This window comes from Lepidochelys kempii, chromosome 4 (assembly GCF_965140285.1).
Source record: "Lepidochelys kempii isolate rLepKem1 chromosome 4, rLepKem1.hap1, whole genome shotgun sequence".
NCBI lineage: Eukaryota > Metazoa > Chordata > Testudines > Cheloniidae > Lepidochelys > Lepidochelys kempii.
Window position 1 is genome coordinate 29701300 of NC_136383.1, and position 237387 is coordinate 29938686.

Genomic DNA, 237387 nt, shown 5'->3' on the forward strand with positions numbered 1-237387 from the left:
TAATTTCTATAAAAAAAAACAAACTGGATATAACTGGCCACTAGAGAGGTGATTCAATGTCTCCCTCCCACCTCTTCCTTGAAGGGTCAAACATTTTCATACAGGATGATGCTATGTTTTGACAAAATGCCTGGCCAACTTCATCAGTTTCAAGGACGGGGAGAAAAGAACAGGAAACAAAGGAACAAACAAACAAAAATAAAAAAATCCCTACTAAATATAGAATGAAGGCACAAAACTGGGGTGAGAAGTCAGAGTTTGTCAGAAGTTGGAGCCCCTAGGCAGACTAGGCTAAGGAAGAAATAGCGTCTTTCTTTTAATTGGAAGTAAAATATTAGACAGTAACTCCCCCCTTAACGTCCTCTCGCTTAACATTGTTTCAATAGTATGTCCCTGCTCAGTTACAGAACAGGCTCCATTTAAAGATGTGCAATGCTGCGCTATAATGTCCTTTGGCTGCCTGCTTTGTCCACAGCTGGCAGCCCCCCCATCAGCTCTTATGCTCCCTCCCGCCCCCGGCAGACCCCGCAGATCAGCGCCTTCCCCCTCCTCCCCTCGCCAATTAGCTGGCTTGCAGCATTCAGGACGGATGGGGGAGAAGCAAGGACTCCGCGTGCAGGCTCCCACTCTCTACCCTGCCTCCTGCCTGCGACAACCTGATGGTTTCCTAGACTCTTTGCTTTCTGCTCTATGTTGTGGTTCATACCTTAAAAGCAACAGGCCCTGTCTGTTCTATATGGACACTAAAGATTCCATGGTACTTTTTGTAAGAATAAGGATTTTCCCAATGGCCATGTCCAATATTTCCTACTGTTACGCAGTAGTATGCTAATTAGCTGCTACCCTACACCTGGCAGTATTTTAGTAGTGTCTTATTTACCATTTGTAGTATGCAAAAACTTCTTGGAATTTTTCCTGGCAAAAAGGGCTATGCAGAAATAAAATATTGTATTTCTCTGTGATTTTTCGTGATCATTTGCTAAGTATATTACAACAGAGTCTTCACAATAACATGGAGGCTGTATTGCAGACCAAGGGACATTCATCTCCATCTCCATAAAAGCTGCTAAATCATACCCTGTATTTCATAGCAGGCCAGCAACATGAGTTGCAAGGAGTTGGCATCTTTCTTCACTGAGATCAGCAGACCTCCTCTTTTCAGTCACAGCTCAGCTATAACTTTCTGAAACGTTTACATTTGAGGACTGAAACTCTCCATGTGTAGTCTCTACTTGGAGCTCATTTATTTTTAAAGTTTAGGAAAAAAACATTTCTACAGTTTTTCAAATATGAAGAGAGTGAAAAAATATAGACTTCTCCCATTGTAAAAAGTCTTGTAAACTTTCTTTGATTAGGCCTACAGCTGAAGTTGAACGCTAACATGTCATGGAAATAACTCTCACTAGGAAGTTCTTTCACTTGCAAAGGACGCTGGATTATATTTGACCAGTTTAGGAGCCTTTGAAAGTCACTTACTGAGCACAGGCAGTTTTTTGCTAAACTTGTAAAGTTGACTGCTAAGGGAGGATCTCAGGACATATCATTCTGCTTGCCTAACTTAGCTATGTAGTGAAATACAAAGCTGTGAATTGTTACCAATGCCTGGGGCTGGAGGAAGGGCCTTGTAAGATGCATAAATAAGGGTGGGTTTTTGTGCACTTTGTAAGGTAAGCATGGTGTTATCTAGGGACTCATCTTGTAATGTGCAGTCAGCTGCAAGCTTACAACAAAATGTAGAGGGGTTCCAGGTTGTGCATAGTACCCTGCCTACATTGTCAGGGTAGGCAGGGACAAGACTATTTTATGTTCTCTTATGTACCTAGCACACTTTAGGTGCTATACAAATAATAATAAAGCTCCCAATAGACTTCCTATACATATATGTTAGTATTGTTAAAGTTATACACAAGATTCCTAAAGTCATATTTAGGTAAGAAACCGCCTCATTATTAGAATGAAGTTTCCAGCTGTTCTATGAGATTTTGTATCCTTAATGCAAAAGGGAGTGTCGGTTCTGCACTATATACTAAGCAAATGCTTTGGATGTATTGAAGTACTTAAAAAAAGTAATTTCTTCTGAAATAACTTTCACCTAATTTTTATGCACACAATTTTTCTTAGGAGGGAATGTCTACACCTGGAGCTCGAAGTGTAATTTTTAGCTCAAGGAATTTCCTGGGAGGGTACTAAAAATAGAGTGGTTTCAAAGTAGCAGCTGTGTTAGTCTGTATCCACAAAAAGAACAGGAGTACTTGTGGCACCTTAGAGACTAACAAATTTATTTGAGCATAAGCTTTCGTGGGCTACAGCCCACTTCATCGGATGCATGCAGTTTTTTGTTGTAATATTGCGACTTTTAGGTCTGTAATCAAGTGACCAGAGAGATTGAAGTGTTCTCCGACTAGTTTTTGAATATTATAATTCTTGAAGTCTGATTTGTGTCCATTTATTCTTTTACGTAGAGACTATCGCAATATTACAACAAAAAAACTTCAAAACCAGACTCCAATGAGAGACTGATGAATTGGAATTAATTTGCAAACTGGACACCATTAAATTAGGCTTGAATAAAGACTGGGAGTAGATGTGTCATTACACAAAGTAAAACTATTTCCCCATGTTTATTTTTCCCCCCTACTGTTCCTCACAGGTTCTTGTCAACTGCTGGAAATGGCCCGTCTTGATCATCACTACAAAAGGTTTTTTTTTCTCTCCCGCTGGTAATAGCTCACCTTAACTGATCACTCTCCTTACAGTGTGTATGGTAACATCCATTGTTTCATGTTCTCTGTGTATATAAAATCATTCCACTGTATTTTCCACTGAATGCATCCGATGAAGGGAGCTGTAGCCCACAAAAGCTTATGCTCAAATAAATTTGTTAGTCTCTAAGGTGCCACAAATCCTCCTGTTCTTTTTAAAAATAGAGTGTAGCTGCAGCAGTGGGCGGGGTTAGCGGTCCCAAGTATGTACCTAGTGTCATGGACAGGTATGTACAGTACTTGGGGTAGCTAGCCCCTCCTACTGCTGCACCAACACTAGTTTTAGGGCGCTTGATTAGAGCTATCATAGGTATGTCTCTCCTCAAGCTGGAATTTTTATCTCCAGCTTGAAGTGCAGACATATCCAAAATCTTAAAGGCTTTGCTTCATAGGTGCGGGAACTACAGGGGCGGAGGGTGCTGCAGCACTCCCCAACTTGAAGTGGTTTCCATTATATACAGGATTTACAGTTTAGTTCAATGGCTGCCAGTACCTCCACTATAAAAATTGTTCCAGCACCCCTGCATTGCTCTGATTACTGCAGGTTAAAATCACTCTGTACAGGGGTCCAGCACAAGGCCTATTCAGCACTTAAGCCCTATTTACAGAGCTCAAGCTGACTCCTACTGAAATTACTGAAAGTGTTGCCATTTATCTCAAAGGGAGCAGAATCCAGTCCACAAGACTTACAGGGACTTACGTGGTTCAGAAGGCTTTATGCTTGTCCTAAGCACAGACGGGTGAATTTTACTCTTTCAGAAAGTCACTGGAGCAAAGCAAAACTTCTCCAGCTTTATAATCACCTAACTCTGAAGGACGTCTTTGCTTTGAGTTTATATACTGCAGTCATGTTTTTTCTTTTGTATTTTACAACAATACTATCAATACATTTTCCCCATGAACGTTTTTTATCAGCTATCATGGCAATCAATTTCAATACTGAAAAAACATTTTGAAACATTTTATCACTAAAAAATCCCAAACACCACTCAGTGTCCCATTTTACCTTCCTTCTGGAGAAAATCATTGTTTTTATCTTTTCAGCTAATAAAAGCATTTCATTAATATGTTACGTGCTCGTCCAGTGCTTTTGCTCTCAACTTGCAATCACACTGTCATCAAGATTCAGTGTAATGCTACTTCCATCTACAAGGCTGACAAGACCATTAACTATTACAGACCAGATTCAGCCATTCTTGCACTTCCTGAGTGAAACTCACCCCTGTGTGGAAAGGGGCTGGCACAAGACCCGAGCATCACTTTGTCCCGTTCAAACTAGGGTTTAAATTTCACCTATTGATTTGTGATACTACCTTGTAGCAATAAGAAATTCTGTCATTAATTAAAGGGGGCAAAGTCTACAGCAAGTAGAGTTGAGTTTATTTTATTATGTTCTTTTAGGGGCTCTAATTCTAATAGTTCAATACCTGCAATATTTGGAAACTTGTTTAATTTAAATAGATAATAGATACGATTTTGTTTATTTATATTGCAGCAGTGCCTTGAGGTCCCATTTTCTTCTCTTGATTTGTGAAGTTTTCAGACATGAAAACCTCACATCATTTTAATACAAACTTTCTATGCCTTTGGTGAAATTTTACACCTTTATTTTATTTATTTTTTAATTCGGGATTTGTCCCCCTGTATCTTTCCCTGGCTCATTTTCTTGCTTCCCCTGGTTAGCTTTGATGTCACAGTCCCAGCCACTTGATCAATCAAGTCAGAATATTTTCTTGGGAGAATAGTGCTGCTACTACTTCTATGACCCGCTAACAAAGAAAAAGCCAGATTAGCCCTTGCTTAGTAAATTTACCTTTCCTCCGCACTAAAGAGAAAAAAAGTATAGAGATCAAAGTGAGCAAAATGCAAATTTGGATCATGATTTCTCCCAACAGGAACAACGAGGGATTAGCATTTTATTTTTAATTTGAGAATTAATTTTTAATTAAGATAATAAAAATAGAAGGAAGCTAGTAAGAATGGTGAAAGTAGAGACTGGACAAGTCATTCTGCCTTTATAAATTACAGCACTGAAACCCTGGATTCCATACTTTCCAGCTTGTCCCAATGCAGATTGGGCAGTGTCCCAGTCCATAATTATCACTAGCTTTTAATCATCATTCTTCACTCCCAGTCCCTGGTCAGTGGCTGAGATAACATCTGGGCCCGTATGTGGGCAGTCTGACCTAATGGTCAGAACCTAGAGTAGCGTCAGGGGCCACAGCCAGAGTTAGAAGCCACACCAACGATCAAACCAGTGTCACACCAAGGCTCAATCCAGAGTCAACAACTAGAGTTAGGGCAAGGGAGCAGGGGCAAGACAAGGCAACAGGAACAAGGAGCGGGAACCAAAGGAGGAGGCAGGAAGACTCTGGCTGGCAGGAGGCCTAGCAACATGGGGTGTGGAAGCTTTATGCTAAGAAGTGACCAAGCAGCAGTCTGCTGGTCTCACTGAGTCAGGGGTGTAGCCCCTGTTTGTGTGGTATCAACTGCTCTCACTTGGTAACCTCTGGGTTTGAGACTTGCACTGCATGGCAGGTCAATGCAGCAGTGGGAAATGGTCTACGAACTTTACCACAAGGAATTAGAAACACAGGTCCTGTGATGAAGTGGAAATATTCTTAATGCTTTCTCCGAATACTGTGTGGGTGCCTCAGTTTCCCCTATGTCTTTCTGAAGTATGTAGGTGGTGGGATAAGGGTGTGTGATTGTTGCAGAGCCCTAGGGGGCCAGTGTGATGCGGTTTGCACAGAGAATGGCCAACACCCTGTCTCCTGATGACCTGGGCCCCTCCCCTGCAAAGGTGCCAACTGAGGGTGTTGGAGAACAAAGATCAGGTGGACTCCTGGCCCGGGAAAGAGATAAAGGCCAGAGGAGTGGCTGGAGGGAGTCTCAGTTTAGAGCTGGCTGGGGTCTGGGCTCCCTACCCCCAAGATGCACCTGACTGAGGGGTCCTGGTCTCGGTACCTACAAACTCTGTTTTAGACCATGTTCCTGTCGTCTAATAAATCTTCTATTTTACTAGCTGGCTGAGAGTCACGTCTGACTGCTGCGTTGGAGTACAGGGTCCTCTGGCTTTCCCAGGAGTCCCGCCTGTGCGGACTCGCTGTGGGAAGTGCACAGTGTGAGAAAGGGATGCTAAATGCTCCGAGGTCAGATGCAGGAAGGTCAAAGCTGTGTAAGCTTCTTGCCCTAGAGACAGTATGCTCAGAGAGAGGAGGCATGCTCCCTCAGAGTCCTGACTGGCTTCATATGGAGTAGTTCCAGAGCATCACCCGGTGGCTCCGTGACAGGTCCTTTTGCCACACCAATACCAGAAAGCCCACATACCCTGACCTGTATTTTTCTTTCTTCAGGCAGACAAGGCCCTAAATGGGCTGGGTCACAGACCAGGACAAATGTGGAGAATACTGAGGTGAGCCTTGGCAAGAATCGAAAGTGGTTTAAAGTTTTGCCCTTTTGGCTTTGACAATCCTGTCATTACCATTCAAGGAGATTGCTGCAACAGATTCTGCTGCATCATCCTCTCCAGTCTGTGTCCACTCTCACTGATGCAGCGCTTCCTGATGGCCCTCCTGTAACCGTCCACCCTGCCCTTCTCCCGGTGTTTCCTTTTGAATATCTTGTCCGCCTCTACAATACATAACATTTCTGTATGTGTATACTCAGGCAGTCTTTATTCAAGGATGAAAGATAGGCAGTGCTGCTTCCCTGGTTGCACAGCCTGCTAACTTGAGCTCTCAGCTCTGAAAAATCCCACAGTCCCCCTGGCTCCTTCAAGGGAAAATAGCTTCATTAATCTCACATAAACATCTGCAATAGAAGTAGCTAAAAAGCAAGCAATCCACCACTGGTCACTTACTTTTAAAGACTTATTTTCTCTACTGAAAGCTCCCCTCTGGCAAGATCAACAGTGGGAGGCAAGGGGACACTCATATGCCAAACACTTCATGGGTTTGGGTTCTTATTACTTTTGCAGTTCATTTGGGAGCTCTTTCAGTGTATGTGTCAAGGTAACTCAGCTTTGAATCATTCATCATGAAAAAAAATCAAGAAGCAGACTCCTACTTCCACACATTTTCACCACTTTAATCCCAGATCTATCATATTCTTATCTTATGGTTTAGCTGAGGACATATACTGTATATATACTACCAACTTTTAATGAATAGGTTCCAGTGCTCAAAGTCCTCTGACATGCAGTCATGTGGTAGATCTTATCACTATTTACATCTCAACTTTACTCTCCCACGTGTGTTTTAGTACACCTAACATTTTGCATGCCATCAGAGTGATAGCTGATAGAAAAAAAGATTACATGTATAGCAATATCTACTTTTACAGAGGCCAGGGGCTAAGAGAGACATCTGAACTCTTTATTTTCTCTACTTATGTAGCTGGCAGACAAGAAAGTAGTTCTTGGGGACGTCATCATTGTAGGTTCTGATTCTCCACCTTCTGCCTTGTGTAGTCATTTACACCTGTGTGAACTGAGGGCAAAGAAATTTCAAACAGCAAGTGCAGGGAGTGGCTCTTCATACAGCGTACTGTTTCTCTGTTTCAGACAAGTAGGCCCATGGAGAGAAAAGCAAATGAAGCACTTTCGGAGACAGTTGTGACTACAATCCCATCTAAGATTATGCTGAGTGCAAGTGAGCCCTGTGCAGAGGGCTAGTTCAAACCTATGCCCCTCTAAGGATACATCGACACTTTGAGCTGGAGGTATGATTCCCAGCTTGAGGAGACATACCCATGCTAAATCTCATTGAGCTAGTGTATTAAAAAATAGTGCATAGCTGCTGTGGCGGAAGCTGCAGAACAGGCTAGCCACCCCAAGGCTGTCCCCTTTGGAGATCCTAGGCCTACTCAGGGCAGAGCCTGTCATGCAGCTCATACCATGGCAGTTACCCTGTTTTTTAGGGCAGTAGCTCAGTAGTTCTCAAACTTTTGTACTAGTGACCCCTTTCACATGACAAGCCTCTGAGTGTGACCCCCCCCTTATAAATTAAAAACACTTATATTTTTAACACCATTATGAATGCTGGATACAAAGCAGGGTTTGGGGTGGAGGCTGACAGCTCATGACCCCTCCTGTAATACTTGCAACCCCCTGAGGGGTCCCAACCCCCAGTTTGAGAACCCCTGCGACTAGCTCAACCAGAGATAGCAAGGGTAGGTCTTCTGAAGCTGGGAATCACACCTCCAGCTCGAAGTGTAGGCATAAAATTAAACTCCATTTTTAGTGCATATGCTTTGTGCTAACCTGGGCACAGGGGTGAATTTCACCCTTACAGAACTGTATGTTGAAATCCTGGCTTCACTGAAATTAGTGGCAAAAATTCCATTGACATTGAAGAGATCAAAATGGCCCTTAAACGCTATTTACATTTCAATAATTAAAAACTAATCAGACAAATTCTGGTCTTAGGCCTTGTCTAACAGGAAAGTTTTTCTGTGTATGTTTTCCCCATTATAAATTCACCAAAAGTGAATCCATACCATTTTGCATATGCTGGCTTATGCTACTTCCCTGATGAATCATTGTGTGGCCATGTAACTCTATGCTTTTATTAAATTACTTCACAGCAATCTGGCAGCTATCCAATGGTGCAATTGTAACCTGCCCCGTTACACAATGTTCCACCATGATTTTTCTCGCAGCACATTGTAGGACACTTGCCATATGCTACTGGAATTCTTGGGGTTAGGGTCAAATTATCAGGAAGGAATCATGCGATTTTGTTATTCCATAATTTACATGGTTTTAGTGAGGTAGTACCATTTTCAAACTGCTGTCAAATAGCCTGGAGGAAACACAGAGTGGCATGACTGACAATCATTGATAAAAACAAGGTGCTCCAGATGTATTGGCAGTCACACAGCCAGATGGCTTTCCATGAATTGAGGCCCACCCCCAAAAGAACTGCTGTGATGCTGTTTGGTTCCTGAAAGAGGAAAAGGAGGAAATCAAGCTGTTACTTCTGCATGACATTTTCCTAGAGTGGTTTCACTTGCTGGAGTGCTGCTTCTGGGCTTGCCAAGCTAACACTAACTGGTGGGACAAGATATAGTGCTGCAGAATTGAGATGGCCAACAGAGGCAGCAAGAACTTCAGGATGTGGAAGTGTAGCAAAGCCACGACTCACTGGCAAGGCACCTCCTGCTGGTCATCTTGGGAATTAGCTCTTTCCAGCCTTCAGAGCACGCTCTGCCTGCAGGTGTCTGACCTGCCTCAGGCCCCATATCCCTGCCAAACCCCAGTAACCCTTTACCTCAGGGTTCTGCCCCCAGCAGTACCCCCATACTCTGGGTTTCCCCTCCCAGGGGAACCCCCAACCCTGTAAACCCACCTTGCCTCAGTGGCTACTGCTAGTTGTCATCTAGCCTCCACTCACTGGGGCAGACTGCAGTCTGTCATGGCTGCTCATCATTGGCAAAGGGTTAGGACCTTCTGCCTTTGCCTATTCCCAGGCTGCCCCTCTGCAGCCCCAGTACCTTTTTGGGCCTTTAACAAGGCCTGCAGCCTGGGGGTTTACCAGGCTGGAGCTCCCCAGCTACTCTTGCCTTCCCCAGCACTGCTCTACTTCAGGTACCTTCCTCTCAAGCAGCTAGCCCTTCCCACTCTAGGGCTAGAGTGAAACTCCTCAGCACCTCTGGCCTTGCAGCTCTTTTATAGGGCCCAGCCTGGCCCTGATTGGCTGCCTCCCAGTCTTTTCCTATTGGCTCCCCAAGCAGCCCTTTCCCAGGGCTGTTTTAACCCCTTCAGCGCTGGAGCGGGGTGACTTGTATCATAGTGCCTAAGAGTCCCAGGAGCAGACTAGGACTCTGTTGTGCTAGGCATTGTGCAAACACAGAACAAAAAGGCAGCCCCTGCTCCAAAGAATTTACAGTTTAAGTATCTGTGCAGAGCTCACCCTGAAGCTGCAATGTCAGAATACCAAAATGGGAGTTCTTCTCAGTGTGGAGGAGCATTTGGCTGTTGCTATATGGAAGGTTACCACCCCCAATTGTTACCAGTCCCTATCTTACCAGTTTGGTGCGCACATCATAGAATCATAGAATATCAGGGTTGGAAGGGACCTCAGGAGGTCGTCTAGTCCAACCACCTGCTCAAAGCAGGACCAATCCCCAACTAAATCATCCCAGCCAGGGCTTGGTCAAGCCTGACCTTGGAAACCTCTAAGGAAGGAGATTCCACCACCTCCCTAGGTAATCCATTCCAGTGCTTCACCACCCTCCTAGTGAAAAAGTTTTTCCTAACATCCAACCTAAACCTCCCTCACTGCAACTTGAGACCTTTACTCCTTGTTCTGTCATCTGGTACCACTAAGAACAGTCTAGATCCATCCTCTTTGGAACTCTGCTTCAGGTACTTGAAAGTAGCTATCAAATCCCCCCTCATTCTTCTCTTCTGCAGACTAAACAATCCCAGTTCCCTCAGCCTCTCCTCATAAGTCATGTGCTCCAGTCCCCTAATCATTTTTGTTGCCCTCCGCTGGACTCTTTCCAATTTTTCCACATCCTTCTTGTAGTGTGGGGCCCAAAACTGGACACAGTACTCCAGATGCGGCCTCACCAGTGATGAATAGAGGGGAATGATCACATCCCTCGATCTGCTGGCAATGCCCCTACTTAAACAGCCCAAAATGCCGTTAGCCTTCTTAGCAACTACGGCACACTGTTGACTCATATCCAGCTTCTCATCCACTGTAACCCCTAGGTCCTTTTCTGCAGAACTGCTGCCAAGCCCTTCGGTCCCTAGCCATTCAGTGCCCCCATCTATCAAGAGGTGCTGCTGCCCTCGGTCATACATCTTAGCAATGCCAAGTGGGTTACTGATGGATTTGCATGGTTGGGGCTACCAAATAGTATTGGGACTACTGATGGAACCAACATGCCTATTATTTGCCTTTCCAACCTAGGCATTTGAGTTCAACAGAAAGGGGTATTTCACCATGGTGATCCCGGACAAATTAAGTCATTGTAACTGCAGTAACAGTAGTGGAGTTGTCCTGGTGTAATGTAACAGAGTTTGTCCCTTAGCCCTGATTAGATTAAAATAGTCCATGGTTTAGATGGTCCAGTTTCAATAATAAAATTGAAAATGGTTCACCACTGCATTACTACAGCTTTAAACAGGTATAAATTCATTGAAATTAAAAATGGTAGTTAACCAAGCCCATTATTTTATATAAATGCACAGAAGTCCAAATACATTATTTTCAGTAGTTTATAAAGAAATATTATGTAACAGCTGTGAGGAGTCACAAAAACAAATAACCGTTTGCTTACTTACTGGCTATCAGAGTCTTGATGGTGCTTCTGGTTCATTTATGTCTCTGGATCCAGATAAAGATTATCATTGACCACACAACAATAACCTAATACTGTTGCTTGGGAACACAATGCCAATATTTTCCATGTTGAGATCAGCACCTGTTCTGTCTCTTAAATAGCACAATTTATAAATAACTCATATGAATGCAAACATCAACTAGATTCCAATTTTCTAAGAATTACATGAAGACAAGGTGTGGGGGGATTAGGCAGATTTCACCTTAATTTAAAAAAACACATGTAATTTGTTTAAACTTTAATATAATCCATTCATTAATTGGTCTTAAGGTTGGAATGGAACAGGAATAATTTCTAGAGTTTGAGTTATTTCTTTAGTTCTATCATGCATTGTGTTTAGCAGCTAAATTGAAGCAGTTCACAGAGAGTTCTGGTAATGTTTTGTGTAAGTTTTATTGCAAGCCAGATAAAATATTGTAGAATGAAGGAGAATAAATAGTTTACAAGGGTGTCTAGTTAAAACCTGGTGTCTTGTTGTTACATACCCCAAACCTCCATCCTCTAATCTGGGCTATCACACAGGACTTTTGTTTTTACCAAACATTGGTTGTACCAGTTGTGGAAGCCCCTGTGATGAAGTCCTTTGGCTCATGGCTGGCTGAACCAGGACAATCTACAATGGTTTGTCTGCAGTGTGGACAGGAAGTCACAATCCCTAATTTCAACCCACAGTGCAATGCCTTTGAGTTGAGAAATTACCTAAAAGTTCCTATTTTCAATAACAGTGCTGGAAAGAATGCAGCAGGTACTTCAGGAGTCCCAGAAAGCTGTCTTGTATGTGGATACTTCAGAAGGGTTCCATCAAAAGTAATGGTGTTGTGTAGATCCTTAAACCATTTCAAGGACAAATAATGCAGCAAACAGCATAATGCAACCAAGGTCCCTGAAACAGCATCCTTGCAAAGGGAAGACACTTTTATTCTGGAGAATGATTTTTGGGAAGGGGGAGAATATATTTGCTTCTGGGTAGGTAGCTGTAACAGTAAACAGCTGACTAAACTTTATTAAACGTGAAACTTGGTCATAACCCTTGGTAAGTTGGGCAGAGCCCCCAATGAAGCCCAGGACTGAATAACGTTTGTTCCATAGTTTACTACCACATCTACCTGCCTACGTGGAAAGTAGTCTCTTCCCCCAAAATTCGTTACTTATAAATATAATAAAACCACATGAAAATGGTGGAAGTCATGGACCCTGACAGCCATGATCAGGGAGAGTTCATAAAGCATCAAATGAAAAGAATGGGCCAGTGAGCTCCCCCACCTTAATCTATTGTTCACTGTTGAGATCCTTAAGGCTCTGCAATTTATCACAGTGCTAGCTAGCACCTTCATACTTTTCTTACCAGTGCATCCAGAGCAGTTGTCACCTTTAAGAAACTTGTATTATTTAACATATTGACAGAGGTATTTAGGGCAATTTAAAATGTAAGAGCGATCTCTTATATGTATGCTCTTGGTATACACAAAGTCTTCACAGTAAACCTTTAACTGCTTTATTCTTCTGTTAGGTGTTAGGGGTGGGCATTTCACGCAGCACCAACAAACTGCTGCATTTAGCATGCTAATTCATTTAATAGTTTTGTAATCCTTTAGTTTCATCACTTGGAAGAAACTAGGAGCTTTAATTAAGAGGTAATGTCAATGAAATAAGAACAATTATCACAGGACAATGGACTCCTGCTGCTTCACAGCCTGAGGCATTTGAGGAAAAATAAATGTTGAAATGAGGCACAAGAACTGCGGCACTGCATCTTTTCTTTTTGCTGTTTCCCTGCAGTCCTTCACAATGTCAGCTGCAGTGATCAAACTATAGGCATGCTATAGTTTATAGTATGGCAGTAGTCATATTACTTATGGACTGCAGGAAGGTGCTCAGATACTACAGTGTTAAATGCAGTATAAGAACCTATGCAGACAGTATAAGATGGGTGCTATAACCCCCATCTCTTTGTGAGGATGAGGCCTTAGGCCAGAGTATCAGTGCAGCTACATCCATTGTTTGCCACCAATGGTGGAGTTGGGTCCCTAGTGTAGGCAAGGTCCTAATGCAGATGATTTACCAGCTGCCGGTGTTTTTAACTCTGTTGATTAGACCCTCTCAGACAGGTTACATGTCAGTGTTCAAAATGCCAGGCACAATGGAAAATAACACTATAGTCGCTTACAGGGCCTGACACAATAGCCACTGAAGTCAGTGCAGGTGGGAGTCTGCCCATATGTATTGAAGCAAGTTTATATAATGCTTTTCATCCAGAGATCTCAAAGTCGGACACCAGGAGGAAATCATTAGGAGTACAGTCCTTTGTGTATATCTTTCCCCTAGTTCCACTATCCCTTCTTCTCTCCCTTCGTGGCACTTATATTTTTCTTGGTCCTTCGTCATGTTCTGTCTTACTTTTGTCTTGGCTGCCTTAGGGCTTATGTAGGTCAGGGATATCTGCAGTGGTGTAATAGTCCTCCCAGTACAATCCCCCACACATAGTCACAGGGTACCAGTCCGAAACCCGCCAGTTTCCCTAATCTAGGCAAGCCCTCAGGTGGATTCAGTGTCCCACCTCAGACAACTTTTTCATTACCCATTTCACACACCCACACCCACAGTTTCCTTTCTAGTTCTAGACCAGTGGTTTTCAGCCTGTTTACATTTGCGGACCCCTAAAATATTTCAGATGGAGGTGTCGACCCCATTGAAAACCTTAGACATATTCTGCGGACCACAGGTTGGAAACCACTGCACGAGAGAGTGTCTCCCCTCTCGTCCCTGGGAGGGAGAAGGGGTTGGGTGGGAGAGGAATGAGGTCTCCTGTGCTGAGTTGTCTGTTCGCACTGACAATGGAGAAAGGAAAAGCCATGGAGCAAGTTCCTGGTGCACTAAGTTACTGTCGCATGAACACAGAGAAGGGGAAAGCCTTCAGGGCAGCCATTGTAAACGGATTCACCCCAGCTGTGGTTTGCTCGGCTCCCAAGGGATGGGGAGCAGAGCGCGAGCCTGCTGTGTGTGATCGCTGCCTGCCCAGCGGAACAGCGTGCACGGGCTTCCCCAGCGCAAAGCCCCAGGAGACGGCGGGGAGGGTTTCAGAGACTCTTTCCTGTCACTACCCAAACAGCGATTTTTAAAGCCTCCTTTGTCCCTGGGGCATACCTCTGTGTTCAGAAGGGGCCCACTGCCCCCAGACATCGGGGTCACCCCGAGCGCGGCTTGCTAGCGCAGCCCTTCCCTTTGCCCGAGCCCGGGCTGCTGGCCTCTCAGGTAGCAGGTGGCAGGTTGCCCAGTCAGGCTCCAAGGGCAGCAGAGGATGACTTCATAGGGGTGGAGCCTTGTAGTCGAGGTGGCAGGCAACCTGAGCCAGGGAACAAGTGAACTTGTGGAGTCAAAGACAGGTGAGCGGAGCTGATAGGCAGCTTTTGCACTCGCCTGGGAAACAAGCACTCAACTCAGCTCCCTAAGAATCGACAGTCTCCCAAGGAAGAGGGTTGTCACTGCTGAAAATGGAAACCAAAGAAGCCCCTGGGAAAGAAGGCATGGGAGCCAAGAGGAAGAATTTGACCTTCTTGAAGCACAGGCTGTACATGCTGGAGAGAAGGAAGACGGACACCGTTGTTGAGAACAGTGTTTCTGGGGACCAGGGTAACTCTGGCACTTTGAGGAGGAGCCAGTCTGACAGGACGGAATACAGCCAGAAGTTACAAGGTAACGGGAAGAAAATGACTTATTTATTATTTGTATTGCAGCCCTATCACAAACCAGGACCCCAGGACCCCATTGTGCTAGGCGCCCTAGAAATAGGGAACAAGCCAGAAGTCCCTCTCTCAAAAAGCTTAAAATCTAAGTGACCATCCCTCCCCCCCTCCCAGCCCCCCACTGTGGTAACCATTCCTGGCTGGTTTTATATTTATAAATAATGCCACTTGCATAGGATTCCAAATGGGATTCATATGTCGCCCAGCTTTTTAAAGCCTATGTACAAAATATACATGGAACTGAAATCCTACTCTACATGTTAGCCATATTATCTACCAGTTCTTCAGTATTTTGAAAATATGTCTCCGCATGAGCTGATAGTATTTTGTGGAATGGGATATACACTGTCAAACTAATAGAGGTGGCAAGGGATATTTTTGTTTAAATTAAATCTTGATTCAATTGAAAAGAAAAATTGTGTGTTCATCTCTTATCTAGATTGCATATGTCTGAATTTCAAGTATATCCAACTACATGCCTTTAATGAAAAGGAGGACTTGTGGCACCTTAGAGACTAACCAATTTATTTGAGCATGAGCTTTCGTGAGCTGTAGCTCACGAAAGCTCATGCTCAAATAAATTGGTTAGTCTCTAAGGTGCCACAAGTCCTCCTTTTCTTTTTGCGAATACAGACTAACACGGCTGTTCCTCTGAAACATGCCTTTAATGGTGACTCTGATTCAAATTATAAACCTACAATGACTTTTCAAATCCATGAATTATCTGACTCCAAAATTTTGTCAATCTCTGAATTGGTTGGAAATTCAGCCCAGTTCTTCAAATTATGCAGAAACCTGTAAAATTACATAAATGTTTTATATAAACCCATGGGGACAGGAATTGTCTTATTTCTGTGTTTGTTCAATTCCTAGTTGGGGCTTTTGGGTACTACTAAAACAGTACTAATCATAGAATCATAGAATATCAGGGTTGGAAGGGACCTCAGGAGGTCATCTAGTCCAACCCCTGCTCAAAGCAGGACCTATCCCCAATTTTTGACCCAGATCCCTAAATGGCCCCCTCAAGGATTGAACCCCCAACCCTGAGTTTAGCAGGCCAATGCTCAAACCACTAATAGATGAACTATGACATCAGAATACCATTCATGGCAATATTCTTGTATCAGGGAATAAAACAGTAATGTGTTTTACTACAATATGTATGGTTTTGGTGCGTTTAATAAAGGAATAGCATTCCCTCAAACAGAAAATATAATGTACATAGCTACTGATCTGTTGAAATGCAGTTAACAGATTTGGTGATATTCCCTTTCAGTGACTAAAATGCAACCTATTCAGATGTAGTAAGAAGTATGAAGAGCTTTAGGTTAATTTCTTAGGTTAATTTTTCCTCTCCGCAATACTGACTTTAAGGAAGAATTCACTATTAGTTAATTTGCTGCTGCTTTGTGAAAAACAAATCATGCTTTGGAATTTGAGTTACTTACAGCTTAATATTTTGAAAAAACAGTATTACTAATATAACTGTATTAGTAAAGTGGGAAAAATCTAACTTAATTGTTCTGTCCAGAGAGAAAAGGAACTTAAGTATTAGTATATACCAGGATACATGATAGGTGATCTTTGTTGAAGTTGCTGCTCCTTCTTTTCTCACACATTAGGCTTGAGTCTCTTCTGACTTATACTACTGTAAATCAGGAGTGAGGAAGTCACAGAAGTCTATGGAGTTACAGCAGTGCAAAACTAACAAAGTGAGAGAAGATCAGGGCTACTGGGTTTCAGAACTATACTCCTCTTCTAGTGAATTGTCATTCTTGATAGCAAAATGAACTGTAACCAGTTTGGAAAGGGCCATGCAAGTTTACACTTAGCAGATCTTTAGCAGAGATAATTCAGGGTTTATTTGTGGGGAAGGAAATCTGCAGGGCTGGTCAAACTTGTTAATAAAAATAAGATCTACAGATTTCAGAGTAACAGCCGTGTTAGTCTGTATTCGCAAAAAGAAAAGGAGTACTTGTGGCACCTTAGAGACTAACCAATTTATTAGAGCATAAGCTTTCGTGAGCTACAGCTCACTTCATCAGATGCATATCGTGGAAACTGCAGCAGACTTTATATATACACAGAGAATATGAAACAATACCTCCTCCCACCCCACTGTCCTGCTGGTAATAGCTTATCTAAAGTGATCATCAGGTGGGCCATTTCCAGCACAAATCCAGGTTTTCTCACCCTCCACCCCCCCACACAAATTCACTCTCCTGCTGGTGATAGCCCATCCAAAGTGACAACTCTTTACACAATGTGCATGACAATCAAGTTGGGCTATTTCCTGCACAAATCCAGGTTTTCTCACATCCCCCCCACCCCCATACACACACAAACTCACTCTCCTGCTGGTAATAGCTCATCCAAACTGACCACTCTTCAAGTTTAAATCCAAGTTAAACCAGAACATCTGGGGGGGGGGTAGGAAAAAACAAGAGGAAACAGGTTTCAGAGGAACAGCCGTGTTAGTCTGTATTCGCAAAAAGAAAAGGAGTACTTGTGGCACCTTAGAGACTAACCAATTTATTTGAGCATGAGCTTTCGTGAGCTAACAGGCTACCTTGCATAATGACTTAGCCACTCCCAGTCTCTATTTAAGCCTAAATTAATAGTATCCAATTTGCAAATGAATTCCAATTCAGCAGTTTCTCGCTGGAGTCTGGATTTGAAGTTTTTTTGTTTTAAGATAGCGACCTTCATGTCTGTGATTGCGTGACCAGAGAGATAGAAGTGTTCTCCGACTGGTTTATGAATGTTATAATTCTTGACATCTGATTTGTGTCCATTTATTCTTTTATGTAGAGACTGTCCAGTTTGACCAATGTACATGGCAGAGGGGCGTTGCTGGCACATGATGGCATATATCACATTGGTGGATGTGCAGGTGAATGAGCCTCTGATAGTGTGGCTGATGTTATTAGGCCCTGTGATGGTGTCCCCTGAATAGATATGTGGGCACAATTGGCAACGGGCTTTGTTGCAAGGATAAGTTCCTGGGTTAGTGGTTCTGTTGTGTGGTATGTGGTTGTTGGTGAGTATTTGCTTCAGGTTGCGGGGCTGTCTGTAGGCAAGGACTGGCCTGTCTCCCAAGATTTGTGAGAGTGTTGGGTCATCCTTTAGGATAGGTTGTAGATCCTTAATAATGCGTTGGAGGGGTTTTAGTTGGGGGCTGAAGGTGACGGCTAGTGGCGTTCTGTTATTTTCTTTGTTAGGCCTGTCCTGTAGTAGGTAACTTCTGGGAACTCTTCTGGATCTATCAATCTGTTTCTTTACTTCTGCAGGTGGGTACTGTAGTTGTAAGAAAGCTTGACAGAGATCTTGTAGGTGTTTGTCTCTGTCTGAGGGGTTGGAGCAAATGCGGTTGTATCGCAGAGCTTGGCTGTAGACGATGGATCGTGTGGTGTGGTCAGGGTGAAAGCTGGAGGCATGCAGGTCGGAATAGCGGTCAGTAGGTTTCCGGTATAGGGTGGTGTTTATGTGACCATTGTTTATTAGCACTGTAGTGTCCAGGAAGTGGATCTCTTGTGTGGACTGGACCAGGCTGAGGTTGGTGGTGGGATGGAAATTGTTGAAATCATGGTGGAATTCCTCAAGGGCTTCTTTTCCATGGGTCCAGATGATGAAGATGTCATCAATATAGCGCAAGTAGAGTAGGGGCTTTAGGGGACGAGAGCTGAGGAAGCGTTATTCTAAATCAGCCATAAAAATGTTGGCATACTGTGGGGCCATGCGGGTACCCATAGCAGTGCCGCTGATCTGAAGGTATACATTGTCCCCAAATGTGAAGTAGTTATGGGTAAGGACAAAGTCATAAAGTTCAGCCACCAGGTTAGCCGTGACATTATCGGGGATAGTGTTCTTGATGGCTTGTAGTCCATCTTTGTGTGGAATGTTGGTGTAGAGGGCTTCTACATCCATAGTGGCCAGGATGGTGTTATCAGGAAGATCACCGATGGATTGAAGTTTCCTCAGGAAGTCAGTGGTGTCTCGAAGGTAGCTGGGAGTGCTGGTAGCGTAGGGCCTGAGGAGGGAGTCTACATAGCCAGACAATCCTGCTGTCAGGGTGCCAATGCCTGAGATGATGGGGCGCCCAGGATTTCCAGGTTTATGGATCTTGGGTAGTAGATAGAATATCCCAGGTCGGGGTTCCAGGGGTGTGTCTGTGCGGATTTGATCTTGTGCTTTTTCAGGAAGTTTCTTGAGCAAATGCTGTAGTTGCTTTTGGTAACTCTCAGTGGCATCAGAGGGTAATGGCTTGTAGAAGATCTACAGAAGCACTGATCTGACAGTTAACAGTGTCTTATCAAACATTCTCTGATAGTGTTTTTTTGGGGGGGGGCAGAGGCAGGGTTTAAGAAATTTTAGTTTAAGTGAAAAATGATAGCTTGACAGATCTGGGCACTCAGTCCTGTTGAAAAGGCCTCACACATAAAAGATCTTGTCTACAAGTGAAGAACTTGTATTTAAGTGAAGCCTGTTTATATTAGGAAAATTTGTGAGAGTTTTGACTGTGCAACACCAGTTGAAACCCCTAAGGTAGGTGCACTGTACTGGTGCAAAATAGGGCTCTCTAAAAACACCACCTCCATGAGGGGCCTAGCTACCCAGCGCTGATGCACTGTCTATACTGGCACGTTACAGCGCTTAAACTTGCAGCGCTCAGGGGGTGTTTTTTCACACCCCTGAGCAAGAAAGTTGCTGCGCTGTAAAGTGCCAGTGTAGACAAGCCCTTAGACTGACCTAGCTATGTCACTATATAACCCCATAGTGTAGACGCAGCCTATGTCAATGGAAGGGGTTTTTCCGTTGCTGAACGGACACCATCTCTGAGTGATAGTAGCCACATCAATCGAAGCAGAATATTCACTAGGGTGTGGCCACAGTTAAAAGTGATATCATCCTATGTTCTGAGAATCAGGTTGACCTACCCCCAGTGTAGACATGGCTAGATTGACCCAAGAGTTCTCTCCACTTCTCAAAGAGGTGGATTAACTACAATTGATGTAGAAACTCCTTCTATCAATGTAGGAAGCGTCTACACTAAGGTGCTACAGCAGCTGCACCCTTGCTGTGCTTCCGTAGCATAGACATGGCCTAGAAGATGATGAGAGCAGCTATAACCCATGCTATGACTGTGCTGTTGTCATTCCAGCCCTTTCACAGGCACTAGAATGTACTTTTAAAAGGTTGTTAGGACCAAAGAAAAGTGCGTGCAATTTGTATGAGTAGAATTACAGACATGAAAAATCCATAATTCTTAAGGATTTAGGGCCTCCCCATGGATTTCCATTAGATTTTGCCATTTTCTACAGAATCTAAACTTTTATCTAAAAAGAGTTACTCGATCTCTGGTTGCAAAGATAACCAGGGGCACTCAGTTAGCTTTGTGAATCGAGATATTGAAACAAAAGGATTACAAGAGGTGTGAACTTCTCATTGTAAAGGCTTTTCACTTTAAAACTTAATCACTTAATTAGCAGCATAGCTATGGAAATGTTAACTAATGATTATACCAGAAACATCCAGTTAATGCACTTATCTAGTATGAGTGGTCATTCAACATCTTGATGTTTCATTCATTTAAAAAATTCCTTTTGAGAAAGGCTGCACATTTTGCACTTCAATAGCATCATTTCATTCTTAAATTTCACAGTTAAGTCTCTCAGTATCTTCTGTAAGGTACTATTAGCCCCATTTTACATATGGGTAAACCTAGGCACCTACTGATTGATGTCACAGAGCACCTCAGTCAGTGGCAGAACCAAAATAAAAAGGAACTTGGTTGGAATTCAGGAGATCTGAGTTTGGTTCCTGGATCTGCCACAGATTCCTTGGCTAAGTCATTTCTCTATACCACAGTTCTCTCCCTGGTAAAGCTGGGGGGTAATATGTTACTACAGTACATGGATGTCATGAAGATAATTAATTAATGCTTGTGATTTATTTAGAAACATTGGTGGGGTTCTTATATGTGCTTAGATGCATCTTAGGACTTCTGACTCCCAGTCCCCTGCAAATAATGTCATTTGCTTTTGACTGAATAAGTGAGGAAATTACTACTGTCCTTAACAATCATATAAAATGGTTAGTTTGTCAGTTTTTAAAACAAATTGTTGGTCTCCCTTCTAGTAAGATATGGTCTTTCCTATAAAACTTGGACCAACAGCAGTGAAAATCATTGTTATCTATGTAAACATTTATGTATTGCATCATAGCTGGGCTTGGACTACTCTGAGGCCTCCATCCTGCAAACACTTTTGTACCTGAGTGACTCGAGTTCAGTGAGTGTAGTTACTCACATGCATAAGTGTCTGCAGGATCCGGGCTTAAGCGAAGCCAAGTCTACACTTAGGGCATGGCTACACTTGCAGATGTAGAGCGCTTTGAGTTAAACCAGCCTTCGGAGAGCGCAGTAGGGAAAGCGCTGCAGTCTGTCCACACTGACAGCTACAAGCGCACTGGCGTGGCCACATTTGCCACACTTGCAGCGGCATTGGGACCAGTGCATTATGGGCAGCTATCCCACAGAGCACCTCTTCCCCATTCTGGCGCTGTGGCTTGTGGGAAGGGGGCGGAGGGTGTGGGGCATTCTGGGTCCTGTCCCAATGCCCCGTGATGCATCAGTTCACATCCCAGCAATCCCTGTGCTTCCGTCCACGTTTGGCACCATCTTTCAACATTTTTTGTACTGCGTGCTCTGTCTTTCCTTTCCGTCTGCGGGAATGGAGCCTGAACTGCTAAGGAGTATGCTGACGAGTCTTGCCAGCACGTCATGTTTGGAAGCCGAGTTACTCCTTAAGCTCCAAACTGACAGTGAGGACTCAGACGATGATATCGACTCAAGTAATACATACGACACAAGTTTGCTTGTGGCATTCATGGACATGCTCACCACCGTGGAACGCCACTTTTGGGCTCGGGAAACAAGCACTGAGTGGTGGGATCACATCGTCATGCACATCTGGGATGACGAGCAGCGGCTGCAGAACTTTGGGGTGAGAAAAGCCACTTCCATGGGACTGTGTGCAGAGCTTGCCCCCACCCTGCGGCGCAAGGACACAAAATTGAAAGCTGCCCTGACAGTGGAGAAGTGGGTGGCTATTGCAATCTGGAAGCTGTCAACTCCAGACAGCTACCGATCGGTCGCTAACCAGTTTGGAGTGGGAAAATTAACCGGTGGAATCGTGTTGATGCAAGTTTGCAGGACTATTAATCGCATCCTGCTCAGAAGAATTGTGACTCTGGGTAACGTGCATGACATTGTGGCCGGCTTTGCACAAATGGGTTTCCCTAACTGCGGAGGGGCGATCATGGCACGCATATTCCAATTCTGGCACCAGCCCACCTAGCCTCCGAATACATTAATCGGAAGGGGTATTTCTCTATGGTTCTCCAGGTGCTTGTGGATCACCATGGGTGTTTCATTGACATTAATGCAGGCTGGCCCAGAAAGGTGCATGACACACGCATCTTTCGGAACACTGGCCTGTTCAGGAAGCTGCAAGCCGGGACTTTTTCCCCAGACCAGAAGATCACCATAGGGGAAGTCGAAATGCCCATTGTGATCCTTGGAGACCCCACTTACCCTTTAATGCCATGGCTCATGAAACCCTACACAGGGAGCCTTGACAGCAGCAAGGAGTGGTTCAACAACAGGCTGAGCCAGTGCAGAATGACTGTGGAGTGTGCTTTTGGCCATTTAAAGGGCCGCTGGCAGTCTCTGTATGGGAAGCTGGACCTGGCCGATGACAACATCCCCTCAGTTATATCCATGTGCTGTACCCTCCATAACATTTGTGAAAGGAAGGGTGAAAGATTCCCTCAGGCATGGAACCCGGAGGCTAAATATGAACAGCCAAAGAGCAGGGCTATTAGAGGGGCCCAGCGCGGGGCTGCAAGGATTAGGGATGCCTTGAAGGAGCAATTTGAGGCTGAGAGCCATCAGTAATGTCTGGTGCCCTGCAGAGGCGTGAAGTGCAGTGACTCCAATGTTTGTAGGAACCGGTGTTTGCTACGCTGACTTGCAGTGCCTGTTGCTTTCCTGGGCTAAGGTATCCTTTACTTTATGCAATAATAAAGAATGTTTTCAAAGCCAAAAAATCCATTTATTGAAAAGAAAATTCATTTATTGAAAAGAAACACAACTGCTTGGGAAACAGAAAGGGCAAGGGGATGGGGTGGGGAACGGTACAATCACAGATTTGCATATGCCCTGTTCTCATACTCAGCCTTCCTGTCTGGAGTGGTGTGCAACGAGTGCTGCACTTCAGGATGGCTCTACTGCATGGTGATGGGCATTGAGTGCACTGGGTAAGGGTCATAGTTTTCAGGGCTGGGTGGTGAAGCTACAGGTGCTGGAGGCAGCTGGTGGGATAAGAACCCAGATGCTGGAGAAAGTGGGTTGGAGGTGACATTGGGGCACAAGGGAAAGAGGTTTTTGGACAAGGGGTCTAGGGTGAGGCGGGCACAGTAGTGCTCCGCCTGCATGGCTACGAGCACCTGGATTGAGTCCGTTTGGCGCTCCGTTATGCTTATCAGCTGATCCGTGCTTTGCTGCTAGAGCACCGTGCTTTTGTGCCGGCGCTCCTCAGTCTGCTGGTGGATCCTCCTTTCACTGTCCCGCCATTCCTGCACTTTTAGATTCTCATTAAGGGACTGCTGCATGACTTCATGCAGCATGTCTTCTTTGCTTTTACATGGCCTCTTCCTAATTCGTTAAAGTCTTTCAGCTGGTGATAACACGGACGGCTGAGATCTCAAGGTTGCATCTGTAAAGGCAAAATGCAACACTTAACAGAGGCAACATTGTTCACACCAGACAGAGCAATGATTCCCCCGTACTTAAGGGCAAGCACAGTCTACACAATAGCATAATTTGCCCATCCCAAAGCTAGCGCACATAACCCACGGGAGCCCCAAAATGGTGAGTAAGCACAGGGTCAAGGGGGACTGATTGTTTCACAGCTGTACTGTCCTCTAGGTTTCTGTGCCTTGGGGAGAGCCAACAGCTGCAGCAGGCCCCTATACTGAACACTCTCCCCACATTTTCCACAGGAGTTCGTCCTGGAAGATATCTCGCTGCTGAGGGTGACCTGGGAAGCAAGGGAGGGTCTTCTACTACAGTACGGCTTCTGCCCTGGCCCATATGCAGCTTGCCTGTGTGCAGCAATTGTCCCCCCGCCCCTCATGGCACAGTTAGCCTGACTAGGGCAAGGACCACAGTGGCTCTCCCAAGAAACCTGCTCAAGCACATTGCCCAACTTCTGGATGAGACCTTTGAAGAAATCACTGAGGCCGATTACTGCGATGTGAGAGAGCACATCAACGCCCTACTCCGCATCTAAGCATGCATGGAGCCCTAACCCTCCTCGCCCCAAGAGCCCACACCGAATAACTTCCTTCCCAAAATAAAAGCTGCTTACCGGGAACCTCCTCTGGTGTTTGTCCTTCCCCAAGCACTGGCTGCCGCGACTGGCTACCTTCCTCCTGGCTTGACAGCAGCTCCTGGCTGCATACGTCTAGGGATGGGGGGGTGTCTTCCTCCACCTCAGCACCCTTGCTCCTGCTTTCCTCCTCCTCCTCCTGCCTTGTTGAACTGGGCTCTGAAGTGTCCATGGTGGTACTTGGAATGGAGGTGGGGTTGCCTCCGAGTATCGCATCGAACTCTTTGTAGAAACCACAGGTCGCAGGGGCAGCACCGGAGCGGCTGTTTGCCTCGTGGGCTTTGCGGTAGGCATTCCGCAGCTCCTTCACTTTAACCCGGCACTGCAGTGTGTCCCGGTCATGGCCCCTTTCCATCATGTCACCTTGATATCTGCTCGAAGGTATCGTAATTCCTACGGCTGGAGTGCAGCTGGGACTAGACAGCTTCCTCCCCCCAAACACTGATGAGGTCCAGCACCTCGCCATTGCTCCATTCAGGGGATTGCCTGGCTCATGGAGGCATGGTCACCTGGAAAGATGCGCTGAGAGCACTCCACGCCTAGCTGAGCAAACAGGAAGGGGATTTTCAAAATTCCCAGAGAATTTAAAGGGCAGGTCTGATGGTTGGTCACCTGAGGACAGGGCAGTAGAGTTCAAACTGATGACCAGAGTGGCTAGAACAGGCATTGTGGGACACTTCTGGAGGCTGATCAGAGCGCATTAACAGGCCAGAAAGTCCACACTGGCACCATGGTACTCCGGTGGGGGTACCCAAAATGTTATTCCACTCGCTGAGGTGGAGTACCAGGAGCGCTCTAGCCGCGGAGTCAGTGCGCTCTACGTGCCTTGCTAGTGTGGACTCGTCGTGAGGTAGGGTGCCCGGGGCTGCTTTAATGTGCTCTAACTTGCACGTGTAGCCATGCCCTTAGAAATTAGATTGACCTAGCTATGTTGCTCAGGGCTGTGAAAATTTTTGCACCCTGTTCAACACAGTTAGGTTGACCTAACTTCCTGTATAGATGCAGCTAGGTCAACAGAAAAATTCTTCCATTGGCCTTACCCCCTTTAAGAAAGATGGATTACCTCCATCAGCTACAGTACTGTAGTTGAGCTGCAGTCGTGTAAACGTAGGAGGAACACACAAAATATTGGAAGAGATTACTTATGTTACGTTTGTTTCTTTTAAAACTAGCTAGATAAGAGCTTGGCATAAGGGGATGAATTATTGTTTGAGGGATTATGGAAAAGGTGGGTTTCCAGAAAGTATCTGATGTAGGGATTTGCAGTATTTCACCTGAAGGTAATAAATATTTTTGAAAAATCTTCATGTTGGAAGTCTATCTAGTATTAATACCCTTGGTTTTGACTTGTCATTTTAGTGCTGTACTGATCAGCTGTAATATCAGATTGTTTGCAGTATTTTTGGAGGGTAGCAGCACTACCCTTTGATGTTATAAGAAGTCAGAGAACAACCCCTCCCCCAGCCTTTTTCTTTCTTCTAACCCTCACTGAACTGTACGCCTCTTCTTCCTGTCAGCTGACAGCTTTTCCAACCCCCTGCTACTGCATCTCCTCACTGAAAGCCCACATATTTCTCCCCAATTCCCTTATATGCTTTGGACTATATTTAGATTTTAAATATACATAGAGCTAATTTCTTATTGCACTGCAAAATTTGTTGCTCTTTGAAACAGCTGGTTTCTTAAAAAGAAAAGGAGGACTTGTGGCACCATAGAGACTAACAAATTTATTTGAGCATAAGCTTTCGTGAGCTACAGCTCACTTCATCGGATGCATTCAGTGGAAAATACAGTGGGGAGATTTATATACACAGAGAACATGAAACAATGGGTGTTATCATACACACTGTTTTCTTGATTGAATTAAAGTCCAATTAGGGCTAAAAATTTACATAGATTACACTAGTGCAGTAAATATACCCATTGTCTTGAGATCATATCAGACAACAAGTCCACTTGTCCTTCCATGCTCAAATTTCTATTCAGTGGGCGTAAGTCTCCTTTACTTGCCCCAGTGTAAATCCGGAGCAACTCTGTTGAACTCTTTGGAGTTTCACTGAGGTAACCTCTTTGGGGAACCATTTTTGTGTTCTATGTTTGTACAGCACCTAGCACAATGGGGACCATGACTGAGGCTCCAAAGGGCTACTGAAATAGACATACTCTAAGGGAGTGAAGACTAAGACCCAATGTTTTTAAAGTGTATAGGATATCTATCTCCATACACACGGTCAGACCCACGAATAAACATTTTATTAATCAAAATTGTTAGATCCTGGGTCAGAGACACCTGACAATCCTTTCAGACTATCCATGCCAAAGCTTGACATGTGCATATCATTGGATGTAGCCCTTCCTCAGGTCTTCCATTACCAACATTAACCAAGTAGCATAAGACTGATATAAATACACCAGTCCATGACATATTGGAAAGGTTTATTTGCAGGTAATAGCACTAACAGTCAAGGCATTCTTCTGTCACACAGCAATAAGCTTTCTCTTCCTGCACATTCCCATGGGGATATCTCTATTCTCCTGTCAGCACACACAGAATTAACAGTCTAATGTCAAGGAACTGAAGAAAGGAATTTCATATAATATGTGGATTTTTTTCTATACCTGATGCAAAACAAATAATGACTGAGGGTTGAATTACCTAATTACAAACTATCTCTGGTCCTGATGTTCTGAGAAATTTCATTGCCCTGGCAACTCATGCAAACTCACATATACTATAATATTCCTCTTCTTGTGTTCTAAATACTGTATTTTTTTTTCTTCTTACGCACTGGTTATTTTCATAGCTTCTCTCTGTCATTACTTGGGTGAAATGCCCCTGACTGCAGAGTGTCAGCATAAGGCTTATGTACTGACCTTCTGCAGAGGGGGCAATTTCATCCTGTAGGACCACTAGTTTTGTTTTACAACATTATACTCACTGACATGTAACACACCATCAACTCAATTGTCCGACTCTCCTTCAATGAGAATATTGGGTATGTACACAGGAAGTAAGGACAGGGCCCTTGGAGCACATCTAGCATCCAACTTGACTACCTTATCTGGGAAATTAGGAAGACTCCTACTCCCAGGGCTGCCCGTTCTATGAAGTAGAAGGACTGGAGGATGGTGGATCTTCTGGTTCTGGCTTCTCCCGAAGCAGGCCTCAACACCTCCTGCAAGTTGCTGTTCTGTGAGGGAGCTATTGCAGAGGAGGGATCTACTGTGTATTGCACACAAGGCATATAGTTCCACAAATCCTACCCAGACCCTCCTATTGCCAGGAGACCCTCTGTACCCGTGGAGGTAAGTGCAGGGATTTGCTTCTTTGTGATTATCTTTGAGGGATGTTTTTAGACTGTATATTCACAAAAGGAACAAGTAAAACACAGGTAGCTGCTTTGACAGTATCATTACTTGGAGAATGTTATGCTCTTATAACCTAACATCTCTAAGGACAAAGAGACTCTGGCCCTATGTTTTTAGCAATGGCACTGCGCCTAAGCAATGCTTCTTCTTTCTCCTCCCCCAGCCCTCACCAGACTTATACCACTGTTGATGCAGGTGCCTGATAGAAAAGAAAGTCTGCCTGTATTTGAAGTATGTGTTTGCTGTAGCTGCATTCCTCAAGCTTTCCCTCTTTCCCTTCTGACCATAGAATCCTATTAATATCCTCAAAGGGCTCAAAAGCAATCAGCTGAACATAAAACCACAAGTTCTGCTGTAATCATTGATTCAGTAGCTCCCTTTTGCATTGTATAGAGACAGGCATATCCAAAGTGAAAAAGTAAATATATTTAGCAAAAATGTAAAGTTATATTACAAAAATACAAAGAAAACAAGATATACTGAAATTTCTCCTAGCTATTTCTTAGTGTTGAGGTTGAGTATAGTTATTTCCTGGTACCTATATTATGTACCATATATTAAGACTAATAAGTGAGTACTGACAATACAAGGATTGAATTTGATCAAGCAATTTGAATGACAAACGAAAAGAACAACTCAAGGGTTACATCTTGAAGCCCAAAATGGAATGCAATAGTTTATTTTGTTCATTAGAAAAAAAATTATAGTGTAAGGTTAGAATGTTTCTCTTCAATAAGTCTGTTTACATTCACATTTCCAATAATGTCCTATTAGTCCTGATAGCCAGGCAGAGTGATACTAGTGGGATTTTCCATGTTGTCCGGTGCTTTATGCGCATTTTCAGAAACTAAATTATTTTCACATGCCACCTCAGTGGAAATGTTGATTTTTGCACAGAGATCACTACACATAGAACTTAAATGGATTCAATTCTGCAGTATTTTCAGTGGTTCACTCTGAAGTTTTAAGTATAGTCACAAATCAAGATTTCTATTTAAAAAATGAGTGCACTATTGCATAGAGGAAGCAGACGGAAAGCTCTGGCCCTATGTTTTTAGCTGGGAAATGAGAAGTAATTGGAAGGAGGCCATGAAAAGGTACAAATGATCCCTTTGTTCTCCTCTTTACCGGTGTGGGCCAATTGCTGGGTATAGCAACAGCCTGTTCATTTATTCCACTTTGCAGCATTCATGATGAATGGGTATTACAAGTGGATGCTGCTTCACTGAAGTCAGTAAAATTGCACCTGCTCACGTCAGGGCTGAATTTGATCTAAAAATCTGGATCAATTAGGCCTGGAGAGGATAAACATCCTTTGCCTAGTTTGCCATTTTGATGGCAACGTTTCAACCTGAAGAAGAAAATATTCACCCCTCCTGATCACCCCTCTTCTATTTTCACACCAAGGCTGAGAAGCTCAATGGTGGAAATAATGATTGCCCAAGAGAATAAAAAAAAATCTAAGCAGAAAAGTCCCTAACTGGATAGGGCTACACATTTATTCAGGCTCATCCTTTGTGTTTGAAAATATCAAAATTGAGGCAAAGAAATGCTCTGATTAAAAAAACCCATGGCCACACAGGCTTACTAGTAAGTGTGTCATATAATGAGGGTAAGATTAGCAACACAACTGCCCTTTCAGAATATCCAGGGTCAGCACTCAGCATAATTATAGAAGATGATGATGACATGTCGGATCAATAACAATTTATGACCCATGATGATGAACAACTCAGAATATTCCATCTTGCAAGCTTGTTGGTTCTCTCATAAACATTATCACAAGTATCAGAGACCTAGTCCTTCATTGTCTTATGCAGGCATTGCTGGATGTTTATGACTCTTCTCCTGCTAAGCAGTTCATTCATAAACTACAGAAGATTCAATATTGGTTATCACCTTGCAAAAATGAAAGATACATCTTGTTACTGGCTTGTTAGGCAATAGGGTGTATACAAAATGTAGACACAAATAGCATAAGAGTCTGGGTCTCAACAGAGGGTGCCACTGCATTGCCACTCAGCTGTAAGTCTCTCTGCTGTCAAACTGTTATAGGAGTATTGCACTGACACTCAGTAACGGTATGTCCATTTTTTGGTGGTTCTATACACCATCTTGTGGCTAGCAGTATCTTAAACACCCTCCAAAGTCTCTCTTCCTATCAAGTGTTTTTTCCTGGTGAAAAAGAGGTAGATCTGTGCCTACAGATAAAATACACAACCTGTCTACGCAGCTCACACATAGTGTATCTGCCAGTTTGGCAAACCGAATGCCTTATGAACCTATGAAAGGAAGGAACCTCATTACAGACTTACATGCTCTGTGAAACATGCAAATTTCCTTCTTCTCTACCTGTAACACATATATGTGACTCACCAATATCAAAGGAACATTTCCGAATGTCTGGGATAAAATAGGTATTTTGGGTTTATTATCAGGAAAATTAGCCATGAGTGGCTGCATCCCCGTGTCTCCTGCCCTTGGGATCCTTTGTTACTGGATCTCACAGCTGACCTAATTCTCCTAGAATTTCTCAGCAATGGGCAACGGAACCTAATCAGATAGAATTACAGACTTCATCATCATCATGGACAGATGAATTTGTAGCACAACTTCCTGTATCCCTGAGCCACACATTCATCTCTTTCAACAGGGCAAAGGTTATTCCAGTGAGGCTCAGTTAAACGCAATCTTCACCTTACATAGGAAGTGAAATTTTTCCTGCCCCAAAGAGTTAATCTAGGGCCAAGATTTTATTTCTAAAGGAGTCAAATGCACAAATCCTAATAATTTTAAATGGGAGATATGCATCTAAGTCCTTCAGCTCTTTCAAAAGTCCCAGCCTAAATTTAAGATAGTAACCTGCCCCAGATGACCACAGCCTTATCCCATAACTGCCGGTTGCAGGGTTTCTTCCACCAAAGCAATTGCTACTGGGCACTCAGAGACAGGTTAATTGGGCTACATGGACCACTGGCCTGATCCTGTATAGCAATTCCTATGTAGCTACTCTGCTGAATATACTTTTCCCCTCATTGCCCATGTGGCTAGGGGAGTCTTCAGTGGACACTAGCATTGTTTCTGACTCCATATTCTCCCCCTGCACTAACACAGAGCAAACCCTGGAAGGAGCTATGCTGCTCGGTGCACAGGATTCCGACAGTGAAGCTCCCCATTCCAGGGCAATGAAACCACGAGTCTGCTGCTTGTTTGGCTTTCCTTGCTTTGGCCAATGAGGCAGGGTTTATCCTTGTCTGAGATACACCAAGCATCTTCCATGACTCTGAATAGACTAAACATATATCAGTGACTTGAACCGGAGTAGGTATGACAGTGGGAATAAAGGTTCTTACACTACAGTTCTCATAAGTTTTCTGTGCTAAATTTTAACAGAAAAGATGGCCCCACAAGCTGGGTCCTTGTCACCCGTCACTTCACTGCAGGAGAATGAAGAGCAGCTGACCAGGCGAATGATGGCCAAGAGGGTAAAAATCATTGCAGAACTGGTGCAGACAGAGAAAGACTACCTCAGTGACCTGGAGCTGTGCATCAGGGAAGTGGTTCAGCCCTTGAGAAACAAGCAGGTAATAAAGTGTTGGGTTTATTTGTTTTGTGTTTCGGAGGAAAGGCTGATTTGACAGAGATCTGCATTCACCACTGCTCTGTCTGCAATCAACAATAAACACAAATGTCTGCTAAGGGATATGCAGGAATGGTGAAAAAGTGAATAGAAAAGTGAATAGAAAAGGTACAATTCTAGGCCTGACTTTTTGGAGGGGGTAGGTCTTTCTGCAGGGAGGGCAAGCAGGAATACTTTAAATGCTAAAGGCTTTCAGGGTGAAGCTCATTTCACCTGCATAAAGCTGGAATAAATGGGGCAGAAACAGGACTGCAGCACAGACCTCCTCACCCTGAACCCCATGGCCATTATTCCAGGCTGTGAAATAGAATAGCAGCCTCAGCTCTTCCATGCTGCTTGGGCAGCCTCCTGTGTAATCACAGATTACACGTCCCCTCCCCTGACTTTGTCCCATCATTATGGAAGCTCCACTACACCAACTTCCCTAGTAAGGGGCTTGAATGTTATTCACACCATGGTGAATTTCACCCTTGAAGACCGCTTTTATTCAAACAAACTCATCCTGGTTGCTTGAACAGCTGTTGTGGGAAAATGCTAGGCAAGGCAACCCAGTGAGTCCTGAGGTATTTGCATTTTAGATAGTGAAGCTACATGTAAGCAGGATGGATCAGATTACATCTTTCCTGCGGGTCTTACAGCTCAGTTTATACCCATTCTGCTTTTCCACAGAAACTTCAAACTTGCTTGGCTGCTATTCAGAGAGAGCACATTTTTCCCCAAAAACCTTTGCAGTTTTGGGCAAACTGTGTGCTGGAGTACCAGCATTCCCTGCAGGTGGGAGCACTCACATGCTGGTTATGCAACAGGTTCTGGCAGACAAATTTAAGTTGTCCTCCTACCTCACAGTCTACCAGGCCAGGCAGCTGCTATATGCTACTAGCACAGCTCAGAATCCACACTGGGTCTTTAGCCAGTTATCTGAACTGTGTATGTATGGTTCCATATGAAACAATTTGCCTGCTTAAGTTGTGCCAAACTATTTTTCAACTGCCTTGACTCCATCTCTCCTGGAATCCTATCTATTTTAGGCATGGCAAAGTGCAGTAGAGGGTTGTGATTTGTGAACCACTCTAACATGTTGCTCAATTACAGCCTGATGTAGACCCTGCTGGTGTGCTCTGTAAGGTATTTAGTTCATTTTAACCTGCGCCCGTAGGGCCTGTAGCACAACACATTAGAGGGGTGTGATCTGTAAAGTGCTCTTATGTGCTTTGCTGGCACCATGTAGACAAGCCCGTAGAAACCCTGGCACCTGCTGGTGTTACTGAGAGGACAACATTGCTCCTTGTCTCTCTTCCTCTCCTCTCTAGCTGCACTCACCAATTACAGTCTTGCCAATGTTGATGTGAGAGCTTTCTTCTCTGCAGCTCCTGGCATTTGGAACCACCTTATGTATCCATTTGCTGCTCTTCATACTGAAGACACTTTTTCCATTGTTTGCTACTTTTATCAGTTAGGCACATATACCAGTTTGCACCTTTGTCATTATGTGCCCATGTATTTCTGAATACCACGTGCACATTGCAGTAGGTAAGGTATCAGAGATCCACTGATAAAAGACAAAATCTTATAAAAACAAGATCACAACCCTACATTTTTAATTTAACATAATCTCAATTTTTTAAAAGAAGGCTTTAAGAATGTCATACGCTTTTAAGATTATTTTTGAGGTGAATAACCACATTTGAAAGCTTGTTTTTTATTTATTTGAGGGCAGACTGCTTCAACAGGAAAAAAAATTGTGTCTAGAAGATTGAGCTAGAGATGAATATTTCACATTTCCTAATGGAGCAAAAATGTTGTTAATCTCTATAATCAGAAATTAACTACACAAGCAATTAAAACATGATGTTGATTCTGTTACGGTAACATGCAATTTGATTCTCCTGGACTCCTTCTGTAAGCTGCTATGTAAACACACAGTTCTATTACTAATGGTTAGGCATGTTCAGAAGGACTAGCATATCTGCCAAAATCAACACTGCCTTTAGTTTTCTGCCTTTCCACATACTGGGTAACTCTAATTGTTCCATAACCTTAATGACTGTCCTTCTGTCCATGGAAGCAAGTTGCCAGTGTGAAGAGTATATTTTCAAAAAAATTTTTTTTTTTGCCTATTTCAAAATAAGCAGTGAGATAATTTTGCCCTATGTATTAAGATTTCCTGTTAGTGTAAATTGGTTTAGCTTCATTGAAGTCAATGAAGTTGTGCCAGTTTGCATCAGCAGAGGGTTTGGCACACAGATTATATTAATGACTAATCATAAATCTACATATGCAGTGTTGTTGTAGCTGTGTTGGTCCCAGGATATTAGAGACAAGGTGGGTGAGGTAATTTTTTATTGGACCAACTTGGTTAGAGAGACAAGCTTTCAGGCTAGGAAGAGCTCTCAGGCCAGAAGTTGGTCCAATAAAAGGTATTACCTCACCCACTTTGTCTCTGTAATAACCATAAATCTGTTTATTTTAGCCAAAATACACTGCCTTGATTTTACTCCTATCTCCTCACATAAAATGGCCTCTTCTAGTACAGAAAGGTTATTTGCCTGATATGTGGCACCTATGTAAACAAACAATCAGGGCTCAATTTATGCAGTCTCTATGGGTAACACCATAAAGGGATCAGATTCTCTCATAATTGTCACTTTCAGTTTTACTGTCTTTTTTCTTTGTGAGGAAGTAAGTAAACATTTTAGCCAGCTACAGCTCTTCCTTTAGCTAGCTAATAATATTTACCTCTCTCCAAGACACACATATTCCTTTAGGAATTGTTCAAAATAAGTTTAAATACACTTGATAAAGTGCCCCTTGTTAACTGCTTTAGCCCAGTTGTATTAATTAAAACACTGCACATGTGTCCTTGAAATTGCAGCAAGGATGTTTACATAGGCTTTTGCAAAAAGTGGCATGTCCTGGAGTTTTGAACACTTGAGGCTAAGCAGGAAAAAGCCTGCACTATTCAGTGTCCCTCCTTATGCTTCTATTAGTTGCTCAATATTTGTTTTCCATCAGATTGTTAGGTTTGACGTGGCTGGCTTGTTTAGCAACATTGAAACAGTCCATCAAATATCAGCCAAACTGCTGTCATTGTTGGAAGAAGCCACAGCAGACGTGGAACCACCCATGCAAGTAATTGGTATGTTTATTGTCTTTTTGAATCCTACAAAATGGTATGAAGGATAATATAAGAACATTCGTCCACCCCATACCCTCACCAGCCTTTGTTCTAATCTAGTGCCACTTCCATTGGGAGCAGGCCCTTACTAAATTCCCATGATAATACATAAAAATAAAAAATGTACAGCCTATCTAGTGATGTATTACATTCACATTAAAGGCTGGATCCTGTAGCCCTTACTCCATCTTTACTTGATTTCAGTGGGGGAGTAAAAACTGTGAAAGGGAGTCCTGACTACAATGCCACAGGTACTAACCACAGGGCCCACTCCCCCCATTTGGTATTTCCTACTAAGATAATTAGGCAAACTTTCATATAGTACTGTGATAGTAAAGAATTAAAAAATGATTGGAAAAATAAAAATATCAAAACATCGTCGTACTGATGTTTACCTGCAATATATTATTCAGCCAAGAATTATTCAGATGTGAGCATGGTGAATAGAGCAGTGGTTCTCAAACTTTTTTTTTTTTTGTGGACCACTTGAAAATTGCTGAGGGTCTTGGTGGACCATTTAATGATCTTTCCAAATGTTGTTTGTACCGTTAGCTAACTATTGTAAAGCGCTTTGGATAAAAGTTGTATATAAAAAACCATAATAATAATTAACATTTTTTTGTTCTTCAAATAAAAGCACACAACTCATTTTAATATCAGTAGTCTTACCTTTCTGATGCAATGCATGTGCCTTCTCTCCCCCACCATGGCAGCCCCCAAGCTGGGAAGGGGGGGGCAGGGTCTCTCCCTCTCTCACCTGCTGCGGCAGCCCCCAAGCTGAGGCTGGGAAGGAGGGCCGTCACTCCTCAGCAGCCGCAGCCCTGGTGCTGGTGAAAGTCGCCTCTTTCTCTGGCCGCCACAGCCCTGCACGTCCCAAATTCCCCCCACTCCCTCTTCTCACCCCACTGCCTCCCCACCTACCTCATACTTCCCCCACCTCACCCCACTTCCCCCTCCCATCTACCCCCTATTCCCCCAAAGGCCACCACCTCACTTTACATGTGCATCTTCTCCAAGGTCCAGGCACCTCATGAGTGAAACCACGCCTGCGCGGCTCCACTAATTAGGTGGGTGGCCCTTCATTCTCTTGTGTGCGGCCACCCAGGCACACACCCTAGAGGGAACTATCTGTAGACCGCCTCAGTGGAGCTTGCCGACCACAGTTTGAGAACTTCTGGAATAGAGTTCCAAACAGGGTGTGGCTCATGGTCAACAAGGGAAGGTAAAGCAGAAGACAAGCTGTGCATTTATGCCTGTAGTTTGCAGTTGTTTTAATCAGATGGACTGATTACATACATCATGACAGTCACACGTTCAAGAGTTCTTGTGTGGTTTTAAGGATGTGATAAATCCGCTCTTTAGGTTATTAGACATTACAGGCCCATTATGCCGATGCAAGCCGCTGGAACCCTGGAGTATGGGAAGCACCTACTGTGCTCCCATACTGGGAGAGGAAGGTGTTTTGCCTCCATAAGGCACAAAATCTCCAAGGGCACTAGGGTATGTGTGCTCAGCTGTGGCACTTGCTACACTTCTAAAAGCATGGAGGCAGCACTCCCATCAGTGAAAACCTGCTAGTGCTTACTGGTGCATAGGAAGGACAATTCCACCCCCTCACCCCGTCTTGGCCAAAAAGTGCTTCCTAAAGCACTGGAGCAGACTCCTACTGCTTGCATTCCTAAGCACAACCCACCACATTATGGCTGTCTCCTGCATAGGTGCACTGGGAGGGACAGAGGGTTTCCTTGTGCTGTCTTCCCTTCACAGCCAGCCATAATTTACCCCTAAATATATATGCAACAGTTTTATTGGATAAGAAATCCAATTTTGGATAATAAAAATTCTATAAAAAATTTCATATACTTGAAGAGAGATTTCACTTTTAAGTCCCATTTATTTTCTACATCACTTCCTCGCAAATCTGTGAGGGCTTGCTCAGCATTGGACCCCTCTTTGTGGCAACATCTGAGGATTAGCACCAGTCAGGTCTGATGCCCCCTGCTAATACTTGTTCAAGCCACATTCCTCCTCGCTCTTCTCCTCCTCATGGAGCTCCCTCTTCATGACTCAGCCCTCTAGCCAAGTCACTGTCTAGTCCTCCCTTTCCAGGGTATCAAAGGCCCACTGTATCAGCTGTTCATATGCTGTTTCAGACAGTCTTCTGCTCCATGGCCAGGTCCCATGCCACTTCCCCAGTGGCCAGTAGCCACTCTATGTCTAGCAACTCTTGTTTGCTTGCTCCAAAACCCTGTTGCTGTTCTCCTAGATTCTTTCCTACTTCCCTCTTTGACTACTTGCCAAACTCTGTAGCCTCAAACACACCTCCCTTCTCCCAGGGAGTGACTGCAAACTATTTCCTCTGCAGCACCCTTCTACTTCTCATCCTGGTGGCTTTATACAAGTTCAGCCTGCCCCTGCCCCTGCCCCTGCCCAGCTGGGCTTCACAATCAATTAGTGCTTGTTTTTCAAGCTTAAATCTCCTTCCAGGTGTAGTGGACCAACCTATAAAAAATAGGAGTTAGCAGAAGAGAAAAGCTTGATTAGTATTAAAACACAGAAAAAGAAGTAACATTTATTATTCTGTAGTTTCAGCTTCCAAAATCTGTTAGTGCTTTCCAAAAGTCAAGAGAATGAAACCTGAGCAGCAGAGATGGGAAAGAATTCTTAGCCAGACTATTTAACCATCTTTGTATTTTGTCAACAGCTACTTAATTTCAATGACTAATAAACATTTTGGGGGAAATAAGTTTTTGTTAAATATGCAACACCATTGCCCAAGGTATATGATAATACTTTATGTAGGCTCTGAGTCAGCCAGAAGATCCTCCAACAAAACCAGAGAAGATCAAATTTGGCATTCGTTGGGTTTTCGATTAAGACAGAGGAGATCCTTCTTCTCCTGTCTCAGAATTGCCCCCAGTAGGCAGCACGAGCTCTTTTTAAATTGCCTTCTGGGCGTGGCTCTTCTAGCTTCTGGAAGACCAATTCTCATTGGTTCTGCTAGCAGCTGATCCTGCATGGTCTCTCTAGGCAGCTCCTGAAGGTCTAAACTGACTGCTGTTTTCTCCCAAAAGGTACCTCTTTTGGGTACGGGGTGTCAAGGTGAGAGAGCCTCTAGCAGGGAGGCATCAAATGCCTGGTACATCCCTTCATACCAAGCTTAATTCAGAAACCTTTTGCAGACCCACTTTAATGAAAGCTGTGCACGTTGCTTAGCAAATGTGCTCACCTCCCATACTCAGAACTCAACCAAGCCATTACGCACAAAGAGTAGTCAAAGGGTAGTTTGGGGTTTTTTGTTTTTTGTTTTGTTTTTTCCAAATTAGTCATAAGCCTGAGGCAACATGCTATAGAGAAGCCCCATGTTCTTGCAAGAGAATTGAAAAGAAACTATAATTTGCCACAGATTTTAACGCAGATGATGCTTGGCCAAAGTACTGATTTTAGTAAGTCTGTATCCTGTTTGCCAAGGCACCCAGCTCAATGTAATTTGATGAGACTGTGCTGTTTGATGGTATTTCAATAACTGTGCGTCATGGTGATTCACACACCTAATAAAAAATGTTGCATTGTATCAGGCAGTTGTTTCCTACGCAGCAAAGGGAGTCAGTGTTTTGAGTTCCTACCGTGTCTGGGAGAAAAGACAAACAATGTCATCAATTTATTAGGTATTTAGCTATTTCAATTTAGCTATGGAAGCAGTATGGACATAAGAGTTAGTTATGAAAATATATGTGGGTCTGGTTCAGATGGATGGCTAAACCATATTGTGTCAATGACTAGAGTGGGCAGGATAGAGCTGAGAAAAGGTGAAAGAGTGATTCCTTCTTGTGACATTAGTTTCTGAAAAGAGGTAGTAATATCATTAGAGAGCCTTTGCCATCTCAAAGGGATAACATGTGAAGATAGCTTTGTTTGTGGGGTTCTAATATTCACTGTACGGGGTGTAAAAACAAGCCCCTGAAAAAACAATTGTCTTGAGGAAAGGGAACAAAAGAGGATCCCAAAAATAATTTCTGACTCTTTAACCCATTCTCCAGTGGCTAGGGGCTAAAAATATATATATTTAATGTAGACATTTTCCCAATGTACAATCTTTCTCTTGAATCTAACCAGTCAGTGTGAGGTTGGGCTGCAGTGCTAATTCACCAGTCTGACACCAGAAATGAGATAGGTCCTGTCTATATTTGAGAAATTTTCACTCGTGTAATAACATCAATGTAGTTAGTTACACCAGGGTAAATCCCTAACATGGACACACTTACCCAAGTAAATTGTACCAGCATAAACTCTACCTTATATCAGTGCAGTGTGCTCACTAGGGGTTTGGCCTGGTAAAACTACATTAAAGTTGCCTATTTCTCTATTGTAGAAAGGACCATAATGTAGTTGGTTTCCATTTTAATGTCCCCTGGTTCTTGTATTAAGAGAAAAGGCAAATAGGAGCACCTCACTTTACCTTCTCTAATGATATTCCTTATTTTGTGTACCTCCATCATGTCCCCTCTTATTCATCTCCTCTAAACTAACCAGCCCTAGTCCTTGTCTACACTTAAAACACTGTAGCGGAGCAGCTACACCAACCTATGCCAACTGGAGGGCTTCTCCTGTCAGTGCAAGTATTACACCTCCCTCAGGAAGAATTGTCTCATCAATCTACGCTGGGGGTTAGCTCGGCTTAACTGTGTCATTCAGGGGTGTAGTAGTTATATTTACCGAATTTCCTAGTGTAAACCATGCCCTAGTCTTCTTAGGGCTTGTCTACACTTATCGGGGGATTGACGAGCGGCGTTCGATCCATCAGCAGTCAATTTAGTGGGTCTAGTGAAGGCCCGCTAAATCGACCGCAGATCACTCTCCCTTCTACTCCTGTACTCCACCAGATTGAGAAGAGTAGGGGGAGTCAACGGGAAAGCGTCTCCTGTTGACATCGTGTAGTGTGGACCCCGCGGTAAGTAGATTTAAGCTATGTCGATTTGAGTAATGCTGTTCACGTAACTCAAATTGCTAGCTTAGATCGAATTTCCCCTGTGGTGCAGGCAAGGCCTTATTCTCTCTCCATGCCTCAGTCTCTTCATGCCTTTAATTATTACTGGTATCTGTCTCTGGACCCTCTTCTTTTCGTGTATCTTTTTTTAGACTGGGTGACTAGAACTAAACACAGTATTCCAAGTGGGGAGGTACCATTGATCTACATAATGACCTTATATTATTTTCTGTCACATTCCACACATCATAAAATATTATTCACCCTTTTGAATATATTGAGCAGAGATAATACACATTTTCCAGTTCTCCTCCTCCTGTATATTTTTTTTCTCTCCCCATTCACATAGGAATATGAAGTTTTAGAAATTTCAGCAAGGCTTCAATTTACCATTTGACCCCTTCCCTTTGTTGTAGACACAGGAAGCACCCCTGAAAGCTCTGGGGAAAGGTTGTTTCCCTCATTCAAGCCTTTCTGGGGTTTCATCTCCAAGACCAATTTACCAGAGCACTCTAGAATGCAGTACAGGAGAGCAGTCAGCTTTGGAGTCCCCAGATTACTCAGAAGACTGAGACTGGAAGTAATACCAGTCCTCAAAGACAACCCAATAGTTTGGACTATATAGAGCAGGGGCGGGCAAACTTTTTGGCCTGAGGGCCTCATCGGGTTTCCGAAATTGTAGGGAGGGCTGGATAGGGGAGGCTGAGCCTTCCCAAACAGCCAGGCGTGGCCTGGCCCCCGCCCCTTATCCAACACCCCTGTTTCTCACCCCCTGACAGCCCCCTCCCCAGGACTCCTGCCCCATCCAACCCCCCCTGTTCCCTGATGGCCCTCCCTGGACTCGTGCCCCATCCACCCCCCTACCCTCACTCCCTGTCCCCTGACTGCCCCCGGAACCCCTGCCCCTGACTGCCCCCTGCTGCCCCATCCAACCCCCCCTTCCTGACTTCCCCCCCGACCCCTGCCCCCATTCAACCCCCTGTTCCCCGCCCCCTGACCGCCCTGACCCCTATCCACAGCCCCGCCCCCTGACCACATCCCCGAACTTCCCTGCCCTCTATCCAATGCCCCTTGCTCCCTGCCCCTTTACCACGCTGCCTGGTGGCTGGCGATGCTACAGCCGCATCGCCCAGACTGCCAGGACAGGCAGCTGCGGCTCTGCAGCCCTGCCACCCAGAGCATTGTGCCGGCAGCGCAGTGAGCTGAGGCTGCGGGGAGGGGCCAGGGACTAGCCTCCTGGGCCAGGAGCTCAGGGGCAGGGCAGGAGGGTCCCGTGGGCCAGTTGTGGCCCGTGGGCCATAGTTTGCCCAACTCTGATATAGAGTATACTGGAAGCTGCCATAATAATTTACCTATGTCTGTGTTGGTTGCTTCAGTTCATATGGTCTGGGACAGAGAAGAACTTTAGACTTAGGAAATACATCTATCATTTGAGTCAAATCAGTACATAATCTCTTGTTTAGCAACAACATAAACTCCAATGAATTAATCTGACATAGTGGCACACTGTACTAATGCACAGATTTTGTGGAGCTCATTTATTTTGTGGAAGTGAGTAACACTTTTGGTCGTATTTGGGAATTTGCTGAGATGAACTGTGAGCCTGTATTTGGCATTTGTGGTGCAGACAACAAAACTGTTGCTCTTATCAGAGGCTAATACACTAAAGGTTGTGCTGAACACTCGCAGCTCCTATTGAAGTCAGTGGAAATTGAATAGTCAGCATCTCAAGGCTTGTCTGCAAGTGTTCAGCACGTGAATAACATAGCTGAAGTTACGAAACTTAGATCGATTTCCCCCCCATAGTATAGACCAGCCCAAATCAGAACTAAGGGAACAGGACCCAGTGAATGTTTATATGGTTTTCCTTGCACTGCTGGATAATAATGGTCTATACAGGGTTAATAGGAAAGTCAGTCTTCAATGAATGTTGCTAGCTGTTGGTATTATCATTTATCACAGAGGATACAGAACAGAGATGATGTAAGTACCTTTGCCTACAGCAGTGGTTCCCAAACTTATTCTGCCGCTTGTGCAGGGAAAGCCCCTGCCGGGCCGGGCCGGTTTGTTTACCTGCCGCGTCCGCAGGTTCGGCCAATCGCAGCTCCCACTGGCTGCGGTTCACTGCTCCAGGCCAATGGGAGCTGCTGGAAGCAGTTTGGGCCGAGGGATGTACTGGCCCCCTCTTCCAGCAGCCCCTATTGGCCTGGAGCAGCGAACTGCAACCAGTGGGAGCCGCGATCAGCCGAACCTGCGGATGTGGCAGGTAAACAAACCGGCCTGGCTCGGCAGGGGCTTTCCCTGCACAAGCGGCGGAACAAGTTTGGGAACCACTGGCCTACAGGATTCTGGTAGATTTCTGATTTGTGGTCCTACACTAAGTGAAATGAACTTTGGTGGTCTTATCTCAGTCATTGTTCTTTCCCTATTCACACCTTAAAACCAACACATATTAGACAGCCCAGTTAACCTTCTCTGATATGAGGAAAAAAACAGAGTTGTTGTTACTGTGGAAACGGAATCACTTTCACTTCAAGACAGAGTGGTTCATACAATGAATTATGAGATGGAATGCAGTGGTCAGGCTGAAAGGCAGCACATACACTGCACTTGACAGCACTGTGCTTGACCTGTGAATGGGGCGATGGATTCCAATTAATGTATCATTCTGCTTTTAACTTTAGTCATTATTACTATAACTCCAATGGAGCCTTCTTGTTTATAAAAGGAGAAGAATCTGACTGGTTGCCACACAGGTGTAATTTTTCTATAAATGCCCTATACAGTAGTTCACATTATAATTATTATTTATTATGTGCATTATAAGGTACATCTTGCTGTTGATCCTGGCACCATTACTTAGGGTTAGAATTACAAACAATAAAGCCACTCAGGAAAACAGATGTACTCAGCTTACTGTCTCTTTCTAACAAGGAAACCAAGCTAGGAGGTTTATGGTGGGGGTGCAGGCTGAGGGAGTTAGGCACACAAATCCAATTTATATTCAATAGGAGATGGAAGCACATTTGAAAATCCCAAATATAATTCTTAATGGTAGAATAGTGTAGGGTGTGGAGTGTGCAGGGAAGGGTATGTAAGCGTGTTCCTTTATCCTTTTCCATTTTGGTTGCATGTAAACCTAAATGGTATATAATAATGACTCCAGTCCACAGTATTTCTTTGGTTCTCAGTGATGTGAAGAAAAACTCTATCCTGGGCCTCAACTGTTGTTACTTCAGTATTCTGCAGAACAAATCAAAAGAGACAAACAAATAGACTAACAGGAGGCTGGAGTCATTATTCCTGTTATGACCCATTTAGGTTTATATGCAGCTGAAAAAGCATCAAAAAGAAAATTAGCATGCTTACGTTCCTTCCCCCTGATGCCCACACACACCACCATTCTTCTTTTAAGAGCTAAACCACCCAGTCTGGTTTACTTGTAAACTGATGGGGATTGGGCACGTTGGGGGAAGTGGGGGAAGCGGGGGAGGAAGAGAGCATTTCATACCTTTCCCTGAGGGAATTTTTGTTCTTTCAAACTGTTATAATGCTGCCCAGCTATGACAAAGATGAGCAACTGAGAAAGGCATATGATAAATAATGCACATACACACACAAGGTAGCTTCTAAGGAGAGTAAAGTGGAAACCAGCATTTTTAGCTCATGACTAATGTTGTGGAAAACGCCTTCTGAGATGCTGCTGTCTGGCTTGACATGCTTTATTTTTCTCTTTAACAGGGGAAGTGTTCTTGCAGATTAAAGGCCCACTAGAAGACACATATAAAATCTACTGCTACCACCATGACGATGCGCACGCCATGCTTGAATTCTATGAAAAGGATGAAGAACTGAAACAGCATTTAAAACACTGTGTACAGTCCTTAAAGTAAGATCTTTTCAAATGATGATTTCCGTCCATAGTCAGCTGTCTAGCAGGGAACATTTTAAATGGATGTAGATGAAAGGTCCCCTGTAAATCTGGAGTTTTATGAGGCTTGCTGGGAGCTCTGGCTTAAGCTGCTTTCATGAAAAGATGACAAGCCAGGGGCCATGATTAGATTTCTTTCTCTCTAGGATGGCCAAAAAATAGCACAAGGAAGGTTTCTCTTCCCTTAGGAGAAATGCAGTATCATAAACGGTGTTGAGAGAACCTTGCCCAAGACCCCCAAAGACCTGTCACACACTCCCCCATCTGCTGTAATTCTGTCAAATGTGCGTGCACAGAATAACGTCAGTGGAATTAAAATGTCACGTGATTGTAGCTATTTGCTTTCTCGGACAACATACTCGTGCTTCTGTCTCCCTACAGCTTTCTCAGGCTACAGGGATTAGAAGTGACTGCACTATTAGCTACTTTGTGTTGTGGGTGTTAGAATTCACAGTTAAGACATGCTGTGACCGCCTGAATGGCAAGTGAATTTGCTCAGTTCCACAGCTTCAATTTCCAGTTCTTTAGAGAAGTTCTATTCAGAGTTGGCATGGAACAGGATAATGTGACTTAATCCTAAACCTAGCCATATGAATCTGTGTCATCTCTTGATGTAGAGCACCTCAATCCCAATCCCCAAATTCACTTTCCGTCTCTATTGTGCCATCTAGTCCAATGGCCTATCTCTGATCCTGGCCATTGCAGGATGCTTCTGTGGGAGGAAACCACCATAATGCATTTAGTTACTGGATTCCCCAATTCAGAGCTTTGCTAAGCTTTTCATAGCTGGAAGTGGCTCTAAACTATATCACTATGATGTCTTTTTCCCCCACTTTGTTCTTTCCTGCTTAACCCTTAATCTTTTTTCAGGAACTAATAGAAAAAAAATCACTATGTGTATTGCATTGTGGGTTTTGCTTTTTCTCTTCCTTGGTTTTGTTTACAGTGACTAAAGGTAGCAAGCAGAACATTTATATCCACTTCAGCAAGTGTCAGAAATGTTAGTAAAAAAAAAAGAGTTGAAAGAACACAATCAAAATGTATAGCTGTATTCATCTGAATCTGTAACTATCCTGTAGAGAGTATGGCTCAGAAGGAGGAATTAACTAGAGTTCCTACTAAATAAGGCTTAGACTCCTTTCCTCCATGCAGCATAACACATTCAGGTGCCCACAACTGTTATTCTTGCAAAATTTCACTTCTTAAAAACAAAGACATTTTTGTTTGAGCAAAGAATTGCTAAATTTAAAAAAAATACTGAAACTGGATCCAAATGATTAAGGGGCGGAGCTGCTGCTTCTCAGCTGAGCTGTATTGTACAGTATTAAAAGACTTCCATATTAGGACTGTTGTGAGGTTTGTACTCTGCACACCTGTGCAGGCACACTGTATTTAATTACCCTTGTCCAGTCTCTTACACCGCATGCTGATTGCAGAGGAGTTCCAACATGCCAGAAATTCCATCCAAATTGTAGGTCATGCTTTGGAGACATCAGCATTAGTAAATTCTGTAGAATCTTATAATCCAGTAGTGATATTGTGCATTAGCTTAGCCTATGAAATTAATTTTGTATACATTAAATGTTGCTGGTGATCACCTGCTTTACTTTTAGTCAGAAGCATCTTGGTTACCAAAGAGAGCTCTCCCAAAGCTGTCACTGCAGGAACACTGCAGCACTACTATATCAGCTTCCTGATGCTCAGTTAGTCAGCTGCAGTTGAGGGGGCTTTGTGGTGGACAGCCAAACCGCAGTGGGTGATGATATTGGGAGGGAATATTGCTCAGCTCTGGGCAACAGAGAAGTCAGGTATTAAGAGATGCTGAATTTCTGATTCTAATGTGTTGTTTCACTACACATACCATCCTGTCCAATGGCCAAACTTCTTCTGTATGTTAAATCATACCTTTAATAAAATATCCCATGTTAATGTATCTATGTGTGTTTGTTTCCAAAACATTAGCACATATCCCTGCATATTTTTGGTGTATAAATTCATAGTATATACACATCTGTTGACTGCTTTTGAAAGTTAATCTACAAAAAGAGTCTTTCAGGAAGTAAATCTTTAATTGAAAAAAAAAAAGGGAATCCTAATAAAAATACAAGGAAACGTATATTCAAAAAGACTAAAATACACCGTCCATCTTTCATTCTTTAAAATTTTATTTCTATTTAAAAAGAATAGAGTGGACATATATAGAGCCCAAGAATTTACACTCTTTCTTTTATTGATTAGTGATTTTGTAGCTAGGACTTAAGCATTAATTACTGCTCGCACAGTACAGCAACTCCCTTATATAAACTATCTATGAGATGGTTGAGTTTTATCACCAAATCCTGGTTTATTAAAGTCCTTACCCATTAAGGGCTGTATTTTCAAGAAGATGTAGGGCCAGATTCACTGGTATCCACTGGCTGCTTTGTGAAGTACCTAGCTCAACTGGCCAATTACAGTTGCTTTGTGTCACTGAACACATTAGTGAATTTCGCCCATAGTCTGTATATATTTTTCTTAGGGGGAAGCTAATACTTGTTTTGTTTTTCTCCTTTTGCAGAAAGATATATGAGGAAGAGTAAGTATCATGCCAACTTTTTTGTTGTTTTTTAGAAAACAAAAAATGTTTAAAAATGCTTAAAATTGCATGTATGGAAATGTTCAGAACAAGAGCATCATTTTAGTACCAGGTAATCCTGTGCAGCAACAGAAATTAGATTTCTCCTAGACATTGGTGAAAAAGTCTTAGATTAGGAAAAATTAAAAGTCAATCTGGTTTTCTAATTACTACTGTACCTGCTTTGCAGTATTTTTCAAAACTGGTTTATGAAGCTACTTAATCTGGTTCCCAATCCTGCCAGAGTCCTTAATTTTATCGCCTCCCTTCAGAACAGATGTATTTCTGTGATTCTAAAGCATGCTTCTCAAATAAACCAACAACAGTGCTGTCCTTTGAAATCCTACACTAGCACAACAATGATCCAGGTGATAGAGATTTGAGCTCTGGATTCAAAACCCCTCTAGACTCTTCTCAGAATAAAATTCTTTCTGAGCTACTGACTGTCTCTCCTGCCTTAAATAAGGACATAAAGAAGGGTACATTCCTAGACTGTAGTTTTGGGAGACCCACAAACCCAGGGCCATCAAAATGGGACAATTCTGAAGATATCTTGGGAGAGGAGTGGGAGAAGAAAGTGCTTGAACTGAAAACAAAATTTACAATCTTAGGCAAAAATACTAATTCTGATAGAGAAGAGGTAAAGTTATATTGCTCTGCTAAAATTGCTGTTTTAAAGACCTTATCGGGGTGGAGAAGGAACACTTGAAAGCCAGGAAATTCTAAGTTAAGGCTACAGTTATGAAATAAAAAAAGCAAATAGTTGAAAGTGTGAGTGTGTGAGTTTATAGTGTGAACTGGCCACACTGACTTGCACTGCACTATCATAAATTAACATGCTCTTATATCCCTCAAAGAATGTCCCGTAGAAACACTAAATTGTGAGTTTCTCACTGAGTTTAAATTGATCAAGGATTCATAAGCAGTTACCTCTGAGTTGCCAAACTGTGCCTGGTGCTCATGTGGTTGTGCTTGTGACAGGTGCAAGGAGCCATTCTCCTGCGTAAGGACCAGACATAACCATAGTCCAGGTGCTTAGGAATGCTAAGGAATATTGTAGTATGTGCAGGGAGCACAGCAAATACCTTCTCCTGGGGTGTTACAGTGTCATGCCATCCCTTCCTCAGGACTGTGGTTACCCACTGAGCCCTTACCTTGTAGCAATTTGAAGGAGGTTCTGTGGCCTGCAATGTGAAGGAGATCAGACTAGATGATCCCTTCTGGTCTTAAAGTCTGGGAGCCTATAAAAAGAAGGATTGTCTCAATGGGATCCATTGCTTCTTCTTCCATTCCTGCTCTACACAGCTGGTTTATCTTGATTTAGAAAGTACACTGGTGTTTACCCCAAGCATCTCTGAGGTCACTGGAACAGTGAGGCTACAGATTGCTTTTCACTGTAGTATAACAGGGAAAAACATAGTCTTCAGTATTAAAGCATTCTCCACTTCGCCATCAGTTGGATGGGTTACTCCAGCTGGACAATCAAATATAACCAAATTCTGCCCTCACTTATACCTGTACAACCTCATTGAGTTCACTAGTGTTGCATGGTGTAAGTGACAGCAGAATATGGGCCATAGTGATTTATGCCCTGTAGATTTTGTGAAACAGTGAATTTGCACACACAAAAATAATGTTTAAGTAACATTACAAGTTATGACAAACACACACAGCAATAAAAACTGTCAAACTTAATGTGACCCCAACTCCACCTTAACACATTTTCTGCTAGTGTGTTCCACAAAAGAATTATATATTTCATAAAGAGAGCATGCCAAACTTAAAATTGAATAGTATATTTTTCCTAGATTGACACCACGACTATTTAGACGTACGTATCCATGCCCCCACCCCATCCGTGACTTTATTTTGTTGCATGCAATGCGGAGGGTTGTGCAGTGGAACCTGATGCATTTAAACCAGCTGTGTTTACATGACTGCAAAACAACAGCGATGATTTGCAATGAGATTACTGCAGCTATTCATGGCACTAAACTACTTGCTAAATTCATGATAAGACTGGGTGGCTGTAGTGGCATTACAAATGAATTATCAGCTTAATTTTCTGCACAGAAGATGTCACAAGTCATTACACATCTGTTTAAATTGTGTGGCAATGCAGTGTTCTCATTGGCTGCAGTGTATTCTAAAGGGGTGTATTAGAAACAGGACTAATCAAGGGAGAGTGGTTATCATAAAATGATCTTACTGAGTAGAATTAGATGAGTTGAACTTTGTGGCATTTTGTGCCGCAGGGAGTCATCATCTCATAACAAACCTACTATCTTTCAAACCATATTGCTAGACTGTGTCATGCAGATATGTGAACAGAGGGCTGTTTATCACTTGGGCGGCTGTCCAAAGTGCAACTGTATGGAGAGAAGACACTTGAAGATTTCCATTCATGAGGCAGCTTTTAAAAGATTTGCATTCATGGAGCTTTTCAGGAAAAACAATAACAATTTAAGATTATTTTTATTCCTGCTGCCAGAAGCTAAAAGAAGGGAAAACAGCTTTATATTTGATGCAGAATAAATGGGGAGGAGGAAGAGAAAAGAGAAATGATGAAAAGGTTTGGGGACATCAAGAGGCTTTAACAAGCATTTACTGTTAAAACTCCTTTTTTCATGTAGGACTTTTTATACTGAGTGCCTGCGTGTGAGAGATGGCTTAAATATGCAGATGCCTCTTTTCCAAAGCATCCAAATCATTACTTAATTAGTCAATAGTGCTCCAGTATATTTTTATAAGTGGAAGCCAAAGTTTTCTTTCTTTCTTTCTTCAGCTGTGTTTGTGGCTGACCACAACAAAAGTTGGCAGTTGGCAATATTCAGTGGGTATTCCCTCTATGTTCCCTTTATTTTCCATTAACCCAGTCCCTTCCCATGCTCAAACATTCTTGCTCACCTCTCATTAAATCTCACGTAGTTAATCTCATAGAACTTTTTTCCTTCCAGAAATTCTTTCTTTAGGATGTAATGGAAGCACTGCTCTGTGTTTCTGTCATAAAAAGCTGCATTACAGCTAGGGATCCTGTCGTCTTCAGACTATTATCAATAGCTCCCTCCCTCCTTTAAAGTGCAAACCTACAAGAAGGTCCCAGCAGTTTATATATGATTGCTACCAACATGGGGTTGTCGCAGTTTCCCAGTGTGTCCAGAAATTTCTTTCCTTCTCTTTCCCCTTGGAAACACTGTCATGAGTGAAAAGGCAAACAGGCCCTTTTTACCCATGTGCTGCAGAGGAAGCAAATTACCCCAATATCTTTCCATAAAAGAACCTGCAGAAAGAGGTGGGAGCAGGGCTTTAGAATGTTTGCCACTCGGTGGGATGGCTTGTGTGGGAAAGGAGGGAGTCACAGCATGATAGGAATGGGGTCAAGAGATCCAGATGGCTTCGATAAGGCTGGGGTAAACATCCAAACTGGAGAATCCAGACCAAATTTTGAATCCTTTTCAAATTCGCCCATCACTAGCTGTAATCCACCAATCAGCAACCACAGCTACTAGAATCGACCTTATCACTACTGCAGCAGAAAGTATAACAAAGGACTATGGTTACAGAGGCAAGCTCAGCGGTGTAAGGTACACAATAGTGGGTGTAAATAAGGAACTTTGAATTGATGTCACTTTCACATTGAGGTGCCAAAATGAGGTGTAATATGCCTACTTTAATACTTAAATGTTAGTTATTTTTCCTACTGCATCCCTATCTCCCAGCTCCTTGGTGTGTAAAGTGTACCATACAGACTCCTTTAGCCTCAGTGGGCCAAATTCAGAGGTTAGGTAGAAATTATATGTTAGTGAGTAGATGTGAGTCTAAGAAAGTCTAAGCTGGTATAACTTTCATAATGAGGGAGCCAGAAAAGGTTTTCAATTTACCCCAACCCAGACTCCCCACTGACTGTGTCTCCTAATCTTTCAATTTAAATGGGAATTGCACCTGTGTCACTGAATGTAAAACTAGGCCCCAGTTTTGACATCTTCGGTAATTAAAAACTCAACTGTAGGTTTAAAAAGGTAATAACTTCACTGACTAGATAGGACTATGCATTTTTTTCTTCTTAGGGTTGCCATTTTACATGACAGTTCTGTTTGTTTGTGTAAATAATAGAGGAAAACCTAATTTAATGGACATGGGATCCCTGATGATCAAACCAATACAGCGTGTGATGAAATACCCATTGTTACTGTGTGAGCTTTTGAATTCAACTCCTGCTTCCCACCCTGACCACAAGGCACTGCAAGATGCCTTTGCTGCTGTGAAAGACATTAATGTGAACATCAATGAACTTAAAAGAAGGAAAGATTTAGGTAGGGAACAGAGATGGTATATTCCTTTCTCCTATTAATTGTATTCACACATTGTAGATTTTGGCTGGTGATTATGGGAGATGGTTTCAGCTCCAATTATGTTACCAATTATGATATTGTTTTCTGGCTTTATCTGGGCTACAAAACATGCTGGGTTTTGAGATACATAACTGGTGTATATACTGCATTGTAGTCTCAAACTTAAAAACAAACATCCAGGTTGGATCACTAGGGATGTAAACTTCAAAAATGTGAAAATGAATATAGTACAGTATTGCATATAATACATTAAACTAACGTCAGTGATGCTACTGCTAACACTAATAATAGTTAATAAAGATATTTTTAAAGACCTGCCATATTTAAGCCTTAACTTTACTACCTCTTTCCAGCAGTTTCACACAAGATTACAGCAAGGGACATCAAAGTCTCTTGTCTCAAATGGTCTTATATTAGAGTGCAGAGCTGTGTTAGAGCCCAATGAATTTAGATTATTAGTGTTGTGAAATTCTCTCTCTGCAGTGTTGAAGTATAAGAAGAATGATGAAGAAGAATCTCTTAAAGAGAAGTTTTCCAAACTGAATATTCACTCCATTAGCAAGAAATCCAAGAGGGTTACTAGCCATCTGAAAATTCTGACGGGGGGAGAGCCTCAGGTACTTAGTCAGCCATTTGCAAATTTGCATTGAGGACTTCATAATGTCACTTGTTTTATGGTATTTATCATGTAATTTCCCATGTGTCACATCAAAGAAGAAAAGATACTATGACCCTAGATTGAAAGGAAAACCTCTCAATGTGTCCTCCATCTTTTCTTTTGGATCTAGCCTTTTCTACAAATCTCTGACCTGCAGCACATACTGGTCAGCAGTTCTCACCAAAATGAATATGGAGGTCAATGCTCAACAGATGGGTTTGTAGAAGATATTGTAGGTGCGGGATAGCTACAGAGGGCATTTTCTGTACATTTTATTCAGCATCATTCAGGCCCTAGTACATACACCAAGACCACCAAACAAGACTTATATGCTGATTAGTATGGGCAATGAGTTTTCCCCTACAGACTTCCTTTATATACCATAAAGAAATAAAACATAAAAACCTTTGACTGTCAAAATGAATAGATGACTACACATTTTTTAAAATAAATCTGCTGCAGTGTGTTGAATGCAAAGAATCAAAACACTACTTTATTGTTCCATTGCCCTAATTAAATAATTATTGGTTTATTGGAAAAAAAATTCAGAAGCACCTACGCCATTTAGGAGGCTAAGTCCCATTGACTTTCACTGAGACTTAGGCTCCTAAGTGACTTAGATGCCTTTGAAAATGTTATCACAATAAATAATTTAATTAGGGCAATGAAACTATAAAGAAGTGTTTGAATTCTTTGCACTCAAGCCCCATTTTCAAAAGTATCTTGGGTGCTTAGGACATTGTGTCTCAATGAAACTCAATGGGACTTAACCTCCTAAATGGCTTAGGTGCTTTTGAACATTTTACCCTGTATACTTTACTATGATTGCTTATACAAGAACATTTGCCCTTTGAAAGGTTACCTGCAGCCTTGTGCCTTTTTTCTGTTTTCTTTCTTTTTGAGGAGACATTTCTCCCTCCCCATCCCCATCCCCCACCCCCACTTCCCATTTTTTTTTACACTAGAAATTCAGATTTACTTCTGTTTTTCCTATGGCAGACTGGAGGATTAATAGGATTATGATATCAGAGATAACCATACAGTGAAATTGACTGAGAGGGGAAATTATTTTTATTCAGTCTGTTAGAACTTCCTATTTACTATTTGTTTTTGTTAACACCTTTTGAATTCTAAAAACTTGAGAATCACTTTGGAAAAAAGATGCCTTTGTTAAAGATTCAGCGTTCCCTCTCCTATAATTGGAAGCTGAGAACTCATGACGCACATCTCTGAGTCTTTCCATGACTCTGACAGTGAAAGCAGTGAAGACTAGACTTGACAGTTCTCATATTTCTAAGGTAAAAAGCAAGCAGAAAGGAAGAATTTAAAAAAAATCCAGACTTTCTTTATATACCATAAAGAAGTAAAACAACCCCTTTAGAGATAATGGGACTGTAACATATACAGGGTCGCACAGTGCTACAGAAATAATAGCAACAAAATTTCTGCACAGGCAGTTGCCCACATCTGCATTAGGGAACACTGGAGGAAGCATGGCTATGATGTGAAAAGACTTATGTTGTTATCTATAATTTCTTGCCCAAATTGTGTAAACATAAAAAAGGAGGGAGTCACTGATAAACATAGATGTGCCTACAATTAAATAACTTCATGCTACCTTAATGCGCTGCAAAAATCAATATCTTTATCATACACATTCCAGTATCCTTGCTTTTTCCTCTCTTTAGACCTGATAATTGTAAGTGGGTTTGGAAGAGTTACTGCAGTACAGTGATCCAGCTTCACAGAGAGGAATTCATAGGCTTTTCTTTAGATTTTTTTCTAGCAGATCTCTGTCCACTCATTTCATTAGTTCACTGCTGCCCTAACCATCATGTAAACATCTATTTCAGGTGAAAGACCAGACCTTTAATAAGGAGGAAAAGCTATTTAGAAGTTTAGAAAAGACTGTGAAATTTTGTGTGAAGAATATTTCATTCTCCCTACAACATCTACAGGTGGGTATACCATACACCCACATCAATATGAGCTAAGCACACATAAAACATATATGTGAGCAGTTTAATACACACTTCTCACAGTGTCATGTAATACCAAATCCTAAATGGCCCTGCACACATGTATATGACCCAAAATGCAGCAGAAATGAACAAAGGTGAATTTCACATTTTCTGAGTAAGCCCTAATGGTGTGGAATAATCTGCTAAATTGAATGGTGATAACCTTGTTCCTTGAGAAATGTACAACAAAACTGGACAAAACACGGGATAATATATCATAGGAAACAATCTTGCACTGGTAAGGGATGGTCTAGATAACCAAAGAGATGTAAGAAATGGAAAAGGCCTATAATTCAGTGAATATTATGGCAGGGTTTGCATGAACAAGTATACTGTACTACAGCAAATTATCAATCTATTTTAATTTTCCCACCTTTTTCCTTTCTAGGATTCCATGCTTCTAGCTGCACAGAATATAACTGAACTACAAGGTATTTTACACAACAAAGATGATGAAGACAATGGCTGTTCAAAAATGCTGAATAACATTGGAAACCCCTGTGAAAGATTTGTAAGTTCATGAAACATGCCAATATCACACAGCTGTCAAAATGTATGGGCTGTGGGTCATACATACAAATACAGTGAAGGGAAAAGAGCAGAAAAATGTAGGACTCCATTAGAAATACTGAGAAAAATATAACTTTTCAGTTAAGTTTCTGTAGGAAATAAAATAATTTAAGTTACAAAAATTCCTGTCAGTTTAAGTACAACGTAAGCTGGATCAGGCCTCTGCTTAAACTTGCAGTGTTGCCAATTCACACAATTTTATCATGAGTCTTATGATATCTGGTGTTTACTTAAACCCCCAGCTCCTGGAATCATATGAATGTGTGGGAATTGCAGCTTTTCTTTACTTTTCTTATGTACATTTCTATCTCTGGTGGTTGCAGAGAAAAAGATTGAAAACGTGAGCTCTAACATTTAAAAAAAAAACAGAAGGCAAATAAAAAAGAACCCAGTATACATATAATTTTTAAATCTCATGATTTTTGCGGTCTGACTTGTGATTTTTGAATTCCTGGGATTGGCAATACAGGCTGGAGTACATCTTTCAAGGTAGGGAAAACTTCTGCCTGAACCAGGCTCTCAAGCTAAACTAACACTTTCAAGCCAGGGGCAAATTTTATATCTCCTTACTCTTACCCCTCCTAAACTCCAAAAAGTCCTCCAGTTCCCTCCACCTAACTCAAAATGGAGTCCCCGTACTAACAGCATATACGCTCAGTGACAGATCACTCCATCGCAACCAATGAAAGGACTACTAGTTATATTTTTTTCCTAAAAGATAAGTTGTTCCATGCCAAAACCAAACCACCAAAACTGGCTCTGTAACTGCAATTCTATTTCCTTTCTAATTCCACCATTTAAAATAATTGCATCATTTAAAAGTATATTTTAAAAAATAAATAAAATGAATACAGTGAAGAAAGGAACACAGGAATCGCCATTCTGGCCCATCACAATGGTCCACTGAGTGCAGTTGGTTTTGCAATAGTGGCTGGTATGAGATGTTTCAGAAGAAGGCACAAGAATCTTCTCAGTGGACAATTATGGCATAACCTGTGCAAAGGGGAAGTTTCTGCCTAACCTCTGTAGGTTAGAAGTTGGGCTCATGACCTGAAGCATGAAGGTTCATATCCCTTCTAAATTTTTTTTATTCTATCTACTATAACTGTAAATGTTTACAATATCCATACAGATCTATTCTCCTTTTAATCCTAGTAGGAGTTTGGCAACAAGGATATCTAGAGCAATACGTTCCAGGGATTAATTATGCATTAGGTAAAAGGGTATTTCCTTTTATGAGTTTGAAACTGCTGCCTTTCAGTTTAAATAGCCCCTTGCTTTTATATTGTGAGACTAGGTAAATAGAAGTGCCTGATTTACCTTCTCGATCCCATTCATTATTTTGTATACCTGAATCATGTTCTCTTTTATTCATCTCCTTTGAGAAAAGTCCTAGTCTTTTCAATGTCTCCCTATATGGAAGTTTTTCTATGCCCGTAATCATTTTTGTTTCCTGTCTCTGACCCCTTCTATTACTGTTATATCTATTTCTGATGTATTCTGACCAGAACTGAATGCAGTATACCAAGCAAGGGCATATCACTGATTTATATGATAGAATTACAATATTTTCAATCCAATTAGTTATACATCCCAACATTTTGTTTGCACTTTTGACCACCATTTCACCAGGAGCACAGATTATCATTGTGCTGTTTCATGTTTTTTTCCTGAGTGCTTATAGTTGAGAACCCAGCTATGGGGATGAATAGTTTAAATTATTTCTTTCCATGTGCATTACCTTGCATTTGTCAATACTGAATCATCTCCCTAGCCCTCTTAGTTAGGGCCAAATCAAGAATAGCCTCTCCTTTTCTGTGCTCCAGAACGAACAGTTCCAATAAACAATTGTTTAAGGTGCTAAAAAATTGCTTACCTAAGCATTTGTCATGGAAAGCTTTCTCCACAGAACAATTAGATATCAAAGGCAGTACCAATGTGAAACTACCACTCCTCACCTTGAGGTCAGTCCTCACCTTGAGGGACCACTCCTGGAGACGATGGACATACAGCCTTTTGCAGCCGTGGTTTTTGTTATGCAGGAGATCTTGTTAATGCACTGAGTCCAGCAATTCATTTCACAAGACTATCCAGCAGCCTTTAGATGGCAATGAGTTTCAGTCGCTAGCAGTCTGTGCTGGATATGAACCAATGACTTATAGGTGAAATTATCTTTAAGCCTGATACTAATCCCTTGAGCCATCCAGACACCCATAGGCATGTTTTGGTTTTTTTTAAAATATATTTTATTTAGCCTCCAGCACTGTGAATGTATGACTCACTTTCAGTAAACTAAAGGAAACCTTACAAGAAAGCATACCACATTTTAATCAAATCAAATCTTTCTATCTGTCTGTATAGGCATTTATACTGCATCATCAGGATATTAGAGTTATCCCCAGGAAAGTGGTTGTTCCTTTATTTTATTCAGTGGGAAAGACTGCCGTTTAATTGAAACTGCACTGCCTCTTGCCTCGGATGGTCCTTCCCAGTTTAAAGGTCCCAGTCCCAATGAAGCTTCACAATATTAATACCCGTGGCTAGCACAGGTGACTGGAGGCAGGAATTCCTGCTTTCTGATCCCAGCTCTAACACTCATCCTTTGTGTGCCCATTTAACTTGTCTGTGCCTCAGTTTCCCCATGAGGATAATAACAACGCCCTGTGCAGTTAGAATTGTTACTCGGCTGTTTGATAGGGGTGCTGTCAGGCTTAATTAGTTACTGTTGGAAAGCAATGTGGGGGCTACAAATGGGTGAATGCAGTATTATTTTTGCTTTGTTTTTAACATTAGAACACAATTGTAAGTGCTACAAATGGGAGAATGAAGTATTATTTGTTGGACTGATTTTTTGCTTTGTTTTCCCCTTCCCAGGTGGATCAATTGGAAAAGCTGGTTTTGACCCCTCTCTCAGCTCTGCAAGCCTTGTTTTCAGGCCCCCAGAAGCTTATCCAGAAGCGTTATGACAAGTTGCTGGATTACAATGGCTGCCTTGAAAGGTCAGCAGGAGATGAACTGGATCTGACAAAGAAGGACTATGAGGCTCTCAATGCACAGCTCGTGGAGGAACTTCAGGTGTTCAACAGGACGGCCAAGAAGATTGTGATGAACTGTCTGCATTGCTTCATCACTCTCCTCAGGGACACAATGTCCTCAGCATTTCAGTCATATTCGACCATTGTGGTGCCTGTTCCGGTGAGCAGACTGTGTGCATGTGTGTGTACGGTATTTGGCCAGAGGTACTTAAAAATCCACATACATCAACCCCCCCTACTGTCTGTTCTGGGGATCACAGTGGATATTTTTTCACATTTCATGTCCTTGACCCTTGTCTGCTTTGGAGCTTTTTTTTTTTGCCGAGAATGACCCCAGTGTTGTTGCTGCTGCTGCTGTTCCTCTGGAAGTAGCAATGGCAGGAGTCAGCAGTTGCTAGCATTTTAACCCCAGTATTATTTACCGCTGCCCTGAGCAGTGTTAGACAACCCACTGGGAAGAATGCCAGCAGCCACTGGAATCCCTTCTACGTGTATGCTCCCACCACTGCTAATTCTGGTGGAGCTGGGGCGTGTTGGCAATGGTAGGGCAATGCTGTTGTCACAAAAGCCTACTGCAGACGCCTCCTTCAGAGTAAGGAACAGCTTTCTTGTTCGGCTACAATATGAGCTACATCAACACTTTTAATATTTTGAGGTGTATTTAGACAGTGCCTACTGAGCTGCATGGAAGTGTATTGGTTTGCATAACATTCTATTCATACACAGCATTAATCAGAACTCTAAGATATGGATCCCACACTCCATCTAAATATAATGACTGACTTGGGGTGAATATCAAACAATGCTACAGTTTTGTTGTATTTCCCCCCCAGAGGAAATGAGTCCTCTCTTTGACTCAGAGAGTCCGAAGGTTGTCCCCACAGTTCCAACCCCCCACACTCTGAAGAAGCCATGTTCTCCTGGCTGACATCTGGACAAGATTCCACCCCACTCCTTAGTAAGCCATAGAGGTTACTGTTGGGTGCTGTACTGCACTCCTTCCAGGGGAGGATCAGGCTATTTCCCACTCCCTGTCAAGCTAGAAGTGAGAATCCATGCAAGGGTTCAACACAGAGCTTTGCAATTTAAGGGGAAAGTGAGGGCTTTTCCTACATGAGGAATTTTCACCAGTACAACTTGAATTGACTTTTACATTGATATAACAAACCAGTGCAAAAGACAGTGTGGACACACACAGTTCATTACAAGAGTGGCGTATTCCATTTAGCTTAAGTCAATTAGAAAACAGATTTAATTAAACCAAAATAAGCCTTCCACAGCAGTTTAAATACATCAGTATAAATTTACACTTTTAGCTACCCCTGTGCAACTTCCTTCTGTAGACAAGCCCTATATCATTAAAGAGGGCTTTATGTTTCTGGGGAAGCTGCTTATACCAGGCATTGTTTTCACTGGGGATTTTCCCATTGTCACTTTTGAGTTTTGCTGTTTACATCATGTTTAAAATTAGGCATGGACCTGAGCCAAATCCACAGATCCAACACCACAGTGGCAAGTTAAACTGACATGACCAGTTTAAATCACATTGAGTTAAATAGATACTGGTTTTTAAACTGATTTAAGTTAAACTGATAACACTTCTGTGTATAGACAAGCCCTAAACAGCAATGATTTTAAGCTCTTTGAGGCTGGGATCATACCTTCTTTTATATCTGCCTGATGCCAAGCTCCTTGTGGGCACTACCAGAAATCAAAATAATAACAACTCAGATTTCATGAGTCCTAGTGCTTGATCCACTAGATTAGAGCTACTGTTCCTTACCTCCCTATCCTATGTAATGTACATGAGATCTAATCTTCTTGTGTATTTACAGCTGTCTTCCTCAAGTATCTGTGAATTACAAAATCAGGTGATGGAAGAGTTTCACAATCTAAATTTTGTAAAAGAAAACAGCAGTGCTACATTTATTGAGAGAAAACTGAGCTTTGAAAAGAAGAAACCTGCCCCTACCCAGGTGAGTATCATGCCTCTGTCAATGAAAATTTAATGTGTGTCAAACGCATCGTCTTTTTATTCTCCTGGGGCCTGGGCATTGATTTGCCACACAGACTCTGTGTCGCCATAAATACACCGACATTAGCCCTACGCCTCTTGTGGAGGTGGAGTTATTATGTTGAGTAGTAGGGCACTTACATCAGCGGGAGCAAGGCAGTAGTGTAGCGAAGACACTGACATAGTTAGTTCAACATAAAGCATTTAAGCCCAGGCACTAACTCTGTAGTCTAGACCCAGCCTAAGACTAAGCATGCAAGTTATAGTTTATTTCACTTGTTAAATATTCTCACACATATATTAATCTTGTGAAGTTTATTTTGTTAAAGTTTTGTGAGTGGGTTTGATGGTTTTATATAGCTAGAGCAGGAGCTGAAAAATCTACCATGGAATTCAGAGATACCTAGCACACAGAGTACTCCAGAAGCTACAGAACTGCAGGAGCCCCACTTAATATAATAATAATTAATACCTTGCCTTTTATATAGCAAAGTCATTTCATATAATATCATGGTCCAGGGATTATTGGTCATATGGCTCCTGCCTTGTAAGGGGTTATATGACCTCAGTACAGCTCTGCCAATTTTTGGGTTACTTCAAAATGCTTTCAGTCATTTTACATGAGAATTGTAAGTGCACTGATACAGAGAGACAAGGTGAGTTAGGTAATACCTCTTTTTGGACCAAATTCAGTTGGTGAAAGAGAGAAGCTTTTGAGCTTACACAGAATTCTTCTTAGAATCATAGAATATCAGGGTTGGAAGGGACCCCAGAAGGTCTTCTAGTCCAACCCCCTGCTCAAAGCAGGACCAATTCCCAGTTAAATCATCCCAGCCAGGGCTTTGTCAAGCCTGACCGTAAAAACCTCTAAGGAAGGAGATTCTACCACCTCCCTAGGTAACGCATTCCAGGGTTTCACCACCCTCTTAGTGAAAAAGTTTTTCCTAATATCCAATCTAAACGTTCCCCACTGCAACTTGAGACCATTACTCCTCGTTCTGTCATCTGCTACCATTGAGAACAGTCTAGAGCCATCCTCTTTGGAACCCCCTTTCAGGTAGTTGAAAGCAGCTATCAAATCCCCCCTCATTCTTCTCTTCTGCAGGCTAAACAATCCCAGCTCCCTCAGCCTCTCCTCATAACTCATGTGTTCCAGTCCCCTAATCATTTTTGTTGCCCTTCGCTGGACTCTCTCCAATTTATCCACATCCTTCTTGAAGTGTGGGGTCCAAAACTGGACACAGTACTCCAGATGAGGCCTCACCAATGTCGAATAGAGGGGAACGATCACGTCCCTCGATCTGCTCGCTATGCCCCTACTTATACATCCCAAAATGCCATTGGCCTTCTTGGCAACAAGGGCACACTGCTGACTCATATCCAGCTTCTCGTCCACTGTCACCCCTAGGTCCTTTTCCGCAGAACTGCTGCCTAGCCATTCGGTCCCTAGTCTGTAGCTGTGCATTGGGTTCTTCCGTCCTAAGTGCAGGACCCTGCACTTATCCTTATTGAACCTCATCAGATTTCTTTTGGCCCAATCCTCCAATTTGTCTAGGTCCTTCTGTATCCTATCCCTCCCCTCCAGCGTATCTACCACTCCTCCCAGTTTAGTATCATCCGCAAATTTTCTGAGAGTGCAATCCACACCATCCTCCAGATCATTTATGAAGATATTGAACAAAACCGGCCCCAGGACCGACCCTTGGGGTACTCCACTTGATACCGGCTGCCAACTAGATATGGAGCCATTGATCACTACCCGTTGAGACCGACAATCTAGCCAACTTTCTACCCACCTTATAGTGCATTCATCCAGCCCGTACTTCTTTAACTTGCTGACAAGAATACTGTGGGAGACCATGTCAAAAGCTTTGCTAAAGTCAAGAAACAATACATCCACTGCTTTCCCTTCATCCACAGAACCAGTAATCTCATCATAAAAGGCAATTAGATTAGTCAGGCATGACCTTCCCTTGGTGAATCCATGCTGGCTGTTCCTGATCACTTTCCTCTCATGCAAGTGCTTCAGGATTGATTCTTTGAGGACCTGCTCCATGATTTTTCCAGGGACTGAAGTGAGGCTGACTGGCCTGTAGTTCCCAGGATCCTCCTTCTTCCCTTTTTTAAAGATTGGCACTACATTAGCCTTTTTCCAGTCATCCGGGACTTCCCCGGTTCGCCACGAGTTTTCAAAGATAATGGCCAATGGCTCTGCAATCACAGCCGCCAATTCCTTCAGCACTCTCGGATGCAACTCGTCCGGCCCCATGGACTTGTGCATGTCCAGCTTTTCTAAATAGTCCCTAACCACCTCTATCTCCACAGAGGGCTGGCCATCTCTTCCCCATTTTGTGATGCCCAGCGCAGCAGTCTGGGAGCTGACCTTGTTAGTGAAAACAGAGGCAAAAAAAGCATTGAGTACATTAGCTTTTTCCACATCCTCTGTCACTAGGTTGCCTCCCTCATTCAGTAAGGGGCCCACACATTCCTTGGCTTTCTTCTTGTTGCCAACATACCTGAAGAAACCCTTCTTGTTACTCTTGACATCTCTGGCTAGCTGCAGCTCCAGGTGCGATTTGGCCCTCCTGATAACATTCCTACATGCCCGAGCAATATTTTTATACTCTTCCCTGGTCATATGTCCAGCCTTCCACTTCTTGTAAGCTTCTTTTTTATGTTTAAGATCCGCTAGGATTTCACCATTAAGCCAAGCTGGTCGCCTGCCATATTTACTATTCTTTCGACTCATCGGGATGGTTTGTCCCTGTAACCTCAACAGGTCTGCGATCGCTTTGTGAAAGGGTTCACCCACAGGTTTTTGTCTTTTAATAATTTTTCTGTGTGACTTCATTTGAGAGAGTAGTAATTGTCTCATTTCACTATGCTCTTGAGTGAACTCACAAAGAAAAATGATAAAAGACAAAAACAGTGGGTGAACACTTTTCACACAGTGATCCCTCTGTATCTGACCCATCCATCTTCATTCTCAAAGGAAACCCGCACAACACCTTTGAAAGATGAGCCTGGAAGCTTAAATTAATAAATTTGCTAGATACTAATAATGATGGACAGAATAAAGACCTTGGATTTATGGTTTACAATCTATAACCCACTTAACCCCCCACCCACTTTTTTTTTCTTTTCCTCCTATGACTTGGAGGGGTGTTAATGAGTCATTTCACCTTGAATGGTCCCTTGAAATATATGTTAACTACTTATACAATCTGTTCCACATTGTATTTAGCTGTGACACTTTGAGTACATTTCCCAGACCTGAAGAACAGCTATGTGTAAGCTCAGAGCTTGTCTCCCTCACCAACAGAAGTTGGCTCAATAAAAGATATTACCCTACCCACCTCGTTTCTCTAATATTCTGGGACCAACACAGCTACAACAACACTGCATAAACCAATACCTGACAGTTAACATCCAGTAAGTTTTTTTTTATCCTTCAGTGACTATAGTTTCAGCCATTAGTGGAACAGGTGAACACACACACCTACTGTGCACACAAAACTCACAGGTTTGAGGGCACAGTTTAGGAAATTATACTCCTAACTATCCAATAGGCATGTAATTGCATGCTCTGCCTGTTCAAATGTAGATTGCTGCAATCAGATGGGGTGTGCATTAGTTTCTTTTGTACCCAGCTGTTAATCCAGAAGTCTTAAATACACTGCTCCCAATTAATAGTGTCTCTTTTTTCCCCATTTTTAGCCTGAGTCTCCACGTCAGACAGAGATCCAGAGATCCAAGCTATTGTCCACATACAGCACAGAATCACTATATCAAGCTAAGCGCAAATGCAATGCCACACAGGAATTTGATATTGATTTATATGAAGGTGAGCTGGTGGCTGTTGTTGAGCAAAAGGATCCTTTTGGAAGTACAAGCAGGTGGCTTGTTGACACAGGAAGTAAGTCCTTTGCTTATCCCAATAACAGCTTTCCTTTTGGCTATTGATTTTCTTTTCAGTCTGGGCCCATCTGTTTACCTCAACAGTTTGTAAAAAACAGGTGACTGAAAAATATTTGAAATAATTTTTCTTTTCTTTTTAATCTGATATCTAGTTCTTAAAGGGTATGTGTATTCCTCCTTCCTGAAACCCTACAATCCAGCCAAGGTGCAGAAGGATGTAGCAGAAACCAGTTTCTGTGATGATGATTTCGATAATATCAGCCTTTTTGTCTCTTCACGGCCTACCAATGATAGCAGTGCAAGAAATCTAGGACATAAGAGGAGTGACAGCAGCTCATCTAGTAATAGCCTATGTGAAAAACCTGCAATTAATGGGACAGAGACTGATCATGATGTGGATGATCAACATGTAAGCATAATACATGCAGCATATCTATCTATATCTGTTTTTCCTATTCCAAATATAAAAGTTGTGCACTACTGCTTACAATTTAAAGGGGCAACCTTAGTTTATAAAAGGACTGTTCTAATCTATTAGGATGCCATAGGATTTCACACAACATTCTTACCTTCCAGCTCTCTGATGTAATGTTCATTGGGTTTTTAATGAACCACACAATGTGTGAAAAGGTAATAAATGTTTAACGGTTAAATTGTGGGATTTATCCATAATCCTGAATTGAAAGAAGAGTGGAGCTGAAACACCGCATGGGGACCCAATGCCTCTAACTGCTCCTGGGCAGTAAAGCCACCTCCCCACCCTTACAAAGAGAGCCGGGTTAATCCCCACTAAAGCAGTTAGTTCTGCCTTCTGCTGTTTTCATCTATTTTTAGCAAGAAGGTCATGACGATTCTTTTGATAAGGAACCCTATGCCTTTATCTACAACAGATTGCTGCAATGTGTGCCTTATAGAACATCTGGTGGTTGAGAGAATTGAAGCGCTCAAGTTAGCAGCTGCTAGATTTAAATGCCTGGGACCTACCCTAGCTCATTCTTACTTATTTTGTCTGGTTCTTTTTCAGCAGTGACTTAAGGTTCTTTTTCAGCAGTGACTTAAGGGTATGAATTTCATTTTTCTGGCGATGTACTATGTGCCCTCTTGTGGCCATGGGTGGCGCAGCAGGCATTTTGCTCCTGTTGGCCCCCCACTTGTGGACCCCTTAAAAGAACTACACATAGTCTCCATTATGGCTCACAGCACCCTAAACCTAGGGCTAGTTTAATAACAGAAAATGTTCAAGCAATCCTTAGAGTTCCCAAAATAAAGTCCATAACAATAACATAAAAATTCATACTCAGCCATGGTTCTTCTGACATACCTATAGCTCTTCCTCTTTCCCAGTCTGCACTACCCAAAGCCACCAGTCCCAGGCTTTCAGGCTGGAGCTCAGCTCTCTAACCCTGGCTTCCTTCTTTTTCACTGTCTCCTTTGTTGTTTTTGGTGCAGCACCCTCATTACCTGGGGCTATGGCCACCACTTTCTTAATTCATTATTGGCCAAGTTTTTTTTTTTTTTTTAAATCTATTCACTCTCTAGTATCCTTAAGAAAACACAGCAAGGCCTTTTTTGCACTATTCCATTTCCCTGACATTCTCACTAGTCCCTTTAGGGAAAAAATCTTTGATTTCAAGCCAACTCAATTTTTTATAAAGAAAATTTCTTTGCATAGAATGTTGCCAACAGTGCCAGAGAACATGATCAACAGTTTCTTTGGTTTTGCACACTTTACACAGCCTGTCTTTATGTCTTTTTAATAAGTTTAACTTACCATTTAAGGCACAATGACCTGTTAACACTTTAAAAATTACTGCTTCATTCTTTTCTACCATGATTGTGGAGTATAGTACTATCTTTGATTTTTTAGCATACATCATAGAAACTTCATCCTTTTGTTTCCTTAGTCCATAGTTCTTGCCACTCCTTTGCAACCTCCTTCATGACACAGTTTTGAATTCTTGTCTATTTAAGGTTATCTTAATATGTACCTCCTCATTTTTTGCTGTTCTGTCAGCCATCTCGTTTCTAGGTATTATACTATGTACTGGAATCCATGCTATTGTCATGAGCGGTGGGTGGAGCCCCCCCTTGGGGAGCCTAGTCCCTTGCTCCGCCCCTTCTGCCCACGGCCAGAGTCCCGAGACCCCCTGTCCCCTCTTCCCCCACCCAGAGAAGCCCTGAGCACCTCCCCCTCAGCTGGAGGAGCCCCAGGCCGGTGCAGCCTGGAGTGCCCTGCCCCTCACCTGGAGGAGCCCTGGGCTGGCCACAGTGCAGCCCAGAGTGTCTCCCTCCCCTCAGCTGGAGGAGACCCGGGCTGGCCGCAGCTCTAAGCTCCCCCCAGCCCTGAGCCCTGCGCTGGCCGAAGCCCCAAGCACCCTCCTTCCCCAGCCAAGAGGAGCCCTGGGCTGGCCAAAGCCATGCTGTGCCATGCCTCCCCTCCCCAGACCCAACCCACCCAGGGGAAAAGCATCTGTTAGAAGATGCTTTTGATAGGCCCCATGCAGGTTCCAGGGCGGCTGAGGAGGGGTATGTGCCTTCTCAGGCCCTCCGGAACCTACATGGGGCATAATAAAACAAAAATTTTGCTACCAAACCCCGCAACCGGGAGTCTGGCCTATTATACTCGCTGCCCATGGCTATTGTTATAGAGATATCTGCTTGCATTATTTCCATAGTTAGGAACATTATTTCATTTATTATGGCATTTTGACTTTCTGAAGTTCCTGTTCTGATTGTCATTATGACTGACCAGGAATCAGATAAAATTACAGTTGCAGCCCATTGCACATCTCTTATCAATGCTCTGTTCATCGTCAATACAGTCTTATCGGTACCCCATTTGTTTCCAGCTACATTTTTAAGTAAGTTCATCCTACTTTACATTTTTGTATGATATTATCTATGTGTCCTTTCCAAGTTAATTTATTATCAAACATTGCTCCAAGGAACATAAACTTTTGAACTATCTGACTTTTTCACCATTCTTCCCTAATTTTCTTCCTTGTTAAAAGTAAGTATTCTCTTGGTTTTTGCAAGTGAGAATTTAAATCCCTATTTCCCCACTTGGAAATTCTCTGGAGTGCTTCATTTGTCTTTTCCATGGCTACTCTAAGTCTTTTATGTTTAGTCCATATAGCATAGTCGTCTGTGAAAAAGGAAATACCTATTCCCATTGCATACTTTCTGGGAGGTCATTTATCCTAATGGAACACAAAGTAGGGCTGATAACTCTCCCTTGTAGAGTTCCATTTGTAAGGTAAGCCTGTACATTTTTGATAAAGCTGTTCCCACTTTGACTTGTATAGTTCTGTCACTTAAAAAGTCCCTTATCCACCAAACATTCTCCCTTTTATTCCAATTTTGGCTTCTTTATATAGGAGGCCTTCCCTTCCCTCCATAACATGTAATCTGCTTCTCCACTGTCTAGGCAGATTATCATAAAGTTCTTAGTCCTTATATTTTTTCGTACCTCCATTTCTAGTCTCAACTGTGCATCTTCCTTTCCTGAAACCACTTTGTACCTCATTCTTCTCCAAGCATTTCACTATCTTACATTTATCATTTCCCCCCTTATTTTCCCCACATATGATGTGAGGGCAATAGGCCTATAAGTATCTGGTCTTGTGTGTACCTTGCCTGGTTTCCTAACTGGTCTCAGCAAAACTTGTTTCTATTCTGTTGGCAGCACTCCTTTTCCCTTGTATCATTATATTAACTGCAAAAGAATCTTTAGACTCCCGTCTGACCTGTGTCGAAGCATTTCATTACTTATATTATCTTTACCTGGAGCTGTATTTTTCCTTTTCCTTATGGCTACAATAAGCTCCTGCATGCTACATTTTTTTAATGCATCATCAGTATATTCTCTCCAGGCATTTAATAGTTCACAGTTATCCTCAATAAACCTCCTCTTTTTTTTTTTTCATGAAACTCATTGTTTTGAATCAGATCAGTACTGACCTTTTGGAATTCTTTTGCTAAAATGTCTGCTTTTCCTAAATTGGAGACCTCAGTTTCATTGTTTACAATAAGAACAGCTATACATTTACTTTTACTTTGAATTCCATTCATTCGGTGAGTTTGCTTATATTTCTGAAAGATTTGAATCTTTGTCAATTTCCCACAGAAATTTCTCCAACTTTTTTTGTATTTTTTTTTTATAATCCTTTGTGCCACCACCTTACACCTTTTATCAGTCTTTACTAATTGTGTGTTTTGTTTGCTTGTATGCCTTATTTTTTTCCTTGATTGCTACTTTGCAATTCTCATTCCACCAGGGAACAGGGTTTCTACATTGGGGGGCCAGATCAGCTGCTGCTGTAATTCTTTTTATTATATCTGCATAGAATTCTCCTAGGTTGCTACTTGTATACTTACTGGAAAAAATATTCATCACATTTAATTTTGAAAAAGTCCCAGTCAACTCTTTGAAAATTCAATCTAGTAACTCTTGTGTTTTTGACATTTCCTGAACCTTGGTACACTTCCCATTTTGTCTTCTTTATAAAATTCCCAGCTGCATTTACTCACTACGTTATTTGTTGTAGTTCCTGGATCCAAAACAGAAACAGAGCTATTTACTGAATTAAATCTAGAAGGTGCTTCTGCATTCAGTAGCACCAGGTTATGCAGATCAATAAATTGTTTTAAGCGTAGTTTTCTTACTTTCCCATTGCTCATTATGACTATTATAATCTCCACAAATTGGGAGTAGGTTTTCTACATTAATAACTATTTTTTCTAGTTCTAAGATAACTAATTTTTACATGGATTATAAACAAAAATCCATATATAAGTGTTTTTGTTCTGCATGGGAATCTCAGTAGCATTATACTAAAAACTTAGTTTCTGCACACGCTTTTGACATAGCTAAGTCTTTTATAAATATACAGACCCCCCTACCCCTTCCTCTGGTGGCCACTTGATTCCTCTAGAGTATATCATATCCTGGTAGATTGAACACAAGTTTACTTATTAGCTATGTTTCTTGCACACATATCACATTAGGCTTTTTTCCCATTTCAAAGCTGGCTTTCTGAAATTCCTCTCCATACATTATTAAACTATAAGGATACCAGCTAAGGATCATTAAAACCTTTAATAAGCTGTATTAGTGCCTTCATTTAAAAGTGGGTGAATACGGTCTATGGAGAGATTGCCTATTTTTAGATATTTTTCTGCTGCTTTTGCTATGATTTTAATCCTTTCTTTTTTTTTCTCCACGTCTGTAAGGTGCAGTTAATTACTTCTTAATGAATGTTATAAACTTCCCTTTATCTATAAGCAATATATCATCTACCATTCCTCTCATACTCTCCTCCCTGCCCAGAGATGTGTTCTGCTGCCCATGTACATCTTTTCTCTTACTTACATATTTTTCTTTTTTTATTTTCTGCAGTGCCTACCTTTTGGCAGCCTCAACATATGACAATTTTTGAATAATTATAATTGTTTGTATTTCCTGAGCTCCTTCTCCTACTGTACATCCTTTATATACAGCACTGTGCAACTAGGTTCTGTTTTTTCCACCTCATTGTTCCCTTACAAATGGCTGGTGCATGCCTAAATCTCTAACAATCATAGCTCTTCACAAGGGTGGGGAAGGGGAAATACAGAACAATATATACCACAGTTGGATCCCAGAAAGGATCATCCCTCCATTAAGCATGCCAGGTGGTCTAATACTCAGACTCCACCGGTGGGGTTGACTTACCTGCTGCACCACCAAGTCAGAGGGACCTGCAGCTAACATCTCCCTGCCAGAGGCTACACCCACTTACTCAGCTGGGTCAAGTGATTGGCAGCAGACTTTTGCCCGGCCACCACACAGGCATGAAGCTTCCTGCTGCTGTCCCGCTCTATGGCTGAGCAACTAGTTGTTGGGCTTGCTGCTGAACAGACTCCTGAGTCCAAGTTCCTGCTGCTGGTTCCTCATCCGAATTCCAGTGACTCCAACTTTACCCTTGGTGTCTCACCTCACTCGAATTCTGTCTAAATCCTTGGTGTGGCTATTGATTCTGACCCCAGCATTGACCCATTTGGCATGTCTCCTGACTCTGGCTTTGATCTATGGTATGACTTTTGAATGTGACCCTGATGCTGCCCCCTGGCTCTGACCATTAGGTCAGGCTGCCCCATTATGACTGACAAAGTGTTGTGTGTACAGCTGTAAATAAAATGGCTGGTTTTCTCCCACTAAATAGTCATTTAACAAACAATACGTTCTTTGCCTGTTGTCTTTTTTATATCATCCTCAGACGATCCTAGTGGCACTCCATACGTCACCCTCTTGCTTCAGTCAGGAATTTAGCCAGTTGATGAGTAACCTTCATTTTCTCTAAGGTTACATTTTTAAGAAGTTTTTCAGCTTGCTCCTTATGTGCATATTTTATCAATAGAGCTCCACCCTGCATTCTTTTAGCTTTTTGTACATCACCAACACTTTGTTTTATCCATTCTGCCATTTTGGTTGGGTTAACATCTCCTATTTTCACATCTTCTGTCACTGATATGACTACTATGAAATGTTGACTTTTATCCTGTTTTTCATTTAATTACTTTTTTAAATCCTGATTATATTGAGTGTTTTTTTCCCCTTTCTCCTTATCTAAGGCCATTCCTCATCCCCCTACTTCTTCTCCTTCGTAGACCAAGGCAACTTTCTCTCTCCCCACATCCTCCATTGACAATTTCAATGTTCAACCTCCTTACAGCTGGGGGCCAGCCGAAGCAGCTTGGCTCATCTTTGTTCTGAGGGAGAAGGTAGCCTATATGCTGCCCCCTCACCAGAAAATTCCTCTTGATACACTGAAACAGAGGGGACCCCTAACCCACACTACAGGGCTCCTGACACCAGGCCCTTAAAGGAATAGTGTCCTGGGATTTCCCTCCCATCCAACTCCTAATTCCCTGGGACCACTTCCCTTCTTCTGCTACCAGGCCATTTTCTGGGCCTTTGTTCATTCCAACTCCCTGGAATGGGGTCTTCTGGCCCCCTCTACTCTTACAAGGCCAGAATACCCTGTTACAGCAGATTTTGTTGGGTCTTTTTGTTGAAATTATCAAGTTTATTTTGTATTAATTGCCTTTTTTTATATAAAATGTACCCCTTCTGCTGGTTGGTTCTTTTTTCAGACTTTCTATGCTGTTTATGCATTTCAAGCAAGAAGCCATCAGGAACTCAGCCTTCAGGAGTACCAGCGGGTTCGGATACTCCAGTTTTCTGACCTGAGCGGCAATAAAGAATGGTGGTTAGCAGAAGCCAAAGGACAGAAAGGATATGTACCTGCTAATTACCTTGGGAAGATGACATATGCATAGGAACAGAAAGGATTGTTGTGATCATTTTCTCTGAAATAGTGACTCATAGTCAAAATAATAATTTGTTCTAATTTACAGCAAGCAGAGTGAACGCACAAGTGATTTATAACCCAGCTATAATATCTGGAGAGGTACATAAGCTACACTGAGAACTCCTGCATGCTAAAAACCATTACTTTGTCAAGACCTGAGGAAGAGGAAGTGTTTAACAAGATTCTCTCTGATGAATGTCCTGGAGAGCTTGCTATTTCTTTACTCATTCATTCACTCTCTTAGTACTATACTTCATAAGTCAGGAGTTAACACATAAATAAAAAGCACAGCTAAACGTATACCTTTCTAGGGGTGCCTCTCCAACATATTTAGCAAATAATATGTGAACCCAAGAGAATTAACCTTGGAAAAGGATAAATTGTGTCATCAGAATTGCCGTAAAGACTCTGTTGTTCAGATTGAGATGACTATTCCCTATTCCCCAACTCCCTATTAATTCTCAGAACTTTACTTTTGGGCTGTGAACATTTATAGGAAGTCCATGAAGCCATTTATCAATTATTAGAGGTGAAAAAAGTTGTCTTTTAAGAACATTGTCCTTTTTGGTACTTGATCACTCAAAAAGAGCTGTTTTAAAACTTAAAACCTGGCAAGTACCTAGCCTTCACTCAGAGAAGTGCACTTTGCCAAATTTGGAATAAAAAAAATTGGTTGAGAAATAAGCAAGTTATCTTTTGATAATGACATATGTAGTATGCACAATGTGTAATTTTTCATAACTTAAATCTGTACCATACAGCTTTAGATATATGCCCCACTAATATGTTTATATTTGGAGATCTGCACATTGACAAATCCTGATTTTTTCGCAATTATTAGACTTTAAAATAAAATCAAGTGGTGACTTCATTTGAATGCCTTATTGCAGTGGTTTCCAATCTGAAGTCTGTGGACCCCTAGGGGTCCCCAGACTATGTCTAAGGGGTCTGCAAAAGGTGACTATGAAAATACAGTTTCAGATTCCAGAAAAGGCATTCAGTTTTTCTGATCAATCAAAAGTATGCGACTACTCCCACCTACAGGTCAAAACCTGGAAGTGTTGTTGTTACCATAGAAGCCCACAGTTTAGTGCCCGTTCTCACATTGCGTCAAATGCTGTGCTGAGAGCACATGCAACATTTATAGTTGAATTCTGTTCAGTCAGTTTTCAGTCTAAGACTTCTATGGTACGGTCCATGGACCACAGATTGAATTTTCAGAGGGGTCCACACCTCCATTTAACATTTTTTAGTGGACCACAAATAAAAAAAGGTTGAAAACCACTGCTTTATTGCGTATGTGACCCCTTTGGGGGTGCATGACTAATCATTGAGACAACAGCCTTGAGGAAGTGCATCTAAGTGCCAGGACTCACAGTGTGACACAGTATCTCCTTCAGATGTTTCTATTAGTCTTGGACTATATGACCATTAGACTGGACAGTGGAAAAAAACAATGTATTTGACTGTGCAATAATTAGATTTTCTAGTGTTTGCAGGATTAGGGGCCAACCTTTGATCACTAAAGTAGCTTTAAATACTTTGATATCACCAGTGAACACAGAAATTCAAAATTATGAGGAAAGATGTGATCACTGCAGTACTGCTCTTATAGGTTCCTATCAATTACACATGGAAATCAGTGGAAAGACTCCTATGGACTACCGTAGTCATCAGATAAGACCTGTAGCCCACCTCTGACCTGAAATGGTGACCTACTAACATAAGCCCCTGTTAGGTATTTTCTGTCCCACAACATCATTGATGACTGACTGTGATAGTGACAATACTATGAAAATTGATTATCAGACTGCATGGTCAACAATACGTATAGGCAACTGTCATAATAAAGCCACTGACTGCAAGTTTCCTGCTCCCCGAGCCCAAATGTAGCATTTAAAGATAAAATCCATTTAACAGGATTCAGAATAAAAGGAGACTACCAGCGAAGGAAGGATGAGAGAGGTTAGGATTGCTCATGAACTGCAAACAAAGAGGTCTCTTAAAAGAAAAATCTAGCTTTAATTTTTCCCAGGGAGAGAAACTTGTTGAATTCTCAGAAGAGGAGAAGTGTGGCAGGTCATTGAAGTACTTTAGCGCTCTGTACATTGTATGACAGAAAAGGCTTGAGAAAAGTTCACTGGTGTGGACATACAGATTTTGGTATTTGAACTTCTGTGATCGATCACAATCCAAATGATAAATAATTAACAATGTGGTTACACTGCCTTATTTGTGATGCACAGGACTGTACCTAGCTGTTGCAATTTCCATTAGAGGAATGTGCCTATCCCTTCAACAAATGTTACCATCCCATTTGATCCGTTCAGAATGCAGTTGATATTGTAAATATTGTCTTTCTGTCAAGTAAAAAACAAAAAAAACCTTTGGGTCGATTGTTATGTCAGCTTGGTGCTCCGCAACCTTCATTATATTTAATGGGGACTATGGGGCTCAAAGCCCAGCGCGTAGAGTTGAATATACTCCAATAACAAATTGCACTAATTTTGCACTAAAAACAAAAAAAAGTTTTGTTATTGGAAAGATCCCGCACAAGAAGTTTTTCAGCATGTCTTATATTTCAGAATATCTTAATTAGAGAGGATCTGCTATCTGCAGTAGCTGGAAAGTTTTTTAAAGTAGCTGAATTGTGTAATAGGCTTAATAAACTCCTAGAAACGCAGTGATGAAGCTTTGTATGCTCAGGACTGTAGTTAAATGAAAGAACTAGGGAGCAAGATATTTAAAAGGGACTAGTGATTTTGGATGCCTCAGTGTTTGGGTGCCTAGCTTGAGCCTCTTAAAGGTCTCTGAATATCAGCCAGTTTTCAGGTGTCTCAAATTGATTTAAAAAAATTGCAGCCAAAATCACTAGTCACTTTTGAAAATCTTGGCCTAAGTGTCTTGATTTCACAAGGAATGAAGGACTGTACTCTAGTATTAAAGGATGGGCTTTTCAAAGGAATCTGAGGGAGTTGGACACCTAAGCCCTACTGAATTTCACTGGGATTTGGGAGCCTATTCCCTCACGCCCTTTTGAAAACTCCAGCCTTAACTGCTGGTGCATAGAATATATTTTGTATATTTTAGGATAAAAAAAATCTATATAGCTTGAATTATATCCGCTTTCTTCCATCAACCACAATCACTTTGGAGTCACAAAAAGTTTCATTTGTAATGTACTCCGTATTGACTCATGGGATTGACTTTGATCATTTCTGAAACCTTGTTCAATTTTAATTATTATAAATGAATGAAAATATATTTATTTTTCCAACTTTTATCTGTTTTTAAAATAAATTCAAGCCAAGAGCATTGCCAAGATGATGATGAGAAGCTGTCTGAATTAATGCCTTGCCTACACTGGAGGAATTTGGCAAAAATTCTAATGGGACCTGCCTAAAGCAGATCTAGTTGAGACAGTGCTTAAAACACTAGAGACCCATCTACATTAGGGTTCCCTACATCGCTCACATCAGTGGAGGCAATCTGGTTTTAGTAAAGGTGTGATGGGGGGGAGGGGCAATTTTTCTCTAATGCAGACATGACTTCAGTATTCCAAGGGCCTGCTCCTGTTAATCAATGACAAAACTTTCATTGACCTCAGTGGAGTAAGAGTAGGCTCCAGTTTAGTAAACCAATAAGGCACCAATCCTGCAAACACTTAAGCACGGCACTGTACTTACTTTAAGTCAAGGGGATTATGAACTTGCTTAAGTGTTTGTAGACCTTGGCGCCAACATTGTCACAGTGTTTCTTCTTTGATAGGATTTTTTTTTAAAAGTGATGCCATTGTGCTCTGCACAGCAATTTCAAGCCCAGTAGATTCCAAAGCCAAACAGTGACACAGGGACTCAAGTTTTATCTTTGGCAACCACCTACTTGACTATCTTCCTTTTGTTTGGGGGTGTTTGCGGTCCCTGTCCTAGACAGGATATTATTCACTTTTTCTGGGAAAACATTGAGAATTATTCCTTCCAATACTTGGTTTTAAATTAATACATTTCAGTGTGTTAGCATCTATGTGTAAACTTCAAAAACACTCCTGCTTTTACTTTATGAAAGCTCAGAAAAAATGCACATAATAGGCCCAGTGCTGTAGTGGGGTTGGGTTTCCTGTATGAGAAAGGGCTTCAGGAATAGACTCAATAATTGCAATAGAAAATATAGTTCTGACAATGCTGAGTGAATCCAGATTTATTATTGTAAATTCCATTTATAGCAATATTGTTTGCACACAAATTTTTAAATTCTCCTTTTAAATTATTGTAATAATAAACATTATTTTTGCACTTTTGTGTTGTCTTCTTTTAAAAATAATACATTTCTGCCTGAAGCATGGTGTCACAATAGAACACAGATCCAAGACCTATTTTCCGTTCTGTTATCAACTAGAGATCATGCTGTGATCACGATGGTAGCAGAGCAGAGGAAATGAACAGTTGCTTCAAACAGATAATACACTGCACTTGTCTATACCTATCTATCTTGTCAATCTATCAGTATTTATAAAGTTCCATTTAGGCACTGAACAAGGTTTAAAAATATTCTGAGAAAACTGCTGGGGAGCAGTTAGTTTGGTTCTGTCCTTCCCTAGCTGTAATCTAGGCTCCTAATTTGTGAATATTATTAGTTCTCTGTCTTACTCTAGGATCAATCATGAGTTGTAATAGCGAAAAGCATGTTTCACTCCCAGTTTTCAGAGAACTTTGTGCCAGATTCTGATACGCTTACTCACAATGAATAGCACTTTGCACTGTAAGATTCCCAATTACTTCCTGCAGAACCACTTATAAAGTAGCATTCAGCGAAAGCAAAGTGATCAGAACATGGTCATTTCTGAAGAATAAGCCTCCCAACACCTCTCAGAGGAAGGAAAATAGTAGACCACCTATTTACAAGATGGATAAGCTAAGGCAACAGCCACACTACAAATGCTTTGCCAGTATAGCTCTATTGGTATACTTGTACCAGCAGAAGCTCCCTATTGCAGACACAGCTTACATAGACAAGAAGGAGTTTTACCTGTCAGTACAGTAACAGCACCTCCCCAAATGCCTATGCCAAAAGCAGTGCTCTTCTGTTGGCATGACTACATCTACACGGCATTTTGCTAGCATAGCTATGTCGGCTAGAGGGTGAGTTTTTTCCACATCCCAACCACACAGCTATGCTGACAAACATTTGTAGTGTAGATCTGGACTAAGGCAGGGAGATGCTGTTACTTCTAAACCACATAGTAATGCAGAGTCAACCTAGAACCTCAAAGTCCTGCTCTCCAGTCTCTAAATAATAGATCACACTTTATGACAGTTCTGGAGCCTTGTACTTCTCATGGAACAGATTCCTTGGTAAGGTAGGTTCCATTGAACAACACTGTAAAATGAACGTTCTCTTCTTGCAGACAGATGGAATTTTTATTCCTTCTGTCCTGACTATGCTTCCTAAAGCAGAGAAGCCATTGTTTCCTGCATTCTATTGTTTTCCAACAGTTTGTGTGTGATGAGTTCAGGTTAAGCATTTGCCCTAGGCCAGGTCTATACTAGAAACTGTTGATGATATAACGTCAGTTAGGGGAGTTAATCTTTACACATTTATACCAGCAAAACGCCTCCCTAGTGTTGATGCAGTTACATGCTCTTTTGCTAGTATAGCTTATTTCATTTAGGGAACTGGTACAATCTATACCAAAGAACTCTTTTGCTGATATTATCTGTCTCTCTACTGGCGGAGTTTACTGGTATCGTTATATCAGCAAATTCTTTCAAAGGTAGACCTGGCCTACCTAGATGGGAAGAGACAGACTTGTATTAAGGATTTAGCCTCATTAATATTCCAAAAAGAAAGAGGAGAGAGGCAACTTAGCACCAACTCCCTATCAGATAATACAATTGTAACAGCATTAAACTATATCTAGGTGAGCTGCTTTAGTGGTATTGCAAATTGGGTTAGTTATCTCAAACTAGCTAATAAAAACAAATAAACTGTACACTTCTTTTTCTTTCTAGTCCAGACAAACCTAAAGCAAATCACATAATTTGAAGTTTCAAGGTTTTAGGCCCTCACATTTATCCATGAGCAAAACTATACACATGTTCAGAGGCTGTGCTGAGACCACTTTGCAAATTAGGATTTTGATGCTTTCCTGCCAGAATAAATTTTACCAATGAAGTAAATGCTTTACTTAGGTGTAAACTTGCCATTAAAGAAATCTATTTTTTATGTTTCATTTCATAGTATATGTGCCATTCCCATAGAACACCATTTACAAGGAAAAAAATTCCTTATCTGCACAAAAAATCTAGTTTAATGTCTTGTGACAGGGTCAGGCCAGATTGCTACAGGAGAGTAACAGAAGGCAGATATATTAGCCCCAGGCTAAGTAGGTCCCCTTACCCTGGGTAAGGTAACAGGGAAGGTTCCAGAACAATCACGAACCTTCAGGAGACAATTAAGACAGGCTGATTAGAACACCTGCAGCCAATCAAGAAGCTGCTAGAATCAATTAAGGCAGGCTAATCAGGGCACCTGGGTTTTAAAAAGGAGCTCACTTCAGCTTGTGGTATGCGTGTGAGGAGCCGGGAGGAAAAGGCACTAGGAGCTGAGAGTGAGAACGCAGACTGTTGGAGGACTGAGGTGTACAAGCATTATCAGACACCAGGAAGAAGGTCCTATGGTGAGGATAAAGAAGGTGTTGGGAGGAGGCCATGGGGAAGTAGCCCAGGGAATTGTAGCTGTCGCACAGCTGTTCCAGGAGGCACTCTAGACAGCTGTATTCCACAGGGCCCTGGGCTGGAACCCGGAGTAGAGGGCGGGCCCGGGTTCCCCCCAAATCCTCCCAACTCCTGGTCAGACACAGGAGTCGTCGACCTGGACTGTGAATTCAGAAAACGGCCAAGCTGAGGGCTGCCATGAAGCTCCAAGGCGAGCAAATCCGCCAATAAGCGCAAGACCCACCAAGGTAGAGCAAGAACTTTGTCACAGTCTCCACTCCCCCCCCATGTTGTCATTAAAAAACCTTCTATGCTAGAATGAGGGTGGAAATAGGGATGATGCAGAGGCCATACACATTTCTTTATTTCTTATCATCTGTGCTGTTACTCAAACTATTTTGGCAGTTAACAGACAATAAAAAGGAGAGAAAAGAAAATGTTTATTCTTTCAGAAAATAGTACAGTTGAAAAAGAATGTAAGTTCGACTAGCACCTGACAGTGGTTTTTCTTTAGTTCTGTAAATAAAACTACTACTTGAGAATCAGAAAGGTATCTTAGCTCATCTTTTCTAGGAAAAAGCTGAATTCAACAAATCACACATTTTAAATCATCATCATGTTTGTTATGATGGAAGGTGAACAGTTAAGGGGATAGAGGCCTCATTTCCTGGGCTATGCTGGTGTGTTATTCCCTTGCAACAAGCAAAACTTGTGAGTTTTGTAGCTCGTAGATAAAGTGTGGAATACTTAAAATAATCTCATGATTTTAGGTGCTTTAGAAATACACATAAGAAAGCTAACAATTGGCATGTCTTCTTTTCTTCAGCTTTCCCCTCCTCACGTCACCAAAACACAAGAAATTGATTCAATGGCTTATACTTTTGCAGTTACTGGAGAAAGTAAAGTGTTATATAAGTGTTTAGTTCAAGATCTAAGCCTGCAGATAGTTGTCTCTACCACACCTTTACTTCTATTTTTTCATTCCTCTTAAAACCAGAATCTCTTAAGGTTTTCTGTAGCATCAGTGAACTCAAAAGAACATTCATACTAATATTTTATATTTGCTCCTCCATATTTTTCAGCTGAGGGAGCCTATATGTCTCTTTTCTAATGCTCTTGCTCCCCTCTGTGCCACGGTGACTTATGGAAAGAAACAAAACACGGCTGCTAATAAGCTTCCTTGATAGCTGAAAATGAAATGCACTCTTTCAAATGGTCACTTTCAATAGAGGTATATATGTTTAAATAGTTTCTTCATGGAATCCGTTTCAGATAATAGCTTTTCCTAAGGAACTTTCTCATTTGGAATTTCATTAATTCTGCACAACTTCTCCATTGAAAACTCACTGTGAGAGAAATGCTGTAGCTTCAGGAAAGTAACAGTTTAATAGATGTATAATACTTATATTAACATGCTGATTGAAAATGATAACGCATCGAGTATAATTCATGAAGTGTATATATAAAAATGTGTTTCCCTACATATAATACTTACAAATACCGAAGTTTAAGTGATTTGAGCTTAGAAAAAAAAAAAGCATGTTATGTTTTAAGGCCAGAAGGGACCATTATGGATAATTCAGTCTGAGCTCTTGCATAGCACTGGCCATAGGACTTCCCTGAATTAATTCCTGTTTGAGTCCAATACCTGTGATTGAATTACAGCACATCTTTTAGAAAAATATCCAATCCTGATGTAAACCTCATAACAGAGAATCCACCACAACCCTGGGTAAATTGTTCCAATAGTTAATTATTCTCACTTAAATTTTTTTGCCTTATCTATAGTCTGAATTTATCTAGCTTCAACTTCCAGACCTTCCATTTTATTTCTCCTTTGTCTGCTAGATTAAATAACATCTCCATTATTAAAATTATTGTTCCCCATGTAGGTACTTATAGACGGTGAATAACCTTCTTTTTGATAAGCTAAATAGATTCACCCTTTGAGTCTCTCACTAGAAGGCATGTTTTCCAAACCTTTAACCATTCTCGTGGCTCTCCTCTGAACCCTCTCCAATTTTTCAACATCCTTCTCGAAGTGTGGACCCCAGAACTGGACACAGTATTTCAGGAGTGGTCACAGTAGTGCGAAATACAGAATACAACTTCCTTAAAGGTTTTTCAAACTTCCCAAAGTCATTCACAGAGACCAAATAAAGTTTTGGCCTCAAAGGAGAATTGTTAGAAAAGTTATGCACATGTATAAACAAATGTAACATTGTAAACCAATCTGCATCCTTAATTATAAGTAAGATTAAGATTTTGTCACAGTTATTTTTAGAAAAAGGAGTGGACAGTTTGCAGGCAATAAAAAAAAAAATTCACGGGAGCTGTGACTATCACTAAAAATAACGGGGAGAGGAGGGAGGGTAGAAATGACACCGGGACCCCATGGAGGGGACTGACAGCCTCAGCCCCACTGCCACAGGGGCCGAGGCGGCAACACAGCCCCTGCTCCAGCTGCAGTTCGGGAGCTCCGGGCTCCGCCCCTGCCATTGACAGCTGAAGCCGAAGTACGGAAATCCAGTAAAGTCACGGCCAGTAAATCCATGACCTCCATTACTAAATCATATCCTTAGTTATTACATCACCACTGGCAAATGCTATAATACATTGTCTACGCAAACTTTAAACAAATATGAACAAACATTTCTTCAAACATGAGAAAGGAAAGGGAACATGTTAGTCCGCTAGATCTGAAGCATACAGTATATTTACAGTCTGTTGTAGATGGAGAAAATACACAGATTTACATTGTTAAGCATATTATAAGGAAAAAAAGCCAATCTAGAAATTATCTGCATGGATATTTATTAAATGAAGTATGTTATACCTCACACATATCTTTGTTTTGAAGAAACAAAGAAAGAAGATTAACAGACAGCTCTATTACTTCTTCAGTTTCTTTTGGGCAGCCTTCTTCTTGACCATTTGTAACCTTTTCATAGCGTTGAGCTGTGATTCCTGAGAAGTTGGGCCCTTTAGGGATAGTGACTGATTGCCAGAATCTGCACTTGATTTGGTGGTGCTGCTCCCACTGTTACCTGTTGTGCTACTGCTTCCATTCCCACTATTCACCTGGCTGCTGCTGCCTGAGGCGGTACTGCTTGGACTAGGAAGACCTACTTTGCTGACGTTGTCACTGCTAACTGAACGACTCAGACCTGTTTTCCCCAAGGTCAGAGGTGGAAGAGGTTTTAGTTGAACAGGGTTTGTGTTGTTGTTACTGGAAGCTATTTTTGACCCTAGTCCTGTTTTAGATGTTGTTAACCCTGACAAACCCACAGGTTTCTGGTTATTAGAGGAGGCTACAGGCTTTCCGCTGGTACTCTGTGCTGTTGATCCCAGTTTGGCAGTTGATGGACCCGTGGAGGAGGTTTTGGCTGCAAAAGCCGCCCATCCAGTAAGGCCACTGGTTGCTGAAGAGGAAACACTGGTACTGGTTGAGTTCCCCGAAACTGCTGCTGCGGTCTAAAATCAATCAATCCTATATTAGCAATGTTTCAACAAATAGCAGGAATGGTTATGATCAAACTTCAGTTTCAGATTCTTTACACAAAAATATCCATTAGACAATATTCTGATATTTTATCCTGGATCATCTCAGTCAAAAGCAACACAGAGAAAGGAAAGGAGACAGGTGCAGAGCCTTTGTCTTCACTGAAAATGAAGTTAATATTATCATTTCTTCCCTTTTTTCTAACCAGCGAACCAGATACCATATGGCACAATGATCCTTCACTAAACTCTATAAAAGGCAGTCTATCTAAAGTAATTAAAAAGATCAACACTTGTGAAGTATAAACGAGAAAGGCAGTCCACTAGATTGTGTGTGATTCTGTTACCCTGAGCAGCTTTTAAGAAGATGAGAGATGGTCTATCACATAGTCAGACCCCAGGCAATGAAAATAATGCAGATACCAGAGTCTCTTGATCATTTTATAAAAAACAGTATTTTCCCCCAGCCCTCCTGATTCCTGTCTCCCTATACCTGCCATGCCCCCACCACATACACACTTAAACTGTCCACAAAAGTTACTGGATTTGTTTCCATTTAGTGTTTCTGTTAATGAGCTACAATGAATAATATTCAGCACTTCTGTAGTGCTCTTCATCTTCAAATAGCTTTTAAACAGTAATTAATCTTCACAACACCTCATGAATAGTTAGCCTTTGTTTACATTTGGGGAAAATTGATACATGGATATTAAATAATTCACCCAAAGTTATTCAGTGAGTCTGAGTTAAGGTGTAGAGGTTCTCAGCTCCAATCCTCTGCTCAAACCACATTTTTCCCCCCCACAGCACATCCATGCAGTTTCTAAATGCTGAGAATTATGACTGAAATTAGGCATTGATCCTGCAATCATTTATACAAGTAACTTTTCGGATGTATAAAGTTATTCACGTGAATACTTGTTTGCATCATAGGCATCATATTATCCATATGGGCTCCCACACATGGAAAGCAGTTAAACATATGAATTACTTTATGCATGTGAATAGTTCTTCTGATTTCAGCATGCTTAGGCTCGGTCTACACCTAACACTTACATCAGCACAATTATGTTAGCCAGGGTGTGAAAAAACGACCCCCTAAGGAAACAGTTATGACAATAAAATCCCCCTTGCTGACGCAGCTATGCCGACAGAAGAATGTTTCTGTCGACATGGCCAACGTCATTCGGAGAGGTGGTATTCGTAAACCAGCAGCAAAACTTCTGTCAGTGTATGCTGCAACTACACTAGCTATGCTGGCATAGCCCCCCGTAAGGAAGACATTGTGACACTGGCAGACCAGGTGCCAGCTTATGCCAAGGCCACTGGGCCTCACTGAATGCTGACAAATGCCTAGCTGGAAACCAGTCTGGCTTGCCTGTGCGTTAGCATTATTAAAATAGATATTAGAGTTACAAGAATGTGTTTAGACTTCATGAAATGCTTGTAGGATGCTACCTGTATTAATCTTAATTATAACATCTGTATCCCATGTTATAAGGTAATATTTAAGTGTTTGCTCTATAACTATAAAAATGCTTGCTAAGACTGTAAACAGAGAAGCATTACCAGGTGTGAAATACTACAAGAGGTGTTGTCTCCTCCCCCCAAAAGGAAGGCCTATAGACACTAGTCAAACCATTGTGAGGCATCAATGAACAAAAGACTTTGTTGATTGCTTCTCCCAACACCCATGAAGTGGGTACCCATACAAGCCCTCATCCCACCACATCTTGAATGCTGGGGGAAGGGAATAAAAATTCCTGTTAAAGAGAAATTGTGATCACTATGCTGCTTGAAATTCAGAGAGGGCAAAATTTCTAAGCAAGAGCAAGAGATCCCCAAGCTGATTGGTTTGGATTAGCCCTAAAGGATATATCGAGCTTGCATATTATAAGAGCTACTATTACGTTTTGGAACCCCTAAGACTGTATCTCATTCGTGTGTGTATGTTTACCTACTTTAACCTTGTAAATAACTCTTGTTTCTTTTTCTTAGTTAATAAATCCTTAGTTTATTACAGGACTGACTATCAGCACTCTCTTTGGTAAGAGATCTGAGGTGCAACTGACCTGGGGTAAGTGACTGGTCCTTTGGGACTGCGAGTAATTTGAATATTGTTTCGACTTTTGGTGTAAAAGATCATCTATCACAAAGGCAGGCTTGCCTGGGTGGCAAGACAGATCAGACTGCCCAAAAGAACAGTCTGTGACTCTATGGTAAGGCTGTTATAGAGCTTGTGGAGTTCCCATTTGTTACTTGGCTGGTGAAATCTAACTATAGAATATATAACCAATTTGAGGTTTTGTGCCCTGCTTCTTGACAGTCTGGCCTGAAGTTGGCACCCACGCTCGTGGGCCACTCCAGACAGCCTGACTGACACAGCCTTACAGTTTTACATGCACTTAAGTGCTTTCCTGGACTGGGGTCACAGTTTGTTAGGCTACTGAAGATATTTATTATGCTGTTGCTACGGCTTCCGGTTTATCTCCTTTTACCACCTCATGACAATCTTTAACACAGAATAACCCAGAGAAGGAGAAACATGAGACACGATATAAAAGAGGAAGGGATCTCACAAATTAGATCTTACAGAAGCAACAGTATCATAAGAAGAGTCTTGCAATTGCAAATGTATGCATGTTACATAAGAATGGACAGCAATTCACATCCTTTCTATGAGTATGAAGATTTCTTACTTTTATAGAAATGCCATTTAAAAAAAACAAACCAGAAAAATCTAATTTTTTTCCTTCTTATAAAATAAAAAAGTCAAGAAACTGAAAATCCACTATGTTACAGCATTACTGAATACAGACAGAATAAGGGCCTGTATTTTCATTTGGGGTTTTGATCACGTGAAAGAGCAAGGTGGGGTTCTGAAAAGGGAAAAAACAGCTGTACGACATTTAAGCAAGAATGTTTCATATACGCAATAAAATAAAAGCACTTAGAGAGAGAGAGTTTAATGTACAGCACCTTGACTTCTGTCCTCTTGAATGCTAGGAAAGTTGTTGGGGTATCCAGCTTGAGCTTAATTTCAGGTTTCTTCACTAATGGATCTTTCACAGTTGGTGCTACTGAAACTACTGCAGGAGCTGGTTTCTGAGGTGGTTTCTGAGTCTTTTGAGCCTGCATAAATAATAATTAAACTCAAATTAGTTATGTTTCTGTACTAACGACGAAGATTTCATCAGAGTGACAATAGAAAACATGAGCATTATGAGATCACAACATTAGCCCTTCGAATACTATCTTAGATGAGATCTGGAAATTAAGCATTTAGAAAACAGGTCAGGTGGAAACACAACTTGGATTTGTAAGTAGTTTCCAGCTGACAGGTAGGTGGGATTGAGTCACATAAAATGGGAAGATTCCAGCAGCTAAAAGGCATGGGTGTGACCATATATTTGAGTGGGTAAACATAGGTGGGAGGAGGAGTCAGGAGTTAGGCCTGATGGAGGAGTGTAGGGAACTGGTGGATGGAGGGACAGAGAAGGAAAATATTGGGAAAGGTTATGGTTAGAAACCAGCTTCTGGGAAGCAGATTGCAGGGCTCTTTTCAGAGAAAGCTGGTAAGGTGGCAGCATTTATGCTGAGAGAGCAAAAGGAAACTGTGGCCTGCAAAGGGAATGCTGACGTATGGCAGTTTGACGGGGAGGTGAGTGTGACGCTCTGTACCTCGGCGGAACACTCTACACCCCCATGTTCATCTTTATAAAATGATTGTGTGGTTGGTATCCAATGCAAAGTTTGTCATGTTGGGTGTCTTCAGAAGGCTCATGATGCACTAAGCATGGCTGTTATAGTGATGCTATAGTAATTGTTACAGTAATGTTATAGTAAGGTTATAGGTTATAATTTCATGTATATAGTTAATGAGGCTGAAAATGGCTTAAAGCAAGCCCAGGCAAAGAACAGAGAGGCAATTCACACCTTATCAGGGCATGTATGGAACAAATCCAGCCCAGCCTCACAGGAAAAAAGGACACTGGCCTAGGCAACAACAAAAGGATCTGTTAGACTCTCGAGTGAGTCACGCCCCCTTCCTTGGTCAGTTTGGAACTGCAATGAGGTAATGCTCACCTGACTCTGAAAGGGGGAGGGGCAAAACCAAGAGGGAAGAAAGAACATGATAAAAGAGAGAGACGTTTGCCATGCTCTTCCTCTCTCTTCCACCTACAACTACAGACACCACACCAAGCGACTGAAGTGCTGATCAAAGGGGAGAGCCTGGCTGAAGAGCAACCAGCGGCCTGTGGTGAGAAGCATCTAAATTTGTAAGCATTGAAAGTGTTAAGATCAGCTTAGAATGCGTTTTACTTTTATTTCATTTGACCAAATCTGACTTGTTATGCTTTGACTTATAATCACTTAAAATTTATCTTTGTAGTTAATAAATCTGTTTGTTTATTCTATTTGAAGCAGTGCATTTGGCTTGAAGCGTGTCTGAAACTCCCCTTGGGATAACAAGCCTGGTGCATATCAATTTCTTTGTTAAACTGACAAACTCATATAAACTTGCAGCGTCCAGTCGGCATAACTGGACACTGCAAGATGGAGGTTCCTAGGGTTGTGTCCACGACCTAAGATATTGGCTCGTGTCATTCGGTTGCACAATCCAAGGAGCAGCTTACGTGCCAGAGGCCATGTGTAAACAGCTCAGGAATAGGGGTTCTCACAGCAGAACAGGGTAAGGCTGGCTCCCAGAGTCAAAGATTGGAGTGATCTAGCAGACTACCAGTCCAGGTAACACCAGAGGGGAACATCACAGTGAGCGTGAAATATTTATAGCTGTGGATGAGTATGGTACTTCAGTGCAATTTACTGAGCACAAGAAAGCAGTCCTGAGTTCAAAGGACTGGAGATAATCAAAGTACTAAAACAACTACTGAAATCAATTAATAACTTTCATTGGTTATAGCAAAAACATTTTAAATGAGATTTTCCTAATAGAAAGGTCATTTCAACAGGTAACATTTTGCCGGGTTATCACAAAATAGCTTCAAAATTTAACAAAATTTCTTCTGTATAACATCTCAGTTTTAAAAGGTCTCAGAATTAAAGATGAATGGGCTAATGATTTATGTTTAGTGAAAATAAAGATGTTTTCTTACTCCAGTGATAACATAAAAGTAAGTTATCTTCAGCTTTTGTAAATTGTTTCTAATAGCAAAAGACACTTTTTAACAACAGATTTTGACTCATTATGAAACTCAGAAGTCAACAGCCTGCTTACTAAAGAAATTAACACACAGCTCAATGAAAATAATGGGTCTCATCATCAACTTCAACAGAAATTGAGGTCACTCATTGCTGAACAAGACCTGGCCCAAAATGTGTAGACCTTTGTTAGAGAAATGTTAAGTTCCAGAGGAGCAATTCATTCAGGCCCTAAATTTGAGAAGAAAATGACAAATATGAGACTATTTAGTAGATCAGTATAACAACTAGATGATAAATTATATAAGCCTAATTATTTGTTCCATTGCCTACCAGTGAGGAAGAAATAAACTTGTTTGATCGTGCCTGACTTTTAATTCTGTGATTTATTTTATTTTGTTAATAGGAACATTACTGAATGTTCTTTGAGACTACAGTTAAAATAACCAGAGCAGCAGCAAAAGGAAATGCAGCTGTGAAAAATGATTTTCCAACATCTTCTAAAAGTTTCTGCAAATCCTGTTTTAAAACAGCCCAAATGAATTGCTGTCTCCCAATACTACTCATGTTAGACAAAAAGCTGACTCTTACCATTCTCTTCATCTGCCTGGTACAGCGGGCACAATACCATACAAGGCGAGGATCATTGACTTCTTTGTCTGTCACCTGAGGTTTATGACAATCCTGGTGGTAGAGATTATGGCACTCCTGACACTCTACTAACTGATTTCCAGAAGTAACTGTCATTTGCCTGCAGAACAAACAGTTGAGAACAGGTTACTGAATAAAGCACTTTAAGGTTATCTAGTCATTGTAATCGCTGCAAGGCTTAATATAAAAAATTAGAAATATTCTTACGCTACGGATACACTTTCTATTCTTGGCAAAATGAAAAAGATCCCTTTTCTACTGTATGAGTTCTTCCTAATAACTGTCTTGCAAACTTTTTGTTGCTTTAAAGTAGATTCTAAAGAAAATCTAAGAATTTTAGATTATTATTATAAACACATCTACAAGTCACCTGTAAAGGAAAAAGTCATTTGGTTTGTTCCCTTATGATGTATAAAGCTCTGAAAAATGTTCTATTACTATTACTAGTACTATTACTGTAGTATCTGAGTGCCTAGGGAATAATATTGCTGTAAGAGGTTGAATTGTATTGCTCAACAACAAATAGTGTCTCAATGACAACCATTCTTATACTCCTGGGGGAATTCTGTGCCACTGTGCCCGTGAAGAATACATGTGCTATTCAGAATTCCCCTCTCCCCGCAGAAAATACATTCTGCCAGAAAGGAGTTGCAGTTACTCCTTTCAACCACAAAGGGCTGCTGTGGCACCAGAACAGAGAGCCGCCACTCCTGGACAGGAACAGCCCCAGCAGCAGATATGGAAGAGAAAGAGGCTGCTTTCCTCACAGCACCCTGCCCGTGGGGCCTGGTCAGGAGGCACAGAATATGGGGGGATGGACAGCATGGGGCACGTGGGACTGCTGGGGGTGTGTGTGTCAGACTGGGAATCAGAAGGGCTAGTGTGGAGGACAGACTGGGGCGGGGGCTGGATGGGAGTGGGGTGCAGGGACACATGAGGAGAGGGAAGTGGCTGAGTGGAGGTGCAAGGACACAGGGGATGGGGGGGTGCAGGGACACATAGGGATAGGGGCAAATGTGCCTGATTGAATGAGAGAGCATGGCGGAGGCTCCCTAACAATCCTCCCCCGCCCCCAAAATGTGTTCCATACTTCTCCCACCCACACTCAATAACCCTCCAAGTTTACACCCAGGCTCCTTCCCAGCAATTACTTCCCTCTCGCTCAGCTCCTCTGTTATCCTTGACTTCTCTGCTTCTGAGGGAGGTTGGAAATAGGTTTCTGTACTGTAGTTTCAATGAATTATTACTCAGAGTTATGTATTAGTATGCCTAGTAAGGAATCTATTTGTCACAAAACATTTCCTGCATCTTTTTTGTTGTCTGTATTGTTACAGACATAGTTGCTGACAGGTATTCTGAAATAAATTACCAAAATAACTGAAACTGGCGTGATTATATTGTGCTATTTTGACAAATGAAATATGCAGAATTTTAAAATAGCGTGTGTGGAATTTTAATTTTTTTTGCATGGAATTCCCCCACGACTAATTCTTTTAGTTAAAGGATTCAAAAAAACAGGATGCAAGTAGCACGCTTCTTTGTGGAACTTTTAGTAACCATCCTTCGCTCCCCATCACAGACAGACATTAGAAACATAACATAATACCAACATCATAGAGAGATGGAACAGAAAGGATTAGCTATGCAGTTCTGCCTTGAAACAAGCATGTAAGCTGGTGATGAGGACTTAGTTTTGCGTGGGCCTCTGCTGAAAAGAATCACATTGTGTATGTGACAAATTAGTGACGTACACATGACTGGAAGTATATCTGTGAAATAGCCAAATTGCATTTTCCTAATGACTTCCTCTTTCAGATGACAAATCAGGCTATTTAATTGCTAAGCTGCTTTTGCTCATCTCCCTGAGGAGCAGGTACCTAGGTAACCATGGAAACTCTATTTGAGGATGGGTGGGGAAACATAGTACTTTATTTCTTTATATAACAAGGAAATGAAATCAGAAGATGTTGTCAATATAGCTGTAAGAACAATTTTTGAAAAATATCTTTTTTTTTTTAACTAGGCTATTTAAAAACAAAGGAGGAGATGTTTCAGAAATTCTGGAGCACATTATTTAAATTCAGGATATTTCAGAAGCCATTTGATTCTTGAAAAATAGATTGGGTCAGAACAAAGCATCTCAGTTTCAACTGCATGTGACAAGGGAACAGACTAATCTCCATATTTTAAAACTATAAAGGATAATTTTGGATGGATTACAAAAAAATAAACTTTTTATGCCAAGAAAAGTCAAAGCCAGACGTACTTTAAGCTAGTCTTTAAATCAAGAGACAGCCTGAATGGTTTTGTATCTTTTAAAAATGAAGACAAAATTAATTTATTCATTACAGTTTAGAAGGCTGGTCTTGCAAAGAGAATGCAGATTTTTCCTAAACGCTCTCTCTTTGACAGGACTTCAATGTCACCTGCAAGTCACACACAACATTTTCCTTTATAATATTTTTACTTTTGATTCTTTAAGGTTCCCATAATTAGTGACTTGTGTTTTTTCCTTAAAGATCTGTATGCAGAAGGGACGGCCAGGAATTAGAGGGAGGGGATTTTTTACCTCCCACCCTCCCATTAAAAAAAAAAAAGAAAAGAAAAGAAAAGAAAATGGGGGTCACTCTGGAATTTCTACTTGCACTCCTATAATTAGCAAAGCTGCACTCAGATCCCACTCTATACTAGTGCAAAAAGTGAATATGCAGTCTCACTGTTAGTGCAGGTTTCAGGGAGTTAGAACACTTCCATTCTAATGCTGGCTCTGCAGTGACTTGCTCTGTGTCATTGAGCAAGTCACTTCATCTCTGTGCACTTCAGATTCCCTATGTGTAAAATGGAAATAATACAGATAGCAGTACAGATAAACTGGCAAGTGACTGTCTTTTTGTTCTGTGTTTGTACACTGCCTCACACAACAGGGTCTTTGCCAGGACTGGGGTGCCTCAGTGCTATTGCAATGCATGTAAGTCATAATAATAATATTTGGGCTCTCCTTTTTTTCATAATTCAGTTTAGATAAGTGTTTCACATTTGGATATGAAGCTTTCATTAGCAGTTAGCCAAATATTATGAAATTTCACTTTCAAAACACTATACATATTTGCTTTATTTTACAGAAGAATTCGATAACTCATTGTTAAAATGTTGTGTTTAACATTGACACTTTTTTTTAGGTTTTTAGAAGTGTCTAAACCATATCTGTTTACAGTATTCAGTATTTCTGCTCAGATTAAACAAAAAAGCACCAATGTTGAAACATTAGTTAATACTGGAAATCCCAGCCCTAGCAACTGAAGCCTCACTCAGTAAGCCTTAAATAAAATAAACAAACTTTCTAATTCAAGACTATAGCAGGGCACAACCAATGAGTGTCTTTGAGTAGTACTGAGGAAGCAAGGACAGGTAAATAAAACATCTGACAGAGTAAGAACACGTCTTACATAGTTGTAATAAAACTAATAAACAGCATCGTATCTGCTGTCTTAAAATATGGTTGGGATGTTGTGCACAGGACTGTATTCTAAGTTGCCCCACGTAAAAAAAAAGTTCAACTCTGACTATTAAATACAATTTTTATAAAGGTAAGCAAAAGTTGAAGATAGAAAGATTGGTCCAAACTGTATTGGTTTTGTTAAAAGAACTGGGATAAAGTTGTGACAGATATGGCAGCTTCTTGCAATTTTCTTGAAAAATCTTATTGAATTCAGTTTAAGTATCTTTGGAGTCTGTTGTACTAAACGGAAAGTTTAAGTGTTAAGTGGATTTCTTGGGAAATACCTAGCGGGAAGTTAATGTAAATTCCCCACCTCTAGTTATGCAAAAAATCTGATTTTTGAAGCTATGCCCTGAGCAGAGGGCTTCTGTCTGCCAATTATCTGTGCCCAGAGACTGGTGAATAAAGGCTGAGGCTATGGCTACACTACAGAGCTTGCAGCTGTGTCACTATAGCGCTGCTAGTGCAGTAGCCCTAAGCCGACAGGAGAGACCTCCCCGCTGACATAGCACTGTCCACACTGGTGCTTATGTCAGTGTAACTTACATTGCTCACACCCTTATTCACACCTCTGAGTGACATAATTTATACCGACATAAGGTGTAGTGTGTACGTAGCCTGAGCTATATAAAGAAACAGCTGAAGTGGCCAGTCTTTGTTCTAGTTCTGAATCTAAGACAGTTATAGACTTGTAACTATGGTGAAACCCAGTTGTGGGTTTTGAAGGACTGACGCCACTCACTGCCTGAGGTTGGATTCGGGGATGACCTCTAGTTAGCTCTTTAGCATGCATGTGGTTTCTTTTATTGTTTTTAACATGTTTTCTCTGTAATGCTTTCACTTTAAGAATAATATGCTTGCTTAGAAAGAGCTGTGTGGTAACTTGTAACTGCTGGCAATTACACTGGGCATAGCCTTCGCAGAGAGAACTAAGTGCAGCTGGTGGTCTTTTAGGTAGTCTGGCTTGCTGGGGATATCACAGTGTAAATAAGGGAACTCAAGTCTCTGCCTAAGAGAGATGATGGCTGAGGAGCCAGGAGCCTAGAGTGGGTGCTTTGGTGGACCATGAGTGGGGGGAATATAGGTATAGTTACCTGAAATGGTGACAAAAGAGTATTCAAGGCTCCTGGAAAAGTCATGAGTTGGAATACCAATAAATTGAGAAAGAAATGTGAAGAAATGTTTATAGCTGAATTCACCAAAACGTATTTTGACTGCTTATTTTAAGGAATGAGATTGTCATGCCTTTTTGGACAATGTTTATTTGAGGGTCACTTAAAGGGACAGGTGGAGTGGAAGAAAAAAATCTTTACCTTCATGGATACTGCCCTCCCCACTATCTTGTGGGAATCCACCGTAACACTGTTGGACCTTCATCATCCTGATCCTGAAATATGTTCTGATCAGGATGAGCCAGAAAGGGGGAACCAGATGACTTCAACACCTCCAATGGCTACAACTAAATCCTGGATAATCACCTGAACCTTGGGTTTCTGCTTTCACTGCCTCTCTAGTGTGTCATTTCCCCCACCCCCCATCTCATTTCTCCTCTTCTTTCTCTCTCATCTGTTTAATAAGGATCTGCCTTACATGGCCAAGGGAGTTCAATCTTTTGCAACAGAGCTATAAACCTGTAACAAAAAAGCCTAGCTAAAAGCAATGCCTTAACAAGCCTGACAATGGTAAAAGTTTTCCAAGTCATGGAGTGGCTAAAAAAAACATATGCTGGGCTTGTGCTTCTCCAGCAGCAAGGCTGCAAGCGAAAATCAGATCCACAGACTGTTGGCTGTTCTTTTATCTCTTCTTTTGTGCATGTCTTTTGTCTTAAAAGAAATGGGATCTGACTTCATGGACAACAGCAGCAGCAACAGCTCAAGACCATTTAAACACATCTTTTCTCTTTTCCCTTCAAAAGGACAGTTAATACCATCTAAAAAGTCTGTCAAGTTGGGGTAAAAGACTCTATTCAGCTAAAAGGGAATAAGGTAAATTGTTAAAATGAAAGCTTTACTTAATACTTTGCATTTCAAATGCGTTAACGGTTTTTCCTTCTTTTTCTGTGTCTTTAATAAAAGATTAAAAAGACTTTCTCCCATTTATAACAATCATCAGAAAAGTCTGCAATAACTTGACATGAAAATTAAAACCATAATTAACTGTATGAAGTTGTAACTGCAACAACTTATCCATTGTTGGACCCGAGATACTCCTTAATTAACATAGCAAGAGCCTGAAAAGTGACTGAGTAAGTAAGTAAATAAATAAGATAAATTTTCTTATTCAACAACTTTGATTCCTGTGTGAGTGTGTATTCACAAAATACATGCTTGCTACTTTTCCCTTTTACCAGCACTGCAAAGCTTGTACGTCACAAACAGAACTGTCAATTAAGTTCCAATTTCAAAGTCATTATTAATAGTGTATGAGTCAGAATTAAGATGTATGAGTCAGACAAACCTATCTTGACGCATGCATTCCAAGATAAATTTTCAGGGCTGGCCATTCAAAAAACAGACCAAAAAACAAACCATTTTTACTTGTAAACCAATTGAAAATCATTTGGGAAACATGGAAAAACAAACATAGAATGTTATCAATGTCACTTTTAAAAAACACTTCAGAATAGACCCTAACTTGAAGTGCACTGCTCACAGGTAGTGATTAATTCTAAAGTTTGGCTACCAGTAATTAAAATGAATACTTGTGCTGTATTTCTATCCTGGCTACTTAAGATGTTCAATGATTCTCCCCCTCCCCGTAAGATGTACAGTAGTCTTATAATTAGCAAAACATTGTTATGGTAAATAATTTCTCCAAAGACTTGATATTTGACTTACTGTGACTTAGATATTTTTCTTCTTAAAGACCTCGCATTTTAGAAAAGCATCTTTATTCAGGAAGCCACTTAAGCATATGATTAATTTGAAGTATGTGCTTAAGTGCTTTCTACAATCAGGTCTAAGATTATTTATAAAATAAAAAACACCCTGGTCTAATTTGATATGGAGACACTGAGAGACGATAAACATAATTTGTCATTTTCACAGAAGAACACATTAGAAGGAGTTGTGTGTCTGACAAAGCATAAGTCACTTACCGACAAACAACGCAAGCTAAGCCCATTTCCATGGCAAAATCATCGGCACTGGTTTCATCAAAACTAGATAGATCAGGCATGGTTAAATCCTTGCTAGTCTGGACTGTGATCGGGGAAGAACGAGCCTCTTGTTTCTCTAGTCTGGGTTTCTTTGGAACATCAACTCCTTCACCAATTTCTACTTTCATCTATTAAACACCACACATGGAGATGGTGAAAATGTGAAAAGTTAGTGGTTAGTTTTTATCTAAGCAACTAACTGGCATAATTAATTACAAATACAAGTAGGTAAATTATGTACTGTGGATCTGCACAATACATCTGGCACTTTTTCCTAGAGATAGAAATACATTCCCACCAAAACATTTGTGAACTAAAAGCGTAGAAAAGTCATCAGTTGTACAACTCACAATGATTTGTAAAAGATTCAGTGGTCTTGAGAGAGAGAGAGAGAGAGAGTGGGGGAGATAACAGTTTAGCATATTTTCATTGATTCTTCTCCTCCCAATAAAAAGTAGTATATAAAGACATTTGGGAAAAGTTATGATAAATCCTCTGTTGTACTGTCTGGCCTGTGCTAACTTATGATCCTATGGAGCGAAAGGTGACATGCTGCAGATGCAACTAAAATGGGTCAGATTAACGAAGTTCTGCATGAACAATTTGGTTTTGGCTGAATAATAATTTTAAATTCAAGCACAAATGGAGCTCTTTTAGTCCATAATTATTTCATGATTAGAACCAAAATTGGCCTTACTTTATCAGCAGTCCTCTTTTCTGTTTCTTTTTTCACCTTTTCTGTTGTGACGGGCTTGCCATTATTGTTGCCTGAAGGCAGACTGGACGAAGCTTTAGGCTCCTGCTTACTGGAAATCGGCTTGGTAATAGACACTTTGGGTTGCTCTACTTCCTAAATAAATGAAAAAAATGCTGATAACAAACATAACACATAAGACACTTGCTACTTTGCAACTGCTTAGGTCACAAATCTAGGTAAACATTACATTTTCTATATACTCATTTAAAAAATGGCACAACATTGCATAACCAGTCGTGTAACAAGTGTTTCAATTTTTTTTTATCTTCACAGAGGTAAATATTACTGGGATCTAGAACAACATTAACAAATCAAATCACATAAGTGTGAACAACATTAATGAATCAAATCACATAAGTGTACCTTGGCCCTCTGCAGTGAATTCTAACCCACCTCCATCTCCTCTGACTAGTCACCTTTTCAGAGAGAGGTTTGTTTATTTTTCTGGATCCCTAAGTGCATCTTCCCTTTGAAACACTAATATCAAAGGTAAAACTTTCATACTTCCAAAATTCACAGCCACAACGAGCAGATATTTTCAGATAGTTCTGATGACAAAATTCAATCTACGTAACCATATATAAATTGACTTCTGGTGTCAGTGAACATCAATATTTCATTCCTTCTGGGAGGAAAATATTGACCTTTGCTTAATCTTGGTCAATATTTACCTCTTGGGTCAATAAATCTTGATATGCATCTCAACACAAGTCAATAGCTGCTTATTTGTGTCAGTGATAGATAATAATCAGGTCAATTTTGAACATAAGTGATTAAATTAGTCCCCAAAGCCATAGCAATATATGTGAAAATCAGAGACTGAGCAAGGTGCCATGACTGAAATCTCAGTTCCTTTGGGAACAAGAAACAACAACTGGGCACTTAACGCAGGTTATCCACTTGGCAGTGGAAAGCAGTATCAGTAGGTTACTGGCGGGGTCCCTTTAATATAATATTCTCCATCTTAAATATTCTAGTTAGTGTGTTTTTAGTGTTTGGTACTTGTTAGCTTAATGTCCTACTGGAAGAAGTTCACATACTGCAGTGATGAGCACGATATAAGAACCTATACAGAACAGAACATGACACACAATTTTTTCCATTTGTCATGTATGCTAGTTGTTTTGGTTCTGCAAATCATTTTGGCTTTAAAACCTGCCCTTCAACTTTTTTTTTCTCTTCTTGCCGCATACAAATTAATCAACAGAATGTTCAGAAAACTGATGTGGTTTTACCATTATCTGGCTACATTGCTTAAGATTTATGCTCAGCAACAATAATTAACCTGCATTTTTATGTGCTTTTAGTTCTAATTTTGATTCAGGATGGATGAGCAACATGATACAGAAGTAACAGACATACCACCACCAAAGCCAGGATAAAAGTATTCAGAAAGCACCAGGTTACAAAGAGCCCCTCCCACCTTAACAAGGAACAGCTCTCTTCCAGGACCAGACACTGTGCCATTGAAGTCAATACGAAGTTTTCCTCTAACTTCAATGGCACCAGGAACAAATGCATAAAGGTCAGTGATCAAGTAATAACATAGCTACTCTGCAAGTCTGTTTTTCCCCCCTTTCTGGCTCTCATAGTTCTTCAGCTATAAAACTTGAAACAGGAATAGCTGGAGCTTTAATACTGCATATAAAAATGACCTACGTGTTCTATTCATGTGAATACCTTTTGTGAAGGACGATAGCTTGAATCAATTCCTCTGGCCAAAGACTCATCAAGCAGAGCTTTTAGCTTTTCAGCAGAATCTTTACTCTTTGAATGCAGGAAGCCCAGGGCTTTCAAAAAGATGGGATCAAGTTCCAGGTTCACTGTAGCAGCCATAGTAGCTTCTTTGAAAGGAAATGAAAAAGAAGACATTGAACTTTATTCATATGGAGTACAACTCAAATAACACAAGAGCTAATAATCTCAAAGAAAACTCTTTTGGGGAGAAGAAATGGGCACATTATTTATCACATGAGTTCTAGGCATAGATATGAATTTAAAAAACAAAACAGATAAACACAGTCACAAAAGCCAACTACCACCTCCATTAGGAGACAATGAATTTGCTGCCTTCTAGAAAGACAGAGTAGCAGCATCTTATCCCACAGCTGAAGTAATGTCAGATTCTGAATTTGGCAAACAAAGTCAGAAAACAAAATGTACTGTATTTATGAGAATGCAACATGTATTTCAGAATATTGTTATTCAGAACATGAGCACAATTTAAGTGTAATAAATTAAAAATGAGTGACAGCTTCAAGAAGGGAAACCAATAGGTTGTAGATTTCCTCCTTATATAATAAAATACTGTACTAAACTTTCATTGCATGCACACTGCCTTTCATCTGGTTGCTCACTAACACCAATGTACATTTGGAAAAACAATTTTCTTTGCAGACACAATTTCACTTTTTGAACTTTTCAGAACAATAGCTTCTCATTATAGTACTTAGAACAGTTACTTCACAATTTTTGGTTTACAAAATGACAAAATCTAGATGTCAATTGCTTAATTTTAACTTACAAAGCAAGGAAATTAAGTATCCAGGCAATTATTTGTCCAAGTTCCTTTGTGATTACTGATCGCATTTTATGACAAGTAAAAATTATCTAGGGTTTGAGATGCCACAATATATAATGAGGTGAAATGAGGGAAAGGGACAGAATTCATTTTAAAACATCTTTTCTTGATAGCAGCAATTTTTTTCCACATCTGAGTTTTCTCCACTTAGTTAAGCTACATAACTAATTCTTTCTACCTAGATAAGCAAGGAGCTGTCAGTCTCAGCAACATAAATTCCAGGAAAGGGCAATTACATAAGAGATCCTCCTTACAAAAGAAGAAATTCTCCCAAATCAGCAATATATCTTTATTATTTCAGTTTAAGGAAAGCTACAGCAAATAATGGCTTCTGGTCTTTTCCAAAAAGCATGAGATGTAAGTATTCTTAATCTCTTTTATCATCATGCCACATTTATTGGGATTTCTTATTTCCAATCCTATAATTTAGAAAACTCTTTTAAAGGAGCTTTCATGCCACTCTCCTAAAAAGCACAGCTTGGACATGTACTCTGGTTCTAGCTTGCAGAGTCTTGCCTGACTGAATTTTTTTTTTATGTTAAGCACAGTGAAAATAGTGAACTTTAACCTCTCTGGACAATCCACCAGCAGTGGCAAGCTGCTCCATCATTGCTTGCCTGGAAGTCTCCAGGAGTCTTTATTTCATGCTGGGCTTTCACAAGACACTAGAGAATCACTCTACCAAGATCATCAAGGAGTTCAGCATATAATAGACTTCATAAGGATTTTATCAATGGACCCAGCAGAGAGCTAAGAATTCTATTCAGAACCTTTTCTCTGTTCCTTAATCTTTGCTTCTTGTCAAATCATATCTCAGTGGCCACAGAACTTCTACTATTATCTCCTAAACACCAGTAACTCTGGTTTTGTACTGATCAAGCAAAGACTACAGTGTAAGCCCATCTCAGGGCAACTCAGTTTCGCTCTGATGTCTATAAAAATGGAATTCAATGCACGTGGAAAGTGGTTATCCTCCTCTCTCATACATCCACCTATGGTAACTGCTCAGGCCACTCTTGTGATCTGTGTGGGCTGTATTACCTGCTCTTTTTCTTTGTTCAGTATTTACAGTCTGTGTTTCAGTAGCATACACTGTATCTCTAGGTCTCTCTTAAATCCACAAAGATATAAAGTATGCGGGATAACAGAACCCTTATCACAGATATTGGAATAATGCACTGCTTGAGGAACTTGAAGTTCCTTTCTTGTGAGTTTTCCTGTTTACAAGTCTCCATATAACATACTGACATAGTCAGAACAGATACTAGAAACCAGCCAAACTCAGGATGCCATCAGGCTAAATGCGATTTCTTGAACTAAAAGAACTCTGAGAAAATGACTATAAGCAATGTTGAGTCCAACAGCACAAGGACAATTTTGTTTTCTAACAGGTAACAGTTTGTAGATCTAATTCTAACTTCAGGTTTTAAGAACTCTACTGTCAAGGAACTGTTAAAAAAAGAGCACTCTTTATATTCAATCCTTTGATCCTTTGATCAATGCTTTTTTTGCCTCTGTTTTCACTAACAAGGTCAGCTCCCAGACTGCTGCGCTGGGCATCACAAAATGCGGAAGAGATGGCCAGCCCTCTGTGGAGATAGAGGCGGTTAGGGACTATTTAGAAAAGCTGGACGTGCACAAGTCCATGGGGCCGGACGAGTTGCATCCGAGAGTGCTGAAGGAATTGGCGGCTGTGATTGCAGAGCCACTGGCCATTATCTTTGAAAACTCGTGGCGAACCGGGGAAGTCCCGGATGACTGGAAAAAGGCTAATGTAGTGCCAATCTTTAAAAAAGGGAAGAAGGAAGATCCTGGGAACTACAGGCCAGTCAGCCTCACCTCAGTCCCTGGAAAAATCATGGAGCAGGTCCTCAAAGAATCAATCCTGAAGCACTTGCATGAGAGGAAAGTGATCAGGAACAGCCAGCATGGATTCACCAAGGGAAGGTCATGCCTGACTAATCTAATCGCCTTTTATGATGAGATTACTGGTTCTGTGGATGAAGGGAAAGCAGTGGATGTATTGTTTCTTGACTTTAGCAAAGCTTTTGACACGGTCTCCCATAGTATTCTTGTCAGCAAGTTAAGGAAGTATGGGCTGGATGAATGCACCATAAGGTGGGTAGAAAGCTGGCTAAATTGTCGGGCTCAACGGGTAGTGATCAATGGCTCCATGTCTAGTTGGCAGCCGGTATCAAGTGGAGTGCCCCAGGGGTCGGTCCTGGGGCCGGTTTTATTCAATATCTTCATAAATGATCTGGAGGATGGTGTGGATTGCACTCTCAGCAAATTTGCGGATGATACTAAACTGGGAGGAGTGGTAGATACGCTGGAGGGGAGGGATAGGATACAGAAGGACCTAGACCAATTGGAAGATTGGGCCAAAAGGAATCTGATGAGGTTCAATAAGGATAAGTGCAGGGTCCTGCACTTAGGACGGAAGAACCCAATGCACAGCTACAGACTAGGGACCGAATGGCTAGGCAGCAGTTCTGCAGAAAAGGACCTAGGGGTGACAGTGGACGAGAAGCTGGATATGAGTCAGCAGTGTGCCCTTGTTGCCAAGAAGGCCAATGGCATTTTGGGATGTATAAGTAGGGGCATAGCGAGCAGATCGAGGGACGTGATCGTTCCCCTCTATTCGACATTGGTGAGGCCTCATCTGGAGTACTGTGTCCAGTTTTGGGCCCCACACTTCAAGAAGGATGTGGATAAATTGGAGAGAGTCCAGCGAAGGGCAACAAAAATGATTAGGGGACTGGAACACATGAGTTATGAGGAGAGGCTGAGGGAGCTGGGATTGTTTAGCCTGCAGAAGAGAAGAATGAGGGGGGATTTGATAGCTGCTTTCAACTACCTGAAAGGGGGTTCCAAAGAGGATGGCTCTAGACTGTTCTCAATGGTAGCAGATGACAGAACGAGGAGTAATGGTCTCAAGTTGCAGTGGGGGAGGTTTAGATTGGATATTAGGAAAAACTTTTTCACTAAGAGGGTGGTGAAACACTGGAATGCGTTACCTAGGGAGGTGGTAGAATCTCCTTCCTTAGAGGTTTTTAAGGTCAGGCTTGACAAAGCCCTGGCTGGGATGATTTAACTGGGAATTGGTCCTGCTTTGAGCAGGGGGTTGGACTAGATGACCTTCTGGGGTCCCTTCCAACCCTGAGATTCTATGATTCTATGATTCTATGATCTGCATACCATGGCTTTCTAACTCTCTTCTGATCTCAAGGTTAATATCATCATAATGCTGCATGCCAGTATTGTCACAGTTAAGAATTTGTCTGTCTCTACTATAATCTCCCATTTTCAGGGGTTTTATAAGGCTATTTAAAATGTGCAGCAGGCTGAAACTTGGAAATGAATTTTAAATTTAAAAAGATCTATTTTGTTGCTTTTTAAGATAAAGAAAGTGGGAAAATTTATTTACCAGAGTGAGATGCTCATATGCTAACTTAAAAATGGATGTGATACGCAAAAATAAGGTTGATGATCTGCTCTCCTTCCATGCACAGCTCTCTGATTGGAACACAATAACATAGGGAGTTTTATACTGGCCAGTTGTCTGTCTGGTCCAGCATCTTGCCATTTACAGTGGCCAATACTACAAACATTACAGTAATGAAAGGAAGGATGATCCAGTGGTTAGGTCACTAGACTGGGGCTTGGCAGACTGGGGTTCAATTTCCCGCTCTGTCACAGAGTGCCTTGCGCCTATCACTTAGTCACTCTGTGCCTCAGTTCCCTATCTGTACAATGGGGATAACAATATTTCCATACTGCACAGTTCTGAGGAGAAATAAAGACAGTGAAGCACTAAAATACTATAGTAATGTGGGTGATATAAGTAGTATCTTAGATAATATGCAAGAAACCAATAATGGACAATTATAAAATAACCTCCCACTATGGGAGGTTTCTTAACTGCTGTCAGTGGTTGGCTGAGTAAGGCCTGAGAGCTTATACAAAAAACCCTCCACTCCATATAGTGAAAACAAGGATATTCTCATTCATATGTATGTCTAATACTCCTCTGAAGCCTATACCTCCTGGCTTCAATGGTATCTTGTGGCAATGAGTTCCACACTAATTATGTACTATATGCAAAAAGTATTTGCTTTTATCATTTTAAATTTATTGTTTTTCAGTTTAAAGGTCCTCTTGTTCTTATATTATTGAAAAGGCTAAACAGAAGCACCAACTTTACTGTTCATATTCTACTCATTATTTGTATATCCCTTTTATGTCTCTTCTTATTCATCTCCTCTCTCATGTCTCTTCACATGGAAGTCTCGCCACTCCTCTAATTATTTGCATCACCTGTTGCTGAACTCCTATTTATGTCATATCTTTTTTGAGATAGGGTGCCAGACCTGAACACAATATTCTGAGAAATGGCACACCACTGATTTATATGACAGTATTATAACAGTGCAGTATAATCAATCCCATTCTTTATAAAACCTAACACTGCTTACTATTTTGACTACCACTAATTATCAAGAAGCCCTTTTTCATTTACGATAACAACCTAGGTTGTCCTCAGAAATAGCAACTGAGGGTACGTCTACAGTATGAAATTATTTTGAAATTATTCTATTCGGATTTTCGGAAGCGATTTTATACATTCGGTCTTGTGTGTCCCCACTCAAATGTGTGAATTCGACAGAGTGCGCCCACAGTACTGAGGCTAGCATTGAATGTCGGAGCGCTGCACTGTGGGTAGCTATCCCACAGTCCTAACCGCCCATTGGCATTCTGGGTTAAGCTCCCAGTGCATGATGGGGGAAAAACATTCTCGCAAGTGTTTCTGGCTGTGTGTCGTCAGTCGCTCCTCCCGCCATGAAAGCTACGGCAGACAATCGTTTCACGCCTTTTTGGCGTGCAGATGCCATACTGCTTTCAGCAGACAGTGCAGTACGGTGCACCGCTTCTCTCCTGGTACTATGAATCCACCACGCATTTCCTCTCGTCTTTCCACGTAATCTCTATAAGTATCTACTCTTTCTCTGCCTCATCGACCGCTTCCACTGCCAACTCTGCTCGGCCATCGTGAACCGAGCAGCACAGCTTCTGCCGCCAACTCTGCTCTCCTGCCATTGCTGCGCTACCAAGACTCTCCATGTTGTCTGTCCTGGGCTCCCGCCTCCGTGAAAGCTACAGAAGACAACTGTTTCCCACCTTTTTTTCAGCTATCGTGAACCGAACAGCACCTCTTCCGCTGCCACTCTGCTCTCCTACGTTTTGAGCCCTTTTTCCATGATTACCTATGCAGGCGCCATAGTGTGGCAACCATGGAGCCCGCTCAGATCTCCACTGCAGTTCTGACCATTGTAAATACCTCGCGCATTATCCAGCAGTATGTGCAGTACCTGCAAAACCAGGCGAGGAAGCAACGACAGCGCGATTACAATAGTGGTGAGGACATGGACACAGACATTCCTAGAAGCACGGCATGTGGCAATTGGGAGATCATGGTGGCTTTGAGCCAAGTTCATGCCGTGGAACGCCGATTCTGGGCCCGGGAAACAAGCACAGACTGGTGGGACCGCACAGTGTTGCGGGTACGGGATGATTCCCAGTGGCTGTGAAACTTTCATATGCGTAGGGCCACTTTCATGGAACTTTGTGACTTGCTGTCCCCTGCCCTGAAGTGCAAAGACCCAAAAATGAGAGCAGCCCTCACAGTCGAGAAGCGAATGGCCATAGCCCTGTGGAAGCTTACAATGCCTGATAGCTACCAGTCAGTCGGGAATCAGTTTGGAGTGGGCAAATCTACTGTGGGGGCTGCTGTGGTGCAATTAGCCAACGCAATCATTGACCAGCTGCTATCAAGGGTAGTGACTTTGGGAAATGTGCAGACCATTGTGGATGGCTTTAATGCGCTGGGCTTCCCTAACTGCGGTGGGGTGATAGATGTAACGCATATCCCTATCTTGGCCCCGGAACACTGAGGCAGCCAGTACATAAACCGCAAGGGGTACTTTTCCATGGTGCTGCAAGCACTGGTGGATCACAAGGGGCATTTCACCGACATCAACGTGGGATGGTCGGGAAAGGTGCATGACGCAAGTTCAGGAACTCTGATCTGTTTGAACAACTGCAGGAAAGGACTTACTTCCCAGACCAGAAAATTACTGTTGGGGATGTTGAAATGCCTATAGTTATCCTTGGGGACCCAGCCTACCCCTTAATGCCATGGCTCATGAAGCCATACACAGGCACCCTGGACAGTAGTAAGGAGCAGTTCAACTATAGGCTGAGCAAGTGCAGAATGGTGGTAGAATGTGCTTTTGGACGTTTGAAAGCACGCTGGTGCAGTTTACTGACTCGGTTAGATCTCAGCACAAACCAATATTCCAACTGAAATTGCTGCTTGTTGTGTGCTCCACAATATCTGTGAGAGTAAGGGGGAGATGTTTATGGCGGGGTGGAAGGTTGAGGCAAGTCACCTGGCGGCCAATTTCACACAGCCAGACAACAGGGCAATTAGAAGAGCGCAGCAGGGCGCGCTGCACATCAGAGAGGCTTTGAAAGCCAGTTTCATGACTGGCCAGGGTACGGTGTGAGAGTTGTGTTTGTTTCTCTTGAAGTTACCCACCCCCTATATATATGAAAGGAAATAAAGTCACAATTGTTTAAAAACTGTTCTTTATTATTAGTTGCACAACACACTGAGAGAAATAAGAAGGTACACCGGAGGGGAAGGAGTAACTGGGGGATGGGGGGTGGAGGAGGAGGGAAGGACAAGTCCAGAAACCAAATCAAAACTTCGGATATGCCAGCTTTCTGCTGCTTGTGCAATCCTCTGGGGTTGAGTGTGGGGGTCCCCGTAGCGTCCCCCCGCCATGTTCTTGGACGTCTGGGTGAAGAGGCTATGGAACTTGGGGAGGAGGGAGAACGGTTATACAGGGGCTGCAGTGGCAATTTGTGGTCTTGCTGCCTTTCCCGTATTAGATCCACCATACAGCAGAGCATGTCAGTTTGCTCCCCCATGAGCTTGACCATAGCATCCTGCCTGTTCTCATCGCGCATGTCCCTCCTCTCTTTGTGTTCATGTAATGCTTTACGGGACTTGGCAATTGTTTGCCTCCATGCATTCAGCTGGGCCCTATCAGTGCGGGAGGACTGCATGAGCTCGGCGAACATGTCGTCCTGACTTCGTTTTTTCCACCTTTTAATCTGGATCAGCCTCTGGGATGGAGTAGATAGGAGCCACGTTGAAATATTTGCACCTGCGGGAGGAGAAAAAGGGAGGGTAGTATTTTAAAAGATACATTTTAGAGAACAAAGGGGACACTTTCTCAGTGAAACAGGCAATTCATAATACACAGCACATGTTTTTTCTGTACAAGGTTGCATTTTGCCTCTTATACTGAAGTGCCTGCCATTTTGGTGTGACTAAGCCATCACACATGGCCGGCCAACAGAATTCAGCTTGCAGACAGCCATGGTAAGCCCTAGGGGCATGCGGGGTTCTGCTTCTTCTGCATTCATTTCAATGCTTTCAAACTGCTGGGCCCCCTTTCCCATTGCAAGCAATGCCTGGTGGATTTGCCATATAATAGGAGCACCTGCGGGCTCTGTGGGATGATCACTTCACACAACACCCACCCACCCACACCCACTGTGTGGCTCCGATGAGGCTCTGAGCAGGAATGAGCCCTTTAAATGCGAACAGCCCAGCGCAGCTGGGTTTCCCCACACCGCGTGGCTCTGATCAGGCTCTCACTCACCAGAAGTGCCTTCTCCAGGGTCATGGTCCAGGAGCCCGCACTGGGAGTGGGGGGAGGCTATTGGGTCCAGCATTAAGAATAGTTCCTGTCTAGGGGGAAAACGGATTCTCCACTTGCCGCCTGTGCACTGTCCTCCTCCTCCTCTTCATCCTCCAATAACTCATCCTCCTCACTCCGTGCAACTCCCCCCTTGCAGGTGTCCATGGACAGTGGTGGGGTACTGGTGGCGTCACCCCCTATAATTGCATGCAGCTCATGGTAGAAGCGGCATGTATGGGGCTGTGACCCAGAGCGCCCGTTCGCCTCCCTGGCTTTTTGGAACATTTGCCTGAGATCCTTGATTTTTGTACGACACTGCTCTGTGTCCCTGGAGTAGCCTCTTTCTGTCATGGCCCTGGAGACTTTAGCATACGTATTTGTGTTTCTTTTTTTGGAACGTACTTCTGCCATAACAGATTTGTCTCCCCAACATGCAGTGACCGTTCGGACCATGCTGGAGCTCGTCTATGAATCCGAGTCTGCGAGGTCTCCTGTGATGGTGGACTCTGCCCGGTTGCATATGATGGTGGACTGTGCTGATGGTCGCCTGTGCTGATGGTGACCAAAGAGGAAATGAAATTCAAAAGTTCCTGGGGCTTTTACTGCCTACCTGGCTAGTGCATCGGAGTTGAGAGTGTTGTCCAGAGCGGTCACAAGGGAGCATTCTGGGACAGCTCCCGGAGGCCAATAACATTGAATTGCGTCCACATTACCTGTAACCCGGAACTGCGATCTCGATTTTAGCGCTACTCCACTTGCCGAGGTGGAGTACAGAAATTGGATTAAAGAGCAATTTAAATCGAAAAAAACAGTTTGGTCGTGTGGACGGAATCAGTTCTATTTCGAATTAACTCGGCTAATTCCGAAATAAACGCATACTGTAGACCAGGCCTTAGAATCCAGAAATGTCAATTAATAGTTCAAAATTTTCCTTCCAATATGTTTCACGTTGTAGTTGTCAATACTACATTTCACTTGTCAACATGCTGTCAGTTCACCTGTGTTTTTTTGGTTCCACTTCATCACAGTCTTCTCTGGTTTTGACTAATTAAATAATTTTATGTCTGCAATTTTTGCTCTCACTGACACCCCACCCTTTTTGCAGATCACCAATATATTAAATACCTACCCTAGCACACTGCATGCACCCATTGCCCAATATAACATATCGCCTGGCTAAAAATTGACCTTTTATTCTTACTCTTTGTTTACAGTTTTAGCTCTATGACAGAGCACGGCCTTTCACAGAAAGGCTTTTAGCCTCTCATTAGGGACCTTAAAAGCTTTTTGGAAGTCCAAATAAATTATATTAACCAGTTCTCCTTTATCCATTATTTAGTAAATTAGAGCAACATATTTTTTAAGACTGTTGATTAATCGCAGTTAACTCATGCGATTAACTCAAAAAAATTAACTGCAATTAAAAAAATTAATCATGATTAATCACACTGTTAAAGAATAGAATACCAATTGAAATTTATTAAATATTTTTGGATGTTTTTCTACATTTTCAAATATATTGATTTCTATTACAACACAGAATACAAAGGGTACAATGCTCACTTTATATTATTTTTAATTACAAATGTTTGCACTGTTAAACAAAAGAAATTTGATTCAATTTACCTCATACAAGTACGGTAGTGTAATCTCTTTACCGTGAAACTGTAACTTACAAATGTAGATTTTTTTTGTTTGTTACATAACTGCACTCAAAAACAAAACAATGCAAAACTTTAGATCATACAAGTCCACTCAGTCCTACTTCTTGTTCAGCCAATTGCTAAGACAAACAAGTTTGTTTACATTTACGGGAGATACTGCTGACTGCTTCTTATTTACAGTGTCACCTGAAAGTGAGAACAGGCGTTCTCATGGTACTTTTGTAGCCGGCGTTGCAAGGTATTTACATGTCAGATATGCTAAACATTCATACGCCCCTTCATGCTTCGGCCACCATTCCAGAGGACATCCTTCCATGCTGATGGTGCTCGTTAAAAAAATAATGCGTTAATTAAATTTGTGACTGCACTCCTTGGGGAAGAATTGTATGTCTCCTGTTCTGTTTTACCCGCATTCTGCCATATATTTCATGTTATAGCAATCTCGGATGATGACCCAGCACATTTCCATTTTAAGAACACTGTCACAGCAGATTTGACTGGAGTCGGACTGAGTGGACTTGTAGGTTCTTTTACATTGTTTTATTTTTGAATGCAGTTATTTTTTGTACATAATTCTACACTTGTAAGTTCAACTTTCATTATAAAGAAATTGCATTACAGTGCTTGTATTAGGTGAATTGAAATATACTATTTCTTTCATTTTTTACAGTAGAAATGTTTGTAATAAAAATAAAGTGAGCCCTGTACGCTTGGTATTCTGCATTGTAATTGAAATCACTATATTGGAAAATGTAGAAAACACCCAAAAATAAATGGTATTCTATTATTGTTTAACCGTGCAATTAATTGTGCAATTAATTTTTTTAATCATGCGATTAATCATGATTCAATTTTTTAATAGCTTGACAGCCCTAATAATTTTCCACTGAAGAATAAGTGCTAGTTTGTTTGTGTTTTATATTCAAGTTTCATAGAATCATAAAATATGAGGGTTGGAAGGGACCTCAGGAGGTCATCTAGTCTAACCCCCTGCTCAAAGTAGGACCGATCCCCAATTAAATCATCCCAGCCAGGGCTTTGTCAAGCCTGACCTTAAAAACTTCTAAGGAAGGAGATTCCACCACCTCCCTAGGTAACGCATTCCAGTGTTTCACCACCCTTCTAGTGAAAAAGTTTTTCCTAATATCCAACCTAAACCTCCCCCACTGCAACTTGAGACCATTACTCCTTGTTCTGTCATCTGCTACCATCTGCTACCACTGAGAACAGTCTAGATCCATCCTCTTTGGAACCCCTTTTCAGGTAGTTGAAAGCAGCTATCAAATCCCCCCTCTTTCTTCTCTTCTCTTCCTTTTATTCTCTTCTGTAGACTAAACATCCCCAGTTCCCTCAGCCTCTCCTCATAACTCACGTTCATTGTACTTCAGTGCAGTTCATTGGTCTGTCATTTCCAGGACCATCCCAATGCCTTTTTATATGAAAGTGAAATTTGCTACTCTCCATTCCTCCCACAGAGAGAATTATGTTCATGAGACTGAATTTTTTGTTAGCAGCTCAGCCACATAAGTTCCTTCAGAACTCTGATTTTCACTATTTGATCCACTGACTTCTTGTTCTTTATCAGTTTATTCCAGGACCTCCTCTTCTGAAACCTCAGTCCCAAAGAATACCTCAAGCTTTATTATATGAAAACTATGGTCTTTGTGATTAAGAAAGATGCAAAGAATCAGTTGAGCTTTTCCATAATTGCTCCCTTCTCCCCCTGCTAGCCCAGGAAACCCACCAATTCTCTTGGAGGCTACCTGCTTCTAACAATTATATATTTTCATCTTTGTATTAGCTAATTGCTGTTCAGATTCAGTTTTAGCTCCTATTCTCTAATTTTCTTGCCCCTAGTTCACATGCCATTGTACTGGTCCATGTCTTTCACCAGTGGGCACCGGTGAAGGTGCATGGTTAAGGGGTTGAGGTGATCCCGCGGTGTCTATCTTAAGGAGATTTTTCTGGAAAGGAGGGTATGGAGACAGACATGCTGACAGGGAACCTGGATTGAGGACAGACTTTGTTTCTGCATTCATATAACCATGACTTACTGATTGCTGCCTAAAAGCTGCCTCACTTCGGGGAAGTGGACATAGAGATACTGGACACTGCCTAAGTGCGCGTTATGGTTTGTTGATTTAGGTCACTGGTTAATTGTTTCATGGTTTATACTCAATTGTTTATCCTCTCCAACCATTTCTAATTAATGCATCACCTTGTTTAATAAACTGAAGTTCACCAGGTTCTGGAAAGCCCTTAGATATTGTCTTCATGGAGATTTTCAGGTGGAGGATCAAAACTGAACTCTGGGACCAATCACAAAGGCACAATTTTAACCTCTGTAATATACCCACTTTGGACGTAAGAATTATTTACATTCATAGATTCCAAGGCCAGAAGGGACTGTTGTGATTATCTAGTCTGACTTCCCGTATAGCACAGGCCATAGAACTTCCCCATAATTTCTGGAGCATCTCTCTTAGAAAAACATCCAATCTTGATTTAAAAATTTCTAGTGATGAAACATCCCCAGTTCCCTCATGACCCCATGGTAAATTGTTCCAACTGCTAAAAATTATACCTTATTTCCAATTTGAATTTGTCTAGTTTTAATTTCCAGCCATTGGATCGTGTCATACCTTTCTCTGCTACATTGAAGAGCCCATTATTAAGTATTTGTTCACCAAGTAGTCATAGACTGCTGCAGTCAAATCACCCCTTAAATCTCTGTTAAGATAAACAGATTAAGAGTCCTTGAGTCTCTCATTATATGGCATGTTTTCTAATTCGTTATTCATTCCTGTGGTTCTTCTCTGAACCCTTTCCAATGTACCAATATCATTCTTGAACTCTGGATACCAGAACTGGACAGAGTATACCAACAAAAGTTATGCCAGTGCCAAGTAAGGCTTTATATTAGATTCCCTTTAAGAAGAGAGCAGTGATCTCAAATCTACTAATTCCTTGTCTTGAGAATTATTTAAATATACAAAATCAAAATATAAAGGTCAAAAAGTGACTATAGTCTTTCACCACTGCAAATTTTAAACCATAGGCTGACTATACTACACATGAAGATAAATTATGCCAAAATTACATGCATTCATTTCTTAACTGAATATTTGTCGATCTAATCCCTCAACCCGCTCTCTGTCTGGTTTTAGATTGTGAGTGCCTGGGGGCAGGCATTATGCCTTCTTCTCTATATGGAAAGCACGTATCACATGATGGGGTGCTACCACAAATAAAGAATAACTGTCCACAGCCAAATCCTTCAGTTTTATTCCAATGTTAACCATTTAACTAGTTTACATTTAACTCAGGTGTGAATATACAGGCTGCGTCTTCAAAGGAAAACGTGTTTTAATCTGGAAAGAGATTCAGTATTCAAGTGAAGTTCAAAAATCATACTATCAGAGTTGGAAAAGACCTACTAGGACCAGTTCCCTGACAGAAACAATTTCCTGCTAGCGTTTACCGGCCGCGGGAGTGTCCTGCCTGGCTCTTGAGCTCCCGGGGAGGCTAGTCTCTGGCCCCTCCCCTGCTCTTCCGTGCAGCCTCAGCTTGCCGTGCCACCAGCACTCTGGGCGGTGGGCTGCGAGCTCCTGCAGGGCAGTGCCACGGTGTGGCTGGCTCAGGCCGGGCCGCATGGCTGCCAGTCCTGCTGCTCTGAGCGGCATGATAAGAGGGCAGGGAGCGGGGACATTGGATAAGGGGTAGGAGGTCCCAGGGGGAAGTCAAGGGACAGGGAGCAGGGGTGGTTGGATGGGGCGGAGATTCTGGGGTGGGGGGCGGTCAGGGGATGGGAAATGGGGGGTTGGATAGGTGTGGGAGTCCCAGGGGTCCTGTCAGGGCACAGGGGTGTGGATAGGGGTGGGGCAGTTGGGGGAGTTGGATAGGGCGTGGGACTCCGGGGGTGGGGTGGGGATGGTTAGGGGCGGCGGGTCCCAGGAGTGGGGGTTGGATGGGTTCAGTGGTTCTGAGGGGGGCAGTTGGGGGCAGGAAGTGGGAGGGGGCAGATAAAGGCGGGGGCCAGGCTGTTTGGGGAGGCACAGAATTCCCTACCCCTCCCTCTGTACAGCTTTGGAGCCCCGACATGGCCCTCAGGCCAAAGAGTTTGCCCACCAACAGCGCCCAGAAGCACAGCTAATGAGAACCTTCCATTATCAGTCACTATAATGACCTAAACTCAGCACTGTCTACAAAAATCAAGTGCTCGCATCTGTGTGGCAGGATAGGGGAATTACTCATTGTGTACAGCAAAAAAACAAAACGGCACGGATGATTAAAGCAAAATAAAGTGGCCATTTATTCTCCTACAGGGAAACTTCAGCACTGCCAGGGGGCAGGGAAAGGGTCTCATCACTAGGTGGAGAATAAACCGTTGGTTTGTACAGTGGTAAGTTTCCTAAAAGCCTGAAGGCATAATCGCATCGTCAGGAAACCAGCCAGTCAAAGAGAGGGAGTGGCTCGGCCCAGTGATCAGCCCCCCGGCACTGCAATAACACCACCCTCCCCCCCGGGGCCGACAGCCTGAGCGGGCCCGGAGGGAGGCCTCGGCTTTGGGTCGGGGCAGCTCGCCCGGCCCCCGGCACCGGAGGGGTTTCTCTGCACGTCTGCAGTGAACCCGCGGGCTCCGTCCCTACCCGGGCTGTGCAGCGCCGAGCTCGGCCCGGCCGCTCGCGGGTTAGGCCCAGCGCTACCGCCGGGCAGGCTGGGGAGCCCGCGGGACTCAGGGACGGCATTGGGGGGTGCGGGGCGCAGCCTGTGCCCCGGCTCCTGTCCCTGCCCTGGGCCCACCTCACCCGGCCCCTCCCAGGAGCCTCCGCCCGCTCCTTACCCCTCGCCGCCGGCCCGGCTCCGTCCCGTTCACCGCTCCCCGGCGCGCGGCTCGTGACGCAGAGCGGAGCCCGGGCGCCGGCCGCGCTCGCAAGCCCGCGGAGCGGCAGGAAGGACCGGCGGCGGGAGGCAGCGTGCGGAGGAAGAGGCGGAGCCGGGGAGGAGGCGGCTGAGCGGACTGAGGCGGGGGAGCGGGGAATCTGCCGCGTGGGGCCGGGGCCGGGCCGGGGTAAGCGGGGTTGGGAGCGTGTGGGGCCGCGGAGCCGGGCCCAGGGCACTGACGGGATGAGGATGTGGGATGAAGCCTCCCCGGGACACAGGGAGGGGCAGGTGCTGAGGCTGGGGGCGGGGGGGGGGGTGAAGCCTCCCCGGGACACAGGGAGGGGCAGGTGCTGAGGCTGGGGGCGGGGGGGGTGAAGCCTCCCCGGGACACAGGGATCGCAGTGTGGGGCAGATGCTGAGTATGTGGGGTGAACCCCTGAGGCACAGGGATCTTTGTGAGGGACAGGTATTGAGGACATGGGGTGAGTCCTCTGTTACCTGGGGTCACTGTGGTCACTCATCACAGGGCTCTGGGACATTCACCCTCAATTTCTCATTTACTTTCCCATGGGTTTTGCTGGTGTGGGCTTGGGGAACTGTCCCCCACTCCCTGGGAGAATGACCTACACCCTCTATATTTGGTAACTAATTCCACAGCCCCCACTGCCATGGATGCATGGCAGAGACCATAGTCCAGGCTATGAATGTGGCAGCCTTCAGGAAGGTCTGTCAACAGGGTTTGAATCCTGGATGTTAAGCCCTGCAGCACAGATTTCTACTATATGAGCTAATGGAGACTCTCCACTACTAGGTAACAGTAGTCAGTTGTTATCTTCTGTTAAAGGGGACAAGGCAGAAGGCAGCAACACAGTCCTTGCCAGTACGATACATGAATAGCTAAAAGATCCAGATATGGTTATAACTGGCATTCACTGCAGAGCTATTAGCAATGAATACATAGGGAAATCACCAAATGAACCAAATAAAAGGGTGACAGATCAATGGTTTGCAACAAATAGGTTGATCTGTTCTGAAAAAGGAAGCTTTTTGGGAACATAGGTTTGCAATACTGGATCAGACCAGTGTTCTATCTAATCCAGTATCCTGTGATCTCTTAGAATGGCCAAGGGCAGAAGCATCAGAGAAAAGGGCAATAAAATCCACAGTGAATAATTATGGAATAACCTGCCTGTGGGAGATGTTCTCCAAATCTCCACAAGTTACTCGTTAATTTATACTCTCAATTCAGCTTCTTTATACCTTTAATTATTCTGTATACCTCTATCTTGTCTCCTCTCTCAAATAAACAGTCCTGGTATTTTTAAAAAAACAACAAAGAGTCCGGTGGCACCTGAAAGACGAACAGATTTATTTGGGCATAAGCTTTTGTGGGTAAAAAGCCTCACTTTTTCAGATGCATGGAGTGAAAATTACAAATACAGGCATAAATATACTGGCACAGGAAGAGAAGGGAGTTACCTTACAAGTGGAGAACCAGTGTTGACAAGGCCAATTCAATCAGGGTGGATGTGGTCCACTCCCAATAATTGATGAGGGGTTGTCAGTACCAAGAGAGGGAAAATTGCTTTTGTAGTGAGCCTTCTCTTCATGTGCCAGTATATTTATGCCTGTATCTGTAATTTTCACTCCATGCATCTGAATAAGTGGGCTATTTTAACTACGAAAGCTTATGCCCAAATAAATCTGTTAGTCTTTAAGGTGCCACCAGACTCCTTGTTGTTTTTGTGGCTACACCTACATGGATACCCCTCTGATACCCAGTGTTTTTAATCTCTCTTCATATAAAAATATTTTCTATTTATCTGGTCATTCTTGTGAGCTTTTTGTGAACTAGGGTTCATTGAAAATTATGCATGGAAACCGTTTTTGAACAAAATTAAATGAAAATTTTTACAGAAAGCGTGTGCTTTCTTTGAATTTTTTAAAAATATTTCATCAGAAAACTAAAAATGTTTAACTTTTTCCCAGAAAGTTAATTCTTTAAATGTAACACTTTCACTTTTTTAATAGCTGAATTGTATACTCTATTTTTGTAACATTCTTTTTGAAATAAGGTGACCAGAACTAAACACGGTATTCCAAGTGAGGACATACCACCAATTTGTGTAGTGTAAATATTTAATGTATTTTTTCTATCCATTCTTTCTATGCTTAAAATCCTATTCCCTCAACTACTTAAGGGGCTGTTCATGTGAGTAAATTACTCCCATGCTCAAATTTTCTAGGGTTGGGGGCCTCACAGTATGTCAACTTTTTTGTTTGATTATGGATTGTTGTTGGTTTTTTTGTGGTATTTTTTGACTGCCATTGCACATTAAGTGAGGTTTGAATGTAGAGAAGAGGATTTGTGCCTTAATTTCAGCAGTAATTCTTATATGAAGAGAGACTAAAAATAAGTTTGTCTTTAATTTTTCACGTGTCCCTTATATTCCTGAAGTATATCTGGTGACTAGGTAATTTTAGTTATATCAGTGTGCCCATCCTAAATTCTGTTGTTGTTGTTTTTATAGCATTTTTCATCTGAGATACTCAAAGAACTTCACAAATGATATAAAACCCTCTGAATATTCCTATTTATTGATGGGGAAACTGAGGCACAGAGGTTAGGTGACTTCTCCCTGGTCACACAGCAAATTGACGTAAATGGGAATATAAATTATATCTCCCGAGTCTGATGTCTTAAAAACACAGGTACTATTTTTGGTGTTCTACATATTTATTGGAATAACCATTACATTTGTAAATAACTTAATGTGATATGATACATGTTAAATGAAAAAGAAACCTTGTTAAATGTTGTCCGGAGTTTTATTTTTTCCATAACAAAACAAACAAACAAAACATTTTGCAGAAACTAAGAGCAATAGAAATGTTTCCATATTTTGTTTATATTTTCCTGGAAACATGTTTTTAAACAAATAAACAGTCCTCTGTGGTGAAACCCAAATTTGTAGCACAGTGAAACAGACTTAATTGATATTTAGCCCATGTTGGAGAAATTTTAAAAAGTGAACAGCATAATTTGTTAAAGTAAATTGGATTTTTAACGTTCTTTTAGTTCTGACCAACTAAGCTTGTCTTAGTTCCATAGGTAAATAAATTTGTTTGTTTACAATATCTGCTCTTCAAGCTATGCAGTATAGCAGATGTTGTTAATTATTTGTATTGCAGCAGCAGCTAGAGGCCCTAACTGAGACTGGGGCTCTGTTGTGTCTAGTACTAGTACAGAGTAAATGGCAATCCCTGTCCCAAAGATTTTGCACTCTAAGTCTACGCTGCAATAAAAAGCCTACAGCACTGGGTCTCAAAGCCTGGGTCAATTGGCTCAGGCTTGCAGGGCTTGGGCTGTGGGGCTAAAAATTGCATGTAGATGTTTGGGCCTCAGCTGGAGCCCAGGCACTATTGTGAGGGGGATGGATCTCAGAGCCTGTGCTCCAGCCTGAGCTTGAACATTATAGTGCAGCTGTTAGCACCGCAGTCTGAGTCCCACAAACCCAACTCAGCTGATCTGGGCCAGCTGCAGCTGTGCTGCTGGTCTTTTATTGTAGTGTATATGTATCTAAATAGAAAAGGGAATGGAGAGAAGGGAGAAGATAATATACAAGCAGAGTGAACAACATGATGGTTTGAAAACATTGTGTTAATTCTGTGATTTTTTTAATGTTTTGGGTGTGGTTTTATAAGGAGCATCAGCTAAAGGACAAGACAAAGGAAGGGTGGTGGAAGGATATATAGGAAAGATAAGGAAGAAGGAGAACATGGAGTGCAGGTACATAAGGCTGATGTGAAGAAACTGCAGGAGGAGTTTGATCAAGCAGCCAGTCTGCACAGGGGAGAGGAAGTTAAACATATGTCTGATGATATCGCTGGTGCCCAAAGGCATGCTGCAGTTGCTTATAAGTTGTAACAGTACTGAGAAAATGATTTCAGATGGATGATTCAAAGTTTGGCTGATGTGACATTCAGGATGGCCACAAAGTCCTGTCTCAGTCCTGCAGCTGGTTCTGTGAGGAAGGAGTCATTTGCAGGATTGGAGTACATTTTTCCTTACCTGTGTAATTTAACACACACTTTTGATTATTAAAACTGAAATAACTTAAAAATTAGGGCTGTCAAGCGATTAAAAAAATTAATCATGACTAATCGCGCAATTAAAAAGGTTTCAGAGTAGCAGCCGTGTTAGTCTGTATCCAAAGAAGGAACAGGAGTACTTGTGGCTCAAATGAATTTGTTAGTCTCTAAGGTGCCACAAGTACTCCTGTTCCTTTTGCGATTAAAAAGTGGTATTGTATTTGAAATATCTTTGGATGTTTTCTACATTTTCAAATATATTGATTTCAATTACAAAATGGAATACGAAGTGTACAGTATCACTTTATCTTTATTTTTGATTACAAGTATTTGCACTGTAAAAAAACAAAATAGTATTTTTCAGTTCATCTAATACAAATACTGTAATGCAACCTCTTTATCATGAAAGTTGAACTTAAAAATGTAGAATTTATGTTTTAAAAAAAAACACCCCTGCATTCAAAAATGAAACAATGTAAAATTTTAGAGCCTTTGTGAGTTAACCTCGATTAATCGACAGCCCTGTTAAAAATCTAATTTACTTTTCACTGTTAATGATATTCATATTTTGCATTTCTCTTGTCTTGGATTGTGAGACTAGGCACTAATTAGGGCTGTCGATTAATCGCAGTAAACTCACGGAATTAACTAAAAAAATTAATCCCAATTAAAAAAAATTGTGATTAATCTCAGTTTTAATCACACTGTGAAACACTAGAATACCAATTTAAATGTATTAAATATTTTGGACATTATTCTACATGTTCATATATATTCTGTGTTGTAATTGAAATCAAAGTGTATATTATTTTTGATTACAAAAATTTGCGCTGTAAAAATGATAAACAAGAAATAGTTTTTTCAGTCACCTCATATAAGTACTGTAATGCAGTCTCTTTGTCATGAAAGTGCAACTTACAAATGTAGATTTTGTTTGTTACATAACTGCACTCAAAAACAAAACAATGTAAAACTTTAGATCCTATATGTCCACTCAGTCCTACTTCTTGTTCAGCCTGTTACTAAGAGAAACAAGTTTGTTTACCTTTACAGGAGATAATGCTGCCTCTTCTTATTTACAATGCCACAGAAAGTGAGAACAGGCATTTGCATGGCACTTCTGTCGCTGGCACTGCAAGGTATTTACGTGCCAGATATGCTAAAGATTCGTATGCCCCTTCATGCTTCGGCCACCATTCCAGAGGACATGCTTCCATGCCGATGATGCTCATTAAAAAAATAACGCATTAATTAAATTTGTGACTGAACTCCTTGGGGGAGAATTGTATGTCCCCTGCTCTGTTTTACTCACATTCTGCCATATATTTCATGTTATGGCAGTCTCCAATGATGACCCAGCACATGTGCATTTTAAGAATACTTCCACTGCAGATTTGACAAAATGCAAAGAAGATACCAATGGGAGATTTCTAAAAATAGCTACGGCACTTGACCAAAGGTTTAAGAATCTGAAGTGCCTTCCAAAATCTGAGAGGGAAGAGGTGTCGAGCATGCTTTCAGAAGTCTTAAAAGAGCAACACTTGGATGCGGAAACTACAGAACCTGAACCACCAAAAAAGAAAATCAACCTTCTGCTCGTGGCATCTGACTCAGATGATGAAAATGAACATGCATCAGTCCGCACTGCTTTGGATTGTTATCGAGCAGAACCCGTCATCAGCATGGACGCATGTCTCCTGGAATGGTGGTTGAAGCATGAAGGGACATCTGAGGCTTTAGCACATCTGGCATGTAAATATCTTGCGACACTGGCTACAACAGTGCCATGAGAATGCCTGTTCTTACTTTCAGGTGACGTAAACAAGAAGCAGGCAGCATATCTCCTGCAAATGTAAACAAACTTGTTTGAGCGATTGGCTGAACAAGAAGTAGGACTGAGTGGGTTGCAGGCTCTAAAATTTTACATTGTTTTATTTTTGAATGTAGTTTTTTGTACATAATTCTACATTTGCAAGTTCCACTTTCATGATAGAGATTGCACTATACTATGTAGAAAAAATCCATAAATATTTAAATAAATGGTATTCTATTATTAACAGTGCGATTAATTGTGATTAATTTTTTTAATCGCTTGACAACACTAGCATTAATCAGTTTCACTTTCTTTCTAGTTAGTGTTTCCTTTTGGTTCTCATGCACTACTAAGAACACTCAAAATGCAAACACTACAGAGATTTGTTCAAAATAATTTTTTCCACTGTTTTCTTAAAGACAAGTTCATGGACATATTTTTCATGGTCTTATTTTTTTCAGAAGAGCCCTGAATTTGGGACAAAACTTGAACTGACAATATCTGTTAAAACCTTTTTTATGTTTAATTCATTAATGAATGTGATAAGCTGGAATGGAAAATCCACTAGTCCCATCCCTATGTCACTTATTGACACTTAATAAAAATACTTTGCTTCTTTACTGAAACAAGACCCAAGTACAACTTTATATAATGTGTTGAACAGTAATTAGAGGCATGTGTGAGAGCCCGTCATGTCTGGAACAGTTTAATAATGACTCTGCCATCTCTGTCTTACACACTTTCAAACTTCTTGTGCTAGAGGAAATGTAAAAAGTCCCATGTTAAATAACGACCAAACCAATCTGGAAGAAGAAGGTGATCAGCAAAAAATCCTTCCTCCTCTTAGTTCTTTTCACATTACTCCATTCTGATTTTCAAAGGGATGACAACTATTTGAAAATGCATATCTATTCCCCATAATTATTTTCTGTCCAATTTTGCTTAAATTTATTATTGCTCAATTCTGCTAAGAGACAGAAAAAAAAATTTAAAGCTGGAAGAAGAGGAGGAAAATGCCAGTTAATGAGCATCTGATTTAGATCACCTTGAGCATGTGGTTTGAATGACATGAGGCAAGGGGTTAGTGCTTCCAGCAGGAGGAGCCAGTGAAACTCACTATGGCCTAGTGTAACCTTGGAAAATTAACTTTTGCTGCAGTGAGTATCAGCAGCATCTCTACATGGTTGAACAGCAATTATAGACCAGGATAAACAACAGAAACAGTCATTTTCTTTTCTGAAATCATGCTGAACTTAGCTTGTACTGGTCTACATGTGTACTTTTACTGTGTTCAACTGAAGCCCTTGTCAGCAATATGGTAACTTTTCTAGTGTAGGTTATGTGAACTACTACATTTTTGACCATATTTAATGTGTCCTGTATAGTTTTCATGTACAGTTGTCATTTTTTAAAAGTAAGATGAAGGCAGTATCATTAACTATAGAAACTGCAGTGTTAAAGGGAGAGAGGAAAAGCTATTTGAGAGAACAGTTAACTGGGAATAAAAAACAGGTGCTTTTGAATATAGCAGTTGGGTTTGCATTGATCACCACCATCTGTCTGAGGCTGAATAAGAAATTTCCTAGATAAATGTTTGAGGTAATGAATGATCTGTTTCATGACGGAAAAGTTTTTGATGGCTAGGAAAGTGAGAGCAAGAGAAACCTGCTGGATTAATCTAAGCCTTCAGACTTCAAAGATGAATGGAAAATATAACTGAGAGACCAAGCTGAGCATATAATTGTGCAGTTGGTACGGTTGAGTGTGGAAGTTAGAGGTCAGAAATTATACTGCAGAATTCTTTGCAAACCAGTTTGTGTAAGCAAGGGAGGAAGGTTTTTCTAGCACTCCTCTCTGAAACGGGAATTATAATAGATTACCTGCTTGTAGAAGTCAGAGGTTTGTTAAAGATGACCTCCAACGGATATTTTTCAACAATTGGCTTTTTGCCTTTTTGGGCTCTTTTATGATATATAAAGAAGGCCTGAAAAGTTTGTTGTGTTTGAAGGTTTTTTTCCCTAATTTTTTTGTTTTTTTATAAATATCAAGTATGTCTAATGTGGTCGTCTTTGGTTATGCTGGAGGACCCTCTGGGAGGTCTCAGGGATGTTTATTGAGACTTCTAACACCTTAATTGAGGTTGAATCTTTAACAGTGCTCACTTTATTTGGGATTTTAGTAACTGAAATGACGTAGCTGTAAAAATTAAAAACAAAAAGTTTGAAACAGACTGACTAAAAATTTCTTCCCCTCTCCATTGCTCAGATTTCTGTTGGCTCTTGTGATGTCACCATTTTGGTAGTTTTCCAGTCATCACGGAGTCTTCCAGCCTTGCCATGACCTGAACGTTTTATATGAAAAACAAGAAGAATTAAATGAAATAAAATTAAACAAACCCCAAACCCCACTTTCAGACCAGCTTTACATATCATAAAGTCAGAAACAACCGAAACTCTCTGTGGTGACCTATTATATCTCTTTAGAAATGTTTATTCTTTTTCTCTAACAAATTGTTTTGATTTAACTTTGTTTGAACGATATTTTGAAAATTAATTCTATTTTAAGATATTAAGGACTGGAGTAATTTTATGGCACAATGTTTTTTCTCTGCTGGAAAGATGTTGTCTAAAGCATAGATATGAAATGGACAGTGATAATGTACCTAAAAAGAAAAGGAGTACTTGTGGCACCTTAGAGACTAACCAATTTATTAGAGCATAAGCTTTCGTGAGCTACAGCTCACTGATGAAGTGAGCTGTAGCTCACGAAAGCTTATGCTCTAATAAATTGGTTAGTCTCTAAGGTGCCACAAGTACTCCTTTTCTTTTTGCGAACACAGACTAACACGGCTGTTACTCTGGTACCTAAAAAGGTATGAGTTTTTTTTTCCCTCTGTCTGTTAAACAGTCTGGAGAATTTGAGATTTAATTTAAAAACATTTTCTTAGCCACTCTGGTTGCAAAAATAACTTTCCAAATATGTACCAATATAGTGTCATCTTCTTTGCAGACAAAGAATTCTGAAAATCTCCAAAATAGCTCTGAGAAATGTTATGTGCCACTGTTCAAGTGAACATAGTGTTCTCTCAGAAGCCTAATGATGACACGTTAATATCAACATTGTCAGTTAGTACACTGATGATTATTTTAAGGGAAACACCTCTCAGCACCTGCATCTACCCCTCAGTCTGAGCTTCAGTCTGGAGGGCAATGTGTTTTTCCTTGCTGCAGCCAGCAATTGCTTATCATCATCTTTTTTCAGTGTGGTCTCTGATAGCTGCTTCCTTCCAGGAGAAGGGAATAGACTTCTCAAACAACTGTCACATGAAGGTGTAAAAACAGTTAAATGTAAATGTACTCTGAAGACTTACATAAAGGCATTTTATATGAATGGCACATATCCTAAATATGACTGACACTCAAAGGTCTCTTGTTGCACTGGATAATTATGGCTTTAAAAAAATTAGTTAGGATAGCTAGTGGAAAATCCAGAGTTTGTTTTTATGGTCTTTCTTTTATGAGACTTGTAGAGACTTAAAATGATCATTTATCAACAAAAAACCCAACCCAGTTTCTGTCACTACTTGATTGTGGAAATAGCTTTCCTTACGTTTCAGAAAACTGTGCAAGCAATAGCAGCGGCACGGGTAGGCATTACATCTTCACTGAGTAGCTGCTTTCAGAACCTTGTTAGAAATCAACTAAAGATATGCCTTCACTGCAGAGTTAACTTGGTTGATTGACAACCAGGTGTGAGCAGCCATAGTGCACAGCGATACTCTTTACAGTGTCCTCCCTAGTGCTGCACTAAGTGTGTGATCAATCACTTTAAAAAAAATTGTAATATAACCATTGCAGTAATTTGGCTCTTTACTTTAGTCTCAAAGGTAGACTAGAAATTTTTTCATACATAAGTCCTAGAACAACAGTTTTGGCCCAGTTATAGTGATGTTATTAAATGGTTAATTTGACCCATGTATATCCATTAACTGTGTGTGTGTGTGTGTGTGTCAAAGCCAAACCCTTTTTATTGTGGAAGTAAATAATTACAGCATATTCATGTAATTGCTCCAGGATCTCTTATTAACCTAGATAATTTTTTTACAGGAATAGTATTGATCCAGAGTCATTTGCTTTCTATACAAAACATTCATAGTGGCATCTTTTCGTTCTGTTAAGATACCCTTTCTCTGCTGGTGTTATGTGCTTCTACAATGATTGCTTCAAAAGGGTGCCATCTAGTGTCTAAAGATTGAAATATGAATTGCGATTTATAAGGCAGTAGATGAGAATTTTATTAGGTGGTGGTGCAGAACAATTATTACATCATAATTCTTAAACTGCCCTGGAATAGTGTAAGATTGATAGAGGAAACTGTGACTCTTGAATGAAGTATTAAGGAAATTGAATTGATTTTTTTTCATCTGATGACAAGAATATTAATGTGAGCCATGAGTATTATTTTAATTAAGTCAAACTTCTCTTTAAATGAATTGTGTGTGTTTGAGATGCACATATATAGCATTCTTGAGGTCCATTCCGCTTGTCTGTTTTTTGCTTGCTCATGCCTTCAGCGAATGACCCTACAGAAGTTAGATTTCATTTGTAGTATAGAAACTAATGCTGTCTTCTGGTTACATGAATATGTTGTATTGGCCTTATAGTGATCTCAGAAACACAAATCTGTGCCTGATAAAATCAGCTGCTATAGTCATGCACATATGAGCAGTACCAGATTTTTTAAAAATGCATGGTAATAGTGGGAGAGATCTAACTACTATATATTTATTGAATTTTAAAGCGCCTGTTCCCATAATTGCTAAGTGCTTGCTTACACATTTTTAAGAATACCAAATAGTAAATTGCATAAAACCATTCAAAGGCTCAAAGTTGATTGAGTTAAATCAGTTTGATCAAAGTGATTTAAATTAGCATTTTAATCGGGATTTAAATCAGTGGGCAGGACACCTTGATTTACATAATTAATTTTAATCTTGTTTTGCATTTGTACTTTGTAATTATTTTCCTAAAGAAACATTGATTGGTAATCATTAAGACATGTTGATTTGCAACTAGACATAGGTTTTACACTAATTTCGTACTTCTTTTTGCTAACCAGGAGGATGCTTGATGGCACAGATTTTTAAACTATATCTGTAGTTAGTGAATCGAAGTACTTGTTTCTGGCCACCATGCCCTTCAGTTTTTTAGAACTAGTAGATTCATCCTCTCTCATTATTTTTATTCATAGATTGGAAGAAGAAAACAAGCATAGGCCTTAATAGGTTGTTGTAATTTAAGTATAGGTTGTAATTTACAGTTTAAATAAAATAGGTTATTTTGAAAAAGAAAAATGTATGTAATTAAAAATCCATTTTTATTGTTGTTTTTTTAATTATTGAATTTTTCTGCCCTGGGCTTTAAGAAAACCAATGTCCTTTTGTCAGGAATAAAATAAAATGCACAAATGTTAACACACATAAAAATATTTTAATATAATTATATCAAGATCACATGTATGGAGGAAGTAGACTTGTAATTATAAATTACAGCGAGTTATTTAGTTTTTTAATTCATGCTGCTTCGGGGCAGTCTGGATTAAAGGTCTGATGCTGGAGCTCACAAGGATCATCCCCTGACGAAACACACTGTCTGCTATGGATGATGCTGAGCAATAGGCAGCTACGTGTCCTCTTGAGCAACAAAGTCAGTTTGCCCCAGTTCCTGAACAACGGACTGCCATAAGGTCCAGTAGTTGCGCTGATGGTTTTCAATGTTTACATGAGCAACATGCCTCCAACAAAGTTATGCAAATTTGCATGTGCGGATGACCTTGCCCTGGCAACTCAAGTAGCCACCTTCAGTGACTTCAAGTCCACCTTGAACAGGGACCTAAACATCAGAGAGGAATATTTCCAGAAATGGAGACTTAAGCCAAATCCTCACAAAACAACAGTCACTACATTCCATCTTGATACCAGGAACACTAAGCACATCCTGAAAGTGACCTTCTGTGGCAACACGGTGCTACATGACCTCACTCCAGCAAATCTCAGAGTGAAGCTGGACCACATACTAACCTTCCATGACCATCTGAAGAAGGTAGCTGCCAAGACGAAGACAAGGGTCAACCTGGTCCAGAAACCGGCAAGCACAAGCTGGGGAGCGTCAGCATCAGTGTTACAGACATCAGCGATGGCCCTTGTGTACTCCTTAGCCAAAGCCTATGCACCGGTATGGACCAGAAGCAGCCATACTCGACTTGTTGATGTCCAACTAAACACTGCAATGTGGTTCATCACTGGAACCCTCAGCTTGACCCCAACACCTTGGCTGCCAGTGTTGTCGCACATTGAGCCCCCCTCCATTTGCCATGATGCCACAACCCTTCAGAAATTTCAGAGGATCGTGGAAAATGAGCGTTTTCCCATCCACCAGGACCTAAACAATGTTCTTCACCACCACTTGAAATCGCACAAGCCTTTTTGGACCCATGCATTTAATCTTCAATAATGCAACTTCAACCCTGATGAAGCTTACAAAGCTGAATGGAATTCACAAGAAATCACAAATAAACACTTCATGGAAGACTCCATGAGGAAGATCTCTGGCTTCGATCTCCCACAAAGGTTATGAGCAGCCCTAAACCATATCTGTACAAACCATGGCAGATGTGGATACTTGCTGCAGTAATGGAAAATTAAAGACTCTCCAATGTGTGACTGTCATCACCCAGAACAGACCATGGAACTCAGTGCCCAATTCACAAATACAAAGGAGGTGTCGCCAGCAGTACACTCTGCTACTCCAGATGCAATTATCTGGCTTAACTATCTAAACATAAAATTATAGTTGTTGCTCTACATTTACCTCAGCCATACGAAGAAGGAGGGTCAGAAGAAATTTTGAAAGGATAGGAGACAAATGGGAAATCAAAAGAGTCTAGACCAGCAGTTATCAAACTATGGGGTGGGCCTTCCAAGAGAGGCCCGTGAATGTGTCAGGAGAGGCACAAGCTGTGTGTTTTGTTTTGTTTAATTGCTCTGGCTGTCAGCTCCAGGTGTCTGAGGCTTGTGCAGAAGGACCATGCATACTCGGGAGCTGGGGATAAACAGGGAACCTCGCCACCTGGGATCAGGCTCTCCTTCCCCCCACCCTCCCCAAATCCCACACCTGGAGGTGGCAGGGCTCTGTCTGTCAGCCTCGGAGTAGCAGCAGCAGTACAGAAGTAAGGGTGGTAATGGGACGCTATGTCTGCTGTGAAAATTTATATTGCTGAATATCACTTTCCACATTGCTACCATTACTTCTGTGTTGCTCCTGGTGCGGCACTGCCTTCAGAGCTGGGCCCCCAGCCAGCAGCCTCTGCTCTGCCTTTAGAGCTTGGTGGTGATGTATGTTCTTGGGGAGGAGGGCGTAAACAACTACAGACACAAGGGTCAAATAAGTTTGAGAACCACTGGTCTAGACCCATTTCTAACAGTTCAGTCTTATTCATTTCTAGTTCATGATCAGTTTGTTTTCTTTCATGACAGATAACTGCTAATGTACTCCCACAAGCTTTTGGGGGTGAGCATCTCTTAACACACCACTTCCCCAGCAGAGAATAGATGAGTTAAAATGCAGAATGGGTGGCTTAATACAGTGCCTGTTCCACACTTAGGCCTTGATAGTGCAAATGCATACACATGAGTAGACCTGTGCGCATACAGCTAAAGGATTGGGGCCTTAGTCATTGAGTGTGAGTGGGGCTCATTTGTGAGGTATTAAAGATATATAAATACACATCTGCAACCACTCATATCTCAGAGGGGACTGCAGTACACTTCTTGTTGTTTGAACTGGCAAATATTTAAAGGAATGCCTGTCTGAAGTTAAAATCACCTGTCTCAAACAAGTGCAGCGGTCATTATTTCAAGTCTTTATAAATGTTATTCTGACTTCTGTTTCAGGTACTTCAGCTCTGAAGGAAAATGAAAGGTGGTGTTACTGAAGAACATATGTACCTGGCCTACTCCCACCAGTCTGAAGATTGCATCTTTCCTCTCCACACATCAATATCCTTGTTTTTGCTGTCCTATTGTGACCGCAAATTATTCAAAGTTTTCTTAGTACCTTCTAGTGACAATACAGATGACCATTTATTTGGTAAAGCACAGCCTGATGACCTAGAGGTCCACTTCATCTCAAGGTGTCAACTCCCTTTGGTTGTCCAGAGCTGCTGTTTGCCTGCTATAGTTGAAGAAAATGGCAAATTCTGTCGAGCTGGGCTTTCTGTTGTGTTGAGGCACATAATACAGAAAACATATGAGATAGATCCATCAAAGAAGTTGGTTTTGGAACTTTTGGGGTTTAAAAAGACCTGCCTAAAAGCCTGTGCTGAAGTGAGTGCATCTTTTTCTGTTACATGTTTAAATATAGTTCACACTAATAATTGGGTTTCAATGTGGATGTCTGCTGGAATATCCAGTTAAGATATTTTATAGTACGGTTTCCTATTGTTGATACAACAGCAGCTGTATTGATTTTGGCATAAAAGTGAATGGTAATGATTTAAAACAAAAACAAAACTACCCTAAATATTTAACAATATAAGCAGCCTTAAGATTAAAAATATGGACTAGATCTTCAGGTGGTATAATGAGGTGTAGTTTCATAGAAATCAATGGAGCTATTCCATTTTAGACCCATTGAGAAGCTGCCGCCATGTGTTTTAAAAGAAATTCAGGGTTTTTTTTATCTGCCATGCTCAGATTTTAGGGTTGTGTGTGAGAGCTGGTGTTATTACTCACCCCTAAATCAAATCAGTGAATTTCATTCTTTATACACAGGTGTTCAGGATGACCTCAGTTCTTCTAAGATAAATACAGAATCCTGAACTAAGGTCTTGGAAGGTGTGTAAAAGAGAAGATAATATTTAAATCTAGTTACATAGTAGTTTAGGTCCAGAACCAACCTTATGGGCTGCTTGTGCTAGGAAAGGCTTGATAATTTACAACTCGAGTCAGTCTAGTTCTAACATTAAAGAAGTTAAATGTAAAAGCAAAACAACAAAATCCCTTTGTTTTATACCATAGAAAGGGAAAGGCACTGCTGTGCAAAAAAATCCAACAAATGAAACTCCTATGGGCAATGTAGATATGGGGCAGAACATGTTCAATGAAGAGCCTACTCCTTACATCCCAGAAAGGGAGGTCAGGTACTCTAAGCTGTGAAACTCTTTAATGCCATTTTGAAATTCCATGTACTCATTTAATTTTTCAATATGAATATTACTTGTCTAAACCATCTTATTTAGAAGATCTGCTTGCTTGTTCACCACTTTGAAAAATAATACCTTCTTAAACTGTTCCTACATATATTCTGTCATAGGGTAACCTTATAGTCTTTAGTTCTGGTCTGTCCAGTGACCTCAGCTCATTCAAGTTTAATTGTATAATAAACCTTAGTCATGGCCATATTTACTCTGGACCAAATTCTGTGACATTAATTTGTTCTATCACCATGAAATATCCTTCATTCCTGTTCCCCAAAACAAATACAACTATTGCATATGAAAATACTCATTGATGTAAAATTTATTGGTGCTTATTTTCAATCCTGATTATTTTTGAAGATGGGTTTTTCATTACACTCTCCAAGTACCCTGTCTCCTGCCTTCGGTTCCCATAATGTCCTGAAGACCCAGCACAGATCCTCCTTTTATTTAGCTGTCTTCAGCAGCTTATCAGGTCCGTGGCTGCTGTGCTATTCTCCAGCTTCCCAGGTCAAGCCTACATTTCTGTCTCCTCTGCTCCCAGGCTACAAGCTGGACCAGGCTCCTGCTTGTTGCCTAGGTCCAGGATTCATTGCAGGGAGCATACACTAATCTAATTAATTTCTTCATGTGAGGAAAACTGCAGGGCAATAGACAGCTGCCGGCATTTCCCAGTAGCACGGTTTGACAGAAGGTAAACAAAATGTTGGGTGTCTGGCTGCAGTAAAATATTGAATTCCGTAGCATCTTGGGAAAATGCCAGATGATGCAGCCATGTAATTGTGGAGTCTTAGTGTTCTGTGTTAGATGGATGGGACTGTTCACGCTCAAACTATTATTTCAGATTTTCTGCAGATCCAGACAGATGACAATACATTGGTTTACACTTGGTGCACATTTTAGAGGTTTTCTTACAACCATAAAGACTGGAAACAATATTTATTTTTAATGAGAATGCAATAAATTCCATGGCTGTGGAATGTGCAGGGCCTTGCCCTGAGAAAGATAAAATACTTCAAGCACATAATCTATTAGGTTCTGATCTCTTGTGTACCTTGAACATCCAAAACTCCCTTTGAAGCCAACAGGTATCAATGAGGCTGTATGAACTGAAGTCAGTGGCCATTTTGGGTTTGCAAGGAAAGCAGGATCAGAGCTTAAATCTATAATCCCAAAACTCGGGATAAAATTATTGAAAATGCCAAAATCCCATTTTTAAAATAGATTTAGGTATTTAGGCTCCTAACTTTCATTAATGGGACTTAGGTTTTTCTAAGTTAGTTAGATGCTTTTGAAATATTTTCCCTGGATCTCAATTTTGTTAAACCTTTCCATAGGTAAACCCCTTCATTCCATCCATTACTACATTTTATCCTCCTTTTACATTGGTATAATTCGTTTGAAATACCATTATAATTGTGTAAAACTAGAGTAACATAATGGTAAATGAGGCCCTATAGATGATACTAAAATACAGTGAGTGGGGGTAGATAGGGGAGTTGTATCTTTTAAGTCTATCCATGTATACAGTTGTTAATTTAGGATCTTAGAAGTTTTTTTTATTTAACAATAATTTCTGTTAACCTTTAATTTTAATACACTATAAATTACATAAACTCCTAAAATTTGGTATTTTAAGAAGTTATGAAATTTAAGCAATAAGCCAAGAGACCAAACAAAAATTAGTTTCAGGGTGGAAAGGGTCTTTAACTATCAAACTAAATTGTACTGTCAAGATTGGGCTACTGTAAACTATTCTACGAAGTGGAATTGTCCACTGGACATAGTACTTGGTGCAGACTTGACTAATAATAAACTTGTACTTCCTAATTATTACTGTTAATTATGACTATTGCTATTTCAAGAGTATGTACTCTTATCAGCGTTTATATATAAACAAAGGATGTGAAGAGCTTTTTGTTCTGTCATTTGAAGTGTTAAGGGACTTTTTTTTTCACTTGTGGCACTGGTAAGAATTGGATTTCACGGATATAAGATTGTTTAGAGATAGTTTGAAAAAAAACAAGGACACAGGTAGAGATCAAATTTTGGCTTGATATATCGTGCCATTCCTAAAAAGGGGCAGCATTTAAGTGTGTAGTTTGCAGATTATTACAAATAAATTGGGGAAACAATTTCCATGAAAATCCATAACATTCCAGTGAAAAGAGATTATAATCTGAGATTATGCAACTAATTTTGTGTGTGTGTGTGTGTAGAAAGATGTTGCAATGGTGAAATAATTTTTATGGAAGTTATGACTTCTATTTCCCATAGCCCCCAAAAGAGTGATGGGAGTGAATTAAGAGACTCTTTTAAAAAAGAGTATTTGATGCCATAAATTCAGGATTATTGCACCGGTGAATGAGGAGAAGAGGAGAAGTTTGAGTTTAAAGACAGTTGTAAAAAAATTGGGTAGAAATAATGGAGGAAAGTGGGGCAAGAATTAGAAAAATTGGAATTTTGTTAAGATATCATTACAGTTGGACTCCTATATCTTAAATTTCTGCCATCACAAGCAGAAAAGCAATTCCAACATTGTGTAAAACATTTCTGAAATAGATTTTCTGTAAAATAAATGGCATTTGTGGGATTCATAGATGGTGCGATATTCTGTTTTTACTGGTACTCACTTGAGATGACCAATGTAATTTAGTCATGGCTTCATCTCTTCTGGATAATACAGCCATCCCAAATTGATGCTGATGAAAGACATATATACCACACCAGACCAACATTAATTCTTTTTATATATAAAATTTAGTTTCCAGACTTATACTGGAAATTAGTCTATTAAGGGTTTAATGTAAACTAACAAAAGCAAGGAAATTCAGAGAGCTTAAACTTCATCCTGTTCACATAAAACAATGTAGCATGCATATATATATGTGTATATGTACCTTGAGTTTCTGACATTGCAAGTACACATGGGAAGGCATGGCATGCATGGCATGTTAAGGATGGAGTTTCAGCCTTTCCATGAAGCTCTTTACAGGATTTAAGTTATGCCCTTAATTTTGAATGTCTGCGTTATAATCCAAACAGTTCTAATGAGACTGTGCTTTTTTATGTTTATACGACAGGTTAGTCAGTGGACCAGACTTTGTGAGATCAGCATCCCTCAGGCTGTTGAGAGCTTATTGAATGCATCTCCTGATCAGTATCAGGCCATTCCACCTGAGGTTTTGCTTCTTGAGAAGAAGCTAGGAGAACCTGTGAGAGTGCACAATGATGACAAAATTCGACGGCAGAAACTTCAACAGCAAAAGGCAGGTGATAAGACTGTAGTACCTGCCCTCGCTAAAAGAGCAACAAAAAATCTTAGCCCAGAAGAAATCAAGGACCAAGAACCTGCAAGTCTGGAACTGAGAGTAGCTTTCTCAAAATTAGTTGTGCAGGAAATACCTGCTACAACCAACAGGGAGCCCTCTCACATCAGGAAAACAAAAACCTCTGATCTCCCACCTCTGGAGCATGTTTTTGCTGAGGGGCTTTATTTCACTCTGGCAGATGTAGTGCTTTTGCCATGCATCCATCAATTCTTGGTAAGAAAACAGCTTCTGTAATTAATAAATAGTGTCCATGTCTGTTAGAGTCTGAAAAGTTACATAACTACTTGATATAAGACACAGTCAAGCAAAATATTTACTACGTAACCCTACACAGCACAGAATAGTTTCTGTTAATTGTTTTGTATGTGTATCACAGGAAATGAAGAGTTTTCTCTATCTATAACTAAAAGGTAGAATATATGAGAGACAGTTGTTGGTAAGGGGCCAGATGAATCCTATATATTACTATTAGAGTATACTGAAATATACTTCTGGACACAGGATGTTCTAAAAGTGTTTCTTTTAATACTTATTTTAAGCACTTTCATTAGCCATATATTTTTGTGCTGTGTGTGTCTTCACAATGGGCTGGGTCTGCTAAAGCAAAGTAGAGCATGACTTCTGTCACATCTGCCATTTGAAACTTGGTGTCACTTGGTGTCGGGCTCCTTTAAGGGGAGATGGGGCCAGCCACACTTATGCCATAATTAATTAGCTGTTTCCCAGACTGAGAAGGTGGGACTAAGGAGGTTTAGGTGATACTTAATGGACACCAGGCCATGTAAGAGGGCTAAAAAGCTCAACTTGGGCGGAACCACAGAGAGTGAGCAGGCTTCTTTGGAAGGTTCTGAGTGAGGGTCTGCAGTAGACTGAGGGGTGCTAGAAACTCCGGGGAAGAAGTCTGAGAGTTAGAGCCAGAGACTTTAAAGATAACCTGGAAGGGACTAGAAACTGAGCCCGGAACAGGCTAGAAAGGAGCCCAGGTGGGGAGAAAGTACTTTTTTTTGTTTGGACTTCCTACCTCAAAAGAGAATTGAGGTCAGAATGACCCATCTGAAGGACTGAGCCACATGACCTGCCAAGAGAGACAGAAAATCCTGGGGAGGAGGAAACTCAGGCAGGGAGTGCCTGCAGAGTCACACAGGGCCAGCAGCGGCCAGAGATGCTCCATGAAACTCACGTGAAAAGCTGTGACATCTCAGACAGTAGCCTCTTCCATACCTGAAGCAGCATACCAAGGAGAGGGGGAAGCAATAGGTTGGGAATCAGTTGTGATCCAATCTGAGGGGTGTGGCAAGTGAGAGCACTACATGGAAGATTAGAGAAGTCTAATCTGGGGATCAGGAGAGAGGAAGCTATGTTTATGTGGGGGGGCTGGAGTCCATCACTGTGAAGTTTGCAAATTCCAGAAGACTCCTGTCACGAAGCAAATCCTAAATATTTTTTTAAATGTATGTAGATTCCCAAGCTAAAAACTTGTTAAACTGGGTTTACATCTGTAAATACCAAATACTTAATGGGTAAAAAACCCCTTATTAAGAGAATACTATGCTTTTCTCAGTTACTAAGGGTAACTTGTAAATTCAAAGTTAAAGTTACTCATAAAATCAACCACCATCACTCTGTGTGCTCAATTAATCTTAATTTTGCCTCTCTACGCCGAGGATACCCCCAAATCAGGAGATACTCCTGTTTTCAACAAAACACATCTTTATCTCATCTGTTACACCAAACAGTTAGCATGAATCAAACTAAATTATTTTTTGCTTGTTGATAACTGATTCTACACTGCTGTAACATTTAAACCTAAGTTCATCTCTTACATTGCTACAGCAAACAAGTCCTGTCTTTAAAACCAGACACAACTGACAGAAAGAGACGTGTCTGTATCTTTACTGACGGTAATCAGATTCAGAACAGTCTTATGAGACAATTCCCCAGCAATAGTTAAAATTTCAAAATGTTTTAGTAGAGTTTGACTTGCCTAGGAAAAGTGATCAAGTTTAGGTCTAAGATGTGCTAGTTAAACCTAACCTTAAACTCAACCTTTTTCCTACTATAAATGGAAGATAATACTTTGTAGTTTTAATTCAGCTGGTTGAGTTGTAGCCTAGCAGAGTGAATATTTACTAAAGTTGAATACACCCACTTTATGATCATGGAATCTGTATGCTCTCATTAAGTGCAAATTATAAATGGGGATAGAATTATAAAATGAATAATTTAACAAGATTAGGAGCCAAAATCAGGATGTCTTAGGCAGCTTTTTAATGGACGTTCAATTAATAAAAGTGCATTGTAATGAAGGTAAAACAAAAGTAAGTAGGAGTGAGAGAGTCACAGCTATAATTTTCCTGCATGCTAATTCTGACAACAGCATATTGGTGGAGCAAGGCAAAATTTGATTTTGATACAGTTTTGTTGTTTCTCTTGTTTATATAAATGTTACCCTGAATTGAAACATTTTTCAGATGAAACATGAATCTTTATGTGATCTTATCAGGATGTGGGTGGACAGGTCTAAAAGAAAATGAATGTCTCTTAGAAAAGTGAGTGTGTTTTTTATGGAGGAAGTGAAAGGAAAGGAATGCAGAGATGACAATGGCATTTTAGTGATATAGCACCTTGTCTTTCCTTTCACACAGCAAAATTTAAGTGTTATTCAAGTATCATCCAATGGCAAACTTCCTCAGAGGTTAGTATTAAAGTTTGCCCTCTGGTGATCTCAAATTTCTTGAGATTTTCTTGGAGCTAAACTTTCAGATTTTTTTTTCTTTAAAAATGTATCCTTTTATAATACCTTATTCATTTTGACTTCTGACAGCCAGACTATTTGTTCTCCTTTTTAATTTTTTTATACCTAATTTTTCTTTTCTACTATTCTATCATTATTGGGTACTTCCTGGTACATTTCCTGTGGGATGGAGGAAATATCTCTTTGGCTCTGTTGTGGAGGTGCCACTGATTTATTACCTGTCCAAGGTTGGTTTTGCGACAAGTACACTACTGTAGCACTTGTTGCTAAGATGTCCATATATAGGAGGTCCTGAGAGAGAACATTTTGAGGGGTTAAAACTAAGAGATTGTCTATGCTGGGATTTCTTTGCATCAGTTTAGCTATACCATTGAAACCAAGATAAACCATACCTCTGCAAGTCACTTTTTACACTAGTGCAGCCCCACACATGTAAAATGCACTTGAAAGAACATAGCAATGATATTTGTTTCATTGGCCATGTTCAGTATTTATACTTCAGGAAAGTTTGATATCTGAACTGGTCCATGGAATGCCTGTTAGAGTCTATTGCCAAAAGGAGAGTTGTGTGAGTTTAAGCTTTGTATTTTGCTAAATTTTTTTGCTGGTGGTTGAAAACAGACAGTATGTTCTCCCAGAACTGCTTTTATCAGGTTCATAGAAGTAATCTCCAAAATCAAGAAAAGCACTTACTCACATTGGTACATGTAGTAAAACCCGCTATATAGCTCTTTGCAGTAAAAACATGATCTCCAGATGACTCTGTGTATTGTCACAAGAATTTCCACCCAAGAGTAGCAATAAGGTTGTTCCTTTGAGTTGTGAAGAAGTTATTTTACAGTAGACTCCAGATTAGAAATACATCAGTATTTTTTTGTTTTTGTTTTGCAACCATAGGTAATTGAGGATAATCAATTACCTTTATAAGGATTGTTTCAACCAATAAAAGCTACAAAACAAAATGTTTTCTTAATATTTTAAGAATGATCAGATCTTCTAGCCTCATTCATTTTTCCGAGACCTTTCTAAATAAGCGTAGCATAATTTTTTATGATTGTTTGACTTATTGATTCCATGCCTGGGAAGGATTCTGGATCAGATGCTCGGTGGATTTCAGTAATCCAGTAAAAATCTAGTCCTTGTGTCTGCTCAGGGAAGTAAAAGAAAACAATGAGATGTGAAAGGAAGAAAACTGAGGGGGTAAATAAAGTATAAAGACTAGGAGTAAGTGGAAAGGGGGCACAATGGGTAAGTGTGAAGAGAACCAAGGATGGCAAGAGGTGTATTGAAAAATACTGTTTCTTTTGTTTATCATTTTTACAGTGCAAATATTTGTAATAAAAAATAATATAAAGTGATCAGTGTACACTTTGTGTCCTGTGTTGTAATTGAAATCAATATATTTGAAAATGTAGAAAAACATCCAAAAATATTTAAATGTCAATTGATGTTCTGTTGTTTAAAGATGCAATTAAAACTGTGATTAATTGCAATTTTTTTGAGTTAATTGCGTGAGTTAGCTGTGATTAATCCACAGTCCTACATTATATTACTTATTTGCATGTCAGTCCTACCAACTGACCTTTGAAAAATCCTAGATCCACTGCTGCCCCAGAAAGACCATAGTACATTGTTTAAACAGCCCATTCTAAATGCAGAAAATCAATTTAAAATGAACAGATTGTTTCAGTACAGATTATTTGATGAAGATGCAAAATAAAAATTACAAACTAGTAATTTAAAAATCCAGATACAGCCAGCTCTAAAGACGACAAAGTATTTTATCTGATTTTGACATTAAACCCTTCCTTGTTATTTACACTCACAGTAATTCTCCCAAGTGTTTATACACTGTGACCTTAACCTATGTAATGTATCCTATACATGTAATTCCCATTGGCACTATCTGAATTGTATGTGTAAGGAGAGATGTACACTAATTGGTCCTCATTTTAGACCATCTAACCACTGAAAACTAAGACTGAAATAAATTGTCCTATCTCAATTTAAACACTTGCACACCGCATCTCCAAGTCAGCAAGAGAGAATGCAAGATTTCCTTTCTACCACACTTAGAAATGGCTCTGTCAGGTAAGCTCTTCAGAGTTGAAATATTGTCCGTAAAATGGACAGCATGCTTTTTGAGTGCTATATAAATAACAAAATAAAACTCTTATCTATTTTAACGGTGTATCTTAGTTATTTTGAAGCCCCTTTTCCCTTCAAGATCAGTTTAAAATATGAACCAGAATTAATTATGATGAACTACACTCAGCTTTGTTTTCTCTCCCTTTCTTCTGCTTTTTGGAACTACTAAGTGGCTACTTGGTCCAAACAGGTGGTATAAGGATTTTGGCTGACCATTCATACTTTACTTTTCACTATTTAATCCTGGGTTCTTCTTCCTTCTTCTGCACCCTTTTAAAGCAGAAACATCATTACAAACCAAAGTTATAACTGTTACAGTAGGGAGACTCCCAGGGGCCAGACTCATAATTATGATCCAATATTTGGGCAACACAAAGGTGTTACAGAATCTGTCTGCAAATGGACAGCAAAAAATTCCAGGTGTGAGGGAAGGTGCGGGGAGCTTCCAGGTGCTGTGAAGCCAGCTTCTGCCCCATCCACCTGTCCACCAGCATCCATAACATGTTGGGGAAAAGGGAGGAGCAGAGCTTTGCTCTATAGTACAGCTCTTTTATTCTGTGCATTTAGTGCAAAAAATTGCATTACTAAGTAAGATTTCTGCTTTATTGTCTAGGTTTTCAGTAAGAAGCACAACAAAAATCTATTAGATTTGCCTTTGATATCCAGTTGGTACCACAGAGTTCAGGAAGTGCCTGGAGTAAAGAGCGCTGCTGTCAAGTGCAATATGCAGTTTCTCCAATTTCCAGATTTGCTGTCTTTCCCAGATGAGCAGCTGAGAGACTTCGATACAATTCCTGATGACTTAGAGGAAGAACATGAAGACAATCAGTTTATAGGTGGTCCAAGGCCAACCATGACAAAGTTAATGGTAATTCAGCATTTTAATTTATTATTTTCGATGATGATGATGATATTATTACAGTTCTGAATTTAGGATAATACAGACCTCTAAGTAGTAACTAATTAGAAGTGCTTGGAAAACACCGTTGGAAGCCTTAATCAGCTCATTAAGGGCTATTTCTATATTCTGGCTTCTGTCTCAGAACTATTGAGCTATAATTTTTTATTTATATATATATATTTGTAATTTAACCTCTGAATAAAAAATGATAAAGTTTGTTACCGGAGGAAACCAGATTATAAAATTATTAAAGTACACAATGGTATTGGTATATATATTATGAAACAAGCAAACAAAATTAGGCTGTTACAGAACCAAAAATAAAATGGTCCTTTGGTATTTAGTTTTAATATTCTGTCTTCTATGATTTTTTCAGTTTTGTTCAGAGCTCTGAGTACCTTAAAACCCAAGTAAGTTTTGTCAAAGAAAATTTAAAAATCTACATTCATTTCTGCGTAAAAGATATGCATAGGAAGATGAAAGCGAAAGAAAATATAACTCCATGGTATGGAATGGCAGTAGCCCAACCATGTAGCTAAGGGCATCTTAGATCTTGATCCTGCACCATTAAAGTTGATGGGAACTTTGCTACTGACTTCAGTGGGCATAGGCTTAAACCATAAGGCCTGTTTGAATCTGTCTTTGAGAGATCAGTTTTTTTTCTTACCCACAGGAAAGCGGTATTGAAGCAAAGTTTTCTCCTCATCCCTGCCCTAGGTGGACCCTAGATTGGAACAGTCTACCAGCAGCAGTCAGTCCTGGAGAAGGTAGGGTCTTTCTTTTTTCCTTTTCTTTTTCTTCAAGCTATTCCTATAAAAAATATACTTCTTTTAATAAAACTACATAATGGTTTTAGTAGGAACAATGGAAGTGTACAGTACTTTCCTTGAATGTATGTTGTGTTTTCATAGATATTTAGGTCAGAAGGGACCATTATGATCATCTAGTCTGACCTCCTGCACAATGCAGGCCACAGAATTTCACCCACCACTCCTAAAAAAGACCTCACACCTATATCTGTGCTATTGAAGTCCTCAAATTGTAGTTTGAAGACCTCAAGGAGCAGAGAATCCTCCAGCAAGTGACCCGTGCCCCATGCTACAGAGGAAGGCGAAAAACCTCCAGGGCCTTCCAATCTGCCCTGGAGGAAAATTCCTTCCCGACCCCAAATATGGCGATCAGCTAAACCCTGAGCATATGGGCAAGATTCATCAGCCAGATACTACAGAAAATTCTTTCCCGGGTAACTTGGATCTTAGCCCATCTAAAAACCCATCACAGGCCATTGGGCCTATTTACCATGAATATTTAATTACCAAAACCATGTTATCCCATCATACCATCTCCTCCATAAACTTATCGAGTTTAATCTTAAAGCAAGATAGATCTTTTGCCCCCACTACTTCCCTCGGAAGGCTATTCCAAAACTTCACTCCTCTGATGGTTAGAAACCTTCGTCTAATTTCTAATCTAAATTTCCTAGTGGCCAGTTTATATCCATTTGTTCTTGTGTCCACATTGGTACTGAGTTTAAATAATTCCTCTCCCTCTCTGGTATTTATCCCTCTGATATATTTATAGAGAGCAATCATATCTTCCCTCAACCTTCTTTTAGTTAGGCTAAACAAGCCAAGCTCCCTGAGTCTCCTTTCATAAGACAAGTTTTCCATTCCTCGGATCATCCTAGTAGCCCTTCTCTGTACCTGTTCCAGTTTGAATTCATCCTTCTTAAACATGGGAGACCAGAACTGCACACAGTATTCCAGGTGAGGTCTCACCAGTGCCTTATATAACGGTACTAAAACCTCCTTATCCCTACTGGAAATACCTCTCCTGATGCATCCCAAGACGACATTAGCTTTTTTCACAGCCATATCACATTGGCAGCTCATAGTCATCCTATGATCAACCAATACTCCAAGGTCCTTTTCCTCCTCCGTTACTTCTAGTTGATGCGTCCCTAGCTTATAACTAAAATTCTTGTTATTAATCCCTAAATGCATGACCTTACACTTCTCACTATTAAATTTCATCCTATTCCTATTACTCCAGTTTACAAGGTCATCCAGATCCTCCTGTAGGGTATCCCTGTCCTTCTCTAAATTAGCAATACCTCCCAGCTTTGTATCATCTGCAAACTTTATTAGCACACTCCCACTTTTTGTGCCCAGGTCAGTAATAAAAAGATTAAATAAGATTGGTCCCAAAACTGATCCTTGAGGAACTCCACTGGTAACCTCCCTCCAACTTGACAGTTCACCTTTCAGTAGGACCCGTTGTAGTCTCCCCTTTAACCAATTCCCTATCCACCTTTCAATTTTCCTATTGATGCCCATCTTATCCAATTTAACTAATAATTCCCCATGTGGCACAGTATCAAACGCCTTACTAAAATCTAAGTAAATTAGATCCACTGCGTTTCCTTTATCTAAAAAATCTGTTACTCTCTCAAAGAAGGAGATCAGGTTGGTTTGGCACGATCTACCTTTTGTAAAACCATGTTGTATTTTGTCCCATTTACCATTGACTTCAATGTCCTTAACTACCTTCTCCTTCAAAATTTTTTCCAAGACCTTGCATACTACAGATGTCAAACTAACAGGCCTATAATTACTTGGATCACTTTTTTTCCCTTTCTTAAAAATAGGAACTATGTTAGCAATTCTCCAATCATACGGTACAACCCCTGTGTTTACAGATTCATTAAAAATTCTTGCTAATGGGCTTGCAATTTCTTGTGCCAATTCTTTTAATAATCTTGGATGAAGATTATCTGGGCCCCCCGATTTAGTCCCATTAAGCTGTTTGAGTTTCGCTTCTACCTCAGATATGGTGATGTCTACCTCCATATCCTCATTCCCATTTATCATGCTACCATTATCCCTAAGATCCTCTTTAGTCTTATTAAACACTGAGGCAAAGTATTTGTTTAGATATTGGGCCATGCCTAGATTATCCTTGACCTCCACTCCATCCTCAGTTTTTAGCGGTCCCACTTCTTCTTTCTTTGTTTTCTTCCTATTTATATGACTATAGAACCTTTTACTATTGGTTTTAATTCCCTTTGCAAGGTCCAACTCTACTTGACTTTTAGCCTGTCTCACTTTATCCCTACATATTCTGACCTCAATAAGGTAGCTTTCCTTACTGATCCCTCCGTTCTTCCACTCCCTATATGCTTTCTGCTTTTTCTTAATTACCTCTCTAAGATGCTTGCTCATCCAGCTTGGTCTACAACTCCTGCCTATGAATTTTTTCCCCTTTCTTGGGATGCAGGCTTCCGATAGCTTCTGCAGCTTTAATTTAAAATAATCCCAGGCCTCCTCTACCTTTAAACCCATAAATTCTTCAGTCCAATCCACTTCCCTAACTAATTTCCTTAATTTTTGAAAGTCAGCCCTTTTGAAATCAAAAACCCTAGTTGCAGATTTATTTTTGTTAATCCTTCCATTCAATTTGAACTGAATTAGCTCATGATCACTTGAGCCAAGATTATCCCCTACAACCATTTCCTCTATGAGGTCCTCGTTACTCACCAAGACCAAATCTAAAATGGCATCCCCTCTAGTCGGTTCAGCAACTACTTGCTGAAGGAATCCATCAGCTATCGCATCTAGGAAAATCTGAGCCCTATTATTATTACTAGCACTCGTCCTCCAGTCTATATCTGGGAAGTTAAAGTCTCCCATGATCACAGAGTTTCCATTAGTATTTACTTTATTAAAAACATTAAAAAGGGCTCTATCCATATCCAAATTAGATCCCGGCGGTCTATAGCACACCCCAAGCACTATCCCAGGGGAGGCTCTAATAGTTTTCTTCCCCAATTTAATTGTTGCCCAGACAGACTCAGTTAAATTGGGGAAGAAAACTATTAAATGTTTTTCCATTTATGTCCAATGCTATGTTTTCCACTGCAACTTCGTGATGGCATACTAATCAGTATGGTGAGTGTTGTTATGAATTATACACCCCCCCTGAAGCATCAGCAGATTCTAGTCCCTTGCACAAGAAATCTTACATTAATTAGACTTGGAAACTTTACACCATTTTTCTCTTGTGTAGGTTTACGATTTCCTCTTCAACTCCTCCAGCACATTAGGTAGCGTTCTCTGACTCCATAGAAGAGTTGGTAGGTTGTTTTGAATGTGTACAGTTCCATGCACCGCTGGGCCCTTTAATTCTTATTCGCATCTGTAAATTCCTGTGAGCCCAAATACCTGCATACTGAATTTTCCTGGGACTCTGAATGTTTTTGTCTGGTTCAAAACAGCAGTATTTCAGAAAACGATCTCTTCTCAGACCCTTGACAAATGTGTTTGGAACCTCTTGAGGCTTCTAGTTACTCAGACTACAAATGTGTTTTCTTCAAGGATTCAGACTTTTTTCCCTTCATGGGAGATAGCTCCTCAGTCTGCCAGACATAGTGTTGTTTCACAAAAATCATTGCTGTCTATTTCCTTTTTCTCCTGTGTCCTGTGGCTAAGGCAAATTTTCCTCAGATAAGTAATTCTTCAACATTGTTTTACCGGTACTGCTTTAAAAATAAGGAAGTAAAAAGTAAACTGCCAAACCTCCACTGGAGGAGGCGTGGACAGAAGTGTAAATCAGTCTGTCTTAAGGCATTAATCCTAGTATTTCCTTGTCCACAAAACTCCCTTGAACTTCTGAGTTTTATCTTGAATTTTAGAAACCTTAATTGCCACATAAAATGGAATAATTTCCAGTTGCTTCAAATGCAAGCTAGGGACTGGATACAGGAATAGATTGAAAAGGTTTATGTTCTCTGATGTCACTGTGATGTAATCCCAGAGGAAGTTCCCCAGGCTGTCAACACCAAGAAGAATCTAAAGGAGTACTTGTGGCACCTTAGAGACTAACCAATTTATCTGAGCATAAGCTTTCGTGCCCTACAGCTCACTTAGCTCACAAAAGCTTATGCTCAAATAAACTGGTTAGTCTCCAAGGTGCCACAAGTACTCCTTTTCTTTTTGCGAATACAGACTAACACGGCTGTTACTCTGAAACCAGGAAGAATCTGTCAGTTTAAAGTGTTCTCTGTGGTCTCAAGGACTTGCTGTGCATCTTCATTAAAAGTATAGTTGTGATGGCTATCTAGTTACATTGGCAAGGCTTCAGTTTTGGGCAAGGCCAGAGAAAATTAGGCAGTGCCAACAGAAAATGCCCACCAAATCTTAAAAAAAAAAATCTAGGTCTTGCTTTCAGCCACAAAAAATGAGCTGCTAGTGTTTGCTAGAAGGAAAGACTTGTGCTTTTTGGCAACTGGGTGTTTGAGTTCAGAACAGGAACATGATTGTCATCTTATTCTTTCTGAGATGTATGACATCTTGTCTCCAACTGATACATTATTTCAGGGGTGGCCAAGCTGAGCCTGAGAAGGAGCCAGAAATTACCAATGGACATTGCCAAAGAGCCACAGTAATACGTCAGCTGCCTCCCCATCGGCTTCCCCCCCATTGCCGCTCCCAGCGTCTCCCACCCACTGGCAGCCCCACCGATCAGCAGCTCCCTCCTTTACTGCACCTCCTGATGAGCTGTTTCGTGGTGTGCAGGAGGCTCTGGAGGGAGGGAGGAGGAGTGAGGGCACTGCAGGCTCAGGGCAGGGGCCGGGAAGGGGTGGACTGGGAACAGGGCCTGCGGCAGAGACAGAGGTTGAGCAGTGAGTACCCCCTGGCACGTTGGAAAGTTGGCGTCTGTAGCTCCAGCCCCGAGTTGGTGCCTATACAAGGAGCCGCATATTAACTTCTGAAGAGCTGCATGTGGTTGACCACCCCACATTATTTTATGTACCTAGTTTTTTATCTAGATTGCTTAACCCAGTGGCCAGAAGGATACAATGTGTTTTCAGGAGTGCACTAAAACAGTTTGTAATGTTAGAAGTCATGGTGACGTTTTGCAGGCATCTCATATACTATCCATTGTCTTCCAGATGGTTACACACTTACCATAAACTATTCATAAAGCCATTGGAATTGCAGGGAATTTTTGTGTGAATCTAGTTCACTTACAGGCTTGCAGGTGATGTCATGGACTTGTACTATATCAACTGATACAGGTAGCAGGTTCTGTGTTTGTTCATGTAGGTTAGTAACCTCTGGAATTTTTTTATTCACACCACCACCCTGCTGGTGATGGTTGTTCTTGAGATTCTAATTTACAGGCTAGTTTCCTGAGCAGACATTTCCAGAACATGTGGATTCTGAATGGGAATTGCATTAGGATGTCGTAAAACAGCTGTTGGGACATGCCTATTCCAGATTTACAACTGCAAAATGAAGAAATACATATCCAGATAATGGGGAATTCTCAGGGAAGGTACTCTAAAGATGATGGCCTAAGAGCATATTAGAATCTTAATGCCAGTATACTGCTTCTGTATTTATGTGAGCTTTCTAAACAGACTGTTGGAATCATGATGATAATTTTGGCCCTTTCCTGACAATATTATTTTACCTTGAAACATAGGTGCTGGAATTCTGGGTGTTGCTGCACCCCCTGGCTTGTAGTGGTTTCCATTATTTACAGGGTTTACAGTTTTGGTTCTCGGCACCCCCACTATAAAAATTGTTCCAGCACCCCTGCCTTGCTAGGACCTTGGCAGTCTGCTGTACATGGATTCTGTGTAGGCAGAGAGCACTTAGAAACAGGTCACTGGTCCTGAAGTACTTTTAGGCTTTTCATGGGCGGTTTGACTGCTGTATAATAGAGTTTATATATTTGTATATAAACTTGTATAATAGAGTTTCTCTTAAGTCCTACATATACTGCCAACCCCCATGAAGCTAGTGAAAGGTAACATCCCTCTGCAAAAGTGGGAAAGGTTTGCTTTCTTTTTTGAAAAGCACAAACATCATTTTAGAGACTGGTTGAATGGCCAGCACACTGAAATAACAAATTCAATCCACTTAAGACCCACAAGGGCGTATATGCAAACATTTCCTCTTTATGTGGAAATAAGATCTCTTGCCATGTAATATTATTTTGTGGTGCCCTTCAGTTCAGAAATTGGTGGCACCTGTGTTTGATGTAGGTGCGATCCTCAAAGTCCTGATAGCCCTGAGCTGCTTCATGAATAGATTTATGGTTTATAATTTAATATATCTGTCTTCCTAAGATTAACTTTCTGTTGCTGGTTTCCTGCTGAGAAATTCTCTTGCTGGAAAGTTATGCAACTGCTTGCATTATTGTTGCCCAGTTTCTTTTAATATTTGAAAGAAAAATAACCTTTAAGATAGGTTTCAGAGTAGCAGCCGTGTTAGTCTGTATCCGTAAAAAGACAAGTAGTACTTGTGGCACCTTAGAGACTGACAAATTTATTAGAGCACAAGCTTTCGTGAGCTACAGCTCACTTCATCGGTATGCATCCAGTGAATGAGCTGTCGTTCACGAAACCTTATGCTCTAATAAATTTGTTAGTCTCTAAGGTGCCACAAGTACTCCTAACCTTTAAGATAGAATCTCTCAGTATTACATAATGCTGTTTCAGACTTCTTGTCAGTTTGTGGATAGAGCCCTTGTGTTAAAATAATTTTCTAGTTTGGCTGATAAATTGCATAAAGGTGACAGGTAAAAGTTATATTAAAAGAGTCTAACGTTTGTGGAAGTCAAATTGATTTTTTTGTTTGCTTCCTGTCTTTGAATATTGGATTGGCAGTTTCCATTCACACTGTATCTAGGTGGCTGATTCCTTCTGTTGGATAGGAAAACGTCTGAAGAGGTGATTCATAGGGGCCATTATTTTTTGGAAATTTCTCTTGTGCTGGATCCAGTTTTCTGGGGGGGAAAAAAGCAGTCATAATTGACAGGGTATCCTGCCCATCCAGCTAATTCAGGGGTGGGCAAACGTTTTGGCCTGAGGGCCACATCTGGGTATGGCAATTGTATGGAGGGCCATGAATGTTCACGAAATTGGGTGTTCAGGTGTTTGTGGGGGGTGGGGAGGGCGGTGAGGGCTGGGGATGAGGGGTTGGGGGTGCAGGAGGGCTGGGACTGAGGTGTAGGGAGGGGGATCAGGGCTGGGGCAGCGGGTTGGGGTGCGGGAGAGGGTCAGGGGTGCAGGTTCCAGGCAGCGCTTACCTCAAGCCGCTCCCAGAAGCAGTGGCATGTCCCCCCTCCAGCTTCTACATGGAGGTGCAGCCAGGAGGCTCTGCGCAACGCCCTGTCTGCAGGCGCTGCCCCTGAAGCTCCCATCGGCCACGGTTCCCAGCCAGTGGGAGCTGCGGGGGCAGTATGCAGAGCCCCTTGGCTGCTCCTATGTGTAGGAGCCATAGTGGGGAGGACATGCCACTGTTTCTGGGAGCCATGCGGAGCAGGGCAAACCCCAGACCCCACCCCGGCAGGAACTCGAGGGCTGGATTAAAACATCTGGAGAGCTGGATAGCTAAATGGAGGAAGAGTTGGAGGTTTTTCTGGGGTTTTTTTGGAAGTGGATACCTTTTCCTGCTGGCAGGCTTGCTGAAATAGTCACAATAATGGCATCTGCACAATGGTTATGAGTGTTTTATTCAATCCTAGTTTGCCAAAAAAACCTCCAACATTTCTAGTTTTGTATCATCTTTGGAAATATTATTTAGGGAATGCGTAGCTAGCTCACCAAGTGTGCCAGCAGTGGGAGGTTTCTGCCTCCCTTCCCTCCCAAAACAACTCTACCTTCTTTAGCAAGATTGGAGAGGGACCCCATGGATTATGATTTCTGTACAGAACAGTGGAACCATACTGAAGAAAAAAATATATAGGTTAGAGAACTAGTGTTGCCTTTCGATTAGATTTAGCTACCAGTTCAGCTCTGCTGTTCTGACTGTTACTACACTGTATGTCATCTGCTTTTTTTTTTTTACAGATGGAGACTGATTGGGGCTATATAAATTCTCAGTGTTTTATTATTAGACCCTACTTGACATGTAGGAAAACAAAGTGATTGGATGTGACAAGATTTTAAATCTGGGTTTGAATAATGCATTTCTATTGTATAAAGTGGCTTTCAAACAGATTACTCCTATAGTTTGGTAAATAAAGTTCCTTTTATTAATGTTCATAAATTTGAGAAATGGGAGCAAATGTTTCAATTCAGATACACTTTGTTTTTATCCACAGTTAATTTAATTTGCTGCCAAATAGTATTTTCATTTAATAGTATGAAAAATATACTTGGTACTAGCTTTAAACTATCTTAAATTAAACATTCATACTTTGTATTCTGTTGTGAACATACTGAAGTTCGTAGAATGCATTTTTCACTACAGAAGTTTAATTGGACCGCCTTGCTGTCATAGCTCCTCATTACAGCAAGGAGCTTTTGAGGATGGCAGTACTAGCACATTTTATTTAGGTTGAAAGCTCACGCTCAAATAAATGGGTCAGTCTCTAAGGTGCCACAAGTCCTCCTTTTCTTTTTGCCAATACAGACTAACACGGCTGCTCCTCTGAAACCTGATATTATTGCTTTGTATTAAACATTTATATTACTGTGGCATCCAGAAGCCCCACCCAAGATCAGGTACCCTGCCGTGGTAAGTGCTGTACAAAAATAAAAGTAGACATGGTTCTTACATTGCAAAATTTATAATTAAATGCTTTTTTGCTCTTCATTCAAACTGTGCCCTTGCTCTGTCTTATTGGTGAGGCAGAAGAAGAAGAGAAGTTAAGTAGAGAAATGCGAGCAAAGATGAGATGAATTAGGCATTCAGGAGCCATGGGGCCTGGTTGTGACTCCAGGATCTCTGATGCCAGCTGGCAGAGGGCATGGGGTACAGAGATCCCATGGGTTCACCAGAGCAGTCATGTAAATTCTCAACTGAAAGCCTGTTTCATACTGGTCATCATAATCATTGAGAGATGTATATATGGAATATATGTGAGGGGTAATGTATGTATTCTAAAAATTATGTTTTATAGGTCTGTGGTTAAAAGCAGATCACTCATAGCTAGTGTGTCTTGAGACAAACTTCTCCAGACAGGAGATGGGAGATGCTTATATCCATGGTGGACCAGTATGTATTGTATGTCATACATTAGGAGTCTGTTAGCATTCTAAGTCAAATGCTAATGACCATCTGGTAGGGAATTCAGAAATAATTTAACAGTAAGAAGTAAACAGTGAAGGGACCTCTAATTTGAGGTGAACATCAGAGGTCTATTCTGGTATGTTTGAGAGTGCAGAGAGATACTCTAGCATCCTTCACCTAGCAAGTAAACTAACAGTGGGTTTGCTTCATGAAAAAGGAATCTTAGCCAAGCTTGGTTGAAAACACTGGAAAGAACTTTGGGGTGAGATAAGCTCCTTTAGATAGGACCATAACTTGTTAGTTATATTTAAGCTCAAGAATATGTGTTTATGACTTTTTATATGTAACCATTTGTTCCTGTCTCTCACTGATATTTATTTGAATCTCTATTCTGTCTTAAATACATTTCCTTTTGTTTTGTAATTGAACTCAAGTGCTGTGTGTGATACAGGAACAGTGGTCCAAGGTAAAACTGATTCAATGTGGCACACTGTTCCTTTGGGAACAGAGGATGTGGGATTCCTGTGAGTATCCAGTGATCAGGGGACATTTTGAAGGGACTCGTGGGCTGGGGGGCTTCTGTTGTCAATCTGCAAGGAAAAGACAGGGCTGGTGTAGCCTAGAGGAGTGTGCTTGAGTGGCTGACTGTGCTAACAACCAGGTGGCACATGCAAGACTCCCCCTCAGGTGGTAAAATGACTCAAACCTCTTGGTGCCCCAAGAAGCGTCACATCGGGCATTTTAGCCCAGTAGATGTGAATAGATTAGAAGGCTAGGATGGTGGGAGGAGAGGAAGTAAGAGGATATAAGAGTTGTAGAGAGTAAATAGAAGGATGGGATAACATGGTGGAGGTGGTAAAGATGAGAATAGAGGGTGTATTACAAAATACATCAGCAAATCGTGCAATATATAGATTAGTAGCAACAGTGGAAGCAGAGTGTCATAAAATAAAACAATACTGAGCTCAATAAGAATGCAAAATCAGTTGTGAGCAAGCTTAAAGTGTCATGTGACATTGTTTGAAAAATTTCTTCTGACAGGGTGGTGTCTGAAAAGTTAATTTTTGTGAAATAACTGTATGTGTGATGATGGTATTCTCTGGAAGATTTAAGATGATGGATGAGAGGTAGGACACTATATTTGAACAGGTTTCAGAGTAGCAGCCATGTTAGTCTGTATCCGCAAAAAGAAAAGGAGGACTTGTGGCATCTTAGAGACTAACACATTTATTTGAGCATAAGCTTTCGTGAGCTACAGCTTGGATGCTGTAGCTCACGAAAGCTTATGCTCAAATAAATTTGTTAGTCTCTAAGGTGCCACAAATCCTCCTTTTTCTTTTCTTTTTATATTTGAACAGGCTTCTCACCCAGATGAAGAACTAAGGGAGACTTAGTCTCTGGTAGGCAGCAGTGCAGGGTTCTCTACCCTATTAACATTGTAATTGGTCTTGAGCTGGATCCTGAAGTCTTAATTTGAGTTGTTGTCTGTGCTCCTGGCTCTGTTTTTGTGGAAGTGTTTTTACCTTGAATTTCATTTTTTTTTATGCCAGACCTTGTCTCCAAGAAGAAGATTGGGAGAGCCAGGGTCACTGAGCTACCCTGGAACTAGTATTGGTGATTCCTTTAGGTTCACCTGAAGCATATTGGAAGTATGGGGAGCTTTCACAACAACTGCCCTTGTTCTACTGGGAGATAGGTGATTTGAGTCTCCAAGGCTATCACCTTTCCTAAGCACTAAATTCACTTTGAAAAGAGAAAGGAGAAGGGGAGGTTAAGGAGAGAGAGGCTATAATTATTTTTAGAAGGAAAGCATTTTTTTTCAAAACAAACATTTTTCATTTCTCTTTGTTTTTAATTCAGTTGTGAAATTCAAAACCAGACAGTAACTAACTCAGTCTGCTTGCTTGGGACATACTTTACCCGGGTGTAGGACTACAAGCTGTATGTAACATATAGAAACTGCAGTTAGTAAGTTTGTGAATGTCTTAGGGGGTCCTTCTGGACAGAGCTGAGTGCCTTAAATTTCCTCAGAAGGCACAGCCATTACCATGGCAGATGGAGCCCAGGCAAGAGGGAATTGCTTTCCTTAAATGAAATTTTCTAGCAAATGAATGAATGAACGGTGCGCTGAAACAGTGGATGAAGTGCTAGCTAAACTTTGCAGCTTGGAGAGGCAAGGCATAGAGGTAGTAGATTTCATAACATAGTTTGTAATGAGTGTAGTTTTTTTAATTAAAACTTGAAATTTGGCAAACCAGCTCAGCAAACAGGAGTTTTGCGAGGCAGTTTTCCTAGTGAAGGAGAGACTGTGTCTTTTGGGATGACTGTCTATTAGCTTGTTGTCTGATAGTTTGTATAATGGCTTGCTTGCTTGAAGATTATAGTGTAGTCTGTTGTGGGTCTGTGCGCTGAGCCAAGCAGCTTGCTAGACTAGGCTAAGAGCTAATTAATGAGACTAGCCTGCCATCCTTTGATCCATAGCCCTTTTATGACCCCTTGACAAGGAGGCTGGGCTTATTCAGGGAGAACAGGGGGTTAAAAAGCCAGCTCCAGCTACCAGTGGAGCTAGCGAATAGGAGCAACAAACAGGAGTTTTGTGAGGGAGTGTTAGTGGCAAATACAACTAAAAAACATACTCTAAATTTAAGTCAATAACTGTCCTAAAAAAAAAAAATACTGCAGGAGAAAAAATAAAGCAGGCAGAAGAGCAGTGTGAGGACTGTCTTGTTTATTGCACTGAACGCAGCATATACTATTACCTACTTCATGGGTAGGTGATGTATATTCAGTGCTAGCAACTCATGGCCCTCTGAGACCGAGAATGGGCATTTGAAACCAGTGTGGCTGAACTGGCAGAGCTGAGAGAGACAGAGAGATACATAGAGGAGACTTTCAGGGATGCAGTAGAGAGGTCTCACCTCCAGGCTGACAGCCTCTGGGCTGTTGAGGAGGATGAAAGTCTTGGGAAATGAGAACATCGAGCTGGAGTGGAGGGAAACAATCCCACTGTTGGGGCTCTCCTTCCAGATGATATCATTGCATCCTTTCACACTGAGGTTACCCCTCTGGGGGAAGAGACTCATGTTCTTCAGAAGAGACAGGTAAAAGTAATGCAGGATTTGATTATCAGAAATACAAATAGTTGGGTTTTTGATGACTGGAAGAACCTCATGTTAAATTGCATACTTTGTGTGAAGGTTGTGGATCTCTCGAGACATCTAGACAGACTTATGTGCTTGGGCAGAGCTGGTGGTCATGGTATATGTAGGTACCAGTGATATAGAGAAAGGTCCTGGAGGCCAAATTTAGGCTTCTTAAGTAAGAGATTAAAGTCCAGGACCACCTTGGTAGCATTCTCTTAAATGCTTCCAGTTCATTTGCAGAGCCAGTTAGACAGGAAGAAATACAGGGTCTCAATGATGGATGAGATCCTGGCATTAAAAGGAGGGATTTAGCTCATTAGGACCTCGGGAACCTTTTGGGAAAGGAGGACCGTATACAGGAAGGATGGGCTCCACCTAAACCAAAAAAGAACCAGATTGCTGGCATGTAAAATTTAAAAGGTTGTAGACAGTGTTTTAGACTAAGGGCTGGGGGAAAGCTGACTGGTGTGGAGGAGTACACAGTTAGGACAGAGACATCCTGTAGGGGAGGATTTATTAAAAGAAATACTCTATATCCTAGTAAAGAGGATAGGATAGAAGTTGATAACGTACAGATAGGAACTGAAGCGAGACAGTCAAATGAAAAAGAGTCCCATTCAGTTACGTCACATGAAGGCAGACAACTAAAGGTTGACAAATTTTGTAAGTGTTTGTATACAAATGCCAGAAATCTAAATACTAAAATGGGTGAACTTGAGTGCCTGGTATTAAATGAGGATATTGATATAAGAGGCTTCACAAAAACTTGGTGGAATGATGATAATGAATGGGACATGGTAATATTGGGGTGCAAAATACATAGGAATGACAGACTATATTGCGCTAGTGCAGGAGAGGGGAAAAAGATCATATAGTCAAATATAGTAAAAATCTTAAATGAATCAAACTATTCCTAGAGTCCTATAGAATTTCTATGGATCGAAATTCCATACTTGAATAATAAGAGTAAAGCAGTAGGAATACACTACTGACCATGATGGTGATGGTGATTGTGAAATGCTTAGGGAGATTAGGGAGACTACAAAAACAGAAAAGCCAATAATAATGGGTGATATATGCCTACCAATGTGATATATGCCATCGTGTGCCAGCAGTGCCCCTCTGCCATGTACATTGGTCAAACTGGACAATCTCTGCGCAAAAGAATAAATGGACACAAATCAGACGTCAAGAATTATAACATTAAAAAAACAGTCAGAGAACACTTCAACTTCCCTGGACACTCAATAACAGATTTAAAAGTGGCAATTCTTCAACAAAGAAACTTCAAATACAGACTCCAATGAGAGACTGCAGAACTGGAATTAATTTGCAAACTGGATACCATCTAATTAGGCCTGAATAAAGACTGGGAGTGGATGGGTCACTATAAGAACTATAAAAACTAATTTCCCTATGCTATTTTTCCCCCTACTGTTACTCACACCTCCTTGTCAGCTGTTTGAAATGGGCCACCTGATCACCACTATAAAAGTGATTTTTCCCCCTGCTGATAGTAGCTCACTTTAATTGAATTGTCTCATTAGAATTGGTACGGCAACTCCCATCTTCTCATGTACTATGTATATATATCTTCCTACTGTATTTCCACTCTATGCATCCGACGAAGTGGGTCTTAGCCCATGAAAGCTTATGCCCAGATACATTTGTTAGTCTCTAAGTTGCCACAAGTACTCATCGTTGTTTGTAGTGGATAACTGGTAGATAGCTAATGTGACACTGATTTTTAAAAAAAAGCTCCAGGGGCACTCATGTCAATTACAGGCCTGTAAACCCAACTTCAGTACTGGCAAATTGGTTGAAACTGTAGCAAAGAGCAGAACAGACACATAGATGAACACAATATGTGGGGGAAGAGTCAGCACAACTTTTGTAAAGGGAAATCATGCCTTACTAGTCAATTAGAATTCTTTGGGTATGTCAACAAGCATGTGAAAGCCTTTGACAAGATCTCACACCAAAGGCTCTTAAGCAAAGTAAGCAGTCATGGGAGAAGAGGGCAGGTTCTCTTCGGTTAAAAGACAGGATATAGGGGATGATAATAAATGGTCAGTTTTCAGAATGGAAAGAGGTAAATAGCACAGTCCCACAAGACTCTGTACCGGGACCTGTGCTGTTCAATATATTCATAAATGATCTGGAAAAGGGGGTAAAACAGTGAGGTGGCAAAGTTTGCTGATGATACAAAATTACTCAAGATAGTTAAGTCCAAAGCTGACTAAAGAGTTACAAAAGGATCTCACTAAACTGTGTGACAAAATGTCAGGTGAAATCCACTGTTCATAAATACAAGTTACTGCACATTGGAAAACATGATCCCAACTATACATACAAAACAATGGGTTCTAAATTAGCTATTATCACTCAGGAAAATTATTTTGGAGTCATCCTGGATAGTTCTCTGAGCAAACGTTTTCAATGTGCAGTGGCAGTCAAAAAAGCTAACAAAGTTAGGAATCATTAGGCACAGGATAGATAATAAGACAGAAGATTTTGCCACTGTATAAATCCATGGTATGCCCACAGTTTGAATGCTGTGTGCAGTTCCAGTCACCTCATCTCAAAAAATTAGAATGGGGAGGGCGGGGGAAACAAGTAGAGCGACAAAAATGATTAGGGGTATGGAACAGCTTCCATATTAAGAGAGACTAAAATAACTGGAACTGTTCATCTTAGAAAAGAGAGAAAGTATTGATTGATGCTCATCCTTTGTATATGTTTAACCTTGCTGGCCTCTAAGGGCGTTGCTAGATTTGTAAAGTACTTCAATAATTTTTTTAAAAACAACAAAATTTGGAGAACACTAATTCCAAGGAGAGTGATCACTTTCGATAAGCTATTACCAACAGGAGAGAGGGTTTATTGGGGGGGATTTTGTCAGGGGGACAAAACCTGGATTTGTGCTGGAAATGGCCCACCTTGATTATCATACACATTGTAAGGAGAGTGATCACTTTACATAAGCTATTACCAGCAGGAGAGTGGGGTGGGGGGAGAGAAAATCTTTTATAGTGGTAAACACCCATGTTTTCATGGTTTGTGTGTATAAAAAGGTCTTCTGTACTTTCCACAGTATGCATCCGATGAAGTGAGCTGTAGCTCATGAAGGCTTATGCTCAAATAAATTGGTTAGTCTCTAAGGTGCCACAAGTACTCCTTTTCTTTTTGCAAATACAGACTAACACGGCTGTTACTCTGAAACAATTCCAAGATTGAAAGAGAAGATTACTCTTCAAAGTGGTTGTCATTAATAGATATTTGTCCTTCACATATGGGTAGAGTTCATTGAATTACCTCATATCCTATTTTAGAGTAGCAGCCGTGTTAGTCTGTATCGGCAAAAAGAAAAGGAGGACTTGTGGCACCTTAGAGATTAACAAATTTATTTGAGCATAAGCTTTCGTGAGCTACAGCTCACTTCATCGGATGCATGCAGTGGAAAATACAGTGGGGAGATTTCTATACACAGAGAACATGTAACAATGGGTGTTACCATACACACTGTAACGAGAGTGATCAAGTAAGGTGAGCTATTACCAGCAGGAGAGTGGGGGTGGGTGGGGGGGAACCTTTTGTAGTGATAACCAAGGTGGGCCATTTCCAGCAGTTGACAAGAACATCTGAGGAACAGCGGGGGGAATAAACATGGGGAAATAGTTTTACTTTGTGTAATGACCCATCCACTCCCAGTCTTTATTCAAGCCTAAATTAATAGTATCCAGTTTGCAAATTAATTCCAATTCAGCAGTTTCTCGTTGGGGTCTGTTTTTGAAGTTTTTTTATTGAAGAATTGCCACTTTTAGGTCTGTAATCGAGTGACCAAAGAGATTGAAGTGTTCTCCAACTGTTTTTTTAATGTTATAATTCTTGACGTCTGATTTGTGTCCATTTATTCTTTTACGTAGAGACTGTGCAGTTTGGCCAATGTACATGGCAGAGGGGCATTGCTGGCACATGATGGTATATATCATATTGGTAGATGTGCAGGTGAACGAGCCTCTGATAGTGTGGCTGATGTGATTAGGCCCTAGGATGGTGTTCCATCAATAGATATGTGGACACAGTTGGCAACGGGCTTTGTGGCAAGGATAGGTTCCTGGGTTAGTGGTTCTGTTGTGTGGTTGCTGGTGAGTATTTGCTTCAGGTTGGGGGGGCTATCTGTAAGCAATGACTGGTCTGTCTCCAAAGATCTGAGAGTGATGGGTTGTCCTTCAGGGTAGGTTGTAGATCCTTGATGATCCGTTGGAGAGGTTTTAGATGGGGGCTGAAGGTGATGGCTGGTGGCGTTCTGTTGTTTTCTTTGTTGGGCCTGTCCTGTAGTAGGTAACTTCTTGGTACTCTTCTGGCACTGTCAATCTGTTTCTTCACTTCAGCAGGTGGGTATTGTAGTTGTAAGAACGCTTTATAGAGATCTTGTAGGTGTTTGTCTCTGTCTGAGGGGTTGGAGCAAATGCGATTGTATCGTAGAGCTTGGCTGTAGACGATGGATCGTGTGGTGTGGTCTGGATGAAAGCTGGAGGCATGTAGGTAGGCATAGCGGTCAGTAGGTTTCCGGTACAGGGTGGTGTTTATGTGATCATCACTTATTAGCACCCTAGTGTCCAGGAAGTGGATCTCTTGTGTGGACTGGTCCAGGCTGAGGTTGATGGTGGGATGGAAATTGTTGAAATCATGGTGGAATTCCTCAAGGGATTCTTTTCCATTGGTCCAGATGATGAAGATGTCATCAATGTAGCGCAAGTAGAGTAGGGGCATTAGGGGACAAGAGCTGAGGAAGCGTTGTTCTATGTCAGCCATAAAAATGTTGGCATACTGTGGGGCCATGCGGGTACCTATTGCAGTGCTGCTGATTTGAAGGTATACATTGTCCCCAAACATGAAATAGTTATGGGTGAGGACAAAGTTCAGCCACCAGGTTTGCCATGACATTATCAGGGATACTGTTCCTGACGGCTTGTAGTCCATCTTTGTGTGGAATGTTGGTGCAGAGGGCTTCTCCATCCAGCGTGGCTAGGATGGTATTTTCAGGAAGATCACCGATGGATTGTAGTTTCCTCAGGAAGTCAGTGGTGTCTCGAAGATAGCTGGAGTGCTGGTAGCGTAGGGCCTGAGGAGGGAGTCTACATAGCCAGACAATCCTGCTGACAGGGTGCCAATGCCTGAGATGATGGGGCGTCCAGGATTTTCAGGTTTATGGATCTTGGGTAGCAGATAGAATACCCCGGTCGGGGTTCCAGGGATGTGTCTGTGCAGATTTGTTCTTGTGCTTTTTCAGGGAGTTTCTTGAGCAAATGCTGTAGTTTCTTTTCTCAGTGGGATCAGAGGGTAATGGCTTGTAGAAAGTGTGTTGGAGAGCTGCCTAGCAGCCTCCACCTTGATTATCATGACAAAAGGTGATAACCCCCCACCCCGTCCCTATCCCGTCCCTCCGCTCTCCTGCTGGTAGTAGCTCACCTTACCTGATCACTGTCATTACAGTGTGTGTGATAACACCCATTGTTTTATGTTCTCTGTGTATATAAATCTCCCCACTGTATTTTCCACTGAATGCATCCGATGAAGTGAGCTGTAGCTCAAGAAAGCTTATGCTCAAATAAATTTGTTAGTCTCTACGGTGCCACAAGTCCTCCTTTTCTTTTTGCTCATATCATATTGTAACTGAACTTCTGTAAGAAGCAGAATTCAGGAAACCTGAGTAATCCAACATATTAAAGGTAGCTGTAGTCTATCTTTTCTTTTAATAAACCATGCTTTACACCAGATGAGGCTCTGGTCCTGAATGTCTTTTGGGGAGAAAGCTTACTTTATTGTAATGTTTTACAGTAACTTAGTTCTCATTAACGGTTCCAGAATTGGTTAGTCATAGGCATGTTGAGTAGAAATATTGGCAAATACTGTGGACTGGAGAAAGTTTAACTTAATGCCTTATACATAAATTTTTAGAGCAGAAGATACTTCTTACTTTCCTTCTCCTTTTCATTTGGTATGTGCTTCAATATTTTTTCTAGAGGGAACTGCTCGTCTGATTTTAGGATTCTTTCCTGCTAGCATGTCTGTAGCAAAAAATATGTTGAAGCTGTTTGTGAACATATGATGATGTAGGGGTCGCTACTAGTCTCAAATTATTTGTATATGATGTGAAATGAATTGTTGATTTAAATGATTAAGTCCAGGATGTCTATGCTTTGAGAAGAGGCATTAAATAGAATATTAATAAGTAGGTGAAGTGTGTATAATTTTCCCTTGCCCCTTTCTTATCCGTAGTCAAAGTAGTTATGAATTCTGAATATGGAAGGGCAAAAAAATCCACTGGCTTCTCATTTACACTGCTAGAGAATTTGGCACTATATATTTACAGAGACATTATCAAGGTTTTTAGGCCACAAATCTTTCTGCCTCGACATTGACGGCATTTAAAGTTGCACCTTTAAAAAAAAAACATCACTACAGCCCTGAGGAAGTAAAACTCACCTCCTGGGTCCCACACAGCGTTTGCTTACCTGATATTATCTGTATGTGGCGTTGGGTTATTTGTAAATTATGCTCTGGCGATCAGCATTTAAAGACGTAATAAAGTTAGGGTTTTTTCCAACAAAAGGAAAAATTTATTAGAGATATTTGCCTAGCACATGGTCATCTTGATTTGTATTTTTCAAGGCACTAGAATGGCATCCATCAGGAACAATAATCTCTACCAAACAGAAGAGCATTTAGCTTTGGAGGGCAAAAAATGCTTTTTGAAGGTCAGGCAACCATTGATCTTGGAGGCAGATTTCTCATTCTTTTAAGATTCAGTATTGCAAAGCAATTTGTTTTCTCCTCTGAGGTCAGTTCTCAAGGACTGAACTTATTGACCACCTTTAGTGTTTTGTAAATACAGAGCATCATATCAGTTATTTTTCCCCATACACACATTCACATATCCTCACCCTAAGTGCTGATTCCATAGGGAAACTTCAGATTCCAAGTTTTTAGATAAAGTACGTGGAGGTCTCTTATATTAGGAGGTAGCTTGAAAATAAAGTAAAATGTTCAGGTGAGGAATGGAATAGGTTTGTGTGAGGGCATATGAATACTTGGTTTGCTCTTTGTTTAGAGGTAGCCAGTAAAAAATAAAATAAATATTAGTAGTCGGACTTGTTTTTTCTAAGATTGTGTTTTAAAAAACTGGATGTAGTGCATGTTAAAATTGTCAGATTGACAACTCTGGAGACTGAAGGGCTCTGTTTAACCACAGAAGAGATGCAGCAAAAGCAGCAACCTTGCCAGCTTCCCAACACTGCTCTGCTGATGTGCTTCAGGCCAGACCTAGATTAGACAACCCGCTCTGTAGTTCAGTCTCTGGGCTATTTTTTGCTGGCATAACTCCATTAGTTATGTCATCAGAGAACTTGGCCTCTATGCAGCCTTTAGTGTTTGAAGAGACTGTCAACAGGGCAAGTGATTGTGCTTTTTATGATTTCTATACTTGTCTGCTAGTGGTCTGGTAGAATCAACTGATTGGGCACCGGACACCAAAAACCACCAGATGGCAACAACTTCTTGACCTGGTTGCATCAGCAATATTAACTTATATTTCATTTCTTGACTGATTTTTGTCTCTCTTATGTTCATAGATTCATGAATTTTAAGATTAAAAGGGCCGGTGCAATCACCTAGCCCAACCCCCTGCCTAATATGGGCCATAAAATGTTAGTGAGTAATGGTTGTGTCACGGAGTCACCAGGTGATGCTCTGGAACTACTCTGTGTGAAGCCAGTCAGGACTCTGAGGGAGCATGCCTCCTCTCTCTGAGCATACTGTCATCAGGGCAAGAAGCTTACACAGCTTCGACCTTCCTGGGTCTGACCTCAGCATTCCGCATCCCCTTCCATACCGTGTGCTTCCCATAGCGAGTCAGCCTGGGCAGGGCTCCTGGGGAAGCCAGAGGGCCCTGCATCCCAACTCCACAGTCAGATGTGACTTTCAGCCAGCTGGTAAAACAGAAGGTTTATTAGTCGACAGCAACACAGTGTAGAACAGAACTTGTTAGTACAGAAATCAGTGACTTTCAGCCAAGTCCATCTTGGGGAGTCCTGGGCCAGAAGCCCTGGACTCCCCCTCTTCCAGTCCCCACAAGCAGACTGCCAGCTTTCAGACACCCCCGTTGCTCCTTCTCCTTGTCTTTGTCTCGCTTCCCGGGCAAAGAGTCACCTGGTCGTCACCTAGTTACATTCCCCTTCTGGTTCTCCGGTTATGAAGGGCACTGGTCATAGAATATGTGCAGGCAGCTGGAGCAGCCTCACCTGCCCAAGAGGTCTCCGCCAAAGTCACACACCCCTATTCCCACCACCAAGGTATTGCTGTAGCACACAGGGAAACTGAGGCACACACAGTATTCATGCAAAACAGTAAAACTCACATAGACTCAACAGTAAGACTAACGTACAACATAACGAGGGAAAACCCCCACAGCTTGCACCCATCCCAATTTGTGGTTGAACTAGAATATGTATTTTTAGAAAGACATCAAATCTTGATTTAAATAATAATTGTATGTTGCCTCATTAAAGAATGAAAAATAAGAGATACGGCTATGTGATCATGATATTCAATTAATCTCACATGTGGGAGAATATACTTCTAATTTGGATATTTTCGGGGGAAACATCTAATGCAGGTATAGCTACCATATAGGAAGTACAATATCAAATAATATACTGATAGACTTATGAGAATTGATTGGTAAATAGACATATTTTAAGTCCATATATATGAAGTGTTCAGAACAATAAGTACATAGTTTAAAGTGTTTAAAGTGTTCTAATGTAGAAATGTTTGTAAAAAATGAAAAACACTGGTGGATAACAAGCAGGCAGGAAAGAGGAGATGTGGTTTTACAGAAGTAAATAACATTCCACTAAAACAATCTAAGTCGTATATTTTCCTCTAGGACCATTGCTAGACTTCAGCTTCCAGTACTGTGAAGTATGGGATCACTTTAATTTAGTCTGACCTTTCAACTGGAAGAAGTACTGAGGCTTCTTAATTTGCCAAGACTGAACCTTGGCATAATTTTAATCCTTTTCTCAGTACTCACAGCATTAGCCTTAGTGGTGGTGGTGAAATGTTCATGAATCAAGAAGAGACTATGGGCCTGATCAGTCATTCACTGGAATGGATGAAAAAACTCCTGTTGACTTCTATGAACTTTTGATCTGGTCCTATATTCCTAAGGATTTACCTTAGTTGAACAATCTTTCTCTTATGTGGAACTTCACTTTTATTCTAGATTACTGTTATTTTAATGTCAATTCATATTGTTGCTATATTGACTATAAACTTAATTTGTATAGAGAGAGGTCTTAAGGCAACATAATAACCTCAGTGACTGACAGCTCCCAAATGCTTTGGAGAATATCCATTCTGGATAGATAATAAGCTGCCTCCAGTTTTTATCTAGTAGAAATTTAGAGTAATGGAAGAAATAATGCTGCAGAGATAAGATAGGAAAATAAAATAAACAAACCTAAAAGAGTAATTCTGTTGTCATTTTAACTAGTTTAACACCTACTGGGCCAAATTCTCTGCTGAGGTAAATGGCTGCTGCTCCATTGATTGTAATGACCTATTTACACCTGTAGAGTTTTTGGTCTTTGTATTTAAATGCACAGATATCTGTTACTGCCTCCCATAAGTAGCTGAAAATAAACCTATGCAAGAAAAACTTGGAAGTGGTAAAATAATTTCAGTTAAGGCTGGTCAACAAAGGAATTTATTTCATTGGTGTTTTCATGCGAGGACTTGTGTCTGAATATGGGAGTTGTTCCATTGACTTCAGTGGGCTTTGAATTCAGGTCATGAAAAACTGACTCAAGTCACATTCCCCAAACCTCAGACACATCAGAAAAGTTATGTGTGTATAAGTCTTCCACTCAAGAAAAGGCACTTCTGCTTGCAGATTGCTGTACTAACCTTGACTGAGAGTGCTAGAGGGTTGGTCGAAAAAAAACCCAAAAATAATTTTTCTAGTCTGTTAAATATAGGTGACTTTTGAATACCTACTGAAGTTGATAATACGTCACACAGTAACACCATTTTACTTAGTGTCACAGATTAAACTGTTTTATTTTGGCATTTTTAGCACAAGTTAGACATGGGAGAGGCTTTCAGGGCACATAATACATGAAGGTATTGATCTTTTATTAAAATTCCTGCCAATCAAGAAAAATATAGCAGGATTGCAGCAGAAGAGTCTAAAATGTGGTGTTTTGCTTTAAAAATCAAGTCTAACAGTGCTTCTAAAATGAGATCCAGGAAGTCATTTATTCTATTAAAAAAAAGAGTTAAAAGAAGCACTTGAAAGTTCTCTATTTCCCTTCCAAACCTGTCAGAACTTTTGAAGGGCTTTGAAGTTTTGTTTTTATAGTTTTACTAGCCTTTTTCCATCTCAGGGATCCTAAAGCAGGAACTCCATCCTTCTTCTTCAGCTGATTTTTCCATATCAGTCACTTCTTTGCCTGCAAACCACATGGGTAACAATCCCAGTGAAGCTTAAATGAATGAAGAACTGCTTCTCATTAACCTCTCCCTACTGCTGCAGTTCAGTTCCATACTTATTTTAAAAGTCTGAACGACTTTTACAGTTGCATTGTATTTTTCCAGTCTGAAGTCTGGAAAACTCAGTCTCTCACCTTAGGAAAGTTGCATCCATCATGACAGAAATTCTTAATAAGCCCTTTCTGTAACAATAACTCGCAGATATCCATCATTTCAGATCCCCAAGTTACCTGTGGTCCACACGAATTTGTTGCCCCCTCACTTTTATTATTGAAAATTATTTATCTGAAATAACTCTTATCACCTCAGTTTCTTTATTATTTTATTTATCCTTAAGGAATGATTCCCACAGAATTTTAGTTTTGTGCATGATTTTTTTTTTGTTCTTCATTTTGTCACTTTGTTACATATTGTGCCCCACATCTGGCCTTTGGCAGGGTGAGACTTTGTTTGTAACTGAGTGCCTGTCTACATGGCGCTGGCAAAGCATGGCCGTGGGGTGTGATTAGTTAAATGCACTAATGTGCTGTGGTCTACATGCCCTGTTTAGACCCTGTTGGCGTGCTCTAAAAGGTACCTAGTTCAGATTAATTTAATCTTAACAGTTCTGATGTTAAAGCAAATTAGGTCCCTTATAGAGGATGCCACTGGGCCCGTGGAACACAGCATGTTAAGTATGCTTTACAAATTGGACCTTTGTAGCATGCTTTGCTGTGCTGTGTAGACAAGCCCTATCTGATACCTCCTCCTAATTTCAGATACATACAGTACTAACTTTTCTCTAAGCAGTTTAAAGTTATGAATTGCACATACACCTATGGATTGTATGCAGCTAATCTCTTCTAAAATGTTCTATTACTACTGCTCTTCCATCCTATCTTCACCCATCCAACTCTTGTTTGTTTGCCCAACCTGTTTTATCCTTGTCTTTTAGTCTGCAAGCTCTCTGGGACAGGGACTGTTGTTTATATTATATTTATGCGGTGCCTAACACAATGGGACTTCAACCTGTCTGGGACCTCTTGGTGATGCTGCAATATAAATAATTTATAATAATAGTTAAATTTGTCTGTTACTAGATGTATAGAAGGCATCCCTCCATCTCAAAGGACAATGGTGTAAGCACCAAAGCAGTTCAGTTACTAAGTGTCATGCTGCAGTGTCATGAGTGGCTAAAAAGTCCAATTCTTGAGTGGCAGTCCTTGCCGCAGATGTGCAGGCGTAAGGTGCAGAGCCAGATGATGAAACTGGCACACTACTAATGCTTGAGGCCTTCTGCACTTTCCTCTTTTCTCTCTCAACTTTTTTCTCTCTCAGCTGCCCCTTTTCTGCCTCTTTGTAGCCTGTTGCTAGCTGTCTCTTCCCAGCTTGCAGTGTCAGTGTTGAAAGTTTTCAATTCCTCTTGCAAACATCCTTGATCCTAAGGTGGAGGATCCACAAGCACTCCAGATAGGAGGTCCTATGGAATGCATTCATCCAAACCATGGCCAAGCCAGCCCAGACATCTGTTAAAGATGCTTGGCAATCTTGCTTTTTCAAGTACTTCAGTATCAGTAACTTGGGTTTCTCACTTGCTTCTTAAAATATGACAAAGACAGCAGGAATGGAATGTGGTTAGCCTTCCTTCTCTCATGTCTGCTGTAGATGGTCTCGTGACCATACAGCAGCATGCTCAAGATGAAAATCTGGTAAACTCATATGTTGGTGTTCATTGTCAGTTTCCTGTTACCTCTCATGTTCTTGCTCAGTTGACCAAATGTGGTAGCTGTCTTTCTGATGCAAGAGTTAGCCTGGAGACAAGTTATTAGGTTATTCAGTATAGTTGATTCTAAATTGCGGAACTTGTACAAAATTTCTAGTGTAGTGCCAGCTATTAAAACTTCTGGTGCAGTCAATATATTTGTGCCATAGTCATTGTCTTCTTTAGACTGATGGTTAGTCCAAATTCATCACAAGCTATCACAATGCTATTGCAAAGTTTCTGGAGCTTCTCTTCAGTATGTACATTGAGCACTGCATCATGGGTGAAAATAAATTCTCTTATCAACAGATGTTTAACATTGATTTTTGCTCTTAGATGTGCAATGTTAAATAGATTTCTATCTGTTCCTATATGGAGATATATATTCTCAGTGCTAGATGAGAAAGCATGGTGAATGAACAGAAGGAAAAATACATTGAAGAGCACTGGTGCCAAAACATACCCTTGTTTTACTCTGCTGTAGATTTCAAAGCTGTTAGATTGACCACCATCATACTGGACTGTAGCCTTCATGCCATCATGAAAATATTGAACCATACTGTGGGGAATTAGGGGGAAGCCAATTCTCTAGCAATTGAAAAAGGTCCTTTTTGCTAACCTAGTCAGAAGTGTTTGGAATATCTATGGAGGTCATAGAGAGAAAACGTGCTGACTTTCTGGATATACATCTTCTAAGGGAAGCAGTGGGGGGCAAAGGATCTATCTGGCTTTAAGATTAGACTCGATAAGTTTATGGAGGAGATGGTATGATGGGTTAACGTGATTTTGGCGATTAATTGATCTTTAAATCTTCATGGTAAATAGGCCCGATGGGATGTGAGATGGGGTGGGATCTGAGTTACTACAGAAAATTCTTTCCTGGGTATCTGGCTGGTGAATCTTTCCCATATGCTCAGGGTTTAGCTGATCACCATATTTGGGGTCGGGAAGGAATTTTCCTCCAGGGCAGATTGGAAGAGGCCCTGGAGGTTTTTCACCTTCCTCTGTAGCATGGGGCACAGATCACTTGCCGGAGGATTCTCTGCTCCTTGAAGTCTTTTAACCACGATTTGAGGACTTCAGACATAGGTGAGAGGTTTTTTGCAGGAGTGGGTGGGTGAGATTCTGTGGCCTGCGTTGTGCAGGAGGTCGGACTAGATGATCATAATGGTCCCTTCTGACCTTGATATCTATGAATCAAGAATTTGGTTCGTTGAGAATGACCTATGTAATAGTAAGGAGAGAGGTTCTTTTGCAATCACTCTCATTTCCTTTATTTTTATATAATCTTATGATGGTATCCTTCATGTCTTGTGGTACACCTCCTTCCCTTCAGCAGGCAATCAAGATGTTGTTGTGCAGTTATTTAAGCACAACCTGTTGTCCTTAGTACTTATCAGCTGAAATTCCATCTTTTCCTGTGGCCTTTCCTGCTGCTAGGAAGGAGATTGCCTTTTCAAACTCATTTATAGGTGGTTCTAGATCAAGCACTTAGATAGTTTGGAGCCTGGGGTTCACAGTTGAAGCCACTTCAGAAACAGTGGTTTCATGTGAATAAAGTTTGTGATAGTGTTCCACCCAGTGTTGCATCTGTTTGCTTCTGGAAATTATGATAACTCCATTAAGAAATTTAAGTAAAGCTAATCTTTTGGCTAAAGGACGTATTGCTTTGTTGATTCCATCACATAACTTCTAGATCTCCATTCTCAAAGGATGCTTGTATCAAGCAAGGGTGATTGAGCACATTGCCTTACTGTTCATATGTTCTTGGCCACTATGTTCTTGGCCACTATGAATAAACACTTCTCTGGAGGGGGGTTCATGTTGTGGTGGAGGTATGCTGGAGAGTGTTTTACTTCAGTGACTGGGAGCATTTCTTCAGGGTATGCTGCAAACCAGTCTTTATCTTGTTGATGTTAATGTATGGACAACATCTTTGTTTAGTACAATGAGATTTCTGCAGTGAAAGCCTTATTTTTCAGGATAGAAGCCCATGGTCTGTGTCACAGTTTGCACTCTGAAAAATGCAACCTTGGAGCACAGCCTGGGGTGTTTTCTATGGGTGATCATTAAATTCAGTTTGTGCCAGTGTCCAGATATGTGGTGTCTCCTTGAGACCTTCCAGCAGTGACTGCCTTGGAAGAAGGTGTTAGTAATGCATATTCCTTGGCAGAGCTCCAGTAGTCTTTTCCCATTGCCATTTATTTTTCCCACTCAGTGGTGGCCAATGCATAGTGGCTACATCTTGTGATCTGAGCTGACTCTAGCCCTGAAGAATCCCAACAGATAGAGTTGTGTGGCCGATGGTAGCTTAGTAATGATGTTATTGAGTTATGACAGAGCAAGTCCTTCCCTTCAGAAACGGAGGAAATGTTGGTTTATATATACTGATGATATTGGCAAAGCCACCTATTGTTAGTGATATACATATTGTTAGTGATATACATTCTGATGTGGTAAAGGGAGATTCAACTTTGAATGCTAATGAATTTTTGACTGCAAAACCCATGCCATGTTCACAGCAATGTTGCAAGCTAGAAGTTGAGTGTATATAGTTTACTACTCATCATTATACCTATTGTTTTTTTCAAGTCCCCAGACAATTCACCGCACAGGACTGTCTGGTGAATGATGTGGTGAAATGTATTTAATGAAGGGTGTATCGCTGCCAAACATGAAGCAAAGACCTTTTCTATCCCTGTCATGGAGGGACCTCTGTAAGACAAGCAACAAGCAAGTTTACTTTCTGCAGATCTAAACCATTTTTTTCAAAAAAGCCTTTTACCTTTTTTAAAACGACATCTCCTGTGGGGTAGGTTTCTAATGGTATTAAGTGCAAAAATTCTTCCTTGAAAATTTCACCATCATAAAATCTAACAATAGCGACAGTGGGCAGTGTCACTTAAATAGCTTGATTTATCCCCTGCAAAAGGCATATATTTGCCATTTTTTAAATCAGAAAGCAGTGTCGACAAACAATCCTCATAAATTACCTCCAATTTTTGCACTGCCATGGAAACAGACAGGGGAATTTACTTCACATGGGTCACAATGTCATATTTGTTTTTATCTCCAGCATAAAGCTGCTCCAGCATTTCCAGTGTGCACTCCTTTACATTAAAAGGCTTTTTCTTTTTAGCTAGCTCCACGTTATCCGAAGAAAAGCAGCTGTTGCTTTTTCCTAAACAGTCACTGATGTTGTGAGAACAACATTTGAAGTGTGATCCAAAGACTACTTCAGATTTTTCAATTTTGTCACGTCTTGCAGCACTGCCAGGAGGCTAGGCCACGCTGAAGTTACTGTGCTTGATTCAAAATGGCACCTTGTGTTGACAACCTTACAGATGGATACAGCGGTCTGGCATATTAAACACAAAGGTTTTGTGTTTAAATGAGGTGGCATAATAAAAAGGAAATCCACTGTTCAGTTTGGGTTAAAAGCTTGTTTTTCACTGTCAACTTTGTGACGTTTACTCACATTCGCATTCATTTTTTGCTTCATGTCCTATCACTAATGAAAAAATGGGCAGTGTCCACATCTGGACCCTGGGCAAACTTATATTTTGGTGCCCTTTCTTTGAGTTCAGCCCCAGGGAGCAGGGCTCAAGTTGTCAGCCCTGGGTGGTGGGCATAGGCATAGTTTGACTTCTGTATTTGTGGGGGCAGAGCCCGGTGGGGCTCGGTCCAGCCCCATGCAGCAGGGTCCAGGGAGGGAGCACCACCTCCACCCCCTGACTCATCTCAGCAGGCCACCCAACCTGTTTGGATTGGGGGGGGGCACAACCAAAAATTATAATTCAAAGGGGGGGACGGGAACTCAGCTAAAAAAGTATGAAAACCACTTAGGGTGTAGCAAGGGGCAGGGCTAGGGGTTGTGTGCAGAGAGTAGCTCAGGGTGTAGGCAGGGGTAGCTAGGGGCTGTGTGGTGGGAGGGTGAAGTTCAGGAAGGGGGTAGCTAAGGGCTGTGTGCAGGCAGGGATGTATCTAGGGGGCATGGAGGGACATTCATGGGGTGGGGGTTGAATGGCAACACCAGGCGCTCTATGCATCCAGGTCAGTTTCTCTATGTGGGCTGTGCAGTGAGGCATGAGAGCTGCCTTATTTTTATAAGGTGAGCTGGTGGGCCACGCAGAAAGCCACATTTTGCCTGTGGGCCGCCTATTGAGTATCACTGCCCTGTACCCTCTGCCAATTGGCATCAGGAGTCCTTGCATAAGTGTTATGCATGTCCTTAAATGTTTGCAGGACTAGGTTTTAGTTGGTGGACTTGTTAAATATTAAGATAATCTGCTCTAAAATCCTTTGGTATTTCTTAAACAATATTCTTATTATCATTCATTGCAGAATTGAAATTACATCTTGAGACTTTAAAATAAGTTGTAATGTGTAGACATGATTAGACCAATTGAAATAAAGTTTTGGTATGATCTTCATTGGGAGGGCTCATCCATCAGAGATTGCGAGGAGATTTTTTTGATTTTTTTTTTTTTAAACTATAGCCCAGTCTTTGCTCTGGTTCATAAACTTCTTATCCTCCTCATAAATATTTGATAAATGTTAAACAAATAGTCTGCTATTTATCTCCAGCCTTTGATTCCCTTAATTTATTCAGTGTTTTTGTACACAGTGTATGGTATTTCTAGATTAGTTGCTAAGAATGATATTTTTCACATTTTTGGTGGCTCCTTTCTTACTGAATGATGACTTCCTTTATTTAGTCCCTGATGATGTGGTGATGCTTTTATTAGCTGCTGCTGGCATTTCTGAGGACTCTGAATTATTCAAGCTTTCTCATTACTAGAGTTTCATTTCTTCAGTTCCTGTTGTGAAAGTGACACGTTTCCTTTTCTGGAAAAGCACTTTTTCAGGTCTTCTCCCAGGATAATAACTAGTCCTGGTTGTTTGTCAGTAAAGTTCATACACCTGGATTTTGCATCCAGAAAAAAAAAAGCCCTATATTATTATAAGGTTAAGTTACTGAGATTTTAGTCACAATACTGAGGAAATTCAGAGTTGAAGTTCTCACGGGAACCTGATCTCTGACCTTAAATACATGCATTACAATTCCACCTGTTAGGGCAACATGACATACTATACAGCAAATATAATATGGACAATATAATAAAGAAATATCTATTTTCTTTAATTTTAGATATAATTTAGTAGATTTGATATTCAATATTATGACATGTATGTTGTGGGATTGAGTAATGAAATATCTTAAACCTTTCTTCCTCCCCTCCTTTGGATGGTACTGTTATGATTCCAGCATACCTGGTGTCCTTTTGTTGTCTTTATATGTTTCATACTCTAAATTGCGTTGTTCCTTGCACATTTCTAGGGCTCTATGTCCCAAAATGTGATTATTTGAATGAGTATTTATTAGAATTCGTGTACTTATATAGCTATTGTAAGGTCTCTTTTAAGCCAAATATCTAAAGGAAGGGGGTTTGCTGGCTGGTCTAGCTCTGCTTTTGCAATGCAGAGAGAACCTGACTCAGTTGATGCAGAGGATAGCAATCAGGGAAAGAAAGACTGATTCCAGGAGTCTAGTGGTTGGAAAATGGACAACCAGGGAAAATGACAAATCTGTTCTGCAAAGAAGCCTTCTGCTAAGTATGGCTGAACTATAATGACAGCCTGGCAGGTTAGATGGAGCCAGAAAACAGTGAGACCAACTTCATTAACATGGTGCTACCTTGGTACAGCGGAACAGCAGCATGCAGAGGTAGTGCTGTGGCATGGCGCATAAGCTTGTAGAAAAATGGTGGTGAAACATACTGTTTTGGGTCTCTTTATCCAGGGCAGAATCCCTACTCTTAAGGAGACAGTGCACTGCTAATGGAAAACTTTGATTGTTCTCAGTGAGACCCTTCCTGCAATGCTGTAATTTCATAGCGTTGGCTTCATATGCTGTCCAGCTGGAATAGTGTATTAAGAACTACAAAGACGCAGTCTTGTTTGTCTTACTTCCTCCATAAGGTCCTCATATAAAATCAGCAACTGTCTGCCCTTCTTCAGAACTGCACTTCCATCGAATGCAGCAAAAAGTGAAAAGCTCATAATTAGAAAAGTACATACGTCACTAGCAAAGTATGTACAAAGCCAGATGAAGGCACCAGTTGTTAGGCTTGCTCCCTAACCAAGTGTATACACACATGCATACAATACATCCTTTATCACTTCTGATTCATTCACTTACATCCAGTGTGTATCCCCTTCTCCAGCTTTCCTCTAACTGGCTCACAGGGACCTAATGCCTGCCCACTATGGATTTTAGTGTCAGGGTTTCCCCCCACTCTGAACTCTGGGGTACAGATGTGGGGACCCACATTCAAGACCCCGTAAGCCTATTTCTACCAGCTTAGGTTAAAAACTTCCCCAAGGCACAAATTTCTTCCTTGCCTTTGGTATCGCTGCCACCACTAACTGATTTAAACAAACATTCAGGGAGGACCACTTGGAGCCCTATCTCCCCCAAAATATCTCCCAAACCCCTACACCCCCTTTCCTGGGGAGGCTTGAGAATAATATCCTAACCAATTGGTTACAAAGTGAGCACAGACCCAACCCCCTGGGTCTTTAGGACACTGAAAATCAATCAGGTTCTTAAAAGAAGAATTTTATTTTAAAAACAGGTAAAAGAATCACCTCTGTAAAATCAGGGTGGAAGGTAACTTTACAGGGTAACAAAAAATTTGAAACACAGAGGAATTTGCCTCTAGGTTTAACTTCAAAGTTACAGAAAACAGGAATACATCTCCCTCTAGCAAAGGGAAAATTCACAAGCTAAAACGAAAGATAACCTAACGTACCTTGCCTTGTTTACTTACACTTTTTGTAATATCAGAGACTCCTTTCAGGATTGTTTGATGGATTTCCCTGACCTGATGCCTCTCTGCCTCCCTAGAGGACACACAGAAACACAAAACAAAAACCTTCCCCCACAGATTTGAAAGTATCTTCTCCCCTTATTGGTCCTTTTGGTCAGGTGCCAACCAGGTTATCTGAGCTTCTTAACCCTTTACAGTAAAGGAGGGATTTTATGCTACCCTTAGCGGTATGTTTATGACTGGTGGGATCAGCTATTTCTTCCTAGTCAGACAGGAGCATGTGATCTTGGCAGAATGGGCAAATGGTCTGGGAAGTAATTACGGTCTCTAATGCTTATGTAGTTAGGCCTCGCTAGTCTCTACCTTGTACCAGGCCGCCTGACCTGGACTTAGATCAGCCATCAAGACACTTTCCAGTAGTAGGTGTGAACATTCTTCTGGCAGTTTGATGATCATGTATCATCCTTTCCAGCTTACAGGAAACTGATTTTTATGTAAATATCCTGTATAGTTCAAGATTCCTTTAATCAGATCTTTAATTGGGATATATTTATCTTCTGTGTTTTTAAACTGTGGAATAAAATTTAACATACAGTTTGACTCTTTAGGAATGGGGTATCCTCTTATGGGGGCATGAACTCACTTAAATCCTTCTGCACATTTTGGGTTGAACCCTGACTTCATTGAAGTCAATGAGAGTGTTGCCACTTCAGGATCAGGATTTGATCTTTGATATTTTACTTAAGCTCCATTGTAACTTGCATGAGGTATTCAGATACTGGTGATTAAGACCATATAAGTACCTGAATATTATTGTTTCCGATAAAAAATCTGTTATGTTTAATGTCTATCTTTATTTTGTCGCAAAAGATTTGGAATATACTATTTATTATCTGATGAAAAACGTTGAAGTGTTAAGAACATTAATTTCCTTTACATTCTGCTGTGATGTTGTAATGACCTGAGTATTCTGGATGCTATATAATTTAATGCAAAACGTTGCTCTGGCAGTGTTCATTTTAAATGAGTTACTCTGCCCACTTCATGGTTGTTTTCCATTAGTGCTGTGATATTTACTGCTATAAAGAGCCTTCCTGTTTTTCTGAGCATTTTTGTTTATATTCATTCATCAGATTTTCAAATCCAGCTTTACTGATGTTTTGGAGTTAACTACTATATAACTAAGTCCAAAATTATTCTGACTCTCCTTTCTTCGAGGCATTCTGTGTCACCCACTGACACTTCTGGCTGTGTTCATTTCATGAGGTCCCATCATTTACAGGCTGGTATGGCAACATTTAATTACCAGCACAAAAAGTCTTTAAATCAAGATTTTTTCTTTGACTCTTCACAGTTTTTCCCTGGCTTGTTTAAACTTCATTTTTTCCATATGGTGTGGTAGACGCAAGTATATTCATGTAATCCTTTCATTTATCAGTGCAACAGCTATCTGAGGGTAGTCATTCTCTGTATTTCTGCTATAGTGCCTGAAGCAGTCCTTTTTTAGAAAAGGCATCAAGACATCAGGCTTCCTGATCCCTGTAGGTATAGTGTCCAACTATGCACAATTTATTCTTAAATAGAAGCGAGAGAAAAATATAAATTGCTTCAAGCTGAACGACAAATTAAGAGTGGATTTTTAGAGTTTCCATGAGCCTCCGGGAATCTAACTTTTATAGTTTATATATCTTCACAAGCCACTAGAGGGCAGCAAGATCTATTTGGATGACAAGCTGTTAATACAGAGATAAATGGAAAACAATATCTATGCAGACAAAGAACTCTCCAAAGGACGTGCCACATTTTAATGGGGCTAGCTGCAATTCTTGCTGCAGCAACCATTTGTGTCCATTTGTTGAGAATGCTTGCAAGATTTTTTTGTCGGTACAGTTGGTGCCTTAAACAATTATGTATTGAGGTAGCTCCTGTTGTCCTAATCATGGCTCAGGGCCCTCTTGTGCCAGGTGCTGTACAAACACAGAATAGAAAGATGCTCCCTGCCCTGAAGAGCTGACAATTTAGTATAAGACAAGAGGTAAAATGAGATTTGAAGATTTGAAAATGAGATTCAGGTTCCTAAATTATTTAGGCGTTGCAACACCGAACACTGCAATGCCTAAATACCTTTAATTATCTGTGCATAACTGACTAAAGATAAATGAAAAACACTGCTCCCTCCCTTCCTGGCTAATAAAATACTCCAAACATGTCGAAAGGGACAAATGTCATATGGGACAAATTCAAACTTATTTATTTGATAGAACTCATGACCTCTTCGGGGGGAGCTTTTTAAAGACCACATGTATGTTTGGGCTTTGTTGTTGTTGAGGATTACAGTGCTTTGTGTGTGTCTTACATCATCTTTACTGCATTTTAATACTCACTTCCCCTGTCCTGGAAGGGCTGCTTGTAGAGAGAGAGAATATTACAGTCTCCAATTCCAATCCTGGGCCTCTCTCCAGAGGTAGCCAAGAAAGGATCAGTTACTGTTATTTGTAGTTGGGCATTTTAAAAGCTTCACTTTGTTTAAAAAGCAATTCTTAGCATCTCTTAAGTCTCTCTCAATGTTGCAGGTGGTAGCTAACATTTTGAGCCACCTTACTGTATTTTCAGCATGTATTAGGGTGTATCCATATCTGAAATATGCAGAAGAATTTGTGAAAGTTGTGGTGAGGGTAATTTAATTATATTTAAGAATTTCATAGCAGTGCATTGGATCTTCGAGGCAGTAGGCACCTCTTAAATTTAATGTTTTGTCTAGATCTCCTGAAATGGTATTAAGGAAAAAATATCCCTTTCATTGCAAATTTAGGGTCTAATCCTGTTCCCATTCAGGTGAATGGTGTAACTCTAGCTTACTTCACAGGGAGCATGGTCAGGCTCTCATATAGGTAGAGCCCTGCAGATCTGCGGATATCCACTTTATATCCGCAGACCATGGCTGTGTACTGGATGCGGATACAAATTTTGTATCTGCGCACGGCTCTACATATAGCGCTGGAGTTTGAGAATTTTGATCATAGCTCAGAGAACATGGTAATTTGTGTGACTTGGGTGTTCTGTGTTAATCTTTTTAACCTTATTAACATGTTTCACTATCTATCATCTGTTCAACAGGATTACACCATGTCAGGTTATCAAATAATTATTGATGTGAATTTATTCTCAAACTGAGAAAAAATGTGGATTTTTTTCTATTGTTTGTTTTTAGTGAACTATAAAAAAATTTTATAGAAAAAACATTGTGAAACACTACAATTGATTGATAAGTACAGTATATATGTAACATTGGGACAGTTTTATGAATAAATATTAGCTTAATAAGTAGCTGACAGTACTTTTTCTGAGGGTTTTCAGGTTCCCCAGTTCAAAATAAAAGCAATTTTTGAATTGTCAGAACATTTTTTTAACAGTGAAACCTTTTTTTTGCTGGGGTCTTTGCTGGATTAATGAAGTTCTATTTGACTCCTCCTTTACTTTATTTAGTACTTCCAACATCTGAAAAAGGAAGTTATTTGTAAAGCTATTGTTTACTTTTATCACATGTAGTTGTCCTGACTCTTTACTAGAGACATATATAATCACAGTAATTAGAAATATTTATATTCTTTAAAAATTAGCCTGTTTCTCTGAGAGAAGTGGGAAGATTTGCTTCAAAAGACTTAATTTTTCAACTTAATTCTCCTTATTTGGAAAGTATTCCTAGCTGGCATGAGCTGGCATCTGTTGAAAAGTCCTAGTTACCATTCAGTTTTGTGCAATGTCAATAGATTTGTGTGGACTGTTTATTAAAATTTGGTCAGGAGTTTATGAATCATATATTGTATATTGCATTTTACTGAAGTAAAACAAATCTCATAGTACAAGGCCTTTTGTATCTAAAATATACTTAGTTTGTAATTTGATGCTTATGCTAGAAATGTAGGTTTAATAGATGCTGTAAATGCAAGCATTATACAAATGGCTGTACATACATTTTTTTTTTCATTTAGCTTGGTCTTTGTTAAAAATTCAGGGACAGATTTTGTTTCAAACTCTCAATCATTTATGACAATGTCTGAGATCAAGAAGAGTTCTTCTGCTTGTTAAAGTTTACTTATTATTTCCATCTGCATTTGCAGTATTTTTAGATTTCTACATTAAGAAGCACGAATACATTGCTTGAACGGGGTACAATCCCACATTAGACAAGGTCAGGAGTTTTGTCCTGGCTTTTCCTGAAAGTGAGGTCTTAAACTGTGTGTGCATTTAGAATTCTAATCAGTAGTTTTGGAGAAGTCAATGTTGTTGTAAGAACATATCAAATTTATGTAAGTATTTTATTATGAACAGTTCATAATATGTTCCAAGTAGTCTTCGTTATTCTAAAGCTTTTAATTGTGCTAAGTAAAGTCCAGACTACTGTGTGTTCAGTATTTTTTAGTGAAGGTGGTATTAATTATTTCCTAGTTAAAACACTCTTGACCAGATGCTCTGGAATAGCTTCTGAAAAGTTAATTGTTGGCTCATGTCTGGCATCTTCCCATAGCACTATCAGAAGGAGTTCACATCCTTTTTTGACTTTTAAAGTATTCAAGAGCAAAGACAAACAAACAGGAAATTGAGCTAGTCCCATATATGATCACCTTGAATTATAGAGAAATGGGAAAATAGTAATAGTATTAAAAACAATTATATTATAATCTAAAGCTGTAGGACATGCTTGCTTTTTTTTTTTTTTTTTTAAATCCCGTTGATGCAGGAGGAGATGACATGAAGCCTGTACTTCAGTTTATGCTAGCAATTTGCTTTAAGCCTTTAATACATCTAGGACTGGGATGTTGGGCTTTGCACTGGTGTTGAAGTCACTTGGTCAACATTAATCCACTAACCCCATGAACACCAAAGGTAGAAAGTCATTTAGATGTTTTAGAAAATCCTACCCCTAAACTCATTCCTGTGTTTTTGGACCTTATGGGACATGGACTATTTCATTTATTGATTAATTTTTGACTCTGATACCTCTTGGCCCTACAAACTTAGATCTTTAGAGCTTTTTGGTCTGTTCTGACAGTCTCCACAAAGAATGCTGAAAGAGGCCAACGCTTATTCTGGAACAAGGGGAATATGATGAATTGGACAAAACTCTAATCTCACTTCTCAACTGCTTTCCATGCTCTTGCAAGCCTTCTTTTCTAAACAAGTGTAGGTTGAAAAAAACTCAAACTTCCCAGCAGGATACTACACTCATTGCTAATATTGGCTCAGTTTGTAAATGGATCTGAAATACATAATCAGCTTTCCAGACTCCACTTGAGAAGTTTGGCTTCACCCTACCTCTAACTGTACGTTAATCAGCATAAGGTACTGGGTGCAATCCTGACCCCCCAGTGAAATCAGTGGGTTGTTTTGGCATGGACTTCAGGGGGGCAAGTTTTCACCCAGAGTCCTAAACAGATCCACATATTCCACAACCCATATTCCACAACCCAGCTCCTAGTGGGAGTCGGGATCTGACTATCTGAAGCTAGTCAAGACTTTTAAGGGAGGATCACTGTGCTATTACCTAAGAAGTGATGGTCCTCATAAAGCAGCTTGGAGGATCTTATTGTGCAGCAGGGAAGAAGGGGTACTATACAAATAAAATAATTAGTTATACAGACAGTATTTACCAGGTATTGTGCAGTGTGAATGTTGTTTTTTGATTTTGATAGACATTGTCATTCTGATACCCCAAAATATTTCAGTCGTAGTATGTACTGAGACTACTCTAGAACTATAAGTAAGAGAACTTCAAAAGTCCTGTTGGAATATGACTCTAAGAACATGCTATTACTGCTTAGGGTGGTAGGTAAAAAAGTTGCCTACATATGGGACTTTGTGAGATCAAATGCAACTTCATTGTGTTTAAAACTAAGCAGATGTTTTTCTATTCAGGTACTTCAACTTCTGTTATAGTTACTTGTCAAGAAAGTTATGAAGAAAAAATCTTTATTACTCAAATCAGAAAATCATAGGACAAATTACTTTAACATCAATGGTAAATCTCTCCATAACAGCTTGAATATTTGTAGTAGCAGCTTTATATTGAATTTTGGTCAGAAATATGTGTTTTCATTCTTTTGAATGTGAATATATTTATATATAAAGAGACAGAGAGCTAAATTAATAAAAGGTTAAGACAGTCATTACAAGATATTGGTTTCTTTGGCAATAACTTGACAAAAGTCCAATAATTTCCTAGGTATATTTGTGACTAAATTGTATCTTGAACATATCTGAACATAGACAAAGACCATCCAATGAAAAGTTTAAAGCCTGTGGCAACAGATGATGAGATGGGTTTGATATGTAGCAGAGTTTCGTGGCTCATTACCTGACAGATAACAAAAACAAAGAGGTTACTGTAAATCTGCCATTCTTGTTGGCAAGAGATCCTTTTAAATGGGAAATGACAGCACTGGAGAATGAATGCTTTTGGTTTTTCTGTCATTAAGTGGTCCACAGTATTTATCAAACTGCAAGTTTAAGGGAATAACTTTTTTCAGTAGGCAGGGTTTCCCTTTGTAAAGACTGAATATTACTGAGAATACTTGTTTGATCAAAAAAGATGCGGCAGAGAGAAATCTTGAGGAGGTTTTTTCCTTATTTACATGAGAATAAAATTTGGAATTTGGGATATGGAAACTTTAAATCTATGTAAAATATTAATGCACCCTATTTTGCAGTCTTAACAATTATTAAGAACTCCAGAGATTTGATTATATGGACTACTAGTCTTTAAATGTTTTATTTTCTTATGGAATAGGTCAATGTTTCTAAAGAAAAAATATATTAAGAAAATTTATAATTTATATACTAAGAAAAGAAACTAGGCCCAAAGCAACAAACTCCAAAAATATTTAGTTATCTATGAGAGAGAAAAAACAAGGATAATTTCAAACCAAAATATATGTATTCCCCCCTTTAAAATTTGTAATTGAGAATCTACAAAATTCTGCCTGTTAAAGAATAACTTTTGCAAGTTCAAGTTATGAAGTCTAATAACCTGCAAAAATCTTTGATATCCATCTTCAACGTATTTTCAAACATTCGTACTCATATTTTCAGTAAACTATAATATATTGTATAAACGACATGTACAAGCAAATGAATCACAAGGTCTGTCTCCTCTTTTCTGCTTCTAGTATCACAGAAGCATCAGGAATGAGTGGTTCCCAGATGTGGGGAGGAGAAACTGTTGCTCTGTGTGACAGTGTGCCACTCACTCCTTGAAAGCCTGTGGGCATTGTACAGAGTAAGTTTGTTTTGACCCTGTAACCATTCTCTTGGTTAACCAGCTTTGCTGAGTGAAGCCCCCATTGTCCAAATGGTATTGTTTGGAAAGTGGCAAGGAGGGTCTAAGTGGATGCAGAGTTCCTGCAGGAGTTCTGCTGCCATGGGGAACTGAAAATCCACATAGTGGCCCTTGGTTTTGGCATGTGTCTCTGGATAGTCACAGGTTTGGAGTCTGAATGCTCCGTCAGACCATTCAAAGGAAAAGCCCCATTATACTTGTCACCTCTACCAATAGGACAATTTGGAGGAACTTCTGAAGGGAAAACTATGAGAGTTCTGCCCCATGAGAATTTTTCCCACAGAGGGAACAAGCTAGCTGTTGAATTACATAACTTTTGTTTTACCAAATCAGTATAAGGCACTTACAATTTCTCCTCATTTTTCAAGGGTAATCACTAAGCCTCTTCCCTTTTATTGCTTTGTTCAATTTTTATGAATAGCTGTATTTAACACTTCCATTTAATTGGATGTGCATGATCATTAATTCATTTTCTTCAACACAAGTAGGTCTATACACTTCTGTAATAGTTACTTAGCGCAACCTGTGTGACCTTACTTCTAGCTAAGCTGTTTCTTTGCAGAAGATAATTCAGACCATCACCAAAATATTTCATTGTTGCATTTTAATTTGAGGCATTGGACCAGATTTTGATCTCAGTTACACTGGTTGGAATCTATAGTGTTTCCATTCAGCTCTCTGGAAGTACTCTGTATTTACATCACGGTAATGTAAGTTAGAATCTGGCCAATTAGGTCTAGTAATTTGAGCTGACCTGAAGGTGGTGCTCTAATATAATTTTATAATTTAAAAAAAAAATACAAAATAAACTTATAGGTACTCTGTATCCAAAGTTCATCTGTAGTAATGTACTGTGGATTCATTGTTTGTAGGTTATTCTGTACCCTTACATATCTGTTGGACTAGAGTTCTAAGGTGAGGGATTTGTCATTATTACTTGTATTACAGTGTAAATGGGATCTACATGTTTTAATTCTCCTTCTATCTATCTTAAATATTTTGTGGCCCTGTCACCATAGTGTCTGAATGTCTCATAATCTTTAATGTATTCATCCTCATAAGGCCCTGGAGAGTGAAGTACTATTATCCGGTTCCCGGCCAATGGGAGCTGCGGGAAGCGACAGCTAGACTTCCCCATGGTCAGTGCCGCTTCCCGCAGCTCCCATTGGCTGGGAACGGTGAACCGTGGCCACTGGGAACTACGGGTGGCCATACCTGCGGACAGTCAATGTAAACAAACTGTCTCGCAGCCCGCCAGCAAATTACCCTGATGGGCTGGCTGCAGGTTGCCCACCACTGTGTTAGATCCTCAATCTGATTTATTTAGTGTTAATAAAATGGTCTGTCTAACTTAAGTATTCATGTGACCCCCATTATTGTAGTATATGAGCACCTCTCAGTCTTTAATGTATTTATCCTTGCAATAGGGAAATATTATTATCTCCATTTTACATTTGCGATACTTTAAATATTGTGATGCACTCAGAAACTACAGTAATGGGTGATTTTTGATGTGCCTAAATGAAGATCATGATGAAAAAAGTAACTCAGTCATTTTTATTTTTAATGTACAATTACAGCAATTGTATATGCAAACTGTCCACTCGCACATGTAAATAGTCTGTTCCCTGAATGGCCATTTGCGCTTGAAAATATTAGTTTGTGCATCTGCTTATGGAAATTAGTATGCAATTTAACCACAATCACTTTTGAAAATCAAGCCCTTTACTGTGTAGATAGTGTTACTATGGCAATAGAAAAACATAGTGATAAAAAGATAGAAGTAGAAATTGAGTTTTTAGGGGGCTAGTTACAGGGCTTTATTTGGTCTTGTGACGACTTTGAGTTTAGCTTTTTCAAATCATAAAAGCCAATATAACTGGGGATTCAACCATTAGTCTGAGGCTACCATTGACCTGAAGTTACATTTATTCATGTTTATTTTATTTTTACAGTGTGCTGTTGGAAAAGAGGAAGGAGAATAAGAATGAGCTGAATGAAAAGACCTAAATGTGGTGTAATGCTGTATATAGGTCTCATGGTGGATGTAGTCAGATCTTAATTCCTTTCATTTTATCCTCCTAGTTCATTCATGCTTCCTTTTTTGAAAGACTAGAAATGATTTATTGATTACAAAATTAGACACACTCAGAAGACCTCACTGTAATAAACTTGAGCTGACATGGAACAATTTTTAGCCAGTGTTATGTGATACTGAAAAACAGTTGTGCCAGACATACAACTTTACAACTTATCTGCAATACATATCTGGCATTCCTCCTTGTATACTTGTGCTGGACACTTTGATGAAGTGAGCTGTAGCTCACGAAAGCTCATGCTCAAATAAATTGGTTAGTCTCTAAGGTGCCACAAGTCCTCCTTTTCTTTTTGCGAATACAGACTAACACGGCTGTTCCTCTGAAACCTGTCATTTTGATGCAGTTGTGATCCCTGTTGATCTATGTTGGAATATAGGTTGAAGTGATTTATTTGGATGAAGTTACTTACATTTGTAGAGATGATATATCAAATCTTCAAGACTGTCAGGCTTTTTTTAGATCTTAGAGTTTAAGTGCTTTGTAAACAAAATAATTGAGGTGGTATTATTTTCATATTCTACCACCAAAATCTTCTTTGTTGTTTAATAGTTAACAGATTTGTTTACTTTCCACCATCTGTGCCTTACTGATGCTTATAAACTGTGGTGTAAATATTTTACCAGAGATAGGACATGCATACAGTGGACAGGGTATATTGACACAGACACTGAAGCAACAAGGCACACAAGCCAGAGTATGGTTAAATGCAGAGTCCACAACTTTATTAAACTGTTAACCAGTGAGGAGTCCTTCCTGAACTAGTCAGCAGGGTCATTCTACTACAGAATTCAGCTGGGCTCAAGTGGCCCCCAGTTCTACAAACTTGAGGAAGGATATGAAGGCAATGCCACTTCTACACCTCCTGGCCTGCTCAGGGACCCCAGTGGATCCCAGAGTCCCAACCTGTCCCGCTCATCCATGCCACAGGTAGGAGAGATGAGGGGAGCCCCACACCGAAAGGGAGTGGGGTGTGTGTCTCCATTACTTATGGGTCTACCAATTACACACTCCAGTTAGCGGGTGAGCATTGTTCATTGTAGAGTATATGATAGAGAACATTGTGTACTGTATACTCTCACCCAGGGCATGGTATCAGGGTTGTTTAAAAAAGAACCTAAAAAAACAAAGTTTGTAGCTATTTGTGTTGTGGAACTAGCCTTCACAATATAAAATGATCAGTATAGTTAACACAATGATTTATCCTAAAACTCATTGGTTGTTCACACTTCACTTCACCACATGTGGCCAGTCTTTTGAGTCCCAAGAATTGGGCCCTCTAAAATGTCTTCACTAATTTTTCATCATTGGGGCTGGTGAGAAGATTTTATGCCTCTGTTTGTAATCTTTCCTGACTCTCTTGCAAGCTTAAGTTAACTTCTAGGAAGAGAGTTTATGAATATATACATTTTTATCTTTCTCATAAATGCAGTTTCTTTGGAGTTTATTATTTTAACACAGACCTGACCATTGCTTGGCCTAGAGTATGCTGAACGTTTTGATGGTGCATCAAAACATTCTGGTTTCTACAGCATATTTCTACTTGCCAATATTAGTTTATTTGAATATGTTTAAAGGGATACTTCTAGCTTGGAAACTCATATATTGTAAGAAAACAAAATTCATTAGTAACACTGAAAAGTTATTAAAGTGAAAGAATTTTTACAGTATATTTTACTTGTCAACATGTATGCCTTTTATTAACTTTTTTCATTTTTCTCAGCTTGAACAATGAAAATGAATCAGGACCGTTTCACATTAGTACTGTAGTGTTTCAAACACTTTGGGGAAATATTTCTTTAAGAACAGAGTATATTTAAAAATTTCAGAAAAATGCATAGAAACATTTATTTTATTCTTAGCTTTTTTTTAAAGTTTTCTTTTATAAAATGGTTGCTTTGAGCTTAATTAATGCCTCAGTTCTGCAAACATGCATGTGCTTAGGTTTATACACGAGTAGTGCCATTGAGTTCATGTGTAAAATTTAAGCAAGTGAGTGCTAGTAGAATCAGGGCCTTAATTTATTAGTGTCCATTTAAATGTATCTATCTAAAATAATATCTGTGTAACATATTTAAAAAATTGTGAGATAATTTTAAGGTCTACTTTTTATTTAATACACAATGTCTGTTTTGTACCTAAAATATGCCACATATTGAAGTGCTCCAAAATATATTAATTTCCTATTGGATTTCATCTTTCTATGTATCTAGCATAGTGTTCATTTAACTTCTGTTTGCTATGTTATTTCTGGTCTCTTAAATTTAGCAGTGATATTTGTTACTGATGAGAAGATTACTTTGTTTTTAAAATTAACTAAAAACAGCTTTAGGGTGAAATTAAGTATCACAAAAGGCTACTTAGTCCTGTCATAACACATCTAGCTGATGCTGCATGAATAAAATTAAAAGCATATTTTGTGAATTTTTTACTGATGCTTATGATAATGAAATGCATACTTATCTTCTGTCATTCCAGCAATTTTTGTGTGTGTGCAAGAGTTGCTAAAATGGAATGTGTCAACCTCCAAGTGAATAAATATGATGAAATAAATAATAAACTCTTACAATAATGAGGCCTGTTTGTAGCAAATCTTGTTGTTTTCAAGTAATTTAAGACAATTTGTTAGCTTTGAAAAAGAGTGTGTATAGGCCATATCCTCTGCTGGTATAAATCAGTAAAGCTCCACTGGCTGCAGTGAAGCTATATCAGTTTACTCCAGCTGAGGAGCTGGCTTTGGGAGTGTGTTTATGTATGCACGCAAACACACTATAGACTTTTGTTGTTGTTTAAAAGTAAACAGTAGTCCAGGATTCCTCCAGGGGGAATTACTTTGCAGAAAAACAAACAAACATAAAACAAACAAACAAACAAAACCTACTGTCTTCTCTGCTTTTATGCAGACTTTTATTATATTTGGAAAACTTTATAATCAGACTTCCTACAGTCAGACTTGTATCTGTTTTTTCAGCATCTTGCATGTGCAGTTTTTTCCCTTCATTTAAAATGTTTTTAGGATTATAATATAGTAATGGATTTTTTTTATTTCAAAGAACTGTATTTTTGAAGCTATAACAACATTCTCAGTCATAACTAAATAGTAGCTGAATAATTAGCCATACTTCAAAAACAAAGGACCAAATCATTGGCCCCTGTTCCAGTGGCCATAAAGACGGCTTAATCAGCTTCTGAATATTTCCTCCCAGCACTTCATTGCAGTCTCTGGCCCTGATTTTGCAACTTCTCGCATGCAGCCGGACACGCATTAACTTCAGTGGGCTCCAACTGGGCATAGTGTTCTCCCAGTCACAAGCTGCAGGACTGGGACCTGTTAGCTGCAGAAGAAAAACTGTATTCTACTTTGTCTCGTGTACCATCAGTCAGCTAAATTCTGATTCCAGAAGCTTTATGCTTGGTGATTATCATCGTTAAAAATTTGTCTCAGGTATCGTGGAATCACATTAAAAATAAAAAAGCTTCACAGATGTCTACACACTGCAAGTATTGGAAGTTGCAATAGAGAATCACCATGTTAAGAGTCCTCTTCCTGCCATTTGGAAAACAAATCAGCAGTTGCATTTACATTGGGCAGGTCAGAGCAAGAACACCTAACATTGTACTCCCCACTTGCAAGACCATCCTTTACCTTCTTGCAAGTAGAGACAGAGTAGTCAAACATCTCATTTGACACACAACAGCAATTGCTGTGCCAATTGAACTGTTACAAAAATAAAGCTCAGACACAGAGCAGATAATGAGGATATGTAATCAGATTCAAAGGAGCTTTGGGCCAGCTTTTGGCAAAAGCAGTTGATTGTAGAAAAATGTAACATAATTAGGTGGGGAGCAAGGATCTGCATTGTACTGTGTTAAACAGAACGACTATATAGAACCTTGCTAAGAAAGAGTATTGTGGAGTTATTGCGAAAATCAATGAAAGCTTCCCTTTAGTCATGTTAAAAGAGAGTTCTTCTAGCAGACAGGTAGAATCAGAAACAAGGTGATACTTTTACTGTATAAAGTACTCTGTAGATCCCAGTATTCCACAGGCAAAGTTTTAGGGCCCATCTAAAACCTTCTGAAGTCAATAGGAGTCTTTCCATTGTCTTCTGTGAGCGTTGGGGCTGTATCATGTTGTCAGTCTTTAAGTAGAACTTCTCTTTGAAGCCAGTTGTGAGTTCTGTTTAAAAGCTGGAGTCAATAATAATGCCCCAGATTTCATCCCCACAGAGATTGAAATGGATGGTGAGTTAAAATATAGTGGGCTAGACAGCTGATGCCCATTCCTAATAAATGTTTAACTTACATGTATTAGTTTTTAATAATAGATCTATTAAATTCTCAGTTTGTAATTACATTTCAGACACTTCATCTCTGAACTAATTTGTTGAATTGTGTTTTGCAAAAATATTTCAAACAAATGTATTTTCCATTTTGTTGTTTGTCATGGATGGTTTTGCTGTCACAATACGTCCTTTAAAACAGTATGTACAACTTAAAATATTGGTTCTAAAACATTTAACCAGTGAAGATTATTTTATTTATACTGTGGCTTACTTTATATTTACCAGAAATAATTTATAGACTCAATGAAAATAAAAGGCCCAAACATATTTATCAAACAATCAAAAACAAAACAAAAAACAAACCCTGCCATTTCAGAAATCTAAACTTGAAAATATTTTTTTCCCTAGAAAGATAGCATGTAGGTTTAGGACTAAACAGCCAACTGTATACACATTATCAGTGTTTGTCACCTCATATCTAAAAATGAAACAAAGCAAGATAGTTGATTTAAAATAAAATGAGACTACTTGAATGCTAGACTTCATCCTATATAGGGCCAACTGTTGTATCATTTTAATCAGTTAGGTATGGTAGTATGCTTTCATGACAAATACTAAGGCCTCAATCTTGAAAACACATGTTCATATGAGTACTCTCATTGAATTGAACTGGATATTATATGAAGTCACTCGTGCATGCAGGATTGATTTTAGGACAGACTCCTGTAAATCTCTGTTATGAAACTAATTAACTACACGTTCATAATATTACTTTAAACATAATGAATGTCTGAAGATTAACATTCTTAGACAACAGAACAGCCAAGGAAACTAAGACTATATAATATAGTTTTTGTTTTAAAAATAATGAATCTGATGTTTAAGTAAGGTCAAATCACTTGTTAAATTCTTACAACACCCTTAATCTGTGTTTTTAAATTGCATCCAGCTATACCAGTGTTGGATAGCAAACTATCACAGGCAACTATATAAAGCAGTGGTTCTCAGACTTATTTGATCATGCCTCCCTTCTTTGTGTCTATAGTTGCTTATGCCCTACCCCCTCCACAAGTACATATACCGCTGCCCAGCTCTGAAGGCAGAGTGGACAGCAGCAGCTGCTGGCTGGGTGCCCAGCTCTGAAGGCAATACCGCACCAACAGCAGTGCAGAAGTCAGGGGTGAAAGTAAGTTAGGGGATTTACGGTACGCTGGAGTCCTGAGCGGGGGGCGTGGCATCAACTGGAAGAGGTGTGGCCTCAACCGGAAGAGGCAGGGCCTTAAATCCCCGGGGCCCTTTACATCTTGATTTAAAGGGCCTGGGGCTCCAGCTGCAGAGGCGGCTGGGAGCCCCAAGGCTCAGGGGCGACTTAAAGGGTCCAGGGCTTCAGCTACCGCAGCCCTTTAAATCACTGAGGAGCCCTGGGGACTCCCAGCTTCCACCGCTACCCTGGGGCTCTGGGCTCTGGCAGAGCTTTAAAGGGCCTGCGGCTCCGCTGTGGTAGCAGCTGCTGGATCCCCGAGCCCTTTCAATCCCCGCCTGAGCCCTGCTGCCCGAGCCCTGGGGTAGCAGTGGCCGGGCTCCATCGGGAATTTAAAGGGCTCCAGGGCTCCAGCCGCCACTACTGCTCTGGCCCTTTAAATCCCCACCAGAGCCCTGCCGCTGCTACCTCAGGACTCGGGCAGCAGGGCTCAGGCGGGGATTCAAAGGATCCCAGGGCGGTAGTGGCGGCTGGAGCTCCGGGGCCCTTTAAATCCGTGCTGGAGCCCCGCCACCGCTACCCCAGGACTTTAAATTGCCGTCTGGGAAAGCTGGTCCCGGTACGCTGTACCGGGCCATACCGGCTTACTTTCACCTCTGGCAGAAGTAAGGGTGGCAATGGGGCGCTTACTTCTGCGCTGCTGCTGCCACTCTGGGGCTGACAGCTGGAGCCCTGCTGCTGCCGCCGCCTCCCCGGGGGGGATTGAAGGGCAGGGGAAGGAGAGCCTGAGCCTGGGCTGCCACCAGTGATGAGGGGAGGGGGAGTAAAAAGAGATCCCAAGCCCGCGCTGCCTCCTGGAGAGGGATTGAGGGGGATATTTTTATCATTTACAGTTTCTCCTTCTTTGCCATTCCTTTTCCATATTTGTGATCACCAGTGTATTTTGCTTGCTAGTTTTTCATGCATTTACAGTACACTGATAACACTGAAGAAAAGTGCAGTATTAATATCCTTGTGGCATTTTCTCTTTTTTGAATGAAGATGATTTTGCATTTTTTAAACATTTCCTCTGCTTTAGAATTATGTTTTGTATGTCACCAATAGCTAAGAGAAACGTTCAACATATTTTGGGTCACATTCTACTCCAAATTTCCACTAATGTCAACATAGATTAGGAGTAAAATATGGACCTCAAATTTAAAATATGCTTATGTTGCATTAACTTTTAAACTAATTATATACAGAAGGCCCCTCTAACCCTGACTGTCACTGCTGCATTTATAGAAATTATTTGCAGGTCATATTTAAATTGAAAATTTATTTTCCTGAAATTGATTAGTTGCAGCAAGTGAATGTAATTTCAGTATAAAAACAAGGAGACTGTTGTAGTAATAATTTGTTATCCACAATAGATTTATATCTATGCCATCTGGAAATCAGGATTTGGAATACAATTCATACCCAGTCTTGTAACTCCCAGACAGAGCTTTCTGAAGCTGTTTCCCCTGCTTCTTCCTGTAATAAATAAATTTTTAAACACTTAAAAAATGAGAATATAGTACAAGCAGCAAATAAATCCAATGAGCTCTCTTCTCACTTTGATAGCAGTTGAATGCTCAAGCTCTTTGTAAGATATTGAACTGTGAATTTATCTAGTAGTATGAAATACCCTTTATACTTACAATTTTCTACAAATTGAGAGCCTTTTTACTACAAATCTCCCTGACCTTTTAAAAAAAATATTACCTCAGAAGTGAACATTTATTCCATGCTGTCATGCCCATTGGCAGACATGCAAATAAGGGGAAAATTCATTGTCATTTTTATGGTGTGAGCATTGTAAAATAACGTGAAGTGTTTTGCAAGGGAACATGGGGAAAATGCAGAATTTTTATGATCCTGTGATTAATTTTTTTAGATTTAATGAAATGTTACTTATCGGCTGTAGTTGATATGTATATGTGGATAGGTTGGGAAGAGGAAAAATAAAACATCAAATATTTCTTTGGGAACCTGGTTACCAGGCAAGTATTGTATTTCCACCAACAAACATTTGCAAAGCCTTTGTGCATGTGGATCATCTTGGGTGAAACTGACCTTTGAGCAGAGAGCCAGCATAAGACCTATGCACCTAATAAGTAGAATTTATTTTAGGAATGTTTTGCCATTGTGACAATTTTTATTGCTTGATTAAACCACGGAATCAGCTTCAAAATGCTCACCTAATCCACAACTGAATTCCAGTTGACTACACAAGATGATGAATTGTTATACTTGCCTGTTATAACCATGAAAATAAATTAGGGATAAATACGACCTTTCCCAAACAAGCATTATACTAACCTACCCGCTCTTTTGCCCACTACTCGACTGAAGCAAAATCATGAGAGATCAGATGAGCTTTACAATATCTCTTGAAGGTCAGGAGACTTGGTCTCTGTCGAATCAAAGGGGGAAGTGATTTCCAGAGTTGAGGACATTGAGACTTTTTTACTACCTCTCCCCAGAATTTTCTGTGTAGAGACTGTTAGAGTTCACTACTGTGTGATATCTGTGGAAGGCAAGGTGGCCTTCTGGCCAAATACCATTGCAACAAATACATTCTCTTAGAGTTGAATATCACTTGATTTTTTTAATTCTATTGAAGGTTCAGTGCACATCCTATTTCTACAAATGGTGTTCATTCTCCTAATTTAGCCCTTGTCTAGAATGGAAATTTTTTTTGTAATTGAATCTGACATGTGAATGTAAACTTATTATCGTTATATTGGTAAAAACCCCATGTAGTCTCTCATGCCAGAAAGAGCCCACCCTTATATTGGAATAAGAGTGCCCACATGAGGGGTTATCGCTGTATAGCTTTATTGGTATAACTGGTAACACTTACTAGTGTAGACAGGGTTTTATACCACACTATGTGTTGCGTCTTTGTTATCCACTAGCATACAGATTTATATCTGGACCCTGAGGCTAGTTTGCCTGTGATGTAAATATCATAGTAGCTACTTTTTTTCTTGGAGTCTTTTCTCCCTCTTCCCAAAGCTAAAATGATTCAGTAGCATATTAAAAGAATGGATAAGGGATATTGAGAGGTCTTCTATACGTTAGATACAATCACTGAGGGAGAACTATATATACTGTCCTCATAACTGTTGTTGGAAGTTCATACTAATGCCTCTACTATGTCTAGTTATAAATTGGTTTATGAACCTACAAGCATATTTTATTTACAGCTAATCCTTTCTCTGTGCCCAAACTCCAGATCTGATGAGATGTATAGTTGAAGTACAGGTGTTGCATGTCTTCCCATGCATTCTGGGTTAGTGAGAGAATCTTTGACAGAAAAGAGGTGACAGCATGCTCCCCAAGAACAAAACTTGTATAGGCAGTTTAATTAATTCTAAATTTAGCTTTGTGTACATTTGTTTAATCCAATTGTATATATTAAGGCCAAAGTTCTTCCCATCAAATATGCCAAACAAAAGTCCCTATGACAAATAGCCTTTATGTGTCTAAACTTACTTTTGTCTTTGATTCCTTATTAGGCCTAATCTGTTATGATGATACACATTCCATTTTGGTTGAAATGTGGATATTTTGAGATGTTTATAGTCTGATCTTCCTTGTAGAAACATTCCTTGATCTCCTTCGAATAGCATTTGTGTCCTGCTGGTTATTGTTTTGGCCAATATTGTGGGGTCCATATTTAGACTAATTGTAATTTATTTTTATTGAGATATTTATTTATAACTTCACATCATAAATACAAAAACAATATAAATAAGTGTCCGGGGAAAACTACAGATGCTAAACATATTACTAACAATCCATAAACTTAAAAGTAAAAATTAAATAAGGTTCTCTGCAAAAGGAATGAATATCTTTCACTTTTCATTTAAATGGAGTTTTATACATGAATTTTGAAAAACTTCTTGATTTATAAATAATTATAATAGGCACTACCACAAGATGGAATCAAATAATTAGCTGAACAGATATGTATAATCTAATTTATTAATAAATTATATCTTAATATTTATTCAATTTATAGAATACCAGATATGTATAAGAATAAGTGGTCATTAGCTCCATGAATCTTTTAATCAGAAATTACATTTTAAAATGATAATTGATAGATGGAGAGAGTATAAGCCATTAATTTACCAGTGTTAGAAATCAGATAGAATTTGAGGTAGTCAAGTGGTATATAGCTACAGATCTTTTATTTAATCCATAATTTTGTGTGTGTTCATTTCATTTTGACAGGTGGACTGGTGGACCATGTCTTCTCACTGTCCGTAGAAAGGATGTAGTGTTCTTTTCCAGAAGGTGGATATTTTGCAAAGTTCAAACTATGTGCTGAAAGTTAGACCAAGTCTGCTTAGACCTATCACTTTGTTAGTGTTTATTTCTGAATTTTATCTCAGAATTGATTTCTGAAGTTAAATGGGTGGGCATACCACTAGGACCCCATTTGCTATCAGGAATCTAGCCAATGGAAAAGTTAGAAAGCTGTATGGTAATGAGAAATTCATTTCTGCTGAAAAGGAGTTTGTTAATTTCTGCTGGCTTCTAATCAATTCCAGAAGTGCTTATAAAAATGCAGCAGATAATGTATGAATGACTGAATATATGCAATTCATTCATAATATATCAATCTGTAATTCCCCACTAAAGACTCAGGTCCAGTTTCTCCCTGTGAAAGTATTTCTAATGCATCTGTCACCATACTATCTTAATGCCACACAACAATTAAAATACATTAGAGAGAGATGGGTGTGGACTCTGTTGTCCTTCCTCCCTTCTCTGATGGAGAGAACCCAGTGCTAGATGGGAGAGTGTGAGGACGTTCAAACTTATTCCTCCTTCCACATATCTCTTCATACCAAGTCTCCAAAATTTTGCTGGAGATACAAGCATTTGGCTTTTTGTCTCTAGGAATTTTGAATCTGAAGCATTTTGAGCACTCTACTGCTGGTCCCATAAGTCAGCCCTTGTTGGGAAGGGAACCGATCTTTTCCTTGGGCTACCATCTTTGCCAGGGACTCTTATTTCTCGTCAGTGAGTGGGGGACCTGGCTGCAAGAGGTAAGGTCAGGGATGTGGGGATTGTGCAGTGGGTAGCTGGCATGGTAACCTCAGATGCATCCTGCCAAAGCATCTGTGATAGATGAGTGTAATTCTGTATGCTTATATTAATATGCAAATCATTTCTGTTCTGTGAACACTACTTTGACTGTAAAACTGCACTGTGCCTTCACTTTGACATTGAAGTCTTGAAACACCCAAAAGGTGTCTTGCATCTAGCACAGGGCTAATAATGGAGAGCAATTAAGAGTTGTCAGCCTGGATAGTCTTCCATTCAGATGGAAGTACTCTAGTTCAAGGGGCTGGCGGCAGCCCAGGGGAACCAGTTTTCCCAGTCTGATACTGCAGGTGGTCTGGAACTAACCAGCAAATCACCTGATAAAGACCTTGAAGCCACTCAGGAGGGAACTGGAACTTTATAAAACGGAAAATTCTGCTCTGAGCTGTTTCTCTCACTGGCCATCCTTGGGGAGACCAGAGCCAGAAGAGAAGAGTGGGTAGGATGGGGAGTGCAAAAGAATCCTGGCCCCCTTGGAAGGCACTAAGATTCAATGACAGGTTTCAGAGTAGCAGCCGTGTTAGTCTGTATTCACAAAAAGAAAAGGAGTACTTGTGGCACCTTAGAGACTAACCAATTTATTTGAGCATGAGCTTTCGTGAGCTACAGCTCACTTCATCGGATGCATATCGTGGAAACTGCAGCAGACATTATATACACACAGAGATCATGAAACAATACCTCCTCCCACCCCACTGTCCTGCTGGTAATAGCTTATCTAAAGTGATCATCAAGTTGGGCCATTTCCAGCACAAATCCAGGTTTTCTCACCCTCCGCCCCCCCCCCCAAACTCACTCTCCTGCTGGTAAAAGCCCATCCATTACCTGCTGGGCTATTACCAGCTGGAGAGTGAGTTTGTGTGTGGGGGGGGGGGGGGGCGGAGGGTGAGAGAACCTGGATTTGTGCTGGAAATGGCCCAACTTGATGATCACTTTAGATAAGCTATTACCAGCAGGACAGTGGGGTGGGAGGAGGTATTGTTTCATGATCTGTGTGTGTGTATATAATGTCTGCTGCGGTTTCCACGGCATACATCCGATGAAGTGAGCTGTAGCTCAAGAAAGCTCATGCTCAATTAAATTGGTTAGTCTCTAAGGTGCCATAAGTACTCCTTTTCTTTTTACTAAGATTCAAAGGAGTCTCGGGAGGGGTGAGGAAGCTGAGGGCAGGATCTTGCATATAAGTGTTCATTTTTCTGTAGATCTGTATAACTTTTGTGTTTTGTCTATGAGGGAAAAGGGTGTAGTTTAGAAGTACCATTGTAAAATCTGTGTCCCTCTTGCTTTAACTGTCACGAAGTTTCTGAAGGGTGAAACAGTAACCAAGAGTACCTATGGGGGAAAGAGCATGTGAGAGAGCTATTAAGGAGAGTTGGAGGGTCTTTAATGGTTTTGAGCCTTAGGACAGCTAGTGGGGGCCCCATTCCTAAGAAGGGATAGCAACATTGGAATGTGTATGCCAGGAGTGCACTTGAAGGCCAGATATATAGCCAGTGTCTGGATGCTGGTCACACTGTACGTTTAAAAGGATGTGGAATCCAAGGTTTGGTCTAATACAGCAGCCTCCCGTCCCTCTACAAGAGGAAATCAGCTGCGGTATCCTCGCCACCCCAGTACAACTCTTGAGGCCTCCATGTCCCTACATCCAGTGGTTCCTCAACTCCTGAGATCAATGCAGTGAGTAAGCATTTGGGTGCCTGGGTGCAGTAAGTTACATTGCTGGAGGGATGAGAGAGCCAAAGAGGGAAAGGTGGCTTGAGAGGTGTCCTGTTTCCTGTCATTTCTGGCATTGTTTGGTAAGTGAGGGCCAAACCTCTTTGTTAAGTTACTTGAGTTAATTATCTCTTGCTGTTGAAATAGGCAATGGGTTCCAACAAAGAAGGATATTGAGCAGATGGTCCATAAATATATACTTCATATAAGACCTATTAGAAGAGTCAACAGCTGGTAAAACGAAAGGTTCCCACAAAACAAAATTACAACATAACCAGATGAAAGAGTGGGCCTTCATAAAACCAGTCAGGGAAATCAACTATTCCTCTTGGGATGTTTCTTCTTACCATTCCACCTTCTTCTACTTCCATCCATACTCCCTGTTGTTGTTTGGTCCTGAGAGAAGCTGGTCCCCCTCAAAAAGGTAAGTTTGCATTTAGACCCAAACATGGTCAGGATTAGGTTTAGTCTGATGATCTGTGGTAAAGTGTTCCATAGCTAGGCTCCTGCCTCTTGAAAATAGCCTGCCCTATTGACCAAAGAGTCTTGTCATAGATCAGTTTAGTTGCATCATCCCTGTAGATCATAGCTGTCTTTGTGGGATAATAGACTTTGAGATAGCCTTGTGCTTTATGGGCCTTCTAGGTGCAGACCAGGCCTTTTAATTCAATCTGGAAGTGGATAGGCAGCCAGTGGAGTTTGTGGAGCACTAGTGCAATATGTTCACAATGCGGTTTTATTAAGTATATTGCATTTGCGGCAATTTATGGAAATTAGTTACATTTTAGCCACAGATAGAAATGGTGCAGTTAGGGACATCCGTAACTAGCATGAAAATGGACACGTAAAGAATTGCTACATTGTTCATCAGCCAGCTTTTATTTGGAAAAGCTTGCTATATGAGGACCAAACTGTCCAAGTCTTTCCATTCTTCCTTCAGTTTTTAAATGTGAAGTTAAGAGGATTTGAGTACAGAACTGGGGTGGTGTCCACATTTGCAGCAGAGCACACAGTTTTTATTTCCATCCAGACCCTTGTCTCTATTTCAAAGGCCAATAAAGAGATTTATGGATTTCTTGACACTTTGTTTTCATAAATTGTCTAAAAGTAATGCAAAGGCCCACCCTGAAAAAAGCTGTGCAATGCAAGAGAGCTATAATCTTTTTGAAGTTGGATTAGCTGTTAGCTAGGCAGGGAGTACCTATTAAATTATAATTGTATAAACTCAGTCTTGGAAACTTGGGCTGATTTTTGTCTTTATTTTGGATTTTAACAGGATTAGCTAACCTGTGGAAATTTGTGTGAGCTATGAGTTATGTTCTTTTGAAAATCTGTTAAATTTATATCAATAAGGATGACTCTTCTTTGCTTTTATGTAAAAAAAAAAAAAAAATACGTGTTTGTCTATGTGTTTCCCAAATACAATTAGCTTCTTTGAAAGTATTTTTAATCAGTATTAATCCTGTGTAACAATACCAGAAATATCAGAAATACCACTGTTATCTTCATGCACCATTCAGAAATGATATACACAAAGTTTCTCCCTATTTAATTGGCTCTTTATGCTTATACTAAAATTTTCTTAAAGAATAGCTAATTGTGATTTTTTTAAAATAAATCAGGGATAGCATACTCTGCATAATCTATGTTATGGATATGAGGTATTTTCCCCCTGTCTGGAGTACGGCACATATAATTTTAAAAAATAAAACAAAGCTACTATTTGAAAATTTTACATGTTTAAAAAAAATACGCTTTTCTGAAAAAGGAAAGGCATAAAATATTTAGTTTTCACACATTGGTTGGTTTGTGGATAATCAGTAAAATCACCTCTTGCTTCCTTTGTGTGAAAGAATTGTCTTGTTTCACAGCCTTTCCTTTGAAGGATGCACAATGAGACAATGTGTATTAGCCAAGAGACACTGGAAAGCATCAATTGACACATAGTACACGGAACTGTAGTTTAACCATATATTACTTTGGTTTTGTAATGTATTTAAACAGAACAAGGAAATATTTGTTTTAAGTTTCTTGCACTAGTTTGTTGTCAAATAGATTCTAATCATTTGTGGTTTTTGAATTATTAGTATGCTTTATCTGGTTCTGGGTGTGGTGTATCAGATGTGCAGGTGTAATATATGCAAACTGAAGACAATGAAAAAACTAATGTGGGGAGGGGGAAGGCTGAACAAATGAACCCCCCAAATGTCTTGATTCTATTCATATGGATAATTACTGTATTAATGGCAAATATAAATGCAGCAGAGATAGTTACAGGTTATCTTTCTGAATAAATGTTAATGTATTAAGGCCTCTGAGCATTCTTGCAGGGAAGCTGTGTACCAAGGTGGTTTGGCAAACCCTTGGATCAGAAGAGTCAAGACAGAGAGATATTATTCAAAAAGTTCTTAAGATAAATATTAAAATGGATAGGTATTAAAATGTTGATTCTGACCCAACCTGGATACTCACAGAGAAACTAAAATATCTGAGGAATACCAGGTAACCATACCCAGCTGTGGTAAACGATATGAAAAAGTATATGTCCAGCATTCAGTAGCTGAATTTAAGAACTTAATTATACCCAAATGACACTCTGCCATCTCACTTGGTATTGGCCCTTCTTACACATTCAGCATCCCTTTCGTAATATGAAGGAGAGTCAGAAAACACAGGCCTAAGTAAGGGTGAGGAAAAGAAAAGTACGAATCAAAAACACACTTTGATGCATACTTTTTGTGATACAAACTGATTTATTTCAGGATACAATCCCGGAGGTGATTCAAGCTTTAATACTGAAGGCCTGCTTTTACAGTAGGAGTAGGTGGCACAAGAGAAAACAGATTCTGCTGTTAGAAGTCATAGGATCACAAAGCACTTGTCAAAGCTCAGTGGTGTTGTTTAAAACCACTTAGAAAACATTCCTAGCTTTTATTAGGTGTTTACAGTATTTTTTCTTTCAAACTGGACAAAAAATATAAAAAGCTACAAGTAGCCAATCAGTTATTGCATGTTAAATGAAAATTGTATGATGGAAGCATTTCATTACTGAAAGTTTCACATGAACTTTGAAACAGTGTTTTGATCCTTTTAACTAATTAAAACTATATAAATAACAGTTTTACTATTAATTAAACAGTATTTTATATTTTATAGATCAGTATTGATCCAGCCTAACAGTTTCCATAAATCTCATATTTACACAGGATCATGCTAAACAAGCATTGATAATTGCAGTGGTGCACTGAATGAGATGGCAGACTAGTTTGGATTCTCCACAGAATATGAAGATAAGGAGCATTTGGTTTAATTCATGCAACATGTGTAACTGAAGTGTCTCATTCTGAAGTCTGTGTATAAAAAAACAGCCCTATTGACATGTTGCATATATTGTTCAGTTGTTGGAATGGCCCAGTTAATTTCAAATTTCTATGTTCAACAACACTTCACACACTGAGTTTTCATTTGGTAGTGACTGAAGATTCTCTGTCACTATCCAAGATTTTTCATGCCATTATAGCTGCAAATACGGTAACTGTTCCACACCCACCTTTTCTTCTGTCTCCCAAACTCTTCGGTGCTCTCTGCTGAGGAGAATTCAAAATGGTGAGAGTCTGTTTGAGCAAAAACAACAAAAAAACCTATTAAAGTGATTTGTATGTTAAATGTGTGGTGAGACTCAGTGGATGACTGTAGGATTGTAAGGTATCTTTCAGACCTTTCATCCAGTACTGGTGAGATGACGTTTCTCATTGCATATGGCTTTTCTTATCTTATGTGAAGGTGTACTGCATGGACTTCTGTTTCATCTTTTCATGCGATATGCTTTATTTCTTTCATTATTACTGAGGACTACATTTTACTTTAAACCTAGATTAAGGTTTTGTTTCTCCCCTTTGAGTCTTTTTTCTTGTTTGTGTTGATTTTCCTTTTTTCCCTTTTACCTCTTGACTCAAGCACCTTTGCTAAATCATCATAAATGGAGGGTGGATTGGCAAGATTAGAAGCAAAAGGAAAGAGTAAGAGCACTGGTTACCAAAAAGTAGTGAGATTTATGGGTCTGGGGAAGAGAAATAACAGAATGTGGCACAGAAGAGAGATTAGGAATGAGGAACAGAAACTGATAGGAATAAGACGATGATACTGAGAAACTATGAAGACAGGAGAGGAAAGGGAGGGATGAAAAAGAAAATGGAAGAGAAGACAGACAAGGACAAAATGAGGAAGAGAGATTCAAATTTATATAATGGAAGGGAAAAATAAAAAGAGAAAACAAAAGGAAAGGAGATACAGAATACTAAATTACGTGCTTAGGTACTGTCTTGTAGATACATGAATGCTTAAATTGTTACACAAAAATACATATTTAAATATATTTAATATTCAGTAATGATAAACACTCTAGTAGTTAGATCAGCAGATGGTATGAAAATATCTGAGTTCTGTTCCTGGCAAGTCTCTCTTTACATATCTGTAAAACTGAAATAATATCTGTATGAAGCATTGTTTCTTATAGGCTATGTCCATGCTAGAAAATTTTTGCTACAATCTGTTCAGATACCAAATGCTGTTTTGCTACATTGGGTTCAGCTTTGCTAGTGATAGCAACTATGGCAGGGCTAGTGTATACAGGGCTCCAAGCAGCTGCCAGTGTTAAAGCACTGGTTCATTTTCTAACCATGTTCAGTCTATCTTAAAATGGCAGATGAGGCAGGTGCCTTGTGTACTATAACTCCTGCTATTACCGCCATTGGTGCAAGTGAATTGATCATAGCAACCGTGGGAAATTTTAAGTAAAAATTTTCTAATGTGGAAAAGCCATTTCATCTAAAGACTCGGAAGATGATTATTTTTCAAACTATCGCCAGATGCAATCTAAATAATAATAAATATATAGGTCTCCATTGGCTAAAAAGCTAATGCATTAAAATACCCAAGTAAGTCATTTAATAAAATCAGTATTTAAAAATAACATTTAAAGTGTTGGAATATAAGTAAGCTAACATAAAGCTGCAGTGTTGCAGTAAAGTGCATTGGTTAATGTTTTGCTTTACAGTGTAATAAAATACACCTCAATGCAGAAGGCCAGCATGATGTCTGTGCCTCATTTAAGTCCCATTTAGTGGGACTAAAGTGGTATACAGGCCTTGTGCTCTCCCTCTGCACAGGAGTGTTCACCTATACGTAAGAACAAGTCTTACAGTGTATGCTCTATGCTACTGTTTTTAATCTTCTCCCTAACAGCAACATGTTGTTTCATAAAACAAGTAAATTAAATTGGTTGAAGAGCTATGTAGATTTCTTCAGTACTGTTTGCATTCTTATTTAATAAACTAATGCAGATCAATTTTGCTTACTTGTTTAAGCTAAGAGTCTTAGTTTATTTTAACTTGAATGGAAAAATTTTGGCAATCCTTTACTGGAATATTTTCCCTTAGTATTATTTCCAAAAAATAGTTTTTTTTAATTGCTCTTAATATTAAGGGTTAATGGGGGGGTTGTTTTTGGTTTTTTGTAAGGGGTAAATCATGTTCTGGTAGTTTATAAGGGTTTTCTCTTAAAAAGTAAACTTCTTTAGTTGACTGGAGCTTAAGCTGCTTAAAAGCTAATACCAAAATCAAACAACATGCCCTTTCCAAAGTCTAATAAAATGGGTCATAAAGGGATTATAAGATTGGAACTAGCATAAGGTGTAACTCAGAGAGTTTAATTTAGTGTAACTTCTCTATCTGAAAGGTTGGGCATTATAGGACTGATAATTTTTAACACCTACACTGTAAGCCCATATAAACTTGATTTAATTGGGGATTGGTCCTGCTTTGAGCAGGGGGTTGGACTAGATGACCTCCTGAGGTCCCTTCCAACCCTCATATTCTATGATTCTATGAAACACTGACTGAATAAAAAGAGGGAGGGATATGTTCTTGAATACAGTTTGAGACTGGAAGCCAGGATCACTTGGTCTCATTCTGATCTCATTTACACTGATGTAAATCAAAAGTAATTGTTGTCAGTGGTGTTAGATTGGCGAAAAGTTGTTGTGAGATCAGAATTAAGCTTTCTGAGATCTAAATTCCAGCTCTGATAACGATTCGCTGAGCGAGCCATTTAAACTCTGGCTCAGTTTAGCCTCTGTAAAATATAATGTATAGGTTCATGTGTGTCTGTTTCTCCTCACAAACACTGTCAATTCCTGAAGATGTCTGACTATGTTGCCTTCTGGTGGCTGCAGCTCATGGAGCTCTGAAGAAGAGACGGTAGGAGAGATGAAGATGGAGAGAGAAGAGAATCGAGAGAAGGAAGGAGAAAGAGAAGGGATGAAGAAGGAGTCACAAGATTATATGAAATGTTCAGCTTTCATTTTAAAACAGTCAATTCCTAGTCCTCATGGTTGTGGAGAAAAGTTTGAAAATATGAACTTCAGTGGATCAGGAAGCAGACAAAAAGATGCCAATAGTTGTTATAAAATCTGAGGAGTTTTAGACCAATCTCATGATTTCCAGTGTGCCCTGACTTACAATTTTTGAAACTTTGCGATTGACAATGTTGTACATGTAATGTCACAGTCCCACTAACCTGTGACTTTTTCACAGGTACATGCTAGTGGGGATAATACTCACTGACTTTTCTCAGTTAGGATTCTTCATAATCAGCTGAAGTATAGACCAAAAACTACAGAGGATAAAAAGTGCTGCAGTGAGAGCAAAATCTAAAATGAATGTTAGCAGCATGTTTTGTTTAGTTTGCTTCTTGTCAGCTGTTAAACAGATGTCTTTTGGGAAACATGAAGATGTCAATTTGAGAAAAAAAATTTTACAAGCATGAATTAGCTACATTTAATTTTGTGGAAGCTTAGCATAAGTCTTCATGCCTCTTTAATGGCTCCCACTGGTACTTGTTTCTTTATAGATTGATTTGGTTTGTTTTTTGTCCAAATAAGTTCCTCTAATACAGTTAAATTATAAAAAGAATCTGCCCAAGTTCCTGTTTGGGTTGTTTAAGGGCAGTTTAATAGCTGCTTGGGCGTTTCAGGAAATCATGAAAAAGGTATACATGAGACAAGGTTAATTTTTTATGCCTGAAATGATGAACCATTTTACAAAGCTTAGCTTAACAGAGATCAGGTTGACTAACAGGATCAAAAGGGATGACAAGTAAGTTTAAAAATTAGAAAAAATTCTCATGTTGTTCAGTTGTCCCTCTTGACCTTTTGATTATTGACCCACTTATTCAAAAATCATGATTTGTAGTTTGTTTTTCCTCTTGGTTGTCTAAAAATATTACTTAGTTTGACTGTAAAAAATAATAATAAACAAATACTATAACACTACATGCTTTAAGGTTTTTCCTCTAGCTTAACATTTTGACAGTGCATGTTATATGTTTTCCAGCAAGATGTGTTAAGTCCTCTGAATCATAGAATCATAGAATATCAGGGTTGGAAGGGACCCCAGAAGGTCATCTAGTCCAACCCCCTGCTCGAAGCAGGACCAATTCCCAGTTAAATCATCCCAGCCAGGGCTTTGTCAAGCCTGACCTTAAAAACCTCTAAGGAAGGAGATTCTACCACCTCCCTAGGTAACGCATTCCAGGGTTTCACCACCCTCTTAGTGAAAAAGTTTTTCCTAATATCCAATCTAAACCTCCCCCACTGCAACTTGAGACCATTACTCCTCGTTCTGTCATCTGCTACCATTGAGAACAGTCTAGAGCCATCCTCTTTGGAACCCCCTTTCAGGTAGTTGAAAGCAGCTATCAAATCCCCCCTCATTCTTCTCTTCTGCAGGCTAAACAATCCCAGCTCCCTCAGCCTCTCCTCATAACTCATGTGTTCCAGTCCCCTACTCATTTTTGTTGCCCTTCGCTGGACTCTCTCCAATTTATCCACATCCTTCTTGAAGTGTGGGGCCCAAAACTGGACACAGTACTCCAGATGAGGCCTCACCAATGTCGAATAGAGGGGGACGATCACGTCCCTCGATCTGCTCGCTATGCCCCTACTTATACATCCCAAAATGCCATTGGCCTTCTTGGCAACAAGGGCACACTGCTGACTCATATCCAGCTTCTCGTCCACTGTCACCCCTAGGTCCTTTTCCGCAGAACTGCTGCCTAGCCATTCGGTCCCTAGTCTGTAGCTGTGCATTGGGTTCTTCCGTCCTAAGTGCAGGACCCTGCACTTATCCTTCTTGAACCTCATCAGATTTCTTTTGGCCCAATCCTCCAATTTGTCTAGGTCCTTCTGTATCCTATCCCTCCCCTCCAGCGTATCTACCACTCCTCCCAGTTTAGTATCATCCGCAAATTTGCTGAGAGTGCAATCCACACCATCCTCCAGATCATTTATGAAGATATTGAACAAAACCGGCCCCAGGACCGACCCCTGGGGTACTCCACTTGATACCGGCTGCCAACTAGATATGGAGCCATTGATCACTACCCGTTGAGCCCGACAATCTAGCCAGCTTTCTACCCACCTTGTAGTGCATTCATCCAGCCCATACTTCCTTAACTTGCTGACAAGAATACTGTGGGAGACCGTGTCAAAAGCTTTGCTAAAGTCAAGAAACAATACATCCACTGCTTTCCCTTCATCCACAGAACCAGTAATCTCATCATAAAAGGCAATTAGATTAGTCAGGCATGACCTTCCCTTGGTGAATCCATGCTGGCTGTTCCTGATCACTTTCCTCTCATGCAAGTGCTTCAGGATTGATTCTTTGAGGACCTTCTCCATGATTTTTCCAGGGACTGAAGTGAGGCTGACTGGCCTGTAGTTCCCAGGATCCTCCTTCTTCCCTTTTTTAAAGATTGGCACTACATTAGCCTTTTTCCAGTCATCCGGGACTTCCCCGGTTTGCCACGAGTTTTCAAAGATAATGGCCAATGGCTCTGCAATCACAGCCGCCAATTCCTTCAGCACTCTCGGATGCAACTCGTCCGGCCCCATGGACTTGTGCACGTCCAGGCTTTCTAAATAGTCCCTAACCACCTCTATCTCCACAGAGGGCTGGCCATCTCTTCCCCATTTTGTGATGCCCAGCGCAGCAGTCTGGGAGCTGACCTTGTTAGTGAAAACAGAGGCAAAAAAAGCATTGAGTACATTAGCTTTTTCCACATTCTCTGTCACTAGGTTGCCTCCCTCATTCAGTAAGGGGCCCACACTTTCCTTGGCTTTCTTCTTGTTGCCAACATACCTGAAGAAACCCTTCTTGTTACTCTTGACATCTCTGGCTAGCTGCAGCTCCAGGTGCGATTTGGCCTTCCTGATAACATTCCTACATGCCCGAGCAATATTTTTATACTCTTCCCTGGTCATATGTCCAACCTTCCACTTCTTGTAAGCTTCTTTTTTATGTTTAAGATCCGCTAGGATTTCACCATTAAGCCAAGCTGGTCGCCTGCCATATTTACTATTCTTTCGACTCATCGGGATGGTTTGTCCCTGTAACCTCAACAGGGATTCCTTGAAATACAGCCAGCTCTCCTGGACTCCTTTCCCCTTCAAGTTAGTCCCCCAGGGAATCCTGGCCATCCGTTCCCTGAGGGAGTCGAAGTCTGCTTTCCTGAAGTCCAGGGTCCGTATCCTGCTGCTTACCTTTCTTCCCTGCGTCAGGATCCTGAACTCAACCAACTCATGGTCACTGCCTCCCAGATTCCCATCCACTTTTGCTTCCCCCACTAATTCTACCCGGTTTGTGAGCAGCAGGTCAAGAAAAGCGCCCCCCCTAGTTGGCTCCTCTAGCACTTGCATCAGGAAATTGTCCCCTACGCTTTCCAAAAACTTCCTGGATTGTCTATGCGCCGCTGTATTGCTCTCCCAGCAGATATCAGGAAAATTAAAGTCACCCATGAGAATCAGGGCATGCGATCTAGTAGCTTCCGTGAGCTGCCGGAAGAAAGCCTCATCTACCTCATCCCCCTGGTCCGGTGGTCTATAGCAGACTCCCACCACTACATCACTCTTGTTGCACACACTTCTAAACTTAATCCAGAGACACTCAGGTTTTTCTGCAGTTTCGTACCGGAGCTCTGAGCAGTCATACTGCTCCCTTACATACAGTGCTACTCCCCCACCTTTTCTGCCCTGCCTGTCCTTCCTGAACAGTTTATAACCATCCATGACAGTACTCCAGTCATGTGAGTTATCCCACCAAGTCTCTGTTATTCCGATCACGTCATAGTTCCTTGACATCACCAGGACCTCCAGTTCTCCCTGCTTGTTTCCAAGGCTTTGTGCATTTGTATATAAGCACTTGAGATAACCTGTTGATCGCCCCTCATTCCCAGTATGAGGCAGGAGCCCTCCCCTCACAGACATTCCTGCCTGTGCTTCCTCCCGGTATCCCGCTTTCCCACTTACCTCAGGGCTTTGGTCTCCTTCCCCCGGTGAACCTAGTTTAAAGCCCTCCTCATTAGGTTAGCCAGCCTGCTGGCAAAGATGCTCTTCCCTCTCTTCGTAAGATGGAGCCCGTCTCTGCCCAGCACTCCTCCTTCATGGAACACCATCCCATGGTCAAAGAAACCAAAGCCTTCTTTCCGACACCACCTGCGTAGCCATTCGTTGACTTCCACGATTCGACGCTCCCTACCTAGGCCTTTTCCTCTGTTGCATTCCTTGTTTGTGATGTTGAAACAAATTTAAATGTGTGCAGTCTAAGGCCCTGATCCAACAAACATTTGTGCACAAGTCACTTTATGTACATTAATAGTTCTGTAGAAGTCAATGGGAATATTTAAGTGTGTAAAGTTACTCAGGTGTTTGCAGAATCAGGGCCTAAGCATTCTAGTTGGTGTGTATCTACTAGGCAGGCATCTACCTTTATGTCTAATGAGACAGCTGGCAACAAGTGCTGGCCTTTCTGTTGATGATGTATAGAATGCTGGGTTTGTATAGAACACGGGGTTTTTCCTCTAAGTATCTATTTCACTTTTATGAGGTGGTGAAGGCTTAGACACACAATGACCATGGAAGGTGTCCAGTGAGCAAAAACTAAAAGAAGCCAAACAATTTCGATTGTCAAGCCAGTCTAAAGGAGATTCACATGTTACTGTCTTCTCTCCATTTAGTGGGGGACTTTTAGGAGTGTTTAAAGCTGGAGAAAAGTGTGTGTGTGTGATAGAGAGCAAGAAATCAAGAGGTTTCAGAAGAAGTAGGCATTGACTTTTGTTCTGTTACTGACAGATAAGGACTTGTCTACATGTTGGGATAAGGTGCTCTATGGGGGTGTGATTTCTAAAGCACACTTATCTGTTGCATGTTAATTGGTCCATGTAGACACTGCTGGTGCACTTCACTGTAGTGCTGTTTGAAACAGTACTATGTTAAAGCGAACTAGGGAACTTGTAGTGCACACCAACAGGGCCTACACGAATCAGTTAATGCATGTTAGTGCACTTTAGAAATGATATCCCCATAGAGCTCATTACCCCATGGTATAGACAAGCCCTCTGTCCTTTCAGGACTTCAGAGCTTTTTAGTTTCACCGTGCATAATAAACTGCTATTCAGAAAAAGCGTTCTTCAGAGCTTTTTGGATCATTTTGTCAGTGACTGGGTACTTCAATCCAACAATTTACTTATATTAAGAAAAAGTATTTCCTAGAAGGCAAATTGATACTTTTATTCATAACATAATTTTCTGTCTGCATGAAAAAGGCATATTGTAGTACGGAGTTCATTTTATAAAATGGCAAAACATTGGTAGATATTTTGGAAGATCGTGTTTATTTTATGTTTCTGGATGTAAGTAAAATTATCTCCCTTTTATACAAAAATGACTTCTCCTTTCTGTATAATGTTTTTGCTCCGAGAGTATATGATGAGAGGCAGAAGAATAATAAAAGTAAAGTCTCTCAGTGAATATTACTATTTTTATTTATTCACTTATTTTCCACTTTGACCATCATTGTAATAAAACAATCCAAACAATGTTTTATGGCACCATTGATCTGTTGAAACTCCAATGCTGAAAAATGAAAGATTTAACTTGTTTAAACAGTTAGGGTGGCAAGCATTAGCCTAACTCTGCTCCTGTTAAAATCAATGGGAGTTTTACAATGGATTTGCAAGCAAGTTGCTAGCTAATGCTAAGCACTTCTTTGCCGTAGTCCACCAATACCTCCTTCTTCAGTATATGTAGTGTAAAGGAAGCTGAATCAGAAAATTCCCTGAAAGGAGCTAGCAACAAGGAGTAGCAAGGGGAAAAGCAAATACCAAAGCTTCATGGTATGTTTTATTGTAATACAAATGCTCTTTTTCACCAGGAAGTTTGGCCAGGGAAGTATTTGTTTTGGGGCTGTATAAAATGCTATTTTTTGTGGCCAATCCTGATATTTACCCCTCCAAAAATATAGGTGTGATTTTTTTTTTTTTATTTCCTGCATCCAGTGTTACCCATGAAAGTGTTTGATAAATTATTACGTTAGTGCAAAAAAGCTCTGTAGGATTAGAATTGCTTCCATTTAGCATGCTAGGAGGAATATTCTGAAAATTCATCTATTTCACAAGTTAATTTTATAGATTGTTAAAGGCAAGCCCACACTGCAATCAGTAAAGCCTTTTTTGGTAATTTGTGTCTGGCTTTGACTTTTATCAGTATGAACTTGTGTAGTTCCAAAGTTACACTATATTCCTGTCCTGTTCTGGGATATTCTTACTACTGCCAAGCTCAGCAGAATTTGTAACTTTTTCTGATCCTGGACATTTGGTCCAGATATAAGCTTTTCCTCTTGCATTTTTCCAGTCTATTTTGCATCCTTATAGGCCTCTAAAATTACATTAAAAATGTCAAACCGAATTGTTTTTAGCACTGATGTGTGTCAGACTTCAAGGTCTGGACGTGACTGAGAAATGCACAGTTTTCAAATGTTTTTTGATTTTCTTTTTGTTTCCTTCCTATGGTATCATTCCTTTAGCAACAAAGAGGTAGATGTTTCTCAAGGTCAAGAGACCAGTATCTTGCTGGCTAGTAACATCACTTCATACATCAGTGTAAGCTTCTCCGATCATATAATCACCCATATGTCCCATTCCAAACTCTCCATTTGATTCCCTCAATACAGGGTAATCTGTGAACCTTTTACTCACTGTGGTGAGCAGTTACTCTTGTGAGTAAGAGAGTTGTTACAAATTTCAAAATATGTAATCTGATACTAATAAGGGACATGCTTGCAGAGCTCTCCTTTTTAATACGTCACCAACATGGACAGCCAGGGATGAATCATAGACTCATAGAAATGAAGGACTAGAAGGGACATTGAGAGGTCATCAAGTCCAGCCCCCAGCATTGAGCAGGACCAAGTAAACCTGGACTATCCCTGACAGATGTGTGTGTTCAGCCTGTTCTTAAAAACCTGAAGGGATGAACTAAGCTTATAGTTACAAAGTTTTTCCTAATATCTAATCTAAATCTTCCTTGCTGCAGATAAATCCCATTACTTCTTGTCCTACCTTGATCCTTGTCCTCTTTATAACAGCCCTTAACATATTTGAAGACTGTTATCAGATCCCCCTCAGGTGTCTCAAGACTAAACATGCCCCTTTTTTTAACCTTTCCTCAGCGGTCAGGTTTTCTAAACCTGTTAGCATTTTTCTTGCTCTCCTTTGGAATCTCCAATTTGTCCACAGCTTTCCTTTTCTGTGGAGCCCAGAATGGGTTACAGAACTCCAGGGGAGGCCTCACCAGTGCTGAGTAGGGCAGGAAAATTACCTCCCATGTTTTTTACAACCCAGAATATTAGACTTTTTTGCAACTGCATCACATTGTTGACTCATCCTCAATTTCTGATCCATTATAACCCCAAGATCCTTTACAGCAGTACTGCTGCCTAGCCAGTTATTCCTGTTTTTGTAGTTGTGCATTTGATTTTTCCTTCTTAAGTGAAGTGCTTTATACCTGTTATTGAATTTCATCTTATGGAATTCAGGCCAATTCTCCAACTTTGTCAGGGTTGTTTTGAATTCTGATCCTGTGTCCAAAGTGCTTGCAACCCCTCCCAGCTCTCCACTCCATTATCCAAGTCATTAATGAAAACATAAAATAGTACCAAACCCAGCACTGACCTCCGAGGAACCTGAGTAGATACGCCTTCCCGGTTTGACAATGAACTACTACTCTTTGAGTATAATGTTTCAACCAGTTGTGCACCCACTTTATAGTAATTTCATCTAGACCACATTTCCCTAGTTTGCTTATGAGAGTATCATGTGGACTATATCAAAAGCCTTACTCAAATCAAGATATATCTCATAAAGCAATACAACAGTAATATAATTACACATAAGAAAAGCAACATACTACCAAAATCATTAAGGACTATGCTGTGCCTTTTAGGCACAGCCCTGCATTGGGGGTCAGTACAGAGCTGCACTGTCCCAGAAGGTAAATGGCAGGTTGAGGTCATTTGTCTGCCTCTGATGGACTCTCACCCACTCTATGGATCCAGAAATGGCTGAACCCTTAGGCTCATAAAATACTTCTAAAGGACAGATTTTTTGCTTTTGGAATGGGCTAGGTTGTTGTATCAAGTGGTAGATACTTAAATTAAAATCCAGACAGTGCATGCTGCCAACCTTTTGACATGGATACTCACCTTCTTCCCCCATCTCTGGGTATATGAGCACAGACAGATGTATAACACATGCAATTGTTGCGCACTCTGCTGTATTATCACCGTAGCCAGCATTTTTATCAGGAAGAAAGTGTAAATGTTTCTAAATAAGTGCAGCTTAATGTACTTTTTTGCCTCCTTTTTTATAACTATACCAAAGAAAGTGTTTTTGTGTAAATAGGAAAACAAATTAATAGATGCCCCTCACACTACTTCTGCAAATTTATGTATACTGGATATGGAGTTCATTGCAGTCAAAGGAAGAATATGTGCATGAGTAATACATACTTAGCACCAAATCTACTCAAAAAATCATAGCAAGGACATTCTTCTTGCTGCATTTAGGTAATTGATAGATGGACTTTCTTTAATTGTTGAAGTTAGCTGAACACTCTGTTAAAGTGGTATTTCTTCTGAGCAGGAAGCATATTTATTTACAGCTAAATGTCAGCAGGGCTGTCAGTTTTCATCAGCTACCTAGCAAAATCACTGAATGAATGATGCTTTGTTTAATTATTGCATGGAAATTACTGTAAGGGGTATTGAATTGTGGATGTGGCTTGAAATGACAAATGATGTGTTTGTAGAAACTACTGACAGGCATGGGTAGCCATGACTTCAATTGTTGTGAGGTAAAATCTTCAAGGTGAAAGAGGCACGGTTGTGTGTTAGAGAATAATTAGAAGTACAGTGTTACCAGTCTCAAGTGTCAAACAATCATGAGTTGGGCTTCAAAAAATCATGCCACTTATAAATATGTAAATTTGGGGTTCTTTTTATTTGCTTTCTGGTTTTTGAGACTTTAGGATACACTGGAGTCATGTTTTCAAGCTTTTCTCCATAAAACTGAGATACCTATGTAATCACATGAGTCCAGAAGCTGTTCTGAGACTTGAGGTAAAATTGTGAGAGCAGCAACACTGCATGTATGGTATGTCATTCAGTGAAAATGATTTCAAAATTAAAATTAAAGAGAGTTAAGCTCTCAAACATATAATTAGTGAAATTTGCCTACTCAAGAAAACAAAAGTGATACTGAACCAAAGTATGTATGGGAAAATCTGAAAATATTTTTGGGGCACTGAGTGACTTTTTACATGGCCTCAAATGTTGCAAAAAAAGTAATGTCAAATTGTAAGTTTTCCAGCATGCTAAAATGTACTAATTCTCTGGGCCAAACCAAGAGGCCCTTTAAGGCTGTGTAGACTTTTATATTCCTAATCACAGGATCTGGATTAATAACAATGTTCAGCTTATGAATCCAAAAGAATTATTTTTGTTGTGACCACAAATGAAAAAGAAAAATAGAGCCTGCTGGGCATGTATGGCAGTCTGTCAGCAGAGTTTTACAAAAGAGAAAAATGTTTTACTTTGGTGTTGCAATGTACTGTGAGAAAAGGTCACATTCTTCAAGAAGGTTTTACTGTGTAGGAATAAACTTCAAAGAAAAACGTGTCAGGAGACTGTCTTATTGGGCTCTAAGAAACATATACATTGCTTACTTCTAGTGCCTATGAAGACTAATAAAGAATAGATGAATAGGAGTATTTAGGCATGCATGATTTAGTTCAATTAATTGTCTGTTGTACTCAGGGAAAGACTGGTATTTCACTAGGCAACCATTTTAACATTCTATACAGGTTAAACCATAGTTTTCTGGATTTTTGTATCAACAGTTCAACTAGCAAGGTCAAAATAGGAAAAAAGACCTGTTGGGTTTTGAATCCTAAAAGGAAAGTCATGTGTGTGTGGTGTTCATGATCATTTTTAGAAAGTGTAGTTGAGTCTTTCTTTGTTACATAACAACATAAGAACAGCCATACTGGGTCAGACCAAAGGTTCATCTAGCCTAGTATCCTTTCTTCTGACAATGGTTAATGCCAGGTGCTTCAAAGGGAATGAACAGAACAGGGCAATTATCAAGTGATCCATCATCCCTTGTCATTTAGTCCCAATATCTGGCACTCACAGAAATGGGAAAAAATATTCTTTAATATATTTTTGGAGTTTGTGTTTTTACCTTTTGACTTCCTATCAAGAAGTGCCAAATGTTAGAATACGTCATTGAGGTATGATGTCACATAAGAATGATTTTAAAAAGCACAACAATATGTTCCTAACGCAGAAGTGTAATTTATGTTTTCTTATCTTTCTCTATGCACAATTAAATTAAATTAAATTTGTAAGGTGATTTATTGTTTTAGGCAAAAAAAAAAAAAATGAAAAAAATGTAATCAAATGCCCAGATTGTTGGATGAAATGTTATGCCTGGCACTAGTTCTCGTGTTACAAATTGGAGCTACCACTTTTGATCAGAATGTGCAGAATTTCTTTGCATTTTTCTGACTTTGGAGCAAAAGTGCTTGTTTTTAAAAAAAAAAAAAAAATCTCTTAACTTTGAAAGTAAGGCCCGTGCTCTGCAGGAAATCAAGGACAGTGCCTGAATGACAATAAAAATGGTTTATATTTAACTTTCTGGGAAGCCAGGCTGGGAAAAAGAAAATTACCCAAGGAGGGTAAGTTACATGCCAGGGGACTACTTGAGGACCTTTCATCAAAAGCAGCACTTTCTCAGATTGATTGTTTTGGAAAACCAAGAAAATTGGTTCTAGCCAAGACAGGAATGGATCGTAAAGCCATTTTCTTTCATTAGTGTGTTTTGGAGTTTCAGGCATCAGTACCAGACCAAAAAAAGAAATAAACATTCAACTTTTTGAAATTAGTCACAGTTCTCAAAATACTACTTTCTCTACTTCAGTAAGTAATTTTTGAACTCTTCTTTTCCTTTCTAGGCTGCTTCAAGTTATTTATAAACTCTGAAAGAATACTTTTAACACAGAATATTTTATTTAGCATAGATGAATACTGTAAGCATCTCAATATTATTGCTTATTGTAGCATCTTCTACAGCTTTTTTCTGTTTTTTTTGCATAAATGGCATAGAATGTGACACTGTAAGAAGTCGATCTTTTATATTTTAGTTGAAAAATAAGAACTAGATCATGATACTCTTTTACCACAAGTAGATCCATTGACTTTACTTACCATGAGAAAAGATATCACAATCTGGCCTTAAATTACAAAGGCATTGCCCCAATTTGGTAGGGGAAATATACTCCTGTGGATGCAGTGATCAGGAAGCTTACATTTTCTTTAGAAACATGCTAGAAGTCATTATTTGATACTTTGCTCTTGTAGTAAGATATCCCTAAAACTTTATTCCCTTAATTCTGAGAAGAAGCTTATTTTTTGTAGACTAGACAAGCAAGGAATATTGCAGAAAAATAGAGACAGATCTGTTCAGTGGTTCAAGTCCAAACAGAGCCTGCAGTTCATAAGCAATATCTAGCGCGCAAAACCATAATGCAAAGCTCAAAGAAGGCCCTGTATTTATATTTCTGAGGATGTAGAACAAATGTGATGTGATGTGCATGAAAATTTAATGAGAAGAAAAAAGAAGGAAGAGTTGTCTATGTACTTTTTCTTCTTACCTCAAAGATTAGCTTATGAATGACACTTTCACTACTAGAAATGTCTACAGCTCTGAATATTTTTGAGCAAAGAAAAGGGATGTTATGGACTTTTTCTTTATCTGAACAAATAATAAGGTCCCTCAACACTTCATTAGTTTCACTGATACAAAGAGCATGTCTGGAATATATAAATGTTAGCCAAACAAATTCATTCCATCTCAAGAAGCTATATCATGGCCTTTATCAAGTACTGTTGAAAGAAGTGAGGTTTTAGTTTTCTTTTGTATGGAGGTAGGACATTCCAGTTGTTCTACAGACAGCTACGAGTAACATCTTATTCTACAAATAGAGTCATTTAAATAAATGTCTACTACTTGTAGTGTAAGGTGGTACTCAACATGAGTGAGAGCATCACAATCTAAGACAAGGTGCTTAAAGACCATGCGTGATTTTATCCTGTAAAATCTCTGATCTGAGTCAAAGCTCAGTTTCTGCGTCTGCGTAACTAGGTAAAAATACGCTTTAAGGTAGAGTTGGAGGGTTTGATTACTATATAATAACAATTCACTTCAGTTTGTAATTGTTGGTGCACAAAGCCATCTGGGTGCCTTAACAGGAACAACATGAATACGTAGTTCCATAATGTGCTAAAGAAATACGTTGAACAATTTTAAAATATTTAGGCCAAGATTTTTAAATCTGCCAAATGTGATTTGTTGTCTAAATTGTCTAGACATCTTTGAAAATCTCATAATTAATTGTTAGGATTTCCACGATAGTTTTCTTATAACTATTTAGAAAGTTAGAAATATTGTGGAATAGTTATTAAAAATTAGTCAAAACATTAGTCAAATAAATTAATTTATTTCCTTTGTCATCATCCTCAGGAAAGATGTCCAGTGATCGTGCTCTGAGGAAACAGCAGCAATTGAACAATCTGGTGTCCATGGTGACAAAATTATCTAAACCCGGAGATGTGATTGTGGATTTTTGCAGTGGAGGGGTAATATATGTTCTCTGTATAAAATACAACTTTTTTTTTTTTTAAATCTTTTACAAATCCAGTAGGACATGACTACAAAACAGAGTCTCATGGAGGATGGAACTTTCAGGGGAGTCAGGGACCAGCCTACCTGTGACAGGCGCCTGTAAGGGAGAACAAGCCAGTTCAGACCGACCTGCAAATAATTAAATTGCTAGGCAGCTGTCTGGCAGCTAATTAGTTAACAAACCTGATAAAAAATTACCAGGGTCCTGTTAAGGTGGATGCTAGAGGCTGGAAGCTCCTGAGGAGAGGAGCTCCCATGAGAGCTCAGTAGGCAAGTTCACCAGAGAAAGGAGCCTGGAAAGTGTGCTCCTAGAGAGAGGAGCTGGCTGAGCAACAGCACAAAAGCCTGGGCTGCTCAAATAGCTGTAGAAAGCAGCTTCAGGTGAGTGCTGCAAGGAATAAGGAATAAAGAGACTGAACTGAACCCAGCCCCAGGAAGGAAGGCTGAGGTCTCTGACTTGAGGAGAGTGAAGGTCGTTGAGTGACAGCCTGAGGCTGGAGCAGAGAGAAGGAATAGACTTTATTTTGGGGGTATATTTGGACTCAGTGTAGACCCCAATGGGGACTTTGAACTGAGTTGAGTTATTTAAAGAGTACAGAAATCGGTTAACTGGGGAAGGATGCCTACATAGCCATCCTGAGAGCTTGAGGGGGTGGCTCTTGGGGATGACATAGGGAAAAGGTACAAACTTTGGAATCTGAGCTGCTTTACAAAGACTCTGTCACTCTTGAAGGGGATCATTGTGAAGGGGGTCAGCTGCATAGGGTTTGAAAAGTTACTCATGTTTTTTTGGTTTTCACAGGGCCATGTCGGAATTGTTCTTGCTCACATGTTGCCATCATGCCAGGTAAAGTCCCAATAAAAATATATGGACAATGCAGTCTTCCAGACTTTGATAATTCACAACATTTTTTTTAAAAAAATTCCATTAGATGGAAAGCACAAAGACTGCTAACAGTGATGATTTAGAGACTTTATTTATACTCTAGTTTGAGGCTCTGAATTTGTGCATATATCAATATTTGTTGTACTACAGAATTGTGCAGTGTGTGTCACCCATGAAAAAGATAGTTTCGAAGAATCAGCTTTCAAAAGATGCTAGAAACAGTGCCAAGTCCTCAGGGCCTGATCATCTCATTGGTGTGCAAGGCATTTAAGTACAAGCTTAACTTGTAGCAGCACATGGTGAATTGTATCCCTATTCAGCAAAGCACTGAAGTACACATTTAAGTTCTCTGCTGAATTGAAGTGTTGAATTGAAGGCTTCCTGGAGGAACCACTGGCCCACTTTTTTGATCAGTCCTAAAGTCATTTTGTGGGAAAAAGTCTGACTCCCCAACTTACATATGCTCATGACAGCAAAAAAAGGTAAGCACTGCCTTTCCCTTTGAGGGCAGCTCTGTCCTAAGTCTCGAGAGGATGTTTCCATCATTGTGCTTGAGGCTCCAAGTGAACCTGAAAGGGTTGGTTCACTTCCAGCCACTTTCAGCACGAACGGTAGGGTTCAGATAACAAATGACATTGGGAACTAAAACCTGTAATTGCTCACAAGCCCCATTTCCTCAAACTTGTGTGGAGATTAGATGCAGCCTATACTTATGGCCCTTTGTTTTTGGTTTTTATTTAATTTTTCCCAAGAATTTATCGGTGTTTGTTTTATTACTACAACAACAAAAACAGGTGAAAATCAGTGCAAAACACTATTAGTAATTTTTCTGGGCAAATAGGGTCTATTTTGGTGGATGGAAGATGATACAGATCTTTGTTTTCTTCCTGTTTTCGTGTGTTAAATCTTTAAACAGTTATGTGCTAAAAGCTTGAAAAGTGTGCATGGTGGGCTTGAGATTCATCAGTATGTTTAGATATGCACGCACTTCAGAGCTTGTGTGCATGCCTGTTTGTTTATTGTGTGTATCTTCTAGACTAATATTGCCTTACTTCAACAGGCAACTTTGTATATGCACAGACAATTGTATTATCATAATGCATATATCTCATGCAAAGTATTATATTTTCCTAAGAAAACAAGTTATTTTTTATATATTTGAATGATACAAAAGTAGAGTGAAAATTGGAAAAAACGAACAATACTTTTTGTAAAACCCAGGATTTTTTCAGTAAAAATCAGTTTAAACTGAAAACGAAGTGGCTTACTTATACTATATATGATAGCTGTTATAAATCCCTTCAAGGTTTACTCCTTTTCTAGGAGCTAAGTATTAGTACTAATAGTAACGTATACTGTTCTAACAGGGCCCTAACTCAGAGTAGTCGTCATGCCCAGTGAAGGAACAGGACACAGATTACATTGAGAATATCTGCTTTAAAAAGTGATTGAGTTAGGGAGGCTACATCAAAAGAAAAAAATGACACCTTCTGTCTTGATATATGGTGTAGACAAAACAGAACTATGAGTTACAGAACTGAAGATAAAATTAAGCTACCTCTGGAAAGCAGTTGTCAGTGGAACTTTTTAATCAGGTAATTACTAATTGCAAAGTCCACCCATTTTATACAGTTCTCAATATTTTTATGCACAAAACATAGTGTTGTGATGTGCTTTTTTCATATATATGTTTTATGGTTGTGAAAGGGGCAAACTAACAATGTTTGAAACTGCAGTACTGTATCCCCAAGAACTTTACAGGGCCACAAATAATCCCTATCAACTCTGACCCAACTGAAAGCACTGATTTTTAGAGACAGATGGTTCTGTATTCTAATGTCAAACTTAGTGCAGGAGACAAGGAGGGGCTGGTGGAATTGTATCATACAGTCTTATTAAACATGTTTCTGTAATATATTTGTGCCCAAAAAAAGAAATGTTACCTACCCTCACAAAAACAAACCCCTACCAGCAGAGTACCTTTAGTTTCTAACATATGCAAATATTAGAATTTCAAAGTTTGGTTAGTTCCAAATAGATGTGGGACTTGACTGCAAAAAGAAAAATTCTGTTCAGAAAAACAGATCATATCTGTCAGTCCCTTGGTACTGGCAGATACTGAGCGCCTTCCGTCTATTTCACTAGCATATCACTTTCGGGGAGATCTCATCACCAGTCTCAAGAAATTAAGTAAAGATTTTACACCAGAATATTGAGGTACTGTATAGTGAGTATCATTTTATTTTGATTTTAGAGCAATATTGCTGACTTATTTTCCTGTATATGAAATCCAGGTCGTGCTGATAGAAAATAAGGAGTTGTCATTGGTACGTGCTAAAGACAGAAGTGATGAATTAGGATTACACAATATTTGGTTCATTCAAGCAAACCTGGACTATTTTAAAGGAACTTTTAACATTGGGGTAAGTGATTGATTTTTCAACGTTAGAGTCTACTGATTATTAAGAAAAAATGTTTCTTTCTGTAGGTGATTGAGTATCCTTACAAACAATTCCAGTACTTGGGAATATGAAGCCAGGCATTTCTGATGCTATACAAACTTTTTTTCTGTCAGCAGGAAATCAGCTTTGAATTTATTACAGTTAGGAGATAAGGTAATATTATCCCCCTGCTCTTAGTTGTTTGTTGAGTGATCACAATTCTCTGCAATGTGCAAAATACAGATGAGGAAGATATTCTTGTTCCAAAGAGGTTGGTGTCTAAGAAGATCTTTAAAGTATATTAGCATTGTGTGATTATATGGTGGAGATGTATTGTGATGTAGCAGGGTGAGTATTTTTGTTTGTTTTTTAATTTATCATAGCACTTCATGGTTAGAGTGGTTCATGAAAGAACAGTACTTTTTTGAGGAAGGATTTGAAGATGGAAAAGCAATATTCACTGCACCGAGACTCAAGGTGGTATGAAAGGTGCAGCATGGAAGATGGTGTAAAAAACTTACCTTTATATATGGTGATGTGAACTTTAAAAATATTTTCAATATAGAGAGAATTCAGAGAAGGATGCAAAGGGGTAGTAAGGTGGCAAAGGGGTGGTAAGGTGTTCGGAGAGTAAAGGGAGCAGAAGAGTGGGAACAATAAGACAAGATCAGAGTGGAGTTATGAAAGGCCTCAAAGGTCAAGATCTTTAAAGAACTTAAATTTGATGTGAAGTTGAGAAGGAACAAGTGGATATGTATCAGAGTGAGTGAGAAGGGAAAGGTTGCATTTAAAGGCTCAGACTTTATACCCAGGCTGGAATACTCCTAGTTTTCAGTGTTCTGACTGCCATACAAGTCACCCATTTTGCAGGCCAGTCCTGGCCACAGCTTAGGCTGCTTACATAACTGCAGGTTTGTGGTTCATATGGCTCAGTGGTACATCCTCAGTGCTCTGCAGTGTGTTTTTGTTTTTTCTTTAATCTTGTAATTCAGGAATAAGTATGAAGGATTGATTATTTAGGCCCATTCATTTGCAGCTGTACAGCTGAACTATTTGTGCTATGGTAAATCACAGAAATCTCACACTGGGAGCCCAAGATGTTTTTCCAAAAGCCAGAATCTCCTTTATAATTTACTTCAATCCAGAACTTGTACACAAAACACGCAATTGTAGTTCATCATTTAAATTAATCACTAGGTTTTGCATTCAATGTAATCTCTGTTCAATTTTTCTGTTATTGAGATTAAGGTTGAGGTTACAGGGACAAACCATCCCAATGAGTCGAAAGAATAGTAAATATGGCAGGCGACCAGCTTCGCTTAATGGTGAAATCCTAGCGGATCTTAAACATAAAAAAGAAGCTTACAAGAAGTGGAAGGTTGGACATATGACCGGGGAAGAGTATAAAAATATTGCTCGGGCATGTAGGAATGATATCAGGAAGGCCAAATCGCACCTGGAGCTGCAGCTAGCAAGAGATGTTAAGAGTAACAAGAAGAAGGGTTTCTTCAGGTATGTTGGCAACAAGAAGAAAGCCAAGGAAAGTGTGGGCCCCTTACTGAATGAGGGAGGCAACCTAGTGACAGAGAATGTGGAAAAAGCTAATGTACTCAATGCTTTTTTTGCCTCTGTTTTCACTAACAAGGTCAGCTCCCAGACTGCTGCGCTGGGCATCACAAAATGGGGAAGAGATGGCCAGCCCTCTGTGAAGATAGAGGTGGTTAGGGACTATTTAGAAAAACTGGACGTGCACAAGTCCATGGGGCCGGACGAGTTGCATCTGAGAGTGCTAAAGGAATTGGCGGCTGTGATTACAGAGCCATTGGCCATTATCTTTGAAAACTCGTGGCGAACCGGGGAAGTCCCGGATGACTGGAAAAAGGCTAATGTAGTGCCAATCTTTAAAAAAGGGAAGAAGGAGGATCCTGGGAACTACAGGCCAGTCAGCCTCACCTCAGTCCCTGGAAAAATCATGGAGCAGGTCCTCAAAGAATCAATCCTGAAGCACTTGCATGAGAGGAAAGTGATCAGGGACAGCCAGCATGGATTCACCAAGGGAAGGTCATGCCTGACTAATCTAATCGCCTTTTATTATGAGATTACTGGTTCTGTGGATGAAGGGAAAGCAGTGGATGTATTGTTTCTTGACTTTAGCAAAGCTTTTGACACAGTCTCCCACAGTATTCTACTCAGCAAGTTAAGGAAGTATGGGCTGGATGAATGCACTATAAGGTGGGTAGAAAGCTGGCTAGATTGTCGGGCTCAACGGATAGTGATCAATGGCTCCATGTCTAGTTGGCAGCCGGTATCAAGTGGAGTGCCCCAAGGTTCGGTCCTGGGGCTGGTTTTGTTCAATATCTTCATAAATGATCTGGAGGATGGTGTGGATTGTACTCTCAGCAAATTTGCGGATGATACTAAACTGGGAGGAGTGGTAGATACGCTGGAGGGGAGGGATAGGATACAGAAGGACCTAGACAAATTGGAGGATTGGGCCAAAAGAAATCTGATGAGGTTCAAGAAGGATAAGTGCAGGGTCCTGCACTTAGGACGGAAGAACCCAATGCACAGCTACAGACTAGGGACCGAATGGCTAGGCAGCAGTTCTGCGGAAAAGGACCTAGGGGTGACAGTGGACGAGAAGCTGGATATGAGTCAGCAGTGTGCCCTTGTTGCCAAGAAGGCCAATGGCATTTTGGGATGTATAAGTAGGGGCATAGCGAGCAGATCGAGGGACGTGATCGTCCCCCTCTATTCAACATTGGTGAGGCCTCATCTGGAGTACTGTGTCCAGTTTTGGGCCCCACACTACAAGAAGGATGTGGATAAATTGGAGAGAGTCCAGCGAAGGGCAACAAAAATGATTAGGGGTCTGGAACACATGAGTTATGAGGAGAGGCTGAGGGAGCTGGGATTGTTTAGCCTGCAGAAGAGAAGAATGAGGGGGGATTTGATAGCTGCTTTCAACTACCTGAAAGGGGGTTCCAAAGAGGATGGCTCTAGACTGTTCTCAATGGTAGCAGATGACAGAACGAGGAGTAATGGTCTCAAGTTGCAGTGGGGGAGGTTTAGATTGGATATTAGGAAAAACTTTTTCACTAAGAGGGTGGTGAAACCCTGGAATGCGTTACCTAGGGAGGTGGTAGAATCTCCTTCCTTAGAGGTTTTTAAGGTCAGGCTTGACAAAGCCCTGGCTGGGATGATTTAACTGGGAATTGGTCCTGCTTTGAGCAGGGGGTTGGACTAGATGACCTTCTGGGGTCCCTTCCAACCCTGATATTCTATGATTCTAAGGCTAAATTAAATGAGAGTGAGAGTTGTATGAGAGTTGTACTTTATAGGAGTAATTGTTATACTTCTGAGTTTTGTGACTAGAGGAATTTTACAGGATATGTCAGAAGACCTTCAGCTGAAAATTATTCAAGTGCTGGTCTTCGTTCATGTTTCAGTGACTTGATTATGTAAGTTATTTACAAAGAAAACCTGGAACATTGCTTTTTTATTGGGTCCAATGTCACTTCAGAAGTTTTAGCCTAGGCTCTAAGACTGCAGTATAAGATCATGTGCTACTCTTCACTTCTCAGGATAAGGTCATTTTTCCTAGAGAGTCTGCTTCACTTCAGACTCAAGCTGGCTAATTTTGCCTTTAAGGAACAGAAGTGTAGTGCAAATATTTCACATTACATACATTTGCACTCTTATTTCATGAGTAATAATCATGTTACATTGACAAAATTGTTATAATTTGCAAATGATAAATGTTAAACACGATGCAACAGCCAAGTAATATCATTACACAGAAATAAAACCGTATAGAAATAATTGACAACTGATACGGTTCTTCAAAGGTCCTAGAAAGACTTTCTCAAATAAAATAATTCAATGTACCCTGAATATGGTTGATTATGAAAGAAGTATTTTAAGTTTCTCGTAGCATATTATTTGAAATACTGTTTGTATTGTTCATAAAATGGCATAGCAGCGGCACAGACAGTATAGACTACTTGACAGTGTTTGCATACTGAACATTTTAAACCAATCCGCCACAACTCAAATGTTCTTTAAGCACTGTGTAACTTAGTTGTGCTCAATGAAATATTCCTGATTGAGGCAGTCATTGGTCATGACTTTGAGGATAAACATGGAAGCAGGCTGTTCAGTTTGTTGTGGACATCCAGATGAATATCAAAATAAAGATTGTTTTTGTTATCACTGCAGAAAATAACCTGTCATTGTTCATTTTGTTGCTGTATATTATGTACTTGGAAAACAAGGAAGAGGCAAAAAATTACATTTTGTATAAACCTGACAAAGAAGTCTTGACCTGTCCGGATTTTTATTAGTGGGGAATATGTGTAACTGTTTTGAGCTACCTTCAGATAAAGATGTGCTGTTCTATTTGGTTGCTAGCTTATTGTTAGCTTCACATTTTCAAATGTAAGTTAAGAAGAACTTGTCTGCCAAATAATTGCTGTTATTCATGAGATCAAATTGCAATATTTTAAATGCATGGAGTAATGAAAAACACGGTTCCAAAACAGAGTATTCTAACATATGATCTAGTTCACGCTACTAAGCACAGCAAAGGTCTGGAGTCTAAAAGTAGAAAAAGCCTTCGTAATGTGGAATTGTCCTCATTTAAATGTCAAGATTCAGAATACCCCTTAAGATCTTAGCTATTTTTAATGATGATACTGATACTGTCAGAGCTGACCTAAGCAAAACAGTTGAAAAGTTTGGCTTGGTTTTCTGGCTCATTAGAGTCTCTTTCAATCTGGCAAAGATACAGCAAAGAATTAAAGATTAAAGAGAAATATGGTCTCCTGATAAGTCCTCCTTTTCCTGCCACTTGTCTGCAGATGGTAAACCATGCTGAGGTGTCCCGACATTCAGGATATGTGACGCACAGCGTGTAGATTTACACTACCACTACATCAGCTGTGTTGCTTCTGTGTTTGGGGAAGTGTCTCCATCATTATACAATTTTGTGACTGTAATGCATACATTAAGGACTAAATGAATTAGTTGTACAGATTCATATGAAGTCCAATAGAATAGGACATCATGACAAAACTCTATATTGGATGTTGTTAATGACATCCAGTTTTCAACTCTGTGGATTCTGCTGAGCTGAAAGGAGAAGTCAGTGGGCTTAAAGGTCATGCAGGATCAATAAAATAATTCTCTACTATATTAGTTAGCAGCAGTTAATGTTTCTTTTACATGTACCAGATCTGTGTTTTATCACTACACTGAAAGAAGAGCTCCTGCCCCCCACAAGTGAACTGGGAGAAGACAGGAATTAGTCAGTGTTGAACCTGGTAGCTGTGATTTTTAAAAATCTTCTCTTGTTTTTAAATTATTTTTGTTCAAATACTTTGTTTTTATATACAATGATGAACAGTCTGTTTGATACAGCCATAACACCTTTTCCTACACTAACAAGCATATTTCTGATCCTTCTGTTTGCAACTGTATTAACTACAGGTACTGATTGATTGCTTTGTTCACTGAGCTTACATAAAGCAATTTGCAGACAACAGTAGCACATTATCTGTTCTGTTTTGATTTTACACCAATTTGGGATTTAAGTTATTTTGCCTTCTGATTTCTGTAGTCAAAAATCTTATTGTGAACCTTTAAATATGAGTTTAAACCTTGTTTCAAAACTGCTATGCTAAAGACTGATTAAAACACATTTATATAAGCACACACAAATGCATGTCTGTGTGCACAATATTCAATTAAAGGGAAAACACATTATAATTTCTCCACTGCTCAGAGACCATAGAGAAAATTAACAACCATTAATATGGTCACCTATTGTGCTCAAGTATTTGAGCATATATGGTCCTTTTCTCCTCTACATGCGAATGGCTTGTATCAATTGGTATCCTTAGCCTTAATGTTCTTTTGATGTAGTCTATTGTGGGCAGATATTTTTCCGTAGTACCTAGGTTTATGTTTTATAGTGGCGGGGAGGGGTATTATTTAATTACCAGTCTCAGTAATACGTTGACTGGAATCCTGTATAGTTATTGCATGTAATACCATAACAAGGTCTACCATTTATGTGGATACTGTATATGATTAACTTGCCTTCGTCAAAATGGTAAAGTCAATGTAATCAGTCAGTAGTAGCTGCCTATGTCACTGTAACATATTTGTTTAGGGCCAGGTTATTTCTGTCCCCTGTGTGGCTACATAATAGGGACTGGCACATAGGGATCTTTCCCTGTACAGGAACCAGGTGCTTCCTTCACAGGGGCCAAGCCCAGTTGCAGTCTCTGAGTTCCACTAGTGTGGGAAGTGCTCCCTGGTGCACTATTCATTCCAAAGAGCATGGAGAGGATATAGGGTTATGACTGGTCATGGAGGGGAATGGACACTAGGGGTGGTGCAGTGGGTGTGTGCCTCCTGAATTCTGGGAAGCTCCAGGACAAATAGGGCACTGTGGTTCCACGCTGCCTCAATGCCAGGTTCTGCGTTAGTTGCACAATCTGGCCTTTAATTTTTAAAATTTAGTCTGGTAACAAAAAGATTGTGACAGACTGGCAAATTTTATATGGATATGATTATATGTAGTGAGATGGTGCCCAGAGGCCCCAACCAAGATTGCAGCCCTTATTGTGAAAAGCACTGTACAAACACATAGTAAGACACAGTTCCTTCCCAAGGGCTCTCACAGTCCAAGTAGACAAGACAGACAAAGTGGGAAGTATTGAGCACCCAACATTTGAAAATCAAACTTTGGTAAGGTTTCTCAAGTAGTACACCTGGAATCACTAGTCAGATACCTGTTTATCAACTACCTCAGCTACGAAGGTGCTGTCTCACAAACCTAAATTTGATGAAATATATTTTTCCTCTTTCTTGGCTTTACAGAAACCAAGTAGTCAAAAGTGTATTAAGATTTTCTTACAATGAGAGATGCTATATAATGTGACCTATATGTGTTGTGACAGGGTCCAGGCCAGATAGCTACAGGAGAGTGATAGAAGGTAGATATATTAGCCCCAGATTAAGCAGGTCCCTTTCCCCTGAGTAAGATAATGGGCCGTTCCAGAACAATCAGGAAGTTGCTGGAACCAATTAAGGCAAGCTAATTAGGATGTCTGGAGCCAATTAAGAAGCTACCAGAATCAATTAGGACAGGCAGGCTAATCAGGGCACCTGGTTTAAAAAGGACCTCACTTTAGTTAGTGAGGCGTGTGTGAGGAGCTGGGAGCAAGAGGCGAAAGAAGCTGAGAGTGAGTAGGCATACTGCTCGAGGACTGCGAAGTACAGGCGTTACCAGACATCAGGACGAAGGTCCCGTGGGGAGGATAAAGAAGGTGTTGGGAGGAGGCCATTGAGAAGTAGCCCAGGGAGTTGTAGCTGTCACACAGCTGTTACAAGAGACACTATAGAGAGTTGCAATCCACAGGGCCCTGGGCTGGAACCTGGAGTAGAGGGTGGGCCCAGGTTCCCCCCAACCCCCTCAACTCCCTATTTGAGACAAGAGGAGGTGACCTGGACTGTGGGTCCCACCAGAGGGGAAGGTCCCTGGCCTATCCCCCAAACCACTAGGTGGGTCAGCAGAGACTGCGGGGATTGTTCTCCTCCTTTTCCCCATGCTGACCAGTGATGAGGTTAGCTGAGTGAATGGCAGGTTTGAGCCACTAGCAAAACTGGCCAAACTGAGGGCTGCTGTGAATCTCTGAGGCGAGCAAATCCACCAATAAGCGCAGGACCCACCAAGGCAGAGGAGGAACTCTGTCACAGTGTGTGTTCCTGATTATTGTGTTTCACACATTGTTTTTATTATAAAATTTAGCTTTAAAATATTTCTGTACATTTCTAAGGATTTCTTACTTGGACTGAAATTCTTTACTAACTAACATGAGAGTTTGTTTTAAAATGTATTTTATGTGTATCTTCAGTTGAATTGATATGGTATGTCCTGTAAAATGTCATTGGCAAGTAACTTTAGTTCAGCATCTGTAGCTTCTCCACCAACATGAATGGTTCATGAAGTTCCCTTGGCATTAAAATGAGCAAAAGAAATGTCTGACAGAGCCATGAGACACAGAAGCTGAGTGGTTGGGAATAGGCCTTTGCCTCACCTGGTAGCTTGGATGGGAATTTTCTTTAGATGTTCAGATAATTCAGTCAGCCAGAAAACTGCTAAGAAATAGAGTTGTAAGTGAACAGAACAGTGCTGTTAAGGTTTCTTTTTTTATATATTTTAGGTGGCTCTGCATGCTTGTGGCGTGGCAACAGATATGGTGATTGAGCACTGCATCGAGGCTCATGCAGCCTTTGTCATCTGCCCTTGCTGTTATGGTTTCATTCAGAATACAGTGAAATTTACATTTCCACGAAGGTGAAGAATTTAGTTGTACAAGGGACTGGAAATGTAAAGTTAAATTTCCACTATAAAGAGGGGAAAAAATCAAAAGTATGTAAATAGACAATGTCACCCAAAGAATCTTAACTCTGCCCCATAAAGTTTCTGTGCCAACACTGAAAAACTGTAAGTTGACTTTAACTATCCAGGACAAACAGGTTCACCTCATCAGTGACCACAAAGATACCTACAGCCTTCTTTCCAGAAATACATACTTCACTGAGAAAGGGGATACTTTACTAATTCCTGACTCCGTGTCAAAGACAGTCATTCAACACAGTTCACAAAGATTTTATATGCCACCAATTACATAAGTGTTATTAAATATAGTGCTAGGGAATTAACATGTACTGTACTAACCTCCAACTCCAAGATAATGAATTTATGGAAATTTCATTAAAACAATAATGGATAATGAAGTGTGTGTGTGGTGTGGGGAGTATCACGCTCAGTGCTAGACACATAATGTGTATGCAGTCAGTTACAATGGGACTGATTGACAAATATGTTACTGCAGTTCACCACCAGTGAAACCCCATTGATTTAGGTGGATTTACACTAGCATAAAACTAAAGTAATACCTGGTCAATCAAGCCCACTGCTCTTAGGTTAATCTTTTTGATATTTCTACCACAAACTGTACTTATTGTCTTCTCCAGATTTAAGATGTTCATGTTCATAACCCTTAGGCTTTGGGCTTTTTAACGCCCTTGATCCAAAAATAACACATTTTAAGAAGTAGGTATATGGGAATGAAGGCTAGAGTGTTTCAGGGCAGAGTTGAGATTGAGTAGCTTTAATCGTGTATTTTCATACTTTCAGACTGGTTTATAGTTTGAAGTAGACTTTTACCTTTTGAATTTCCAAGGTTATAAAATTCGGGTTTTATTAGAAAATACAATGCTCTTTGGATCTATATTGGCTGACATAAATAAGTCTTTCTATCTTAAAAGGGATTCATCAACCTAAAAATAATATATTTTTGTTTGAAAATATTTTTCTTACTACTTTTACAAGAAACATCTAAGATTGCTGTAACTGAAAGTGATTAGAGAATAACTATTTGTTATTTCAGTTTGATTACTTTGTGCATTTGACAGCACATGATGTTCCTCCAGTTGTGTTCTATATCCTGTATAGTATGTTTCCTCTTTTGTTTGTTCGCATCTTTCACATAGCAAGAAGGAGGAAAACATATTTTAAAAAACAGGATAATACAATTGTAAAGTTGCAAAGATGGGCAGGGGGATATAGGGGCAGATATAATACTGGAAACTACTTTCAGCATCTAGTCAGCCTTTAAAAAATAAGTTATCATTAACTTCAAGTTAATTACAATTTTAGACTGGAAATTCATTAAGGTTTGTGAAGATGTTTGAGATCTTTTGTTCAAAGGTGCTGTAGAAATGCCAAGTGTCGTGTTTTTTTATTAACATTTACAATTTTAAAGGCTCTAAAGCATATAGGAGACTATCTAGCTCTCAATGCAGCAGCTCAGCCTGGGGACTACAATTTAATTTTTTTAAAGTTGGTAATATTAGAAAACATTCCACAGTAACTGGGCACAAAGTATTTAATTCAATTCTAGTGAAAAATAATGCAGTTTTGTGGTACGTCAGACACAAAAGGCATGTGTATATATACTGTAGGGCTGCGGTTCTCAAACTTCATTGCACTGCAACCCACTTCTGACAACAAAAATTACTGTGTGACCCCTGAGCCCCACCCAAGCAGAGGGGGTCAAAGCCCAAGCCCCACCACGACGGGCTTCATCTCTGGCCACAAGTGGTGAGGCTTGGGCTTGGGCTCCGGGCCCCAGCAAGTCTAACATCAGCCTTGGCGATCCCATTAAAACGGGGTCGTGACCCACATTGCGGTCCTGACCCACAGTTTGAGAACGGCTGCTGTAGGGGATATATGTGGCTATGACACAGAGTATTTATATAGAATATAGACAAAGCCAGTTTTATAAAAATGTGTAGTATTTATAATGGTTAAAGAAAAAACTTCTATAAATAGTACAGTAAAACATAAAATTACTTGTAATGTGCCTTTTCTACTCAAGTGAACTAAAGCTGTCATAGTTTCTGCTTCTGAATATAGCTTCACAGCCTCCAGATAAAAATATTTTGTTTAGAATTCAATCAAGTGTTTAAAAATTACTTCTGTTTTCAATCTTGGTTATTTCTAATGTTGATTGAATCAATCTCCTTTTCTGTTTCAGTCATCGGTTCAAGGAAGTTTTATCCTATAAGGTATGTAAACGTGTTTCAGTGGTTAGGTTTTCTTTGTGTGCCCTTTTCTGCATTTTCCCTGCGGTTTGTAGTGGAATGAATAATCTGTGTTTATCTTTTAATTATGAGGATGAACACACAATGTAAATGATGTTTAATAATTCAGATCTACTCACATTCCTTCCACTTTTAAAAAAAAAAGGCTTATTTTCAGTAAAATAAAATCAGATGATTTCTCCATAAAAGAACTTTATCCCTTAGTAAAGATAAGTAAAACACCCCTAAGATTCGTGTTTTGACATGCTTCATTTAAAATCTTCTGGATACCACTCACTTTATAGACTTTAGTGTAAGTATTGATTGTTCTTAGGTATATAGACCTAATTAAATGTATAGGAGCATTTTTGTAGACTGCTTGCTTCTAGAGAACTCATTTTCCAATAGCTCTTATCTGAAAAATATTTAAAGAACTAGCTTGCTTTCTGTACAGCAACTTATTTATTAAAGTCAATACACTCTATTGTAAGCTTCAGATTTTTCTCTATCTAATGATAGTGCTTCTCCTTAATTTGTACCTCGAGCATTGGATAGGCACTTTTTAAAATAGAAATAAATAATAAATACAATTCTTTACTAAGATTGTTTTAGCAATTATTTTAATTAAATTTTAATTAAAATTAAAGTATTTAATATACATTTAATATGTTATATATGATTTAAGATGAGTTTAAAATGTCATTGATCAACAAACCTTTGAATAGTTGTAGTATCTCTTTCTCTAATCATTCTCCAGTGTGTGACTGGGTGTAGTGTTAACTAAAATTTTTGATCTCAAAATGAGAGGACTTTTTGTTCAATAATGAATTCTCATTCATGGACAAATGGATTTTACTGTTTCTTTTGCCTAAATTTGCTTCCTTATATGTGATTTTTGAGCCAGTTCTCACCTCTTCTGTAATCAGAGGTGATGTGGGGGGTCACGCGGGATAACATGCTCTCTCAGATTTCTGCCAGGGCTTATATGCCTTTCCCTGAATCCCGCTGCATACCACCAAAACCTTTAAATTCTTCCCCTTCTCCCCTCCTACCTCCCACTACCAACAGGTATGTGTCGCCTCTGTCTGTCATGATCCTGTATTTGGAGGACCTACCTTGGAAATGCTCACCAGCATTTTTGCTTTGTCTTCTCAGATCTCCCTGTGGACATCTTAGGACTCTTGATGTTGTACAGTAACTTAACTGCAGAAAGTCCCTAGAACCTTGAGAAACCTCCTCGTACTTGAACAGTAGGAAGAAAACGCCACATGTTTCTTTCAGCCCCTAGCATTCTGTGTCCATAGAAATAAATAAATAATCTGAATATCTGTGTCAATGTCACTTTCATAGTGCTTTGACGAACTAGTTGTCAATGTTGGGACAAATTTACAAATAAGTCTGAGGACTTTTAAGTTGTCACATGCATTGTAGTTGTAGCTGTGTCATCCCCAGCATGTTAGAAAGATGAAGTGGGTGAGGTAATACCTGTTATTGGACCAACTTCTGTTGGTGAGGGAGGCAAGCTTTTGAGCCACACAAACCTCTTCTTCAGGTCTGAGAAATGTAGGGAAAGGTATTCCAAGTGTCACAGCTAAATGCTAACTATTTATGCTAAACAATCTTTTCCACCTTGCATTTAGTCATCCTCAAAGAAAAACTGCACAACACTTTCAAAAGACAAGCCTGGGAAATTGAATTCATAACTCTGCAAGACGCTAAAAATCATGGACTGAACAGACAAACTAGATTTATGGCTTATTGCACTAATCCACTTATCCCATCTTTTTGTCCTATGACTGCAGAGGTGTTAACAAGCCACTCTACCTTACATGTTTTTTTTTTTTAAATTAATTCATCCCTAGAAAGTTTAGATAAGGAATCTTATAATTAGTGTAGAGGTATTGGCTAGTTCTTGTTGTTGTTTGTATTTGCCGTAGTGCCTAGGTCAACCACAACATAATAAATACAGCTTACTGTACCTCAAATAACTTTGGTTATAAATAAGGCTATAAGAAAGCTGTGATTTTTGTCGGGAGGAGAGGTTCCAAAAGTTGCAACCAGTTTGTTAAAGTTGCAGTGTTGCTGTGGCAGGGGCCCACTCTGGGCAGAAGTGGAGGTGGGTGCAGGACTGAAACTCTCAAGGTCATCTACCCACAGCCCCCACTTCTGGAGCCCCTGTGAGGGGGCTGGTATTGCCAGTCCCCTTTCCCACCCATGCAGGAGGCACAAGTCCCTCCATCCAGCTCCTCTTACTGGCAGCTGTGGAAAGCAAAGTCCTTGAGATTGTCGTCCATGCTTGGAGGCCTGGTGGTTGGGGGGGAGAGGGGCCACACCTCTGGATACAGCCCCTTTCCTCCAATGCCCAGGGTATGAGGGGGCCTGAACCCCTGCACCCTAGAACAGTTCTCAGCTCAGAGACCTCTGGAGGCCCTGTGGAAGGCTGGCACAACACTACTCACTGAAATTTGGCCTGGTCACTCTGCCATCATGACAGAAGGGCATGATTCAGTGGCATTATGACCCCATGTGCCAGATCGCAATGCCAAGCCTGTGGAGCAGAAGCACAACCTCGAAGACTTCAACCGTGGCTGCTGGTGTGTGGGGACGGTGCTAGTGCTTGGGCCTCCAATAGGGCTAGGACCAGGGGAAGCCCTGGTGGTGCCACATCGCAACATCATTCACTAAAATTTCACCTGGCTGCCCCCCTGTCATAACAGAGGGGTGGTCAGGCCAAATTTCAGTGAGGGGCATTGCAAAAATAGTTGCAGTGAGTGCTGGAAATTATGGTTTCCACAACAAAATCATGGCCTGAGATTTTTGTACAGCCTTAATTATAATTAACTTTTGGTTATACAGATAGCTATAAGTATTTTTGTATGTCATGTTAGTATATTGGTTAAAATTATTGACTAGTGACTAAAGTTTCAATGTGGTGGGCAGACATTGCCTGTGTCCTTTAGTTCCCATTTTAAATTCATTTTTCTTAACTTCCTTTGAGAGATCAAAGGAGACATCAAGAAGAATGACAATTCCCATATAATGATAGATCTGATTTTTTTTAAACCAATTTACTTTATTTGTACATAACAAGACTTATAATAGACCAACAGGGATATAGTCTACATGGAATCCATTCACTGTTGGTCACCTTGGTCTATCTGCTATCATTTTACTTTTCTGATGGGAACATTTGCCTTGATTCATTAGAGTTTAAAGTTGCAAAACTAGGGCTATGGTGGTTGTAGGCTTGCGCCAGAAGACACTCAATGGCCACATTTTTTATCTTTCCCTGAGGGATGGTTGGAAGGTAGGAACCAAACTACTTCTCATATTTAGCTTTGACAACTTAGTAGAATTTGCTCTCTCTAGAGAGCAAGTTAACCACACAGAAAGCTGGATAGTATTAATTATGATGTTCTTTGTCCTGATAATGGCTGCGCCATATCTACCATCAGGAAATGTGACAGGTTGCTGTTCTTTTGAAGGGGAAATTATATAGTCGTTACCTGGACGCTAGTTAAACTTTCAGGTTGTCTCCACAGCAAAGTGAGATGTTTTTGTGTATTCACAAGCCAGTCCTCATTTTTCAAGTTAGTTGAGTGATGATGCTTACCTCAGAGTTCAGATCTGGTTTAACAGGCTGCAGAACTGGCAGGGGCAGTGGGCTCTCTGGGTTGGGTGGGGTAACCAGATGAAGGCAGGGAGTTTTGTGTATGCTCATTTTTTCTATGAGAAAACTGAGCTGAGCCTGTTTCTTTGGAGACTTTGAGTGTGGCCCCATACCCTACCGAGGCGATGTTACAGCCTGAGATATAGGAGCTACCCTTCATTCATTCACTGAAATGACAATAGCTTAGCTTCCCAGCTCAGAGTTGTTTTTACTTGCCGCTGCTTTCCCTTACTTGGAGCCTCCTCCAGTACCTTTCCCACTAGCTCTGACTGCCCCTCCTGTACCAAAGCCAGGTGCTTTTGGAAGCCTCTGCCTGGAGGCTTAATTTGGGGTTTTTTTCTTAGCAGCTCTTCCTGCTCTGACCAACTGCTCCAGCTTCTTCAAGCTTCCCAAACAGCTGCTCCAGCAGCCCGAATAGCTGGTAAAAAGTTAGAAGTCAGACACACACATCTGAGCTTGCAGTCCCTTCACCTAATGCAGGGACTGAACCTTTACAAATCATCTCTTTATATTAACCAAGAATGAAAGGATAACCTAGTTTGATTTAAGAAAGAGGTACTCATTTTCAGAGCTCTAACTTTGGTTCTCTGTTATGTTCTGTAGAAAAGTTTCTCATGTCTGTATTGCCATCTGTTGTTACAGAGGGCTCTATAAAGCTGGACAATTCTGAAATAGTTCTTGCCAGAGCTGGTGCTAGCCCTCTGGGGACCCTAAGCAGGAATATTTTGCTCCTCCCAACACATAACAAAAAGTGAATAGGGGCTCCGTTTTGCTGCTTGGGGCCTTAAGCAGTTGCTTAGTCTGCTAATGGCTAGCGCTGGCTCTGGTTGTGGTTGCTAGGTCTTAGCACTTGAAATTTCAGGTGTCCCACTTAGTATAGCTTTCAGGAGCATTCTTTTCAGTTGTCATTGCATCACAATCTTTCCCCATCCCACTGTGAGAATGGTTAACTTACCTACCCCTGCTTCATTTGTCTTGCTAGCCAAAGGCTAAAAATTGAAGTCAGAGTCAGTTCTTGATATCTTATAGGGAAGTTTCTACTTTTGTTTAAATTTATTTTGTGCTATAGAGTTGAGAGAGTTTCCCCATGTCAAGGTCTGGAACACTGGACTCCAATTTCAAATTGATTCTACACTGATTTGGGTGGGATTTGAGCAGTGGAACGTTGCCTTGTCCCCAACAAGAGTGATGGTGATTCTTTTCTGCTTCTGAATCATTACCGCTAGAAGACGCAGGATGTTTGAGTGCCTCCACACTGCAGTTTGAATGCTACCCACAAATGGGGAGAGGACGTCCAAGTCTGACCCAGTAGCAGTAGGATGACTTGGCTGCCGGTTGGTGCATACGGGAAGGGCTTAAGCAGCCTGAAGTATGCCACTCAAGAAAACTGCCTTGCTGTTGGGGGCTGTGTCCAAGTCCCCTGCTGAATGGAAATAGAGAAGTCTGATCCAGAGACAAACTCACTTCCCCAAAAATATAGGGAAGTAGAAGTATGGGTGTGGTTATTCAAACTTAAGTGGTACACACTTTCAAAGGCTGACTTGGAGCTGAAATAAGTACAAGTATAAATTAATTGTCATAGAAAAATATTCAACACACAGAGTTTTCTGGTACCATTGAATGTTTAAATAGGTTTTTTATGCTGAAATTAAATAACTTTTAAAGAGTAATGAAATAAAACCATATTTCTGTGTTTTTTTAATTCTAGGAGCACATGATTCTTTGCAGATTTGCAGATCAGACAGCTGTTCAGCTTCCACCCGAACGCAGACTAATAGGTATGCATTTCCACAGATCAGCTGTTGTGTAGAATATATGCACTATATTTAGTGATGGGCTGAGCTTATGATATATGGGAAACACTGGTACATTAATCAATAGGGAATTAAATTGCTGTTTTCTCAGCACACTTACAGCACTGAGTGTTTCTCTTGCTGTATCTTTTTTCACTCTGGTAGTGAAGCATTTTTCCTGGTTGAAGTTTTTAAAATATGAGCTAGAGTATAATTTGACATTTTATTGATCATTATGTCTCTGCACCAGCTCCTCCCCCTCCATACCCTGAAAAGGGAGAAGACTTCCTGAAGCCAATCTAGCTCCTGTGAAAAGTATTTAGATACTCTGGCAATGGGTGGCAGTATGAAACCCCTAGATATATTAAACATGATATAGTAGTTGGTGATAAATCATTTAAAAAACTCTCTGACAAACATCCAGGGCCAGATGGGAACTGTCCAAGAATTGTGCAGAAAGTAGCAAAGATAGGAATATCTTTAGCAGAGATATTTAAAACTTCTTTGAAATTGAAGGACTTAAGTGACCAGAAAGGAAGTTGCTGTAACCCCTGTATAAAGGGAATTATCAAGGAAAGATACAGGAAGATAGACCTATATACTCAACTTCACTAGTAAGAACAAGCTAGATACATTGGTCAGAGTGCGTTTTTAAAGACTAATTAAGGATAATTAAATCTAGCAGCATTCTGAGAATGAAGCTACTTGGTTAGTGTACTGGCTTCCAACTCCTAGGAAAAAAACCAATAATATGTCTGTGCCAATGTGCAGTTCAGGTTTTAGCTATTTGATGTATTAAATGGTAAGTTATGTTTTTCTGTTTTACATTTTTATATTGTCATGGTATATAATAGCAAAAACTATCTGCAGGTTGAGCATTTCCATGCAATTAATGACCAGCTGGACTAACGTGCATTGGTCTCTCGCTTCCTTCAGCTACTCATTAAGTGCTGGAAAATGTCCTCACCTGTTGGCAGTTATGGCTCAAGTCAGCCATATATTAATTAAAAAGGAGAGGCTAATCCAAAGTAAAGGGGAAGGCTATTACTTTTTTAAGGAAAGGCTTTTACTAGATCCCAGATGGAAATGTCCCCAAAAACATAGATATTCGCTAGGTTGATATCTGAACCTAGATCCACATCTTACAGCTTAAGTCCATGTCTCGTTCTTGTGTAGGGTAGTTACAAATGACAGATGTTCAAGAGTGGACAAAGAATTAGCTTAACTGTGGCAGATGGATGTATCATTCGTCTGCAATATTTAATCTTCCAAAGGGAAAAGGGAGACTACAAACTAGTTTTCAAGTTAAAAAAACGATTCAAGCCAAGGTAGGGCAGACACTGTTGGGGAGTGCAGGTAGATATTCTTGGCTCAAAAACACTTATGAAATACGTCAAAGGCAGTAGGAACAACTAATCTAAATACATTTTAAAAAGCTGCACTTACGGTATTCAAGGTATTTTCTATAGTTCAGACTACTAAAGGAAATACTGCAGATTCTGAGATAATTTCCAATTTTACTTAAAAATAGATATGATTGTTTTGCTATCCCTGCTATATTTAGACAGGAAAAAAAAAATGGTCAGGGTTACAGCTGACAATTATACTCCACCCAGTGAGAAGGGTGTCTTCTCTTTTGCTTGTGAGATAGCCATGGGAGATGGGAAGGAAACTGCCAGTTCAAAAGAGAGGGAAGGGACATCAAATGAGCTTCTGTCTGCGTTTTGATACAAAATGTCAGGTGTTTTTGAATCATTTCAACTTTTTGTATGTTCTCTGTCTCATAGAAATTGTACACTTTTCCTCACAAACTTGTTTCCCCAAGAAAAAAAAACCCTCATTGGGATTTCTATTTTAAAATGAACATTATTTTTGTATTCTATTCTATTCCATTAGACTATTCTGTTCTACTGAAAATCTTTATAGGGGTGTGGTTGCTGTGGTTTAAGTCAGACTACATTTGTGTCAGATTCATGTTCTTTTGACAAGACAAGATCAGGTATTGAAAAGCTACATCAAATGCACTTCAGATTTTCTTTTTAAAGAAGCGTTTTAAATGATTGAAAGCATGGAAACAATTTTGGAGGGGCGGGGTGTCTTTTTTTTCTATATTTGTAGATAGTGAGAAAGTGGCTTATTCTGCTTTTTTTTCCAGTCTTTTAAGATTGAGAAAAAATTATATATGTAGTAATGCTTACTGTGGGTCACACAACTTCTGTAAAATAGTACAGGTTTATTGGCTTGTCATGCTGCCCGTGTGACACCAGATAAACACCTCAAACTTAAAGGCCTGGTCACAACAGTTCAGTCTGTTTATCTATCAATGGTGGTTATATAGTACCAATTACTATCAGGTATCTGTGACTAAAAAACTGTGTGTCAGCTTTTGTGAAATGTACTGTAGTGACTCGCTGATCCCAAATGCATTAAATTGTGTTATTTTATCAAGCCATAGATAAGAGCATTGGAGTATGAAAAGGAGAGACTATAGTACCTTTTGCATCTTGTTCAGGACTTTATAATTATGAATCTTTAATACATCTCAAGATATTGGTGAAACTTTCTTGTAAGGGTTGTGAAACTGCTAAAAGTTCTAACTTTTCTGTGAAGTATCAGTTCAGATAGTTTGGACATAGATAGGAAGCAAATGTATTGAATAACAATCACCTGAAATCTATAAATAAAACAGATGGCTTTGGCTTTATTTTACTATGCTACAAAATTCTAAACCAAGAACAATTCAGTCTTTTCCTCTACAGTTGCTCAGATTTATTCTGAAATGTTTTGAAAATGAAGTTTTTGTTCTGATCTCTAGAAGTAATTAAACTCTATGTAACTGATGAGGGCAGACACATGCATGGCATTAAGCGGCAGTCCGCAATTTGTATTAAACTCTAACACAAGGGAGAGGGCACTACCTGCCACTATCCATGCTCTCCAATACCAGGCATTTAATTGGCTCCAATAGAAGGGTTACAGGGCTCTTTACCATATAATCATAATTGGCATTATGTAGGCTCTAATCATAATTTGCCTTAGGTAGGCTCATAATGCAGGGTAGGCTCTCCTCAGCCTACCCCCCCCAGTACTCTGCTCTCTCTCAGTGCTAGCTCCTTCCCCCCCTGCAAGGGGGACAGGAGTTGCAGCAGGGTGAGGACCTTGACCCACAAAGGTTCACCTTATCACATGAGCCCAAGGTTGGGGACCATTCATTTTATTCTCTTAACTGTACTGGAAACTGGCTGCAAGTTGCAATGAATAAACAACTCCACCCCAGTACCTCAGTTAGAAATTAAGTGTGTTCCTACTCAACCTCTTTTGGCTTGAACATGCTGCAAGGAAATCAGAAAACTCCCTGGTGCCCTTCCAATTGCCTCACTGCAGAAAAATTCCATCCTGACCTCCTAAACAGGCGATTAGCTAGACCTGCAGCATCTGTCAGGCCAAGTTCCCATTCCTACTTCAGGTGGGTAGAGTGGGCTGTAACGGAGCTGAAAGAGGCTCTGTATGGCCCCTGCATTGGGCTAAATCCTGGGAGCTGGGGAGTGCTGGCCAATCAGCACCCTTCTCCCGCAGCCAGTGGGTTCCAGAGACTCCCATGGGGCGGAGTTACCTACTGTCTCTTGGCGAGTGTCTCCCTCCCTTCTACTAGGACTGTCCCCCTTTCATAACTGGCCCCATCAAGTTCCCCCGCCCATTGATGTGGGTGTGGAACATTTCTGGATCTTGCTGGTGAGCAAGTCACCCTGAGTAAACTTTGTTTTGTTTTATTTTTGTATTTTCTATGGAAATGGGCTAATATTTCTGTTAAACACTTGAAGATTTCCAGATTTTAGACAAGACGTGAAGGAGATTAGGAAAATGGCTATGGCTGATGGGAAGTGGGGACCACCCCTACCCCACCATGAGGAGCTGGTGCCAATCTTTCCCTAGTACCAGGAGCCGTCTTTACCTGCCACGTACACGTGATGTATCCCACACCCCGTAATTTTGGGTAATAGAAAAGAACACATTGTGTTTCTCCGTCCATAAAAAAGGATAATAATCCAACCTCTTTGTCATGTGAGGTTTGTGAGGCACACACGTAAAATAATGGTTGCCATACAAATATTAATTATTTAATTAAATAAATAAAAATATAGGTAAAATGGGGGAAAGCAGATTTAGAGATGTGGTACATCTGGATTAGGTTGCTTCTAGATTCTAAGTTATTTACTGCTATGTTTTTCTGACATCACTAATAACTGAACAATGTTCATTAATGTTGTTAATGTCTGGATGATGGGATGGATTGCACCCTCAGCAAGTTCGTGGATGACACTAAGCTGGGGTGAGAGTTAGATATGCTGGAGGGTAGGGATAGGGTCCAGAGTGACCTAGACAGATTGGAGGATTGGGCCAAAAGAAATCTGATGAGGTTCAACAAGGACATGTGCAGAGTCCTGCACTTAGGAAGGAAGAATCCCATGCACCGCTACAGGCTGGGGACCGACTGGCTAAGCGGCAGTTCTGCAGAAAAAGACCTGGGGATTACAGTGGATGAGAAGCTGGATATGAGTCAGCAGTGTGCCCTTGTTGCCAAGAAGGCCAACGGCAAAGTGGGCTGCATTAGCAGGAGCATTGCCAGCAGATGGAGGGAAGTGATTATTCCTTTCTATTATGCACTGGTGAGGCCACATCTGGAGTATTGCATCCAGTTTTGGCCCCCCCGCTGCAGAAAGGATGTGGACAAATTGGAGAGAGTCCAGCCGAGGGCAACCAAAATGATCAGGGGGCTGGGGCACATGACTTACAAGGAGAGGCTGAGGGAACTGGGCTTGTTTAGTCTGCAGAAGAGACGAGTGAGAGGTGATTTGATAGCAGCCTTCAACTACCTGAAGGGGGGTTCCAGAGAGGATGGAGCTAGGCTGTTCTCAGTGGTGGCAGATGACAGAACAAGAAGCAATGGTCTCAAGTTGCAGTGGGGGAGATCTAGGTTGGATATTAGGAAACACTATTTCACTAGGAGGGTGGTGAAGCACTGGAATGGGTTACCTAGCGAGTTGGTAGAATCTCCATCCTTAGATGTTTTTAAGGCCTGGTTTGTCAAAGTCCTGGCTGGGTTGATTTGGTTGGTGTTGGTCCTGCTTTGAGCAGGTGGTTGAACTAGATAACCTCCTGAGGTTTCTTCCAACCCTAATCTTCTATGATTCTTATGCCAAAGGGTACATTTCTTTGTACATCATATGTTTCTACTAAAAATTAAGGAGGTCTTTTAATGTTTCTGTTTTTGTTCTGGTGTTCTAGGAAAACACTGTATGGGGCTGGTGGATCTGGATCGGGCATGGGCTGCAGAAGGAGGCAACTACTCTGTCCAAGTGATGTCCATGGAGCCAGAGAGTTGCTCCCCAAAGAACAACATGGTAGTGGGTGTCCCTATTTAGGTTAAGAGATTTATATTTAATTTTAATTTAGGCATCAATCATGATCAACGCCTGATAACATCCAGGGGTTCAAACTGCTGGGAAGCAGACATCAAACATCCTGAACCCATGGTCTTCAGAAGAGGAAGTAGCAGGAAAAGGGTTGGAAAGTTGGCTGCCAACAGAGCATCACAAATCCTACTTGTAATATGTTATTAAATGACTGCTGCCTTTCATAATGAGAATCCTCAGAAGTGTTCACCTGTCCACAGAGTAATATCCACCAGTAAAGGTTGGAAAAGTTTTGGTTTCATTGCTGGAAAGGTGATTTTCTTTTCAGTACAGCCATCTCCGCTGGTTTTTCATATTTTGAAATTACAACTCAAAACCATGTTTATGTTCACAGGTTGAGTATTTATCTGACAGCAATGTAGGTTTCCAGATGGACAGTAAGAGTTGCTGAATGTTTTGTACTTACATTTGAAAAATCTAGTCACATATTTATGGTGTGACTTTTTATGGGCAGTCTGTACAATAATAGATCGTACATACTGTATGGCATTAGTTGACTTTTTGTTATAAAAAATCTACACTGCTGTAACAGTATTGTTTTTGATAAAGATCCTTGAAATACTTTCTGCATCATTCTACTCATCAAAATACATATTTTAATCTCTTAATTTGTTTTTAACATTTCAAATTTCTTTGGATGTGTGGCATGAGAATTCTGTGCTGAGGAATCTGAAAGAGTGGACAGCCTCTTAGAACAAAATCCTTCTGTTTATCCACTGAACAGACAGACAGAGGCAGACACTGTGTGAGCCTCCTGATTAGAGCTGGATATATGACAGAGTTTTTTGGTTGCTGGCAAAAAAAAAAAAAAAAAAAAAAAAGGGTTTTGGATTGATTTGAAAATGAAATTATTCAATATTTTTGGTTAATATAATAATAATAGTAACAATAATAATAATTTTGGGTTGAATGAAATGTTTTATTTGTCCTGAATTGAAATGTGGTGTTTCCATTTTGAGCATCTAATGTTTTTAGTAAAATTAAAGGAAATTTTTAAACAAAAAGTAATTTTGAATCAAAAGATCAAAATGTTTCATTCAAAAATGTCAAAACAAAACATTTAGATATTTTAGATATTTTTTAAACAAAATAATTTTGGCAAAATTGACATGAATTCACAAAATGTGTTTGTTGCTGACTATGCATTTTTCACCAAAAGAGATACCTACCTATGCCTGATACCTCACTACTTACCTTGGCAAGGATTGCTATTCATCTTAGATTGAGAAACTCGTTGTCAGTGCTGGCTGATGTCTGTGCTGTTCCTAAAACAGAGTAATGGTTATATTTGGAAATGCTGAATTTTTATCTGTCATCTTCACTTATTTTTACTAAATTTAAAATGTGTAGACAGATGCATTATGGGAACCCTGTGAAAATATCTCCCATATATATGTTACAGCAGTTGTTCTGAAACTAGGAGCGCCACTTGTTCAGGGAAAGCCCCTGGCGGGCCGGGCCGGTTTGCTTAACTGTTGCGTCCACAGGTTCGGTCGATCATGGCTCCCAGTGGCTGCAGTTCGCTGTTCTCAGCCAATGGGGGCTGCGGGAAGTGGCGCAGGCCAAGGGACGTGCTGGCCACCCTTCCCGCAGCCCCCATTGGCCTGGAGTGGTGAACCGTGGTCAGTGGGAGCCGCAATCAGCCAAACCTGCGGACGCAGCAGGTAAACAAACGGCCCTGTCCGCCAGGGGCTTTCCCTGAACAAGCGGTACCCCTAGTTTGGGAACCACTGTGTTACAGTAAAAGGAAAATGAACCTCTTGTGTAGTAGCATCTTTATATCTTAATTTAAATTAGTAGCATCATTCATTGACATTAACACAAATCAAAATAGAATATAATGAATTTGCTTGACAGGTTTACTGATTTGGTGCATTTATGAATTTTGAAATTTGTTAATTTAAAATATAACTAAAGTTTTGTCAGTGTGGCTATCACCTTAACTCTCAATGAGTGTTGCACACGAATCTACACGATGTTTGCAGAGATGGGGAAAGGAAAGCCATCCTCTGAATTTTTTTCTATTTTATGGTTACATCTCCAAAGGGTCTAGGTGTCCTTCTGTGTGAATGGCAGTGGAAGCCTACATGCTGCTTCATTTAGAGATGCAGGCCTACACAAGCAGATATAACTTCATACCTGCATCTTGAATTTTTGACTACACTATGATGCTTTTACACTAACTTCTTGACAGGTCAGGGAAGGAAGTGTGATCTTATTCTTGTATCATTCTAGTAACAGCAAAGAAACTGCACATTGTGGGCTGAGAATCTAGCTCAAAATATATAACAGCATCCGATGCCTCCTGTAATTTCTCAAGCATACTCAAACAGAAGTTAGTTTTAGAGGCAGCAGTAACTTGTTCCAAGTCTGAATACCATCTCAGTTAAATTCACTTCAGCTGAATCCAGGAATAAAGTGTGGAGAGAGGAAATTTGTTATTTACTGCATGTTGCACAGAAGGAAGGACTCACCAGGGTAAGTCACACGGTGCAAGCTCCATTTTGTCTACTTTAGAGGCTTGCATCAGAGAGAGACATCTATCTAGGCAAGCCCTATGCTGTTGGTTTTAAGCCTGGTGATTGCTAAGAGGTGGATTTAAGGAGTAGACTTTGCTGGTCACATTTGTCTAGTATCCTACTGTAACAGATGGTTTTCTATGAACCTACATTTATAATTTGATATCATACTTATAAAATCTCTGGAGTTTCTATTTGAATAACCTGTCATTTTGTCTTGGATCCATCAATAAGCAAGAAGGGGCTGGGGCTGGGAGCTAACATTGAGTTAACATCTGCAGACATCTGCCTAGGAGATGGCCATTGAATAAAAGGAAAAAAGAACAGTAATCCTAGGAAGCAGGGGAGATAATTCTGGGCAAACATCAAGGTAGTCATCTGTGTGCGGGTGTCTTTATTTCTGCCCCTTTTCTTTCTGTGTTTCTGTTATGTGAGTTAGCTGCTTTCTAAATCTCTCAATACATTTTAGCATTGCTGTATTTATGTGGAACTAATGCACAAATGCATACATCCTGGGTGCGGGCAATATGCCTCCTTACTATCTTCTTAATTTAATCTTAATGAAATGCATGATGATGACATTGATATTGTTCCATTAAACTGATCTAGTAGTTAATTATGAAAGACACATATGTTGTCAAATTATTTATTAGCTATTTCTACAGTGATGCATGTAAAACATTTTGTTCGTGGGGCTGCAAAAATTCTTGATTGGGATTTTTTCCAGGCACGTGAATGCTTGACTTTGAGTTAGTTGTCTGATGGACCTCTGGAACATGTTTTCAAAAGTAGTCTTATGGAATCAATAGCAGAAATGGCACTTTGGATACCAGACTTCAAAGGATTAATATGATATTGTAATATAATGATATAACTGTGACAAACAGCAGGTCCTGCCAAGAGGCGCAGTTATTCTCATTGTAAAAAAAATGAATCTTGTTTCTTATACAAACTATCTACTATAACTGTTTTTCAGTTAAGATTTTTGTTTGGGATTAGTGAATATGCTCTGCCCATGATTTCCGTTCTTCATTTATTAGAACCATATTGAACTAGAAATGTGTTGTTCCTTGAAAGGTTATTGGATACCTAAGGTGACAGTCCATCACTTTTGCAAATGTTCCTAAATCTTTTCTGTAAGCACAGATAATAGTAAAGTTGAAAATTCCATATGTGATTTTTACAGCAACCATGTTTTTGCCCATGAACCTGTGATCATTGTGTATGATTCCATGTTTGCTGGTGTGTGACTCAATCTGAGTTCTTCTAGATCAGTGGTTCTCAACCTATTTATCATTGTGGGCCCCAGATTGAGAACCACAGCGCCCCCCCCGCCCCTCCCCACATAGCCCCTGACAGATCCCTATGCCTAGCGCCTCCCGCCCAGAGACCCCTCCACAGGGTGGGGCCAGGAGCAGACTCCGACCCCGTGGGGCCAGCTGGCAGCCCTGGACACCTGCCATGTCGGGCCGGACAGCAGCCCAGACCTGGGCGGCGGGAACCTGGATCCTGTTGCGCGGCCCAGCAGTCTTTAGCACACAGCTGGGCCACAGCTATGTGCTAATTGGGCTGCATGTGGCCTGCGGACCACAAGTTGAGAACCGCTGCTCTAGATTATCCCCAGATTATTACTTTGAAAAGAATGAAGGCCATTAATAACATTTTACCTATTTACAAGGCTAGCTTTTCAACAAAAAGGAGGCACACAAAAACACATTCCACATACAGAAACTTTCACTGAAACGATCAGTGGCTTTCATGGGTTAAATTCAGTAGTCTCTAGCAAGTTCCAAAATTATACCAAAACATTAAATGAAGCTTTAGGTCTCCTAAATGAATAACTGATTAAAGTTATATGCAAAAAGTGAAGCTGAAAACTTTTTTCATTTGACTTTTAATTATCTCTCTTATTGACTCCATAGTTAAGGGTGTAAAAAGCTGCCCCTTCCCCCAATCCCTTGTTCCACTCAAAATGTTTGAAAATTCTCCCGGTTAATCTCAGGCTTGAGGAAACATATTTTGGGTAAATTAAAATAAATCACTCAAACCATTTTTGAGTGGAAAAGTGACAGGCTTCTGACTTTATAATGTGTGTCAAATTGTTTATTTGCTAACTGGGAATTGAAAACAAGCATGGGCTCAAGAG

At 40.4% G+C, this 237387-nt stretch overlaps 3 protein-coding genes across 8 annotated transcripts; 2 read left to right on the forward strand and 1 right to left on the reverse strand.

The window, feature by feature from the left end:
* The first annotated feature begins 14608 nt into the window (after window positions 1-14608).
* ARHGEF38 (Rho guanine nucleotide exchange factor 38) lies at window positions 14609-70757 on the forward strand. Its single transcript, XM_073340837.1, has 14 exons — window positions 14609-14810; window positions 31075-31265; window positions 34334-34457; window positions 43225-43372; window positions 45972-45989; window positions 50142-50341; window positions 50864-50997; window positions 52892-52996; window positions 53448-53570; window positions 56504-56824; window positions 58500-58640; window positions 62396-62594; window positions 62749-63005; window positions 69731-70757. The coding sequence occupies exons 1-14, from the start codon at window positions 14609-14611 to the stop codon at window positions 69914-69916; spliced, it is 2349 nt and encodes a 782-aa protein (XP_073196938.1). The 3' UTR covers window positions 69917-70757.
* A 7045-nt stretch (window positions 70758-77802) lies between these two features.
* INTS12 (integrator complex subunit 12) lies at window positions 77803-110388 on the reverse strand. Its single transcript, XM_073340836.1, has 7 exons — window positions 110250-110388; window positions 95070-95233; window positions 93330-93482; window positions 92573-92760; window positions 85917-86076; window positions 83142-83294; window positions 77803-80135 (listed from the first exon to the last, which is right to left on the reverse strand). Exons 2-7 carry the CDS (start codon window positions 95223-95225, stop codon window positions 79554-79556), a joined length of 1392 nt encoding a protein of 463 aa, XP_073196937.1. The 5' UTR covers window positions 95226-95233; window positions 110250-110388; the 3' UTR covers window positions 77803-79553.
* Window positions 109922-234178, forward strand: GSTCD (glutathione S-transferase C-terminal domain containing). 6 transcript variants are annotated; one of them, XM_073340830.1, is made up of 14 exons: window positions 109922-110477; window positions 110948-111101; window positions 112822-113002; window positions 124147-124578; window positions 128534-128995; window positions 134299-134553; window positions 135260-135353; window positions 207638-207753; window positions 208602-208646; window positions 210980-211108; window positions 219358-219491; window positions 221740-221770; window positions 227164-227233; window positions 232535-234178. In XM_073340830.1, the coding sequence occupies exons 4-14, from the start codon at window positions 124168-124170 to the stop codon at window positions 232669-232671; spliced, it is 1884 nt and encodes a 627-aa protein (XP_073196931.1). In that variant the 5' UTR covers window positions 109922-110477; window positions 110948-111101; window positions 112822-113002; window positions 124147-124167; the 3' UTR covers window positions 232672-234178. The 6 variants fall into 6 exon arrangements, 5 of the variants coding, with proteins under 5 accessions (XP_073196931.1, XP_073196933.1, XP_073196935.1 ...); XM_073340832.1 differs by having other exon boundaries at window positions 109922-110095; XM_073340834.1 differs by having other exon boundaries at window positions 231070-232627.
* Window positions 234179-237387: the final 3209 nt, after the last annotated feature.

Bases quoted from the DNA above. Each gene is read 5' to 3' on its own strand.
- INTS12 (XM_073340836.1), bottom strand. From the start codon at position 95,225: ATGGCTGCTACAGTGAACCTGGAACTTGATCCCATCTTTTTGAAAGCC. The intron at 93,483-95,069 runs GTATTCACATGA...TCATTTATTTAG, and splicing joins GCTATCGTCCTTCACAAAAG to GAAGTAGAGCAACCCAAAGT. The intron at 92,761-93,329 runs GTAAGGCCAATT...GGTGTTTAATAG, and splicing joins AAAAGAGGACTGCTGATAAA to ATGAAAGTAGAAATTGGTGA.
- ARHGEF38 (XM_073340837.1), top strand. From the start codon at position 14,609: ATGGAAACCAAAGAAGCCCCTGGGAAAGAAGGCATGGGAGCCAAGAGG. The intron at 14,811-31,074 runs GTAACGGGAAGA...AAATTTTAACAG, and splicing joins ATACAGCCAGAAGTTACAAG to AAAAGATGGCCCCACAAGCT. The intron at 31,266-34,333 runs GTAATAAAGTGT...GTTTTCCATCAG, and splicing joins AGCCCTTGAGAAACAAGCAG to ATTGTTAGGTTTGACGTGGC.
- GSTCD (XM_073340830.1), top strand. From the start codon at position 124,168: ATGAAAGGTGGTGTTACTGAAGAACATATGTACCTGGCCTACTCCCAC. The intron at 128,996-134,298 runs GTAAGAAAACAG...TTTATTGTCTAG, and splicing joins CATGCATCCATCAATTCTTG to GTTTTCAGTAAGAAGCACAA. The intron at 207,754-208,601 runs GTAATATATGTT...TGGTTTTCACAG, and splicing joins TGGATTTTTGCAGTGGAGGG to GGCCATGTCGGAATTGTTCT.